This window comes from Neovison vison, chromosome 11, assembly GCF_020171115.1.
Source record: "Neovison vison isolate M4711 chromosome 11, ASM_NN_V1, whole genome shotgun sequence".
Taxonomy (NCBI): domain Eukaryota; kingdom Metazoa; phylum Chordata; class Mammalia; order Carnivora; family Mustelidae; genus Neogale; species Neogale vison.
Genome location: NC_058101.1, coordinates 140,181,703 through 140,470,060, shown reverse-complemented (window position 1 = coordinate 140,470,060; position 288,358 = coordinate 140,181,703). Strand labels below are relative to the sequence as shown.

The following is a 288,358-nucleotide window of genomic DNA, read 5'->3' as shown; positions in this document are numbered from 1 at the left end:
TGGTCTAGCATTAACCTTTTAACTGCAGGATCATTAGGAGGTGGGGGGGACAGGTGGCCGGGGCAGGGGGTGTTGGATCTTTGGGAACTCACGGCAGCAGCTTTTATGGAAATAGGTTGTTAGTTTCGAACTGGTCCAACTGTACTGGGGTGTGTCAGTCAGAAGTCCGCCCTGCTGTGATAATGTTAGTTCGACTGACCTCAGAGAGCTATTGTGTAGATCCCGTATCATGATGAACACGAGAGCATTCTGTAAACAGTCACAGGCTATGCAAAGGTAAATCATTGCCATCCCTGTCATTCCAGTGTGATGTGGGCCGGTAGGGTGTGCTGGGGTGCAGAGCAGAAAAGCAAGTCACAACAACAATAGAAAAACCAGAAAGGAATTTTTTTTGACTATGTATAACTGGTGATAGATTATTTTATTAAAAGAATATATAGTTTAGGAGCACCTGGATGGTTCAGTTGTTAAGCATCTGCCTTCGGCTCAGGTCATGATCCCAAGGTCCTAGGATTGAGCCCCACGTTGGGCTCCTTGCTAAGCAGGAAGCCTGCTTCTCCCTCTCCTTCTCCCCTGGCTTGTGTTCCCTCTCTCACTGTCTCTCTTTCTGTCAAATAAATACATTTAAAAACTATATATATAGTTTAACATAAAGAGCTAAGTATTTAAAATTCCTGACATGTCCCATTCACAGCAAGATTTCAAACGAAAGAGCAAGGATCTATGATTTACTGGGTTTGTATCCTCTAGACCACTGGTTGTCAAATTTGAGACCCTTCTTACTCTTAAATTACTGAGGACACTTTTGCTTCTGAAATGTGTGTTAGACAAATTTTCCCTATTCCTTTCAGTAAGTACAACTAAAAAACCTTTAGACATTATACATAAAGCAAAGCTTTATACATAAGAAAGCTGTGAAATGTGTAGAGAGTTGGTAGTCTGGCTAGGGACTTAGGAACCCTTGGAATGATGCAGTGATGGGTCTCTGGCTTTATCTTTTACCTCCCATTATCCCCGACTTGGAATTGAAGAAGCTGGCGACCTAGAAATACCGATGTGTGCAGATAAGAGAAACTCCAACAGAAGTCTCCTTTCCCTCGCTAAGGGACCAGGAGAGGGACAACTTAGCTAGATAGGAAACTTCTAGATAATAGCCATTCCCCTCCAGTCACAAACCATAGCCCTACCAAACTCTCACAAAGGTCAGTGGAGTCCAGACTTCTTCCCTCAAGAGGCTGTAATGAAGTACCCCAAACCCCTCACCCAGGTGATGTCGGAGAAGACCAAGTAGGGAGCTGGAACTTTCATCCCCAACAGTCTTTAACGAACGAAATATGGGTAACTATAATGGGCTGTCCTTCTTCCCTTGAGTTGACAAAATGGACCACGTCCTCAAAAAACACAAACAACCATTACTTGCTATGAAAGAGATAATTTGAATAGGCTTATATCTATTAAGGAAATTGAATTTGGGACTAAATAACTCATAAAGGAAATCTCTAGGTCTGGATAGTTTCTCTGGAGAGTTCTACTACTCCCTTAAAAAAGAGTTAATACAAATTATATATAATCTTTTCCAGAAAATAGTAAGAGAGAACACTTTACAACTCATTTTATGAAATTAATATTACCCTGATACCAAAATCAAAGACGGTATTAAAAAATTCAGACCAATATCTTTCATGAATATAGATGCAAAAATCCTTTACAAAATATTATCAAATAGAATTTAGCAATATATAAAAAGAATTCTATACCATGACCAAGCAGGATTTATTCCAGGGAAACAAGCCTGGTTCAATATTTGAAAATCAGTCTGGGCACCTGGGTGACTCAATCAGTTAATTGTCTGCCTTCTGCTCAGGTCATGATCCCTGGGTCCTGGGATGGAGTCCCACATCAGGCTCCCTGCTCAATGGGGAGTCTGCTTCTCCCTCTCCCTCTACCCTTCCCTGTTGCTCATGTGTTCTCTCTCTCATGCTCTCTTTCTCTCAAATAAATAAATATAATCTTAAATAAAAAAAGAAAATCATGGGATGCCTGGGTGGCTCAGTTGGTTGGACGACTGCCTTCAGCTCAGGGCGTGATCCTGGAGTCCCGGGATCGAGTCCCACATCAGGCTCCCAGCTCTGCTTCGCTCTCTGACCTTCTCCTCGCTCATGCTCTCTCTCACTGTCTCTCTCTCTCAAATAAATAAATAAAATCTTTAAAAAAAAAAAAGAAAATCAATCCATCATATTAACAGGCTAAAGAAGAAAAATCTCGTGATCATATCAATCAATGCAGCAAAAGCATTTGGCAAAATGTAACACTCATTTGTGATAAAAACTCTTGGGAAAATAAGAACACAAACAAACTTCCTCAACTTGATAAAGAGTATGTACAAAAGCTTTATAGTTCCCATTATACCTAGCGGTAACACTGAGTGCTTTCCTCTAAGATCAGGAACAACGCAAGGTTGTGTACTCAACACCACTCTTAACTCAACTGGCTGCAAGTTCCAGCCAGTGTGATAATGCAAGAAAGGGAAATAAATGGCATACATTGCTCTGCAAAAGACCCTGTGAAGAAGATGAAAGACCAGCTACAGAGTGGGAGAAAATATTTGCAATCCACATATCCAGCAAAGACCTATTATCTAGAATATGTAAAGAATGCTTACAACTCAGCAGTCTAATTAATATGTTGGTGAAAGGTATGAAGAGACATCTCATCGAAGAAGAAATACAGATCGCAAATAATCACATCAAAAAAATATCCGAAAGCACTAGCCACTGGGCGAATGCAGACCCAAACTACCTAGAGCCATCAGGATAAACATATCAGAATGCCTAAATAAGAAATATTAAGAACAACACATGCTGGTAGAGATACAAAAACACGGGATCATTTATACTTATGTGGTGGGAACATAAATTGGTACAGCCACTCAGGAAAACAATTTGGCAGTTTCTTTAAAAACTAAACATGCAACTACCATATGATCCAGCTATTACTTTCCTGGACATTTATCCCAGAGAAACGAAGACTTCTGTTCACACAAAAACCCATAAGATGATGTGTAAATATAAACAATTTAATTTTTAAAATTAGTAAATCTTAAAAAATAAATAAATAAAAGGGGCACCTGGGTGGCTCAATGGGTTAAGCATTTGCCTTCGGCTCAAGCTCATGGTCTCAGGGTCCAGGGGATCAAGTCCCGAACTGGGTTCTCTGCTCAGCGGGGGGCCTGCTTTTCTCTCTCTCTCTGCCTGCCTCTCTACCTACTTGTGATCTCTCTCTGTCAAATAAATAAATAAAATCTTTTTAAAAAAATAAAATAAAAAATTATTAAAGACAACAAAGAACCAGGTGGTGGGTATTATAGAGGGCACCGATTGCATGGAGCACTGGGTGTGGTGCAAAAATAATGAATACTGTTATGCTGAAAATAAAAAACAAATTAAAAAAAAAAGACAACAAAGAGCTTGCTTATGTTGGTTATATCTCTTGATATTTTCCATATTAAAAATAAAAACACATTTAAAAATTCACTTAACTCATTTGAAAATAATGATAACATACCTAATATATATTAATGCAAATAATGTGGTTTATGTAAAATCACCATATATTCCAAAACAAAGGAAAGTGAGTGTGAAAAGTGGCATTGCTTTGCGTTTTTTCAGGCCTCTGTAGTGTTTGGCTTAATGGAAGACAGCTAGATTCTCAGATGTGATTTGCATTCTATCTCTTGCAATAGGAGGTTTTAGGTGAAGGATTTGAAGACAATCCAGCCTCATTTTGATATGTTACTGGAAAAGAGAAGACTATTTTAATAGCCTTTTCAGATAATTATGGATAACTTTTTATTCTACATATAAACTTGACAAGTGATAGCTTTTTAAATATTAGTTACAAGGTGAAATCTGAAACTGAATCAATCAGCTTTTCATACTTTGTTACATTAAAATGCATTAAGCAACCTTGCACTTTGAAAGCCATACTGTGGAAAGAGCCCGGATGTCCATCGACAGATGAATGGATAAAGAAGACACAGTATATATATACAATGGAATATTATTCTGTTATCAGAAAGAATGACATCTTGCCATTTGCAGGGACATGGATGAAACTAGAAGGTATTATGGTAAGTGAAATAAGTCGGTCAGAGAAAGACAAATAATCATATGATTACACTAATGTGGAGTTTCAGAAACAAAACAGATGGACATAGGGGAAGGGAAGGAAAAATAAGATGAGAACAGAGAGGGAGAAAAACCGTAAGAGACTCTTTCTTTTTTAAAAAGATTTTATTTATTTATTTGACAGAGAGAGATCACAAGTAGGCAGAGAGGCAGGCAGAGAGATAGTGGGGGAAGCAGGCTCCCCGCTGAGCAGAGAGCCCAATGCGGGGCTCAATCCAGGACCCCTAGATCATGACCTGAGCCAAAGGCAAAGGCTTATCCCACTGAGCCACACAGGTGCTCCCCTGTAAGAGACTCTTAACTCTAGGAAAACACCTAAGAGAGTTGTGGGAAGGGAGGTGTGTGTGGGTGGGGGGGTGACTGGGTTTCGTAGCATTAAGGAGTGCAGTTGACGTAATGAGTACTAGGTCTTCTAAGCAACTGATGGATCGCTAAATTCTAACTCTGAAACAAATAAGACACTCTATGTTCATTAAATTGAATTTAAATTTAAAAATACGCAAAAATTTTAAAAATGCATTAATCTACTTAGCACTTAAAAGGATCCATGCTTGACTTTTGGCCTGGTGGAGCCCCCAGAAGGTGTCTGAAAGCACCAGGGGTTTCTGGACCATACTTGAGAGCCACTGCCCTAGATTTCTTAGTCTCAGGCCTTATTTAGGTGCCCAGTACATTAATTTGATAATGGAGTACTGAAAACCTGGGTTCAAAGGACTGCCCAGAGACCGGACAGATAAAAGGGCTGAAGGCAGAGAAGGACTTTCCCAGGGGAGGGTAGCAAATACATACAGTGTGAAATACATGGTCCTTGCCTCCTTGATGCCTGTCCAGGTGCCTGTATGTTGATGTGCGTGCCATGAGGCTGGAGTGTACCCTTGGTTAGCATGGATCTCTCTGCGATACACCAGCCAATTAGGTAACATCGCAAACACCTTTAAAAGACTTTCTTTATGGATGAAGATAGTGAATGACTGAAATGGTTTATCCGGGGCACCTGGGTGGCTCAGTGGCTAAAGCCTCTGCCTTCGGCTCAGGTCATGATCCCTGCTTCCTGGGATCAAGCCCCGCATGGGCTCTCTGCTCGGCGGGGAGCCTGCTTCCTCCTCTCTCTCTGCCTGCCTCTCTGCCTGCCTGTGATCTCTGTCTGTGAAAATAAGTAAATAAATAAAATCTTAAAAAAAAAAAAAAAAAAGAAATGGCTTATCCGAGGAAGCAGAATGGGGACCAGGTGCCAGAACTCCCGACCCTCTTCCCCATCCATATCCCCAGCAGAGCAATAAAAGGCCCCTTTTAGTGGCTGTGAACCTGCTTATGTGTACTTCGCTTTTCTCTTAGCAGAGCATAATGGCTCCGCCATTTAGATTTCATTGGTGAATCTAAACCAATGAAACAAAAAGTCCTTTCCCTTTCACAGTGAATAGTAACCCAGGAGAACTCACTGCCACAAGTTATTATTACAGCAAATAACTAAGCAAGGATAAAAACAAGATCAGACACTTGTCTGAATGGGGGAAACCACGGCAAGCTTTTAAAGCCATTGGCTTTGAAGCAATAAATGGTCACCACCTCAAATCTGGGAAGACATCTCAGTAAGAGATGATTAGGCGTGTTTTTGTCTTGTTTTGTTCTCTCTTTGTAGGGAAAGGTTGCATCTTATTCTGAAACACGCTGGGAAAATCTGAGAAGAGATTAGCTGCAAAACTCTTAGGAAGGCCCTGATAGGGCTTTACTTAGAACTACGGGCAACTGGACCCCCTTTGTGCCCTCTGGTGTGTCCCCGAGGAGCACAGTTGCAGGGTGACGTGATGGTCTGTTTTCCTGTGAATTTCTCTCGGGGAATTCCTGGTTGATCGGGGCTGTGCTTCCATCATTGTGTCACCCCTGCTCCCAGGGACAGTGAGTCACACAGAGGTAGTGCTCGCTATTTGTTGAACTAACACGTCGCAGTGAACCAGCTAGATGTTGAGCCAGTGGTAAAGTCGTTAGATAGGAGCTTGTCATTTCAGGTTGTGCTAGAATTCTATGGAAAATGTCCTGGGATTCCATTCAGGGGGGAAATTCAGGTGTGTGTGATGTTGCGTTTTTGAATTGCCTAAATTATTTTTAGTTAATTTGATTTCATTTAATTTGTTAGGCAAAAGGACTCCTGGGTCAAAATCACGTTTTAAAGGGCCTCACTTCAGGCACATGGAGTAGGTTGGTATGCCACAGGGCCAGGAATAATTTGGAAGGACAGGGTTCAAAACTAGACTTTGTCGGGCGCTTGGGTGGCTCAGTGGATTAAAGCCTCTGCCTTCAGCTCAGGTCATGATCCCAGAGTCTTGGGATGAAGCCTTGCATCAGGCTCTCTGTTCAGAGGGGAGCCTGCTTCCCTTCCTCTCTCTCTCTGCCTGCCTCTCTGCCTGCTTGTGGTCTCTGCCTGTCAAATAAATAAATAAAGTCTTTTTTTTTTTTTAATAAAAAAAAAGATACTTTAAAAAAAAAAACAAAACAAAAACTAGACTTTGTCTTCTTGGTGTCGTGTCAGGTGAGAAGCCAAAGGTTCCAGTTCCCTCCAGCATCTTGGAAATCATTGCAAGCATCATAGTTTTACTGACAGAGAAATAAGGATATGACTTATCCTTGTCCTGTGCATTTTCTTTAAATCCTCCTGGGTTTTGTGAGTCTATGCATGCTTTCTAAGAGCTCTTAAATTCACTTCCAACACATGTAAATAGAACAACAATAAAAACTCTATATAATGAAACATTTCCAAGCCCCACCTGGTGGACTACTTACAATAGCAATTACCCAGTCCTCGGGTTTGTTATAATGAGATTTGATAGATGTTTGGAATCAAATATACCATATACCCCTGAGAGATAAATGAATAGAGGATTTCACTACAGTTTGCAGGTGTTTCCAAGATAGATGTATATCTTAGCAACTACATTTTTAGTTCTAGTTGACTTCATTCATATTTTTTTTTCACTCCTTAAATAGTTACAACAGAGTTACAATCAGAGGCGAGGCGAGGCTACAAAAAATGAGTTTTTAAACAAGCACTTGTACGTTTTCTGCTATATGTCAGACACTGTTGTAGAACCTTGTTATAGTGTGTCATTTAAACTCCTAACAAGCTTAAACTATAGCTATTTTATTTGTTTCTGTCAAGAGTGTATAGTCTTTGGGAAGGACACATAATTAAACAGATAAGTAAGAACAATATGGTGGATGTACGGGTGAAGCTGTCACAAGAGAATTATGACGACACAAGAGAGATATGTGTGACTCAAATTCCCATAATACTGGGGTGTAGGGGAAGGTAAAGAATACTTGAGCTAAGTCATTATTTCTTCTTTCATGTGTAGTTAACATGTTATGGCTTGACAATATTATTTAATATTTTATAACCGAGATCTACTGTATACCACTATTTTCAGTATCTTTCTAAATATCAATGTATTAGGCTTTAAAATATATCTATTTTCTTCTGAAATCATGGACTGAACATGGTTTCTGCTCTTTTGAGACATCTGTGGGTTAAATTGGTATGAAGAGCCATGAGCTTCACTCTTTGAGAATAGAATATGTGACGATTGGGTGAATTATTAAAAAGCAAATTTAGAAAACTTAGGATAGGACACTTCAAAATGGTGCTCAGCGTGAATTCAAAATTCAGATGTGTCTTGACTCTACAGTGTTTGCAAAAAACTAAGGCAATTTTGAAACATTAGGAAATTTCACATAAAAAATGGTGGGTTTCTCATTAAAACCGAGATTTCTTTCTTCTTTTTTTTTTTTATTTTTTAAAGATTATATTTATTTGAGAGAGAGAAAGAGAGAGAATGAGTGAACGGGAGTGGCAGAGGGAGAAGCAGACTCCCCACTGAGCATGGAGCCTGATTCAAGACTCGATTCCAGAACCCTAGGACCATGACCTGAACTGAAGGCAGATACTTAACCGACTGAGCCACCCAAGTACCCCAAAATTGAGATCTCTGAATTCTCTTAGGAAGAAATGACCTATTTGGTAAAACTGGGGCAATATTTTGGCTTGGGCAACAATCTGCCGGCCCTAAGAAGCAATTGCTTTCTCGGGATATGGTGTGTTGGTCTTAAAAGGATGAGAAGCTGGGATTAGGAGTAGACACTAGAAGCCAAGGATTTGTATTTGTGCAGTGAACTACAAGCAGCTCCATGAGGTAGTGGTGTAAGATTTCAGCGTCAGGAGGAGTAGAGATGAGGTGAGAAGGTGGCAATGGGCCAGATTCTGGCAGGTCTGAGTGTGATGCTAAGGTGTATGAACTTGATCCTGTAGCCGGTGAGCAGACATTCAGATTTTAAGCAGGGGATTCGTGTGGTCATATTTCTATTCTGGACAGATCATTCTCGTGGCAAGTAGCAGGGGAAGTCAAGGGCAACCAACCTAAAGTCGGAAAGCCTATTTACAAAACTGTTGTAGATATCTAGGAAAGTTGTAGAGAGCCTTGAACAGTGGAGATGAGGAAAAAATATTCAAAAGTCTTGAGACATATGAAGGAATACAGAAAAAGTTTAAGAGTTTATATAATATGGAGTGAGAGGATGAGGAAGTAGACAAAGATAACTCCTATGATTCTAACCAATGGGCGGGTGGTGCTACCATTTACAGTGGGAGGAGGTCCCAGAAGAAAGAGCACGGTGGAAGGGAAGATAATGCTCATTTCCAGGCCCACAGAGTCTGGGTGTCTATGTGGATGGCCAAGTAGAGATGGCCAGCAGGCTGGGGGATATAGGTGCTGTCACAGTCCATTGAGACTGGCAGAGCAAAAATCCCACCGACTGGATGCCGGAAGCAACAGACATTTATTTCTCCCAGTTCTGGAGGCTAGGAAGTCCAAGGTCAAAGCATGGCAGATGTTGTGCTTGGGGAGAGCCCACTTCCTGATACGGAGGAGGCAGTCTTCTCACGGTGCCCTCATGTGGAGGAGGAAACTCAGGTTCTTTCTGGGGCCTCCTTTAAAAGGGCACTAACCCCATTCATGACGGCTCTACCCTCATGATCTAATCATCTCCCAAAGACCCCACCTCCTCATACCATTGCATTAGAGGTTAGATTTCAACCTATGAATTTCAGGAGGACACAAACACATCTATCACAGGGGTTTAAAGCTCAAAGATTGTTCCTCCTCTCCTTCTTCCCGGAGGTAATCACCACTATCCTAAATGTTCTGGGTTTTATACACGTTTGTCACATGTGATTATCACTTAACAATATGCTGCTTTTTTGGGGTGTTTGTGTAAGTGATATGATACTGTCCTTTTCCCCCATCTTTGGTGTTTATGTTGTTTTTCAATATTATGCTTATGAGTTTCCTCCTTGAGGACACTTGTACAGTTTGTTCTTGTCTGTGTATGTGATGAGCACCTGAGCCTAGGGCTGTACCTAAAATTAGAATTGCTGAGTTGGGGGTGCCTGGGTGGCTCAATCATTAAGCGTCTGCCTTCAGTTCAGGTCATGAGCCTGGGATCCTGGGATCCTGGGATCGAACACTGCATCAGGCTCCTTGCTCAGTGGGGAGGCTGCTTCTCCCTCTCCCTCTGCCTGCTGCTCCCCCTGCCTGTGCTCTCTCTCTCAAATAAATAAATAAAAATCTTTTTTTAAAAAATTGCTGAATTGTACTGTATAAGCAGTTGCACTCTTTTCCAAAGGCTTTGTGCTGATTTATAATCCCATGTGGGACCACCATCCTTTCTTTAAGTTAAGAATGTTTATTTTGGGGGCGCCTGGGTGGCTCAGCGGGTTAAAGCCTCTGCCTTCAGCCCAGGTCATGATCCCAGGGTCCTGGGATCGAGCTCTGCATCGGGCTCTCTGCTCGGTGCAGAGCCTGCTTCTCTCTCTCTCTCTCTCTCTCTCTCTGCCTGCCTCTCTGCCTACTTGTGTTCTCTGTCAAATAAATAAATAAAATCTTTAAAAAAAAAGAATGTTTATTTTGTTGTAGAGAAACTGGTGTCCCTTAAACAGTTTTTTAGTAGAAAAAAACCTACCCATCATTCTCATACTCACCAATCAAAAAAAAAAAAAAAGATTATTTTTAGCATCCTTTCTCCACTTGCTTTGACTTTTCCATTCTACCTTCTCTCCCCCTTTGAATTCCCTATTTCTTTTTCCTTTCGCAGATTCGTTCAAAAGGCCAAAGTGCACCTCTTTATAGTTTTAAGCCCTGTTCCCTTTTCCTCTTCTTATTTATTCCCCCCCTCCCACACTCCATTCTCTGCCACAGACACTGGAGGAAGGGCCACCCAAGTTCCATATCCTGAAGTTCTCTGCAAATCCACGTGCAGGAGCAAAATTCTCAGTGTCAGGAAAGCTGAAGAGGGCAGAGCACTGGTGGCCTCCGGAAAATCCCACCCCTGGGCTCCCTGGGACCCGAGCGCAGCTTGGCTTTTTCTTTCAATATGTGTCATCACCCTAATGAGCCTCTGGGGACTGGCGGATATTGGGTCTGTTGAACTCCCTGTCTGTTTCCTGAGCGGAAAGGTAAACAGCACTGGGACCTACTCAGTATTTCCCAGGGGTTATTGATGAACGCAGCGGACAGTCTGAAAATAGAAGCATTGCAGGGTGAGGTGCCCCAAGGAGAGAGGAGCAGGGCTTGCTTGCTCTTTGCCAGAAACAGGCAGGTAGGACCTCACCGGAGAGAGCAGACTAGAGCCTGGTTCCTTGCTGAGTAGAGGGAAAATCGGCACCTCCACCTGTCCAGGGAGAGGAGGGGTGCAGAGGCCCCAAGGTCCCCAGCAAGGGTCTGGGTCCCCACAAGGGCTTCAGATGCTTTGGTTGGCTCCCAGCCGCCTGGTGTTGGGGCATCTTGGCCCTGGACAGCGTGATGCACCTTCATAATGAGCCTCCTGGGGATTCCCGGAGTGAGGAGGCTTCTCTGTGAGCAGTATCCTTACCCAGCAAAGGCTGACTTGCCCTTGCTGGTTTATCCGAGTCCTTCTGCACTTTTCCCACACAGTGGAATCACCTAGGCAGTATTTAAAAAGCCCAATACCTGGGTCCCACTCTCAGAGATTCTGATGTGGTGAGGCCTGGGCATCAGGATTGGTCAGTGCTTTCCAGAGCGTTCCAGCGTGAGCCGCAGCTGAGAAACACTGCCCTAGCTGAAAGCTGGACTTAAAGGGATATCAAGGGACTATCCGTTGTTTTCTATTTTGCTTTAGTAACTACCACTTATGAAAGCCCATTATGTGCCAGACAAGGTGCTCAGCTCCAAACACACATTAGCTCCCAAGGTTAGCTGACCTGGGTTAATGGTAAGTAAAAAGCGGCCCAGAGAGGTGAAGGGATTTGCCCACGTTCACACAGCGAAGCTGGGAGGTAAATTCTGCTCTTTCTGACTTCTTTGCTTGTACCCCAGCCACAATGCCACGCTGCCCCTGAGAACTTCCCCGCTGGGGGAAGGTCACTAACGGTTTGGAGAAGGACAGCCCTTTCATTCACAGGAGCAAGTTAGCATAATTTAAAATATGAATGAGAGAGGCAGAAGAATGCCACGGAGTGAGGCAAGAGGAGGGAGTTGCCCAATGCGAATTTGGGATCAAAATCCCCTCTACAATGCAGTCTTTCTTTGTGAAGTCCAGAGGAACCACAGTCATATCCGCACAATCTGGGGGCCAGCCTGCTGTGGGAAGGGGCAGGCCCGGGCAGGGTTCTGACTCAGCGTTGACGACAAAGACGAAGGCGCTCTCATGCCCATGGTCGTCCACAAGACCCCTTGGTTTGGGCCTCTGGGATGGGCACAGCGGGCCGTCCAGACCCTGGAGATTCTGGTGCAGTGCTGCAGGACATGGCCAGGTCATCCAGGGAGAGAGAGAGACGGGAGAAATCCAAGGAACTGGCAATGGGATTTTAAGCTTTCTTACTACCTATTTGTATGTCTCTTAGTTTTACGATAAGAAAAATAAATACTGAAAATATTAGCTGTCATGCAAATACTAATTTTACAATCTGTTGTCCTTGAATTAACAAGGTCTCCAATGGCGCTTACTATAGACAGAAAGTCTGGTTAAAAAATCACAACAATCCAGCCTAAGGTTATTTATGAGCATGTAGACCCTATGGTCACCTAATTTATATCCAGTCTGGGGCATGTAAACAGTTGGAATACTGATATTCTTCTTTTTGAGCCCAGGTTCTCTAATCCTGTAAGCATTTCCCAAACAATGACAGTTCTATCTGGTTCCCCTCACCAGAATTCCTGATAATGCTGGAAACAATGTTCAACAGCCTTTCTCTGGGATGGTTGTAGATCCAGGCGGGCCATTGCCCACCGTAGTTTCTGTGGAGACACATTTTTAGCTTGAGCCAGATTCTCACTTCCTGATTCTGCGACACATAGATGCTTCTGGAACATTTTATGAAGGCTCCTATATGAATGGAACTGCTTCCTTCCTGCCAAGGAGTTGTTTCTTTTCTTTCTTACTTTTTTTTTTTTTTTTAAAGGTTTTTATATTTAAGTAATCTCTACACCCAACATGGAGCTTGAGAATTTGCAACCCTGAGATTAAGAGTCACATGCTTCTGGGTGAGAAGAGCCACCTGGGTGGCTTAGTCATTGGGCATCTGCCTTCAGCTCAGGTCATGATCCTAGGGTCTGGGGATCAAGTCCTGCATTGGGCTCTCTGCTCAGTGGGAAGCCTGGTTTTTCCTCTCCCATTCCCCCTGCTTGTGTTCCCTCTCTTGCTGCTTCTCTCTCTGCCAAATAAATAAAATCTTAAAAAAAAAAAAAAAGTCACATGCTTCTACCAACTGAGCCAGGCGCCCAGGGAGTTGGTTTTCTTGTCATGTTCTCACCTCTTTGGCTCTGAGATCATTACCCCAGAAACAACCCCCACACCCACCATCGTGGTGTGGTTGGGTATTTATTTTGGAGAACCAAGATGTCCCAGAGAGTGGGCTGCTGTTTCTCATTAAGTATACCGCGTGCCTAGAAGGACTTTTATGGAAAGCCTACGGAAGTCTTTCTCATTGTATCACAGAAGATCAAAGACTTAGTTCACAGTACTCCAAACACGACTTAGTTTAACTGTAAAGATTCTCTCAAGTACCTCAATCATCTAGGTTGTTGAAAAAAGATCTTGAAAAGAGTGTGTCTTATCTTAAGAACTCTGACTTAGCCTGTGTGTGAGTGTGTGTGTGTGTGCATGTGTCAGGCACACAGGAGAGAGAAGTTGGTTGTATTGATGCTAATGGAATGGGCAGCCATGGTTATAGGGTCTGACCAAGGCTTTTCTGGAGTCCATTGTGTTGACCAACAAACCTATTTCTCCCTTCTCCAACAATGGACTGCACCAACAGGTGGAATGGTAAATTTCTAGAAGTGTTCATTCTTCACTGCGGGGAGTGGAGGGCTGGTTCTCTCTGGTCTACCAGGATTCTGATTCCATGATCCTTCTGCTGGGAGGGCAGTTAAAGCTGAATGTTAAAAATGCTAAACCTGGACACGGAAGCCCTATGTAATTATTGGAAGAAGTGCTTTATCCTTTGGGTCATTTTCCCCTAGAGAGGCATTAAGTTGTTGAGAAAAGCAATACTGTGGAGGAGATAAAATTACTTTCATTACCCCAAGTAAGACTCTCAAGCTTGGAGGTAAGACAAGCTTACCTCTAATAAACAGACCAACATAACAATGTGGCCTTGGCTTGTTTTTATTCCTTCTGAGGAATTAGATGGGAGTTTTGTTCTAGTCTGAGCCCTGTGAAAACTACAGAAAAGGGAGGGAATAAAAAAAGTGTCTGTGTACAGGAGATGTCACCGCAGGAAGACATTTGACCCTGCCATACAGCCCCACGGAGCAGAGTTACAAGGAATGGGGAGACCCCGTGCTGCACAGGTCTGGGCCACCAGTCACACTGTCTTCTCAGTAAACCTATAGCAGCCAAAACATTCTTGAGTTCGACCATAATCTTCAGCCCAATGGGATATAAAAAATGTGATCCAGAAGTATTTTTCAAATTGTAGGCTATAGATCCCTAGAAGTTGGCAAATGAATTTTTAGGGATCTGTCCGTTTTAGGTGGACTTTGAAAGTTCTGGACCAGCTGATAGCTGTTTAGAACAGAAACATCATGGGATTACAGTGCCTGTGTTTGCTTTCATATTTGCAAATAAAAAACATTGCCAAGCCATCAGTTAAAGCGGTTGTGGGTAACATTTTGCTTTGTTTTGTATTTTGAATCAAGTAACATTCATACAGAGGAGTATGACTTTTACTAAACCTGTCAGGTGGCTTCTGGTCAACCTTGTCTGTCATTCATCTCCAGACCTGTGGCCTCCCTGCCAGAGGCAGTCATGCTGCATTTCCATCCTTGGGGAAGCCCCACTGGGGAGGAAGGGGTGGAAACGGACCTTGAGGAGGGGTGAGCTGTAGAGAGGGAGGGCAGAAGGGGTGGGAGGAGAAAGCAGGAATGTGGTGCCCCTCGTGTCCACTCACTTCCAGTCCAGGCTGTCTCTAATCCCACAGGGAGAGCTTCAGATGGGGGCAGTTAGATAGTTCCTTCTGAAGTGTCATAATTAGTAGATTCTGTGTCATCTTTAAAAATTATATCCGTGCCCTATGACCCAGCAATTGCACTACTGGGTATTTACCCTAAAGATACAAACGTAGTGATCCGAAGGGGCACGTGCACCCGAATGTTTATAGCAGCAATGTCCACAATAGCCAAACTATGGAAAGAACCTAGATGTCCATCAACAGATGAATGGATAAAGAAGATGTGGTATATATACACAATGGAATACTATGCAGTCATCAAAAGAAATGAAATCTTGCCATTTGCGACAACATGGATGGAACTAGAGCGTATCATGCTCAGCGAAATAAGTCAAGCGGAGAAAGACAAATATCATATGATCTCCCTGATATGAGGGAGTGGTGATGCAACATGGGGGCTTAAGTGGGTAGGAGAAGAATCAATGAAACAAGATGGGACTGGGAGGGAGACAAACCATAAGTGACTCTTAATATCACAAAACAAACTGAGGGTTGTTGGGAGGAGGGGGGTTGGGAGAAGGGGATGGGGTTATGGACATTGGGGAGGGTATGTGCTTTGGTGAGTGCTGTGAAGTGTGTAAACCTGGAGATCAACAGACCTGTACCCCTGGGGATAAAAATATATGTTTATAAAAAATAAAAAAAATTATTAAAAAAATTATATCTGTAATAGTCATGCCTTCTACTCACCTTCACCTCGGTATAAGGTTAGGGATGAATTTCGCTAAAAGATACACATGTTAAACAAACAAACAAACAAACAAACAACAAAAAAAGACTGTTTCTGTATTAGAATCTTTTTGTTCCCGACATGGAAGACAAGGGTAGTTCTCATTTAGGTGCTCAGTGATTGACAGCTGGCAACTGGCAAATGTCCAGGAATAACTGTTTTGAGTGACTTGATAACCAACTACAAATCCACATTTTGGTTTTCTCTGTGTCACTCCCCTAGGCTAAGTTTGACACCCAAAGTTGGGAGAGGGGGTTTGGGGCCTGTTCCAGAACGTCACAAGTTGGGATCCCTAGTTTCCCAGGCTAACGACCGAGATATGCGGAGGCCACAAATGTGGAATCAGTGCATTTATTCTGAGGATGTGGTCTTGTCTTCCCTCCCCCTCTCCAACATTTCTCTCACAGAACAATGCATTTTCTTCTGGAACTGCAGTATTTGATTCTGAGCCATGTCTCCCTTTTGTCATAAGCACTAAGACATCTCATCAGGCTTGTTTGATGTTTTAAGTGTAATCAGCTAACTTGAGGTAGCATCTGCTGGAAAGTTTCCTCTCCTGGCAGGGTCATTCCCCACCCTTAACCCCTTCTTCCCACATCCCCCAGGTGCCCTCTGCCCAGACCTCCCTCTGCATAGCCACTGCAGAGGTAATCTGTTCCAAACCCATCCTTCCAATGCCAAGCCCCCACTTATTTTCATTCTTCTATCAAAGCCCAGGACACAACAATGAAGAAGTTCTGCCGCTCACTAGCCACTGCATGATGATGATGGTAGACACTTGAAGCCCTAGACGTGATCTTGCCCTCACCCTCAGATCCTGTTATCTTTCTGCCCCAGTTCCAGGATCCCAGCTCGGCGCCAGCTCAACGTCCATACCTCCCCTGGGCTGGACCTGCTCCCGCCGGTGGGGTGTGGCCACAGATGAGTCAGGTGTAACTAGGAGGGTGTTCTGCTGTTTGACTAGCTGTGTTGACCTTAAGCAATTTACTTCCCTTTTCTAAGCCTCATTTTCCTGATACGTAAAATAAGGATAATAATAGTACTACTTCATATTTCATATGTACTATGAATAGTACATACTTCATACTACTATTGCAGTAGGACTATTGCAGATTACATGGGAAATACAGGTAAAACAGCACAGTTATTGATGATGATGGTGACGATTGTAATGATAACTCCCAATCCACTCCACCAGGATCTTTTCAAATCTTCAGCCACTGAAGTTGGCTGGTGGTCAGGGGACAGCCCTGTCTTGGTTCTAGACTGGATCCTCTTCTTCTTCCCTCTCTTGGGACCTTTACCTACGTCAGTTCATAGTCCATGATCATATCCTGGCATCCTGGCTGACATGCTTATAGCAAAGAGCAGTAAGCAGTTTCTCCCACTGATTCGCAGAATTCAACACCTTGACTTTTAGTTTCTTGCCATGGGTTTCCCTTACTTCTGTCCTTCCAAAACCTCTTCACTGCAAGGGACTGTGGGACTCTTCCACCTGATTGCTTGCAATGCCCATCCACTGAGGCTGCTAGGCACGGCCTGGGCTCCAGCAGCGAAAGCTTGCACTTAAAGAAGGATGGAGGGTCCTGGAAGACCTTTCTCCTCCTCATCACCAGCCCCACCCCCACCCCAGCCCAATTCAAAAATTCTTTTGGAGTCCGGCCATTTCCTTATTTCTCCTACAGATTTCTCTTTGCAGAGGCTCACTTCCCTTTGAAACTAAGTTTGCTCCCTCCGAAGTGGAGTTTCACTGTTGAACAGTTTTGTGCCCACCAGTGGGTAGATTAGAGGATTCCTCTGCAAATTCTGGAGATGTGCTTGTGCAGAAGTTTGCCAGTGGCAAGTTTCACAAATAAAATTAAAAATAAATTTCTTGCAATTCCTGATTTATTCCACTTTTTCACCCAGCAAATTTTTCCTTTTTTTCTTCCCCCCCTTCCCATTCATCCAGGTCTAGAGTAGAATCCCTTTTCCCTTCCATGTATCAACTGGGGTGCAACAGATTCCTAACTTAAAGTTTTAAAATTTCTTGTTAAAATCTTCTAGGGGCACCTGGGTGACTCAGTCATTAGGCATCTGCCTTCGGCTCAGGTCATGATCCCGGGGTCCTGGGATGGAGCCCTGCATGGGGCTCCCTGCTTGGTGGGAGTCCTGCTTCTCCCTCTCCCTCTGCTTGTATTCCCTCTCTCGCTGTGTCTCTCTCTGTCAAATAAATAAATAAAATCTTTAAAAAATAAAAAGATAAAATCTTCTATTTCATAGACACACACTCATGCCCATGCATACATATACACGATCAAGAGGACAGATTTTCAGTGTATAGCCCAGTGAATTTTTGCATCTCACGCATGCACATGCTCATGCGTACACACACACACACACACACACACGAGTACATACATATCTGGCCTCCCAGTTCAAAATATAAAATAGCTTCACAACTCTTGAATGCTTCCTGATGTCCCTTCCCTGTTAATACCACGTGCCGCCGCAGGCGAGGTGACCTTGGTGACTCTTCTCACCATGCTTCAGTTTTGCCTGTTCTGAAATTCACATGAATGGAATCCCATAACACGTCCTCTTTAATGTTTGGCCTTTTTTGTTTATCTCACATGTCTGTGAGATTCTTTCTTACTGTGTGGAACAGTAGTCACTCTTTATTGCTTGGTGTGTTTCTAGTGTGTGAATATTCCCTGGTTTATCCATTCCACCGTTGAAGGACATTTGAGGTGTTCCTAGTTTTTTGGCGATTTTGAATCAAGCTGCTCTGGAAATTCTTGCACAGGTCTCTTGGTCAGCAAGCTCGGTTCTTTTGACTATATACCTAGCAGCCGGACTGCTGGGTCTTAGGATAGTCAGAGCTTAGCTGTAGTCAAGATTGCCAAACAGCTTTCCAAAATGGTTGTACTAATTGACACTCCCACCAGTGAAGTGTGAGTGTTTTAGTTGCTCAATATCCTTGTCAATACTTCGCCTTGTTGGCCTTTTAGTTTTAGTCATTCAGGTGGGTGTAAATAGTATTTCATTGTGATTTTAATTGGCATCTCCTGATGCAGTACTGCTGTTAAGTAACTTTTATATGCTTATTGGCCATTAGGGTATCCTCTGTTGCAAAATGCCTGTTTAAGTCTTTTGCTATTTAAAACATTGGATTATCAGGGATTTTTAAATTCATAGTCTCTACATATTGTGGATGCTAATACTTTGTCGGATATATGTATTGTGAACATCTGTCAGTCTGCTGTTTGCCTCTTTGCTTTCTTTTTATTTCTTTTTGGTGGGTTTTTTTTTGTTGTTTGGTTGGTTTGTTTTTTGTTTGCTTTCTTAATGGTATTTTTTTGGTAAAGACAGTGCTCTTAACTTTAATGTGGTCTAATGAATCAAAATAATTGTTTTTAATGGTTTGTGCCTTCGTATCATCCTTAAGAAATCTTGGGCTATTCTTAAAGTTATGATGAAAATATTCTCCTCTGTTTTCTTTTAGAAATTGTATTGTCTTACCTTTCATGGTAAGATCTATAAGCCCTTTTTTTTTTTTTTAAAGATTTCATTCATTTATTTGACAGAGAGAGAGAGAGAGAGAGAGTGCACAAGCAGGGGGAGCAGCAGAGGGAGAGGGAGAAACAGGTTCTCTGCTGGGCAGAGAGCCTAAACTGGGACTCGATCCCAGGACTCTGGGATCAGGACCGAAGGCAGGTGTTTAACTGACTGAGCCACCCAGGTGCCCCTATAATCCATTTTGAATTAATTTTTGTGTAAAATATTAAACGAGGTCAAAGTTCATTTTTCTTGTTAGATACACAATTGATCCAGGACTACTTATTAAAAGGACTATTCTTTCCCTCACTGAATTGCAGAAATGCCTTTGTTATAAAGTAATTGAATATGTGTAGGCCTGTTTTGGGCTCTCAGGTCTGTTCTGTGGATCTATTTGATTATCTTTGTGCCAATACTGTCATGTCTTGATTAATCTAGCTTTTTAATAAATCTTGCTAAAGATCCGCTTTGGCTAATCCTTCAGTGTTGTCCTTCATGATTATCCTGGCTATCCTAGGTCTTTTCCACTTGCCAATTCTCTCTCTCTCTCTCCCCTTCCTGACATTTGACTGGCGTGTCATTAAATTCATAGATTATTTAGGGATAAATGGACATATTAGCAAACTGAGGCTTGATATGTCCCCACTGTTAGGTCTTTGGACTTCCTCATGGTTTGTCATTGTTTCTCAAGGTTTTGTCACTTTTGGTGTAAAAAAAGGTTTAATAAGATGTATCTTTTGGGCTTCCTAGGTGGCTCAGTTGATTAAGTCGCTTCCTTGGGCTTAACCACTTCCTTGGCCTTGAGTCATGATTCTAGGCTCCTGGGATCAAGTCCCGTATCAGGTTCTTTGCTCCGCAGGGAGCCTGCTTTTCTCTCTACCTCTGCCCGCCACTCTGCCTGCTTGTGCATGCTCTCTCTCTCTCTCTCTCTCTCTCTGACAAATAAATCAATAAATAACCCCCCCCAAAAGATGTATCTTTTACTTGGAGTAATTCTTTATTTTCTTCTTGGGGAGGGGTAGCAATAGCAACACTATTAAAAATAAAAGTCCGTTTCTAGACTGTTAATAATAGACGTCTAAGAAGTCTCGAGGCTGCTCGGGGGCTTTGGTCAGGCTGCCACAGTGATGGACAGTGCTGGACAATGCTTGCTATGCCCAAAGTTTCCATAGACGCCTTGGGGCTGCCCAATATCTCTCCACACTAAATGCTAAATATCCTACTCTGACTGCCCCACTTTCTCGTCCCTCAGGACTTACGTCATTTTTATGTTCTCGCAGCAGTATTTCAAACTGGCTGTTTGTTTGCAAGCTAGCCTAGGGAAAAAGAAACTTTACCGGAAGGATTTAGGGGGACCTCACAGGGCCCACGGGGGCCCCAAGGGCTGGGTGTTGAAATGGACAGAGAGCAGGATGGAAGCCCGGCAATGGTCTCTTGGCAAGCACGTGGTCCGTGCGACAGACAGTCTTGCTGCCTGAGATGAATAACCACCAACCGTGCCTCCCTCTGTCCTTGGAGCACTTGCTCAAGAAGGAAAGTTTCAGGAGAGCTGAGTTTAAATTGCATGAGGGTCTGGAGGCTTTGGTTTTTGCAGAGGAAGATCGAGGGGAAAGGATGATTTTCTCTCATTCCAGTGATACAGACTGAGGACTCACCAACGGGGAGAACAAGGAGCTGTTATGGGGGAGAGGGATGGTTGAAGGCTGGAGGCAGAAAAATGACTGCGTATCCTAACTAGACGGCAAGCAACTCGAGGGCAGTCACAGGACCCTGACTATAAACTGTGACCAGTGGTACTTGGGATTGCTGTTTACAGCAATAAACACAGTCCAGAATATGCTCAGAAGACTGACCCCCTGGAAGGGATTCCTTACACCTCATTATAAAGTGGAAAATGGTACCTCACTCTCTTGTTCCTTCTGGGTAACCCCCGTGATAATCCATAGGAGCCATCAATAATTTTAAAGAGGAAGAGGATAACCATACATACAGAATCGCTTCAACCATGTTAAAATACACAAAAGTAAAAAGGAAAGACATATGCTCTAAAATAGTGAGTGGAAATGTCTAGATTATGAGAGTATAGGCAACTTCAATTTTAATGCTTTTATTTCTTGTATTTTCCAAATTTTTCACAGGTAGCATATATTACTTAGCTACATTATAGTCAGAGAACATATTTATTTATTCTGTGGACTATTATTGAGACATCTTTTCTGGTCAATTCCATAAATATTTCATTAATGAGTGAAAAAATATGTGGCCTCCATTTCTTGAATGAGAGTTCTCTTCATATCTGTCTTTTACCAGAAGAATCATGTGTTTTTAGTAATTCATGTCCTCACCCACCCACCACTGTCCTGCCTTCTGATGCTACTGACCGATTTTGCTGGACTCCGAACTTTATACATATACATATAACTTTATATAAATGGAATCATGCAAAACTTATTCTTGTGTATGATGTCTTTTATTCAACATTGCATTTGTGAGTTTCATTTTATAGAGGGTGTGGTTGTAGCTTATTTGCTATCATTGGTACAAGGTATTCCATTATATGAATTTACCACAATTTTTAAATCCACTCTACTATTGAAGATTTAGAGGCTTTTTCTAAGTTTTTAGCCACTATGAATAGTCTTACTACCAGAAGTGTTGTATAGGTGTTTTAGTGAACATTGTATGCTTTACTATTGGGTATATACCTGGAGTTAGAAGTGCGGGGTCATAGGGCATGCATATAATCAGCTTTAGCAGATATTTCCCCAAGCAAAGTAGCCATTTTCCAAAGCAGGTGCACCAATCCACACTCCTTCCGGTGGTGCTTGGGAGTTCCGATTGCTCCACACCTTCCCTAACACTTCATATTATCTTTTCCACTTCAGCCATTCCGGTAGGGTGTAGTGGCCTCTCATTGTGTATTTATTTGTTTATTTATTTACTTACTTATGACTGAGAGAGCGATTGAGAGAACGAGTGGAGGGGGAGGAGCGGAGGGAGAAGCAAGGAGCCCAATGAGGGACTCAATCCCAGGACCCTGGGATCATGACCTGAGCCAAAGGCAGAGGCTTAACCGACTGAGCCGCCCAGGCATCCTCACTGTGGTTTTCATTTGCATTTAGCTGATGACAAAAATGGTTGGTTTTTTCTCATATGTTTATTGACTATTACCCTCTTTTGAGGAAGTGCCCATTTAAATATCTTGTTCTTTTTTCCCAATCGAGCTGTCTGTTCAATAGATCTGTTAGATTCTGCTTGCTAATATTGTGCTAGTCTCATCTTCTTTGTCCTTATTTATTCTCTGTATGCTTGATTGACTGAGGTTTTAAAAAATATTAGAATCATCTAGAAGCTTTAAATAAGTGCTATTGCTGGGTCCCCATCTTTATATATTAAAATAGAATTTTCTAATTGGTGAAATAGTTGTACCACTTGGGTCAGAACTTTTAAAAAGATTTTATTTATTTTATTTAGAGAGATTGTGTGCTCTTTCTCTTGCTCACTCTCAAAACAAATAACTTGTTTTTAAAGTTTTTTTAAAGATTTTATTTATTTATTTGACAGACAAAGATCACAAGTAGGCAGAGAGGCAGGCAGAGAGAGAGAGAGAGAGAGAGGAGGAAGCAGGCTCCTTGCTGAGTAGAGAGCCTGATGCGGGGCTTGATCCTAGGACCCTGAGATCATGACCTGAGCCAAAGGCAGAGGCTTAACCCACTGAGCCACCCAGGTGCCCCAAGTAACATCTTTTAAAAAAGAAATTTCCACATGCTTGTTTTTTAAAGATTCTATTTATTTATTAAAGAGGGGGAGAGAACATGAGCAGGGGGAAAGAACAGAGGGAGAGGGAGAAGCAGACTCCCTGGTGAGCAGGGAGTTCGACTCAGGGCTCCATCCCAGGACCCTGGGATTATGACCTGATCCGATGGCAAATCCTTAATTGACTGAGCCACTCAGGCACCACCCACCTGCTTTTTGAAGAAAACATTCTACATTTTGTTAAATCTATTATCCCTGATTTAAAAAAAAGGTCAACTGTCACTTTGTCTTTCTAAAAGCACTCTGTCTTAACTCTTTGTTAGATTTTATAACATTTCTTTATGTTTGTTTTATATTTTCAATATTATTTGTCTAAATGGGAGATTAAAAGCAAATGTATCCAGCTCATAATACAGACATTCTTTCAGTTTGGGAATATCTTCATTCTTCAATTCTGAAATATTCTCAGCTATTTGAATATTCTATTCTTTCTTTTTGTGATACGTTATAACTTTTCACTATACGTCCCAGTTTCTAGATTTTTTTTTTATTTTTTATTTTATTTATTTGAGAGAGAGAGACAGTGAGAGAGAGAATGAGCGAGGAGAAGGTCAGAGAGCGAAGCAGACTCCCCATGGAGCTGGGAGCCTGATGTGAGACTCGATCCCGGGACTCCAGGATCACGCCCTGAGCCGGAGGCAGTCATTTAACCAACTGCGCCACTCAGGCGTCCCACGTCCCAGTTTCTAAATTTCTTCTAGATTTTTCATTTCTCCCTCTCTGTGCTATATTCTGATGATACCATCAGATTTATCATCAGAGTGACTAATTCTCTCTTCAGCTTTACCCAGTCCATGGTTCTACCTATTCATCAATGTTTGTATATAAATAATTATGGTATTTTATTAAAAGGATTTTTTTTAGAAATAAACTAGTAGTTTTTATATTCTTGCCTTATGACATTCAATTTTTTCCAAAAATTTAGACATTTGTTTTAAAAACCTTTTCGGATCAATTTCTATTATTTATAATTCTTAGTTCTCCCCATGGCAGTTTGTGTCCTTGTGTGATTTCAAACTACTGATTATGAAGTAATCTTCAGGAATGTGGTTTTTGTAGGTATGACATGCCCTGGGTGACAGCAACATCTTTCAGAACTGGTCTGTCTTTGCCTCTCCTGGGATCCTATGTGATTAATGGACACAGGAGCAATTTTTAATGTTACTGTTGATTTGCATTCCTCATATCACAGCCTACTGGGTACTGGTCTGGGTTCTAGATTTTGTGAATGATTCCTTTTCTATCCACAGGCCTTATGGTTAGCAAATTTCCTTCCCCTGCCCTGACAGGTGGAGTTTTTCTAGTCTGTTTTCTGTGGGCAGCCATTGTTGAATCTTCATTTTATTCAGGTAGCTCAGTTCTAATTCTCCTTATGGTTTGCACCCTCCTCCCCAGGCAAGATTTGAAACCTCAGTAACCAGTGGCCAAAGCCTAAATTCAATCCTGTTATCCTTCTTACCTACTTATGTTCCAGCTCCTGCCCACTGTTCGGCTTTAAGACCTCATTTTGTTTCTGAAAGCTTTAATGCATTATGAGATATGTATTGGATAAGAATGTAAGTTTGTAACAGTTCAGTATTTGTCTATATTTGAAATGAGAGAATGAATATTTCTCTGTCAGTCCAATTGACCATGTTGACTAAGTGTGTATCTGTGTGTGTACAGGGGCACGCCAGGGAGGTAGCAGAAGAACCAAATAATTTTGTATGTATTTGCCAGAGAGTGAGAGAGAGAGAGAGTGCGCATGAGCAGAGGGAATGGCAGGCAGAGGGAGAAGCAGGCTCCCTGATGAGCAAGAAGCCCAATGTCGGACTCCATCCCAGGACCCTGGGATCATGACCTGAGCTGAAGTCAGATGCTTAAATGACTGAGCCACCCAGGAGTCTCTGGAGAGTGGTCTTGACGCAGAAGCCAAGAGAGGAAATAGTTTCAAAAGGAAGTTGATCATCATTGGTTATTATCAAGGAGAGGGAAAAAAAAGAGAGAGAGATGAGGACTAGAGGTGAACACAGGGTCCAAAAGTGAATGACTCCAGAGGCCACTGCTTCATCAGGTATCAGGAGAAGGAGAAGGTAGTGGTAGAAAAACAGAAACAGTGGTGTCCCTAACACCTGGCTGAGAAGTTGGATTATCATAGGAAGGAAAGAACCACAAAGGTGGCTTAAAGGAACATTGGATTGTGTGAAGATTTATTTTTCAAAATAGGAGACACACACTAGTGCAGTAATTCACCTTCCCAAATGGTGGAACTCCTGTTCTTTTAGTGATGTAAACTTTGTTTGCTTCCTCTATGGAAAAGTACCATTCCAATTTAATTTGTAAGTTCTTCCAGCCCTTGTGACCTTCACAAGCTCTCTTTTTTCTAAGATCTCTTTGAGCCTCTGGGTTTGAATTTGACCTTATTAACCTGTGTTATAGTTCTGAGCCTGGGCCTTGTCTTCTTAGTGAAATAGATAAGGATGCGATTGAGATGGTAAAGGCAACTTCAATCATATCTAAGCCCAGCAGGTAGTAAAGTGTGACCCATAATGAATTGGAGTTGGAGTGGGGAGAGGGGGTTCTATGGTAAGTGATGGAAGGAAGTAAAGAGAGAGGGGGTAGGAAGAGGGAAGAGATAAAGAAAAGAGAGAGAAGAGAAGAGAAGAGAGAGAGGGTATGCCTTTATTGATTGGTTAATGAAGCAGGCAATTGCAGAACCCATCACATTTCAGCTTCTGAGGGCTACTGACACTATAATGCCATAGACCTCAGCAGATACATTCAGCCTAAAGAGAGTCTCCGCCTGCTTCAAGCTATTCCTATACCTTAAGTTTTGAGGTATCTGGTTATTGCATCCCTCAAGCAAATCTTCTCAGTCTAACTATATCTGGTGTGGTTCAGGGAAGTACCATGCCTGCAGTCCCCTGATCCAAAAGGGATCCTCAGGGCCCACGTGTGGTAATTACTCCCCATCTGCTCTTGGCTGAGATGACCCTAGGTTCACATCTCCTCCCTGACATTGATACTTGGTGGGTTCACACTTGAGGTTTTATTACATAAGCCTCTTCCAAGAATCTTATCATTGACCCAATTTCAGATATTTTAGTTGGATTATGATGTTCTCCATGTGTGAGTTAAGTGAGCGAACAGGATGAATGTTGACATGGCTGTTGGAAGAAATGGCTTAGCGAGGCAGGGGTGGGACAAGGCCTCTTTGAGCCAAGAATAGTCTTTATGACCAGGCTCTTGAGCAGAAGTGGTATTGAAAGCCCAGTTGGTGGTCAAAATCCTTAGTTACAACTGAGCTGCAGAAAATGGAAACCAAGAAACAACCTAGCAGCCCTCTAAGCCGCTGGCCGCCAAGGCAGCCTATTCAGGATTAAAACAAGAAAGAATAAATCTGAACGCTCTGGAGAACAACCTCAGTAAAGCTTTTCATTAACTGAAGTTTGGATGGAAGCGCTAGAATCACTCTGGGATTCTCCCAAAATTAATTAGCTGCTTGTCTGAAATGAATAAATAGAAAAGCTTAAGAAAGGGGATTCCACATCTCTGTCTACTCATGGCTGTAGGGTTCACTGGTGGGAGACTCAAAAGAAACTCTTGGGCCAGAACAGTGGAGTTGATAGAGCTGAGCCAGAGACAGGGACAGGCCAAGTCTCTACTGCCTGATGTTAACCTTGACTTGGGTTGACTATTTTAAAGCCCTCTCTGCCAAAGAAGGGATTTTTTATTTTTGTAATTAAATTTTTTTTTCAGTGTTCCAAGATTCATTTTTTATGCACCACACCCAGTGCTCCATGAGAAGGGATGCTTTTATTGAACTTGCCCCTTGCTCTTTTCGACCTTGCCATGAAATGCCTCCCTCAAGAAACCTTCTTTGCCTACCTCTCTCAATCTCCCCATGCCCTAGTTCACTGTCCTCTGTGTTTCTACCCAGCCTGTGTCCACCTCTATCACCGCCCCAACCACTCTGTGCTGTGACTGGCGGTGCTGGTTGTCAATCTCCGTCCTTTGCCCATAAGCATCTTCATGAGGAGGCGTGTCTTCGACGTCTTTATACCGCAGCTTCCATCCCATGGCCCAGGGCGTGTCCTGCTCCATCTGTTTTGAACTGAATTGCTGTTAGAAACCTGTTTAGATGTGTACGTGGCTTATTTCATTACTACTATAATTGGTTGCAAGAAAAGTCTTGAAAGGAAGAACTGGTTGTTTATGTGGGTCACTGTGTGTGTTTTAGTTGTGCCTCACACACTGTCCATCACCACCTTGATGTACACTGGAACCACAGAAGTCAGGCAGGGATTTCCAAAGCTAACCGGGAAGCCTGGCACAACGAGGAAGAGAAAGCTTTTCTTGTGTCAGTCTCTGTGCCTTGGGGCCATACGTGGTTTGCCCAAAGTTAGACTAGAGCTACTCGTTCTCCAAAGATTTTTCATTTGGGGTTTTCTTTTCTTCTCCTCCCTCCACTCTGGGACTCTTAGATAGAGCACCAAGGGAGACTTGAATTTGCCATTAAGTGAGGAGTCCTTGTAGAGTTCCTTGCAAGTAACTCTTTCTTCTCAAAAGATCTGTAAGAAAAGGGGTCTTGGCAGAGGGGAGCATCCCAGGCATCTGGGACTGGGCAGGCTCATCCCTCATGAGCAACCACAGAGCTGCCACTCTGTCTGGCCATCATCCCATTTTCTTGGTCATTTGAGTCCATTGTGGTGGGGGCTGGGGCGTGGGGTGGGGAGGAAGCGTGGCTGACAGCGGGTCACATTTTAATCATACAGACAGCTAACACCTTAGCCTCATTAGTTAGTGGTTGACTAGGATGAGTTAGGGACCTGGAATGGGGCTGGCCAGGGAGAGGCAGGATGACAAAGCGCAGCAAAATGGGAAGTGCCAAAGATATCTTGTTCCTGTGTCCTGACTTTGTTCAGGATCTTGAAGACTCCAAATAAGGTGTCTGTATGTGTGTTCGAGATTGCCAGCCTCTCACCTATGAGGTCAAGGAGCAGGGCAGCCTCAGATCCCTGGGGATACTTTCTCTTCATAGAGACAAGGAACCAGTAGTACAAACAAATGAAATAAGCCAGAGCAAATGGGGTAGAGTTGCCAGATAAAATACAGGATGCCCAGTTAAGTCTGAATTTCAGATAAACACAGAATTATTTTTTAGTATAAGTATGTGGGATATGGAGTGGGATATGCTTACATTAAAAAACCTATTTGTTGTCATGTGGATACTTAATACAAATGAACCATTTACTTAAAAATGGTGAGGGTGACCCCCCCAAAAAATTATCTGGTGTTATCTGACAGTCTAATTTAACTGGTTATCATGTATTTTTATTTGCTAAATCTGGCAACTCTAAAACAGAGGCAATGTCCTTGCCTTTCCATTCCCCATCACTTTAAACCAGGGTCATAAATGAAGTCAGAAAGGTTCTTCCGGGATCGGCAATTCAGCTCCCAGGATTGGCAGCCCCTGATGTGGGGTTCCAGATGAAAGATGGGATTCCAGATCCAGAGCTGGGCTACTTCCTGAGGATGCTGGGGCGGGGGGTGGGGGCCTGTGTGGCTGATAGGGATGCGACCATGTGATCCCTGGTGTCATGGGCCATGGAAGCCAACCTCTAGGACAGGAAGAGGCTAAATCTTGGGTAGTGAAAGTTCCACAGGCACTGACAGAAGTCAGAAATCAATGGCCTGGTTATGTCTGTCGTGGCTTCCTTTCACACAGACAGTCATACCCAAGCCTTTAAGCTCAGGGCCCTGCCTAGGAGCACTCCCACTTTCAGCAAACCTAGTCCCGCATCTAAAAATCTGGATTCAGAGGCACCTGGGTGGCTCAGTCATTAAGCGTCTGCCTTTGGCTCAGGTCATGATCCCAGGGTCTTGGGATTGAGCCCTGTATCACGCTCCCTTCTTGGCAGGGACTCTACTTCTCTCCCACACTCCCCCTGCTTGCATCCCCTCTCTCACTGTGTGTCTCTCTCTCAAATAAATAAATAAAATCTTTTAAAAAAATTAAAAATCTGGATTCACCAAAAATACGGTAGTGAATGATTTTTTTTTTTAAGATTTTATTTATTTATTTGAGAGAAAGAGAGAGAGCAAGAGTTGGGGGAGGCAGAGAGGGTGAAGCAGACTCCCTGCTGAGAAGGGATCCTGATGTGGGACTCGATCCCAGGACCCCATGATCATGACCTGAGCCAAAAGCAGATGCCAACCTACTGAGCCCCGCAGGTGACCTGTGAGTGATTACTTCATCTGTTGACAACTGGATAGACCACAGGCTTTCTTTAATTAGTGAAATTTCCCTCATGCTTTTAAAATGGGAAATCATGTGAAAGAAGAGGAAGATTGGCACACGACCCCGGGGAAAGGCAGGGATTGCAAAAGCAAGCTTTGCCTGAGGAGGGTCGGGCCACTGGCCTTCAGCTCCGGGTAGCTAGAACCACCTGTGCAGGTTAGTAGGTTGAAGAATGGTTCCTGGCAGGAAGACTTCGTGGGGAGGGTCACGGAACTGGTCTGTTTCAAGTGTGTGAGCTCAGGCGGCTATTGGCTCCCAGGTGTGCCCTCCCCCTCACCGGATGTGATGTGCTAGGCAGAAGCTGGAGACTTGCTGGAGGCAGTGGTAAGTGTGGTGCTGGAGGAGTGCTCATGGGGTGGAAATGGTGGAGAGAAGGGGGAAAACTTGCTCTGGTACAGAGGAGCCCCAGATGGTGGACGGGAGCCACCGACAGAGGTCTGGGCAGAGATTGCTTTAAGAAAAGGCTATGCAGCCAGCACTTGGTCATGCTGTGCCCGTGCACAGTGCCCCGTGAGCCAGCGCTGGAAAATGATGACAATAGTAATGAGAGCTACAACAGTCAAAATCCTATACCCACCTCCCCGTGTCATAGGTTGAATTGTGTTCCCCTAAAAAGGACATATTGAAGTCTTAATACCCCATACCTCTTTTTATGACCTCATTTATTTATTTTTTTTCAGATTTTATTTATTTATTTTACAGAGAGAGAGAGAGAGAGATCACAAGTAGGTGGGGAGGCAGGCAGAGAGAGGAGGGAGCAGGCTCCCTACTGAGCAGAGAGCCGATGTGGGGCTCGATCCCAGGACCCTGGGATCATGACCTGAGTCGAAGGCAGAGGCTTTAACCCACTGAGCCACCCAGGCACCCCTATGACCTCATTTAAAAATAGTGTCCTCGGGGTGCCTGGGTGGCTCAGTCAGTTAAGCATCGGCCTTCGGCTTGAGTCATGATCCTGGGATCCTGAGATCGAGTCCTGCATTGGGCTCCCTGCTCAGCAGGGAGTCTGTTTCTCCCTCTCCTTCTGCCACCTGCCCCATGCACTCTCTCTCATACTCTCTCGCTCAAATAAATAAATATTTAAAAACCCATGTCCGTGCAGATATAATTAAATTAAGATGAAGTCTTACCAAGTAGGGTGGGCCCGTGATCCAATATGACTGATGTCCTCTAAAAAGCCAGACATGGGACAACAGGGACACGCAGGGAGAGGACCACGTGATGGGAATGATGTAGCTGGAACACTGAAGGCTGGCCGTGAAGCAGCAGCTCCTGGCATCTGCTAGAGAACGATTCTCCTTTGCAGTCTTTAGAAGGAACCGTCCCCACCGACACCTTCTTTCCAGACTTCTGGCCTGCAGCGCTGTGAGACTATCCGTTTCTGCTGTCTGAAGCCACCCAGCTGGAGGGGCTCTGTTACAGCAGCTCTAGCAGACTAAGACATATAATAACGAGAATAATCACCACTGCATTATTACTATGTGGCTGGCACCATAGTAAGTGATTTACACAAATTATATCACTTATTTTTTACTGCAGCCCTAGGAGGAAGGGACTATAATTATCTCACATTACAACGGAGGGAAGGGGAGCTTGGAGAGGCCTGAGGCTGCACGGTTAGGGGTCAGCCCCAGAGGCATCTAGATCAAAGCCTGGGCTCCCCATCATCCTGCCACCCAGCCCGCTTGGCACTGAGCAGCACACAGCCACGGCTGTGACAGGTCAAGTTCATCTGGGGGCACAGGTGATGGGGGGGCCACGGAGCAGGCAGTACAAAGTTCAGGAGGCTTTCTGGCCCAAAAGAGGATGAAAGAGGAGGTGCCTGGGGGGTTCAGTCTGTTAAGCATCTGCCTTCCACTCAGGTCATGATCCCAAGATTCTGGGATCCCATCCCGCATGGTTCACCCTCTCCCTCTGCCTGCCGCTCTCCACTCACGCTCGCTCTCACTCTCTATCACAAATAAATAAATAAAATCTTTTAAAAAAGAAGAAGATTAAAGCGAGAAGCAGTAATGTTTTAAAAAGTCAAATCACTACAGGTAGAAACTTAGAGAACAAAATGAGAGGTGCTTCGGGCTGGGAAACCTTTAAATTGCACTTGAGAAGCAACGGTTTTCTTCATCCAGATGGTGGGTCAGCCTTACTCAGCCCTCCAAGGGAAAGAAGGGTAAACTACTCAGTCCCTCTGTGAGTCCGGATGGGCGAGGTCATGCCGTTGTCCCAGACAAGCCCAAGAAGGCTTTGGAAGTGTCTGCCACACGCATTCCCTGGTCAGGTAAGCAGAGCAGCACATCTAGACAGCAGCTGTGGTCCCTTCAAACTGGGGAGGGTTTGGATTCATGATTTTCTAAATAATAATGTTGCTAAGAAAAAATAACTAGGCTTCATGATCAAAGAGGAAGTTTTCTTGGTAGTAGCCGGCCGGCGAAATGTAAGGGCTAACCTGTGGTTAAGCATGTCACCGTAAGTGTGTCAAGGATAAATTGGAGAGCCACTTAATACTTTTGTTTTATGTTGTTCATTTCCAAAATGTTCAAAATCTTTTATCACCTGCAAGGAAATGTTCCATCTCAACAAACTTTTCTTTCTGGCACGCAGAGCCCGCTTATTTAATGTCCGCTGAAGAACTAAATGACATGAACGTTTAGGGCTTGGAGTTCGCAGTAAGGTACAGATGGAATCGTCACAGAAGGAAAGGCCAAAAGACATGCCCTGGGATGCTCCTCGTCTTGGAAGCTTGGATTTTCAGGGGCCAGCAAAATCAAAAGAGAAAAAAAAAAAATGGGCAAGCTGGCCAAGTAAGAGCCTTAGCAACTATGATCACCTCGGAGGTCACCTCAATAAAGCAAATCAGAACATTACACTGGACTTGGCATTAGCATCAGAGCAATCTTTAAATGGAATACATTTAGCTCTTTGAAAAATCTCACTGCCATGTCCTTATTTTTCTCATTTTGTCAAAGCAAAAGGCACTAATTGGCCTGGAGCTAAACCCCCTGTCTTCCCCTTCAGAAGTCTCAGAGACAGAACCCCCTGGGGCAGTAGGGCCTGGCGTCCGCCAAAAGAGCTGAAGAGTTAGGCTGGGGAGAGCTGCTGCCCATTTCTGGAGCTTTGAGGGGTGGGAGTTGGGGGAGGCGGTTCCCCCCCGGGAATGGTGCCCCTCCTGGTTCCAAGCTGTCTCCCGACCCGCGGGCGACCCTGTCCCACAGAGCTGGGTAGGATGGGGTGGGGGGAATTAGCCCTCTCATGGGACAGCACCCAGGGCCCTAGCTCCTGGACTCCTGCCCTTGTCTCCCCAAGCGAACAATTCTCACAGGGATTAGCCTGAGGCCCAGTCTCCTTTTCTCTCCGCATCAAGCCTGCATTTCCCTTCCTTCCCTCTGCACCCGCCTGGAAAAGCTGCCCGCCTTGAAGCTGCCTGCCTGCCTTCTTGGCCCTTCAGACCCTGTAGCTCTCTACAGAACTTTCTGGCAGCAAAGAGGTGATGGCAAATAGAAGCACAGAGCCCGAAGCTGGGTTCTAGGATCCGGGCCCTGTTGCTCGGACCTTGGCCCTTCCTCAGTTTGTTCCCATTTCAGGTGATTCCCAGATCCTCTACTCTCAGGCTCCCATGCAGGAGTGGGAAGGGGTGCCCCTGGCTGACTGGCAAGATTCACAGGCTCCAGGAAAGGAGGGAGCCATCTTCACTGTCTTGAGCTGAGAGACACACCTCTCAGTACTAATTATGAGAAAGAAACACAAGAATGAGCACAATGGACATTTATAATGATTTTCACTTTGACTTGCACACAGAGGATAACGTGCAAAGGGCCCAGGGAGGCGGCAGGTACTTTTTAATAAGTTGGATGACATGACCTTTTGCGTAGCCTGGAAGCCAGGCAGATGTAACAATTAAAACATTTTGGGGTGCCTGGGTGGCCCCGTCCTTAAGTGTCTGCCTTTGGCTCAGCTCATGATCTCAGGGTCCTCGGATAGAGCCCTGCATTCCACTCCCTGCTCAGCGGGAGGCTGCTTCTCCCTCTCCCACTCCCCATGCCTGTGTTCTCTCTCTCTGCCAAATAAATAAATAAAATCTTAAAAAAAAAATCTTTTACTGCTTTATGGGGCAATAAAATGGGGAAACGGGATCCAGGGCTAGGGTTGTCTGCTTTTAACTGGGCTCTTGTTTAGATATGCGCGTGTGTTCTCCCAAGTTTAACTTTCCGAGTTATATAACCGGTCCCCTTGGCTTACAATCAAACTACCAGATTAGCTGGAGGCGCCCTGCACGAGCGGGGAGTTGGCAGCAGGCGGGAGGCACGTGACCCTGCGGGCTTCCGGGTCAGGCGGCTGTCTCCAGTGCGGGTGCTGGCTTGCAGGTCTGGGAGGAGAGTGGCAAGCTCTTAGGTCCTGATGTCCGTTTTCAAGACTTCACAGTCAGTATTCTGAGCATCTCCGGTTCTCAAAACCGTAACCTTTAAAGGCGGGGAATCTACCGCCCTTAGTCCCTTGAAAAGGATGTCGGGTGCGCTGCAATGTCTACAGTGGCCCGAGAATTACTGGTTCTTTCAGCGGTGTGATGGGAACAGGAATTCTTGCAAGGGTCTTGTGGGACGCAGATCCTAAATGTTTCCTTTTTTCTCGTGCTTGCTTCCTTCTGTTAACTGAGTTACCAGCACCTAGCTGCTAATTAAAATGAAAAGTTTAACTATATATGTAGGATTTGCATTCACGGTGGAAGAGAGATTATGGGGAGGACTGAACATTTCAAAGTTCTTTTGGTAGGGCGCTCTGTCATGGGTAGAGCGCATTCAGTCTCCCCTAAGTCCCAAACCCAACTAGTCCTTTCTTGGCCTCCAGGATTCGCTCGAGAGTTAATGGCTCCCAGCTCTTAGATCCCTTCTGAAAGGCCTATAGAAATGCAAATGACCAGACATCCCTTAACTCCTCAAAACAGAAAAAACAAAAACAAGGGCTGGGGCAGTGCTTGGGGACACCCAGGCATTGATTTCCTGCTCTGGAAGCTCCAGGAGGAGGCCCAGAAGTCAGCTGCTGGGGGGTAGGGGAGGCAACATTCTGGTCACCAGGGTGGTACCACTTGCTGTTAATGAAGCAGAGACTTTAATACAGTTCTCAGTCTGATTTGCGGTCTTCAGGTCTTCACAGGGGTTGTTAGTAGGCCAAGTGGTGAAAACGGCAAGCTACGTGGGAATGTGAAAGGATGACCTGTGACCAAAACAGACCAGATTGTTTTCCCTAGAACTTTTGTTTTTAAAAAAGAGAATACCATTGTTTTTTCTTATCATAAAAGTGATGTATTATTCACTGAACAAACTCAAACATAAAGGAAAGTATTAAAAAGAAAGCTGAATTCCATGACCCTGAGGTAACAACTATTAAAATTTGATAAACGTTTTTCCAGGGAAGGGTGTGTGTCTGTGCACATCTCTCTGTGTGTACCTATAAGAACATTTACATTATGATCTTATGTTTGTATTTATATAATTGCCTTTTTAAAAAATTCATCAACATATGACAATAGGTTTAGCCATTTCACATGACTACTTGGTATTCCATCATATGTGAGTATCATAATTTATTAGCCAACTCTGATTTGACACATATTTCAGTTTTTTTCTAATATTTCGTTCTTATAAACTACATTACAATTGACATCTTTTGGATATTTGAGTTTAGAAATTAAAGAAAAAGTGAAAGCATGTGGTTAGTAAACACATGAAAATAAGTTCAGTATCACAAATACTCAAAGAAATACAAATTACAACTATTATATCTATGGGTTCATCGAATAGACAAAATTTAAGAAGAATCTCAGAGCCTGGTGTTGGCAAATGTACGGAGAAATATGTACTCTCATACTCTGGTGTGGGGATTATAATTATACAGGGCAGAATAATAATCTATATCAAAATTTAAAATAAGCTTTTGGTTCCCTTGATCTCACCACCCTGAGAGCATGACTTGAGCTAAAATCAAGACTTGGACGTACACCGACTGAGCCACCCAGGTACCCCCTACTTCAACTTATTTTTAAAGTAATTTTTGTTGTTGGTTTGGTTGAAGCTTATGGAAAAGTGCACTGGAGTCAAAGTATATAATTTGATCAATTTTTAAGAGTGAAGACGCATTCTTACTACCCAGATCAAGGAGCATCCCTAGAACCCCCTAATTTCCCTGATGACTCCCAGTCCCTAGACCCTCACCAAAAGTAACACTGCACAGTGTCCATCACCATGTTCATTTCACCTTTATTACTTAAAAGATTAAAAGTTTTAAATTATGGTAAAACACATACAACATAAAATGGACCACATGAGTCATTTTTACAGTTCAGCAGTATTAAGTATATGCACATTATTGTGCAACCCACCTGCAGAACTCTTTTCATCTTGCAAAAGTAGAACTCCATACGCATTAAGTTGTACCTCTGTACGTGCCCTCCCTCTAGCCTCCTACCTCCTATCTCTGTAACTTTGACTCCTCTAGGTACCTCATTCCTTTCAACAGCATGCGGAGTTCTATTTTTTCCATATCCTCACCAACACTTACTATTTTCTGTTTGTTGTTGTTTGTTTGCTGTAGTAGCCATCCGAATGTGTGTAAGGTGGTTGCCTCTGTTTTTGGTGGTTTTTTTTTGTTTTCAAGATTCTTTGTTTTTGTTTTTTGTTTTTATGTGGGGTTTACTCATGACACTGAGTATATAAATGGAACCATTCCATATGTATTATTTTGTGTCAGACCACTTTTAAAATTATTTCTGTGAGAATCTCTACATTATTGCATAGAACAATATTTAATTAAGGAGTGACCTGGGTGTCTCAGTCGGTTAAACATCTGCCTTCGGCTCAGGTCAGATTCCCAGGGTTCTGGGGATGGAGCCCCGTATCTGGCTCCCTGCTCAACAGGGGAGACTTCTTCTCCCTCTGTGTTCTCTCTCTCCCCCCCCCTGTCTTAAATAAATAAATAAAATCTTTTTTAAAAAAGAAAAATACTTAACTAATATTCAGTGCTTTGTAACATTCCATTAGGTAACTTTATTATAATTTATTTGTCTACGCTAACGTTGAGGAACTTTGAGTTGTTTCTAGTTTTTGACTATTATGACTAGTACTACTATGAACAGCTATACCTTTTTGTGCACACATGTATGCACGCCTGTTGAATGACGAGTGGCATTGCTGGGTCATAATGTATTTATATACTCAATGTTCCTAGGTACTTTGTTTTCCTAAGTTGGCCCAATTTGCTTACCCACCAATAATCTGTAAGAGTTCTAGTTGCTCCACATCCTCACCCCATTTTGCTGTTTTGCTGTTAGCCATTCTGGCTGGTGAAAGTGGAATCTAATTGTGGTTTAAATTTGCATTTCTCTGATGAATAGTGAGATTAAGCACCTTTTCAGACATGTTATTGGCCATTTGGATGCTCTCTTGTGATGTGCATGCTAAGTCCCTTGCCCATTTTTCTGTAGTTTTTTTTTTCCTTTTTTTTTTCTTTCTTAGTAACTTAAGGACTTCTTTATTCATTCTGAATGAGTTCTTTGTTAGAAATGTATATTGCATATCTCTTTTTTCAGTCTGTGGCTTGCCTTTTCACTCTCTTAAAATGGTATCTTCTGATGAACAGAAGTTCTTTATTTTCAGGCAGTCTAATTTATCAATGTTTTCTCCTGTGGTTGGTGACTTTCATGTCCTCTTTAAGAAATATTTGCATATCTTAATAGCTTAAAAATATTCCCCTGTGCTATCTCCTCAAAATGTAATTGTTTTAATTTTCATAGTTAGATCTACAATCCAGCTGTGGTTTCTTTCTTTCTTTCTTTTTTTGGTGGCAGTGATTTTGTTTTTGTTTTAATCACGTGAGGTAGAGATTAAGATGCGATTTTCTCCATACAGCTCTCCATTGACCAGAGTCACTTTTAAGAACGCTGTCCTTTTTCCCACTGTACTACAGTATCATCTTTGTTTCTGCTTTCTCTTTTTTTTTTGTTTCATTGATCTATTTTTCTCTTGGCCAACACTATTCTGTCTTAATTACTGAGCATTATAATACCTTGTGATAGCTAATGTTAAGTTTTTAAAATTTGTTCTTTAAGATTGTCCTGACTATTCTTGGCCCTTTGCATTTCCATATGTAATTTAAATGCCACAATTTAAATGTCAAGATCTACATTAAAAAGGAAAAAAAAAATCCTGCCAGTATATTTTTGAGGCTTACATTGACACTATGGATCAATTTTGCAAAATTGTTATCTTTATAATATTATGTGCTTCAAATCACAAGCATAGTATATCCGTCCACTTAGGTAGATTTTCTTTAATGTTTCCAAATAATGTTTGTAGTTTCTGTGTAGACATCTTTCAAGTCTTAGAATTATAAAATTATAATTATTATTCTAATAATATAATAATTATAATATTATACATATTATATAATTTATTTAATATATTATATACTATATAAAATTATTATAAGTATTATTCTAACAATATAATTATTAGAATACCTTAGAATTATTCCTAACTATTTAATTTTTTATGTTATTGTAAATGATATCACTGTTTTAGATTTTTTTCTAATTATTTGTTGTGGATATTTAGAAATCAGTTGATTTTTATGTATTGGCCTTCCTTGTTCCAGCAGACTTGCTTAATCTATTTATTAATTCTAATAGTTTGTTCATGGCTTCTCTTTGATCTATCAATCTATCTGGTCTATCTATTTTTTCTTGCCTTATTACACTGGCTAAGGCCTCCAATATGATGTTAAATAAAAGTGATAAGGAGAGTGTTCTTGTTTCATTACCAGTCTCAGGGGATTTCAGTGTTGCATGAATAAATGTAATGTTACTATAGATTTTTTTGTAAATCCCTTTTATCAGATTAAGGGAGTTTTCTTCTATTTTATCATTAATGTCTATTAGATTTTATAAAATTCTTTGTCTTTTCCTGTATCTACTGAGATGATTATAAGATACTTTTTTTATTCCATTAATATGGTGATTCATATTGATTGATAAAATTTGAATTTCGGAGATAAAATCAATTTAGTTGTAATACAGTTTCCTGAATTCAAATTGCTAATATTTTGTTTAGGACTTCTACATGCATGTTCATAAGAGAAATCAGCCTATAATTTTACTTTCTTTTACAATCCTGTCAGATTTTGTTATCAAGCTTATATTAGCTTCATGAACCATTTGGGAAGTATTCACTTTTATTCAATTCTCTAGAAAATTTTATGCATTATGATACAGGATATTTTCCCCCAATTTTTTTGGAGACTTTAGTCACAAAGCCAACTAGAATAGAAATGAGAAGGTTTTTAACAGAGGCAGTCTTTTAAATAGAAAATGGACTATTCAGAGCTTTTAATTTCTTTTGTTGGTTTTGTTCAGTTGTATTTTTCTAAGGAGTATGTTTATTTAATTCACATTTTATAATGTAGTGACATAAATTTTATAATAGCCCCTTATTAGCTTTATAATGTCTGCAAAATCTGTGATGATATTCCTTTTTTGATTCCTGATACTGGTAATATATGTCCTCTTTCTTTTTTTTCTTATCAGTCATAGCTTGTTGATTTTTTCCTATTGCATGCTTAGTTCCTGATTCATTACTTCTGCCCTTTATTATTTCTTTTCTCATACTTTCTTTGTGTTAATTTGAATTTCCCCCTAATTTTTAAGATAATGGATCATTAATTTCCAGTCTTTATTCTTTACTATTCAAATATTTTCTTCTAAATTATTTATTTTGAGGTTATATATTTTCTTCTAAGAGTGACATTAGCTGCATCCCACATATTTTTTTATGTAATGCTTTCATTACCATTAGATTAAAATACTTTCTAATTCCACTGAGATTTTTCTTTTTGAGCCATGGGTTTTCTTTTTTTTTTTTTTTTCTTTCCAATTTATTTATTTTCAGAAAAAACAGTATTCATTATTTTTTCACCACACCCAGTGCTCCATGCAAGCTGTGCCTTCTATAATACCCACCACCTGGTACCCCAACCTCCCACCCCCCCCCGCCACTTCAAACCCCTCAGATTGTTTTTCAAAGTCCATAGTCTCTCATGGTTCACCTCCCCTTCCAATTTACCCAAAAGCACATACCCTCCCCAATGTCCATAACCCTACCCCCCTTCTCCCAACCCCCCTCCCCCCAGCAACCCACAGTTTGTTTCGTGAGATTAAGAGTCACTTATGGTTTGTCTCCCTCCCTATCCCATCATGTTTCATGGATTCTTCTCCTACCCACTATTTTTTTGGAACAGTTTCAGGAGAATAGGAATTAGTTCTTCTTTAAATGTTTGGTAGAATTCCCCCTGGAAGCCATCTGGCCCTGGGCTTTTGTTTGTTTGGAGATTTTTAATGACTGTTTCAATCTCCTTACTGGTTATGGGTCTGTTCAGGCTTTCTATTTCTTCCTGGTTCAATTTTGGTAGTTTATATGTTTCTAGGAATGCATCCATTTCTTCCAGATTGTCAAATTTGTTGGCGTAGAGTTGCTCATAGTATGTTCTTATAACAGTTTGTATTTCTTTGGTGTTAGTTGTGATCTCTCCTCTCTCATTCATGATTTTATTTATTTGGGTCCTTTCTCTTTTCTTTTTGATAAGTCTGGCCAGGGGTTTATCAATTTTATTAATTCTTTCAAAGAACCAGCTCCTAGTTTGGTTGATTTGTTCTATTGTTTTTTTGGTTTCTATTTCATTGATTTCTACTCTTATCTTTATGATTTCTCTTCTCCTGCTGGGCTTAGGGTTTCTTTCTTGTTCTTTCTCCAGCTCCTTTAGGTGTAGGGTTAGGTTGTGTACCTGAGACATTTCTTGTTTCTTGAGAAAAGCTTGTACCGCTATATATTTTCCTCACAGGACTGCCTTTGTTGTGTCCCACAGATTTTGAACCGTTGTATTTTCATTATCATTTGTTTCCATGATTTTTTTCAATTCTTCTTTAATTTCCCGGTTGACCCATTCATTCTTTAGAAGGATGCTGTTTAGTCTCCATGTATTTGGGTTCTTTCCAAACTTCCTCTTGTGGTTGAGTTTTAGCTTCAGAGCATTGTGGTCTGAAAATATGCAGGGAATGATCCCAATCTTTTGATACCGGTTGAGTCCTGATTTAGGACCAAGGATGTGATCTATTCTGGAGAATGTTCCATGTGCACTAGAGAAGAATGTGTATTCTGTTGCTTTGGGATGAAATGTTCTGAATATATCTGTGATGTCCATCTCATCCAGTGTATCATTTAAGGCCTTTATTTCCCTGTTGATCTTTTGCTTGGATGATCTGTCCATTTCAGTGAGGGGAGTGTTAAAGTCCCCTACTATTATTGTATTATTGTTGATGTGTTTCTTTGATTTTGTTATTAATTGGTTTATATAGTTGGCTTCTCCCACATTGGGGGCATAGACATTTAAAATTGTTAGATCTTCTTGTTGGACAGACCCTTTGAGTATGATATAGTGTCCTTCCTCATCTCTTATTATAGTCTTTGGCTTAAAATCTAATTGATCTGATATAAGGATTGCCACTCCTGCTTTTTTCTGATGTCCATTAGCATGGTAAATTCTTTTCCACCCCCTCACTTTAAATCTGGAGGTGTCTTCGGGTTTAAAATGAGTTTCTTGGAGGCAACATATAGATGGGTTTTGTTTTTTTATCCATTCTGATACCCTGTGTCTTTTGATTGGGGCATTTAGCCCATTAACATTCAGGGTAACTATTGAGAGATATGAATTTAGTGCCATTGTATTGCCTGTAAGGTGACTGTTACTGTATATTGTCTCTGTTCCTTTCTGATCTACCACTTGTAGGCTCTCTCTTTGCTTAGAGGACCCCTTTCAGTATTTCCTGTAGAGCTGGTTTGGTGTTTGCAAATTCTTTCAGTTTTTGTTTGTCCTGGAAGCTTTTAATCTCTCCTTCTATTTTCAATGATAGCCTAGCTGGATATAGTATTCTTGAGCCATGGGTTTTCTTGTAATGCACTGTCTAATATACTAATATTGGGTAATTTTCTGCTTAAGTTTTTTTTTTTTAACGATTTTATTTATTTATGTGACAGACAGAGATTATAAGCAGGCAGAGAGGCAGGCAGAGAGAGGGGAGGAAGCAGGCTCCGCGCTGAGCAGAGAGCCCGATGCAGGGCTCGATCCCAGGACTCTATTATTTCTTGATTATTTCCATTTCAGTCATAGACAAACTCTGTATGATTTCAATCCTTTGGAGTTGTTGAAAATGTTTCATGACCAAGCATTAGGGTAATTTTAGTAAAACATCTATGTGAGCATAAAATGTATTCTGCAGTTGTTGAGTGTAGCATTTAGAACGTTTAAGTCAAATTTGTGAATTGTGCGTTTCAAGTCTTCCATATTCTTACTGGTTTGTTTTCTGTTTGTTTTGTCAGTTTGTACAATCAGTTTCTGAGAAATGTGTGTTAAACTCTCCTACTCTGATTGTGTCTATTTAGTTTTTTGGATATGCCAATTTTTGTGTGTTATATATTTTTAAATTATATTACTAGGAACACACAAATTTAGAATTGTTCTATCTGCCTGGTGGGTTGACCCAATTACCATTATAAAATATCCTTTATCTTTAGTAACACTTCTTACACTAAATCCTATTTTGTGTGTTATTAGTACTGCTTCATCAGCTATTTTAGTGTCTGTGTGGTATTTCTTTTTCTATCTCTACTGGTGTATCTCTTTTAATCCATTTATCTTTAATACAATTGCATATATATCTTGGTTTAAATCTACCATCTTGCTAATTTTTTTGTTCTTCTTATTCTTTATTCCTTTTTCTTTTCTGTCTGGTTTTGGTTTTATCAAACTTTTAAAATTTTTTATTATTCCTTCACTCCCTGATAAGCTTGTTTAAAATATATATACTTATATATATGTATATATTTTTTTAACTAATAATTTAGTGGTTACCCTAGAGATTACAGCATGCAACCTATTTTATTTATTTATTTATTTTTAAGATTTTATTTATTTATTTGACAGAGAGAGAGAGATCGATCACAAGTAGGCAGAGAGGCAGGCAGAGAGAAGTGGGGAAGCAGGCTCCCTGCTGAGCAGAGAGACCAATTCGAGGCTCCATCCCAGGACCCTGGGATCATGACCTGAGCCGAAGGCAGAAGTTTAACCCAGTGAACCACCCAGGTGCCCCCCTTTCTTTTTTTAAATTTAATTGTTTAGAAATGATCTCTATACTCTATCTGGGTTTGAATTTACAACCCCAAGATCAAAAGTCACATGTTCTACCAACTGAGATAGCCAAGTGCCCTGATATTTTTATTTCTACTTATATATATATTTTAAAGATTTACTTATTTACTTGGTGGGGTGGGCAGGTCAGAGGGAGAGGAAAAATTTTAAGCAGACTCCCTGTTGAGCATGGATCCTGGCATTGGGTTCTATCGCATAACCCGTGAGATCATGACCTGAGCTGAAACAAAGAGTCAGAGCTTAACCAACCAAGCCACCAGGCACCCATATATATATATCAAGATTTTATGTTTTTATTTGAGAGAGTGAGCGAGAGAGAGAGAGGGCATGAGCAGGGGGAGGGGCAAGGGAGAGTGAAAAACAGACTTCCCACTAAGCAGGGAACCTGACTTGAGGCTCAATCCTGGGACCCCCGGGATCATGACCTGAGCCAAAGACAGATGTTTATAAACGACTGAGCCGTCCAGGTGTCCCATATTTGTGCTTACATTTTAAACCCATAAGACTTTATTGTTGTTGCAAACATTTAATACTCATTTAATTTAAACAAAATATTTACCATTTTCATTGCCCTCCATTCTTTCCTAGTTTATTATGCTTCCATCTGAAATCATTTTCTGTGTCTCCAATACTACTTCCTCCTGTACTTCTTTACACAGTTCTGTTGGCAATACATTCTCTCATTTTCTGTGTGTAAAATGTCTTCTCTTCCGTTAAATTTTTGAAAGATACTTCAGCTGGGCATAGAATTCTTGGATGATGTTATTTATTTTTCGGCATATCAAAGATATTATTGGATTATCTCCTGCTTCTGTTGTGTCTGATAAAATGTTAACTGTCGCTGTCTTCATGGGTTCTTTGGGGATAGTATGTAACTTTTAAGATTTTTCTTGTGTGTGTGTTTTTTTAAAATATTTTATTTATTTGACAGAGATCACAAGTAGGCAGAGAGGCAGGCAGAGAGTGAAGAGGAAGCAGGCTCCCCGGGGAGCACAGAGCCCAATGTGGGGCTCGATTCCAGGACCCTGGGATCATGACCTGAGCTGAAGGCAGAGGCTTTAACCCACTGAGCCACCCAGGCTCCCCTCTTGTGTTTTGTTTTTAGCTGTTTTTACTATGTTGTGCTTAGGTCTGTTTTTCTCTTGAGTTTATTCTTCTTGGGGTTTGTAGAACTTGGACCCATAACTAGATGTAATTTTTAGGTTTTAGGAAGTTCTCAGTTGTTATCTCCAAATGTTGCTTCTATTCCATGCTCTCTTTCCTCCCCTTCTGGGACTCTGATTATATGCTTGCTCAGGCTTTTTACATTGTGTTCCATCTATTTACAGTCCTCCCTAAGTTTTTCCATTTTTTAATCTCCTTCCTTTATTTTCAATATTTTCTTCTGAACTTTTATTTTAGATCACTAATTCTCCCCTTGAGTGTATCTAATTTACTATTAATTTCATTAACTAAGCTCTTAATTTCAATTATTTTATTTCAGTTTAATCATTTCTATTTGGCTACTTTCTTTTAGTTGAGATATAATTGATATGTAGCATTGTAGTTGTTTTAGATATGTAACATAACAACTCAATTTTATGTATGTACATATTGCAATGATGTGTTAATGTCCTGGTTACTTTTAATGGATTCTAATTCTTCTGTAAAAATTTCCATTTTGTCATCTTTTTTTTTTTTTTTCATTTTTGAGAGAGAGATTTCGAGACAGAGATACTGGGGGGGAGGGGCAGAGGGAGAGGAAGAGAGAGACTCTTAAGCAGGCTCCACACTAGGTGTGGAGCCTGAGGTGGGGCTCAATCTCGTGACCCTGAGATCATGACCTGAGCCAAAAGCAAGAGTTGGACACTTAACTAAGCTACCCAGGGGCTCCTTTTCATTTATTTTCTTGATTATATTGATCAGTTATTTTAACGCTTCTCTCTGTTTGGGTCGCTTGTGGATCTGTTTCTATTGCCCATTTTTCACTTTATTTCTGGGCATTTCTGAAGCTGGTCACCAAATTATATTAATTGGGTCAGCTACAAGTTCACATAACAAATTTTAGGTCTCATTCCAACTTGGGCAACCTTTTAAACATCTCTTTTTAACTCTCTCCTATTCTTCAAAACTGCTAACTATTTTCTATACCTCAAGTATTCAATCCCATTCCTGCTTCTCTCATTGTCAGCTTATGACCTAGATCTTTGAATTTATTATGGTTTGAATTTATTGAGGGCTCCACCTCAAGATTTCTCTATATTCGTATCTGTCTCCTCCTCCTTTGCTCCTAACTCAGGAAGACAGGTCTCTCTTCTATTGTCAAAGAATCTCTGACCTTGATCTCATCTTAACTGACTCCTCCTAAGCTTTGCCCGATCAATTCTTACTCCTCTTTCTTGAATCTCTGAATACCCTCTGATTCCTTATTTTTTGTCAGTAGACATCCTCAAATCTCCCCATCCCCAAACAAAGAAACAAACAATCCTGTTGCTTTCAGTGGCTGGTACTTCTAAGAAGTCATGGTAGCAAACTTTTGAAAAAAATAATTTATATTCATTGCCTCAACTTCCTACCACCAATTTGCTCCTTGAAATTTAGTTTCTATCCCCAGAACTCTACAGATACTCTTTTCAATAGCCTCTTTTGACCTATATCCTAAGTCCAGTGGCCTTGTTTCAGTGTTCATCTTCTTTGACCTCTTTGTGACATGGTCAATTGCTTCTTGACACTCCTCCTCCTCACCGCCTTGGGCCTCTGTAACATTTTTTCTTGGATCTTCTACTCCTCTAATAGATCTTTCTGTCTCCCTCATGACATCATCATCCTTCTCCCATTCTCTCAGTATACATATTCTTCACATCTTCTCTTAGTCATCGCCTTTCCTTCTCTCCCTACTCTTTCCCCTTTTTGCTGCCACATTCACATTCGCTTCTTTTATTACCTTAAGGCAGATGATATCCCATTTCATTTTCATATTTCCAGTTCCATTTTCACTCACTTGTCTTATAATACCAGCTACCTGCTAACCTTCTGTCCACAGATGTCCTATTAACCCCTCAAATTCAGCATGTGAATGAGATGATTTCTCCCCAAATCTGCTTCTTTTTCTGACCATCCTCTAAGTTAAAGAAGCTTCCAGTAACTCACACCTAAAAATTTGTAATCATGATTGACCCCTTCATTTTCTACCCTCCACCAAACAGATACTACGTTCTGTCAATCTCTAAAATACTTAAAAAAAATACTTTTAAAAAAAGATTTTATTTACTTGTTTTAGAGAGAGAGAAGCACGAGGGCACAAGCAGGGGAGGAGCAGAGGGAGAGAATCTCAGGCAGACTCCCCGCTGAGGCTTGATTCCCACGACCCTGAGATCATGACCCGAGCTGAATCCAAGAGTTGGCTGCTTAACCAATCGAGTCACCCAAGCGCTTCACTAAAACACTTTCTGCGTGTGCCCCTTCCTTCCATCTCTATCAGTGTAAGTTATTGTTTTTGCAATAACTTAATGTACTTTGGTTCCTGTTTCTGTATCTTCTAATCTATCTGGCTTGCTGCCACTAGACTAATGTTGCTTAATATATGTTGAATGAATAAATGAATAACTGAGGCACAATTTTAATTACACTACCTGTTGGTTACCTCCCTACTGTTCATTAAATGTAATTCAGATTTCTTAGTCTGAGTTCCAAGCCCTCTGAATCTGCTTTTAGTCTCTATATGTATTTTTCTAGCTTTATTTAGTTATGTACTTTCTTACTTACTTTTGAGAGAGAGAGAAAGTGAGAGGGAGAGGGACAGAGGGAGAGAAAGAGAGAAAATCTTAAGCAGGCTCCACACCCAGTAGGGAGCCCGATGTGGGGCTTGATTTCGTGACCCTGAGATCATGCCCTGAGACAAAATCAAGAGTTGGACACAACCACTCAGCCACCCAGGCGCCTCTGTATTTTTCCAGCTTTCAATCTTTTATTTATCCTGCCTTTCAGTCAAATATACCATCAGTTTTCAAGCTGTGTTCTGCAATACAATAGTGCCCTTCAAGAGGTTAATATTTGTTCCTTGACCAAAAAAAAAAAAAAGTTCTTTGATCATCATATTTAACTAACGTCAAACAGCTTCCCTACACACTCTCTCAAAGCCTTTCTTATTTTAATGTATACTGTGACTTCCCAACCATGGGAAAAGCATGTGGTATTTCTCAATGCTATTTGTCCATGAACCCTATTTAAGCGACTACCACTTCTCTCACTAGACCTAAGGTTCCCAGGAACACATTTTGAAACAGGCTGATACAAATGTTTCTTTATTCCCCAAACATACTCCATTTCTAACATCATTCTCCTAGATTAGAACAGTAGTTCTCACCCAGGTTGATTTTGCCCTCCAGGGGAAATTTTGCAATGTTTTAGAGACTTTCTGGTTGTCAGAACTGGGAGGGGTATCTAATGGGTAAAAACAGAGCTGCTGTTCCACATCCTACAGTGCTCAGGACAGCCTCCCACCGCAAAGAATTACCCTGGCTCAAAACGTCAGTAGCGCCAAGGTTGAGAAACCCGGATGTGGACTCTCCTCCCCTCACTTCTTCCTCTTGCCTCTCAAAGCAGTATTCATTTCGTAAAGTCCAGATCAAATATTGTCCCTTCAGTGAATGCTTGTTTTTATCACTTAGATTTTCTCTCTCCTGAGAAACAAATTCTACAGCACTTTGTACATTTCGCTCTTAGAGCATTTGTCAGAGGGCTCCCTGTGTTATACGTATTTCTGTATATTTACAATATCATGTACGAGGCTACAATATTTTAGGGCAGTAGTGTGGGGGCGATACTGTGATTTTTTTTTTTTTCCTCTCCAAATAGACCGTTGTAACAGGAAGTTCTTGCTTGAAGAGCAAAATGAAGCTTTATTTAACTCCCCTTTCGGTTACCTTCTACACTTCATCATTCACCCACTCCGGTCAGCTTTTCCTTTATGCTTTCCTCACATCTTTCTTTTCCCCCCAGGTCCATTGCCACTGCCCTGGTTCAAGCATTGTGACTCTGTGCCCCTATTACAACAATAGAGAGAGGACAGTGGTGTTGAGGCTAGAGCTCTGGCCTGCAGTCTGAAAGGCCTCCGTGGGACCCCTGCAACCATCACCACAACTGCATGGTCCCACGCAAAGTACTTGCCCTTTCCAGCGACTGAGGTTGTCCTTGCCAATGTGAAGGTGATTATATCCGCCTTGCAAGGTTCTTGTGAGGAGCAGAGATAAGTATATAAAATCCCAGAATCACAGTGGGGGCTCAGTGTATATGAGCTGTAATAGTAGCTTCTGGGGGCTCTCCTACCCCAGCCTCTGCTTCAAAACCTTTTTTTTTTTTTAATTCGGTTGCTGGTATTCAGAGCTCTGGATATTCATTACCAGTCTACTCAAGGACATTTACCCCTCATTGTCCTTCCCAAGTTCTTCTAAGACTGGTTTCTTCCCTGTTCTTCGAACACACCTGAGCATTCTCATCCCCATCCTGGTTCCTGTGGTTCTCCGTCTTGGAAACCTCTCTCTCTCTCTGTCCACAGATCCTACCCATCCTTCCATTTCAGCTTTACCTTTTCATTCTATAATGTCATCTTAATCCTCTCTCCCTACAAGGATCCTTTTCTTTCCTGAATATTTGTGGAGTCCTTATAGTCTTCCATTAATGAGTCAATTAATTTCTGTTGCCTGACACTATTTCTCCAGTGGGGAACTATTAAAATATACCTTCTATGATTATCCAGCTTTTTGTGTGTTTTCTTGCTTTCTTATTTTAGAAGGTATACTGCTTGAGGACAATGACCGTACCTTCCCCAACTGCCTTCCACATACCAGAGGCTCCACAAATATTCAGCCCAAAATATTTGGTCTTCTCTAAATTTGGAGAATGTTTTAAAATACTTCTTCTCTTTCAACTTCATGCCCACCTTTAGAGGCTTCCTCAGTCACGGGCAGAAATGGGGGGTGATATCAAGGCCCTAGATTTAGCCTGGATTCAACAGGGGAGCCAGGAAAGAGAGGTGGCACATGCCCAGGCTCTGGGAGAATTCTTATAAACAAGAACAAAGGCAATCTGACACTAACATTTTAATTAATTTTAATGACTTATCCAAAATAATCCTCTTGCTTTGGAAGGATTAAATTCCACTTGACAAAACTACCAATCCATGTGGAAAGGTGTCTCATTTGCTTCTCTTGTAAGTTACAGCAGGGCCCTTTGAGACAGGAGAGGTCGTCTACCAAAGTGCACGGCTGGTGGGAGCCACTGTCCCAGGCAGGTACATAGCCCTAAATCTCTATTCATGCTTCTTTGTTCCCCTAACAAACTCCATTTCTACCATCATTCTCGTAGAGCAGAACAGTAGTGCTCACCAAGGTTGGTTCTGTCTCTTCTCTTTAATCTCACACGTCAGGCGTTAGCATCTTAAAACCAACAAAAACAATTTGGAAATAATTAAAAACCTACAGAGGGGCATCTGGGTGGCTCAGTCAGTTAAGCATCTGCCTTTGGCTCTGGTCCTGATCCTGGGATCAAGCCCCGCATAGGGTTCCCTGCTCAACAAGGAACCCATTTCTCTTCTGCCTGCTGCTCCCCCTGCTCGCTCGCTCTCTCTCTCAAATAAATAAATAAATAAAAATCTTTAAGCCCAATAGAGAAGTTCTAAGAATAAGAATAGTATGTAGTATTTCCCACATACCCTTTGATCAGATTTAACTTTTTTACCTATTTTATTATTTGTGCTGCTTGCTCCTTCCCTTTTTCTCTCTCTTGCTCTCTATTTTTTTTTCCTGAACCATCTGAGACTAAGTGACATATATGAAGTCCCCTTACTCCTAATACCTCAACTTACATTTCCTAAGAATAATGCTGTTTTCTTGTGCAACTAGAGTTGAGTTACCCTCTTCAGTAAATTAAACATTGAGGGATGCCTGGGTGGCTCAGTTCGTTAAGCATCTGCCTTCAGCTCAGGTCATGATCCCAGGGTCCTGGGATGGAGTCCCACCTTGGGATCCCTGCTTGGCAGAGAGCCTGCTTTTCTCTCTATCTGCTCTGCCTGCTTTCCCAGCTTGTGCTTTCTCTGTCTTTCTCTCTGACAAATAAATAAATAAGATCTTTTAAAAAATTAAACTTTAATACTGTTCTTTTACCTAAACTACAATCTGTTTTCTAATTTTGTTAATGTTTATGGCATCCCCCTTATTCCAATATAGAATGCTGTTTAGGGTCAGGGATTTCATTTAGTTGTTGTGTTCCTGTAGTCTCCTTATTCTGAAATACTTCCACAGTTTTTCTTTATCTTTTATAATGCCATTTATACAGAATAAATTTGACTTTTAAAAATAACATTCATTTATTGAAAACCCTAAAGATTACAAACACACACTAAACAACTTAGACTAATAAATGAATTCCGTAAAGTTGCAGGATACAAAAGGAACACACAAAAATCAGTTGTGTTTCCATGCATTGAGAATAAATGATACAAAAGGGGAATTAAGAAGACAGTCCCATTTACAACAGCTTTGAAAGGATAAAATACTTAGGATTAAACTTAACCAAGGTTTCACCAAGGAGGTGAAAGACTGATTCTGAAAACTATAAAGCATTGTTTAGAGAAATTAAAAAAGACATAGATGAATGGGAAAATAGCCAATATTTATGGATTGGAAGAATTAATATTGTTAAAATGTCCATACTACCCAAATCAATCTACGGATTCAAAGAAATCTCTATCAAAATATCAATGGCATTTTTTGCAGAAACGAACAAAAAATCTTAAAATTATCCCTATGGAATCTCAAAGGACCCCAGATATCCAAAACAATCTTGAGAAAGGAAAACAAAGCTGGAGGCCTCACACTTCCTAATTTCAAAATATATTACAAAGCTGCAGCAATCCAAACAGTGTGGTATGGCATAGACAGACATACCAACCAACAAAACTGAATAGAGAGCCCAGGAATACATTCATGTGTGTAGTCAGATGATTGCCAACAAAGGTACTAAGGTTACACAACAGGGAGGAGATAATCTCTTAAAAATGGTGTTGGGAAAGCTGGATAGTCCCATGCAAAAGAAAAAATTTGGACCCCTACCTTATACCATATAAAAAAATAGACTAAAAGATAGCCAAATACCTAAATGTAATACCCCAAATTATAAAACTCTTAGAAGAAAACAGGAGAGAGGCACCTGCGTGGCTCCGTTGGTTAAAGTCCTTCTTGATTTTAGCTCAGGTCATGATCTCAGGGTGTGAGATGGAGCCCCATGTTGGGCTCTGCGCTGGGAGTGGATCCTGCTTCAGACTGGCTCTCTACCTCTCCCGCGTCCCTCCCCCCACCTGCGGGCATGGGCGTGCCCATCCGCACTCTCTCTTGTTCTTTCTCTAAAAAAAGAAAGAAACAAACAAACAGAAGAAAGAAAGAAAGAAAACGAAAAGCCAGGGGAAAATCTTGATGGCTTTCACTTTGGCAATGGTATCTTGGATATGACACCAAAAGTAAAGACAAAATAGGCAAAAAACAAACAAATGAGATTACATCAAATTTAAAAGCTTCTGTGCAGCAAAGGAAACGACCAACAGAGTGAAAAGGCAACCTATGGAAAAGGAGAAAATATGTGCAAGCCATATACTTGGTAAGGGATTAATATCCAGAATGTATAAAGAACTCATACAACTCAACAACAACAACAATAAACAATCTAGTTTAAAAAAACAAAGCACTTGAATAGACACTTGCCAAGAAAGATACACAAATAGCCAACAGGCTTATAAAAAGATGTTCAACAGCACTAATCATTAGGGAGCTACAAATCAAAATCACTTCATGTCACCAGAATGGCCTCTATTAAAAAAATAGAAAATAACAAATTTTGGCAAAAATGTGGAGAAGAGGGTGCCAGGGTGGCCCAGTGGGTTACGCCTCTGCCTTTGGCTCAGGTCATGATCCCAGGGTCCTGGGATCAAGCCCTGCATCGGGCTCTCTGCTCAGCAGGGAGCCTGCTTCTCCCTCTCTCTCTGTCTGCCTCTCTGCCTACTTGTGATCTCTGTCTGTCAAATAAATAAAATTTTTAAAAATGTGGAGAAGAGATCTCTCATGTACAGTTGGTAGGAATGTAAAATGGTGTAGCCACTGTGGAACCAGTATGGAGTTTCCTCAATGTATTAAAAATTGAATTAAATATGATCCAGCATTCCCACTTCTAGGTATGTAGAAGAATAGAAGGCAAGATTTTTTTTTTAAGATTTTATTTATTTATTTGACACAGAGAAAGAGAGAGAGAGCAAGAGAGCACAGCAGGCAGAGTGGCAGACAGAGGGAGAGGGAGAAGCAGACTCTCCAATGAACAGAGTCTGACATGGGACTCGATCTCAGGACTAGGAGATCATAGACTGAGCTGAAGGCAGACATTTAACCAACTGAACCACCCCGGTGCCCCAGAATAGAAGGCAAGAGCTTGAAGAAATATTTGCACACCCATGTTCATAGTAGCATTATTCACAATAACCAAGAGGTTGAAACAACCTAGATGTCCATCAACAGATGAATGGATAAAGAAAATATGGTGTTTACATATATGTACAATGGAATATTACTCAGCCTTAAAAGGAAGGGAATTCTGACACATGCTACAAATGGATGAACTTTGAGGACATTATGCTAGCTGAAATAAGCTAGTCATAAAAAGACAAATACTGCCTTATTCTACTTGTATATATAAAGAATGCAAAGTTGTCAAACTGGTAGAAATAACCAGTAGAAGGGCACCTGGGTGGCTCAATGGGTTAAGCCTCTGCCTTCTGCTCAGGTCATGGTCTCAGGGTCCTGGGATAGAGCCCCACATAGGGCTCTCTGCTCAGCAGGGAGCCTGCTTCCCCCCCCCCCTGCCTGCCTCTCTGCCTACTTGTGATCTTTCTCTCTGTCAAATAAATAAATAAAATCTTTTAAAAAAACAGACACTGTAGATGATATATATATATATATATATATATATATATATATATATATATCCAGTAGAATAGTGGTTGCCAAAGACTTTGAGGGAGGTGGGAAAAGGGAAGTTGTTCAATGGATATAGAATTTCAGGGACACCTGGGTGGCTCAGTTAGTTAAGTGTTTGCCTTCAGCTCAGGTCCTGACCCCAGGGTCCTGGGATCGAGTCCTGCATTCAGCTCCTTACTTAGTGGAGAACCTGCTTCTCCCTCTACCTGCCATGCACTCTCTCTCTCTTTCTGACAAATAAATAAAAACTTTTAAAAAAAAAAGAATTTTAGTTTTGCAAGATGAAAAATATCTAGAGGTTTGTTGCACAACAAAGTATATAGTTGATACTATTGTATGATAACTGCAAATATGGTTAAGATGGTAGATCTTGTGTGTTTTTTACACATAATTTTACACAGTAAAATTAAACAGAGAGAAGTAAATTGTTTGCCATTTGGGATTTGTGGAGTGGTTTCTCATGGTTAGATTTCAGTTATGCAAGAGTATCACTAAAATCACTACGTGTTCTTTTCAGGATATCCTATCTGGAGGCACATAATATCCACCCATTCCTCATTGCTGATGTTAATTTTGATCTAGAGATGGTCTTATTTCCCCACTAGGTAGTTACTCTGCTTCCTTCTGAGCAGTCTCTGGGGAGACACTTTGGGACCATGAAAATATCGTGCTCCTTTAGGGGGAATCAAAATTCCCCCTAAAATTAGAATCCATCGATCTATATAAATCTTTGCTATGACAGCTTCAAAATGATTTTTCAAAGTGAGAATTTTCAAACCTTCTCAACAATGACTTCTTTGGCTTCTGATTTATTAGCAGGCGCTCGATATTCTGCTGTAAGCAAAAGATTTTCCTTCTCCTCTACTTACTTGTTTATTTGCGTTTGTTTGTTCTATCATTTACATATTTATAATTGGCGTGGACTCACGAATTTCTATCTTTTAGTGTTTTTTAATACATTTCTGTACTCCATTGTTTTAGTTCTCATATTGTTGTTAGAGCCTTTTCCAGCTGCTCCTATGTCCTTGTGCCCCATTTTTTCTGAGCACTTGCTTTCTGGCAATGCCAAATGTTTGGCATTTTAAAAAATACTAGGTAAAATCAAGAGAGAGGGAAGAGCGAAGGAAAGAGAAATAAAATGTAACAGCAGGATAAAAAAGGAAGGGAAAAAGAGGAATGAGTAGGGCATTGTGGGGAGATTGTTGGCACAGGTTCAGATCCCTTAGTCTCTCTGGGAGAGGTGACCCATTCTCCCACTGTTCCAGACAGCAGAGCTGTGCCTCAGAGACACCACAGTATACTCTGTATGTTGGGCTTTCGGAGGTGACGGGCTTTCAGAGGTGACAGGCTTTGGGCACTCTTTATGACTCTGTCCACTACAAACAATGGAAACCCAACCCAAAATGAGAAAGGGAGAGAGAGAGAGATTGACCATTTATTGGTTCATATATCTGAAAACTACGGGGTCAGTTTCAAACAACACTGGGTCTAGATGCTTGAATGGATCACAGAAATCCATTAGATCTCTTCCCACCCTCTACTCTCAGTTCTGCTTTGCTTTATTCTGTGTTGTCTTTATTCTTGGTTAGTCTCTTCTCTCAAGTTGGCAGAAGTGCCTCCCGGCCATGCTAGAATAATCCTATCAGCTTAACAACTCCTGCACAAATAGAGCCCCTGTTTCCTAATTGGTGGGACAAAAATCTCAGACATGTTCCTGACTGGCCAGTGCCTGAACCAGTCATGGTGCCTGGGGTTGGTGGGGGCAGGCCTTCACTGGCCAGTCCTACGTGTGTGCTCCCTTGCTGGGCTGGAAGTAAGGGTAACGTCTCCCGGGACCACATGGGTTAAGAAAGTAGGGAGGAGCAACTCCCCAAAGAGAGCTTGGAAGCTCACTTACCAAAGGGAGGGAAGGGATCTTGGGAAAGCTAACACAAAACTTCACAACAGATGACACTTGGGGCACGTGAGGGTACCAGAATTTTGACTTTACGATGCACCAAAACCCCACAGCCCAGCCTCTTTTCTCATGACCCATCTTTTTCTCCTTTTCACAAGGCTCTTGACAAGAAAGAAAATCTTGAACCCTCTTCCCTCAAGGGGAAGCCTCTGTCCACCTGTACTTGCCTCTGACCTGGTGCCCACCCACAGGAAGGAGAGGAAGTGGACAAGCTCTGAGGGCCCCATGAGTGGTCCTCTCTCCACCTGGACAGGTCGTTTTCATCACTCCTCTCACAGCCCTGGAGGGCCCCACAGGGACGTGTCAGTCACGGTGCTGTGTTACGTCATGTCAGATGGCAATCGAATGCGCCGTGAACATAAGCTGACAGGAAAGCTCCAGCAATCTGCTTATCTGGATGCCACCCTTGCTGAGTAAAGGGTCATTATCAGAATTATTCACACGGAATTATAGCAGCTGGAAGTCTGCAGATGATTCATTACATCACCCTCATTTTAGTCACACAGCACAGAGTGAACCTCAAAGGAGCCTGCCCTCACTCCTTCCCCCTTTCTCCTCAACCCCCCCTTTTCTTGGCACATTAGTGCCTTCCCCGACCCACTGAGCCAAAGTGAGAAGCTCCATCAGGTCAGCCCCAGGCATGGTCCTTGCTGTGGCCTGGGATGCCTGTACTGAGTTTGCTGCTCCGATACGAGCAGGGCTACACATCTCCGGAGGAGAAGGGCTCGGGGCTGCCTTGCAGTTAAACCCATTCCTAGAATGGTCCCACCACTGCCTTTGGTATCAAAATGTCAAAAAAAGCTTTTTAATTGACCTATTAAATTTCAGGTCTGGTTCCCACCGCTGCTGCTGGCTTAATACTCATCTTGCCAAAGAAAAGATACAAGTATTCGGAGAAGGAGACACCTTCGAGAACCCGTAGACCCACCAGAATGTTCCCCAGCTCGCGTGCATGTGCCAATGTCGATCTCCACCCTCACCACACCCACCCCTCCTGCACCTTCTCATCCAACAAGCCTGCACCTGTGATCCAGACACACTAGCGCTCACCCAACACATACGTATCCGCATGCAAAACCCAACCGAACCCATGGTGGAAGCTGTGGGAAAGAGGCGGGAATGGAGAATGCGGTTAGCAACGTAGGTTCAAAGGCGTGGGCTTCTTCATTACTACCAACCAGTAATAACATATAAGGATAATGTGCTCTGAACTTGACGCATGGCCAGAGGAAGATCAAGGCTTATGTGGAAGGGAGAAATACTCCTCAACCTATATCCCGATTTACTTCCCAAATGTGCTTCCAATGCCTGGCAGCAAACTCCTGCCTTACTCCCATCTCCGGCCGCTGCTGCTCTTTGGAACTTGATGATTGAATGGGATGCACGAAATCAGGGTGTCGGTCTTTTTAAGGTGTTGAGTGGGTTCATATAAGTTTATGAACCAATGTTTCCTTGGTTCATATAATCCCAGAGGCCAAAGAAGCAGAGTGTAGGGCTGGAATGATTCTGGAACGTGTCCAGCCAAACTTCAAATTCCCCAGACTGCTGGAAGGACCTATGCAAAGATATAGTCATCTGGAGAGTCCCCAGGGATGAACCTTGGGTATTTGTTTCCTTGGGCTGCAGTACGAAGTACCACAGGCTAGGTGGATTCCACAGCAGATGTTCACGGCCTCCCAGTTCTGGTGGCTGGAAGTCCAAGATCAAGGTGTCAGCAGGGTTGGTTCCTTCTCAGGGCTGGGAGGGAGACTCTGCCCCAGGCCTCTCTTCTCAGCTTGGTATTTTCCCTCTGTGTAACTAACTCGGTGTCCAAATTTCCCCTTGGTCCAAGGCCATCAGTCATATAAGACGAAGGCCCAACCTATTGGCCTTATTTTAACTTGATTACCTCTGTATAGACCCCATTTCCAAACAAGGCCACATTCTGGGGGTGAGGAAGCCTGTATATCCATCCATAGATACATACATGTATAGGAGGACAGAATTCATTCCATAACACTGTGGTTCTCTTGACTTCTCGTTCTGTTATGACTTGGCACTACCACCTCATGATTTTTTGTCAAACCTTTTCAGTGGCTAAGTACTTTGGATAGACTCACATCTCTGCTTACAGGGAGTTCCTAAAATCAGAGAAATCATGAGATCGGAAGCCTGGGCTTTTCTCCCCCCAGGTTCTCAGGAGCATTGGCTGCTGAAGTCTAGGCAGGGTTGTGAATGGCCCCCTGGTCATGGTCTTCCCCTCCCGGTTCCCCTCCTCTCAACTCTGAGCTGCCCTGGGGCTGGGTCTCTGTATCCCAGGATCTGGAGAAGAGCAAGTGGCAATGAAGACATCTGTAATGGGGTATTTAGCTGTTATTGTAGTTGAGAGGAGCAAATTATTTGTAGGAGTCTGTTCCTCTTCATACCCCAGTTACCTGAAGTCCAGGTGCTTCGGGCCTCTTGAAACAAGTGAATTGACTTTCCTGGCCTTTGGTCTTTGCCATTGGGGATGCTTTGGTGACTGGGAAAGTGTCCGGGAAAGTGACTGATACAAGAGTCACCCTCATTTCTAGTCCAAACAAGGAAAAGCAAACCAATTTATACCTGAGAAAACTGCTACCTGCTGAACTGCACCCCATTCCTTCCTCCACACCTTGGCCTCCTGCCCCCTCCCCCAACTTGTTACTCCTGATCCGTGAGGTGAATGGCTCCTTCTGAGTTGGGTTCCTGTTTCATCTTCTTCCTGTTAATTAACGTGAAGTACCCGTTTCTGAGAATTGCCCAGCTATTTATTTCAGAACAGGCAAGTCTGAACACAGCTCTACCAAAGACAGTAGGAGAAGGAAGAAGTAAAGTTACTTGCTCGTCTAGAGGAGAGCCATGGGCACTGGGGAGCTGGTGACAGGGAGAAGGGTGTTCATTTTTAGGACGTGAAGTTCAGGATCTTTGAGATCCAGTCTGGAAGGTCAGCCCTACCGGTATGGAGAGGAGGGGCTTGCTATAGGTTGGGGGTAGGGGTTGCTTCAGGTGAGGTCTAGTGCCCATAGCTACTTTTCACAACATTATCACCAACCTCCTCCCCTCCCCCACCCAATTCCATTATTAGAGATTTTATTCTTTGGCTCATGTAGGTTTTGTGGAGCTCCTATTGTTTATTTTTTATTGATTTATTTGACAAAGAGAGCATGACAGAGCATGAGTAGGACGGAGGGACAGGAGGGAGAGGGAGAAACAGATTCTCTGTTGAGCCGGTGGCCTGACTCGGGGCTCAATCCCAGAACCCTGGGGTCATGACCTGAGGCAAAGGCAGATACTTAACCAGCTTAGCCACCCAGGTGTCCCATGTGGAACTCCTTTGAAAATGAAGATAATCTCAGAGAGTATTTTACCTTAGCGAGCAACACTTTTCAAAATTGGGACCCAAAGTTGTCATGTTTGTGTCAGGATGGGCTATTGTGGAACTAGGGAGAGAAGTGGTCAGGGAAATGATCCCCACTGCCCCAACCCCAGCTAAGGGAAAGTAAGGGACCCTGGAGAAGAATTTTGCTCGAGCATTTTGCTCACGGAGAGCCTTGTTCTGTGGTTACGATTCAGAAAATGTCAAGTTGGGGTCACTTTAGTCATTGCCGTCTACCAAAGAGGACAAAGGCTAGTTTGTGTCAGGGAGCCCAAGGCAGGATGGCTGGACGTGGGGAAGGTTAAATTTGTAATGCATTAGTCTTGTAAAAAATGGTCTTTGGTTAGTGAAGGAGGTTTTAATTGAGAAGGGGAACCCGACAGAGAGTTTTTATTTACTGCACAACATTCATAGGAAAAAAACACCAGGATTTCTCAGGTATTTTGTCCTTTCTAGAACTATCACAACAAGAGGGTAAAACATCACAACTGAAATGACTATTTTTCTCAATCTCTGCAAGATCTCAAAGAGAAACTTCTTCCCTCCGTGATGCGTGGTTAGAATGTTGTTAGAGAACTTGGGCCTGGGTACTTTAAATTGGGGGAAAAATTTGAAAAGAGGCCTGCCTGTGCTGTGGAAGTTTGGGTATTCCCAGGCTTTCCCAGGTATAGAGACTGGTTCCGGGCAGCCTCCTGCAAATCAAAAGGTCAGGCTCCTTGGTGCAAGGAATTTGCATCTGAGGCAAAGATTTATAGCGAATGGCCACCAGATGGTGTCTTAGCCCTCCTCAAGTCAATATTCGGGCTTCCTTTGTTCTCCTAAGGAGAGCAGACATTTCAGGGCAAGAATGGTCAACACAAGGGAAGATGGTGGGACCAGAGAGGCCACAGATATGATTTTGTTTGTTTAGCCCACAAGACTCCAAGCTCATAAATGTGGGGAGCTACAGTCACTGACCTAGAACTAATATAAATGCATGTTTCTTCACACAGTGGGATGCCACGATTAAAGTCCTATCAGCTCCCAACATGCATTTGGATCTGACTCAGTGTTAATTGCTCCCACCAAGCATGTTGATGCTGGATTCATAGCTGATTTCTAGCTCTTGGGGTGTCTGGGTGACCTTGCTGTAGAGGGAGATGAACTCTGTTCTTACGAAACCATCTTTCCAAACCATGCTGACATTCTAAATAAATCACATCAGGCTAATTTCTTAAAAAGATGATCTTTTTGAGACTGAAATAATTTTCTTTTTCTTCAAATTTTCCACTTGGGAGAGAAAACAAGAATCCAAATTGGAAAACTCGGTTCTAAATGAGCACAGTGACCTTTATCATTTTCTTCTCTTTAGCAGACTTCTGCACGGCTTTTCCCAAGGATTTCCCTATAAGCCGGGATAACTGGTCAGACTGCTCTGAGTTATGAGATTTCACAGAACCTGAAGAGTGGGTGTGAGCTGATAGTGCAGTACGGGTAAAGGTCGGTAGCTCTCATGAAATGGCTCTGTTGGCCTCCTCCAGTGATGGCTTCTGTCCTTGGAGATGTTCTGACATCTGACTGTCACTGCCAGTTAGAGCACATACACACATGAACCTTAGGTGGGGCATGAAGAAGGAAGAACACTTGTCTCCATCTTTACCCTTCTGTTTCCCAAGTCCCTGGGCATCAATGCCTCGTGTCTATTCTCCACTGTCTGTCTCAGACCATGGAGACAGGCAGGTCATGCTGAGCCAGCCTGGGGGTCATTTACTTTACCAACAAGGAAGAGTCAACATTCTGATGACAACTCCTGCAGCTTCTCAGTTTCCGAGGTTGTCAGAGAAGGACATGGTCAGACCATCCTTACTTCGGTGACTCATTCCCCCTAAAAAGGCCATTTGTGGACTTGAAATCCCTTCCCAAGGCAGCAAGCCCCTGCTGTGCTTTTGTTGCAGACTGTCTCCATCTTCGCAAACCAAGCTGGGTTTCTTCTATTTTCACGTGTACAAATGAGGGCTACTGGTCAGAGGCCTCACAGGGATTTCCGAGGCTAGGATTTGGGTGTGCTTTGGACAGTAACTCTCTCCTTCGAGGATTAAGAACATGCATGTTCTTATGGCACGCATCTACTCCTTTCCCATTATTTATTTAAATGTTGATTCTACATGCTATTTGCAGAAAACATAAAGGTGCTGCAAAGGAGCTAACAGGAAGTGATTGTTTGACAACCTAGATCTCCCTAAAAGGGGGAGCCGTGCAGCTGATGGAAATATGCCACAGGAGTTGGACCAGATGGTTAAACTCTTGCTTCTGCCACATGGAGGCTGTGTGGCTTTCCATCCATGGCTACTGGAAATAAGTTTCCTCTCCATTCCCAGGCAACTCTTAAGAGGGCTGAGGGGATAGGTAGGTCTTGGCAGTCAGACTGAATGGTTGGCTCTTCGCCACCTGGTGGTCGATGGAAGTAAAGCAGCTTCCTGAGGAGAACACAGTTTGAGAGCAAAAGGGACTTTTTTAAATGATTTAATTTTGCGCTCTTATTTTCAGCGGAGGAAATTCAGGCTTAGAGAACATGACAGGCTTGTCTGAGTTCTCACAGTGGTAGAATGTGGTGGTTAAGAACAAGCGTTCTGGCGTCTCTTTGTCTGAATCCGGACTTGGCAGCTGGGAGCAAGTGTAACCTTGGGCAAGTTTTGTAACTTCTCAGTAATCAGTTTTCTTATCTATGAGACGGAGGATAATGCTCACTACCTCAAGGGTTTTAAAGATTAAATTAGGCAACGCATGTAGAAGTGCTTAGCTCTATGTCTGACCTCAATGAGAGATACATCTCTAGAGCCCTCTCTCTTACAGCAATTAATCTGTATTTATAATTTTCCCTACAATGGATAACAGTCTCCAGATTTCTCATTTTGACCTGAAAGTAGGAAAAGGAAGACTCTCAAAACCTACTGGAGGGGTGCCTGGGTGGCTCAGTGGGTTAAAGCCTCTGCCTTCGGCTCAGGTCATGATCTCAGGGTCCTGGGATCGAGCCCCGCATCGGGCTCTCTGCTCAGCGGGAAGCCTGCTTCCCTCTCTCTCTCTCTCTCTGCCTGCTTCTCTGCCTGCTTGTGATCTCTGTCAAATAAATTAAAAAAAAAAAAAAGCCTACTGGAGAAAGCAGAAGCAGATATTTGGTTTTCAGCTAGAACATACTGATTTTGGTCAATGACCAAAGGGGGAGTGAAAGTGACCTTGGGGTCCCTTCATGGCTTAAATTCATTACCATAGATTAAATGTCTTGGGTACTCTATCGAGTTTGTTAGATGAGTGAAGGTGGGGTGCCTGGGTGACTCAGTGGGTTTAACGTCTCCCTTTGGCTCAGGTCATGATCCCCAGGTCCTGGGATGGGGTCCCATATTGGGCTCCCTGCTTGGCAGGTTGTCTGTTTCTCCCTCTTCCTCTGCGCCCCCTAGGGTGGCAGTCTCTTGCTCTCACTCACTCTCTTTCTCAAATAAATAAATAAAATCTCTCTCTAAAAAAAGAAGAAGAAGAAGAAGAAGAAGAAAGATGAGTGAAGGTAAAGAGGCCCAAGCACAGGGCTTGTGGGGAACCCCTACAGCTGAATCTCTCTGGCTTTCTCTGTTCTTGTAGTAATGACATATACAAAGCCCACTTACTTAATGCTATGTATATTGTATTCTTTAAGTAAGCGTGGATGCCTTCATCCTGTCTGTGACTGGTCTGACAGTTCTGCTGAAAATAGGACAAGTGAACTTTGCCAGAAGCCAGGCAGATAGGAAATGGATACCTCTACCTCTTTCTGTGCCTTCTTTCTAATCTACTAACGGTGCCTCCCATGGGTCCAACCTAAGTCAGAGCCAGGGAGCAAGGAACCCAGGGGATGCAGCCCAGAGATGGCAGCTTCCCAGGGCAAGGGCAGTGCAGAAAATAGATTTGAGGGAGCAGTGAAGAAGAATATGCACATCCAATGGCTTATGTGTGTGTATAGGAATTTACATTTTCCTGTTACTTATAAATTAACTGTATATCTCTCAAACTGAAGAGGTTCTTCATAACTTCATCATATGGGACTGTATTCTTACTGGTATTACCTGAAAAATAGTGGTTTTCCCTCCCTTCTTTCCTAATCCTTTTCCCTATCCTCCAAATTTTTATCAGGGCTGGAAGCTAATATCCAATATGAATGGACATATTAGGAACTTACACAGAAATACAGAGTAGGAACTTACACAGTAAAACAGACAAATGCACCTTTCTAGAACATTCTCACTTTTCCCAACTTGGGCATGTTCTCAGGTGCCTGCTCACGATGCTGGTGCCTAAGAGTCAAGGAGGAAAAGGCAGAAACAGAGGGTGACGTGGAAGAATCACTGAGAAGGAAAAAGGTGGGAAGGCTCCACTGTGTCTTGCTTTACAATAGACATCAGAGCTATCATTCCTTTGCTCTATTTCTATATGGCCATGGATCCACTCATGTAATTAATTAGTATTTATTGACTATGTTTTTAATTAATATTTATTGGATATGTAATTTGTGCCAGACAAATTCAGTTGGTGAATATTGTACAGCCTGACTACTGGGATCTTCCAGCCTACATTCTACTGGTGCTTGTGGTGTGCAATGGTTCACCTTTACCACACAAGATAGCCTCCCTGAGAGAGAGGTGCCCAAGACACAGAGGGGGACCAGAGGAGGATACTGAAAAGTCAAGGAAGGCTTCCTGAGTCAACTCCTAGGAACTGAGTATGGGGCCAAGAGATTAATAGCTGAAGAGAGAGGAGGGACAGGAGATATACCTGGCAGAAGGGAGATATTGAGCAAAAGCATAAAACACAGCCAATTCTGAAAGACCAGGGCAAAGAGTGTGTAGAAAGCCCTAGAGAGGTACTCGGAGAAGTAGGCTGGTCCCAGAGCAGAGAGGACCTGAGGGCTGAGACAAGGACTTAAATTTTATTTTGAATGCAACAGGAATGTGTCAGGTGAAAGCCATTGGTAAAAACAACCATGGTAGAATAGTGTGGAAACTGAACGAGGGTTGAGAAATGGGTGTAGCAGGTTTTTACAGGAAACTTGAGTGATTGATGGCAAACCCTGACCTTAGCAGGCAGTAAGAGATAAAGAAGGAAAGATGACCGTCTAAAAGAAGAGGACTAAGAGACAGGGCATTCGAGAACTTCAGCTTCAGTTTCTGCCTCAAGTAATGTTGGTCTTCTGCTTACACGGATTACTCTGTGAGTTTTGCTACCTGTTTCACTTAAATTCAAGGGAGAGAAAAACCCTTTCTAGATGAATATCTGTTCCTTAAAGAATATGGGGTCTCCCTTAGCTACTGTGTCCACCAATTTCTACTTGATATCAGAGATACGACAGGACCTTTGAGGGCTCCCTGAAAAGTCTGGCTGGGTTGAAACTTAGAAGCAGCACGGAGAAGGGCCAGTGCCCTAAAATCTGAGGTCGTGGTTATTATGGACGTCTCTGCCCTGGCTATTTGTGGGGTGGACACCAGTGCAGATCATTGCCTTCAGGGAGCAACAGGGATCCTGGCTGCTTTGTTTAGATCACCTTCTTTTAAAATTCTTCCTGTTAGTTGATATGGAACAGCTAAGATTAAAACACTGACTCAACAAGCTTACCTGACTTAGCATTGACAGCTGCCTGTCTGCCAAGCCCCTAAGTTTATACCCATATTACGAAGACTCAGCGTTGCTTCCAAAAGCTCTATTTCGGAATGAACATTGCTGCTCACCACTTCCTCTGGGAACTTCTTCCCAAATACCCCGAGAAATCTCAGGAAGGCGGTTTTGGAACTCTCCACAGTGGGCACTCAAGATGGCCTTCCACACCTGTGAACTGTGAAGCTGGGTTAACGTTAGCTGACCTTTGAAGCGGAAAGGTTTGTTTTGAAAGCAACAGTTTAATTTTCATTCCGGTTGTTAGTGGTAAGATTAAAGCATATACTCAAGGATTCTGACAGGACATTTTTTAAAAAAAAAACCTAACTGACAATGAAATAGCTTCATGCAGTAGTAAGGGTCTTTGCTGTAAGTATAAAAAAATGCAAAATTGTTGAAGTAAAACTGTAAGATAGCAAATAAGTGCAAGCCACATTTATTTAAGTGTGTTTCTGCAGGTAGATGGCCAGTCTAACACAATTCCAACAAAAGTTGTATACAGTGCTCATAATAAAAAGCGATCACGATACGGGTGCTTTGAAATGAGAATTCTTTGCCTTTTTAAACAATGAAATTACCTTCCTGAAGGAGGCTACATAGAGAAATGCAAAGGAATACAGGACCTCTGCTTGAAGCATTCAGCGGCTCAGTTAGAATTTGACACTCAAAACTTATTTGCATCTAATTCTCAAGCAAAGAAGAAAGCCATGAAATATTACTTCCCGAGAAATTTTAAACATTGTTAGGAATTTCGGGGCGTCTGGCTGGCTCAGTGGGTTGAGGCCTCTGCCTTCAGCTCGGGTCATGATCCCAGGATGCTGGGATCCAGCCCCGCATGGGGCTCTCTGCTCAGCAGGGAGCCTGCTTCCCCCTCTCTCTCTGCCTGCCTCTCTGCCTACTTGTGATCTCTGTCAAATAAATAAATAAAATCTTAAAACAAAAACAAAAACAAAAAACTTTGTTAGGAATTTCTTTGAGCAAACTAGGAGAAGGGTAACAATGCTAGGAAACAAAGTGAAACATACGTAAAGGTGCAGGGGGTTGGCCTAACCTAAACCATTCTGACGCCGGCTTACGGGCGCAATCCCAGGGCGCAGGCTCATACAAGGCAGTGCAACGGCTCTCCATAAAGGAAAAACGTGCATTAGAGGCGGCTCCTGTACGTTTATTTACCTTCTAGTTAGGAACAGAAGGCCCCGGGACGCAAGACAAGCATCCGCGTGAGTGCAGAAGTACAGTTAACACCACCCCGCTGCCATGGCATATGATCGGAATCCATCCTCAGCCTCTCTTGAAACCGACACTGCATCATAAAGCCGGTCGTGCATCTTCGCGAATGGGCGGCGGAGGCATAACAGGCCTGGTTTTCATGTTACTTAAGTATAGCTTTTGTGGGGCACCTGGTGGCTCAGTCCCTTAAGCGTGGGACTCCTGATTTCTGCTCAGGTCATGATCTCAGGGCCAAGAGATGGAGCTCCGCAGTGGGCTCCACACGCAGCGGGGAGTCTGCTTGAGATTCTCTCTCTTTCCCTCTCCTTCTGCCCCCACCCCATGCTTGTGCACACTCTCTCACATTCTCTCTCTCTCTCAAATAAATAAAATCTTTAAAAAAAAAAGAAAAGCTTTTATACTTCAGGTTTTTTTTCCTTTAAGACAGATCCAGAACGTTTCCCCTACATATACCATCCCTTAACTTTCTTTAACTCTAAGTGGAAAAACAAAGCTGGCTGACTTAGCTGGGTTTGGAGGCCAAGGGTCTCTTGCCAGTAAGGTTACTGTGGTGACTGAGATTTAGACAACGAAGATTATAACTGTGGAAAGAGGGGTCCATCAGTTTGGGCTAAAACTCCAAATGGTGGGACCCCTGGGTGACTCAGTGGGTTAACTCTCTGCCTTCAGCTCAGGTCATGATCTTGGGGTCCTGGGATCGAGCCCCACATCTGGCTCTCTGCTCAGCAGGGAGCCTGCTTTCTATGCCCCACCCCAGTCTGCCTCTCTTCGTACTTGTGATCTCTCTCTCTCTCTCTCTTCGTGTGTGTGTCAAATAAATCAATAAAATCTTTAAAAACAAAAACAAAAACTCCAAATGGCGGTGGTGTCGCATAAAGGAAGACCAAAGTAGGCAGTCGGTGCTTGGGGACCCCGCCTTCTCCTCTCTTGCTCCTCCACCATCCTCAGCGTGAGGCTTTCACCTCATTGTCCCAAGATGTGATGTACCAGCCATTATGTTTGGATTTTAGGCAGCCAGAAAGAGGAGGGAGAGAAAGAGGGCATGTTTGATCCTTTAAGGTTGCATCTTGAGAATCTCACACAGCATTTCTACCTATATCCTATCAGCCAGAACTTTGTCACATGGCCTTACCTAGCTGCAAGGGAGATGAGAAAACGTCTTCATTCTGGGCAGCCATGTGCCCAGTTACAACCAGGGCCTCTCCTGGGTGGCAAGAAGGGAAAAACAGACATTGGGGCTCTCTGCCATAAGAAATTAAAAAAACAGGAGGGAGCCTGGGCACCATTTCTTGAGAGACATAGTTTTTCCTGCTTGTCTAGGGAAAAGTATTGAGCCTGTGTTTACAGAAGGCAAAAGCCTGTGACTCTCACTAGCCCCTAACAGGATGGGAAATGAGCACCCCTCTCTCCTACCATTTGCTTCCTGCATAGTATTGATAGCTTCGCATTTATGTCTTTATTAAGGAAGAGCTGAATTCTGATGTCTGTTTTCACTTTTTCTTTGCAGAATCCCATGAACTCACTCTCAGGGGCATTTCAGCCCAGCTCAGAACCCACCAGAAAGTTCCAGGTGCTTCAACGAGAGAGCTGTATCCCTCACCATGACCATTCTGCCATCATGCTGGTCTGTTGGGGACGTGAACCATCCAGGGAAGGGCTAGCAGTCACTGGGGGTAGAGGGGATGGTCTGCAGCCCATCTGGCCTGTTCTGTCTGCAGACACACCAGTGCCAGGGGACAGTGAGAAACTTCCATGCACACAGAGCCAAGGTGGGCTCTGAATGACTCTTCTGTCTCCTGGGCAGAAGTGATCACATTAGGGCGATGGCAGAGTCTCGGCATCCGTTGGGCTCCCGCATCCCCTCAGCGGCAGACCGAGGTGTGCAGAGCCCAGAGACACCTTGATCCGGGTTCCAAAGTGACTCTGCTATGTATCGGTTGGGAGACCCTAGCGGGTTACATAATTATGCCTCTGTTTCCTCATCTATAGAATGAGGCGACACTGTTTTTGTTTTGTTTTGGGGTTGCTATAACACATGTATGATGTGTGTGACAAATTACCATCTACTCAGTGGCTTCAAACAACAGAAATGTATTCTTTCACCATCCTGGAGACCAAAAGGCTTACATCAGTGTCCCTCCAGAGGCTCTAGAAGAAAATCAGCTCCAGATGCTGGCCAGCATTCCTTGGTGTGTGGCTCTGTCACCCCAGTCCTGGTTCTGTGCTCCCTGTGCACTCTCTTCTCTGTGTGTCTGTCATCTCTCTCTGCTAGTCTCTTATAAGGACATGTGATGGCATTTAGGACTCACCCAGATAATTCGGGAAAGTCTCCCCACCTCAAAATCCTTAACCATGTCTCCAAAGATCCTTTATTCCATATGAAGTAAGATTTACGGGTTGTTGGAGTACGACCTAGTATCTTTGGGGACTGTTATTCAGCCTCCTACAACGAGTAACAGGAGTACGACTGTAGACCATTCTTGGGAACATCAAAAGATTCAACACACATAAAGTGCTTAGAACAGGGTCAGACACACTGAAATCAAGATCAAACTGTTGGCTTTTGCCATGCCTTTTATATGGGTAAAGTAACAGGTGAGATGGGAAAGAAAGGATGGAGGGAGCCAGGGAAATTAGGTCTGAACCTGGTTCTGATGTATTTCCACTAAATTCCATAGTCCTCCTACAGACCTCTTTTTCTTTCTCCTTCTTCTTCTCCTTCTCCTTCTTCCTTTTCTTCTTCTTCTAAAATAAAGATTATTTATTTATTTAAAAGAGAGAGAGAAAGAGAACAGGAGCATAGGAGAGAAGCTGAGTGGGGAGAGGGAGAAGCACGTTTCTCACTGAGCAGGGAGCCTGATGCAAGGCTCAATCCCAGGGCCCGAGATCATGACTGGAGGCAAGGCGACGGTTAACTGACTGAGCCACCAATGTGCTCCCCTTTATTTTTCTTAAGTCAGCTCTATGCCCAATGTGGGGCTTGAACTCATGCCCCTGAGTCGAATGTTCTACTAACGGAGCCAGCCAGGCATTCCCATAATCCACTTCTGAGCTCCAGGCTTCAGTAAGTAGATTATGGAATGGGGAGGGCTGCAAACACTTGCAAATTAGTGCTCCCCAAATGCTCAAGTGTCCTTTCAGAAGGCTTCTCTTTTGCTCTAGTCTGTTCTCTCCACATTTTTGCCTTGGTCTGCACGGGCATCTCCTTTCTCCCCACAGAGATAGCCCGTAGAGGCTGTATTGTGAGAAGGTAGTGGCCACACCCAAAAGACGTGCAATTGTTTTAACATGGGAAGTATATGTGTTTCTGTATACATATAGGAAACAATTAGGAAACGATTTCCTAAAACAGGCAGTGACCCGTTTATCGACAAACACAAAGTTGTGTGTTAATCAAAAAAGGGTAGGTTATGCCTGTTTCTCATTGTGTCCTCACACCATGGAGAACAGAGAGAGGAGGACTCTAAGGGCGGTGATGTCACTGTGAGGGTTCACCCTCATGACATCATTCCATCCTAATCACCTCCCAAAGAGTGGGGAAGGTCCCAACATGGGAATTTGGGGAGAACACATTCAGTCCATAACACATGAAGAACTAGAGTGTGTTCCCTTTTCTGTTCTAGAATGGCTTCACCCAGGAACCAGGACCCAGGCCACAGGAATTCAGAGCTTGACTGAACTGCTTTCACAAATATTTGTGTCCATTCACTAAGTAAAATGGATACTAGCAGATTTGCATGGTCTTCTGTGTTTCTCCCTTCACTATTTTTCTTCACCTGTATTCTGACAGATTAAAAAAAATCAAGAAAGTACTTTTTGTCCTTCATTTTTTTCCTGAAACAATTTCCTAAAACAGGCAGTGACCCATACTGTAGGCTTTCTCCTTATGTGGGCAAGCAACATGTGGAAGTTAAAATGTGTCCCCTCTCTGCCCCTCTCTGGGAAAGTGTGGGAGGTGAGACGTCACCACGTCTCCCCTGCTCACCTCAGGCTGTTGTTCGGCTGCTGCCCCAGCCCCTGGCAGCCCATCAGTGCATATTCAGTCTGGGGCAGAAATCCGATAACTGGGTTTGCAGTTCTTCCTTTGAAAGAAAGGTACAAAAAAACCCTAAACCTGAAACTTGAAAGTCAAAGAGACGTGAGTATGTCTGCCACCTCATGCTGCTTGCAAATCATGTCCTAGTCCCCTCCTTTCCATCTAATTCACAAAGTCCCAGTTAAAGCAATTCTCGTCTGAGCTGAGGGCTTGGTAAAAGGACTCCCGGAGACAGTGGAGAGAGCTCTGGTCTGCATCTCATTTGGGCCACAGGAGAAGAGCATTGGTGATCCTGGCAGGTGTGAGCTGGGGCCCTTGATTCCATGTGTATCCCAAGAATAAATAACAGTATGGCTCTCATGCAGGGATCTATGTTTGCTGTATTGGTTAGGAATTGCTGACTTCAGGGGTGCCTGGGTGGCTCAGTCGGTTAAGCGTTTGCCTTCGGCTCAGGTCATGATACCGGGGTCCTGAGATCAAGTTCCATGTCAGGCTCCCTGCTCAGAGGGGAGCCTGCTTCTCCCTCTCCCCCTGCGCCCCACTTGTGCTCTCTCTCTCTTTCTCTAAGAAATAAATAAAAATCTTTAAAAAAAATTGCTGACTTTAGAATGGCAGATTTCAATGTCTGAAATTCTAAAAATAAACTCATCAAGAAAAAAAAGGAGCTTCTCAGAAATAAAATTCCAAGCAGAGAAATATGAAGGAGAAAGACGCAGAGTCTTCAGAAGCCCGCCGACCTCCCGCTCCTTCTGCCCCAAGGCCCTCTTCTGGGACTGTGCTTCTTCCTGCTGTCCCAAAGGTCTGGAATTTGGCCTGGTTGCCCTTCCTTGTCAGAACTGTTCCACCATCCCTTTGCTCTCCATTTCCCCTAAAGCCATCTGTTGAGTTTGGGCAGGCTTTGAAGGTTTTTTTTTTTTCTGTTGCTCCCACAAATTTGCATTGAATCCCGTTGGGTTTAGAATTTTTTTGTAAATCACTGAGAAAAACAGATGAGGGTCAGGCACATGCAATTATGAAGACATCCCAAAGGCTCTAAACATCTCAGGGTCCTTCAGTGGGCCATGATCAGGAGGTTCACCGAGGCACTGCAGTCCCGCCTCAGCCCCTCCTGCATGGCTCCTCTGCCCTTCCCCTCCCCCCCCCCACCTCCGGCCACCACCTTCCTCTCTTCCAGACACCTGTTGGGGGAATGAATGGGAGTAGTCACCCAGGAGCAGAGAAGTGCCAACCTATACTCATCACAGATAATTCACATGTCCAGGGGAATTTTCGGTGAATGGCATAACATCAGTGACGTATTTTCTCCACAGAGGAATCATCTTCAGGTGTTTCCTCACAGGACCTGAAAGATACACACTTTGCAGGAGGTTCAAGTTGCAAAGATGGGCAGACAGCACATAACAGAATGGGGTCATACAGGAGGGTGTGGGACCTCCAACCGAAGTGGCAGTCCCTAATTCAAATACCCAGAGTGAGTCAGGTGACAGAACAGGCCCATCTCAAGCCCATACGGCATCTCTGTGCCATTGAGGAAACAGGGGCGCTTCTTCTGGGAAACACATCCCATCCTCAAGGCCACAGCTTGGTGAGCAGAGCCTGGCTATGTTTCAGTGCCCATCATGCCCTGGCATGGGCACATGTGTCCTTTGTGTGTGGCACCACAGGAAAGGCAGGAGAGAGGGCTACGGGGCTCTCTGAGGCTGTCACTCAGCCCAGATCAAAGATTACTTCCAGGGACGCCTGGGTGGCTCAGTTGGTTAAGCAGCTGCCTTTGGCTCAGGTCATGATCCCAGCGTCCTGGGATCGAGTCCCACATCGGGCTCCTTGCTCGGCAGGGAGCCTGCTTCTCTCTCTGCCTGCCTGTGCTCACTCTCTCTCCCTCTCTCTCTGACAAATAAATAAATAAAATCTTTAAAAAAAAAAAAAAAAAAGATTACTTCCAAAGATTCCAATATTTCTAAAGAAGCTAAGGATCCAGACTTTTTTTTTCCTAGAGATTTTATTTATTTATGTGAGAGAGAGTGAGAGCATGAGAGGGGAGAAGTCAGAGGAAGAAGCAGACTCCCCGCTGAGCGGGGAGCCCAATGTGGGACTTGATCCCAGGACCCTGGGATCATGACTGAGCTGAAGGCAGACGCTTAAACAACAGCCATCCAGGTGCCCCGGATCCAGACTTTAATGTGAACGTTCCTGATAACTGTATAAATGTAGGCAACTGTTTCAAGTTATTTTAAAATGCCATGGGGAACCAATAAAACAACTAATGGCCTCTGAAGCAAGAGATCAGGGAGCCAGACCCAGAAAGTCCTGATGCCGGAGAAGAGAGCTAGAAATGACAGCCATGGGGTTTTAGAGTGAGGGGCAGACAAAGGCAAAAGCAGGAGAAAGAGCAGGAGCAAGATCTTCTCGGTGATGGACCTTGAAGAAACCAGAATGTGGGAATACTCTGTCTTTGTTCGCTTCAGTGCCTGCTCAGGGGAGAGCTGGAAAGGGCGAACAATGATGAAGGAGTAGACCCAGGTGACACTCGGCTTCTCCACAGTCCACACTTGTGTCTTGGCTAGTTCATTGGAAGAACCCATGCATACAGTGTGTACCGTGTGTCAGGCACAGCTCTGGGCACTTTGGCTCTGTTAGTTTTGTCAGCAACCCTACTAGGTGGATGTTGTTATAACTCCCATTTTAGAGATCAGTAAACTGAGGCTATATTCCTTGCTGAAGGTCATACAGTTAGCTAATAGCAAGCTGGGATTTGAGCCCAGGCAGTCTGGCTCTGGAGTTTTGACCACTACCTCCCCTCGGTGTGAGAAAAACACGCAGACAGGAAATACTCTCAGCCGCTGAGGTCACCTGTGAGAAGTCTGGAGAAAGGGAGAGAACCAGAAAACTGGTTCTGATTTTATACAAAATGCTTTATTTGTTATTATTATTATTTTTAGATTTTCTTTATCTGAGAGAGAGAGAGAGTGAGCAAGAGAAAGAGAGCACGAGCTGGGGGCAGGGTGGCAGAGGGAGAAGCAGGCTCCCCGCTGAGCAGGGACCCTGCCCCTCAATGCCGGACCTAATCCCAGGACCCTGGGATCATGACCTGAGCTGAAGGCAGATGCTTACCCAACTGAGCCACCCAAGCGCTCCTATAAAATGTTTTAAATAAGACATTTCACTTAGAAGCCCTCCTCATGTATACAAAAATATGCATAATAATACAGTGACATACCTGTGTACTTACCACCCAGCTTAGAAAACAAAAGTTTACAGGTATGTTGTTGCGTGTGGCCCTTCTAAACTCATTCTTTTGCCTCTGCACCCCATGTGTGTTTGAATACTTTCTCCACATCTGTGTGTATCCATAAACAACATACCTAATCATTTGGCCCATTTGCAGACTTTATATAAATGACACCACACTCCATGTAGCCTTCAGCAACATCTGTCTTTCTTAACCCTAGGTCTTTTAAATTGATCTATGGTGATATATACAATTCACATTCATTCATCTTTTTGCACACTGTTTTTATCGATGTGTGATATCTATTTGATAAGACCGTTGAAAATTAAAGATAGAGCTCAAGGAATTTTTTACAAAGTGATTGCATCTTTGTAGCCATGACATTGCTTAAAAAAGATAAGTAGCACATTATAAGGACTTATAAGCCCTCCTTAGGTGTGCTGGGATGTTCATTCATTTTAATTGTGGAATAGAGTTCCATTGCGTAAAGACTATGATCTTAAAATCCATTTTCTTACATGATGGAAGATTTAAGTTATTTGCACTTTTTCTCCTTTTTTTTTCTTTTAAAGATTTTATTTCTTTGTGTGAGAGAGAGACAGCAGGAGCTGGGGGAGAAGCAGACTCTCTGCTGAGCAGGGAGCCCTTGCCCTGGACTCTGATCCCAGGACCCTGAAATAGGGCCCTGAGCTGAAGGCAGACACTCAACTGACTGAGCCCCCTGGTGCTCCTGCCCTTCTTCTCCTAATAAACGTTGTTGCTGTGCCCACCTGGATCCATGTCTCCTCGGGTGCATGGGCAAGAACTGGTCTCTGGGCTACACCTGGGCGCCATCTTGCTGAGGCTCCTCTAGCTAACTTGATGTTGGAGCTGCCCAGCTCCCCTTCCTCACTGTGTGTGGCGTCCCCTCCTCCATGTCCTCATTGCACTTGGAATTGTATTTCCTAATCTAAAGGGTGAAGTGGTTTTTCATCATGACTTTAATTCACATTTCCCTGATTGCAAAAGAGGAGGAGCACCTTTTGGTATTTTTATGGGCTCTTTGGGTCTCCTCTTCCGTCAATTGCTTATTCGTGCCCTTTGCCAGCTTTTTGATTGAGCTGTTTATCTCTTTCTTGTTGATTTATCCTAGTTCTATACACAGTCTGGATCCTACTCCCGTGTCAGTGATACAACAGGGTGTGATGGTTTGCTTCAATTTTCAAAAAAGGGGAGCTTTCATAAGCTCTAGACCATTGAGTCTGATATAAATTCCTGGCAACACTCAAAAACGTTATTCAATGGATGGTTTGTAAATATCTAGAAGGGGGGTGGGGTGGTCCTGATCGTTGGGAGGGGCACAGATTACTGAAAACAAAAGGGGGCAGAATCTCAGTCTTTCCTAGGTAGAGCTTCAATTGTCAACCACTACCATTTGGGGTGACAATCATAAATTACAGGCTGCAAAGTGCTTTCACATACATTATCTCATGACAGCCCAAGGCCAATATTGCCACATGTCCTCATTTTACAGACCAGAAGGGTAAGGTTCTAAGCCTCTGAGCAGGGTAGTGATTGAGGAATAACCCTGGCCTGGAACATCGGGGGGCACTGGGACGCTTGTGCTGGGATTTCGGTAAGGCCTTAGCCTTGTAAGTGTGTGGAGAACTTTGGGCCAAATCATCCACATTAGATGGATTGTTACCATACCCTGTGAGTGTCAGTCCCCACAGGAAATCTCTGGAGGTCTATACCTGATCTGTTCTGAGCCCGTTCAACAAGCTCGCCAGTGTCTGTATAAGGGCAGAGACAGCATGCAAATTATATCTGTAAGTGGCTTGAAACTGAATTAGGATCAACAATTCTTAACATACGGGCCAATCTGAACCAAATGCAGATTAGCAGAGACCCATAGGAAGTGGGCTACCTCCCTCCCTCCCTCTCTGATTTCAAAGTCCTCCCTAGGGAGGAAGTGAGAGGGACAGTACCAAGGGGTCCAAGAGGGGACTAGGCATACTCTTGGAGTAGAATGGAGCAGAAGAAGCCAGAGGATAAGTCTAAACCCAAGAAGAGTTAATACAGGGTGAGCTTCAAGGGCAGGAGCACAGCCAGAAAGGGCAGCTGAGGCCAAGGGCCAGGAAGGAATGGGGGCAGCTAGAGAGGAATGGGAGCAGGATGGGGAGGGAGGGAGGGAGGAGGCTGGGAGGGTCCCATCCCCAACCCGGAAGCCGCCAAGGTTAGTGGCCAGTAGGAAAGCCTGAGGGCCTGGGGCTCCCTTACAGGTATAAGGTGAAGGTAGGCAGGTCTTAGAATAAAAGGCTACATGTTGCCTGGGTGTTGCAGCCAAACAGAAATGAGCTCTGTCCAGGAGGCCACTTGTCTGGCACATTGTGGAAAAGACCCACAGATCCAGACCACAACAGCTGTTTCAACTCCAGATACTTTGTTTCAGTGTTGAAGGGGTAGTTAAGGGACAGAGCTTCGAGGGGTGAAGTGTTCCTTCGAGGGGTAAAGTGAGAATTTTCTTTTTTTAATTTTAATTTTAATTTTTTAAATTTTTTTACAATTTAGTTTCTTACTTGCAGCCATCAGTCCCTGAACTTTTCAAAGTAATTTCAAAAGTTTCTTTAAATGTTCCTCTCAGAGAGGGGGAGAAAATATTTTTTTCTGGAGAAGTATAATAGAACTGATTTTCTTTCATTTATCCCTCTGATCACAAAAGTGATAAACATTCATTGTCCTTTCTGGAAAATACAGACTAGTAGGAAGAAAATAAAAATTTCCCATACTTCTATTTTCAGCAGACTGTTATTTATAATATTACAGTATAATACAGTCCATTTCCAGGCCTACCTACGCCTGTAGAGAAACCTCTGTTTTGCCAAATTGGGATCATAGTCTGTATTCTGTAAACTGCTTTTTGCACTTAACTATTTTTTGTGAATATTTCCCCATATTCTTCAACCACATAATTTGTAAGGTCGCATAACATTCCATTGTATGAATGTATCATAATTTATTTAACAGACCCTTTATTGTTAGACACGCATTCAGATAAATCTTGAGAGGTAATCTGGCCATGAATCTAGACAAACAAGCTCAAATGCTTCAGCTCTGCCCTTAGGAAATGACTGTGGGGAGTTTAAAGCCAGCTGCGTGTTGGACGCCTCACCCTCCCCACCCCACCCCACTCCCCCAACCACCCCCTGCCCCAGGCAGCCATGCACAGGTGCGCCTGGGACAATGCTGCCAAGGCAGCCATTGAGCTGTCCTAGGCAGTTGTCCCCCAAGGCCCCAAACAAGCAAGCTGAGTGTTGGGAAGCACAGACCCTGACCCGTAGTCCTCCTCCCTCTCAGGACTGCAAGCCTTGGTGCAGGCCTCAAGAGCCTATCCACTGGTCCCATGAGAACCCCAAGCCTCCTGGCAACTGTCCCCTGACTCTTGTTCCTGTTCTGCCCTCCATGTCCCCTAAATGGGCCCCTTGTCTCCTCTTGCCAACACCCCTGGCTGTGATTGGCAGACTCCACATTGTCAACCCCTTCTCTGAGTGCTCTCTCCCTTTCTCTGTTGACTGACACCACACTGCCCCCCTTACTACCCCCGCCCGTGGAATCACTTCCTTGGGAGCCCTCCCCCCTTGCCGTTTCCAAATTATTTCTCTTCTCTTTTCTTTAAAACCCACAGCTCCCCTCAAGCATGTGCTATCTGGTTATTCCACAGCCTGCTTTCCCCCATGGCTCTTCACCAACCTCCGATCCTTCCTGCCCTTCACTGCACACTCCAGCTCTGGCTCAGTGATCTCTCCTCCACCCGGGCTCCTGCCTCATTTACAATGACTTCGGTATCCACGTGGAGGAACCCACCAAAGTCACCACTGCTGGGTTTCTGTATTATGTCCTGTAAAAACATACCACAGACTGGTTGTCTGAAAATAACAGAAAATTATTCTCTCACAGTTCTGGAGGCTAGAAGTCCCGAACCAAGGTATTGCCAGGCCACCGTCCCTCTGAAGATTCTACTGGAGAAGACTTCCCTGCCCCTCTAGCTTCTGGTGGCACTAGACGTTCCTTGGCTTGTAACTGTGTAACTCTGACCTCTTCATATTGCGTTTTCCTATGTGTCTAGGTCTTCTCCTCTTCTCTCTGTTATAAGGACACTTGTTGGATGCAGGGCCCCCTCAGAAAATCCAAGGTCTTTAAGTGAATTATATCTGCAAAGACCTTTTCCAAGGTCACACTCACAGTTTCCAGGGCATGAACTTGTCTTTTGGAGGCTTCCCATTCAGCCTTGTCATGTTCCCACTTCAATTACTCCAGTATCACAGTCCATAGACCTTGTCCCAGAAGCTTCTCCACCACCTCTCAACTATCCACCTCAAATACCCTCTTCTCCAACCGCTACCTCCTAGCTCCCAGCTCTCCTGCATGCTCTAGGACCCCACCCAAAGAGTTCAGACTCTTCCTGACCTTGCCTTATCCACAACCCCCTCCCTCATCACTGCCCTCCATCCCTACCTAGATTACAAGATCCATCATTATAACCTCTCCCCGGCAGACTTCCTCAACTTCCATGCTCCTCTCCTCTTTAAGTCACACATTTATGGCCAAACCCCAACCTTAACTGATTCAAACATTGACCTTCTACCTGCCTGCCCTTGAGCAGGTGACCTTGACAGGAAAAATAATCACCTGATCAGGATGACCGGTTTTACTTTAAATTCATGGCCCCTGACCTCCATAGGCACCACTGCGCTACCCTCTTCATTTCTCTCAAGAGTTTACTTTCCCTAAGCAGCACTGTCATACTTTTCCTCTCTCCTCACACCTCCCATATGACCTCCTCCTCCCCTAATTTTACTGATGACCTGCTTAACACTTAGCTTTGCCCAGAAAGCAGGCACCACCAGAGGGGACTCAATTCTCTTCCCATCCCAAACATACAATATACCTACATCTATACCTGTCTTGCTCTTATGAAAAGCCATCCCTTCACCTGAGCTCACCCCAGAAGGAGGCTTATGAAAATGGCAACCGTATTTGGGTCACTCAGTGCTCTATGGTGGGTGCCCAGTATAGTGCCTGTCATGTGGTAAGTGCTAAATGCTGAATGAAGAAGAACTTCCTTTTTTTGTTTGTTTAAAGATTTTATTTATTTATTTGAGAGAGAGTGAGAGAGCCAGTTGGGGCAGAGGGTGAGGGAGAAGCAGAATCCCTGCTGAGCATGGAGCCTGATGCGGAGTTTGATCTCAGGACCCTGAGATCATGACCTGAGCCGAAGTCAGACACCCAACCAACTGCCCTTCCCAGGAGCCTCACAAAGAACTTCCTTTCCCCAGTTCTCTCTCTTTCTGTTACACCAACAATTTCTTCTCTATTAGATCATTCCAACTAACATACAAATATAGGCTAGAATCACCCACCATTAAAAATGATACTGTTTCCTTGACCCCACAGGCCCTTAGCTTCTTCCCACTTTGTTCTGCTTCAAAACAAAACTTCTCCACCAAGTTGTCTACAACACATAATTACTTAATTACCCATTCCTAACTCTTCAGTTCCCCCTCCCCCACCCCTGGTCTGGCTTCTGGCTCCATCACTGTCCTCAAACTCCTCCCATCAAGGTCATCAATGACTGCCATGTTGTCAAATCCAACTTTATCTATTGTAACCATCTTGCAAGGTGCAACACAAATGCCTACTCCCTTCCCTTGGATCACTCCCCTCTCTCATTTTTCCTGATCAATACCCTCTAAATTTTCCTCCTAGCACACAAGACACTTCTAACCAGTCTCCTTCACCGGGTCAGTATCCCCCTGATCCCTGTGTATGCCCTCTCATTCTTCTCTTTCAATCTTTTCCCTTGGTGTTTTCAACCATGGCTCTAAACACCCTCCATTTACTGATGACTTCCAAATTTATTCCTTGATTGGAATATCCCTGACTTCCAAATTCCTATACCAGTTTCAGTTCCAGCTTGGGATCTCCTTCAGATACTACAGGAGCATCTCAAACAACATTTCCCAAATGTTGCCCTTGATTCCCACCCTCTCCACCCAACCTGTTTCCTCTATCAGGCTCCAGAAAATGGTACTACCATCTTCCTTGTCATTCAAGCCCAACAACTAGCATCATCCTTGTGGGAGTGTTTCTGGAGATAAGGTTCTAGAACAGGAAATGCTGAGTCAAATGGCTTGTGCCATTTCTTTAAAGTGCAGAGATCTTGGACACACATTTGTCATTAATAATAAATGAGGTTTTGAAGCTCCTGACTTTACCATCTCTGGAACGAATTACAGGGACTTTTTCTTCTTTTTAAGTAGGTAGTTTCCTTTACCTGGAACCTTCCTCCTCTGAGGCATTGATTGAATCAGCTAGGTTCTTAGATGTAAGCAATGGTTATCAACTCCAGCTGATTCAGGTAGACACGAGGTACTGAAAGGATACTGGGTAGCTCACAGAGCCATCGAGAGGAATGAAAATCTGTGGGAATAAAGGAAGCCTCAAGGCCAGAACTCAGCCAAAATCATTCTCTAGAAACTGATTGTGAAGATTCTGCCCATACCAGACTCCGGACATTGTCCCTACTTTGCTGCCATCATTGCCACTGTCTCAAAGCTGGTCTTTTTATCCCTGACTCTTTGCTTTACTAACTCAAGGTCCGAAACCTTGAGTAGAAGGAACTGCCCAGCTGAGTGTGGGTCCTGTGGGTCCTGTGTCTGGCTTTCCCGAGAATGGGGAAAAAGCATGTGGGCCACTGCAACAGCCTCCCCCAAGACTCATCATGTGTCACCTCCTGGGCAGCCTCCGAGATGACTGATACCCATGGCATGGGTGCTCCGGGCTTTCCCAGATCTTGCCACCTCTTAACAGACACACCCCCCAGCCCTAACAACTCTATTGTGGACTCTGGGACTCTGGGAATGTGACGTGGAAGGTGGTGGGGCAGCATGTAGAATAAGGTTTAGTTTATGTCAGTCTGAAGTGCTGGCCAACTGCCCATCCATCTGTTTGTCTGTCTTGCTAGCGAGTTCTGCATTTGGGGTGTCAATATTCATGCTGGGTCGCTCCTTCAATGTAGTAATAGTGAACACGTTGCCAATATTTTGTTCCCTTCTTTTTTATCAGAAGGCTGAGAGTGCTTTGCAAACAAGAATACATGATAAGACATGAGTCCACAGTTGAGTAAATCAGCAGGAACTTTCTCAGTGGATTCTTCCTTGTTTTCTCCTTCTGCCCATCAAGAATGGGGGGAAGGGACTGGACTCCCCTTTTGTTCAAGCATTACCTTACCATCTGCTTGCCACCCCTGGCACTTACAGTGGAAACTTGCCTCTTCCATTTCTAACTAGATAAATAATCTACTTTCATTTTGGCGACAAGTCCAGGATTTTTTTTTTTTTTTTCCATGAGGCTGGGTGATGAGCCTTGCCCTGGTTTCTGAGGTCTCATGTTCACCTGCGGTAAGCCAGGCCTCCTTTTTTCCCCTGTTTTATTCAAAGGAAAAGAAACCAAGGCAGGTATTTAGCCAAGGGGGCCAAAATGCTGAAGTTATTGTTCTCAAAGTGAATTCTCCAAGCCATCCACATCAGCAACATCTTGAAGTACGTGTTCAAAATAACTCCGTCACTGACTCCCTACCAGCCCTCCACCCAGATAAGCACCTATCCCCTCTAATCTCTCTCTGGCTGTAGAGCCTAGGAAACTGCATTTTTATTAAGTTCCAGAGGACAGTTGTCCCTTCTCATCTAAAAGCCACTGGCACAGACTATCTGTAAGAATCAGGGCAGGAACAGGACATGAAGTCACAGGCCTCAATCCACACACCTCCTGGTAAGTAAGCATAACATGAACGCAGTGAGCCACAAACAAACACTTGGGAGGCATCTCCCAACGACGTCACAGGTGTTTGCTAATCATCTATCATGTGCAAAAATCTGATAAAAAAAATATGCAGAAACCTTTCCATTTAAAACCCACATTAGCCCTCCTATTTTTTCTGTCTTCGAAAATGAGGGAGCCAAACAGATGGACTTGGAGGGTCTTCTAGCTCCAGTTTCCTACAGTTTATGGAGTGAGTGAGTCAGTTTGGCCATGACTCTTTCCTAGGCACACCTTAAAAAAATGTTTAAACACACACAAAAATAATCTGAGAGATAACCCACCTGCCAAATACTAATAGCGAACACATTTTAACATTTTGTAATAGTTCCTTCGTACATTTTATTTTATTGTTTTTAAGATTTTATTTATTTATCAGACAGATCACAAGTAGGCAGAGAGGCAGGCAGAGAGAGAGGAGGAAAGCAGGCTCCCTGCTGAGCAGAGAGCCTGATGCAGGGCTCGATCCCGGGACCCTGGGATCATGACCTGAGCCTAAGGCAGAGACTTTTACCCACTGAGCCACTCAAGCGCCCCCTTTATACATTTTATTTTTAAAGAAAGAGATCTTTATTAATACAATGGAGTCATCACTGCCATACCATTTATCTCTTTCCCTTCCTTCCTCCCCCAAAGTAGTAATCCTGAAGCTGGTATGTGTCCTTCACTTGGGGTTTGTTTTATTTATTTATTTTACAAAGATTTTATTTTTCCATTTGTCTTAAAAAAAATTTTTATTTTTTTATTGAGTGTGAGCATGCATGCGTGTGAGCATGTGAGTGGGGGGATGGGCAGAGAGAGAGGGAGAAAGAGAATCTCAAGCAGATTCCCTGCTGAGTGTGGAGCCCATTGCGGAGCTTGAGCCCACGATCCTGAGATCAGGACCTGAGCTGCTCAACCAACTGAGCCACCCAGGCGTCCCCTACCTGTGGTTTTATATTTTGAAAGAATAATGGGGCAGTATATAGTGTGTATATATACACACTACACAACTACATGTAAAAAAAAAAAAACCCTATATATATATGTATGTATTTATATAAACTAGTTATAAAGCTATATATCTCTATATATGGAAAAAGAAAGAAAATAACAGAAATGGCATATAGCATACATAGTCACTGTAGTGTATGGTATTTCTGCTCTTTTTTAGGTAGAAAGCCTTTTGTACCTTTCTTGTTTCTCATTAATATTTCCAAATATATCTATATTAATACATGTATCTCTACTTTGTCCATTTAAGGCTATATATGGTGTTGCAATGTGTGAGTATGGTCACGATTTATTTAGCCATCCCCTACTCATGACACTTCTCCAACTTCCACTTCCCGCAACTGCGACAACAAAGTGTTTCTCCGTGTGGTGGCGCCACCTACAGTCCCACAGAGGCTTCTAATTTCCCCTTCTGCCTGCCAATTTTTTTTTAAAGGTAGGCTCCAGTCCCAGCGTGGGGTCCTGCAGAGCTTGAACTCACCACCCCGAGATCAAGACCTGAGCTGAAATCAAGAGACTGATGCTTAACTGACTGAGCCACCCACATTTGCCAATATTTTTTAACAGTCTTTAACATTTTTGCTGATTCGATAAGGTATGAAATGCTGTCATTTTTACGTTAATTTTTGTTGCCTTGGGCTTTTTTTCTTTCCCCTTTTGTAATGGCCATACATATTTCCTCTTCTGTAGATTGCTAATTCCATACTCTGCTCATTTTTCTATTGGGTTGTTTTGTCTTTTTTTTTTTTTAAGATTTTATTTTTAAGTACTCTTTATACCCAATGTGGGGTTCAAACTCACAACCCTGAGATCAAGAGTTTCATGTTCCACCGACTGAGCCAGCCAGATGCCCTTGTCTTTTTCTTATTGAATTAAAGAAATCTGGATTCAAACATTTCATTGGTTCTATGCTTTACAAATATCATCCCCCAGTGTGTGACATGGAACTTGAAAACTGTTGGGAAAAAAATGTCATCCCCTACTCTGGGCCCTAGGATTTTGCTGATTCAGGAATAGTTCTTTTGTTTTGTTTGTTTGTTTGTTTGTTTTGTTTTGATAATTTTATTTATTTATTTGACAGAGAGAGAGGTCACAAGTAGGCAGAGAGGCAGGCAGAGAGAGAGGGATAAGCAGGCTCCTCGCTGAGCAGAGAGCCCTATGCCAGACCCTGAGACCATGACCTGAGCTGAAGGCAGACACTCAATGACTGAGCCACCCAGGTGCCCCAAGGAATAGTTTTTATACTAATTTTTTAACTTGTTATTCCCTCATCTTGCAGATAGTGTGAATTTGGACCTCACACCCACTGGACACAAGCTTGGGATTTTGATTTCTCATGAGACTTTTTAAAAAACTGCTCAGGCCAGAGATAAGCTTCCTTGCCCTTACCTGGGCTGCTGGGTACAGAGAGCAGCTGCCCTCCAGGGCCCCTGCCAAGCCTGTTGTCTTGTGTATGCCCAGACACGTCTCCTGTCCCAGTTTGAGAATTAGGCCCTGCCATATCCTTAGCTGATATGTGCACGGATGCACATATGAATATAAGATACAACTAGAGAGTTTTTGGTATTTTGAGGCATATTGAATTTTATTAAGTATCACCCTGGATACATTTCTTTTTCTAGTTGGTAATAGGGTGGAATTCCACTCTATTCCAATTGTATGATAATTACAAAGGACACATTTCTCTATTCCCCCCCTTGTTTTCCAAGTTTGATTTTGAGATTTTGGTCAGAGAGAAGAGAAAGGGGTGGGGGATTCTTCTCCCCTCCCTTTAGTCTAAGTTTGCCATGGAGCAAAATTTATAGCCCGATACAGGGATGCTTTTATGTATCACATGCTGCTAGAGAAGAGATGGCACAAAATTTGAACTGCACAGTGGCATACAATGCCCAAAGGTTCGACTGTGTGTCAGATTTTTTTTTTTAAAAGATTTTATTTATTTATTTGACAGAGAGAGATTACAGAGGCAGGCAGAGAGAGAGAGGAGGAAGCAGGCTCCCTGCAGAGCAGAGAGCCCGATGCGGGACTCGATCCCAGGACCCTGAGATCATGACCTGAGCCGAAAGCAGCAGCTTAACCCACTGAGCCACCCAGGCGCCCCTGTGTGTCGGATTTAAAGACAAGGTCATGCGACCCCTGGGTGGCTCAGTGGGTTAAGTGTTTGCCTTCGGCTTGGGTCATGATCCCGGGGTCCTGGAATCGAGCCCTACATCAGGCTCCTTGCTTAGTGGAGCAATCTGCCTCTCCCTGCTACTCTTTCTCTCCATTCAAATAAATAAATAAAATCTTACAAAAAAAAAAAAAAAAAAGAGAGAGAAGTCAAGAAAGATGACAATTTGACCTAAGATTCACTATGTTTCCTTAGCAAAAAATATCAAGCAAATCTAGCATTTTTTTTATGACCATAAAAGTGACATCTTAAGCCCTAGCCCATGAACTTTTTGAGGAGCTGGGACCATACTCCTGACACATAGTCAGCACCCAAGAAATGCTTTAGGAGAGGAGGAAGGAAAGAACGACAGGCAAGCCCAGAGGACCGAGTCTGGAACCTCATTCACGTCAAGATCCTTAATTTGAACTCCCGCTCCCAAGGAAGTGACTCAGAGCTGCTATCTGATGGTGAATAAGAAAAATATGTGTTTCTATTAGCACATTACATAGAAGTGTAGTATTCATCACTGGGCACGATGTGTGTTTTGATAAGTTTAATGTTTAACATCAATATAAGGGCCATCTGTCATCTCAGATGCTGGGCTTTCCTTGGCATCAAGGTTTGTCAGGGAACTTGAATTCTCTGCTTCACTGATGTGGAGGCTCAGCTGAGATTCCAAAAGCAGAAACTTCATCACTGAACCAACATTTACTAAGTGTCTACTGTGTCCAGTAGGTGCAATGAAAATATGCCCTAGGGGTACGAGGATGAGAGACAGTAGGAAGAATAAACATAGGCATACAACCCAAGACTGCTGGGGTTGTAGGGGCTAGTGGTGACGCTGGGTCATAAAAGAGGAACCCAGACCTCATGGCACAAAGGAGGGAGCACCTGCCCAGAGGATGTGACAAGTGAACAGAGAGTTGGAAAAGAAGAGTCACATTTCCTGGGATTTCAAATGTTAAAGGCTCTCCTTCCCTCATAACTTCATGTGGCCCCACAGTCATTGGTGAGTGTTAGAGTCAAAGGGTGTGACAGTTAATTTTATGTATCAACCTTGCTAGGCCTTGGCACCAACGGTGCCCAGTTGTTTGGTCAAACACCAGTCTAGATATTGCTGCGAAGATGTGATTAACATATAAATCAGAAGACTTAAAGAAAAGTGGACTAACTTCCCTAAAGTGGGTGGGCCTCATCTGATCAGTAGAAGGCCTTCAGAGAAAAGACTGAGTTCCCCCAAAGAGGATGGAAGTTTTCCTTCAAATGGCAGTATAGAAATTCTGCTTGAATGTCCACAATAGCCAAACTACGGAAAAAACCTAGATGTCCATCAACAGGTGAATGGATAAAAAAGATGTGGTATATACATACAATGGAATACAATGCAGCCATCAAAAGAAATGAAATCTTGCCATTTGCGACGATGTGGATGGAACTAGAAGGTATTATGCTTAGTGAAATAAGTCAGTTGGAAAAAGACAACTACCATATGATCTCCCTGATATGAGGAAGTAGAGAAGCAACATGGGGGGGTTTGGGGGGTAGGAAAAGAATAAATGAAACAAGATGGGATCGGGAGGGAGACAAACCATAAGAGACTCTTAATCTCACAAAACAAAGGGTTGCCGGGGGAAGCGGGGTAGGGAGAGGGTGGTTGGGTTGTGGACATTGGGGAGGGCATGTGCTATGGTGAGAGCTGTGAAGTATGTAAAACTGGTGATTCACAGACCTGTACCCCTGGGGCTAATAATACATTATATTTTAATTTTAAAATTTCAATTAAAAAAAAAAAAAGAAATTCTGCTTGAGTTTCCAGCCTTCAGATTCAAGACTGCAATATCAGCTCCCATCTGAGTTTATAGGCCATCAGTCTGTCCTGCAAATTTCAGACTTGCAAACCTCACAGTATCATGAGCAAATTCGTTAAAATAAATCTCTTAAAGTATATATGCATCTTATTGGCTCCCTTTCCCTGGATAACGCTAATACAGAGGGCCTTCTAGTTAAACCACAGGATTGCTAGACTGGGGCCCCAGCTGGATGCCTTCAAAAAGGAAGCACAGAACATAACCACCCTATAGATGTAAACCGAGACTTGTACTCGACCTCACCCAGCTCCATTTCCCTGTGTCTTTGCTCTGGCTGACTCATTAACTGTGGGGCATAACCAGATCCCAGGATATCCTGGCACCTTTTGCTATATTTGGTCCTCAAGCAGCTCTTCCCAGCCCATTGCACTCATGCTCAATTTTGCTCCTACCTTCAATCCCAATTGGCCAAGTGCCAGTTTCTGGCAGCCCTGCCCCAAGGGGAGCTAGAGCAGCTGCTATTTGCATTTGCACAGAGCATACTCTCGGTGCTTCCAGGGTCCCTCAGCAGGTATGTCTAGAGAGTACACTGTTGTTTCACCTACCCAAGTTTGCATTTTGAGTCTCGGGGAAAATTTAAGACATCAGGCATTAATGACTGCCCTTCCCAGTTACTAAGGTTGGCCCAAGAGCACTGGGCAAACCACTCTTGAGGGTCTTGTCATGAAATATTTTAATTAACTGTGATTGCCCATATCCCACTGCAGTCTGGAGGGAATAAATTGGGTCTTTCGTCTTTGAATCTTTGGTGGCTGGCACAGTGCTTTGAGTATCACAGGTGCTCAATAAATGCTGGTTAAAATGTAAACAATAGGTGAGGATGAGTGCTTAATATGTGTCAAAGCCTAAGTAATATATGTTATATTTAGTATATATAATATATATCATATATTTGCCCATTTAATCCTCACAGCAAAATCTGAAATGGTATGTGCCACTATTGTTCCCACTTTACAGATAAGAAAGCTGAGGCACACAGACTGAGATAATTTTACTAAAGGCAGAAGAGGCAGAATCAAGACTCATATTCATGCTCCAGAGGCCACACTGCTTAAATAAACGCTATGAAGTCTAGAACAACTTCAAGGATATTCGAGGTCATCTCTCTCCTGCCACGTCCTCCCACAATTTCCAGGATGAGAATGACAAGAACGGTATTATGGAAAGAGCTCTGAGACGAAGCAGACCAGGTGCTGGCCTGATGCCGGACCCATGACTTTGAACTCAGCTTCCTCATTTAGAAGATAAAGAACTTGGACTAGCTTCCCTCTAGACCCCTTTGTCAGCTACACACTGTGGGAGGCTCTGCCAGCTCTTTTTGGCACCTCTGTTAATCAAGTCTTGATAGCCAGGCTTATCACTCAGTCCCTGTTTGTTTCTCTGACTTTAGTTCATTCACAGTCCCTTTGGGGTGGTTTGCATGGCCCTTTGGGAGCTGTAAATCCCTCTGAGAGTCCAAGGAAACCGAAGTCTCATCCTCTCGGAAGGAAAAAAAATGTACCTTTTTAAAAAAAGATTTATTTATTTTGAGTGAGACAGAGAGCGCCTGTATGAGCAGGGGGAGGGGCAGAGGGAGAGAGAGAATCTCAAGCAGACTCCCCACTCAGTGCGGAGCGAACCCGGGGCTCGATCTTACCACCCTGAGATCATGACCTGAGCCGAAAGCAAGAGTTGGTCACTAAAGGGACTGTACCAACCAGGTCTTCCCCCCCAATCTACATGTTTATAACCACACATCTCACATGTGACTTCAGGACGTGGCCGACCCTGAAGCTGTGTATCCTTAAGGTGAGGGGATAAAATCTCCTGCCCCAGGCCATGAGCAGGAAGTAGAGCCCAAGTTGGAAACAGCGAGGACAGAGGATGCGATGGGGGAAGGGTGAGCCCTGGCTGAGTGGGCGCTGGGTCTGGGGTGGGAAGGGAGGGGAGCAGGGGTGCCCAGCCTCATGCTGGTTTCCTAGTCCCTCCAGATAGGAAGCCCAGCCACCACGGGGAGGAATGCCCCTCCTGGAAGGGGTAGGGGCAGGAACACCTGAGCCCTTGAGCAAGACCTCACAGGCCCTTCCTGACCAATCCGCCCAGGCAGGGAAGACGCCTGTTAAAACAAACAGCTCCCAGGGCCTCAGTAGCGCTCGAACTGACACACCTGGCCTTTTCCAAATGCGTCGCAGCCGCTGTATCGTTCGGCTGCCTTCTCCATATATAGGAGCTCCTGCTTTTTAAGAGGAGTCTCACTTAATTCAATACCTTAAGGTCCCTTAGGCCAGGAGATATCCGTATAGATAAAACCCCAAAGAGCTCGAAGCTTTTAACCTAATTGCTTCTAAAAATACTTTTCGGAAAGGCATGCTGAAGTTCCATGTAATACTTTCAAATAGATCCTAAGAAAAAGCTGTAGCCAAAGCCTTCTCCAACACTTACAGGGTTCGTCAGATTGTCTCTCGCTCCCGTTTTTTATCCAGGATTCTGAAATGCACGGCCATAGTCTATGCGGCAGAACTTACTTACTCTGCTAACCAAGCCTTCTTGCCTGTTGCTCCCAATAACATAACTCTTCAGTACTGTTCACGCTTTCGTCCTTGGGGGGACAATTAGCCCATCTTTCTGGAGCAGCAAAGCCTGCCTCTTTATACTATTTGCTATAGGAAAGAAAATGCACAGGAGACCCAAGAAACTCATGTCAATATTAAGAGCTTAAAGACCTGTAAGTAAACAAGGGGGAGGAGGGATTGGGTTCCACTGGTGTGTTTGCTTTGAATTGCTTGCTCTGAGGTATTTCTATCTTTGTGTTTGCCGAGGAATATTTACTGTTTTCTTAAAAACAGACCGTTGGATGGGGCTCTGAGTTTTTAAAAGCCTAATGGTTTGAGTAAAGCTATTCGTGTGGATGTGATGTGTTTTCAGGAGTGCACTGGAACAAACGAGGCCAGCGATAAGCAGGGGGGGCAGGATGGGGGTGAGTGCTGAGTGACCCCATCTTACAAAACAGAGCACATAGGCTTTTGTCCCACCAAACACGATTCGCGTTAATATATATATATGTATATATATATATATATATATACTTTTTTTTTAAATACATTGGTTTTGGATTCAGCAATGCCTGCCTGCGTTTCATTCTGGGAAAACACAATTCTGGAAAAACTGACTGTTGATTAAATAAGCATTACTAGGATGATATTATTACAGCAAACAATGTCTTTTAAAATACAAAACAAAACAGCTGCTTTCCAGTTTATTTTTAATGCAATATTTGGCCTGTCTATGACAAGTTGTGGTCAAGTTATAGGCTGTTTATGGAGATTATGGGAGACAACAAAAAATGCTGAGTTTCTTTTCCTTTTTAAAAATTTACCCTTTTGTTCTTAGTTCTGTGGGTGGAATGTGCCTCTTTTGTTCTTTGCTACTGAGCTTTTGGCAAGGGGCTCCTTTGAGTAGCCTGGGGAATGAGTGCCCTCTTCTGGAAAATTCACTAATTACAAATTCAGGAAGCATTGGGCTGGTTACCAAACAGGACCTGTATTTCAATTTCCTTGGGAGAGAACACAAAAGAAATTATAATATGTTTCATGCGTTAAAAGGCCTCCATTTATCCTCATAGGTGTAACAGCTTGCTTTGGAATTTTCGAAGTGATTTGGAGAGACAAAGAGATCAATTATTTTAATACTTTTTCTTACAAAGGTATGACCTCACTTGATAGCCAAAATTTCATTTTAAAACCTAGTGATCTGTTTTTTGCTAGATCTAAATTATTTTTAAATGTATGATTTAAAACTCCTTCCTTTTTAAAGATTAGAAACAAAATGAAGAGCATGTAGGACTTTTTTTCAGTAAGAATAGCTGGATCTTTAAAATCACTATAATGAGATAATTTTTTAATTTTTTTTTGCAAATCCCAAATCAAATTATTGTCTTACCTGTCAGTAGTTTATCCCAAAGTACTTAGGACAATATCCTCCACTCCCTAAATGAATCTCTCCATAATAAAAGTTGAAGAACGAATACTCCTTCATTTGCTTTTTTCACTCAGCAAAGGAGGGAAGAATAGAATCCTCATGGCCTTGCTCTTCCCTTAACCTTACTCGGGGGAATTTTCAGTTTGTGGATCATCAGCATATTTCAGGTTTACCACTTACTAACTGAATAACCTTGGATAAATAACTTTGGATAGGTTATTTAGCTTTCACAAACCTCAGTTTGCTCATAAGAGACTCAGGTATCATAGTGGTGATAATGGCAGGAATTAAATGAGATAATTCGTTAGGTGCTGAGCCCTGTGCCTTGCATTCCATAAGCGTTCAATAAGTGTTAACTACCACCCCAACGCGAATGCAGAGCTTAATGAGTCATTATAAGGTGAATACCCATATCACCAAAATTTCCCATCCCCAAAGCCCCTCTTCCCAGCTCAGTTCTCTCCCTTCTGCAGAAGTAACCACTATGCTGATTTTTATCGTAGTAACGTCCTTGCTTCTTCATGGTCTTATCATGTGCATACCTCCACACTAGTTTATTTTTTTTTAATATTTTATTTATTTATTTGACAAAGATCACAAGTAAGCAGAGAGGCAGGCAGAGAGAGGGGGGAAGCAGGCTGCCGAAGCTGTTGTTCTCAAAGTGAATTCTCCAAGCCACCCACATCAGCAACATCTTGAAGTACGTGTTCAAAATAACTCCGTCACTGACTCCCTACCAGCCTTCCCCCCAACTAACCACCTACCCCCTCCAATCTGTGTCTTTGGCTGTAGAGCCTAGGAAACTGCATTTTTATTAAGTTCCCAGAGGACAGTCGTCCCTTCTCATCTAAAAGCCACTGGCACAGACTGTTTGTAGGAATCAGGGCAGGAACAGGACATGAAGTCACAGACCTCAATCCACACACCTCCTGGTAAGTAAGCATAACATGAACGCAGTGAGCCACAAACAAACACTTGGGAGGCATCTCCCATCGACGTCACAGGTGTTTGCTAATCATCTATCATGTGCAAAATCCGTGTCAGAAAATATGCAGAAACCTTTCCATTTAAAACCCACATTAGCCCTCCTATTTTTTCTGTCTTCGAAAATGAGGGAGCCAAACAGATGGACTTGGAGGGTCTTCTAGCTCCAGTTTCCTACAGTTTATGGAGTGAGTGAGTCAGTTTGGCCATGGCTCTTTCCTAGGCACACCTTAAAAAAATGTTTAAACACACACAAAAATAATCTGAGAGATAACCCACCTGCCAAATACTAATAGCGAACACATTTTAACATTTTGTAATAGTCACTTCATACATTTTATTTTATTGTTTTTAAGATTTTATTTATTTATTTGACAGACAGATCACAAGTAGGCAGAGAGGCAGGCAGAGAGAGGGGGAAAGCAAGCTCCTTGCTGAGCAGAGAGCCCCATGCAGGGCTTGATCCCGGGACCCTGCGATCATGACCTGAGCCTAAGGCAGAGGCTTTAACCCACTGAGCCATCCAGGCGCCCCCCCTCCACACTAGTTTAATTTGAGCAACCCCCTCCTCTTATTTTTACAATTTTTTTTTTTACGATTGTATTTATTTATTTGACAAAGAAAGAGAGTGCAAGTAGGTGGAACCGCAGGCAGAAGGAGAGAAGCAGGGAGCCCAACATGGGGCTTGATCCCAGGACCCTGAGATCATGACCTGAGCCAAAGGCAGATGCTTAACAACTGAGCCACCCAGGTGCCCCTACAATTTTCTATTTTTTAAGTTTATTTTAATCTATAGGCTCCCCTCCATTCCTTTCTTTCCTTTTTAGTTTATCTGTTGAAGAACCTGGGGGTCGTTGACATGTAGAGCCCCTCAGAGTCTGTATTTTGCCAACCGTATATCCGTGGTGCAATCTAGTATGTTTCCGTGTCTGTTGTATGCCCTGCAAATGGGGAGCTGGAGCCAGATGCTGGATTAGACTCACTGTAGATCCCTTCAGCAGGACTGAATGTGGCAGTGTATTCTTTCCTCAGGAGGCAGGTCATCACTGCTTGACATGTTGTGGTGATACGAGCTGTTAATGCTCAATGTCAAGATCCATTAATTCCCTGGGGTCTGTGAAATACTGATATTCTAATTTCACCATTTATTTTTAATTTCTTATTTGGAATATTTTTATAAAGGGTTGCATCCCTTCGTATTGTATTTGATCTCTCAGTGGCACAGTTCACTCTGAAAAACCTTAATTTCCTTTGCTTTAATTAGCCAGTTTTCAAGAAAATGAATTCGTTCTCGTAGTGGTTTTATTTTATTTATTTATTTTTAAGATTTTTATTTATTTATCTGAGAGAGAGTGAGAGCAAGAGGGATCACAGAGGGAGAGGGAGAAGCAGACTCCAGGCTGAGCAGGGAGCCGGATGTGGGGCTGGATCCCAGGATTCTATCCTGACCTGAGCTGAAGGCAGACATTTAACCGACTGAGTCACCCAGGTGCCCCCTTGTGGTGGTTTTAAAACAAAGCTCCAAAGTCTGGCACTTGCATTTAAGAAGTGGGATCTTTGTTTCCCCCTTTTGAGCCTGGGAGGCTCAAAAAGGGAGGGCATATGACCACTTCAAACAACACAGTGCATAAAAATGACAATTTGTGACTTCAATGCACATGTCATATAAGGTTTTCTAGAATACATGCTCTTGGAGCCCTGAGCTTATGAGAAATCCTACCACCCAGACACCATGTCAGAAAGAGCAGAAAGGTCACGTATCTGTGACTCTGGTTGACCACCCCAGCTGGGTTGGATTCTGAGTCCTTTAGTCTTTGCTAGTTTACTTTTATTTGGAATGGCAAGATGATCTAGGCTCAAACTGTACCAGGATTCCATCAGTCCTCCAAGAAACCCTGGGGATTTTTTAGTGGAAAATGGCATTTCAAGCCACAATCTAAAAAATGTTTTTCACAACTGGATTGGGTGACTGTTTCCCAGGCCTCTTTTGAAAGACTGATAGACAGATAGATAGATCACTTCATGAATTCATTCTGATATTTCTGATTGATTTCAGGACTTAAAGGTTTTGGTTTTGCTTTTGCTTTTTTAAAAGATTTTATTTATTTGAGAGAGCATGAGAGAGAGGGAGAGAGAGAGAGAGAGAGCACACAAGCAGGGGGAGGGGCAAAGGGAGAGGGAGAAGCCAGGCTTGATCCCATGACCTTGAGATCATGACCCAAGCAAAGGCAGATGCTTAAACAACTGAGCCACCCAGGCATCCTTCAAGTTTTTTTATTTAGCTTCTTATCTGTTATGCTGGATCTCCTTGCACCCAAACAATCTTGGTTCTGAAGGGATGACAGAATTAGTATAGCCTGTAATTAGTCATGTACTTTAGCCCATATTAACATATACGACAGTCTCAGGATAACCTTACTACTATCACCAATAAGATTGTTGAGAATAGTCTGAAAATGTTTGCTCTTTCCTTTCTCCTTCATTTACTTTTTATACTTTTTCTACGTCTACACTATCTGCACACACAACTTTAACATATGATATCTTCTCCTTTTAACCCATGTTTAGTTCTACAAGCAACCTATCTATGTCTAAAGTGACCCATCAGTCCATATCTCAATGTATCTCTAATCATTTTGATTTTCCGAGACTCATTCTCTAGTCAATTCCTCAGCAAAGGCTTAATATTCCTGAATCCCGGCATGTTGATAACCGTTTGTTTGTACCTTTTATCTAATAGTTTTGTAAGCTATAAAATCTTTGTTCACGTTTTCCTTCCTTGAGTGTCTTAAATATATTATTTTATTCCAATTTCTTGTGATGAAAATCTGGTTTTCTTTCTAAGAAAGACAGCATAGACAGAAAAGGATTTTTTTCTTTTTAAGCCCATTATTTTTACTAGAATAGATCTTGGTGTTGGTTGTTTGGAGTCCATATTCCAGATATGTGTTATGGTCTTTCATTATGTAGTCTTAATCTTTTTTACTGCAGGGAAGTCTTTTTCAAATTATGGTTTTCTGTATTTGCTCCTTTCTCTTGCTTGGAATTTTTTTCTTTAGAAACTCATACTCTCCATATGTTGGATCTTCTTTGTTTCCAATACTTGTCACTTTCTCCTGAATTTTTAAGGTCTCTTTCATTTCCTTTTTTTTTTTTTTAAGATTTTATTTATTTTTTTGACAGAGAGAGACACAGTGAGAGAGGGAACACAAGCAGGAGGAGTGGGAGAGGGAGAGGGAGAGGCAGGCTTCCCATTGAGCAGGGAGTTCCATGTGGGGCTTGATCCCAGGACTCTGGGATCATGAGCTGAGCCAAAGGCAAACGCTTAATGACTGAGCCACCCAGGCACCCCCGTCACTTTCATTTCATTAAATGAAAGATATTTTTTAAAATATCTTCCTTTTCACCTTCTCTTTCTAAGGCATTTTCTATTGTTATTGCTTAATCTGTTCTTCAGTCCTCTAGTTTAGTCCTCACTTCTGAGATGATTTTTTTAAAATTCCTAATTCTGAATTCTATAACCTCATTTCTGAGTTTGTTTGATTCTGGTTTACATTGCTCTTTTATGTCTTTTATAATTTTCTTCTCTTCAGCAAGAGCTTTTTGAGATAAAATTCTCATGTCATACAATTCATTTATTGTACAGTTCAATGCTTTTTAGTATATTCATGGAAATGTGCAACCATCATCACAGTGTTAGAACATTTTGCCACCCTAAAAAAGAAGCTCTGTGCCCACTAGCAGCTACTTTTCATTTCCCCTCAACTGCTAAGGCAACCACAGAATACTTTCTGCTTCATAGATTTCCCTATTCTGGCTATTTCATACAAATGAAACCAAAAAATATTTTGTCTTTTGTGTCTGGCTTTTTCACCTAGCATAGTGTTGTCAAGATTCTGTTGTAGCAGGTGTCAACACTTCCTACTTTCTTATGGTCCAATAATAGCCCATTGTATGGATATACCATTATTTGCTTATCCTTTTAGCAGTTGATGGACATTGACATTGTTTCTACCTTTTGGCTCTTACCAATAAAGCTATTATGAACATTCATGTGCAAGTTCTTGTGTGGACTTAGGTTTTCAGTTTTCTTGAGTAAATACTTAGAAGTAGAAATTCTGAGTCCTGTAGTAATTGTATGTTCTATTGAGGAACTGCCAAGCTGTTTTCCAAAGTGGCTGCATCATTTTACAATCCCACCAGCTGTGTATGAGGTTTCCAGTTTCTCCATGCCCTTGCCAACCCTTGTTATTATTTGTCTTTGTGATTATAGCCCTCCCAGGGGGTGTGGTTTTGATTTGCATTTCCTCTATGGCTAATGATGTTGAGCATCTTTTCTTGTGCTTACTGTCCATTTCTATGTCTCCCTTGAAGGAAGAGCTGTTCAGTTGTATCATTTTCTTTCCTTTCCTTCCCCCCACCCAAGATTATTATTTATTTATTTATTTGAGAGCGAGAGAAAGCAAGTGAAAAAGAGAGAGAGAGCAGGAGCAGGGGGGTGGGGAAGAGCAGAGGGAGAGGGAGAAGCAGGCCCCACTAAGCAGGGAGTGGGATCATGATCTGAGCTGAGCCACCCAGGTGTCCCTAGTTGTATCATTTTAATTTTTTTTTTTTTTTAAGATTTACTTATTTTAGAGAGAGAGCATGGGAGCAAGGCCAGGGAGAGAAGCAGACATTTGGCTGAGTGCAGAGCCCTGTGTGGACTCAATCTCATGAACCTGAGATCATGACCTGAGCTAAGAAACTGGGAGTCAGAAGCTTAACTGTGTGCACCACTCAGGTCCCCTATTGTTTTCTTTTCTTTCTTTTAAAATATTTTACTTAATTATTTGACAGACAGAGATCACAAGCAGGCAGAGAGGTAGGCCAAGAGTGGGCGGGGAAAGCAGGCTCCCTGCTGAGCAGAGAGCCCGATGAAGGACTTGATCCCAGGACTCTGAGATCATGACCTGAGTAGAAGGCAGAGGCTTAGCCCACTGAGCCACCCAGGCTCCCCACCTTATCAATTTCTTAATGGCTTTTAGCTCATCTTGCAAGGAGGTTCTAGTTATGATCTTTTTTGGTGGATTTTTTTTTCTGGTGTGCTTACAATGTAGAATAGCCCTTCTGCATTTATTCCCCTTTTTTCCCTTAGAAACTTTATATAGAATTGTTTTTTTTCTATTGTATATTTTTTTTAAAGGATTTTATTTATTTATTTGACAGAGAGCACAAGCAGGCAGAACAGCAGGCAGAGAGAGAGAGAGAGAGGAGGAAGCAGGCTTCCCGCAGAGCAGAGAGCCCGATGTGGGGCTCCATCCCAGGACCCTGAGATCATGACCTGAGCTGAAGGCAGAGGCTTAACCCACTGAACCACCCAGGAGCCCCCGTCTGTTGTTTATTTTTAAGCAAAATTAGTTTTTCTTAACTTTTAGAAGGAGGCAGGCAGGGTAGCTTTTCTATCTTCAAAGAGCTCCCTCTTGGTTTTTGATTGTACATGTGTGTGTAATTTGCTTTCTGAGATTGTCTGGCTCTCTTCCCCTCCAGCACTTTTATCTAGACCTTCCTTTCTTCTTCATGGTGTCCATGTCTTGCTCTGTGTGATTGCACAGTTTGTCCTCTGTGTGGCGCTCTTTGCCTGCAGGGGGCTCTGGCTGGACTCCGCGCATTTGTGGGATTTAGACTGAGCTGACTATGGACCTCTCACGTTCGCCTACTGTTGGAGTGGACAAGCCCATTCCAAGTCAGAGCTGCGCTTCTCAAACTGTTTTTTTTTTGTTTGTTTGTTTAAGATTTTATTTATTTATTTGTCACAGAGGCAGGCAGAGGGAGAGGGAGAAACAGACTCCATGAGCAGGGAGCCCGATGTGGGGCTTGATTCCAGGACCCTGGGATCATGACCGAGCCCAAGGCAGCTGCTTAACTAAATGAGTCACCCACACGTCCCCTCTCAAACTGTTCTGAGAGAACACCCAATGGCTAGTGTGCCATTCTCCTATTCAAAGCTTTGTCAGAGGTCTCATTGCCTCCCTCTGCTTTCTTCTGCACAGATGCCATGCAGGCCTTGAGGCTATTTATTTGCAGTTTGGGGTTTGTGGGGATGGCTTAAATTCTAGTCCTATGGTATAAGCTGTTCATGGGTTTTGGGTGTCACTACTTAGTTGCTCAGTTTGTCTTAACGAGGAAATTTGGTGTGACTTAAAAACTATGCTGTCACGGGGCGCCAGGGTGGCTCAGTGGGTTAAGCCTCTGCCTTCTGCTCAGGTCATGATCTCAGGGTCCTGGGATCGAGTTCTTCATCGGGCTCTCTGCTCAGCAGGGAGCCTGCTTCCCCCCTCCCTCTGCCTGCCTCTCTGCCTACTTTTGATCTCTCTCTCTGTCAAATAAATAAAATCTTAAAAAAAAAAATACAAAAATAAAAAAAATAATAAAAACCATGTTGTCATGGTGCCTGGCAAGTTCAAGCCCCACCTCGGGTGTAGAGCTTAGTTAAAAATAAATAAAAACAAAACAAACGACCAAATACTATGCTGTCACCACTCCCACCTTTCCAGAATCCCTCTTGGACCATTTCACTGACAATGAAATTTAATTTGCCTTTCATTATTGCTATTTACATTGAACTTAATTCATCTGTATAGTGGAAACCAGGTTGAGGTTGATAATCATATCCAGGACCACAAGTTCCTTCAAATAGTGTATTTTCTCCATCACCACAGCCACATGCTATGGGCGCTCCGGGTTCTCTCAGATCATACACAGCAGTCAGCAGTCCTCAAGGCTAGTGATTCAGCAGGTCCATCTTGGGTGTCTAACCAAGAACAGAGCCACACCAGATCAGGCTCAACTCGTTTTTTCTGATCCTTTTGAATGTCTGATATACACATTGCTGGTAGATTACCTCTTGCTGAGAACTTACTAGAGACACGGTTTTTTGAAAATTTCAGGATTTCCCCTCTCATCTGTGCTAAATGTTTGGGGTTTGATGGCCGGTGGACTTTATATAAGCTCACAGCCTCCAGAACGGGGATAACCTTGGTCTGGACTAATCTGCTCTGATGGCATTGTGCTTGTAATCACCAGCTTAACAGGCATTTATTAAGTGCCAGTTGTATAGCAAGCACACAGTACTGCATTCTGAGAACATAGAGATAAATATGATGGGCTGCTACCAGGGATAGAGGAGATTGAAACACCAGTATTAACTGTGATGCAGGGAAATAATTGTTAGAACAGAAATACAAGTCATAGGATATGTGATGGGGGAGGGGCAAAGAAAGGAGCAACGGTTCATAGGAATTCCTATGGCCACAAATAATACTACATATGTTCCCTAGTCATCATAAAAATGTATGTATTTGGCAAAGGTGAGAATGGAATACACAATTATGAAAATAGTTTTTGCATTAGTAGAATAATGGGGTGTTTTATGTCATTAACTTTCTTATTGTTATTACTTTTCTTTTTTTTTAAGATTTTATTTATTTGACAGAGAGAGAGAAATCACAAGTAGGCAGAGGCAAGCAGAGAGAGAGAGGGGAGGAAGCAGGCTCCCTGCAGAGCAGAGAGCCCGATGCGGGGCTCGATCCCAGGACCCTGGGATCATGACCTGAGCTAAAGGCAGAGGCCTTAACTCAGAGCCACCCAGGCGCCCCTTGTTATTACTTTTCAATAATGATATTGTTTTATACATGTACACACACACACACACACATTCATACCCATACATAAATGTGACCTACTTGTTTTGTTGATGCACTTTCACATATTGGTAAGCAAACCTCTTGGCCCTGATGGTAGACACCTAGGAGGGTTTTCATCCCTTTTTCCTCCTCCTATAGAATAGCTGGAAAATAGCATGGGAATTTTTTTTTTAAAGATCTTATTTATTCATTTGATGGAGAGAGAGAGAGAGATCATAAGCAGACAGAGAGGCAGGCAGAGAGAGAGGAGGAAGCAAGCCCCCCACTGAGCAGAGAGCCTTATGTGGGGCTCGATCCCAGGACCCTGAGATCATGACCTGAGCCGAAGGCAGAGGCTTAACCCACTGAACCACCCAGGTGCACCTAGCGTGGGATTTTTAAATGTGTCACCATCACTGTGCTTTTCAAAAGGGAGAAGAAGTTAAAAAAAAAAAAAAAAGCTGCAGAGGAAAAGGAGTGTGGTGTAAATCCCAGACAGGATGGTTTTGAAGCAGACACTGAAGAAGGGAAATGCCAAGCAGATGTTTTCAGAGTCATAATGAGACTTTCAGCAAGCCTGCCAGGCAGCCTCTCTGTGCCTGAGAGACTCCAGAGACTCCCGGGGATGGAAACGTGTGGAGCAGCAGCAGTGGGGAATTCGCAGGCTCTTTGTAGCAGAGGGACAGAGGGACCCCAGAAGTCCACCAACGCCCTCTGGCTGCATCAGGTTGGGGGAAAGCAGGGGGATTTTAGTGTGGGTTTTAGAGAAAATGACTCACTGCTTGCACTCTTCAAGCAGACCCAAGAAGAGAGTCTGACCTATGTTAGAAAGGGAGAGACATTCAGTTAACCTTGGGCTTAATGTAGGAAGCTTGTCAGTCAGGACACTAGAGGCCATATTCTGGTCACTGTAGAATCACCAAAGTTCCCTAGAGCCTGGCTCCCCGCTTCCAGCACCTGCTTGCATTTCCAGCTCTGTCAGGACATACGACCTGCTCGTCAGGAAGCAGGTACTCCCCTTCCCTGCCCAGCTGGACTGTATCTCAGAACCCTGAGTGAAAGCCTGGCCACCTCCTGAGACTGACACTCTCTAAACATGGTGTCCCCTGGCCCACGTTCCCCTTCTCTCCCCAAACGTCGAGGCAATGCAACAGCCCACGACTGACATGATTTTGGGGGCACCTGCTCGACAGAGCGTGGTGTCCACTTGGCATCAAACTTACCAAATTCGGATAAAGAATTGCTGTGTATCTGAAAAATGGATCTTTTTCAATGAAATCCTATTTGATATGTCTCAGGGGTGCTCTATCTTATTTTAAAAACTATTTCAGTAGGAGAAAGAAGGAAGGGAAGGTTTCAAGGGGTTGGTTTCCTCTCATTATTGAACTTTGTAAGATGATTGTTTTTCATGGATTCAGTGGCCAAGTGTAGATAGATGCATGACAGGTGTTTGACATCAAGTTACTTCCATCTGATTTACTGGGTATGACCATTTCAGGCGCGAGGAGGGGTGTGGAAGGGTAAGGGGAAGTGTGAGTCCTGAGCGGACAGCATTAGCCCGTTTCTCCAGCCAGATCAGCTGAGAGGCTCCGGAGAGCAGATGCACTCCCCAGGTTCCAGGAGTCCAGCCCCGGATTCCACGGGACCTGCAGCATCTGCCCCAGAGCCACTGACGCTCCAGGTCTAACCAAGAATCACTGACCGCGAACATGGGATCAAGTGTTCCCGGGAAACAACAAAGACCCGCGTTGGTTGAAAGAGGGAAAGCCCCAAACCATCTCATTAGTATCAGCATTCCTATCATCACCCTCTGAACTCCTTTTTGGGTTTTATTTGATTTCCTGCTATGGTCATGTGCAGCCCTTATCTGAACAAGAACACGCCCCCCCCTTCCCCCACCTTGGTCAGTGGGATCTGGTTGGTGGCCTGCGGCTTATCTGAAATGACAGAAGCTTCTATGAGTCAGAGAGCTAAGTGCTTCTTTTCTCCTCTTAAACAAAGCCTTTGGTCACAGAAATGCTCATTTGCCTCTTGTTTTCTACCAAAGCATGAAATATACGCACCTCTTCCAAATTCTGATGGTTACCGTATCATGATCATTTGCTGTGACAATGAAATATTTAATGTGCCAAAAATTGTCGTGGTTGGACTAGATCAAAGTGTGTTACACTCTAAAATCCGGTAAATAACTATCTGAACACACAGAATGGTACAATTATCTTCAGTACTGAATCTTTCTCTTCTTCTGGAAAGGATTTATCAAAAACCTTTTACAGAGCAGGGTCTGTTGTTGTTTTATGGTAAAAAAAGAGCTCACGGAGGCTCAGATATTGGGCCACCTGAGCTCAAAGCGGGCTTTGCCATTTGTATCCGCTGCGATCTGGGGTGAGCTAAATAATCACTTTGTGCCAAACTTCCTCATTGCTGCCATTTGCCTGCTGCATTGAACCACCTTGATGATTTTGTGAGATAAAGCCTGGGGGAACAAATCAGCCCAGTGCCTGGTACAGAGAAACACTTAGTAAATGTCAGGTTTTATTAACAAGTCTAACAACTGTTTCTCTCCCCCGTCTTTGGGAATAGATCTATCACACAGAATCCTATCACCAGGGCTTTAGTACTCTGGTTGTTTCGGGTCGATTTCTGAATTTTACAAACCTGTAAAGGCAAATACAGGCATCATGAACAGGGAGTGATCATTCTTACATCCAATGAATTCAAAAAAGAAATTAGATGCCGTAAAACACATAATCTGAAAGGGGCCTCTGTCTCTACTCCCAGGGTTGTCTCCTACCAGGTGCCAAGAGAACGCAGAACACTGACTGCTTTCAAAAGCATCTGCAGGGGAAGTGATTTTACATCCAGTATCTGCCCTAGAAATGCCCAGGCCACCAGCTTCTCAGCAGACACACTGAGCTTTTGCAGGCCGGTGGATGCTAATGCCATGACTTACATTGTGTCTACAATGACAGACATGGGCAAGAGGCTTCCCCAAGCACACAGACAGCAGCGGCCACAGGACGGGCCCCAGCTTGTAGGAGTACAAAGGTATGAATGCGGCTCCTTAAGGGGAGCAAAAACATGTCCTTTGAGTAAGAAACACAAAGGAGAGGCATGAGCAGGGAACATTTGGGGTCGTACACAATTAGAAGCCTTGGCTCTCCATGTTTGGATGTGGCCCTAAACTCACAGGGCCTAAATGTAAAAGTGTTTTGTTTTTTTTTTAAGTTTTATTTATTTAAGTAATCTCTATACCCCACGTGGGGTTCAAACTCATGAGACTGAGATCAAGAGTCACATGCTCCTCTGAGCCATCCAGTGCCCCAAGTCCGTGAAGAGTTTTGATAAGCACATTTTAAATCACACTTTAAAAGTATACATAACCTAAAAGTTGTCATTTTAACCATTTTTCAGGGCACAGTCCTGTGGTACTAAGTACGTTCACACTGCGGTCCCGCCATTTCCACCACCCCTTTCCAGAAAGGCACATTTAAAAAATTTTTTTATTTTTTTTGAAAGATTTTATTTATTTATTTATTTATTTATTTATTTGACAGAGAGGGAGAGAGCACAGATAGGCAGAGAGACAGGCAGAGAGAGGGGGGAAGCAGGCTCCCCACTGAGCAGAGAGCCAGATGTGGGGCTTGATCCCAGGACCCTGAGATCATGACCTGAGCAGAAGGCAGAGGCTTAACCCACTGAGCCCCCAGGAGCCCCAAGAAAGGCACATTTTTATTGTGGTTGTTGGAGACTGGGGATCAAGGATGAAATTTTATTCAACAAAATATCAGAAACCTAGGGGTCCTGGGTGGCTCAGTCAGTTACGTGTCTGATTTTTGATTCAGCTCAGGTCATGATCTCAGAGTCGTGAGTTCGAGCCCCCATTGGGCTCTGTGCTCATTGGGGAGTCTGTTCGAGATTCTCTTCCTCTGTTCCTCCCCCTGCTATCTCCCTCCTGTTCTCTCTCAAAATAAATAAAAACACCTTTAGAAAAAAATGTCATAAGCCCATGGCCCGTGTGTCCATAGAATCAGGAGAAACTGAGGTTTAACAGGAATTCAGAGGAAGGGGTGCCCTCATTGGGAGCAGGCTGCCCAGTGGACTTGGGAGAAGAGTGAAACTGGGATTTCAGGCCTCTAGGGTCATGTAGCCGTCACCAGGTTCCTGTCGACTTCATTCCCTGTGAAAGCTGTGGTCACTGTGGGCAGAATGCAGGAAAAATGAGTTAGGTTTTTCTTCTGGCCCTTTGCCAAACCGCTTGTCCCCTACTTCCTTCTATCGTGTTCCTGACTCAAAGGACATGTTTTCCTTAGCTTTTTATTAGCTGGTCATGCAGGGCCTTCATTCCTGCTTCACTTTGTAACCCAGGAGCCTTTGGTACCTGTAGTTCTTCTCATTCTCAGATCTCATTCCCAGCCTCCTTCCGCCCATGATCCTCGCTCTGCCCTAAGATGGCACACTGAACTTGTGGAGCCGGACGGCCAGTTCAGAGCCTTGCCCCATCACTGCTATATGCCCCTAGCCTAGTCCCATCTGTTTCCTCATCTATAAAATGGGTATTAGCTCCCTACCTCCCAGAGCTTGTGGTGGCTAAAACCAATCTTGCATAGAGTCCAGGAGTCGGTGCTCAAAACACGCCAGTTTCCCTTGCTACACCAGCAGCCAGCAGTGAAGCTCATTGTGGTTCTGATTTTTTTTTCTTTTCCTTTCATTTTTCTATTTCAAAAAAGTATTGCTACTCAATATTTCGGGTCCATGTTCTGCACTTTGGGGGCTGTAACAACAAGAAGAGGCAGCACTTTAATGGAAAGAATCCGACAAGAACACTTGAAAGCTGGTGGAGTGCTGTGCACACAGTAGGTGTGCAGTCCTGGTTGTTGGAGACCCCACAGACCAGGAGGAGGCAACAGGGCTCTCAGCTTCTGCAGAAGGAGCTATTCCCTTTGGTCGGAGATGGGAGGTTTCAGGCAAGGGGTGCATGTGTTTTTGATGGATGGGAGCACAAAGGGAGGATCTCCCACACTGACAACTGTACCCCTTTAGGCAAGGCTGCTCCTCCCTTCCTTGATGTCCTGCTCTAAGAGAAAACTGGTGGGAGAATTTCAGACCAGGTGGAGCATGGTTCACTCACAGATGAGGAAGAGTTTTGCGATTGCAGGTTGTATGAGGGAAAGGGAGTCATAAATGTGGTTTAGAGGAAATACTGATAGGATGTCGACAGGAGGGGACAGGCGTGACTTGAGAATATGGAGAACTGGTTAAGGACACAGACTTTGGCTTCAGACCCAGAATGTGGGTCTCACCTCTGCCTCACATGTGTCGTGTGATCTCTTATTTAACCTCTCTGAACCTCAGTCTCCTCATCTATAAAATGGGATTGCAACTTCAGGTTTCTTTGGGGAGTAAATGAGATAAGGCCTATCACATGCCTGATGTAGAGTATTCAAGAGCATTCAACATGTGCCTACTATTACCATTGGAGAAGCAGAAATGGAAAAAAAAACCTTGCATTTGCTCAACAAATGATTTTAAGTTTCTTTACATTCAAATCATTAATGGAAATTTTAAGGTAAAGGTGGCAAATCAGACTCTGGGGATCTGTCTCTGGTTAACAAGTACGATATATTTTGTAAGCCACTTATGTTCTCCAAAATTGTTCTATCCATTTAGAGGATTCAGTCTTCTCCAATGGGTCAGATTAAGTAGCAACAATTACTTCTTTTCCTTTGTTTCTCCAGTTTTTAGGTGATGTCTAAATGGCATTCTTGTATTAATCTGAAAATCTTAAAATGAAACATCATATTTATTTTTTACTGCAAATGATGGCTGAAACAAGGCTGCCTTATAAAGTGATGTTATTGATTCAGTGGTAACTGAAAATCTAGAGGCACTGGTTTCAGATCAGGTTGGATCCAGTTGCTCAAAAAATGCCACTTAGACCAGGGTTCTCTCCTCCCCACATTGTCTTACATAGTGTTGACTTTATTTGCAGGCTTCACAAGGCAGCTCCAAAGGCAGTTTGGGGTCTTCCTTATTGGAAGGGTATTCTTCATACCACACATCCAGAGTAAAAGGAATGGTCTCCTCTCCCAGAACCACAATAAGAGAAAGAAGTTTCATTTTTCCCGAGAGCCCCAGCATGTATCTTGTTCTGGCTTGTTGGTTATGATTGTGTTAGTGCTAATGTCCAATCCAATCCAGATGATTTGGGGGCACAGGTAGGTGTGCCAGTTGGTTTAAGCCCACCAGCGCTCCCTCCTGGAACTTGTGGTATGCTTGATCCCACCCAAGCCAAATTTCCTCTGGAAATTTGAGGTCCTATTGCCAATAGAGGGAATAGATGCTCGGTAGCAAGTAGTCATTGTGTCCTATATGATATTTTTAAGAGGGACCATCAAATTCACACAGTTTGTGCTTACAGATTCATATACGAAGACCAGAGGTGAAAGAAATGACCATTTTGCCCATATATTTTTCCAGTTCATAGGTTACAATAATCATGAAGGATTTCAGCACTTGGTAGTTTTGCACCTTCATATTAACCTGGAAGGGGGGGGAGGGTGTGACATTTACAGATAAGTAACTGAAGGCCAAGGTCAAATGAATGGAGGACCTAATTAGTTTCCTCAACAGAGAACGGTCTGGTGCCTTCCTGGCCCTGCTGTCTTCTGAGGGGGCTGCTGGCTCCAATCCAAAGGGCTCTGCAGTCTTTGGCTTCTAGGAATGTCTCCCTTAATCCCAAAGGACATTGCTCTCTAATACTAATATACATTTTTAATGTTCAGATGAATCAAGTACGCCTTAAAAGGAAAACCATGAATGTAAGCCTTGTGGTGAAACAAGGTGCTTAGTTTGCCCTGACAACAAAGACTGGAAATGGTGAGAAAACAGCAAGGTCAGCCAGCTAGCTCTCTGCTGCTGTGTTCCTCCTCTCTCAGCCCATATGGTGACACTGACGTACCCTGGGCTCCCTGCCCAGATAGCGGCAGTCAGGATGCGTGCTTTCTATAACATCATGGGGCTAAAGGAAAGGTCCCTAACTCCGACTTTCAGTTATAGCTTAGAAAAGGTTTTAGTAACAGAATTCAAGAGATCAGCTAGAGGAAAGATATGTAATCTGATCTTTCATGTCCGAAATTGCTCTGGAGGAGGCATTATTCATTTATCCAACAAATATTTGTCAAAGACTCACTATGGCCCCAGGAAGTGGGTTACAGTGGTGAATTCAGACAGGATTCTGTCCACATGGAGTTTATAGTCAAACACAAAGGAGATAGACAATAACCACATGACTATGCAACTTCACTGTGCAAGGGCTATGAATTAAAAACTATAGGCAGGGTGCTGGGGTGGCTCAGTTGGTGAAGCATCTGACTTGGGCGCAAGTCATGATCCTAGGGTCCTGGGCTCCCTGCTCAGTGGGGAGTCTGCTTGTCCCTCGCCTTCTGCCCCTCTCCCCACTTGTGTGCTCACTCTCTCCCAAATAAATAAATAAATAAATAAATATCTTTAAATAAAAAAAATACAGGCATATTTAGAAACTCTTATGAAAGTCTTAGACAAATTTTGTGGATTAAATGTGTAAAGAAACTTCCAGTATAAAACACCTGAATATGCTGGATAAAATATGAAGACTACAGTCTTCTTTTTTGTCAGTTACAGTAAAATTTACATATAATGAAATTCACTGATGTTCATTGTACAATTCAGTGAATACTGATGAATGTATACAGTCCCGTAACCATGGGGGTATAGCTCAGGGGTAGAGCATTTGACTGCAGTCCCGTAACCACCAGCACAATCATGGTACAGCCCAACTCCATCACCCCACCAAGTGACGTGTGCCCTGTGCAGCCAGTCCCTTTCCGCCATGCTTGGTCCATATCCGGTATTTTTCAACGTTCCCACCATAAAGCACCCTCATCACCAGCATTTCCACTGCGTAACTAATTGGCATGAAAACCATTCTGCCGTAAAAAGATAAAATCACAAAAAATAAAAGGGAGACATTCATCAAGAAGGACATAATGAAACATGAAAATTAACAGCAAAATTATAAAGCCTTTATTGCAAAATACAAAGTATTTGAGTATATGAAAAATGTGTATAGATTCATGGAAAAACTATGCGAATAACTGATTTCATTTTGTTGATCCTACCCAAGCACTTAATCTTTCAAACCTTTTGTTCATGGTATTGTCTTTTCTTTTTTGTTTTTCAGCTTGTCGATTCCTTCCCTTGTTCAGCAGCACACTTTATTAAATAAAAATTTTATTTATTTGAGAGAGAGAGAGAGAGAGAAACTACACATGGGAGTGGGGGACGACAGTGAGGCACAGAGAAAGAGGGAATTTGGGACTCAATCCCACAACCCTGAGATCATGACCTGAGCTGAAAACAGCCAGGTGCCCCAGCACCACACTTTTTATTTCCTCATTAAAATTTCTTCCTTCAGGGGCGCCTGGGTAGCTCAGTGGGTTAAAGCCTCTACCTTCGGCTCAGGTCATGATCCCAGGGTCGGGATCGAGCCATGCATTGGGCTCTCTGCTCGGCAGGGAGCCTGCTTCCCTTCCTCTTTCTCTGCCTGCCTCTCTCCCTGCCTGTGATCTCTGTCTGTCAAATAAATAAATAAAATCTTTAAAAAAAAAAAATTTCTTCCTTCATTGAAAGAAGTATCAGTTTTCAGATAGTAGGATGCATATTTGTATATGAGCTTTGTGTCACACTGTGAAAGCCTTCTGGTGTTGTTTGTTCTTGGAGCAATGTCACATGTCCAGAGTTAGATGTTCCAAGGTCCTATAGGAAAGGTGAGTTCAAAACTTTGCACCACTGTATAGATCAGTATTAAGGCTAAGATTTACATAATATAAAAATGGGAGTTCTGCATCAATGGAGAAATGCAACCCGACTGTTATTTTTTTAATCTTTTATGGCAAAATTGCCTTATAGTCAATTAGTTATGCAATGAAATTGTTTATAGCAAAAATGCTTGCAGCAAAGATGCATATGCCAAGACTGCAGAGAACCCTCTGATCCCTGGCAACCATTGATCCACTTTCTGTTGCTATAGTTTTACCTTTTTTTAGAATTTCATATAAATGAAATTATGCATTACCTAGTTTTTTGTGTTTGAGTTCTTTCACTTAGCATCATGCTATTGAGATGTCTTCGGGTTGTCGTGCGTATCAGGAGTCTGAACCTTTCTACTGAGGACTGGTGTTCCACTGGATGGATATACCAACAGTTGTTTTATTAATCCACCAGCTGATGGATTTGAGTTATTTTTGGTTTTGAGTTATTATGAATAACATAGATATAAATATTCACCTATATGCCTTTGGGTAGACATACATTTTTTATTTCTTTTGGGTAAGTACCTAGAAACAAAATGGCTGTATCTCATGGCAAGCAGAATTCTAGGAATGACACCCAAGGGCGCTCACCTTTGTATAACCCTCTCCCCTTTGACTGTGAGTGGAAGAGGTGACTATAATGATTTGTCACTCACTTGGCAAGGGGAGATTATCTGGGTGTGCCTGATCTAATCACACGCACCCTTTAAAAGTGGCAGACAAAAAAGGAAGTGAGAAAGATGTGATGGGCAGGGAGAGTCAGTGAGTCCTTACTGGCTTGAATATGGTGAGGGCCCCAAGGAAGGAATGTAGACACCCTTAGGGAGCTGAGAGGAGTCTCCAGCTGCCAGCCAGCAAAAAAATGGAGACCTGACTTGCAACCAGAAGGAACTGAGTTCTGCCAACAACCTGAATGAGCTTGGAGGCAGATTTCATCCGGGAGCCTTCAGGAAAGAACTCAGCCCACTAACATCTCGCCTGCTGTTTTGTGGTCTTGTGATACTATGAGCAGCCGGCCCAGTCACATTGTTTCAGATTTCTGACCTTCAGAAAGAACTATGAGCTAATAAAGGGGTGTAGTTTTAAGCCACCAAATTTGTGGTAATTTGTTACAGCAGAAGAAAACTAATATATAAGGCATAAGTATGTTTATCTTCCTAATAAACTGCTGAATTGTTTCCCAGAGTGGCTGTACCATGGTTATCCTCCCACCTGGGATGTATACGAATTCCCAATCTTCCACGTTATTGCCAATAGTTGCTGCTGTTGGTCTTTTTCATTTCTTAGCCATTCTTATGAGTGATAGTTTATTGTGGGTTTTTTTTTTAAGATTTTATTTATTTATTTGACAGAGAGAGATCACAAGGTGGCAGAGAGGCAGAGACAGAGAGGGAAGCAAACTCCCTGCTGAGCCGAGAGCCTGATGTGGGGCTCCATCCCAGGACCCCGAGATCATGACCTGAGCTGAAGGCAGAGGCTTAACCCACTGAGCCACCCAGGCGCCCCTCATTGTAGTTTTAATGTGCATTTCCCTAGCGATGAACAATCTTGAACATCTTTTAGTGTTTTTATTTGCTACCCAGGTATCTTTAGTGAAATGACTGTCCAAACCTTTTACCTATTTTTCAGGGGGTATTGTTTGCCTTGTACTTTCAAAGCACTTCTGGGGCTGGCGGCAAAGTAAAGGGAATAGAAGGCAAAAGTATGAGAAAGCTTGATTGCACAAGGAGAAGCAAGGGCGGAGCAGGTCTTTGGTGAGAGGGCTGGAGGAAAGGTGTCTGCCAGCCCCACAGTCTGAGTTTAAATGGATCACATGCAGGGGCCAGGAGATAAAGAGCATGTGGCTTGAGCAGGTGGGACCAGAACCCCTAAAAGACTACAAACAACATGTAAGAAAACCACTTGCCTGCAGGAGATGTTGGCAATCTGAGCCATGCTGGGTGAAGTACAGAAAAATCTCCCTCCAGTTGTCCCAACTTCAGGTTTCCACTCCCAAGTGTCTGAGCCTGACATTTATACCTGCTAGAGAATGTAATGTAAATGGACCTGAGAACTTTAAACTGAAACTTGATCTTTTATTTTTTTTAAGATCTTTACATTTTATTTATTTGACAGAGAGAGACACAGCAAGAGAGGGAACTCAAGCAGGGGAGCAGCAGAGGGAGAGGGAGAAGCAGGCTTCCCACTGAGCAGGGAGCTTGATCCCAGGACCCTGAGATTATGACCTGGGCAGAAGGCAGACACTTAACGACTGAGCCACCCAGGCGCCCCTAAACCGAAACTTTATTTTAAAGCAGCTCCAAGTTAGAAGTGCCCACACCTCCCCAGTTCATCTGCGTGGTACCCGGGACTCCAAGAGGTCCTGTAGATCAAGTTCCAAGGTATAGGAATTCACAATAAATAAAAATCACTGAATAAACAAAGAAGTGATGTCATCTGAAACAGTAATCCTGGACAGCAAAGACTACTAATATTGGAATGATTGGATACAATATATGAAATAAGTTTGTTTAATATTTTTAAAGAGCTAAGATAACAGAATAAAAGCATAACAAGGAAAAAAACATTCAAGGTTGACAGATTACCTAGACAAAAGTAAAAATTACATGACAGCTGGTTACTCAACAACAGTAGCACAGCCGGAAGACAGATGAACGATATCTTCAAAGTGCCAATTGAAAATAACCATGAACCTAAAATTATATGTCATGACACTATATTTCAATAACAAAATCAAAATGAAGATATTATCAAACCGAAACCAGCAGATCTGAGTGACGAACACCATCACTGTGAATCTTCTTAGGGATGTACTTTAAGGAAAAAGAGAATGATCTCATGAGAAGTTTCTGAGATGCAAAAAGGAATGATGAGGAGAATCAGTAAAAACTGTGGACAGATGTAAATAATACTGATATAGAATTTGATAATGTCTAATTGAAGGGTCAAAATTATCGAAGGGAGTAGTGGCTGGGTGGCTCAGTCAGTTGGGCCATGGACTCTTGGCTCAGGTTGCGAATCTTGAAATCAGGCATTCAGCAGGGAGTCAGCTTGAAGTTTCCTTCCCTCTGGCCACCCCCCTCAAATAAATTAATAAATCTTAAAAGAATTATTCAAAGGAGAATTAAGAACCTAGAGAAAACAGCCCCCAGACTAGAATGAATGTATTTGATATAAGGAACACATTCTTCTGTTCTTCAGGTCTTACTTACACCACTTAATCCTCCCAACCACCTTAATGAGGAAGATGTTATTATTAGCCCATGTTTCAAATGAAAAAACATACATAGCCTTAAAATATCACCAGGGACTTGGGCCAGGTCTAGCAGATGCTGAGCCTACTCTCTCGAACATGCAACCACTCTGCTCTCACTGGCAATAGCTGGTGGTGGAAAATCCAGACAACTATAAAGAAATAGAGACACGTAATGGAGGCAAGCATAAAGCCAAGAATTCCACTGACTCATCATTGTCATATGTATCAGCACGCACAGCACATGATTTTGAAAAAGATTGGGATCAGACCTATTTATTGTTTTGAATCTCATATTAGCAGTTAATATAATATTGTAAAGATAGTCATCTTGCTTTTAATTATTTTTAGAAAGACATTTTTTTCTTTTTAAAAATTTTTAAATTTTTAAATTAACATATAATGTGTTATTAGCCCCAGGGGTACAGGTCTGTGAATTGCGAGGTTTAGGCACTTCACAGCACTCACCATAGCACATACCCTCCCCAAGGTCCATAATCTCACTACCCTCTCCCTATCCCCCCAACCCTCAGTTTGTTTGTTTTGTGAGATTAAGAGTCTCCTGTGGTTTGTGTCCCTCCTGATCCCATTTAGTTTCATTTATTTTAGAAAGATATTTTTAAATGATTGCATCCCTTTGTATTTTTTACTCTCTTCTTCTGTCTTCCACAATGTTCATTCTCAATTTTTGTTAGAAGTGATCATCTGTTTAATACTTTTTTAAAATACATTTTTTTCAAATTTGAAATTTATTAGGTGAGGGAGGTGGCTATTCTATGACTGTGCATACACATTTTTGTTTTAGAGGTCTTTGCTGATAAATATCTGTGTCATATGATTACAAAATTATGTGATTCAGAGCAGTTTTAAGATACACAATGTGGATTTTCAAAACATACAAATTAGCTAGTTCTTTTTGACAAAAGTCTTTGCTTTATGACAAAATTTTCCAGTATTCCTTTACAGAAGCTGTTTCCTTAAAATATAGAAATGTCACTTTCTTTATGAAAATTAGATGCATATGGAACTTTACATAAATGCATGTCATTTTAAAAGTTTGTTTATATGTATATCTATGTATATACACATATACATATGTGCAGAGATACATATTTTAGTCTCAAGCCAGAGGTTAATTATCATCATCATATTATAATGTGAATGGTAAAATCTCATTAATTCAAATATTCCACAAATTTCAAGCTTTTAATTACTGAGATATAAAATATACAATTTATAGTAAGGGGAAACCAGTATGGGGTATGTGTGTGTATTCAACCCTGTTACACTTTGCACAAAGCATTAACTTGTTTCATTTTATTTTTATAGTACCTGTTTGCAGTTTGATGGGTATAAAATATCCATACCCAAAGGTAACAAGATGGCTTATGAACAATTTCGATTTTTACCAAATATGGATATGGATAGTCTCATCCACCCTTCCCATTTTACCCACCTAAAACTTCACCTGAAATAGAGCTGAATTTTATAACCATGCATTCATCATAGCCTGATAGTGTAAGGCTGTATTCTGAACAATTCCTTAATTTATGTGCACGAGATCATCCTTAATCAAATATTATTCCCACGAGGTGTCCCCCTGCTCCACCCATCTTTATGTGCCTCTCCTTGCTTCTCCCAGGAGAGTACTCATTGCAAAAAACAAAACAAAATAAAAAAACTTTTACCTAGTGTCTTAAGCAAAATAGAGAAAAGTAAATACGCTGAAGGGGATGACGGCATTCATTCTAAAGCCAAGTATAATAAATTTGTTTGCTGGAGGGTGGGAGGAGTGAGAGATGCTGTGCCCCGGGGTCTGCATTGTCCATTAACCCCATCCACGTTCAGGTTTGCGCTGCTCAGTCTCCATTCCCAAATACCACGGCCCTCCTATTTCTGTCCTACTACCCTCGTGAATCTGAATCCGTCATTTAAAACAGGCATCCAGGGGCGCCTGGGTGGCTCAGTGGGTTAAGCCGCTGCCTTCGGCTCGGGTCATGATCTCAGGGTCCTGGGATGAGTCCCGCATCGGGCTCTCTGCTCAGCAGGGAGCCTGCTTCCCTTCCTCTCTCTGCCTGCCTCTCTGTCTACTTGTGATCTCTCTCTGTCAAATAAATAAATAAAATCTTAAAATAAAATAAAATAAAACAGGCATCCACTGACAGCCTTCCTGGACCTCCTAATGCTAGGTCTCTGTTGTCAGGGCAACAGCGAGTCTGAAGGGAGAACCCGCTCTCCGAGTTTCCACGGAAACCGCTCCCCGCAGAGGCAGGTGCGGCAAGCAGGGCCGCGCAGGGAGTAGAGCCCGCGGGGCGGGCCGGGCCCCGGGGAGGCCGCGGGGCGTGGCTGGCAGGCTGCAGTGCGCCCCTGCATCGGATTAGATGTACATGTCTTTTAAAAGCACTACTTTCCGAGAGATAATTCACTTGAAAAAGAGAACCACGAATTCCTTCCGGCTTAACAAAATCCAGTCGCTCTCGAGGAGCTGTCAGCGCGTCGGAGATGGTCCAGGTTAAGGAGGATCTGCAAAGGAGCTCCCCCAGACAGTAAGGTTCTGTTGGCCAGAATTCTCTGCAGAGGCGGGAACGTTAGCGGGAGCCCCTAAAACGTGATGGGAAACAGCTCGATGAGCTTCCTGCGTGCATTTAGCAAGGTGCCAGATTATCCTATCAATGCCCAGACATCTAGTATAAATAAGGTCGAGGTTTGCTGCGTTCCTTTACGTAGAAGTCCCCTTGACATTTGAGACGCAGGCCAGGTTAACCAGGAAGGCGCCCGCCTCTGCTTTTGTTTCACAGATACTGCTGGGAAGGGTATCAGATTTACGCGAAGAGCGAAGAGCAAAGGACTGAGGTTTCGGGAGAATTCCCCGGTCACGGCTGGCACTCGAACCTTTTTCCCGGTCGGTCCCTGCACAGTCGTTCCCGGCGCGGCACCGCTGGGGCGGAGGCAGGGTGACTGCGGTGGAACATGCGGACCTCGCTCCCCAGCCTGTCATCTCTGTGGCTCTTTATGGGGGGGGAGGGGCTGCCTGACATAGTTATTAAACCTGGCAGCTGCGTCGGCGGCACCAAGGAGCATTTTGAGCGAGCTTGCAGAACATGAGGGGCTTTCAGCCGGCCGCCCGCTAGTCCCTTCAGGCGGCCCGAGAGCTGGCTTTCCGCGCTCGGTCGCCTCCTCAGCGGGGGCGGGGGCGGGGGCAGTGCGCGCCCTCCCCGAAAACACTCGGACGCGTGAGTATCCCGGGCTCCGCGAGGCTGGCGGGCCGCTCGGCTCAGGGGCACGGCTTCCAGCCCGGTCGCGCGGACGCACAGGCGGCGAAAGCACAGGCGGGCGCGCGGGGATCGGGCTGCCGGGGGCCGCGCCGCGCACGTCGCCACGCCTCGTCTGGAAGTGGTGCGCGCCGGCGCGGCGAGGGGGCGACCGCTCGGGCGACTGTAGAAGGGGGCGTGAGCGCCCGGTTTCTAGCGCCGGGCTTGGCGACGGATGCACAAAGAAGCTGCCCTCGGGTCTAGGCAGCCAGCGTAGCCCTGTTATCTCTGGTCTTTTTCGAGATGAGGCCAGTGTTTCCCCGCCCGGGGAACCTGTGTGCGCCGCGCAGTGACCGTCGCGGTGCGTCCTTGCAAAGGCCCCCGGCGTGGGCGCGGCGCCGGAGGGCGGGGCGCGTTCCTTGGGGAATCTCTGCGCCTTTGGGATTTTCGAGCCTCGTGGTCCTCCCGCTCTCCCCAAGCCCTACACCCAACCCTTCCCTTCCCCGCCTCACGTATTGGGTTCTAAGGCAGACATTTTCAGAGAACAGACATTAATTCTGTCCTTTCTCCTCAAACTGAGGGTGGAGGGGTGTGGTGTTTTGAGTTTTGTTGTTGTTGTTGTTTGCTTGCTCTTTTTTAAAACTATGTCGAGAGGGAATCTCGTAGTTCAACGTGTCGATGTATTCCCCCCCCCCCCCATAGGATTTCCAGCTTTACAGAGCTGGCATTATGCAAGCAAGGGTCGCAGCGTAGTTTATGTATTTCTGAGAGAACGTTGGCTTTTCCTAAGGGGTTCCAAGAAGCATTTAAGAGAGTCCGTTGAGGGCGCCTGGGTGGCTCAGTGGGTTAAGCCGCTGCCTTCGGCTCAGGTCATGATCTCAGGGTCCTGGAGTCGAGGCCCACATCGGGCTCTCTGCTCAGCAGGGAGCCTGCTTCCTCCTCTCTCTGCCTGCCTCTCTGCCTGCTTGTGATCTCGCTCTGTCAAATAAATAAATAAAATCTTAAAAAAAAAAAAAAAAAAAGAGAGTCTGTTGACTCCAGAATGTCACGTTCAAGGTTTCGTGTGCATTTTTTTGGTGATCTGGTTCAGGCCCAAATGTGTGATGTTGAGACCCAGTCTCTGCTCTTACTGGATCTAGAGCCTAGCAGCTGCTGTCTCCAGGGCTCGATTGCTTGATGTGGTGTCTGGTACCCAGCGTCAGGGGCTGATGACTATGGAAAGGTTTACATTCTCCAAAGGGCCAGCCAGAGCCAGGACCCATCAGATGCTGGGTGTGTGGGCTGTCAGCTGCGGGCAAGCTGTTTATGCTTTCTAGGCCTCAGTTTCTTAATCTGTAAAACAGGTACAACAAATTACTACCTCACCGAGATAGGCTACCATTTGTGCTAGTCTTCCAGTTCCATCGTACACTAAGCAGCATTTCTGTTATAACTCGACAGTTGAGGATTAGCTTAGAAATTAGCTTAGAGGGGCGCCTGACTGGCTCAGGCCATAGAGGATGCGAATCTCCATCTCAGGGTTGTGAGTTCAAGCCCCATGTTGGGTATAGGGATTACTTAAAAAATAAATTTTTTTAAAAAGTGGAGGGTGGTGCCTGGGTGACTTAGTTGGTTAAACATGAGTCTCTTGCTCTCAGCGCAGGTCTTGATTTCGGGGATCCTGTGTTCAAGCCCCAGCCTGGATGTGGAGTCTACTTTTTAAAAAAGCCTAGAATTTGCCTAAAAATAGGCTGGTCGATTGATTGTAATTTAGTTTACAAAGAACTAAAGAACTAAAACCATTATGGACATGCCTATGTCCCCTTTAATTTTACATGTCGGGTTATGGCCCTGGGGAAAGGTGTCTCTCTCAGCTGAAAATGAGATTTGATTATTTGGTATTTTAATTTGTCCCAAATCCTGGTTTTCTTTCCATCACAGAGTGTGATTTCTCAGATTTTTGCAATTGCGTTCCCTGTTAACAAAAACCAGGGCATGATTAAGTGAAAAAAAGAAAAAAAGTGTTGTGAAAGGAAATTAATGTGATTCTGAGATTTTAAGTACGTCATTCAACTAGAAACAAATATCGCTACTGAATTCTACTCTAGTAAAATAATGGTTAGCATTTCTGATTTTGTCCATTGTACTTTAAAAAGAATGTGGAGAGGGGTACCTGGCTAGCTCCCTGTTGGAGGATCATACAATGCTTGATCTTGGGGCTGTGAGTTCTAGCCCCACACTGGGTACAGAGGTTACTTAAAAATATAATCTATTTAAAAATGCAGAGAAGCTGGAGGAGGGGTTGAGAATGGAACAATGAAAATAACTTAAGGAAAAAGAAGAAAAACTAAAAAAAACAAGTGAAAGCTTAGGGCTGTATAAGCTGCTGGAAGAATGGAATAAGAGAAAACCAGATTTTGGTAGGATGCAAAGAAAAACTCAAAAATGGTAAAATGGTGAAATAAGCCACTGAGGAGCTTCAAGAAGAGAATAATTGATCATCCACCCTTCATGGTCTAGACTTAGCCATTCTTAAACCTGTCCATATGTAAAAATCATTTGGGGACTTTAGACACTTCTGTGGCTTGGATCTCTCTCCAGGCCCAGATTCTTGACTTATCTCGTCAGAGTGCAAGTGTGGATAATTTGTCAGAGCTCCCTAGGTGAAACACTAAAGAGAAGAACACTGGTCATGCCTAGGATGGCAAAGTCCACTGCCGCAGGGTCCAGTAGGGAGTATAAAGGCCTGAGGAAGGCCAGGGGCTTGGTGGGGTTAACTTGGGAGGGTAGGTGTGATCCGTGAGTGGTTGTCAGCAAGGTTTGCCAGATCTTCTGCTTTATCAAAAGAATCTGGAAATGTAGTTTTCAAATTTATTAATATGAACTCTCCAGCTCTTTAAAGGTTAGCAACTAATTAAAAGTAGAGCATTTGAAAGTACATTGTGCTGGGGCACCTGGGTGGCTCAGTGGGTTGGGCCTCTGCCTTTGGCTGGGGTCATGATCCCAGGGTCCTGGGATGGGGTCTCTGCTCTCTGCTTGGCGGGAGGCCTGCTTCCCCCTCTCTCTTTGCCTGCATCTCTGCCTGCTTGTGATCTCTGTCTGTCAAATAAATAAATAATTTTTTTTTTTTTTTTTAAAGAACATTGTGCTGAAGCTGGCCCCCAGGCGAGATTAGGCAACCCTGGCCACAGACTTCTTCCTTCTGAGGGAGGAGCCGAGCTGACTAGCTGCGCTCCTAGGACCTTTTCCAGCTTCAGTTCTGGTTTTGTTTATTTCCTTTCTTTAAAAAAAAATTTTTTTTTAAGATTTATATATTAGTGAGAGAGCGCATGCATGAGCCAGGATAGGGGCAGAAGGAGAGAGAGAAAAATCCAAGCAGACTCCCCGCTGAACTGGGAGCCCAACTTGGGGCTTAATCTCATGGCCCTGAGATCAGGACCTGAGTTGAAATCAGAAGTCAGACCTTAACCAACAGAGCCACCCAGATGCCCCTGTTAATGCTTTCTTTTTAACTTAAACATTTCTTGGCTTTGTTCTCTCTGAAGGTATGTGTCTTCCTGTCTTAAGCATCTACTCCTCAGTAGATCTCTTTGAATTATTTGAATGAGGAAAATGTGCCTAGTTCCCTAACTTTCCCCTGACTTCAAGTTAAGAGGCTGGCCCCTGGAGACTGGGGTAGTGACCCTGGACCCTAAGGTAGGAGATAACCCCTCAGGACTCTCTGGCTCCCTCTGCTGGTCATGGAGATGGGGTGAATGAAGATTGGGAGGCTTGATCCATTCTGTGGGAGCTGGGAACTGCCTCACAGCTGCTTTCTGGTGTCTCTTTGATTTGGGAAGAACAAACATGCTTATGAGCATGAGCCATAAGCCATATAAATGGGACTTTGAAAGTTCACCGTTTGGGGCGCCTGGGTGGCTCAGTAGGTTAAGTCTCTGCCTTTGGCTCACATCATGATCTCAGGGTCCTGGGATCAAGCACCGCAATGGGCTTTCTGCTCAGCAGGGAGCCTGCTTCTCTCTCTCTCTCTCTCTCTCTGCCTGCTATTCTGCCTACCTATGATCTCTCTCTCTCTGTCTTAAACAAACAAATTTTAAAAAATTAAAAAAAAGAAAGTTCTCTGTTCACACATCTTTTAAAATTTCTCTCCTTTCCCCTGAGCTAAACAAGCAATGGAAAATAGTATGTCTCCATGAGAAAACAGGAGGCGTTCAGCACCACTTTCCATAGATAAGCATTTCTTTACCAGAGGTAGAAAAAATTCAGACCTAAAAACGTGATTCGACTAGATTCCCCCTGCTTCTTCCCATAGGATGAGAGGTGCTGTTATTTTGTGTGGATGTGGGAGGCAGGGGGTGAAGTAACAGGAAGGCAGGACATCTGCATCTTTCTGACTGTTCCTCTCTGTAGGGCTAAGACCAGGGTGGTACCTCCCTCCCTTCCCAGTGATGAAGCACTTCCACCCTGACCAGAGGCCCATGTGTTCAAAGGCGGCAGGGACTGGGCATAGAGGAGATGAACATTTACCCCAGCGCTGATGAGCAGAAGGCAGCTTTGTTCACAACAGCTTTGTCAAGCCAGGTGGCACTGTATCTAAATGAAATCAACATTCTTGGGGTGCCTGGGTGGCTCAGTGGGTTAAGCCTCTGCTTTCGGCTCAGGTCATGATCTCAGGGTCCTGGGATTGAGCCCTGCATTGGGCTCTATGCTCAGCAGGGAGCCTGCTTCCCCTCTCTTTCCGCCTACCTCTCTGCCTACTTGTGATCTCTCTCTCTGTCAAATAAATAAAATCTTAAAAAAAAAAAAAAGAAAATAAATCAACATTCTTTAGCAGCTGCCTATTTCCCAGAAAAAAAGGAAAAGAAATAGGCATTCCTTGGCTTCTGGTTGCAAGACCAGAAATGAGTTTCTTGGAGGAGCAGAAGCCACATCAATCCTGATATTGGGCTGCCTAGATCATAGGTGGGACCCAGGTGCTTCACTTTGGTATAATCCCCTCTCTTTCCCAGTGAGTGCAGGGAAAAAAAGGGTTGATTCTTGTACTGGATTCCTAGATAAACACATTTTACCTCATAAGCCAGTTGGGAACCAGCTTCTAAGGACCAGGATATATGATGGGGTATCATGAGGCCTGTTTGAGAACCTGACAGTCCAGCGTCAGGACTGTGGCCCAGAAAAAGTCAGTACCTAAGATTCCCTCCTACTCCATGCTCCTTTTAGTCAAGGGACCAACCTGTGGAGGGTCCTTTGGGATCAGCCTTGCTTGATGTCTGTCTTTCTTCCTCCTGTGGCCCAGGCAGCTCATTAAATATGTCAATTGCCTTGCCCCAGGACCTGGAACAAGTTCTGCCCATTTCTGGCTTGATAATGACAGGTCGCCTATGGAAAGTCCTGGCCAATGGACTTGTCCACCAGACCTCACACGGGCATCTAGCCTCTCAACTTGAGGTGGTTCATCTGGTTGCCTCTCCATTCTAGAACTTACCTGGTGGCTCAACCTTTTTTGGCAAGTTCAGTCCTAACAGAAGATCCACTTCAGTGAGTCCAGGGACAAAGAGAAAACGTAAAACACACCAATCCAAGTTTTTAAACTTTTTGTTCAGTGTAAAAAAAATGGCAAAGGGGAAATTTGATACTCTTGGCTAAAATGCAACTGTATGCTCATGACTATTCATCTCCATCCTGCAGAATTGAGGATTCTTACTATAAGGAGATTGTCAGAAGGTAGAGGAGTGTCAGTAAAGTATCCTCCAGACTGTGAAGGCATGTTAGGACCACAGAACAAAGCAAGCTACTCCATAGCATTACACAAAATTTTATTCAGTGTAACTTACTGATAGGGGGCTTGGGCAGGTGGGTAGATGGTCCAGGCAGTAGACAGCCATCCTCTGCCTCTAGTCTCCACCAAGTCGCCAGCTTTGATAGAGCAGGGGGCATGGTAGTGAGGCCACAGGATAGTGATGCCATCTGGTAGCAGAGGATCTCGACTAGCTACCTCAAGTGGGGCCTTCTGGGCAACAGTCATCTCTACTAGTTACTTAAGTGATGCCTTGTGTGAGCCACTTTAGGGATGATGAGAACAAGCTTTCCATCATTCCAGTCAGGTCATACATTAACCTCCACGGGGCCTGGAACATGTAGCCTCAAGGGAGGTCTTGGGGTGCGTGTGAACAAGATGGGAGGGCCAAAGATGAAGTCAGTGTTGTTAGCACGCCTACAGAGATGAGTAAGAATATTAGAAAAGCTCAATTATCTGATACTACGAACTATAATTGATTTTAAAAAAGCAATTCCATTCAAAGTTTAAATTTATTTTAAAGCAGATTATTATCATAGGGTAGCAAGCTAAGAAGAAAATTATCCTTTTAATGTGTAGTCAGATATAGTGAGGCACAAAGTGCTCAAAAATTGGAATGGATATTTTAAATTAAATCTATTAAAGAATTACTGTTTTTCCCACTGAGTATAAAATAGGGAAGCATATGATAATTTCTAAAATTAGCTCTTGCCAGCGTGTTTAGAAGAAAAGATGACACACCAAAAAACCAGATAAAGAACGTAACAAAGTGTTAGCTGGAGTGGTAGCCTGACTCATCAGATGATGGGCCAAGAGACGTAGGTGGTCTGTTCTCTGCCAAGGTCACAGAGGGGGACACTGATGTTTACAGGTATAGTCAGGGGACTCTCGGGTGGCTCCTGAACTTTGAGAGAGGGTCTAGAACTGGAAAGATAAGCAGAAGTGGAGGCATTTATCCCCTAAAAGCAAACGGTTCATGCAGTGGCCTGAAAGGCTGAACGAGCAGTATTTGGCTCTCACTTTGGGTGGTTAATGGGTAGGAAGAAGAAGAGGCCTTCTTTCTGGAGTCGGATGATTGCGATTTGTATTCTAAAGGTGTGTGACCGTTAGCAGTTCGCTGTAACATGCAGAGTCTCTGTTTCCTCGTTTGTCAATGGGGACAACCACTGCATGATTTTAAGGAAAAAGAAGAATGGATGTCAAGGGTCCAGCCCGGCTCATGGCCCACCGGTGGTCAGCCTGTGATGAGTATTGTTAGCAAGACATGACATAAGATGGGACTTCGCCTGGCTTCCGTATCAGAATAAAGACTCTAAACTTGCTTCCAGGACAATATGGAGCCACCATCGACTCTTTAGGAAGTGGAAGTTTTCTTGTAGCACTTACACAAAAACATATGGCCTAGTCACAGATTCCTGCATGAACATACGAATCTCTGCTTGGATTTTGTCTTCTCTCTCGTGTCCGTCATTCAAACTTTAATACTATAATTTCATATTAATCAGGATTTAAGGATACTTCCCTAAATCTGTAAAAAGTGCTCTCCCAAGATGGTTTGCCAGGAGACCTTGTCATCCCTGATCAGGGACGCCTGGGTGGCTCAGTTGGTTAAGCAGCTGCCTTCGGCTCAGGGCATGATCCCAGCATCCTGGGATCGAGTCCCGCATCGGGCTCCTTGCTCGGCAGGGAGCCTGCTTTTCCCTCTGCCTCTGCCTGCCTGTCTGTCTGCCTGTGCTCTCTCTCTCTCCCTCTCTCTCTGACAAATAAATAAATAAAATCTTTAAAAAAAAAAAAGAATCACATTGACTTCCAGCCTTTCTGGGGAAGTACTAGTAGCTCTGAGTATAATAATGTAGTAAGCTGCGACAGCCGATTACTACTATTTACTGCAGACGAACTTTGTGGCACTTTAGTACTCAAAACTTTTATCATACAAGATTACCTAATTTCTGTGACTATATTATTCTTCTCAGTCATGTCTTCACAACTCATTATTTTGAGCTATTTTGAGTAAAAGTTACAAATTTACTGTGCTTTTGGTTTGACAACGAGTCATACGTTTCCACGGTTGTATCTTTATTATACAACTTTCCAGAACTGTTCAGGGCAATTTTTAGAATATGAGTCAGTTGCAGTCTTCACACTGTGGTTTTGAAACATCTTTTTATGACCCCTGCTGACAGCAGTATATCTCTGAAATTGTTCTCTCCGATCTTCCCTTCCCTCCTTTCCTTAATTCCTTGGGGTTTGTCTTTGTTAAGCATAATCATTGAGCAGAGTAAGCTCTGTTATCTGACACTCACCGCCTCATCAAGGTTCTAGGGATAAGCATTTCTCAGTCCATTAAAAATCACTGATCTCATTAGTTTCCCCAGAGGAACACAAAGTAGTTTTGTAAGTTGGTATTCAGATTTTTAGAAGATGATTGTTTTCCTGGCTTCATTTTGTAAAAAAAAGTATGCAGGGGTTGGGAGCTAGCTCTCTGCCTTACAAACAATAACGCTTTGAATTTTCTGGTCTTTCAGTTACCCTGATGTTTCCCCAGGAAGAAGAGGGAGGTATGATCATCTTGGCATGTGAATTAACTCTTCATTGACCACACTTTCTGGACTTCCGTTTACCATCCATTCTCTAGGATTCTCTAGTATTCTGAGTAACAAAGATTTTGTTGTACTTTGAACTAAAATAGGTCCTTTGTTCTAAAAGTGCGATAAAAATTTTTGAAATGGAGACTATAATCCTTCTTTTATTAAAAAAATTTTTTTTTTTGCGAGCAATTGTTTATGACCAACCCCTACTGCTCTTACACGCACGGAGGTGGATCAAAGACAAATCCATGCTCTGTGTTAAAAAGTCACCTCTCCTGCTGGGGCGCCTGGGTGACTCAGTCAGTTAAGCCTCTGCCCTCTGCTCAGGTCAAGATCCCAGGCTCCTGGGATGGAGCCCCACATCCTTAAGCTCCCTGTCAGCGGGGGGTGTCTGCTTCTCCCCCTCCTCTGCTCCTTCCTGCCGCTGGTATTCTCTTTCTAGCTTTCGATCTCTCAAAAAAATGAATAAAATCATTTTAGAAATTTTGAAAAAGTAACCACTGCTGAAGGAACATATGTATCACAGGGCAGGCATCATTCCTGTCATGGTGTGTGCACCACTCCGTTCAGTCCTAACAGGAATCCCATGAAAAGGTATTGCTGTCCTCCTTTTAGAGGTGAGAAAACCGAAGCCGGCAGGTTGGATAAACTCTCCAAGGTTTCTGGCTACTAAGAAACATGTGCAGGAGTTTGACTCAGACCTGTCTAACTTAAAGACATTCCTCTTTCCAGTATACTCTGCACACCATATAGTACACAGCAGAATCCCTTCGAATAGTCTGTTGCCCATGTTGGGTTTTATTTTGAGCTCCCTACCTGGTGAATGGTTCGTGCTCAAAGAACTCGCACAGACAAGATCCAGTGTACTTACTAGTTTTCTTAGTATCACCTAGCTCTCACAAGCCAACCGCTTGTAAGGGAGGTTGGACAAATGTCCCAGATGACTGAATACTGGGCAGTGTTCCAAGGTGGAAACTATGTCTGAGACCCACACAAAAGCACAAGCAAGGTTACTCCATGGACCGCTAGCAAATAAATGCACTGTCCCCTTCTTAGGGGATGGAAATTTATGGTATTGCACTGGAAACTTTCATCCTCTAGAAGAAAACGGATAATGCAAGACTGGAAATACCCAAGTGCTTAAGCAAACTTGGTCAAGCTCTCATCATGAATAAGCCCACAAAGAAGCCTAAAGCTCCTGAATGGAATCCGTGTGCACGTTGTATCTCTATGCGGCCAACTTTGCCAACTTACTCTTAGGGGAAACTGTTTATTGTTTCTATTATTGCCAAATTCCTGAATCTTCAAGGATAGGGACTATAGTTTTAACTTTTTATCCTGGTACTTAGCTTACTACTTAGCATGTAGTCTGTATTAAATAAATATTTGTTTGAATGAATGTATCGGTCAGTGTTCTTCAGAGAAACAGAGCCTACTGGGTGTGTATTATTATGATTTTTTTAAAAGACTACATTTACTTATTTGACAGAGAGAGTGAGAGAGCATAAGCAGAGGTGGGGGCAGGCAGAGGGGGAGTGAGAAGCAGACTCCCTGCTGAGCAGGGAGGGAGCCCGATGTGGGGCTCCATTCCAGGACCCTGGGATCATGACCTGAGATGAAGGCAGTTGCTTAACTGACTGAGATACCTAGGCATCCCTGCATCATCATCATTATTATTATTATTAGGAATTGGCTCACATGATTATGGAGGTTGACACGTCCAATCTGTAGGGTGGGACATCAGGCTGGAGACTAAGGGAGAGTTGATTGTCCAGTTCAAAAGCCATTAGGCAGGAAGGGCCAATGTTGTAGATGAAATCCAAAGGCAGTCTGCTGGTGAATTCTCTCTTACTCAGCAGAGGGGCCATCTTTTCATTCTGTTCAGTCCTTCAACTGATTGGATGATGTCCGCTCACATTATTTAGGGCAATCTGCTTTATTCTACCAATTAAATCATTAATCTCATCCAAAAACAACTTTGCAGAAACATCCAGAATAATATTTGACCAGATATCTGAGCGCACTGTGGCTCTGTCAAGTTCACGTATAAAATTAACCATCACAGTAAGTGAATGAGTAAATGAGAACCAGCAGTTGGTGGAGCAAGTGGGATGGCAGGCATTGGTCTCTATCATTGTAGGCTTCAGTTAAAATGACATCCTGCTAATAAGAAGACATCCTCTTTCCTATTTGAGTCAGCCCCAACAGACTACAAAGATTGAAACCATGATGCTGTTCTGGGTGGATCTTCCTTTGGTCACTTGTGTCCAAGTGACCAAGTGAATTAAAGAAAGGGGTTGAGACGTGTACCATGGTCTCCGAATCGAGGGATGACAGGGTATCTCTATAAGGGGTAAGATATTTTTTGGTGGTGGAATCCTAAATACATGAAATTACCTAGTTTTTCTAAGAGCTTATAGTCAAAAGAAACTACGCTACCCAAGTTAGCCATACTTAAAACTAATTTGTTTCATTGATATAATGCAACTAGGTGGTTCTAGTAAATTTCTGAAACTTGTAGATTACTGACTCTCTAAAATTATAACTCATGTTACATAGTCTGAGATCAGTATTCTAGATTTGACACTTTAGAAATGTGCTACAAAATAAAGAAGGCTAGGAAACATGCCCCTGCTTTGTGATTTATGTTGTATTTTGTTTTTATGTACTTAATACTATACATTTTTAGACAGAAAGTTGGGGGGAAAGTGTTATTACTTCTTTCACCTAACTTAATTTACCTCTCCAATTAAACTTAGCTTCTCCCTGAAGTGTTCTCATATTCTGATGTTGCTTTAACCTTTTGTTTATATAAATAAACACATGGACTTAATTTTTAAAATAAAATAGAAATTGTAAAAGCTTACACCTAAATACAGCTCTTACCCCTCTACTTCTACCCCTCTACTCCCCCATCCTCTCGTCCTCCTCCCTGAAGACGACCCCTTTCAACATTTCTTAGCCCTTCTTCTATTTGCTGTTTCATGTTTCTAAAAATTATCCTCTTTATGCTATTTCTTTTAATTATTTTTTTAATTAAAAATTGCTAATCTATGTACATAGTTCAAGATTTGAAAGGAAAAAAGGATAAAAACAAAGAAAAGTCTCCTTCTCACCCTGGTCCCTGGTTTCCCTCCTTCCGTCTCTGGAGGAGACCAATAAACCAGCCTCTCATTTATCTGAGATTTATTTATTTATTTATTTATTTATTTATTTATTTATTATCCTGAGATTTTCTTGCATATACATACACTACTATTTATTGATCTATTTCAGGTGTTAGCTATTGACTCTCAGTCATGTAGATGATAATTTCTCTTCTCTCCTATGCTCTATTTTCTCTTTCCTTCTCCACTATTTATAGTACAAGCTTTGACTAAATTGCTACTTGGATTATTATGACTATATAAATACTGTCACTGCAAAGCCATGTAGGTTACTATAATTATGTTTTCTTTAACATACTGCATTTTGTTTTACCCAGAGCTAATCATCACTTCATTTTTTCATTAGCTTTTCTTTAGACCTATTGTCAATATTTTTTCAAATGTTCCAGGAGATAGGTCACATGGTTATTAACATTTCTTTCATTAAAAAATTTCCAAACATTTTATTGGTTCTACTTTCCTCCCTCTGAGATTTTCCTGTCTTTTGCCTCTGTTCTATTCCAGTTTGGATGGTTTCTTTCTCTCTACTTCCAGTATGCTATTGCTTTGGGACTCATTTTTATCATTCTTCTGTGTTGGACTCTTTTTCTTGGACCCCACTTTTTTTTTTAAATTTCTTGACTTAATTCTGTTTTTCTAAAATACATACTTTTCTAGTTTTTCTAAAAGGGCACAAGCAAGGTAATTTTTGAGTCCTTGAATTTCTGAAAATGTCTTCTTTCTACCACACACTTCGTAGTTTGGCTGGGTATAGAATGCCCAGATGAAAATCAGTTTTTCTCAGAATGCTGAAGCCTCCTCCGCTGCCTTCTAGTCCTTATTATTGCTGCAAAGTCATTTGCCATTCCCTTTCTGTTTCCTTCAGTCTTTTTTAGACCAACGTATTCTGATATCTCAGTGATTTGCCATGAATCCAGTGTTTTTTCATTAATTATTTTGGTAACTTAGCCCTTCTTTTTAAAATTTTTTTATTTAAATTCAATTTAGTTAACATATAATGTATTATTAGTTTCAGGGGGTAGAATTTAGTGATTAGTGATTCATAAGATGCATGTAACACCCAGTCCTCATTACATCAAGTGCCCTTCTTAATGCCCATCACCTATTAGCCCATCCCCTACCCAACTCCCCTCCAGCAACCCTGTTTTTTCCCTAGAGTTAAGAGTGTATTATTGTTTGTCTTCCTCTCTGATTTCATCTTATTTTCTTTTTCCTTCCCTTACCATATGCTCATCTGTTTTGTTTCTTAAATTGTACATATGAGTGAAATCATATCACTTAGCCCTTCTTAATATGGAAATTCATGCCTTTCCTTTCTGGGAAAATATATTCTTCTCACTTTGCTAATTTCTTCCCCTTTGTTTCTTTCTCTTTTCTGGAACTCTAGTTAACTAAACATCATACCACTTGAATTGATCTTCTAATTTTCTTGTCCTTTATGCTATTGAGATCTTCTGTTTTCAAACTTACAATTTCTAAGGTCCCATTTCCTTTTTTTTTAAAGATTTTATTTATTTATTTGACAGGCAGAGATCACAAGCAGACAGAGAGGCAGGCAGAGAGAGAGATCGGAGGAGGCAGGCTCCCCGCTGAGCAGAGAGCCCAATGTGGGGCTCGATCCCAGGACTCTGGAATCATGACCTGAGCCCAAGGCAGAGACTTAACCCACTAAGGTGCCACCCAGGTGCCCCTCTAAGGCGCCATTTCTGTCTTTTATATTTCTTAAATATCCTGTTGTTTCATAGATGTTATATTTGGGGGGGGGCTCTGAAGATATTAAATACAGTGGATTTTAAAAAGCATTTCTTCTAGTCCTTGTATTGTTTCTGTGACCTCTGAGTTTCTTTTTTTTTCTTTCTTTCTCTCTCTCTCTTTTTTTTTTTTGCTTATTTAGACTTTCTCTTTTCTTGAACGTCTGATAATCTTTGACTGCCTACATACTTAATCGTGAAGCTCTAAAATGTTGGATTGCAGTCTCTGTGTGATTGGTGGGTATGGCATTTAGTAGAACTTCTTTGAAGAATAATCTGGCAGTAAGCCAGGTTTTCTTTGGGAAACCCAAAAGGTAGGGTTGGGAGAATTTTTCTCTTTCTTACCTAACCACAGAGCTCTGTGTGTGTTGTGGAATGAACTATACAGTAATATCAAGAATTTGGACTCTGCAGCCAGAATGCTTGGGTTCAAATCTTGGCTCCACTAGTTACCAGCTGTCTGACCTCTCTCAAGTTCCCTAAACCCCGTAGTTGGTGACATCATACTAAAGGTAAATGGTACAATGCCCAGGGAGGAAAAGAGCCCGTAATTTGGATTTTATTTTTCTTTAGTCTGGGCTATTTTGTCTTTTTATGTTGGTTTTTGTTTTGTTTTGTTTTAAGTAATCTCTACAACCAACGTGGGACTCAAACTTACAACTCTGAGATCAAGAGTCGCATGCTCCACTGACTGAGCCAGCCAGGCATCCCTGGGCAATTTTGTATTTTTTAAATGCTTTCTTTTATAACACACAAACCAATGAAAGCACAAAGGAATATAATTGCACACATGATTTTTCAGCAAAGATGGCATGGAGTTTTCCACTGAAGTAACTCATTGTTCACAGAATTGGCAATAAGGGAAGGAAAAAGTCTCTAAACAAATATCCCATTGAATACCATACCATTGCATGAGGATGATGCAATGGCAAATGGCAACATGGAAAGAAATCCTGAATGAAAATTTTGTGCTACAAAAGGATCAAAAGCTGTCCAGAAAAATGGCAAAGAAACAATGTTTGTTTTGAAGCCTTATTCAGATTTCATATTTGACTTTACCCTTGGAGTTTTTAGTGAGTTATTTGTTTTTCCTTCACCACCATTCTTAGAATCAGCATGGTGGATTTCTCAGCTCCTGAATTCCCTCTGCCTCTAGGATAAGAATAAGACTATGGAGTACAGAGAACCCTACACCTCCCATAGTAAGAGCAGGAGAAGGGAAGCAGCTGCTGGGAGAAAAGTGCAGGAGAGAAGAGATGTAGACAGACTTCTGTCAAATCTTCACAAATAACACAATTTAGGGAGGACACAGGCCTAGAGCTCTGTCCCCCAGTGAGCCTAGGCTTGCTGAGGTTGTTGAAAGTGGTCCTAAAATCCCTTCACCCAGAATTTTTCTTCTGCAGATTTTCTGGCTCAGAAGGATAGAATATGACAAAATATGTAGGTGTTTAAATGATGTGAAATATAAAAATATGTACTTTCTAAGGCTCATTTGCCACTTTTCTTGTCAATTAATTCTTGATTTATCTGTGCTGATTAAAGAAAAGGGGGGGACATAGCCAGCTACTTATATGTAAAGAAAACATTTTAAATGGGAAAAATATGCACAAGTATATATAAAAGGATTTTTTTTTTCATTTGTAACATATTAATTTACCCACAGTAGGGGCCGGGCTAAATAAATTGTGCTACATTTATAAAAATAACATACCATGCAAATACACACCAAGAAATGGGCTTATAGAGCTAAACATTTCCATAAGAAGAGTTATCCACGATGTGTTATTGGTAATAAGATAAGGAAATTATAAATTACTGTGAGTTATTTTGTTTTAGTAAGCACTGTTCTTTTAAGAAGATTTATTTATTTATCTTAGAAAGAGAGCATGTACAAGGGGAGGGGCAAAAGGAGAGAGAGAATCTCAAGCAGATTCCCCACTGAGCATGGAGTCTTATGCAGTGGGACTTGATCTCACCACCTGAAGATAATGACCTGAGTCAAAATCAAGATTCAGACTCTTAACTGGCTGAGCCACCCAGGCACCCCTTAGTAAGCACTATTTTAATATGTTTGTTTAGAAAATCACCTGGCATGATGCTAAACTGTTAAGGAATCATTTCTATATGGTAAGAAAAGAGATAAAATTGAATTTTTGCAAAGAACATTTATTGCTTTTGAAAATAGAAAAAAATGTACATGACCATAAAAGTGACAAAGGCAGGCAGCAGGAAGCACAAAGTTAGAAGAAAATGACCTTCATATATACATGCTGGGTGATCATGATTGATTGAGGCTAAAACTATAGACTTTTCTTGAAATAACTCAAAATGTTAATTTTTTGCTTTCTCAAATGAAACCAGTTTAATTGGTGGAAATACATAAAATAATGTCTTAATATAGAAAGCATGGTGGTACATATACAGTGGTTGATTTAATTACACTGTTAGAAGGTCTTTAAAATACATTCTCAAAGTGTTGGTTTTTCCAGCTATAATCTAGCACTTATTTAAAATTCTTTAAAAGATTTTCATTTTACATAAATTCTGTAGTATTGGAAGCAATTTTTTCTCTTCAGGAAATCAATCTGTATTGAAGAGCATAGAAGTTGCTATTCCTCACAGAGTTGGGACCAAAATTTCAGGCAAATTCTTGAAAGCAATGTATTGTTTTGACTGGAATGCTTCAGAAAATGCAGACTTTACAGATTAAGGGCTGGTATCCAAGATATACAAAAAACTTCTCAAACTCAACATCCAAAAAACAAATAATCAAGTCCAAAAAATGGGCAGAAGACATGAACAGACACTTCTCCAAAGAAGACATACAAATGGCTAACAGACATATGAAAAAATGTTCAACATCATTAGCCATCAGGGAAATTCAAATCAAAACCACATTGAGATACCACCTTACACCAGTTAGAATGGCCAAAATTAACAATGCAGGAAACAACAAATGTTGGAGAGGATGTGGAGAAAGGGGAACCCTCTTACACTGTTGGTGGGAATGCAAGTTGGTACAGCCTCTTTGGAAAACAGTGTGGAGGTTTTTCAAAAAGTTAAAAATAGAGCTACCCTACAACCCAGCAATTACACTACTAGGTATTTACCCCAAAGATACGAATGTAGTGAAAAGAAGGGGCAGCTGCACCCCAGTGTTCATAGCAGCAAAACTGTGGAAGGAGAGGCGATATCCTTTAACCTATGAATGGATAAAGAAGATGTGGTTCATTTATACAATGGAATATTACTCAGCCATCAGAAAGGATGAATACCCACCATTTGCATTGAAATGGATGGAACTGGAGGGGGTTACGCAGAGTGAAATAAGTCAAGCAGAGAAAGTCAATTATCCTATGGTTTCACTCATATGCGGAATGTAAGGAATAGCATGGAGGATATTAGGGAAAGGAAGAGAAAAATGAAAGAGGTGGAAATCATAGGGGGAGAGGAACCATGAGAGACTGATTGGGAAACAATCTGAGGGTTTCAAGGAAGGGATGGGGGGATGGATTAGCCCAGTGATGGGTATAAAGGAGAACATGTGTTGTAATGAGCACTGGGGGTTATATGCAAATAATGACTCATGGAGCACTACATCAAAAACTAATTATGTGCTGTCTGGTGGCTAACTTAACATAATGAAAAAATTAAATAAATAAATAAAAATAGTAAAAAAAAAAAAGAAGAAGAAAATGCAGACTCACACACCATGCTTTACTATACAAATTGAACATATCTTGTTTGCTTTACTTAATTATCCTTACACTTATTATCTGGGAGGCAACAGTCTTTGTTTTCTTTGTTATACAAAGGAAAACTGTGTAATATCCCTGCTTGCTTTTTGCACTCTACCTTGATATATGAATTTTAATATAATTCTATGTGACTGAGGTAGTATTTTTTTACCTGTCACTTCTCTTGTGTGACTCAAGTTTTATAAACATATACAAATACATATGCATATGTATAGTGCATATATGACTCTATAAGTGTTCATGGGATGTTTTACTCAGAAAACTATCCCTAAACCACAGCATTTATAAAGATTTTTATACTGATGAAGGTTCCCCATAATCCTTCACCATAACATTGACAAAAGTGCCAGCTTTGTGAAATGTTTCTCCAGCTTTCCAGACTGTCTGTAATTGGAATGTGTTTGGATTTTTGACTTCTCAATGTCTATGTCTGGCAGCTCTCCATGCCTAAATATGGTACATGTAAACTGTATACATTTCCCTCCACAGCTCAGTCCTTAGTGTGAGGGAGGTCCTCAGTGTGAGGACGCAGTAATGCCATCCACACAGGCAGGCATGTTCTAGACCCGTCTGCATGTACAAAACAGTTGTGTGCTTGTGTTACTGCCCGTAGAGGCATTAGTGACACCTGCAGCTGGGATGTGTGGATGGTACATTTCAACCCCCTGCGTAGCAAAGTATATGCTGAAGTGAATGGCCCAACTGCTGGGGTTAACAGTGTTAGCCTTTTAATTAAAGGAGAAGATGGAGGAAAAGAGGGCAGAGGAGGAGGGGGGGAAGAGGAGGAAGGATATAATAAATAAGGAAAGGGAGGCTTAGAAGAGGTGGCATGCCCACAATCTCCTGGTTAGTATGGGTGTAACCAGCTTTAGAACAGAGGCTGTCAGACTACAGATCAGCATATCCACTATCTGAGAAGGGGCAAGGGTTTTTTCCCATGTTCAAGTAGCCAAATAGAAGCCATTATAGATATTTACCCAGTACATATTTGATATTTGATTGTGTCTTGTGTTTTCTGTACCTCTAATAGTTCCTGCCGCAATGCTTTTAACATAGCAGAGTTTCTTTTTTTTAAAGATTTTATTTATTTATTTAAGAGAGAGAGAGGGAGTGAGAGAGAGAGAACACAAGCAGGGGGAGCTGCAGGCAGAGGGAGAAGCAGATTCTCCGATGAGCAGGGAGCCAAATGCGGGGCTTGATCGGGATCATGACCTGAGCCAAGGCAGATGCTTAACCGCCTGAGCCGCCTAGGTGCCCCACATAGCAGAGTTTCAATAAATATGCATTTAATTAACTAACAGAAAAAAGGTGGTAATTCCTAGTTCAAGGTTTAGAGATTGTGGATTCAGTGACTTTTAAGATATTTTTTCTTTTGGAAGATTTCAAAATTACACAAAAGTAGGAAGAAGAGTATAATAAGCCTTCACGAATCCAAACCCAGTGTCAACATTTATCAACCTTTTGCCAACCTTGTCCCTCCTTCCACAACTTTTTGCTGTTTTATTTTTTGCTGATATATTTTAAAATGAATCCCAGATATGCCATTTCACCTAAAATACTTTGGTATGGATAATTTGTCTAACGACTTTATAGAAATCAAAATCATAACCACCATTCAATTATCATACCTAACAATGTTAACAGTAATTTTTAAATATCATCTAATATATCATCCATATTAAAATTGAATGTCTCAAAGCCATCTTTTGATGGTCTGTGGAATCAGAATGGAAGTTATGTGCACTTTGCATTTGGTTTTTAAGTCTCTTGTATTTTTTCCTCTATAGTTCCACTTGCCCCGGTTTTATAGTGACTTTTTCTTTTTCTATCCTTTCTTTTTCCCTCACTCCCTCCTTTCTTTCTGTTTTCTTTTCCTTCCTCCCTCTCTTTCTCCCTCCCTCCCTTTTCTCCCTTTCTTTCCTACCATTTCTTCTCCCTTCCTTCCCCTTCCTCTTTCTCTCTCTCCCTTCCTTTCTCCTTTCCTTTCCTTTTTCCTTTCCCCTTTCTTTTCTCCTTTCTCCTTTCCCCTTTCCCTCTTTCCCTTCCCTTTCTCCTTTCTTTCTCTTCTTTAGAAGCCAGGGCATTTGCCCATTACAGTGATTTTTAACTGGCTCTGGGAACACTTCCAGAAGGAGACTAATGATACCAATTTTCAGATTTTCATTCCCACTGGCCTCTCGAACGGTGTTTGTGTTGATGAGATAGATTCTGGACTCCATCTTATCTGCTTCCTCAGTGCGCAAATTGTACTGAAAGGCCGCTGTGTGCCTGCGCTGCGGCCACGCAGAGATAGCGCGCATCCCAGTACCCGCTCTACTGCAGTGATGAGTTGCATAGAAGCAGGTTGAGAGCACAGAGAACCACCAGGCTCAGAAGAGGAAGACTGTGTGTGCCCTTGAGTTGGGGTAGTTAGAGAAGCAATGCTGAGGGGACGTTTGGAGGGTTCAGGAGTGAAGTTGTGGAGTGGAGTGTTTGGGGAAGACAGGACCTCGGAAAGTGGGTCAGAGCAGGGGAAACAAGCACAATGAGCAAGTGCGGGGAGGGTGGAGGGCTCCTTGGGACTTCTCCTGGGGGCTTGGGAGGAGAATGGATTTTAACATGAGTGCCGATGACTCTTGATGTGTTATGAGCCCAGACTAAAGCTGTTTTAAAAATTCCCTGCCTCAGTGAAGGCATGGGGATGAGGCTGGAGTGGAGTGACAGTCTTCAGGTCTGGGTCCAGGGCCTGTAAGGTGGACATGTTCCCTCAAAGTAGTGAGATTTAGGGGTTGAGGAGGGAGAGCGAGGTCAAGGAAGACAGAGCACTGATGTCTCCATGGGCAGGTTCAAAGGCCTAAGAAAAGAAATGCAGGTGACACATTCTCATGGTGGCCAGAACCAGAGGAGGGACAGAAGCAGGAGTCCCACCGGCTGCCAGTCGTGTTTGGACTGGTGCTCCCACCTTGCACTCTCCTTACACTCTCCATACCTCTTCTCTCTACTTTCTGGTCTTCAGAAGCTTGTCTGGAAATCTCTTCCCACTCGGAATCAGTCTGCCACTAATAACCACAACAAAAGGGTGCCTTAGGTGCTGGGCTGCCGAGGGTGGGACTTTCAAGGATTCTGTGGTAAGGGTGGCCCTGTTCTCCATGGAAATGCTTGCATGGAAGTGCCTGTGGTTTTCTTTCTCTTTCTCCTTGCACTTCTGATGATTCTAAGTCAATGGGACTGTCCTTTGAAGACGTGGCAGAAATTACAGAAGACAGGGACCTTCCCTAAAAGTGTAATCAATGCATTTAATTTGACAAAAGAACTTTACCTTCCCACCCTGCCTCTTATTCATCCCAGCCGGCCGCGAGACCCTAGTTAAATGGAGAGTGGAGGGGTGTAAGTATCTGTCGGGACGGATGCGGTTATCCTTAGGTGTGGGGCTTCCCTACCTCCTCGTCAGGCCCACCACGGGTGTCTGAAGGGGGTGGTTCTTGCTAGCCCATGTATCAGGCAGACTTTCCACCCCTCAGCAACAGACTGATGGCCAGCCCCCAACGCTGTGACTCCTTAGTAACTATTTACTAAGTACAGGCTGATTATTTTGGTAAGAGAGTTACCTACTCACCTTAATTTGATTAAATAGTTTCTTTTCTTTTTTTTTAAAAAGATTTTATTTATTTATCAGAGAGAGAGAGGGAGAGAGAGCGAGCACAGGCAGACAGAATAGCAGGCAGAGGCAGAGGGAGAAGCAAGCTCCCTGCCGAGCAAGAAGCCCGATGTGGGACTCGATCCCAGGACGCCGGGATCATGACCTGAGCCGAAGGCAGCTGCTTAACCAACTGAGCCACCCAGGCGTCCCAATAGTTTCTTTTCATTATAAAATGCAGGTAATTGGCCAGTGCCTAATGAATAAGCTCAATGAACTTGCAGAGAGTTCTGTTGTGTATCAGTAAATAGGCTATCAGCAAACCCAGTTCTTGCCATAAAGACAGATAAGGTGCAAATAAACTCTCAAGAACAAATAAATTGTATCTTCTAAGTCACCTTTATCAAACTCATTGAAAGATACTGATTGCTACTGTATCCGGACAAAACTCAACTACTTAATGGCTAGTTACATTCAGAGGGCCTAAATGATCCGTGTTCCCACTTCTATGTCAAGGGCCTGTGCAATTTTTTTCTAGTGTATTGATTCTATCAGGCAGTTATTGGAAATGATGTGCACAGTGGGCTGTTTTCCACTCTTGACTACTGCATAGGTGAGGATTTCTAACACAGCAATAATGATGACCTCACTGTGACTGGAAAGGGCAGAAGTCATCGAAACAGAATTGGGGAATAATGAGAGAAGAATCTTGTCTCATAAATCTAGGAAAACACACTGGTGGAAGCCACTGTAATTCAGGGGCCTAGAATCGAGCCTGATAGGAGGAGAATGGCAGGTTCATGAATTATAAAGAGAAAAGAGGTAGAAGCGGCAACAAGCTAGAAATGCAAACAATATGATTTCTTTTAAATTTGGATTTCTCCTTTTATTAAAAAAGAAGAAGAAATACTCCCTTAAAATTTGGTATCTGAATCATGACAAATAAATGTGTGATTCTGATTAGATCCTGGGCTGGGAAAGACATTATTGTGATAATTGGTTAAAACTGGATATGAACTATTAAATGAGGTAGTAGTATTGTATCAGTGAAGAATTCCTGAATTTGGTAATTATGGTTGTGTGGGACCTTTTGTCCTTGTCCTTGTTCATTTTGAAGTGTTTAAGAGTAAAGGAACATGAGGCACCTGGGTGGTTCCATGGGTTAAGCCTCTGCCTTTGGCTCAGGTCATGATCTCAGGGTCTTGGGATCGAGCCCCACATTGGGCACTCTGCTCTGCAGGGAGCCTGCTACCCCCTCCCCCTCTGCCTGCTTCTCTGCCCACTTGTGATCTCTCTCTCTCTCTCTGTGTCAAATAAATAAATAAAATCTTAAACAAAAAGAGTAAAGGAACATGATGTATGCAGCTCCCTCTAAAATGATTAAAAATTGTGTGATAAAATTAAGAACAATAAAGCAAATGTGGAAAAATGCTAGTAATTACTAACCCTGGATAAAGGGCATACCAGAGTTCTCTGTACTATTCATGCAACTTTTCTATAAGTTTAAAATTATTTCCCAATAAGAAAATTGTTGTGTGTTCTCAGTTGTACTGGTTAAGACTTAATTCAGTGGTGACAGAAGACTCACAATAGCTCGATCAAGAGGGAAATTATTCCTCTCTCAGGCAGAAGGAATCCAGAGGTGACTAGTCTAATTCATAAAGTTGTCAGTGTCGAGGGCTCCATTGCTTTTGTTATTTGTGTACCCTTGTAACTGGCTTCCACCTCATGGTCTAAGAGGGCTACTTAAGTTCCAGCCATTGCCCACATTCTAGCCAGCAGAAAGGGGAAAGATTTGAAGAAAATCACAAGGGGGACCCAAAGGTCCATGTCAGCTGTGATAACACAAGGTTTCCTGTAAGATGTCACTCAGTCTTTCCATATGCATCTCATTGGTCAAAATATACTCTTATGGCCACAGTTAGCTGCAAGAGAACCCAAGAAATGAAACCTTATTCTAGTGTTCCTGGCCCACATACATAGCAGGGGTTCCAACGTGTGGAAGAAAGGGAGGATGACAGTGGACCAACCATTAATGGTCTCTACCAAATGAAGTCACCTTAAAGAAGCCAGCTTCTGCCCAAGCAGCCTCCATAAATTTGTGATCCAAGAACCTGCTGGACATCGGAGTGGTCCTACCATGTGAACGCCATCAGTTACCATAGCAGGCAATGTTTGTAGGCTATAGTTTGCATAGTCTGCCACCATTTCAAATAGCCAAACCCTGTGGACTTGTCATAGACCCATTTGCTAATGACCGACTACTGGACTTGTTGAAGATCAATCCCTCAAATGGCTTTGGTCTGAGAGAACAAACTTAAAAAAAAAAAAAAAAAAAAAAAAAGCTGGAGAGGATATTGTGAGCCAGAGTAAAAGCTGTAGTGCCTTTGGGCTGCTTCCCATGCTTACAGGGAAATAGGAGTAATATTTATTTTGCATTTGATAGAGGGTGAAGAGGCCTATTTTGTGGGAGAGTTTGCTATGCTAACAAGCAGTTTTTCTAGTTCCTTGAGATGTTGACTTTGAGGCAAGGGGTAATACGAAATGATTCCTGGTCAAACAAACTTAACAATCATGGATACTGTAATCTTCTCTTGGATATTCACAGTGCATGTTAATATGTTAAGGGCGCTGAGAAGTTCTGCAGTAAGGAAGTTTTTCATTCAGAATTGTCCAGTCTTTTTTTTTTTTTCCTGTTTTTAAGATTGTATTTATTTATTTGAGAGAGAGAATATGAGCAGGGGGTGGGGAGAAGGAGAAGCAGTCTTCCTACTGAGCTGAGAGCCCAATGCAGAGCTAGCTCCCAGGACGCTGGGATCATGACCTGAGTTGAAGGCAGACGCTTAACCATCTGAGCCTCCCAGGCGCCCCCAGAATCATCCAACTTAATTACAACTTTGTCTTTTTCCTGGCATAACTTATTTACTTCTCTCCTGGGGAGACTACCTTGGAAAATGCTCTGCCAAGGCATCTTTTGAGTCTTGAAGCTCATATTGATCTGCCTTTTGCTTCATTCTGAAACTCATTCCGGACTCTGCTTCTTCGTATTTCACAGAAAGGGGGACTTCAATCCCCATTTAAGCATATTGATAAGGATTTTTTTCAGATGGCTGAATTTGGAAGGAAATGGAAGCAGTCCTGTGGGGATCAGTGGCTTGATACCTAAGAGCTTTTTAAGGGATCTTTAGAAAGTCAACACCTTATTTGTGCAGTATCACAGCAAGAGGGGATGGTCACTGTGCACGTGAGCCTGTGCGTCAGCGCCCTCCCCCCCTCCCCCGTGGTCCCCCTCCCCCCCACCCCTCCCCCTCCCCCCAGCCGGGACTTGAGTGCAGACAGGCAGCTGCTCTGTGTTTTGGATGCTAGTTAGGAGGAGGACAACCTTTAACTATAATAGACCTTTGTTGCCAGATCTCTATGGTTAACTGGACAAGCATCACAGCCCTGGAATTCTCTTCCAAATCATGCCAAATTCTCAGAATACTCAATTGAGTTTTATTTAAGCTGGTGAGATGAGGACAGATATTTTTCCTTGCCATTTGAAACCTGCCGTGAATAAAATGAACTTGTTTTGTCCTCAGAGCGCTAACTGATGAACGTCATTTTGCCTCTCAGAAGCAAACTAAACAGGAGGAATACTTTGCCCTCAGTAAATTAAGAGCCCCATTAACTCAGTGCATTTTGGGTACATTTTAAATAATCTTGCAGTATTGTAACATAAGGTTTTCTTGGGTGATGTTCATGGCACATTTCACATGCCATCTCATTAATTTTTACCATACCCCTAGGAAGTTTGTATTATTATTCTTACCAGGAAAATGGAGGCTCTAGACAGCCCTCAGGTTGTGCAGCTAATTGGAAGATGGCCAGAAGCAGAGGCAAGAGCTCCCTGGTCCCAAGTGTTAGCTCTCTAGCACATGGCCGTTGAAAGGCAAGTTTTCAGTGTTGCAATCTTGCCTAGGGGGTAAAGAAAATCATCCCTTGGGAAAAATACTAATTAACCACTCCTGCTTGCTCCTTGAGGCATTCATGAATTCATTCATTGATTCACTCTACAAATACATATCAAGTACCCACTTGCATGAGGCCTTGTCCTGACTACTGGATATGCCCTTGTTCTCACAGAGATAGGCTTATGTACTTGTCTCAAGTGTCACATAGAGCCCTCTGGCAGGGGCTGAGGGAGAGGACCTTAGGAGGATGAACAGGTGTAATTGTAATAATAATGATAATAAGAGCTAACTCTTAAATAATGAGGCTTGCGCCATTCTAAGTACAACTTACCTGGCTCAATTGGTAGAGCAAGTGACTCTTGATCTCAGGGTTGTGAGTTCAAGCCCCATGTTGGGTGTAGAGATTACTAAAACAATAAAGAAGCTTAAAAACTGTACTGACTTAGGTATTCTCGTAACAGCTCTTTGAGGTGACTACCATTACTAATCCATATTACAGATGAGGAAATAGTGGCTCAGCTGCCCAGTTCACACAGAATAGGTGGGAACTCAGCCAGGCAGTTAGTACTAACCATTAGGCATAGTGCCTCTCTAGAAAACCTCTCAAAGGCAGGAGAAGGAAAAGAAATGGTTCTGGGAGCCCAATGGGCTCTGATGACAAGTGTCAGGCGAAGGCAGTGGCTTGAGCACACAAGGTACCAACTGTGCCATTTGAACAGAACGAGGGGTTCACTGACCCCTTTGCCTTCCATGGACATAGTAGGCAGACTTACCCCAAGCAAAGACCTTATAGAATGTGAGAGGCTCAGGGCCCCATACCCAGCCATTCTGAAGACAGCTATGGCTTTCGACCTTCCCTCATCCGCCAAGGATACCACCTGTCTAGATTTAGGGCCAGGAAGCAGAAGGTGGGGAGTAGCAGTGATGAGTCCCTGGCACACTTATCCTCGTTTGGACTCAGTCCTCAGATAGTGCTTCCCTAACTCAGGGCTGTTCCTTCTCTCTGCCTAGGGTGCTCCCCACTCCCCATCTCCTCAAGACACCTTTCCTGTTCCCCTGGTACCTTCCATTGCATCACCCTGCTTATTCCTTCAGAGTTATTGTCCCAGCCTATGAACTTATTTATCGTCTGACTTCCCTAGGGAGCTTGTTCCCTGCTCTATCTTCAACACTCAGCATAGCAGCTGGAACATAATAAAGATCTGATGAGTGAATAAATGAATGAATGAATGGGTAAATGACAAGGTTGGCTCTTGATGTGTGGCCCCAAAGCCTGAGCCTAACTGCCTGATGCTGTTACCGATGACTCTTGCTCCAGAACTTTCCCTGCCCTTGCTGGTGCAGAGCCACCTTGCTCTCCCCTGAACATACACACACAACCTCTGTGGTCTGTACCATCCCTGGGTAATGTTGTACGGGCCACTTCTCACCCCTCACACTTGCCTTTATGGTTTAGCGATTGCATTATTTCCCATTCCCGTGACAAGGCCCCATGGCCCCAGCTGGATGATAAATGTTCCTGGGGAGTGTGTGTTGGGTAAAGTAGAAAAAAGAGACATCTGCTAGGGTGTGTATGAGGGGTGGCAGAGAGCTGTAGCAAAGGTGGGAGCAGTGTCTGAGGCCCCAGCTCTGTACGGAGGTTCTGGGAACCTGAGCTACACCCAAGGGGTGGGACAGGATGGTCCAGAGGGCTACAGAGGCAGGGGAAGGAGGCTCTGGGATCAGGGCCAGATTCATTGAGTTTATGAGAGTGTTCGTGAACTCACTCAAGAGAGAGGCCCTGGAGGAGAAAGATCCCAAGGGCAACCCAACCAAGTAAAAACGAAAGGTCAGAGATTGGTGATAGCAGGAACATTTAAGCAAAGATTAGGATCCCTTGCAGGTGCATGTCAGATGATCATAAGGAACTTTCAGATCTGTGGCCTGGTTTCATCACCACTTAGATTAGTCTTATTTGGGGCCAGTTTCTTGACTGTTCTCGGTGTCACCTTCCTCATGTGTAAAATGAGGAGAACAGTCAGCAACCTCGTGAAGATTAAATGGCAGAGTCGGGGCAGAGCACAGAGAACTACACAATGATGTACTATCTGTGACAAGGGGAAGCCGAATTGAATGGTCATGAACTTCCTGAACAGAATGGGTGGACCAAGGTCCTTTTTATCTTGGCCAGGGATTCCAGCTCATGGAGGGGAGAGAGAGTGTAATTTAGCCTGCTCGAGCTGGCTAGCCTGTGTGGTTTCAACCACAGAAATGTGTTTCCTCACAGCTCTAGAGGCTGGAAATCTGAGATCAAGGGGCCAGCATGGTCCTGTTGGAGCAGGGCCCCAGCTTTATGATCTCATTTAGCCTTAATTACTTCCTTAGAGGCCCCAGCTCCAAATAGAGTCACGCTGGTGTCAGAGTTTCAACATACAAGTTAGGGAGGTGGGGTGGCGGAGGCACAAATATCCAGTGTGTAATGGGAGGATAAGGGAACACCTGAGTGACAGAGTCCTCTGGGCATTTCGAGAACAGCCTGTTCTCCCCAGATGTCGCCAGGGTGGGCTTTTGAGCACAGGGTAAGGATGGATGAGCAGGGGCCTTGCTCAGCTGTGATTGGCCTTGTGGTGACTTCCCACTGCGTGCCCAGCAAAGATCGGCCCTTTGAGAATCGGGACATGACTATCTATATACTGCTTTCCACCGTCCTCAGGAAGTGGAGTGGGGGCTCTCAGATACGAGAAACCTCATCAGATTTGCAGACTCAGCTGCCATCCTTCCTGCCTGGTGACCCATCTCCATCTAGAGCTTCCATCGGCCCCTGTCAGAGATCACCAATCTCTGTGCTGGGGAAAGCCATTCCTTCTTTTTGCAATGCCGTAGTGTCCTATTCCACCCAAAAACCATTTCTAGGACAAATTCCCTCGCTAAGAGTTCTTTTTCTTTTTCTTTTTTAATTAATTAATCTTCTCCCCAGTTTTCTTGAGAAATAATTGACATATATCCCTGTGTAAGTTGAAATTATACAACTTGCCGGTTTAATTGACATACATTGTGGGACGATACCACAAGAAGTCCAGCTAATATCCGCTGTCTCATACAGCTACTATAAAAAGAAAGAATAAAAGGAAAAAACTATTTTCCTTGTGATGAGAACTCTTAGGATCTACTCTCTTCGTTTTCCTGTGTGTCACGCAGCAGAGCCAGCGGTAGTCTTCATGTTGTACGGGACATCCCTAGTACTTACTTACTTTAGAACTGGAAGTTTGTACCATTTGATCATTTTCCTCAAAGGGCTCCTATCCCTACCCAGCCACCCCATCCCCACCTTTGGTAACCACAAATGCAGTTCCTTTTTCCATGAATTTGGTTGGTTGTTTTTTAGATTCCCTACATAAGTGAGATCATACAGCTTTTGTCTTTCTCTCTCTCTCTCTCTTTTTTAATATTTTATTTATTTATTTGACAGATAGAGACACAAGTAGGCAGAGAAGCAGGCAGAGAGAGAGGAGGAAGCAGGCTCCCTGCTAAGCAGAGAGCCTGATGTGGGGCTCAATCCCAGGACACTGGGATCATGACCCAAGCCGAAGGCAGAGGCTTTAACCCACTGAGCCACCCAGGTGCCCCTTGTCTTTCTCTTTTTGACTTACATCACTTAGCATGATGTCCTCTAGTTCCATCCCTGTTGTCACATATGCCAGAACTTCCTTGTCCTTTATGGCTGAAAGGTATTCCACTGTATATCTGTACCACAACTTCTTTAGCTGTCCAACCACTCATACGCACTTAGGTTGCTTCCGTGTCTTGGCTGTTGTCAATGATGCTGCTGTGAACTTGGAGCTGCAGGTATCTTTTTGAATTCATGGTTTTCTCCTCTTTGGTTGTATTTCCAGAAGTAGAATTGCTGGATCGTATGGCAGTTCTATTTTTAAGGATCCTCCATACTGTTTTCCAGAGTGGCTATACCCTAGCCAGGCATTTTATTTATTAACTTATTATTTATTTATTTATTTCTGAGGCATTCTTGATGTTCCCTCGGTGGGATTGTTCCACAGTGGTTTACCTTTGTGCCCATTTTTGATACATACATTCTTCGTATGTATTTATTGCATAAATTACAAAACAAATGAGTGAATGAATGGGTCTCTTCTATTGAAGTGTAATTGGCATATAACATCATATTGTTTCCAGATGTACAGTATAATAATTCAATAATGGTATCCACTGTGAAACGATCGCTGCCGTCAGTCGGCTTATGATCAGAGTCTCTTTCATTTCGACCGTAAGTTACCTGAGAGCAGAGTTTATTCTCTCTTTCCATAGAAGCATTCTGGCCAAAAAGAGCACCCAACCTGACAGGCTTCTCCTCAAAACAGCTAGTCACTTAAGACATAGATGTGGCAACCTCAGGAATATTTTTGTTTTCACTACATTGGTCTCTTTCACTCCCAAGTTTATCCCATTCCAATCTCACTTACAGAAAGCAAAAAAAAAAAAAAAGAAAGAAAGAAAAGAAAAAAAGTGGGGCACCTGGGTGGCTCAGTGGGTTAAGCCTCTGCCTTCAGCTCAGGTCATGATCTCACGGTTCTGGGATCGAGCCCCACACTGGGCTCTCTGCTCAGCAGGGAGCCTGCTTCCCTTCCTCTCTCTCTGCCTGCCTCTCTGCCTACTTGTGATCTTTCTCTGTCAAATAAATAAATAAAATCTTTTTTAAAAAAAGAAAGACAACAAAAAAGAACATGAGTCCTAGAGGGTTTAGCCTTCCGGGCTCCATAGCACTCGGCCTTCTGGGGGTGACTCTGCCGGTGATCTTGAGCCACAGAGGGGACTGCTGCTCAGTCACTTTTGGGGTACGTTCGCTTTGACGTTTGCACAAGGAAACATTGGAGCAGCTGTGCCTTTGTGTTTGCCAAGAGCCAGCCTCACTGAAGAGTTGTTTAGCCTATCGCACTTACTGTGCTTCTGCTTTGTCGATCTGGGATGAATTATGCCAATCAGGGACGACACGCCTCCACTGTCAGGGAGCTCAGAAAGGGGTTGGGAGGCAGGACAGAAACACTGGAAATTACCTAAGGGGAACTGCAAAAGCAGAAAAGGATTTCATGATTCCTGTGACCTGTTAACCATGAGCACAGCTTCTCTCTCACTGAGGAGGCATTTGATAAGAGATTGGCTTCAATTAGCAGCTGAGAGGGAGAAGCGAAGCAAGCAAGGTGCCCTTTTACAGACAGCTGCTGTAATTAAAAATGACCGTCCACTAGCTCACTGTGGTAGGGGGCTGAGTAAATTGGTAGACAAGTGGTTCTCCAGCAGAAGACACCCCCCACACACACACACACTCAGGACACTTGGGCAATGTCTGGAGATATTTTTGGCTGTCACAATGAAGGAGGGCAAAGAGGTCCTTCTGGCACCCGGTGGGTAGAGGCCAGGGATGCTGAGAAACATCCTACAATGCACAGGATGACCCCTCACAACAAAGAATTATCCAGTCCCAAATGTTAATGGTCCTGAGCTTGAGAAACCCAGCGAGAGCCTGAGGGAGAGTCCGGACTCTGGTTGGAGTGGTGGGAACTGGGTCACTTCACTTCCTTGGGTCATCATTTACTTATCTGTGACGTAACAAGCTCTTAGGTTACATGCGGCTCTAACAATTCTGTGATTCAATGAAGCTAACAAACGGGAGATTAAAGATGAGATGTGAATATCTTCAGAATTTTTTGCTTTTTGAAGAAGCAAAAGAAATATGGAGAGTTTTAGGAGACTTTCTAGGAAATAGTGCTTAAACCTCAGATGAATCTTTAAAAATTAGAACCATTTTATCCTCAAAAAACCTGTAAAACAAACTGGAAGAGCCTTGTTCTCCTACTTTGTCGCTATGGGAGGAATTCTTGTTGGGGCTCAAGGGACAGTCCAGAGCAGAATCTTCTAGAATTTCACAGAAATTAAGATGTCAGCCAGGCACACCTGAGGGCCGCTTTTCAAGTATTGTCTCAACTGCCAAGTTCCTGAAAGGGGAAGCACAGCCTTCCCTGGCCTGGGCCATTCTTCCATGTCCTCTGACTGAATTCGAGTCACACCCTGTCTGCCACAGGTCTTCTTTGTATCAAAAGACCCCTGTTCTTCTAGACCGTAAAAATTGAACAGAAGGGCAACTCTGAGAAAACAACATTTGCCTACTCAGAGAAGCTCCCTAAATGTCTTTAGGCCTAAAGAAGCACAAACTGTTAGTGTTGCCCGTAGATTGGTCATATTACGTTTATCAGTACTTTCCAGAAAAAGCAGTATCTTCTAATAAAATCCCTGTCCACAAAACAGTAAAGGCTCTTTTTTTTTCCTACTGTTAAAACTTTTTTCCAACATTAAAAATTCAAATCATGCTTGTAAAACATGCTGTTTATAAAGAAAAAATTCTATATGAAGATAACTCTAATTAAGGATCTATTACTGGAAATACAAATCAAAACCACAGTGAGATACCACCTCACACTGGTCAGAATGGCTAAAATTAACAACCCAGGAAATAACAGATGTTGGTGACAATGTGGAGAAAGGGGAACCCTCCTGCACTGTTGGTGGGAATGCAAGCTGGTGCAGCCTCTGTAGAAAACAGTATGCAGATTCTTCAGAAAGTTAAAAACAGAACTACCCTATGACCCAGCCATTGTACTACTCGGTAGTTATCCAAAGGACACAAAAATAGTGATTGAAGGAACACATGCACCCCAGTGTTCATAGCAGCAATGTCCACAATAGCCAAACTATGGAGAGAGCCCAGATGTCCATCAATGGATGAATGGATAAAGAAGATGTGGTACATATTGCCAGCCAACAAAAAGAATGAAATCTTGCCATTTGTAATGATGTGGATAGAACTAGAGGGTACTATGCTAAGGAAAAATAATTCAGTCAGAGAAAGATAAATACCGTATGATTTCACTCATATGTGGAATTTAAGGAACAAAACAGAGGAACATAGGGGGAAAGTAAAGAAAAAGGAAATAAGATAAAAACAGAGAGGGAGGCAAACTGTAGACATTAGCTCTAGAAAATGAACTGAGGGTTGCTGGAGGGGAGGTGGGTGTGGGGATGGGGTAACTGGGTAATGGACATTAAGGAGGGCATGTGATGTAATGATCACTGGGTGTTATATGCAACTGATAAATCACTAAACTCTACCCTGAAACTAATAATATACTGTATGTTACCTAAGTCAAATTCAAATTAAAAAAAGGATTTGTACTATGCCATAATATGATAAATTTGAATTTCAGAATGTTTGAGCAACATTTTCATAAAGGATCAGAATTTATTTGTAGGTATTTACCCTCAGAAATCATATATATGTAATTAGAATTCTAAAACAGAATGCTTTTTGTACCAATGTAAACAAGAGGCCCCAAAGGTCAAGAAAAAATGAATAGTAGCCGTCTATACTCAGGAGCCAAAGCAAGGTAAGTCCACTATGAAGGACTCGCTAAGGGGGCAGCCAGGAACTGTTTTGTGATGAGGCTTTCTCAGGATCTTTGGAGAGTTTATCAGTGTGTGAGCCTCCTGTCCCACCCCACCCAGTGGCAGAGGTGAAGGGTGCTTCCTCCTCATCTGAAACCAAGTAACAAAGGGGAATTCAAGAAAAACCAAGAGGCTTAACACTCATCCCAAAGTTTGTGAGAGCATGAGGGTTAGTATAAGACCTGAGAGAGGAAGACCAGGTTTCCATCATTGCTCCCCCTAGTGGTGGGGGCAAGAATGCAGCGTTTTCCACTGTGCCAAGGCCACCTCTCCTGAGGGTTCACTGAGGAGTATTTCAAGAGAGCCTTGTACCTGAGGGCTGTGTGGAGGAGTGATGGGGCCTCAACAAAGGAAGAGTCTGTGTGAGATACATCCGTGCATGGTAAGGCGCTGAGGCTCAATGTCAGCCATGTCTTGGGAATTTCAGCAAGGGTGCCCAACAGAGCAATCTCTCAGACCACGAAAGCTGTCCAGGGGACTGAGTGCCAGCTTCAGACATCTGCCAAGTCCCAAGTGTACAAATGTCCTGTTATGTCTGTTCCCAAAGGCCGTGACCATCTTTCCCGAATTCTCCCTCCTTAGCCCAAATCTGGAAGGTCAGAAGATATGGGAGGAAGAAGTAGAGTCTGCAAGAAAGAATAAAATCCAGTCTTCCTTCATAGCACCACTTCAGGCTTCCAGGGTGAAAGCATAGAAGAACTTGTGGAAGGAGAAGCTCTAAATAAAATAAGAGGTTGGAGTTGTTATTATACTGGATGGGGTATTTTTAGAACTACCTTTATTAAGAGGTCCAACTTACATACAATAGGCCACCCATTCTATGGACATTTCAATGAGTTTGGACACGTGTGTGCTTGCATAACCACCATACAATATTGCCATCATCTTTTGAAAGTTCCCTGTGTCCCTTAATAGCCATTCCCCATCCTCCTCCAGCCCAGGTGACCACTGATCTACCTTCTGCCTCTATAGATTAATTTTAATTTTATAGAAAAATGAAAATTACAGAATTCCATATAAATGGACTCATACAGTACTTATTCTGGTATTTGGCTTCTTTTACTCCATATAAAATTTCTGAGATCTATCCATGTTTTGTGTATCAGCAGTTTGTTCCTTTTTATTCCTGAAGAGTACGCTATTAAATGGGTATACTATAGTTTACTTTCCATTCACCTACTGATAGACATTTGTTTTCTTTTTTTTCTGGATTTGAGCTATTATTTATAACCTATGAATATTCTTTTACAAGTCTCCACACAGACATGTTTTCATTTCTTCTGGGTGATTACCTACAAGTGGAAATTATTGAACTAGATGGTAGATGGGTGTTTGCTTTTATAACAAATTGCCACATGTTCATCTTTAATGGTTGTTCCATTTGTTTGCTGCCACAAACAGCGTATGGGAATCCCAGTTGTTCCACACCTTTCACAACTTTTGGTCATGTCAGATTTTTAAATTTATCTGTTCTAGTGGTTGTGTGGTGATATCTCATTACAATTTTAATTATCATTTTCCAGATGACTAATGATGTTGAGCATTTGATTATGTGCTTATTGGCCATTTGTATATTTCCTTTTGTCAATGTCTCTTCAATATTTTATCCCGTTTTAAAAAATTGGTTTATTAGTTTTCTATTTTCTATTGAGTTATGTAGCTCAGTAATTAGAGTCTTCATATAGTCTGGACACAAATTCTTTGTCAGATACATGTTGCTAATATTTTCTTCCAGTCTGTGATTTGCCTTTTCATTTTCTTAGTGTTGCTTTTTGAAGAACAGATTTTTTAAATTTGAGAAAGCTTTATTTATGCTTTTTTAATGAGACATTCAAATTACTGAAATGAGATTGTTTCCGCTATTGAAAGTGCTCAGAAGACTTTTGATTACCTAAGAATAACTGGAAAATTTCCTGGGGACCTGCCCGAGAGTCCATCCAAAGGCAGAGGAGGACCAGTGCCCACCCCCACCTCCACCCACCAGGAGCCATCCCAGAAAAGGACTGGAGAGCTGTTAGGCAGAAAATCTAGGAAGATGTTAGCTCAGTTTCCTATTTTTTTAGTTTTTTTTTTTTTTTTAAAACAACTAATTGCTTCATGAAGATACAGTTTTGGGAACAAGTCAAACTGTCAACAAGGTTAAAAATTACAGGTGGGGGATTTTTCTTTCATAGTCCTCTTCCTTTCAATAATTTCAGAGTCTGGGATTCAAACATTCTACACTGTTTAACAAGCCTTTGTATAAGGAAGCTCTGGGTTTTGTTTTTGGTATGTTTTTCACAAACATCTGTAAAGTCATCGTGCTGCAAGTTAAGCCTGTTTTCTTTCAGGAAATATGCTTAGGAAAGAGAACATATAAGCATCTGTTCTTCAAACTAAATAATTGCATGCTCAGTTCCTGAAACGTTTCTTCTGGGTTCATTTTCTGATTCTTTTATTACCTTGGTTGCTCTCTGTGAAGCCTCTCAGCATTCTCCCAATCCCCTTTTGGATGCTAAGCCCAGAGCTAAGTGGCCAGACTCCTAGCAAAGCCCTTAGGGCAATGAGAGAGGGTGCTCCCTAGGGCCCACTGCTCCCCAAGCATCCCAGCATCATGGTGACTGTCTAAACACAGCGGTGATGAGGCCAACCCATTTCCTTTGGATTCCACCCTAACCAGCATTGTATCTGTATGCTAAAAAGTGTTGAGGCTCTAAATTCACAGCCAAAGTATCCATCTCTGAACATTCTGGGGGAAAAAACATACATCGAGGTCGAGAGATTCTAACTAAAAGTAGAATGAGTGAAATTAATGAAAGTTCAACATAGTCTGTGCGTCTGCAGTCAACCAATCTACAACAGCTGCTGGACGGCCAGGCTGCAAGGACCTTTGCACTGGTCTCTACCTCCAAGGATGCTCTTTCTCCTGACGGGCCTATGGCACATTCCCTGAGACCAGTAAGGTCTGCTCTCAGAGGTTGCCTTGTCGGCAACGAGAGCTTTCCAGATCACCCTGATTGCAACTCTCTAACTCAGCTCAGCCCACTCAGACCCCCTCCTGGAAATTCCCAATCCTGCTTTTAGGCTACTTTGTAGGTTCCCATGACGCTTAACAGACATGGTCTTTACTTTTAGTTGTCAATTTCTGTACTGTTTGTCTGCCCTAGTAGAATGTAGTTTGTATATGTTATGTTCATTGTTTTATTCCCTCTTTTTGAGAAGAGTTCCCAGCAGAGAGAGTTCTCTGATAAATCATCTTTGACTGAATAAATCTCTGAATGCAAGTAGAATTTTTTGTGGTGAGGAAGAGTTCTTGAACGTTTATTTGTATCTGTTTTATGGATTGTGTATAAATTGTTTATCTCATTTAAACCTCATGACAGTCATAGGAGGCAGGACTGTTGTCCTCAGTTATGGGTGAAGAAAGAGAGGCACATGGCCAAGTCACAGCTGGTGCATGGCAGCCTGCTCCAGAGTCTGTGCTCTCAGACACTGCCATGCTGCCTCCCTGAATTAAATAACTGGAATATATTTGGCAGAAACCCAGGATCAAACAGATTTGTGCTGGGGCCAACCTATAGTTCTTTCTGGACAAGGTGAGTGGAACACAGACAGTGGAGAAGAGGCAGTGGGTACCATCCAAGCATAGGAGAGTAGAAGGCAGAGACAGGGAGGAGGCAAAAGAATAAGAGGGAGATCAGAAATGTGGGGGGTGGGGGTGACATGGTATCCCTGGAGAGAAGGGCAGTCACTTGGAGAGGCTGACAAGAAGCCTGAAGGAACCAATTGAGACGTCAGCTGGTGTTTCACAGGGATTCATCACTCCAGCTTGGAGTTCAGGAGCAAAGGGTCAACTTTGGGCCAATGGTTTCAGCAACTGAGGACTGGGGAAAGAAGTATGGGTATGGGGGTGCCTGGGTGGCTGAGTTGGTTAAGCATCTGCCTTTGACTTAGGTCATGACCAGGGGTCCTGGGATCAAGCCCCACATAAGGCTCCCTGCTTCTCCCTGCCCCACATAGGGAGCCTGCTTCTCCCTCTCCTTCTACCTGCCACTCCCCCTGCTTGTGGTCAATCTCTCTCTCTCTGTCAAATAAATAAATAAGATCTTAAAAAAAAAAAAAAAAGGAAGTAGTATGGGTTGAGGCTAAGCACATGAGAGGACTTCGGAGGTGAGGTGGGAAGACCATAAAAGAGGAGAAAAAGAAGAAAACTTCGATTCTGAGAAATTATTATTCATGTTCTCTCACCTTTACTCTCATCTTGGAATATCAAATCAATTTATTGATTAAAACTCCTTTAAGAAATGAGTGGGTAGGGGCATCGGGTGGCGCAGTTGGTTGAATGTCCAAATCTTGCTTTTAGCTCCAGTCATGGTCTTGGGGTTCTGGGATGGAGCCCTACATTGGGCTGTTGCACTGTGCAGTTCTGCTTCAGATTCTCTCTCCCTCTGCCCCTTTCTCTGCTTGCTTGTGTATACCCTCTCTCTAGAATGAATCAATAAATCTTAAAAAAAAAAAAAAACCAAAACTGTGAATAGATAAACAAATTGTGGTATGTTCTTGTAATGGAATACTGCTCAGCCTAAAAAGAATGAACTAGTGATACACCCCCCCAAACATTGGATGACTCTCAAAAAAATGTGGAATAAAAGAAATTGCAATGGTCTGAATGTTTGTGTACCACCCCCCCCCCAATACATAGGTGGGACTCCCAATTCCTAAGGTGATGGTATTAGGAGGTGGAGCATTTGGGAGTTGATTAGGTTATGAGGGTGGAGCCCTCATGAATGAGATTCATGTCCTTATAAAAGAGGCCCAAGAGCACTCCCTTGCCCCTTCCATGTGAGGACACCAGGAGAGGTCTACAACCTGGAAAAGGGCCCTTTCCAATGCTGGCACAAGGATCTTGGACTTCCAGAATTTTGTTATAACATCATGAACGGGCTAAGACAGAAGCCAAACAAAAAGTTTATTCTGTATGATTTCACCTACATAAAATTCTGGACAAACAAATTAATCCATCTAACAGAAAGCAGATCTATGGTTGCTTGGGGCTAAGAGTATGGCTGCAGGAAGGGCCAGAAGAGAGGGATTATAAAGGGATATAAGGACGCTTTTGGAGGTGATGTGTATTCCTGTCTTGATTGTAGTAATGGTTTCAAAGGAATACACTTGGGTCAAAATTCATGAAAAAATACACAAAAAAATGGGAGTGATCGGATCTATAAATCTGTTCTTTGGAAAGATTTTCCCAAGGCTTTTAAGTTGAGAACTCTCATCTTTCCCTAAGATTAATAAACTTTTTTTTCTTTTCCTTTTTTTTTCCCCCCTAAGTTGGGGGTGAAGAGTAATAGTTGAAAACACCTTTCTTTGCTCAGCATATCTTCCCTGTACAGGGTTGACTATACTTGCTCCTGTCTCCCTTTCCTACATGAGGAAACCTCCCTGGCCCCAGAGGTTTCTTGGGGCTTGCAGTAGGTTCAATTGTGCCCCTCCCAAAGATATACCTACCTAGAACCTCAAAATATGACCTTATTTAGAATAAGGGTCTTTGCAGATGTAATTAAGGTAAGGATCTAAAATGAGAACATCCTGGATTAGGACCCACCCTAAATCCAATGACAAGTGTCCTTATAAGACACATAAAAGGAGAAAACACAGACACAGGAACAACTTGTGAAGACAGAGACAGAGATTGGGTTGATGCGGCTGTAAGCCAATGAATGCCAAGAAATATTAGTCGCCACTAGAAGGTGGGAGGGGTGTGGAACAGATTCTCCGGCAAAACCTCCAGAAGGAACCTACCCTACCAACACCTTGACTTTGGACTTCCTGCCTCCAGAACTGTGAGAAAAATTTCTGTTTTCTGCTTGTAGTAATAGGTTATGGTAACCCTAGCAAATGAATGCAGCATCCCTAGGTATTTTTACTCCTTACTAATTAATTCTACCTCCATATCTTATTTTTGCTTATTTTGTTCTTCCTTCTCCAAACTAATCCTGTTAGAATATTCCCCTCTTGGTATCTGGCCACTTCTCCTTTATGGATGTTCACTAACTGCTCTAAATTTCACTTTTCTCATTTGTAAAGTAAATATGCCTCTTAGCACCTAGGGTTGATTGGGGGGATTAAATGGGCTAATATGTGTACACACACAGTGCCTGGCATGCAGCAGATGCTGGATATATATTATCACCATTACTATTAAGTTCTTCCCGCAGTTCTGAGGGGGGTGGCTCAGCTTGTATGTTCTTCAAAATTAATGGCACATTTTCTTCTATCATTTAGATTATTGAGATTATTGCATTAATCTTGGGTCTAGAAGGACCCTTTTATGGGCTCAAGGGATCAATTCTGAACTAGGTATTCAGCAAATTCCTTCATGGTCTTCACCAACTAATTGAAAACTTGTGTGGTATTGAAGCCTGTCATGATTTAGCTCAATGGACTGGGTGATGAGCAAATGAGCCCAAGGCCATTGCTTGGTCCAGTGTATAAGTAAGTTTATTGCTCTTTTCCATGTACAGCCTGACTTTAAGCATTATTTTGCAAATGTGGACCATGGATCATGTAGGGATAGAGCAAATGACTATAAGGGGCTTGTAAAAATTCATTGGCATGGTCAGAAAAATAAAAGTATGTTTATGTTGGTGGGTGGTTAGCCGAGTCCATTTCATAGCTTAAATTCATACAACATCTGACTTTAAGCCTTAACTTTCTCAGAGAGGTACAAAGAAATCATATAAAATAAGAAAATGGAACATCCACATAATTAATTATTAATTTCCTCATCTTAAAAGAATAAATGCATTTGAAGATAACGAAAGTTTAATGGAATGTGTTTAGAACTTTTCATTTCATTTCAGGTTGTGGGCTGACCTAAGAGTAAGTGATTTTTATCCATAGTTTACAATGCATCTAGCAACAGCTAAGCAGAACAAAATCAAAACCCTTGCCAAAATGAAGAAAGACTGTAGCGTTCATTCCTTCTATCTGCAAAGTCCTTCAATGTCATTGATGGTTAAGTCTACAGCTTCTCCTCTTTATTAAGCCGTGTTGCTAGGCATCCCTTTCATTTCCTTAAAAAAGAAAGTAAAAGATTTTTAAAATATATAATTTAGGTCTTGGAGTTAGTAATTTCTAGAATCATCCAAGAAGATGTATTATTACATGATCTCTTAAGAATCTAGTATTATGTGTGTATCACTTCTTAAACAATATCAGCAGACAATTAGATATTTTCCCTTCAGTACTGTGTTTTGTATGCTGGCAGATCAGGGGCTTGATAATGAATGCACTGTGGGATGTTGAACTAAGTCAGTTAATTGGGGCTTCAGCTCTTTCGAAGGGTTGGGTGAAGATCATTGGGTTAGGTGAAGATTACCTTATGGGTAATTGAAGCTTCAGGTTGCCAAGTGGTAGGTGACTAAGAGGTGACTGTTGCAGATCAAGGGCAACATTTTAATTGGATGATGGGCATTCTCAAAGGGCATATAGCAATTTTCTGAATTGCATAATCTAGTAGTTTGAAATGTAGAAAGTAATGATGTCATCTCCCAAGTTTTAAGAGGACATGCATCTCCCTCTGTAATTATTTTGTTTATTATTTTTAATAACAGCAGTAGACCAACACCAAGGGATAGATGATGGTCAGGAATGTGTGCAACAGCTTTGCCAGAGTTTCAGTCCTATGTAGTTGCATTTTCCTGATGAATTCCTGGCCAAGTCTTTTACGTTTTTCAAATCCTCCTGTCCTCCTTGTTCTCAGTTCATTTCCTATTCTAACTTTCCAAAAGATTTACTTTTGTCTAAATGAACTGATAAATGTTGTCCTGTCCAAGTCACAATTTGTGAATCTCTTTCTTCCTTATTCATTTTTAACAAAAGATGTGATAAAAGAAATAGTAAACTCACTGAGAATGTCAAACATATTCTGCAGGTCATTACATTCAAGAGTTTATGGAGAATAGGAATTTTGTCTACTGATTCTATGGAGAGGTAGAGAATTAGAGATCTGCTCAGTAGAAGATTAATCTGGGATCAATTTCTAAATTTTTGTGTATGGCATAGTAGGAAGAATCCTGAACCAGGATCTAAGACACCGGAGTCCTGGCTCTAGTTCTGTAACGATCTTGCCATGTAACTCTGGGCATGTCATTTAATTGTGTAGGGCATCAGATATTCCATCTGAAAAATGAGGGTGTCTGGTCAGATTACTTAGAAAATCTCTGAAGTTCCATGGTTGTTTTCTGAAAATGAAACTTTTTGAGGAAAAATTTGACAAATTGGTTGTTGTTGTTTTGTTTTTTACCCTGGTTTGTGTGTTTATCACACTAGGAAGAGTCACACTGCTCTTTTTGATACCTAAAATGCTTCTTAACAAGTTGTTTTCATTCAGTCACATTGGGAACCATCATTTTCCCCACAGATTCAGTTCCTCACACACCTCTGCTCAGGGAGCAGCATGGTGGAAGAGAAACGACTTGGCTTCATTGCCTACAGGCTGGGTGACTTTGGAAAGTAAATTAAACTCTCTGATTCTCAGTTTCTGTAACAATAAAATAGGAATAACAATTCCTACCACCACTCCTCCAACTGGTTGGACCAGTCAGTGGAATCAAACATGAGATGAGCTCACATGCAGCATCCATTTACCAGCCATGGATTTGCTCTTGCCACCCTGCGTGCCACTGTCCTTCCCCATCAGATGCTCCTACTCTTTCTCACTTTTGGTAGAGAGGGTGCAAGGGTGTCTCCTGGCCCCCAGCTGCCCTACAGTATCTGGCGCTTAATAGATGCTGAATAATGCATAAATACTAAATAAATGAATGAATGGATGTATGAATCTTAAAAAAATATCTTCAGTAAACTTGTGGAATGCCATCACAAAGAAGGATCCTGTCGAACCCAGAAGATACTGAGGCTTAAAAAAACAAAACAAAACAAAACAAAAAACATAAAATTAACCGTTTTAAAGTGAACAATTCAGGGGCACCTAGGTGGCTCAGCCATTGGGCATCTGCCTTCGGCTCAGGTCGTGATCCCAGGGTCCTGGATTGAGCCCCACATTGGGCTCCCTGCTCAGGGGGAGGCCTGCTTCTCCCTCTCCCACTCCCCCTGCTTGTGTTTTCTCTTTTGCTGTGTCTCTCTCTGTCAAACAAAGAAATAAAATCTTTTAAAAAAAGTAAAGTGAACAATGCCGCTATACATGGTATATCACGATGTTATACAAACACTCCCTTTATTTAGTTCCAAAATAAAGCCTGCACCCACTGAGCAGTTTCTCCCTATTCCCACCCCCACTTCCAATCCCTGGCAACCACCAATCTGCTTTTGTCCCTATGGATTACCTATTCTGGACATTTCATACAGATGGGATCATATAATGTGTGACCTTTTACATCTGGCTTTGTCACTTAGCCCAAAGTTCTTGAGGTTCGTCTATGCTGTGGTATGAATCAGTGTGTTCCTTTCTATGGCTGAATACTCTTCCATGCATGTATATATCACAATTTGTTTATCCATTGATCTGTGAATGGACATTTAGGTTGTTTCCACCTTTTTATCTTGGATAATGCTGCTATAAATGTGAGTATACAGGTAATGGCTTGAGTATTTTCAGTCCTATGCAGTCCTTTTTTTCAATCCTTTTGGTATATACAGAGGAGTGGACTTGCTGGGTCACACGGTAGTTCTCGGTTTGACCTTTTGAAGAATTGTGGTGTTTATCACATCAGCTGCCGCATTTTACATCCCCACTAGCAGAGTTGCAGTTTTGCCTCATCCTTTTTTAAAAAATTATATTTATTTATTTGACAGAGAGAGAGTCAGCGAGAAAGGAAACATAAGCAGGGGAAGTGGGAGAGAGAGAAGCAGGCTTGCCACTGAGCAGGAAGCCCAATGTGGACATGGGACTCGAACCCAGGACCCTAGGATCATGACCTGAGCCAAAGGCAGACACCTAATGACTGAGCCACCCAGGCACCCTTGCCTCATCCTTTTTAACACTTTTTCTTTCCTTTTTTTTTTTTAATAGCTATCCTTAATGGTTGTAAAGTGGTACCTTATTGTGTTTTGATTTGCATTTCCCTGATGAATAATGATACTGAGTATCTGTCTTTTCATGGGCTTTTGGCCTTTAAAAAAATTTTTTTTTAAGATTTTATTTATTATTTGACAGAGAGAGAGAGAGAGAGCACGAGTAGGCAGAGAGGCAGGCAGAGGGAGAGGGAGAAGCAGGCTCCCTACTGAGCAGAGAGCCTGATATGGGGCTCGATACCAGGATCCTGGGATCATGACCTGAGCCGAAGACAGACACTCAACCGACTGAGCCACCCGGGTGCCCCTTTTGTAGATCATTTTTAGAGAAATGTCTATTCCAGACTTCTGTCCATATTTTAACTGGGTTGTTGGTTTCTCTTTTTATTGTGGAGTCCTAAGAATTATTTATATATTCTGGATATCAGCCCCCTATCAGATATATGATTTGCAAACATTTACTCCTACTCTGTAGGTTACCTTTTTATTTTCTTGATAATGTCCTTGAATGTATAAAATGTCTTAATTTTGATGAAGTCCAATTTATATATTTTTCTTTTTGGTGTCCTGAAGCTTTTTTTTTTTTTTTTTTAATGGCAGGATCATAAGGCTTTAGAGGAAAACTAGACCTTTTCCAAAAGTTAACCTGTTCTTTAAAGTCAAGAGCTATGAGCGTCCAAATACAACAGCTCCTTTGGAATCATTAGGAGAAGAGAAGAATCCAAGGCAGCTTCATACCCTATTTGCAAGGGCCACCAGAGGAATCTTACATTAATACGAATTAAATATCAGTGGCAGAATCATAAATATTTTTAAACTGACAGAGATTATAAAGGACAGTGCCTTTTGATTATTATTTTTATGATCAAAGTCAGAAGGGCTTCATACAGAATTTGTGGAAAATGAGTATATTTCAACATTTTTCTGTTTCTTTGCTAGTTAATTTTGACAGTGGCTATGCTTCTCTATGTAAATAATGAGACGGTTCCAAATTGTAATGACTGTACTTTTCTGAAACTTTGTATGGCTATAATTTATGCAATGCCACAAATCAACCAAATAGCTCTTAACTTTATTTTTACCTCAGTCTATTATTTAGAAATCATACACAGAAAAAAAAGGCACAGTTTATTTTCTTGTTCTTGGTTATTATCATAGGGTATTGAAAGGTTAAGTTGGCATAGTAGCTTTAAAAGCAAAATTTAGTTAAGATCAAAAGAAGAAAAAAAAGTCATAGCTATCCTGTCTTCTTCCAAATGTACTGAGCTAACTTCTGCTTTGTTTGCGTATGTATGATTGGATAAAGTAGGTATTTAAGAAATGAATGTGGGAGCTCCTGGGTGGCTCAGATCATGATCCTAGGGTCCTAGGATCGAGCTCCCCCACCCCCACCATGGGGCTCCCTGTTCCGTGGGGAGTCTGCTTCTCTCTCTCTCCGACTCACCCTGCTTGTGTTCCCTCTCTTGCTGTCTCTCTCTCTGTCAAAAGTAAATTAAAAAAAAAAAACAAACTTAAAATAAAATGAATGTGAGCCATTTATATTTGGAGACAAAAATAAGCCTATTTCTCTGGGTTCTGAAGACATACCTATAAAATCAAACATTTTCTCTGTGGAGGTAGCGAAGGCTTCTCATTAGACACTTTATTCCACAGAATAAGTATGTCATAAAGGCATCCTCCTTGGATTTTGTTCTTTGATTAGAAAGCTCCTACAGGCCGCAATAAATAGACCATTCATTGACCCCAGAAGAATGAAGATGGCTAATGCAACACCAATGTTTGTGACTTTTAAAATGTATATTATTATGTGGGAAACATACGAACTTTTCCTTGAAATTGGTCTGCAGGCAGTGATTAAACTTTTCAACTTGGACTCCTTTCATGCTGCTGGCTATAAAGACGAGGACTTGGCTGTTCCTCTTTGGCTCCCTCTCCAGCTCTCTGGTCTCCCCGACTTCAGAATGAAACCTAATATCTTAAGCTAACAGAGCCCAAAGAGGCTGGTCATTGGCTCCCATTGTCCCCTGATACTGCAGCCCTGCCCCTTTGGCTTGTGCTGACGAGCTGTTTATATTTTTGTAAGGGCCACCCTTTAACTCAGCAGCCTAATGATTATAATGGGCCCAATTGTCTGTGGGCTGCAGAGAGCTGAGTCCCCACATCGGAGGAGGCTGGGGCCAGTCTCTGATGTCCAGGAGCGGCCGTTATGGAACACGGGTAAGGACGGTTTGGAGTGTGTGATGATGCTTTTTATGGGCTCGCTGGTTAATCCTGGGCACCGTTTAAGAGAAGCAAGTTGCTATTGAATTGCTAGCTTTTTCTTGGTTTTCATTTGTTGCCTCCTAACCACGGAAGGAGAAAGTCATTTCTCTGGGGTTTGCTGACAAGGCTCATAATGATCCTGGTCAACCCAGGCAAGAAATGCACAGGGAAGGAAAAAAACGAGAGAAGAGACCCAGGTGGGTTTGACAGCAAAGCAACAGGGGAGAGGCAAAGCTCACGGCTGCGTGGGTAATGTTGTGAGGCTCAGAGGCTGTTTCGTTTCCTAACTTAAGTATTCACAGTCAGGAGCTGGGCTCTGCCATGGTGGGGTTTCTGTAAGCTCGCTGTTAGCGGGTAGAACTCAGCCGACCCTGTTGTGAAGGGGTCTCCTATCTGCTGGTATTTTCAAAGGGCAAACCGTAGTCTTCTTGTATGTCATTAATAGTTCTATTCAGAAATGTGGGAACGGTTTGAAGTTGGCATGCTATAAAGTTTTATTGCCCATAAAAGTGCTCAGAGGGTACTCTGCCTGCTGCAGTGGGGCTCAGGAATGGAGGAACAGCCCCAGGCGATTAGAGCATTTGTCCTTGACTACCCAAGAGAAAAGGCGGTGGAGCCTGAGGACACCATGTGAGAGGGGGTGAAACGCGAATGGGCATAGCCAGCCCACCTGGACGTTCTTTCTGGTTTCGTGCTGGTAAATAAATGAGTGAGGGAGTGAAACTGCTCGACTACAGCCTTTACTGACTGATGTCATCATCCTGGCTATTCCATTTGGTTCTAAGACGCCCTTCATGGTGCAGAGGGGCGCGGGGTCAAGGGAGGGGGGTGTGCTGTGTCTCAGATCACAAGGGGGAGGGCACAGCTAGAGCCCTGGGAATTGCTTTGGGAATAATTGTCTCCTGCTAAACGGAAAATCACCTATGGCAGCTTTGATCAGAGAATTTTGTTCTGTCCTTTCTGAGGAGCCTCAGGGTGTGGGGTCCGTGAACTCACAGTCAGTGTTTGATATGGACACGAGCCAGAAAAACTGAAAAGGTGAAGTTTAACTTTTAGCGAAACTAAAGGTGACTCATGGGACTTGAATACATCTGGTGCTTTCTAAATCTTCCCACTTCTCCCAAGCCCCAGAGTTTGTATTTGTTATCTGGATACACCACCTTTAAAGCCAACATATTTGGGTGCTCCTGGAGGAATTAATTCAGATGCAGAGGTGGTTTTTTTTTTTTTTAATATTTTATTTATTTATTTGACAGAGATCACAAGTAGGAAGAGAGGCAGGCAGAGAGAGAGAGGAGGAAGCAGGCTTCCCACTGAGCAGAGAGCCATATGCGGGGCTTGATCCCAGGACCCTGGGATCATGACCTGAGCCGAAGGCAGAGGCTTTAACCCTCTGAGCCACCCAGGCGCCCCGCAGAGGTGGTTTTTAAATTAATTTGACCCAAAGCAACCTGAACATTTCAGCTCAGTGTATGAAAATACCAGGAGGTCTCTGAGTGAAGCCAGGGTTTCCTGAAGTGCTCTGAGAGCCCAGGAGAAAGAGGATGAGTTGCTCCATGGATGGTATTGGAAAGGGACAGGCAGGCAGGGCAGAGACTCATCCGGTCCTCCTTCAGACAGACCAGTGCACTCTCCATCCCCACTGGACAAGCACCTCCAGAGGGCAAGACAGCAGAATGAGGAAGGACAAAGAGGAAGACCAGTGAGAGAGAAGATGGGGAGAATTCCAGGAGACCCCACAAGGCACAAAGACAGCTGTTATCCAGCATCTTTTATCAGAATGGTGGATATGCCAATTTCTTGGCATTTCAGAGGTAGAATTTACATAAGTTAATGCTCACATAAGAGATTTACAATAACAATATTCTACAGCTCTTGCAGCTGTTCTCATGGGTCCACAAAATCAAACATGAAAGCATGTGTGGATGAAATACTGTGACAATGGCACGTATCAGCGGTAATAACAATGATGATTTCTTGAGCGCTTACTATGTGCCAGGCCTTTATCTCATTGGGTCCTCACCAACTCCTTAAAGTCAGAACGGTTCCTTTCCTTGCTTTATAGAAAAGGGATCTGAAGCAGAGGGGTTAAGTAACTTGGACAAAGTCACACAGCCAGTAAGCCACCTGAAGTGTGAGTCACCACAAAGGTGTCCAGGACATAGCCTTGTGTTATGAACTGAGGAGTCCCTGTGGAATAGAGCTGGCATTTATATTCATAGCTTTTCAAGAATTCATCTAGTGACTGGTACCAAAATGTGGCCTCCTGTAGAAGCTAATTAGCAATCGGGAAGGAAAGCCAAGAACAACTTCCTTTAAACAACTTCCTTTAATGCGCTGAAGCCTAGTAGTCTTGCCCCACTGAGCTAAAGGCCAGAAAGGGCCAGTTGTGGGAAGCACCTGCCTGGCTTGGTCCATAGAGCATGTGACTCTTGATCTCAGGGTTTTAAGTTTGAGCTCCATGTTGGATATAGAGATGACTTAAAAATAAAATCTTTAGAAAAAATAAAATTAAGACTTCCAACGTTGCAACTGGGAATGCCTTGGGGAGCTATATGATTTGAAGCTATCTTGGAAAAGAACATGGCACTCTTTAGGGTAAATAGTTCTGAAGTCAGGTTACAGCTTCAAGGTTCAATTTTAACACTGTGTTTTACCCTTCTGGGAAGAGCAGAGAGGTTGTTGGAAGGAAAGTTTCCACGCTGTGAGCACTCCATCTTTGGAGGGTCCTCAGTCGGATCTCAGGATATATGTATTTAGCTCTTTAACACTTCAAAGAACACACAGAAACTGCCAGCCCTGAGTTTATTTACCCCGAGCTCACAGATCTACATGTTTTCCTCCTACACACCCCTTTAGAGATACATAGCATTTTCCAAGAGAGTTCCAGAGATTGGTGTCCAGGAGCATATCTGCTGTTTGTCAAGTCAGAGGTGGGCCCTTTGGCCCAACTGTTTGAATAATTTTGCTTAAGTTCTATTTGCAGTTCTCAGCTGCAAAATGTGAAGTGTGCCTGTCAGCTTGTCAGGTACGGTACTAGAAAGCGCAGGCTGAGAGTGGGCAAACACACCTGGTCGTTAAAGACCTACCAGGAGCCGTTCTCCCTGAAGAGCTGATCAGGACTGCAGGTGTGATACAAGTGTGATCGGGGTTGAGCTATGTCTCAAGGGCTCCCAGGGGTTCCCCAGAGCATACAGTCCCAGATTTGCCTTCCATCTTTTTTGATGGGTCCGTTTAACATCCTGGATAACAAAATAGCCTACCTACTAAGTATGTGTGATGGTGTCGGTGTGTCTCATTTGAGAATTTATGTGAACAGAAAATACGGGGAATGCAAAGGATTATGAATGCAATCAGTGTTCCATCACTGCACTTAGGGAGCTCAGCAGGCTCTGCTCCTCAGCCATCATCTGCAGGGCTAACCCCTCTGAACTTACACACATGAGTCTGGGTGTGGCTATGTTCTTCACTCCACACCACTGCCCCAGGTCTGCTCCCAGCTCCAGACCTTGCCTTGCAGGCTATACTTTTGAAATTTATGGAATATTTAAATAGTCTCTGCTTGGCACCCCGCACAACATCACCCAAAAATCTCAATCAGAATGAATGAGATGATCCCTCTGCGATAGAAAAGGGATAACTCGTGCCAAATACTGTGGAGGGCCTTCCCCGTGTTCTATTTTTTCAATCCTCATAAAAGCCCAAGAAGGTAGGCATGATTATTAGCCCATGATCATGTGAGGAAAACGAGAACTGGAGAGGTTAAGTAACTTCCCGGAGTCCTCAGTAGTCACTAGAAACCAGCAGACCTGTGATTCAAGTTCAGATCTGTTTGAGCGATGTTCTGGTCTTGGTGCATTTTGGGGATATTCTACTTTTCCATAAAACTTACTATGAGTATTTGTAATAAACACAGAAATAGACCTAATGGTACAATGGATCCCAAAACAGTCAGCACTCAAGACCTTGGCCACATTTGCTTCATCCTTGTAAGACAGTTTTCTTTGGCTCCATTTCCTGTCAGTTCCATCTCATCCAGGATCGCTCACTCACTTACATGCTGGGTGTCAGCCTGACCAAACAACTGGTTGTTTTCTGAATATTGTCTCTTGCCTCTGGACCTTTGCACTGGCTGATCCTCTTGACTCAGTGGCTTCCACCCCGATACACTGTTGTCCACAAGACGCACCACTGACCAACCGAATCAGAAACTTCAAGCACTAATCACCCTCCTCTCCATCTCCATTTGACACACTCCTCCTCAATCTTCCCATACTCCCTCACTTCTAGCATCATCTGTTCCTCCACAAAGCCTTCACCAATGTCCCGAGTCTGGCTAAGGGTGCTCCCTCCCACAGCATCTTGTACATATGTCTGTCATAACACTGCCCCTTGGAATTCTTCAATAGAATGTGGATTCTTCTAGGGCCAACACCATGGTTTGGAGCTCTATATTCCCAGAGACTAGCACATACTGACTAGTGATCAGTTAACACTTGAGTGAGGAAGAGAGGAAGAGGAAGAGAGTAACAGGAGAGAAAGGAATGGACGTGACACCACCTGAGTTCCTAACCCTGCAGGTCTCCGAATATGAGGAGCCTCTCACACCTCTTCTGGGTGCATTTGGCATAACAAGACCTGTCGCCATTGTACAGATGGGTTTTACACCAGCCAGAAGGTGGGCAAAGAGAAGCAGCAAGAAAATACGAGACCAGCACCTGTGAACACACATAGGATCCTCCGCTACTTAGAGGTTTTATTCTACCTGCCCCAATTTTTGCCTCCAGAAAACCATGTCTGTTTAACTAATTTCCCAATGATCTCCAACCATCCGAAGGATCATCTAAAAAATGGGAGCCTTCCTGTTATATAAAGTAATCGACTTGAATGTGTGATCTCCTGAGAAAATAAGAAACACATTTTTCAGAGGATACTCTCAAATGAGCAGATTCCAGGAGACTATTTCAGGCCCGTCTATTAATTCTCAGATGAGAATTAATCTTTCCGTATGGAAAATCCAGGCACCCCTGGATGACTTAATTTTAAATACAAGAGCTTGAAGCAAAATGTTGATGAGGAGCTTCTGTCTTTTATACAAACCCTGTGAAATCTGCAAGGCTGGCTCCTTCTGGGGCCCGCAAGTGCCTCCCCAGCAACTGGCAATAATTGCATTTTTAGGAACACCCAGGAGGGCTCAATCTATTTGACATATAGGTTCTTCCACTGGGACCCGAGCAACAAGAACTAGGGTTCTCAGAACACAATTCTTGATCTGCACTCCTCACTGGGTCATTCTGTTTCCTCCAGAGCATTTTTTTTTTTTTAAGATTTATTTTATTTATTTGAGAAAGAGAGAATGAGAGGGCAGGGCAGAGAGAGAGAGAGAGAGAGAGTCTGAAGTAGACTCCTGCACTGAGCACAGAGCCCAACCCAGGGTTTGATCTCCCAGCCCTGACATCAGGACCTGAGCCATAACCAAGAGTCAGTTCCTCAGCCAACTGTGCCACCCATGTGCCCCTCCTTAAGGGCATTTTTAACAACAACCACCACCACAACAACAAAAACATAGCAATGATCAGTGATTTCTTAGAAACATGGCCCTTTTAACCATCTCCTCCTCGAGGATAGCTATTGGGTCTTCTGGATGCTATCTGTGGTCTGGGCACACTGGGGACACAGACTAAATATTAATTAATGCCAGTCCATTAAGAAAGTAAAATGGAAAGATCCTATAAAGTAGCAGTGACCCTACAAGCCCCAGAAGCCTGGTTGGAACAGTGGCGAGGAAAGATAGTGACAAGGCCTGAACAAAGCCACTCTCTTCCCACACTCAGTGCCCACAGTGAACCAAGTGGTGCCATTGTCTGAACTGTCACTGGAAGGCTGGGAGGGGGCCCTGGCAGCCGTCCAGCCTGCCCCATTGCTGTCCAGGGGTATTCAGGAAATAAGGTCCTCCAGCGCAAAGCTTCCTTTATCTCACAGGCCATGGTGCTCAGGGCACCACGGCTACCCTCTGCACACACAGCTGGTGGTGTCACAGTTTCTGGTGTCCCTTAAGAGGAGCAAGGTTCTTGGGGGATGGGAGCTGCTGATAGTGAAGGGAATAGGGCTTGGGGACTGCTGGCCTTTGTCCTATTCAGAAATTGGGGTTACTGGGTCAGAGCAATGTCACCATACCTTGTGATTTTCCAAGGCTGCCTAGAAACCTGCTCCTTTAGAACAAAAGCATGTCTGGCTTGTGTCCACCCTCACACCGAAGGCTTTAAAAGTGGGACAGGGGTCACCTCAGCGCAGCACCCCCCCCCCCGATGTTTCTGTGGGAGCTGTTGTATGCATGCCTCCTCCCTCAAGTGGATGAAAATCTCCACTCCCAGTCTTGCAGTCCCTGGGAAGCCCACAGCGACAAGGGGACAGGAGAGGGGGTCAGGGAGAAGAAAAGAGAGGGTGAGGGGTGCTGGAGATGAGGGAAACCAGCCCAGCTTTTTTCTCTGCCCAAGACTTGTTTGTTGCCGTGGAGTGGTGGGAGTTTTTGTTTGGGGGATTTTTTTTTTCCCCTTTTAGCCAAAGCAGTGCATTCTGGTGCTGCCAGCAGAACAACTCTTCCCAGTTCCTTCACACGGAAATCGTGCACGTAGCATCCAGGCCCAGGCCTGTGTCTGTAATTCCCTCTATTAATTATGAAAAGGATTTAGGTTTTGTTCTGTTTGTCTTCTCCTCGCAGAGCACGTAGTTTCTCAGCCACCGGCTGGAAAGCTTTGTGCATTTGGTGGATCACCAGGCCATCAATTTAACGATGGAGAGCACCAACACTGCTTAAGCGCTAACTATATATCAGGGACTGTTTTAAGTGCTTTATGTTTATGAGCTAGTGAACACTCCAAGATAAGTCTCTTGATTTCTATTTTCTTTCTTTCTTTTTTTCTTTTTTAAAATTTTATTTATTTACTTGACAGACAGAGATCACAAGTAAGCAGAGAGGCAGGCAGAGATAGAGGAGGAAGCGGGTTCCCCGCTGAGCAGAGAGCCCAATGTGGGGCTCAATCTCAGGACCCTGGGACCATGACCTGAGCCAAAGGCAGAGGCTTTAACCCACTGAGCCACCCAGGCACCCCTTTTTTTTTTTCTTTTTTAATATTTATTTATTTATTTGAGAGAGAGCAAGCAGGGGGAGGGGCAGAGGGAAAGAAACTCAAGCCGACTGAGCTGAGCGCAGAGCCAGCCTCGGAGCTTGACCTCACGACCCTAAGATCATGACCTGAGCCAAAACCAAGAGTCAGATGTGTAAATGACTGAGCCACCCAGGCACCCCTTTAGTCTCTATTTTCAAATGAGGAAACTGATGCTCAGAGAGTTAAGAAAGTTGTCCAAGGTCATACAGCTGGTCAGGGCCAGGCTGGCTTTTGGGTTCCAGAGTCTGCATTTTTAAACCCTGTGCCATCCCCCAGGGGAGACATTTTGTATGGATGCACAAAAGCATATGCATTCATTGCCCTATTTCTGGTCATTTAATATCTTTCAAAAATTCTTTTTCTTATGAATAATGTTGTGATGAATGGTTTTGTAACAATAACTAAGTTCTTAACAAATGTTAAACCACTGTGACAGGCACTCTTTTAAGTTCTTTATGCAACTCTTTGAAACAACCTACTCTTATTACCATTTAACAGATGAGGAAACTGAGGCACAGAGCAGTTGGCGAGGTATTTTGTCCCAGACCGCACAGTTAGGAAGTGACAGAGCTGTCCCAGGGCTACTGTTCTTATGATGCTGTTTGGACAAATATCCATCAGCACACCTCTGATACTGCTTGGAGAAAAATTTTTTAGCTGGAATCACTAGGGCATAACATACGCGTATTTTTAAGGATCTGGATACATATCCGTAAACTACTTTCCAGTAACACTGGGTGGTTATGCTATTTTATGTTCCCAGGAGCCGTGCAATTGACGAAGGAATCTAAGTTAGAATAGGCCCTGGTAAGTGGAGATGTCCCTCTGGCCCCTGGGCAATGTATTCATAAACATTTTTAGCTTTTGTGGACTGATCTAGGCACTTACTATCTATTAATAATATTTTTATGAAAAAATATATCTAGCCTAAAACTATACTTGAAAAGGAACGTCTGCGTTGCTGGTAAGGTTTCTTGTTTCTTGATCTGGCTGGCGCTTACCCTGTTGTGGTTCCTTTTTGATAATTCATTGAATTGTCGCTTTAGAACTTGGGCACTTTCCTGTTTGTAATTTATACTTATTAAAAGTTTATTTTATTTTAGGATTTTATTTATTTATTTGACCGAGAGAGATCGAAAGGGATAGAGCAAGAGTCAGGGGGAGAGGCAGCAGCAGACTCCTCGCTGAGCGGGGAGCTCAATGGGGGGCTCGATCCAGGAACCCTGTGATCATGACCTGAGCGAAAGGCAGATGCTTAACTGACTGAGCCACCCACATGCCCCTAGAAGTTTATTTGGGGACAACTGGGTGGCTCAGTCGGTTAAACCTCTGCCTTTGGCTCAGGTCGTGACCCCAGGGGCCTGGGATTGAGCCCTACATCGGGCTCCTTATTCAATGGGAAGCCTGCTTCTCCCTCTGCCTGCTGCTCTCCCTGCTTATGCTTTCTCTCTCTCTCTGACGAATAAATAAAATCTTTAAAAAAAATTTAAAAACAGAATCTATGTATCGGATATAGATATTTTGGAGGTTAGGCACAGAATACATTGAAATCTATCATAAAGGATAAGAAAAGGACTCAATCGTCCCCATATTTTCTCCTCATGTTGGATAAAAGGAAATTTTGAAAGAAACATTCTCATGGTTTCTTTTGTTTTTAATTGCTAATGCAAGAATTGAAAAGACATTGAATTATAAGAGTTCCAAGAAGTAGAGTCCTCAAAAAGCTCTTTGCCTGTCTTTATTGTTTTTGTTTCATAAGAGTAAGATTTTTTTTGTTTGAAACTTCAAAAGCATGACACGTATTTAACATACGCAGTTTATGGTGAGTGAGTTTTTGGCAGGGACCTGAGAACAAATATTAAGACCCCAGAGACAATTGTTCTCTTTTTCTCTTGGCTTTCTAATGTGTTCTTCCTTAATACTTGGTTTTGAAGTCATGTGTGGTTCTGTGATCTGGCCTGATGCCCAGATCGAGTAATGTCCCTGGAGACTCAGGAACATCTTTCCGTGGCTAATGCATCAGCTCAAGAAAATCAATATATCATCAAGAAAACATTATAAGAGAGGAGGCTCTTACTCTCATGGAAGCCAGTGGCAATTTCCTTGTCAGATTTCCAGTTGTTTTGAAACATTATTTGAGTGCTTATTTCCCTCTCCTGACTTTGTATTTGATCTAAAATTAATCGCTTCGCCCCATTCAGTTTCTCAGTCCCTGGAATCCAGTTGTAATTTCTATCAGTTTTAGTGCTTTGCAACAGGGGGTTTAAAAGGATGCAGAATAAGAGCGTATCTTGTGGGGGCACCTGGGTGGCTCAGTGGGTTAAAGCCTCTGCCTTCGGCTCAGGTCATGATCCCAGGGTCCTGGGATCAAGCCCCGAGTCGAGCCCCGCATCGAGCCCCACATTGAGCCCCGCATAGAGCCCCACATCGGGCTCTCTGCTCAGCAGAGAGCCTGCTTCCCTTCCTCTCTCTCTGCCTGCCTCTCTGCCTACTTGTGATCTCTGTCTGTCAAATAAATAAATAAAATATTAAAAAAAAAAGAGAGAGAGTATCTTGTGCCCTTATGACAAGACAAAAGGAAGCATGTTTCCCAACTCTTCCTCTATTTACCACCGACAACTGGTCTCATTGTGAGATCCTGTGAGTTCTTTGATTAGGTTACTAATATTCCTTTTTTAGACTGACTTTTCCCCATTTCTACCTAACGTCTTACCATGACCTCCATATTAGCTCAGGCTGACATAATAAAATGCCACAGCCTGGTGGTTTAAACAACAGAAACTTATTTTCTTAGAGTTCTGAAGGCTGGAAGTCTCAGAACCAGCCACCTGCATGATCAGGTTCTGATAAGGAATCCAATTCAGATTTGCAGATAGCATTTGTGTCTTCACATGGGCTTTTTACTGCGCACACAAATGAAGAGAGAGAAAGAGAGCTGTGTCCCTTCCTCTTCTTATAAAGATACAAATCCTACTGGGTTAGGGTTCCATCCTTCCAACTTCATTTAACTTTTATTATTTCCCCAAGGGCCTTATCTCTAAATATCCTAACATGGGACTTAGGGATTCAATTATGAATTTGGCTAGCTGCTCCCTGCACCCAGCAGGGTGGGGTAAGGGTACATGATTCAGTCTGTAATATTACCACAGCCAATACAATTAAAATTAAGGTTTGGTTTCCCTTTCAAAGTAGATCTCTTTCCCCTAGTGTTTCTGTTAAATGACATTTAATCTTTTAGTTCATGAAACATTTTTTGATTTCTGCTAACTGCATCATGAGAATCCAGACCTAAAGAAGACGTAGACCCTACACAAGCAGACTCTTCAGCAGTTGATAAAGTATTGAAGTAGAAGAATGGCATGCACAAATAATCAGAACATTTGGGATGCTAGAAAACACTGTCCGTGAACTACAATGTGCTACGGGATTCAGAGGAGGAGATTGCCCTCAGCCAGTGGTCACTCTTAGAGCTTCATAATCAGCAACAGGCAGGATTCAGTCTAGGGAGACTGTAGGAAGGTCCACACCAGGCTCAGCAGGAACAGATATGATGAAGGTAGGAGGATAAGGTTCAGTTGAAACTTGGGAAATCAAGAGAGGATTGCTGTGGAGTTTTAATTTGATGTCATGGGGGAGGTTAGGTTCTAAGATCAGGGTTTAAAAAGAGAGGCTCAATGACTCCATGGCCCTTGACAATCTGAACATATTGTCCCCAAAGCACCAGTTTCTCCTCCCGTGTTGCAACAGAGCATGGTTTCTTTGAGCACTGGGCGAAGTAGTTGGCTATGTTTAAGGGCTGTCTTGGGGGTGGCTGGGGAGGAAGGAGAGTTGGGGGAGAGGGAGGGAGAGAGAGGAACATGAACGAATGAGATCACACCGTGACAAATGCTCACAAAATGATAACCATGGAAGAGCCCAGACTGACTGAGAATTGCAGATTCTCTCCAACTTTCTCCCCCCAAAGAGACGAAGAACATGAACTGGAAACTTAAAGGAAATATTGATGGAAATGATCATATTTAAAATGTCCCACATCACACCTGGGGGGCTCAGTGGGTTAAGCCGCTGCCTTCGGCTCAGGTCATGATCTCAGGGTCCTGGGATAGAGTCTCGTGTTGGGCTCTCTGCTCAGCAGGGAGCTTGCTTCCCTTCCTCTCTCTCTGCCTGCCTCTCTGCCTACTTGTGATCTCTCTCTGTCAAATAAATAAATAAAATCTTTAAAAAAAATTTAAAAAATTAAAAAATATAAAATGTCCCACATCACTAGTGATCGAATCAATACAAATTTTTAAAAAGTTCATTTTTCATTGAAGTACAGATGACAATACTATACTAACAAATAAATACAAAATTAAAAAAAAACAATGATTTACTATTCTCTCATCGGATTAGTAAATATTTTAAAGGAACACTGTTGATGAAGGTGCATATCTCAATCTCATACTTTGCTAGCGGGAATGTAAATTGGTATAACCTTTCAAGAAAGTAATTGTGCAATGTCTTACTCTCTTGAGAGCCCTAGAAATGTTAAGACACCCAGACTTGATAATTCCACTACCTTGAAAATATAGAGATGTGGACAAAGATTTGTGTTTAGCAGTTTCATTGAAGTTTTATTTATAATGATTGGAAGTTTAGAAAAAATCTAAATATGAACACTCTGGAAACTGGTTCTAGAAATGATATATCAATTAATTGATAATTTATTTAAATAGTATTTTCTTAGTTATTTAAAAAAGTATTTTCTAATAATTTTACTAATATAAAGTGAATATTATAGGATTTTAAAAAATTTTTTTAAGATTTTATTTTTAAGTACTCTCCACACCCAACATGGGGCTCAAACCCACAATCCCAAAGTCAAGAGTCACATGCTCTACTGACTGAGCCAGCCGGGTCCCCTTACAGGATATGTTTTTTAAAAACAGGTTCCATAGGTGCCTGGGTGGCTCTGTGGGTTAAAGCCTCTGCCTTCGGCTCAGGTCATGATCCCGGGGTCATGGGATTGAGCCTGCATGGGGCTCTCTGCTCGGCAGGGAGCCTGGTCCCTTCCTCTCTCTCTGCCTACCTCTCTGCCGACTTGTGATCTCTGTCAAATAAATAAATAAGATCTTTTAAAAAAAAAATAAAAAAATAAAAACAGGTTCCAGGGGCTCCTGGGTGGCTCAGTGGGTTGGGCATCTGCCTTTGGCTCAGGTAGGGATCCTGGGGTCCTGGGATCAAGCCCCACATAGGCTTCTTGCTCTTCGGGGAGTCTGTTTCTCCCTTTCCCTCTGCCTGCCGCTCCCCCTACTTGTGCTTTCTCTCTCTCTCTGTCAAATAAATAAATGAAATCTTTTTTAAAAAGTTTCCAAATTATATAATAAAAATATGCATAAGAAAAAAAGACAGTAAATGGTAAGTAATGTCATTTACTCATTCTATTCATATTCAAATATGTACTAAACATATGTCTTGTAATTTATTTATCTGTAGGTAGTAGGTCTATAGATAGATTTCTGCCTTATTCTTTCTTTTTAAAGATTTTATTTATTTATTTGAGAAAGACAGCGCGTGAGAGAGAGCATGAGCAGCGGGGAGGGGCAGAAGGAGAGGAAGAAGCAGACTCTCCCCTGAGCCTATCAAGGGGTTCGATCCCAGGACCATGAAATCATGACCTAAGCCGAAGGTAGACGCTTAACCAACTGAACCACCAAGGGACTTCTGTTTTATTATTTATATTTTTCTGGGGTTTCCAAATTATCTAGAGCATCTAATTGGTTTTTTTCTGAAATATGCATTTTAATAAATCCATTTCATCTCTTAGGGCCTAAGTCCACCCTGCCATAAAGTTCTGGTTACTGTAGTAGGAAATGATCTCTTGCTTTTCGCTGACTTTCAAATCCCTTTTATCACATATGGGCTTGAATTACAGCTGCTTGTACATGTGATTTTCTTCTTAACTAGTATGGGAGCTCCTGGAGAACAGGGACTAGGCTCAGAGGTCCTAAGTTTATAAGCAAAGCCTAGCTCTCCTTTCCCACCTTTTCCATAAAGCCTCTCCTGCTACTTGAAAAAGTGGGTGAGTTCTTTCCGTGAGTCCTCAAAACAGGTTTTTATGCCTCTTTAATTCAGCTTTGGGTTATGGTTAATTGTATTTGTCTTGCCCTCCTATTCATCATCCGACTCCTTATTACAGGAAACGAACCTTGTTCCCTTTTGTGCCCAGAGAGGTGCCTTGCATTAAAGTGTGTTCTCCGTAAACATCAGCTGGATTTATGACTGAACAAACCGGGGCCCCTTCCAGCTATTTCAAACAGGTGCCTTTCAGTTAGCCTTGAATCTGAAGTGTTAAGGCTGCTCTACACGTGTGGGGACAGGGGGTGGGAGAAGAGAGTTTACAAAAACTAAGCAGACTCAAAGCACTGAGCAGAGGCAGTTGTGAAGCCTAATCCACCAGAAAAATCTGCCAGGAAATGCATTCACCTCGACTCATGGTGCCCCAGATAATAGTCTTTGCTCCTCTCTGGGTCCTGAGAACTTTTTCTGGAAGCTTTACCTTTTTTCACCATTTCACAAACTCCTAGAGATTAATTCCCAAAAGAATTCCATTCTTCCAGTCATAAATTGATCACCATAGATCTGTTCTGCACCCCACGTTAGGCCCTAGTCCTGCAAATGTGGCCATTAAGAGAAGAGTTTAAAATCAGATTTTATAAATGTTTTAGAATATAAAAATGAGGAAATAAGTCGCAAGATTCAGTTTAACCTGACACGTTGTGTTCCAGGTTTTTGCAGAGCCTTGTCCTGGGCACTGTGGATTGTGTGACACTGAGCTCATTCATAACATCCCGCCTGCTGGCGGCAGTGTAACGGAGGGAAGGGAGGGGAGGAGGAGGAGGGGTCTGGGGAGAAGAAGAACACTGCACAGGACTTCCAAGGTTCCGGGTTAGGGCTGGATAGAGGTGGGAATAGTTGGGAGGGCTGCTGGTAGCTATAACTGTGTTGGGGGTGGTCATGGATTCTTTGGGTCTGCTGCCTTGGAAATGTAAGATGTGGATGGGGCCATTCAGATAGAATTTTAAAAGCTTAAAAAAAAAAAAGGCTCTGGGATGTCTGGGTGGTATGGTCATTTGAGCATCCAATTCTTGGTTTCAGCTCAGGTGGTGATCTCAAGGTCAAGAGATCGAGCACCACAACATGCTCAGCTCTCAGTGTGAAGTCTGTGTGAGAGTCTCTCTCCCTCTCCCCCTGCCCTACTGCCCCTCCCCCAAATAACTAAATACATCTTTAAAAAAAAAATAGAACGAGGAAAGCTCTAGGGGGAAAAAAAAATCTAAGACAATATTGGATAGAAGACGTGAAATGAGACAGGTTATCATAGAAAACAAAATAGTAAAGGATTGTCTTTAGTAGAACTCAGTGCATCTGTCAACATTCTTAACTGCTGACAACAGAAACTACTCTAGTTAGTTTGACCATAAAATGAATTTATTAAAAAAATACAAGGACACCACCTAGAAAGTGAAAGAACAACTTACAGAATAAGGGAAAATGCTTTCAGATCATATATGTGATAAGGGACTTGTATCCAGAATATAAAAACTCAATAGTAAAAGATAAATTGTAAAAGACAACTAAAAATGGGGGAAGAGGCGCCCCTTGGTGGCTCAGTCAGTTAATTGTCTGCCTTGTGCTCAGGTCATGATCCCAGCATCCTGGGTTTGAACCCCACATTGGGCTCCTTGCTGAATGGGAAGTCTACTTCTCCCTCTCACTCTGCCAGCTGCTCTGCCTACTTGTGTTCTCTCTCTCTCTCTCTGTATCAAATAAATTAAAAAATGTTTTTTTTTTTAAATGGGGAAAGAATGATGGTTGCACAATGTTGTGAATGTACTTCATGTCACTGAACTGCACACATAAAACTGGTTAAAGTGGTAAATTCTAGGCTATGTACATTTAACTATAATTTTAAAAAATTATTTTTGTAAAATGTGCAAAAGATTTCTGGGGCACCTAGGGGATTAAGTCAGTTGACCATCTGACTTCTGATTTCAACTCAGGTCATGACCTTGGGGCTCTGGACTGGAGCTCCAGTGTCAGGGTCCTGGGACGGAACTCTGGTGTCAGACTCCATGCTCAATAAGGATCTGCTTCTCTCTCTCCATCCACCTCTGCCCCTCCCCTCTCATGCACACGCTCCCAGGTGCATGTGCCCTCTCTAAAATAAATAAATCTTTAAAATAAAATAGAATGTGCAAAAGATTTCAAAGGACATTTCTTAACAAAGAAGATACACAAATGGCCAATGAGCACATGAAAAGATACTCAATATTATTAGTATTAGATATTAGATATAAGCATTAGATATTAGATATTAGTATTAGATACTCAACATCATTAGGGAAATACAAATCCAAACCATAATGAATACCACTTCACCCCCACTAGGAAATCGGGACCTTCATATATTGTGAGCGGTAATGTAAAATGATGTAACTGATTTGGAAAATACTCTGGCAGTTCCTCAAAATTATAAACACAGGATCATCCTATGACCCAGCAACACTACTCTTAGAGAGACCCAAGAGAAATGAAAATACATGTCCAAACAAAAAATTGTATTCACATGTTCATAGCAGCTTTATTCATACTAGCCAAAGAGTGAAAGCAATGCACATGTCCATCAACTGATGAACAGATAAACAAAATGTGGTTTAGTCATGCAATGGAAGATTATTTGCCATTAAAAAAGAATGAAATACTGGAACGTGTTGCAGTAGGGATAGTCCTTGGAAAAAATTGGCTAAGCAAAAGAAGGGAAGCATGAAAGGCCACAAATTATATGATTCCATGTATATAAAATGTCCAGAATAAGCAAATCCTTAGAGATAGAAAGTGGATTAGTGATCACTAGGGGCTGAGAGAATGGGGGAATGGGGAGTGACCACTAATGTGTATGAGATTTCTTTCGGAGGTGATGAAAATGTTCTGGAATTAGATAGTGATGATAGTTCACAGCTTTGTGAATATACTAAAAATGACTGAACTGTACACTTAAATAGATGAATTTCATAGTATGTGAATTTTATTTAAATAAAACTATTCAATAAGAAGAATATTGGGGTACCTGGGTGGCTTAGTTGGTCAATCATCTGCCTTTGGCTCACTCAGGTCATGATCCCAGGGCCCTCGGAGGGAGCCCCATGTCAGTCTCCCCCCTCAGCAGGGAGCCTACTTCTCCCTCTCCCTTTGCTCATGCTAGCTCTTATCTCTCTTTCTCTCACAAATAAATAAAAACAAATCTTTGAAAAAAAGAAATGAAAAAGAAGAATACTAAGAGAATCTAAGAAATCTAATAAATTCTCTAAGAAATCTAGAGAATCAGGCTCGGAGGCTACTCAGCTGAGAGTAATACCTAAATTATACCACAGATGCTTCCAGAATGATCCCTAATTCTGTTCCTCTGAACACAGCCACCACAGACGCTCTGTTGGACCTTTGGCCCTTTAGGGCCCATATCTCTGCCAAGTTCTGCCACAGGACAGAAAATGGCTTCTCTGGGGTCCATCTTCTCCTATTGCCTTCATCCCAATGGAAGTCTAATGTTTATCCATCCGATTGCCAGAGTCCACATAACAGTTTCAAGTCCCACCTGCAAGGGAGGCTGAGAAAGTGGGCAGAGGTTTGGGAGGTGAGACTCAAACAAATGTTCACTATCCCACACTTCTCTCAATGGGTTTGGCTGGACAGTAGTTTTAAAGTCATAAAATGTTGGAGTTAAGTGGGTCCTTTGAAGTTCAGCTACTAGGCTGGCCATTTGGTCCTAGGACTGCAACAATCTAAAGACAATGGGCAATTTCTAGCTTTATCTTTCCTTGCTTGTTAAGCATTTGGCAACGTTAATCACTCTTTTTTCTTTTAATTTCATTTTATTTATTTTTCTTATGTTCAGTTAGCCAACATACAGTGCATCATTAGTTTTTGATGTAGTGTTCCATGATTCATTGTTAACCACTCTTTATTTTATTTATTTATTAATACTTTATTCGTTTGAAGAGAGATCACAAGTAGACAGAGAGGCAGGCAGTGAGGAGGAAGCAGGTTTCCCACTGAGCGGAGAGCCAGATGTGGGGCTTGTTCCCAGGACCCTGAGATCATGACCTGAGCTGAAGGCAGAGGCTCAACCCACCGAACCACCCGGGCACCCCTAATCACTCTTTTTAAAAACATTTCTCTTCCCTGTGTGTGGGTCAGCCTTCCTGTACCTTTCTAATCAGTTTTTTCTCAGTTTCCGTCTGGAGCTGCTCTCTTTGCCCCTTAAAGCTGATGTTTCTCCTCATTGACATGTTCAGTCCTGCTCTGAGTAACTCAATACAAATTGTGTGGATGTCATGGGTTCAATTGTGTCCCCTGAAATTCGCAGGTTGACGTCCTAATTGGCACTACTTCAGAGCGTTACCTTATATGGGAATAAGGTAATCTCCAGATAAGAAATAAAGATAAGGACAGTCATACTCCGTTAAAAATGAGATCACACTGGAGTGGGGGGGAGGGCTGCCTAATCCAATATGACTGGTGTCCTGACAGAAGGGGAAATGTGGACACCCTCATGCAGGGAGAGTACCACGTGAAGACTGTACTTATGATACCACAAGCCAAGGAACTATCAGAAGTGAGGAGAGAGTCCTGAAACAGATCCTTGCCTGGCACTGTCGGAGCGAGCGTGGTCCTCCTGGCACAGGTCTTGTCTATCTGGCCTCCAGAAGCGTGAGACCATACATTTCTGTTGTTGAAGCCTCTGTTTGTGGTACTTTGTTATGGCAGCCTAGCAAAGGAAGTGAATTGTTCTCTACTCCTGTATTTTCCTTCTACTTAAAGGTGGATAACTCTCTAATTTGCATTGCTAGTCCACAAGGCCCAAACTGCCTTACAGATCCATGGGACTGGCTTGCCTGCTGGAGTATTTGCATTTGGATATCCTACAAAAGCCATAAACTCAACTTGTCTAAACTTCAGCTCATCCTTTCTCTGGTCCCATTAGCTCCCCCTTCATTTCTCTGTCTTGGCGGATGGTGCTCTCCATCCACCCTGGTGCACATGCATGTCAGGGTGATAGCCTCCAGCTCCACTCCCCTCCTTGTTCCCAGGCATGACCTAAAGGTGTTGTCTCTCTCACATCTTTGGGGACTTGCCCATCCATCCGCACCCACCTACACCCCGTCCTGGGCTATCTTCCTTCCATATGCCTTCCTCAGTAATCTGTGTGAAGCACAAGGGTCCCCACAGCTTCCAAAGGTCCAACCCCAGAGCTTAGCAGATGAGACAGTCATCATCTGACTCCATAACCACGTCTCTCACCTCTGTTCCTCTCACCTGTTTTCTGCAGCCATACAGAAGTTCAGATCTTCCCCTGCCCCTCTCTCTCTCCATCCTGCCTAATGCCTGCTCAGTCTTCAAAACACAAATGCATCCTCCTGTGGGAAGCCTTCCTTAATTTCTACCATGATCGAAAGCCTGCTTCTATGGTCCCTTAACCCTCTGGCCATACACTCTATCATAGGAATTTCTCCATGGGCTGAAATTGTTGGCCGCCTCCTCTCAGCCCCCACCTCCCCTCAGCCTCTCAATAGTAAGGCGCTTTAGAGTAGAGACAGAAAGCTTTTTGCAGCTTTCTATTCTCAGCCTAGTGCCTGGCACATGGGAGGCACGGATAAATGTTTCTAGAAGAGGGACACCTGGGTGGCTCAATGGGTTAAGCCTCTGCCTTCAGCTCAGGTCATGATCTCAGGATCCTGGGATTGAGCCCCACACCTGCTTCCCCCTCTTTTTCTCCCAGCCTCTCTGCCTACTTGTGATCTCATTCTCTCTCTCTCTCTCTCTCTCTCTCTCGTTCTGTGTGTGTCAAGTAAATAAACAAAATCTTTAAAAAAAAAAAATTCTAGAAGGAAGCAAGGAATTCGGGGTTGATGAGTTGGGGGAGACTTCCTACCCAAACCTATTTTACAGAATAAACAATAAGTCCCCAAGAGGCAGTAATTTCTTATCATTTTCAGAGATGATGGTGTCGCAGTGACCCATTATCAGAATTTACTAAAGTAAACGCAGAGATTTTTTTCCTGTCTCCCATTCAGGAGTCATGATTGCTTTCAGTAGCGTAAACCGTCCCAGAATGAACGCTGGACCTTTGGGGTTGTCTCAGCCTCGTCCAACTAAAGTCGTTTCCCCGGAGGGCCAGAGTTTGCATTTGTGTTTACAGGACTGGCAGGGAGGACGCGCTTGCTGGACTAGACCTGCGAACCCAGCCAACCCTCCCTCCTCTGCCCCGCCTGGGCTGCGATTGGCCCTTCCCCGGAGGCTGGGCGCAAGAGCCTTTAGTCATCGCACTGGGAAATCTTTCTGGAACTGGGCACCAACTTGCGTGTTGTTTTCCTGCTCTTTGTGCGGGGATTAGCTGCCCTGCGGGGTCTGGGAATGCTGCGGGGGCCGGGCAACCCGTAATCCAGGATTTGCCCCTGCCTGGCGGCTTATGGAAAACAGATGTCTCGTCGCTCTGCGCCTCGGCACCGAATGGAAATGACCAACCAGAGAGCCTTTTGGAACCGGGGACACCGAGTCCAGGGCCTCCAGAAGCCAGCTGGGAGGCAGCTTTGCTCCCGCTCGCCTGTCTGTGCCCCTTCAGCCCCGCTGTCGGACCCCACGAGGCGGTGAAGCGGCTCCACTTCAGATACGGCTCCGGGAGGAGCGCGCCCGCCGAGGTCGCCGGCCGCCGCCGCAGGGGCCGCGCGCGAGCAAACCCGGGCCCTGGAGGGGGCCGCCGCCCGAGCGGAGGCGGAGCCGCCGCCCGCCGCCTCCCGCCAGCGCGCCGGTTCTCCGCCGAGCGAGGCGCCCACGGGCAGTAAGTCAGCGCCGGGGCTGGGGGCGGCGCGGCCGGGTGCGCCCGGAGCCTTCCGCTCCGGCCCGGGTCCCCGCGGACTGCGGCGAGGGCAGCGGCCGCCGGTCCGCTTCCGGATCCTGCCGGCGGTGCGGCGATGCCAGGCTGCAGCGGGCGCCGGTGGGGACGCGCGGCGGCCGGCGCTGTCGGGCCGCGGAGGGTGCTGAGCCTTGACTCGGCGTCCACTCAGGCCCGGGCCGGCCGAGGTTCCCCGGGGGGAACCGGGCCGCTCTGTCCTGCCTGCAGTATCTGTGCACAGCTTCGGAAGTAAAACTGTTCACGTCATTGTGCACCGAGGTGGGGGGGGGAAATGGATATTCTGCGATCTTAAAAGGGCTTGCTTTAATGATTTTTTTTTTTTTTTTTAAACGACGGGTTTCCTCTCCCTGTTTCTCTTAAATTTTGGTCGTTTTGCAAAACCACTCAAATAGGTTTCCTTCCTATTAGCTTTCATGCAACTCGAGGGCACGTTACAGTTCTAGCTTATCAGAAGAGGGACATGTTGATTTTTGAGGGTTTGCAGGGCTCTTTTTGGTGGATATGGTTTATTTCGAACACGCATGCCCCGTGTTGAAAACCGTATGTTGTTGACAAATCGGGGTGAGGAGAAACGATTGTCGTATGAAACGCCTGTCAGATCCAAAGCTTTCTTGGAAACCCCAAATTTGTTCCCACCGTAATCCAACCCCATAGAGCAACTGGTAGCATTTTTACTCCTCCATTCCCTCAGGAAGTCGCCAGCCTTAAATTATGAAACAGAGGCAGCTTTAGATTCGGTGCTTTTTTACCTAGTTAATTTTAAAGTCCTTAGAGTTCCAGACATCCAAAGATGAGGTTAGCCCCTAGGGAAAGAGGCATGGCTATTCTTGTGCCCTACGCACCACAGTGCTTTTTTCACTAGACAATTTTTGGCGTGTAAAAATGGAGATTAATTTTTTCATCAGATTTTTAGCATGCGGTTATGGGATTGACACCCGATAACTTGTATTTCCCGGTTCCTTTACCAGGCGATGGGAGGACAGACTGTGCCCCAGGTCACTACTTCCTGGCCCTGCTTGACCTCTAGTTTCAGATTTCCACTTGATTTCATCCTTGGCAGATGTAGTACCTGTCCTTCAGCTGAGACAAAAGAGCAGGAATGATTCAGAACACTTTGACTATTACAACCTCCACCAAAGAGGCAAAGAATTTGATTGAATTCTTTATGACGCACGTTATGTTTCCCTCCTCTGCAGATTTAGGTACAGTTAGCAATCAAGGATCAATTTAAAATAACAAAAAAAAAACCCTCTGCCTTCCTCCTCCCTTAAGGTAAGTAGGAATTTGGCTGAGTTGGGTGAGGCCGCATACATTAATGAAAAGTCTTCACTGTGAGATCACTCAGTCTTATTTTGGACTAGATAGAGGTTTAATACGACACCCACCCCCTCACTCACCCTCATATGTGCACGTTTTTTTTCCCTGTGCGCTTGCTTTTCTTTCTACCCTTTTCTTACACTATTCCTTTTAGTACATACATGACTCTATTTTGGATCATGGACTCTAGGATATCATTACCTTTCCGCGTCAAGGTTTGTTTAGATGACAGCATTCCTTATCAGTATTCTCAGGTTTCCCCAAATCTTATCTTTATTTTCCTGGAAAATTCTATGTCTGTTAAATCCTGCATTGGAAATTCCACTGTATCTTTCGAAAGCGACGCGGCATCTATATCTTGAATTGTTTTTCTTGCATTATCATTTTGATGTTGTCTTCCCTGATTTCCTAATTGCCTGGTCAGCTTGTTATTTCTGCTTCGTATTAGAACACAAGTGGAAGGAACTTCTCATAGGACACGGAATATAAATGGGGTAGGGAGTCTTCCTGAGAATTAACAGCATAGACTCTGACCTTTTCTTTGGTCTGTCCTTGGACTGAATTCTGTCCTTTGAATTTCTGTCCACTGACTACACTAGAAAGAGCTGCATATTTACCTCGGGGCTCAGGAGTGATCTGTTTATTTGACCTTTTCAGAGTAGCTGTAATTCACTACTCTCCTAGAGCTGCTTGGTGAGAATTTGCCTGTTGAGTGGAAATAAACCAATTGGGTAGTACAGTAATGCCCAAGGAACCTTTGAAAATGCTATCCTGAGTGGTGCCTGGGTCGTTCAGGTCATGGTCCTAGGGTCCTTGGGCTCCCTGCTCAACGGAAAGCCCGCTTCTCCCTCTCCCACTCCCCCTGCTTGTGTTCCTTCTCTCGCTGTGTCTCTCTCTCTGTCAAATAAATAAATAAAATCAGAAAGAAAGAATGAAAGGAAGGAAGGAAGGAAAGAAGGAAGAAAGAACTGCTATCCTGAAATTCTGGGGAGGTAACATAATCAGAACTTTCTCCTCTCATCACTCCACTGCTCGCTTCACCCCAAATCTATCTTGGGTTACAAATTCCCTAAAGACAATTTTTAGCTTGATTTATTCAGGCCCTAAAAGTTTTTGCTGGCAGGGACAGGCAAGACTCTTTTGATGCTTCTGCTGATGATGTGGGTAGGAACAATGACTGTTTTCTTTTGGGTTTCATGAGAAGATGTATTCCTAGATGTCTGTTTGAGAAGCCTCTCCGAGACTGTTATCTTAAAAGCCTTGAGGTAGGGGGCGGGGTGGGGAGAGGTGCTCAGTCGGATTCTTGATTTCAAGTCAGGCCTAGATCTCAGGGTCCCAAGATTGAGTACTTGGAGTCTGCATGAAATTTCTCTCTCCCTCTGCCTTCACTTACACTCTCTCTCAGAATCAATAAATAAAATCTTAAAAACAAAAAGCCTTGAGTCAAGGCTGATGTATAATCATACTCCCTTATCAACATTATTTTTTTGTGCCCTTATATATTAGACCTTGAGACTGACCTGCTAGTTGGAAAGTCGGAAAAAGCTCCTGCAAGTCTGTTGAGTTTAGTTCATTATTTTCTCTGGAAGAGATTAGTAGGTCTTTGATGTGGATAGAATTTGGTCTTGGCTTTAGAAGAATTGACAAGTGTGACCTCTGAGATAAGCAAGTGGAGGGGAAATGAAAGAGAGGAAATCTAGTGATATGGAACCATGGATACTAGCCACTCAGCTTTTATGTGGGTTTTTTTTTGAGAATTTAGTGGAAATTGAACCTCAGAAACTGAACTTTCATGGGCAAATATTTTGTCATACAAATGCTGGTTTTTTCCTGTGTAAAACTCTCATTTTTGCATATCCTGCCTGTGAATCTCATCTTAATCCCTGAACAGAAATATCTCCATCCTAGAATTTTCACTACATTCTTTTCTTTCTGAACATATTGGATGTCTGGATGCAATTTATGGAGGCAGAAGGGTTGGCCAGGAAGATTAGGATGTGTCCTTGAGGCAAAAAAAAACACTGTGTCTGTCAGCATCTTTATTAACTTAGGACAGTTTAGAAGTGTTCAAATAGAAGCTGTGGGTACAAGTTTCCTTCTGCTTTAACTGCAGGAAAATGAAGGAACCTAAGAAGTGCAGACTTCAGGAACCAGAGCAGTTTGTAGAATTATGCTGGAGGCAGTTGTAATTCTGGAAGGAGAATAGCCTTTTAAATTGCTGACTCCTTATTGTAAATGATTTCCAAGTTTCAGAATGTCTACTGTTTGAGGGACATCTTGTTTAGTTTAAATATAATCACTGATTCCTACCAAAATATCCAGAAAGGCATTAAAGTCTTGCTGACTGGCTTATCTCCAGTTAGGGAAAGGACTAGCACTTTAGACTCTCAATACAGACCTTCAGGGATGATGATTTTGAAGACCAGGAAGTAAACCAACTGGAAAAATCTTTCTGATTAAGACTCCTGGGGCGCCTGGGTGGCTCAGTGGGTTAAGCCGCTGCCTTCGGCTCAGGTCATGATCTCAGGGTCCTGGGATCGAGTCCCACATCGGGCTCTTTGCCCAGCGGGGAGCCTGTTTCCTCCTCTCTCTCTCTCTCTCTCGCTGCCTACTTGTGATCTCTGTGTCAAATAAATAAATAAATAATCTTAAAAAAAAAAAAAGACTCCTGAAAAGAGAGACCCGACATGAGACCAAAAATGTGAAAGACTAGACCCATTTATGTTTCCGACTATTCTGTCCAATCAGGTAGAAGAAAGGAAAGGTGTTTTTAAGCCTAGTTTGTCAGCGAACAGGTATTGTTTAACATGTACTGTGTTTCAAGCCCCCTGCTTTATGATCTGTAATGTATAATCGAGTAAAAGGTAAGCATCTGCCATGGAAGCCATTTCAAGCCTCAGTGGTAACTTTAAGCATTAGTGTGCATTGTCCCACCTGTGCACGGAGTTCCTCACCTGGGAAAGCAGGTCCAAGTCTGTGGGAAGAACCCCATCTGTAGTTCAGCTACACACAACCACATCCTGAGGGAATCACCATGGTGATTCACATGAGATTTGCTTCCGTTGGCAGAGTAAGTTGTGTTCTTGCCTCTTTCAACACAACCTGGGTGAAGTGACACTTGCTTCATAATTCCAAGACCCCTATTCGATGCGTGCCTTTTTTCCTAGAATGTTTCTTCCCTAGTCACCAAGCAGTTCAGCAGGGACCCGAATAGCACCCAGATGACTCACAATGCGGACATTCCTGGAGGGTGAATGATGGAGATCCCTGAACCTCGCCTAAGAACAGGCAACCAGGTCTCTTTCATCGTGAAAATAACCTCTCAGACTAAACAAAGGCAGAACTATCTCTTTTGCTAACCACCTGCGGTTTATTTAAATTAGTGTTACACGTTCAGCAGTGGTGTCAGAGCCAGATTATAAAACTGCCTAAAAGAATGAGTGTTCCGGGCCTTTGCATAGGGATAGAAGAAGACATTGGCCACATTGAATGGGATTTGCATCTTGTTAGCTTGCCTGCGTGTCCTCGACTACCGGACACAATGGGAGTGTGCACGTCCAGCGTTGTAGCTGGGCAGCCTGTTGTACTTAATGATTCTGCTGGGAATTAAAATAGTGAACTAGAAGCATGAGAGTGGGGTGGCGGGGGAGGAAAGAGATAGGAACTTTTAGGAGATGCAAAAGAACGGGAACTTGGGGGTCAGTCTAATACCACCCCCTTTTTTTCTTCGCTGTACTTTTCATCTCCATGACTTAATTATTTTAGAACTGGAAGTGCTTTTGTAATTCAAAATCAGTGGCACAGTTGGCCTTAGCAACAGCACAGGCCACCTCGGTGCACAGCAGTCTCCACAGTGGTGTTGGCGAGTGAATCGTCTCGGTGCAGCATTGGACCACTTGGCCCCCCTTTATCCTTCAGCCTGTGTTCGGGGTTTCCTTTGCTTACTTGTGCATTGGATTCTGTTAGGAAAGGCAAAATAATGGCCACTATAGTCAAAGAAGGAGATGAAAAAAGTGAACCTCTCATGAAATGTTAGTGTTTCTTGGATACCCCCGTATTTAGCATGATCAATCAGAGGTCCCCCTAAGGAAAGTGGATAAAAGGGTACTCGAATGGGCTGGATGTTTGTGCCTTGATTGCTGCAGAAAACAGATGGCAAAAAATAGGGGCCTTTCGCTTCTAAATCTCAGCCAACAATGAAGCCGCTGATGAAAACTAAATTTACTAGTTCCAGAACGTGGTCTCCAGATTTCCAGTACCATTAAAATCTTTACAAAGCTCTTTGCATTTTAGAGAAGCAACGAATGCTGCCTGGATCTGATGGGCCATAAGCTCTACCACAAATGAGCCTTAAATAGGAAATCCTGTGTTTTGCCTGAGGTCACACAGAAGCCACACAATCATGTTGCTTGATAAGGATCTGTGATGGGTGCCATTTGCTTAGAGGAAGGATGAGCGGAGGCTAATGGCGCCCCTGTTGCTATTTTTCCCTATTTTGGGCTATTAAGGAGCAATTAACCCTTGGCGTGTCCTTCATCCCTTTCCTCCACAAACCTCTCAATCCAGAAACCTAAAGTACAAAGTAATGGGAGCTTGAAGTCTAAAGCCCACAAAAGCTGCCAAACCACCCACCAAAACAACATGAAAAAAATGAGAAGCCTGGGAAGGGAAGAGGTGGGAGTGAAGGGTGTGGGGGTTCTGACATTTACTCCAATATCTCCACCTCAACTACAGATCCCGCAGAAGAACGTATGTTCTTCATTTTTAACATAACTTCATTGAGAGAAAAAAACCCCAGATTTCTTAGGGATTTCCTCAACAAGGATTTTACTTGGGGTCCACGTACATTGTTTTTGCTTAAACAAAGATTCTGAATTTTTAATAAGCATCTATCACAGACCAAATTCAGCCGACTTAAAAGCCTTTACACATCAAGAGTGGGAAATATGTAAGAATTTGTCTGGAATAGTTAAAGCAGTTTCCGTCCTGGGAGGCAGGCAGATTTATTGGGTTATGAAATTCTTCATTCCATCTGCATGGGAGCTGGTTTTCATTTGTAATGCAGTACAAAATATTCTTGGCATGTTTGGGACTTATTTCGTAGAGGATGCTCCCCACTAGGATTAAATCTAGATAGAACTACATTTCTTTTCCTAGATTTTTTCCCCCCTAAGCCATTTTCCCTTCACCAAGTCCCTTGGATAAATCCACTCATCAAAGTATTGCCAGATCTGTCTATAACTAGGCTGGTCTTCAGTCCTCATTATTCAGCCATTCTGCTAGAATCTGTTGATGGGTAGTCTGGGGGGTGCACAGGAGTTCACCAGCAGACCAAGAGGGAGGGAGTCATTCCAGGTGGAGACACTCAGACCTCCAGCTCTTGTCCAGATCTATTTTCTTTCTTTCTTTCTTTCTTTCTTTCTTTCTTTCTTTCTTTCTTTCTTTCTTTCTTTCTTTCTTTCTTTCTTTCTCTTTCTTTCTTTCTTTCTTTCTCTTTCTTTCTTATTTATTTATTTGAGAGAGAGACACACAGTGAGAGAGGGAACACAAGCAGGGGGAGTGGGAAAGGAGGAAGCAGGCTTCCCGCTGAGCAGGAAGCCCAATGTGGGGTTCGGACCCAGGACCCTGCGATCATGACCTGAGCCAAGGGCAGACGCTTAACCGGCTGAACCACCCAGGCACCCCATAGATCTATTTTCTTTCCTTTTTAAACAAATATTTTATTTATTTATTTGAGAGAGAGTGAGCACATGAGCAGAGGGAGAGGCAGAGGGCAGAAGGTGAACTAGACTCCCCGCTGAGCAGGGATGTAGACACAGGACTTGATCCCAGGACCCTGGGATCATGACCTGAGCCAAAGGCAGATACCCAACCTAACTGAGTCTCCCAGGTGCCCCCTCCCCAGAGACCCAGGGCTCAGCTTTCTGGATTTAACAAATAATCTCTGCTGTAATACTTACATGTTTTTACCACACGTGCTGTATTTGGTGTCTGCAACTTAAGAATGACCACTTGATTCACCTGAATCATCGGCCAGTGTATTAAAGTTCATGGGACAAATACGAAAGATGAAGTAAAAGAGAAAGTTACTGGAATCCCTTAAAAATAAAAACATTTAAATTTAAAAACAACAACAAGAAGAAGTCTAAATTCATATGGCTGGTTTTGAAGGGAAGGTTTGGGGGGTTTAGGATGCGAATACTAACCAAACATTTGGAGTCTGTATACTACTAAATCTCATCCTCATTGGAAATTGGAATAACGGTTTGGCTCTTCCCTGTTTCAATATGCCCATGGGATGAGCCATATTGGAATAATTCTAAATTGAGAGAGATTGACTTGCTTTTTGTATTGCAGGCAGATAGAGCAATTCTTGGTTATCTTTCAGTCTTAAAACCAGTAGAATACAATTACCAAAGCAAAAAACAAAACAAAGCAAAACAACCCATTAAACTCTTGAATTAGGCATAATATATTATCTTGTGGATTTAATGCACCAGAGTTGATGATGACAGGGCCTGTCGGTTATTTCTGCCAAAATCCTGGGATCCTGCATGCCTTAAGTAGATTGAGGGCACTGTACGCTATCTGTCTTTTATTTAAGAAGATAACCCTGCTGATGAACCAGGATGTACTTTGCAGCTTTCTCCATCTCTCTGCTCACTCTGTATTATGAAAGTTATTGGTCCCTGTGAACCAGCTCACTTGGCTCATGTGCATGATTTCATCAGCATGGCAGCTAATTAGCTGAGCTAAATTGGCACTGAGACGATGATAATGATTTAATCTCATGTTTGAGCACATCTTTACCTTTTAACAATCACTTTCACATAAATTATTCCATCCTACCTTTACAATGGCTCTGGAGGAAACCAAGACTCTAAGAAGTCCAGTGACTTTTCCAGGAAAGGAAGAGTTGGGACTCACACCTACAGTGTTTTTTCCATAGTGTAGTGGTTATCACATTCACCTGACACCTACAGTGTTGATCTCACTGGACCAAAATGCGCAGTAGAACTTGATTGGATGACATATGATAAAATAATACAAAAATTGTGAGAATCTCTAGATGAAAGGGTGTTTTCTCAAGGAAGTAAATCTAGGAAGGTATCTGGAAAAGTGGTTTCCAGTAGAAAATAATCACTTAAAAGTTAATCCCAGATCTGAGAATACCACACAAAAAAGCCAGGAGGGAGCTATGTAAACAAGACATAATCAAGAGTCAACTTATATGATACAGATGAGAAGTCCAGTGGTGACTCAGAGAAGAGAGAGGAAAACATAGGCCAAGAAAGCTGTGATAGTATAATTGAGGAAGAGGGGTGAAAGTTTGAGCTTAAAGAATGTCAAGATTTAGATGGAAGAGAGAGGTGGGTAGGGCATGATAGGTTGGGAACATCCCAAGCAAGGGTAGAGAGCTATAGCCCAGGTGGAGAGTAGCAGGGAGACACCTTTGACTGGAGGAGGACTGACCAGTAGGTCTAGCTAGGAAAGTGTTGGAGAACTGAGGTTGAAGAAAGAGGACAGAGCCACACCAAAGAGGATCTGTTGTGCCAGACAGAGAAATGTGAACTAGTACTTGGGTGCTGTAGTGTGTGGGCATGGTTGGTTCCTTCTGAGGGCCATGAGGGAAAATCTGTTGTGCCTCTCTCCTGACTTCTGGTGGCCTTAGGCATTCCTCGGCTTGGAGGGGGCGTTCTCGTGTCTTCACACTGTCTTCCTTGGATGTCGCTGTGTCCGTGCCCCTCTTTTATAAGGACATCAGTCATACCTCATTAGGACCTACCCAAGTGACCTCATTTTAACTTGATTACCTTTGTGAAGACCTGTTTCCAAATAAGACCACATTCTCAGATACTGGGGGCTTCAACATATCTTTTTCAGGGGGACAAATTCAGCCCGTAACAGGAGCCTTTAAAGAGTACTGAGTTGCAGAGTAAGAGAAAAAAGGTTTCATAAAGATGCACTATTGACGGAATGTGGAACACGCTGTGGGGAAGGAAGGGAGCCATGGGCTGGGAGTGGTTGGAGAAAAAGTGGGTAAAATCAGCAGACATTTTAAAGGAAGAGTTTAAAAGATTTAAGTAGTTGCAATGCTAATACATTATAAGTCGAGAACAGGACAGTTTACACAGCACTCTACCTCCTTTGGTCTTGATACAAAAGGCTGAGTGGAGTCTCTGGGGTTTCAGGTCTGGGGGAAGGACCTTAGGGGAGGTCATTAGCATCGTTAAGGGCAGCTGGCAAAGGGAGCATGTGAGGTGGAGACAGAGCTGAGTGCAGATGTCCACAGCAGTCACTGGTGATCTGAACCATGTGTCTCTTCTCAGAGTTGTTGATCTGGGGAGTCAAGTGTGTTCAAGTGGTCCCTAGGCCTTGGGAGTGGGGCGATCTCTGCAGGATACAATTTAGAGAAAGCGGTGGGCTTGGTATTTGGGCACATTCCCAGAGTTAGAGGATTACTAGTGAGTCAAAGCAGCATTTAAAGAGGCAGAGGGGGCATGCCTGGGTGGCTCAGTTGGTAAACAGCTGCCTTTGGCTGAGGTCATGATCCCAGCATCCTGAGATCGAGTCCCACATCGGGCTCCTTGCTCCGTGGGGAGCCTGCTTCTCCCTCTGCCTCTGCCTGCCACTCTGCCTCCTGTACTAACAAATAAATAAATAAAATCTTTTAAAATAATAATAAAGAGGCAGAGGAGAAACCGGCAAGTTCTCTACCTCCAAAGCTGAATCAGAGAAAGACGGTTTCGTGCGGAAGTTTCAGTGCCGGGAGCCACAGGAAGGTGGGAAGAGAACAGGAACCAGCTGTGGGGAAGACTTGGGGGTTTATCGACATTGGGCATTGTAAGGAGAAAGAGTCAGGGAGAGGAAGGGAGGGAGAGGACGGCCTTCACGGGGTGGCAGGATCGAGGAAAGGGTCAGGAGGCTTTCATTTTGCAGTCGTGTTTCTGAGATAGAGTTTGCAGAGAGTAAGTAACATCCCCCCCTCCTGGTGTTTAATTCTGGGAGCTTCGACACTGCCCGTGGCTGGGGAACCAGCGCCGCTCTCAAGACGGAGAACAGTACGTCACCCCCATCATGACTTCGTGCCGAGGGGCTTTTCTAGAGGGTACTCATGTGTGTTTGAAACCAGAGGGGAGGGGAGCCCTGCCGAAGGAGAAAGTGATGGTGCTAAAGAGGGAAGAAAGGCTTAACCAGGGGAGTGAGGCCCTGGAGGTGGCCAGGAGGTAGATGGGTCACTCAGAAGGCATTAAGTCTAGTGAAAAGGAACATTTCCCCCCTTCCTCTGAAGTGGAAGGAAAGACACATGTGTACGTTCAGGATCTGTGATACATTTGTGTGTGGGGGGGGTGAATTCCTTGAGTCCTGCCAACAAAGCTGCTTCCTGCTGAGCGAGATGGTAAATGTCATATTCCATAACTTCCGCCGTGGCGGTATTATTTCCTATTGCAATTACTGTCCACAGGAATTACATCAAAGCGGAGGGCAGAACCACGGCTGCTTTTCTCTGGGCTGTGTGCCCAAATCCTGCCGCCGTGTGGCACTGGAGCGATTGTAGGACCAACATTTCAACATTCCCCAGAGGTAAGGGCATCTGCATCTTTTCCTGTTCCTCACAGTGGAAAACCCTGGCAGCAGAAATGGCTTCAGTCCCCATAAATGCGTGTGACAGCCGTAAATGACTCAGTGCTAAAGAGTGAGCTTCCACAGACGTGTCCTCCAGGTGTGATTTGGTGGAAGAGATTTGCTTCTCATTTTGTTCTGCTTTTAACTTAAAAATCACCCTGAAGTCAGTTTCCCACCCAACATCTGTGATGTCACCTCGGCTGTCCCACTGCCATCACCGGAGCCAGGGGTGGGAGTCTCCCAACTGTGGGTTTTTCAAGAGTGCTAGGGAATCAAACCATGGGCTGTAACCAGCCTACTTCAAAAGTGAGACAGAGTAAGAAACAGCAGAAGACTCAGTGTGATTACATGCAACTTAGGTTTCAGGGAAGAATATATATTTGTACTGAATGGCAACACAAGAGATGTCTTTACGTGGATCACAGGCACAAACATTTGGCAAGTTAAGGTGTAGAAGTATATGGATCCTCCAAGAATAGTGTGGCTCTAGGCAGGTTACTGAACGTCCTTGTGGCTTAGTTAAGTCCATAGTCTGTAAAATGGGGATAACAACTGTATCTAATATGGTTGCTGAAAGGATTAAAGAGAAAATGCATGAAAAGCATTATGAGGGGCTCCTAGGTGGCTCAGTTGGCTAAGCGCCTGCCTTTGGCTCGGGTCATGATCCCAGGGTCCTGAGATCGAGCTCCCCATTGGGCTCCCTGCTCAATGAGGAGTCTACTTGTTCCTCTCCTTCTGTACCTGCCCCCTGCTCATGCTGTTTCTCATTCTCTGTCACTTTCTCTCAAATAAATAAATAAAATATTTTTAAAAAAAGCTTTATGAGCTGCACCTGGTTAGTGGTCAGTGCTAATTATTTTCCTGCCCAAATTTCCAATTCAAATCTTTGTTTCCTACCTAGACCTTTCTTCTGAGCCTGGAACTGTGAACCTAGCAGCCTGTTTGACATCTGCATGTGGTGGTCCCACAGTCATTTCCATCTCTATATCCAAACTTGAACTTAACTCGACTTCACCTTCTCTCCCCTGTCCTCACCACCCCATTCCCTGTCCTGCCTCAAAGCATGCAGACTCCTCTGCTGCTCCTCCTGAATTCACTTTTCTGTGTGTGTGTGGCAGGGGCGGGGGGGGGGTGCCATTCATCCCCAACCTAGGTTGCCTGAGCATCATCTTCCTAATGCTTCTCATCAGAGAAGCCTGGGTCACCATCATCGCTCACTAGACTTCTATAATTCTGCCCCCAGTCTTGACCCATTCACCACACCTCAACTGGAGTGTGTCCGTCCCTTCTAATCTGTCATGTTTCTAAGTCTTCAGGGGCTCTCATAGCTTTCAGGTCAAAGTTCATACCTTCAGCCTACAAAGCAAGACCCATCCTAGCCTGGCCTCTGCTGGCCCCTCCCCCCTCATCTCCTGCCCCCAGCCTTGTATTTCACATGCTCGTGATCCCCAACAGCCTGTGGTCAGTCTTCCCCCTGCTGACACGCATACCTTCAGACTTTCTCTGCCTGGAATGCTTGTTCCACCTTTCCTTGTATGGCTAACTCTTACTTGGCCTTCACGGCTCAAGACTGATGTTCAAGTCAGAGACACTTAGGTCTGAATCCCCCCAATCAATAGTTAATAGCCATGTGATTCTGAGAAATGAATTTCTGAAGCAGCTGAAGTCAGTGGGTAGATCTGTAAAATGCGAATCACAATGCCTGGCTCAGAGAGTTGTGAGACTTAAATGAACGATCATGTGTAGAGATCAGTGTTGGACATATGCTTAATAAGTACTTAATAAATAAATGGTTGACTATTATTTTCTTTATAGTAATTATTTTTAATTAAAAAAAAAGTCTCGGCTCACTTCCTTCTGGCCCAGAGCTTCTGATAGACCTGAATGTGTCAGGTTGTTCAAGAGCTGAGTTGTCTTTCCCGATTGACTCCCCTTCCCTCTCTTCTTCCCTTGACCAACCCTTGCCTGTCTCTCAAGATTTAACCCAAGGCTTACCTCCTTGGGGATTCTTCACAACCCCCTGGGCTCTCAGGGTTGTCTTACCTCCATCAGAGTTCTTAGCTGCCTGAACGGTGATATACTCTTCCCCCCCAGATTCCAAGCCTCCTGAGGGCTCCATGCCTGGTTCCTCCCTTCCTCAGTGCACGCATGTGCCTGCCCTATAGTACTTGATAAGTAAATTTTTCTTTGATGAATGAATGAGCAAACTCTTGTAATTACTTCCTTACTGGTGCCCTGCTTTCTCTCTTTGAAGAAACTCATCCTGTTCCTTGTGACCAAATTTGTTCTCTTAAGTTAGAGTTCTGTCACTCACCTGTACTTCTCAAATTTTGCTCTGTCAGTGCACTCTACTAACATTGGCAGTTAGGGCCCTCTACAAGATGGCTTCTATCCAGTGTTCCAGCCTTTTCTTTTATTTTCCCCATATCTTGTATCTTATACAAAACTCGGCTGTTTTCACTCCCTTTGTGCCTATCCGTGTTGGCTCGTTCTTTGTGGAAACACTGATGTCTTAATGGCCTACTGTTCACCTGCTCATCTTCACCTGTCACAGTCCCACAACCTTGGAAACCCCCTCAAATGCTACCACACAACAATTCCAGAACCTTTTTTGATCCTTTTTCTCTCTTTTTGAAAGATTTAATTTTTCAGTAATCTCTACACCCAACATGGGTCTCAAACTCATAACCCCAAGATCAAGAGTCACTTGTTCCACCAACCGAGCCAGCCAGCCCTTGATCCATTTTTGAAACAAATGTACGTTTCCTCAATCTTCCTTTGCACCCTATACAATCTGCCATGGAATTCTATCCTAAAGAAAGATCGGCCTTTATCTACCAACTTATTTACATACTTGTTTTTGACGGCAAGTTCTTTGACTCTGAGGATTGTGTCTTAAATATCTTTGTAAGCCTAATGACATCTAAAATACTACGTTACTTATTGCTTTCCATAAGTGAGGAAATGAGCAGACCTGGAAATCAGTTAAATTTGGTTCTCCTTTTTGCTCGCCGATTTAACTTTCAGGGACTAAGGTAGGAGGAATTAGGGTTTAACTCTTGCTTTTTGACTTAAAAAAAAAAGATTTTATTAACTTATTTGACAGAGAGAGACACAGCAAGGGAAGTGGGAGAGGGAGAAGCAGATTCCCCACTGAGCAGGGAGCCTGACATGGCGTCTCCTTCTCTCTCTGCCCCTCTCCCCTCAAATAAATAAATCTTAAAAAAAAAAAAAAAAAATATATATATATATATATATATATATATATATGTATATACACCAGAAGCATCCAAATAGTGGAATTGTTTTTGAAGGATTTTTCATCCAATTTTTAAAAATCATGCCAGTGTAATAATGGCAGAGCATTTACTCTAAGAAACAGTATGAGTGGTAATGCTTGGTCTATAGCTGCAAGTGACTGGAAGCAACGGCAGGATCCATTGGATAATACAGTAAACCAGTCTCAGACGACTGCACCACCAACGTCATGGGAGGCTCACTGTTAATGCTGAGTTGGGTTGTTCTTGGTCACTTACACATTTTGGTAGGTCTAAGCTATGCTAAGACATTGAGTTTCTATTACATATAGAACATGTCACTTGCTAAAGCACAATTTTCAATCACTGTACTGGTTTGTTTGTCTTTTTAAAAAGATTTTGTTTATTTATTTGAGAGAGAGAGATAGTAAGAGAGAGCATAAGCAGGGAGGAAAGGGAGAAGCAGGCTCCCAGCTGAGCAGGATCCCAGGACTCTGAGATCGTGACCTGAGCTGAAGGCAAACGCCTAACTGACTAAGCTACCCAGGCACCCCCAGCTGTGCTGTTTTAGAGTTAAGACAACTAAGCTCCAGGGACACCTGCAGTTTTTAAGCGTCTGCCTTCAGCTCAGGTCATGGTCCCAGGGTCCTGGGATTGAGCCCCGCACTGAGCTCCCTGCTCAGTGGGAAACCTGCTTCTCCCTCTCCCACTCCCCCTGCTTGTGTTCCCTCTCTCGCTGTCTCTCTCTGTCAAATAAATAAACAAAATATTTAAAATAAATAAATAAATAAAAGACAACTAAGCTCCAGAAACGGTTATCAATCCAAAATAGATTTTTTAATAAATACTCTTCTCTTGTTTCTAATAAGGCTCTTCTTCAATCTCTGTTTTATTCAAACCAGTAACTCCTATCTTGCAAAATTGTCTTGAAAACAAAATGGGCTATTGAGCGCGGAACCTGCTTTATAGTAGGTACTGAATAAGTGTGAGTTCCTTTCCTCTTCATATACCTTGAACCAGAATGTGTATAGGGAAAAAGTAATATTCATAGACTAAATGGCTGATATTTACTGAGCACTTACTTGTATGGAGGCCCCGCTATTTCCAGAGATAAAAAGTCAGGTAAGGTATAGGCCAAGAGCTCATTCTCTCATAGGAGAGGCAGACATTTAAACTAGTAATTACTGCGGAGAGTGGTAAGTACAATAGAAGTCTGTATGAGCATTGATGAGAACTCAAAGGAGGGGTAAATACCTTGCCCGAGTTAAGGGATTATCAGGAGAGTTTTTAAAATAGTGGTGAGGTATCCGTTGAATCTCTCTCTAGCAAGAGGAGAAAGGTTTGGCTTCCAGGCAGAGGGATAACATGCATAAAGGCACAAGGGGAAGGAGAGTAACTCAGGACTCTCTGGAGGCCTAGAATGAGTGCATTTCAGGTTCTTTAAGGAAGACTTGTTGAGGGACAAACCTGGGTCCAGCAAGTGTAGCAGTTCCAGCTGCAACTGGATGTGCTGGAGCTGCTGGGCTTAAGTGCCCCGTGTCCCATGGGACATCCCGTGTCCCATGGTTTGGTCGTGCAGTCTCAGTGTATCCAGGGACCGAAAGTGGTTTGGATGCTCTCGTCATAGCATGAGGCCCAGGAGATGGGCCCACAGAGGCAGAAAAGGGCCAGATCCTCTTGCACAAAACCTTAAAGGCTTTTTGTAACAGACTGAATGTTTGATCCCCCTCCCGAATTCCTGTGTTGAAACCCTAAGCCCAATGTGATGATATTCAGGGATGAGGCTTTGGGGGAGAAAATTAGGGTTTGATGAACCCATGAAGGGTGGGGTTTTCTGATGGGTTTAGTGCTCAGGCTCTAGTTAGACAATAACTTTGGCTTTGAGAGAATGGTTTTGGAGATTTTATCATAAAGATAGGTCTCTTTTTCTTTTTGCTTTTCTGTTATTCTCTTTCTGTTCCTTTCTGATGAAGGGAAAAAAGTTATCTCCTTATTTGTAATTATCAAAGAATGCAATTGCTGTAAAACCTCTTTGAATTCCCTTGAGTGCAAAACCACTTTGGGCCAACTGCGCATTCCCATTATTGTTGCATGAAAGTGGAAGGAAGGGATGTCATAAAAAGTGGCCTGCACCTCATCTTTTCTCTTTACCTTCCTCTCTTCTCTTCAAAAAACGTGCCTCTTATCAGGGAATATCTCCCTTGTCCATCTTGGGCTTAACGGGAAGCAAAATTTTAGAGCAACATAAAATGTCTCTGCACAGCAGCATCTGAACTTCCCACAGTGGTAGGGAGAATCACTAAAAGCTGAATATCATGGCCCTAATTCCTTATTTGGCTTCTGTGCAAAAGATTATTACCGCCCAACTGCACATTAGGATTGCTAGACTACTTTGGAAAATGTTTTCCTTTAATCCTACTGCAAATACTTCAGGCCAAACAATAAAAACAGCGGGATCCCATATCTTACTTGATAGTGTTTTCTTTCCAGTATGTTTTTAGACTACCCATTTGAAGGAAGAGGTTTTACATTATAGTTTGAACTACTCCTTCAAAACTATACATTTGTATAAGCAGTAAGTCTGTTTCTTTTACGTAAAAAAAAAAAAAAATCAAATGTTGAAAATCTTTCGCTGTAGAATATCAAACTCTCAGGCAGGGTATGTGATCCCAATAATCTTGCTTACCTGGCGGCCTAGATAAAGAGGTAAACCAAGGCAAGCTCAAACGGCCAGAAATTGAGTTAATTTGGGAATAGCCAAAGAATTGCAGTTCGGGAAACACAGGCTGTAGCGAGCTACAGGCCATCTGTTGAGGGTCTGGGGTGGGCTGTATTTCTGGGCAAGGCATCAAAGGCAGGGAGGTCCAGCCAGAGCCCAAGCAGTAGGTTCATTGGCATGAGGATGGGGAGAGACTCTTGGCGGATGCGTGTTGGTCAGGAGATGAGACTTGGTTCTCGGCAAGGCAGGCCTTAACCAGAAATCAGTTCCTCAGTTCTTCAGTTCTGTTCTTCTGAGGGCATGTGGGTGAGATTCTCCATTTCATACCCTCCAGTTCCATTTTATTTTAATTTTTAAAGATTTTATTTATTTGACAGAGAGAGATCACAAGCAGGCCGAGAGGTAGGCAGAGAGTGGGGGGAAACAGACTCCCTGCTGAGCAGAGAGCCGGATGAAGGGCTCGATCCCAGGACCCCGAGATCATGACCTGAGCCGAAGGCAGAGGCTTTAATCCACTGAGACACCGAGGTGCCCCCTCTGGTTCCATTTTAGGCTGAAATCTTCTCTCACACCATTTTCCTAGTAGAGTCCCTCTACATGTATAACTCACAGGTAACCTTTCACTGAGGTTCAGTCATAACTAGTGTGGAAGGTGTGTCGCCCAAGGACCTGGCCAGCGAGAGTGTGTTCTCCAGAGGAGCGTTGATTGCAACGCCCGGGGTCGTGCCCGGGCAAGTTTGACACTCAGTCATTCTTCAGCACACATTCTCGGAAGGCACATGCACAGGAACTGCACCAGCCCTGGGCTGTGACCCTGTCCGGTGGAGTTTGCAGGTTGGTGGGAAGCAGCTCTAACTGAGCAAGTCAATAGATCCATCATTACAAGCTGTGACAATTGTCATGAAGTAGTCAAATACCGTGGAGTGCTAAGTAACCAAGGGGGGCACTTAGGATGGGAGGGGCAGGGAAGGCCTCAGAGAGGAGGCAGCCTTTGGGCAGCGAGTTGAGGGCACAGGGGCAGCCTCCCAGCAGGACCTCCAGGCTGGGGTGAGAGGAGGAGGTGGGGTGGAGCACAAGGCACCCCTGAAAGCTGGTGCCTTTCTCATGAAGTCTCAGCGATTTTGCCGTTTACCAACAGGAGGCAGCCTCCCTTTCTGGGTGTAAGATCTCAGGATTTTGCACTTAAGCTAATGGGTCGACCCATTCTTGAAAAGCCAGAAATAGTGGAGAGAGAATGCTGGGGGGAGGAGCAGGATCCAGACGCCACAGGAAGTCTGGATAAAGGTCCCAGAATGCTGTTAGGAAAGCCCATCAGAACAAATAGAAGACCAGAAATAAGACCCTTGTTTTTATCACAAATAAGTTTCTGGGCAAGTCTAAATGAAGGCTGGGTTCTTCCACTTCCATTTCTGGGGACAAACAAACATGTGTTAATATCTTTTTAAAAATAGAATGGAAATTTTTCCGAGGCCCAGCAGGGCACAGGAAAGAGAAAGGCCCGAAGGCACTGGCCATCTGATGCCAACAAGGCAGGTCTTTGAGTCACTCCTTGTGCTTTCCTTGCTGTACCCGACTCTCAAATTGGACCAGACTGAGGGGTTTCACACACAGTCTGTACAACTGGTTAATGACTTCTGGTCCTCTGTGTCTATTTTGGGGTTGGATTTGTATTGTCAAGGTCATTCTGAAGATCTGCAGTTTCTCAACTGGGCAAAGTTGGTAAATAGTCTTGGTCTATTATGTCTTATACCTTTTTTTTTTCTTTTCTTTTTATTCCCTGGAGTCTGCCTTCTCTGTGACTCCCCCCTCTAACAGGATGTCGTGGTTTATTTTTTCTCTGCCCTTTGCCATGTGGACGGCCAGAGTCTTAACCTTTGAGTCCTCTCGGGCTTTGTGATGGGTTCCTGTTTCTCTGCTATCTTGGGAACTCCTGCCATTTGACTGTGGCGCTTGCGTGTCCATCCCCTTGAAACCATTAACTCTTAAAGCAGACTAGCTGGGCTGTGAGGGCTCTTTGTTATTCAATTCAGTTTTCTATTTTCATCTAGTGAGACCTGTGCTTGTGTTTCTAATAGTTTCTGTTGAACCATCCCACAGAACTAATGTAGTGGGGGTGCCTGGGTGGCTCAGTGGGTTAAAGCCTCTGCCTCCAGCTTAGGCCCGCATGGGGTTCTCTGCTCAGTAGGGAGCCTCCTTCCCTTCCTGTCTCTCTGCCTGCCTCTCTGCCTACTTGTGATCTCTGTCTGTTAAATAAATAAATAAAATCTTAAAAAGAAAAAAGAAAAAGAACTAATGTAGTCATGGTGAACCTCACACAGCCTGCAAAGATCGCCAGGTCCCCAGGCCTGCCTGGGAGGAGAGACACACGCTCAGAGTCTGTGTCAGCCTTTGCCACCTGCTAGTTTTATGGTGCTGGGGGGAGTCATGTCACCTCCCCAGACTTGTTTCTTTGTCTCCAAGATGGTGATCAGACAGGATAGGACCACAGAGGTCCAGGTCTTCTGAAGAGATGCACGGTGCGGGGTGGAGGTGGGGAAGACGGCAAAGTGAGAGGTGATCGTGTTGGTAGGGCCGCCAGGCCCAGGCCCAATTCTTTGGAATTCTTGGAATGAGACTGTATCATCTCTTTTGTTCTTTGCAACTTTAAATACCTCAGATTGTATGAAAGGATGACAATCCTGTGCCTTGCTGCTTCCAGTTGCTGCTGGAGAGGCTCTGCCTGAGCAAGAAGGGAGGTGACTTGGGAGCCAGTCAGGGAAGCTGGGGTAGTGAACTGAGTCTCCCATGGGCTTAGAAAATGATGGAGTTTGTGCTCCTGAATCCGGTTGTTGGTCTGAGACGAAAGAGCCATATGACAGCTGGTGGCTCATATTCCTTTGGAGAGGACAAATGTCATGCCACGTGGTTGGGTCAAGATGAAAGACAGTACCAGGTTCTTCGAATTTAGGCTTGTGTTTCTTGATGGGTAGGGAAGGAACATTGGGTGCTGTTGCGTATATCCTGGCCGAGGTCCTTTGACAGATCACAGCTCCTCACTTTTTCCTTTCTCAAAAAGTCCTGCTTTCTTTCCACATCAGATAGCACTTAAAACAAAGAGGCGATTCTGTAGGGAGCCAGCAGATGATCTCTATGACTCGAGCTGTATATATACACCTGTGGCTGGGCTGTGTTCTTTCCAGAAGGAGAATTCCCACCGAGTTAGAGGGCATTATAAGGACATCTGATTTTGTGGACTGCTCAACATTCCAATGAGGTTGGATTAGCAGGTTCGTTATCTGGCAATGAAAGCAAGACATGGATAGTTTTTTTTAAGATGTACAAGAGTAGAATTGATTCTTTTTTTTTTTTTTTAATTTTATTTATTTATTTGACAGAGAGATCACAAGTAGACAGAGAGGCAGGCAGAGAGAGAGAGAGGGAAGCAGGCTCCCCGCTGAGCAGAGAGCCCAACGTGGGACTCGATCCCATGACCCTGAGATCATGACCCGAGCCGAAGGCAGCGGCCTAACCCACTGAGCCACCAATTGATTCTTGGAGTAGTTTTATAAGATAGCTGTTGCACTTCCTTTAAGTCAAGGGAAGTAAGTTTAATTATTAATTGCAATGTGTCTGGAATACGGCCTTTTAATAGCATTAGAGAAAGGATTTCTAGCCTGTGAGGAATTTGATATGAACTAGAGAGTAAAAATCTTCCTGATTTGCCATGGGAAGTAAACCAAAATGTCCCTATTTCCGTTCATAGATAGTTAGAATGTAGGAGTAGAGACGAGGAGAGAAGGAATTAGGAATTAATTCCTAATTAATCCAGGAATTATATGGCATTATTTGCCATGGAAGTGACTGTCTTCCAACCCAGTCACTTGCTTTCTGATTTCCACAGTGGTGGGACTTGGCCTCTTTTCTGGTAGTTTCTTCCTGCCCTCCTAAAATTTCCCCGGTCTTTGCCCACTATACCTGTGTCTTCTCTTATCCTCCAAGTATAAAACTTAGGGGATCTTCCATGATGTTTTTTACACCTGAATTTCTCGGTGCACAGCACTGAGAAGTGAGGTAGACAGTCCTTACACCTGTGGGGAAGAGCTCGCCTCTGTCCATGGAACATAAGGGGGTGGTGCATCTGAGGAAATGATCATCTTTTCCATTTCCTGTGCACAAATAAATCACAGATATTTTGGTATTGGTTACCTAATTGCCTTTGTTTATGCACAAATAAATTACAGTTATTATTTTTCTTTTATGAGATTTTTGCTGTCCTTGGGTTATTTTGTAAGCTTGTCGAAGTTTGTCAGGCTGTGTCTTAATATTCAGACTCTGGATTAGGGTATTATGGACCCAGTCCCTTGAAGCAAAATCCATAAAAAGCAGTGCCAGCCACTTCATTAGGTTTGATCAGGGTGGTCAGACTATGACTTGTGTCTCAAATATGCCCCACTGACTGGTTTTTTTTTCTTTTTTAAAAAATTTTTTTAAGTTTGTTTTTTTTTTTTACAGAGATAACAAGTCAGCAGAGAGGCAGGCAGAGAGAGAGGAAGGGAAGCAGGCTCCCTGCTGAGCAGAGAGCCTGATGCAGGGCTGGATTTATTTTATTGATTTATTTTATTGGGCAGAAGAAAATAATTAATGGAGAGTAGTGTATTAACTAGCCTATTCATTCATCTAAAAATTAATTAATTAATTAATGCTTATTGAACCCCTACATGAGCCAGGTTCTAGAAATACAAAAGTAAATCATTAGGCATTTCTTCTTTTTTTTTTTTTTAAGATTTTTATTTATTTATTTGACAGAGAGAGATCACAAGTAGGCAGAGAGGCAGGCAGAGAGAGAGGAAGGGAAGCAGGCTCCCTGCTGAGCAGAGAGCCCCATGCGGGACTCGATCCCAGGACCCTGAGATCATGACCTGAGCCGAAGGCAGCGGCTTAACCCACTGAACCAACCAGGTGCCCTCATTAGGCATTTCTAAAAGAACTCAGAAATCTCCTGGTGGCAATACTCCTAGGACTGCTACTATAGTAAGCTGTGTATTGACTGCTTACTATATATCAGGCACTATGGTAGGTCCTCTCCATAGATGAAACCATTTATTTCTTACAATGACACTGCGAAGTAGGTTATTGTTCCCACTATATGGATGAGGAAATTGAGGCCCAGTGAGGTTAATTTACTTATTCAGAGTAAGTGAATAAGTGGCAGAGCCAGGATTCAAACCCACCTGGTCACTGGGGCCCATAGTCAACACCACACCACACAGCTTCGGATTACAGCACCTGAGACTGCTGTGTGTTAAGCACAGTGCTAAGACCCTTGGATACTATACTATTTAACCATCAGGACAACCTCACAAGATAATATTTTACAAACGAGCTTACAGAGGCAATGAGCAACCTACAGATAGAGCAGATACAGATGTGTCTCCAGAGTCTGTGCCTGAATTACGGTATGATGGTAGTTTGATTCTAATCCTACTCTCGCCTGATTCCACCATACAGCCTTTGACCAGTGATGTCAAGTTCCTATATCCTCATATTACCTTTCTTCGCCGAGGTGCCCAGACTCCTACTTTAGTATCCGGGTTAAAGCACTGAGCTCTAGAAGTCTTCCTCTTAAATGCTGGCATGCAGGCGTGTTGACGGGAGAAAGTCCCATGTGAACTCTGTCCACCAAGGTCATGTTAGCGCAGGAGGGCTGGAGGCAGGATAGCCGCTGTCCCAGGAAGTGAGAAAGGGCCACAGTTGGGACACCCACATGCAGGGGGTGGCCAGGCCAGGGCGATCCCCCAGCTCACAGCTTTTATTGCTGTGACATCCCTGGGTTGACTCCCTTCTCTCCCCGGGCTTTCTTATTGCCAGCACTTGAACCAGTTAGAGTGGTCCTCTTCCCCGGTGAGAAATAAGGTTACAAAAGAAAACCTGCAGGGCGCCTGTGTGGCTCAGTCCTTGGGTGTCTGCCTTTGGCTCAGGTCATGATCCCAGGGTTCTGGGGATGGAGCTCCTATCCGGCACCCGGCTGGACAGGAAGACTTCCTCTCCCTCTCCCGTTCCCGGGCTTGTGTTCCCTCTCTCGCTGTCCCTGTGTCAAATAAATAAATAAATAAAATCTTTAAAAAAAAAAAAAAAAAGGAGAGGGGGAAGGAAACCTACAGAGAAATTGGGAAAAGAGAGATTCATAATGCAAGCACAGCTTTGGACTCCAGAGTGAGGAAGGCCAGACCCAAGTTCTTCGGCAGGGCGGGGTTCGGCGCCCTGGGGGAGGAGCCTGTTACCCTGGAAACCACAGCAGGCGGCGCCCCGCCCTGCGTTGAATGCTCTCGGGGCTCTGCCGAGCCTGGGAAGCCCCGCTGGCCGGGTGAGACTGTCCCGTGTCTGTGACTATTACCTTGGAATAGGGTGCTACCCATGGCACCATCCAGTCGACAGATAGGAACACTTCCCAGATTCCCTCTGCACTACCTGCTGGTTTGCATATAGTCCGTTCTATGGGGGTAGAGAAGAAACAATGTGGGGAAAGGGGAGGCAGCACCTAGGGAGGCATGCGTAGCGGTGCGCCCACGTCCACCAGCGGGCTCCCCGCGCGCAGTCCTCGGAGCTCGGTCCCGCCCGGCTCAGGTCTGGGCCTAGCCTCAGCCAGCGAGGGACATCTGCGGTCTAGAATCCCCAACTTTAGCTCAATCCTAACCTGCTAGTCTGAGCCCCTGCACTGATTAATTAAACATGGTAAACCACCCAAGCACGCAGGAACTTGGCACCGCCTTGAATTTAATTGTCAGAATGAAAAGTGTGATCATGAAAGTCCGCTGAAGGGAAAAACAGCACTTGATACTGATATGCCCATCAGTGTGGACATTAATGTAATGTCCAGTGGAGACTGGGAGGTTATCTTCCGGACGAACTCATGGCAGATAGAGTCAACTTTGAATTATCCAGGCCAGACAATGGCAGAAAAAGAGTGCTTTGCTTGCTTTTGCTTTTTACTTTTGCTATTGTCAGAGCAAGACAAAGAATAAGAAGGGGGAGTGTGGCGCTTGGTAGTCTGATATATCCATGAATGGCAGAGCCTTGCGTTTTTCGTCAGGCTTCTCTGTAAGGGACATCTTCAGGCTGAGAAGGGGCTTGGGAAGATCAATGGGAAGGAACTCAGACTGGGTTGACCAGCAGGCAGCTGTGGTTGTGGGTTCCAGCTGCCAATCAGACTCACAAGGCGCAGTTTTAACATAATTTTATGGTTAGGAAACATTGGCATAAAATACAGACCAGGACACATGGCACCTTTATCCCACTGGAGACCAAGCAGCTTCCTTTGCTCCCTTACCCACTTAGGGTACGTACCAGGGATGAGAGCCAAGGTATATGGGGGTCATACCCCTTTCTCCCACCAGTCTTTTATATCTTTCGAGTTATGTAGCCACTTCACAGTCTTACTGGCACACCCCACAAAGGAAGCACACATAACTTTCCCCATTTATCTTAACTCTACTGCTCTCAAAGGAACACTGCTATGGGAAAACCAGATTATTCTCTGGCAGGCCTGCATCAGCCCAGGCCTCATGTTAACCTTTCACCCATGATTGGTGTTGTAAGTTGAATTACGTCCCTTAGAAAGGTAGGCTGAAGTCCCGAACACTGTCCCTGTAGATGTGATCTTACTTGGAAATAAGGTCTTTGCAGATGCAACCAAGTTACGATGAGGTCATACTTCATGTGAGTGGGTCCTAATCCCGTAAGACATGGGTCCTTTAAGAAGGAAAAAGAGAAGGCAGGGAAGCACCATGTGAAGACACAGAGACACACACGGAGAAGGCAGACATGTAACAACGGTGGTAGAGACTGGAGTGATGCCCCTACAAGCCAAGGAGTGCCTGGGACTACCAGAAGCTGGAAGAAACAAGGAAGGATCCCCCCCCCCCCCACAAAGTCTTTGGAGGGAGCTTGACCGTGCCGAACTCCAGTCACATTTACACACAACTGCTATTCCACCATGGCCTGGTCATGTAACCTTTCTTTCTTTTCATTTCTTTTTCCCTTTTCTCTGAAAGTGGGTCGGCACTGTGTTGGCTGGGAGGGGCACAGGGAGAGAGAGAATCTTAAGCAGCCTCCACAACCAGCATGGAGCCCCATCTTACCACCCTGAGACCATGACCTGAGCCAAAATCAAGAGTAGGTCGCTTAACCAATGGAGTCAACCGGATGCCCCATGTAACCTTTCTGAATCTCAGTTTCCACTATAATAATGATGATGCCTCCTCTCTTTCTAGAATAGCTTTGCAGATCAAGAGAAAAGGTATTATGAAGGCGATTTCTGAATTATAAACTATCAATCAGGGACTCCTGGGTAGCTCCGTCAGTTGAGCACCGGACTTTTGATTTCAACTCAGGTCATGATCTCCTGGTCCTGGGATCAGATCCTGCATCAGGCTCCACGCCTAGCAGGTATCTGCTTAGGGATTCTCTCTGTCTTCCTCTCCCTCTGCCCCTCCCCCTGCTCGCACTCTTTGTCTCTCTCTAAAATAAATAAATAAATAAATAAATATTTAAAAAAAATAAATTATAAACCACCAGTCAGATATGAAGAACTGCTTCTCCCTAATGCTCCAACTATTTTCCAGTTCAGAGATGAATTTTACCTTTGTAACATATTATGTTACTCATTTGTTTCTAGGACTTTTGTCGTTCTGTATCTATTTACTGGGCATGTACTGTGTGACGGGCACTACACTAGGGGCTGGGGAGGTAGAGGTAAAATACGAAGTCATCAGTAGTTTTTAGCAGAGAATGCTACGGAGCACGTAAGACTGTCAATTGCTGGCCATTGTCATCCCAATATAGACTGGGGGTGGGAGGATTTGGAATTGGAGAAGGAGTCAGAGAATTTTTTCTTAAAGTGAATGGTGTCTTTGCTGAGTTCTGAAGAATTCAGTGGGGTTAAACAGGGAAAGGAGTCACGAAAGGATAAGTGCATTCCCAGTACTAGTGTTTCTTTTTTAAGGTTTTATTTATTTATTTGACAGAGGGAGACTGAGCCACCTAGGCGCCCTGAGAGATTAGTGTTTCTTAAAGGGGCTATTGGTAATTGGAGGGCACAAATGTACTTGTATGAGGCTCTCCCATGTATTGGAAGATGTTTGGCATCCCTGCCCCAGTTACTAAATGTTGGTAGTACCAGCTCACTCCCTGAGCCCACAATCGATATGACAATGCAAAATGCCCCTTCACATTTCCAAATGCGTACCCTACCACCTCATGAAGGGGAGGTATCATTTTCTGGTTGAGAGCCACTACTAAAGAAAGCATGGTGGCATGCATGTCTTGGAGCTGGAGCATGACTGGGGGGGGCAGAGTCCAGATCCTAAATGACCTTGTATACCATCCTAGGGAGTTTACTTTCTAGAAAAAAGTTCCTTGATCAGGGTTAGGTAGGCTGTATATAAAGGGCTTTGGGTGGAACCTGGCCCATAATACATGGTCAGTACATTTTGGATCTCTGTCTCCCAGAATCTTGCCAAGCCCAATTTAGTTGACACATGTTCTGTTCTTTTCATATTCACTCTTTGTGTACTTCCTGAGTGTACACCACGGTCAAAGTGGCTGATGACAGTTAACTGACTAATATCTGTTCAATGGGAGGGAAACAGTGGGGAAGGGAGAGACAGCTCCAAGAAGTGAGGGAGGTGTGTGGCAGCTTCCATCCCAAGGATCTGACGCTTCTCTGCCCTTGCAGCCTTCCAGTCTAGCTGTGTGAGGCCTCAGTTAAGCAAGCTCCATCTCAGAAAGAACCTGAGAGCCGTGATATCCCAACAGCCACGACCACCAACATCTACCTGTTGCCAGGGAGTGCCAAGGAGAAGATGCTGTGGTCTGCTGACACAGCCCGTGGTAACCCAAGGTCCAGTTTATAAATAGTTACAGTCCTTTGCCAAGACATGCACTAAAAACGAGGCTGCATCTTCCTATAGTAAACAATGTTATATTTGTTAGGTTGCAGACTGAGCCCTCCAAACCCATTTACCCATACAGTAGTGAAGCCATAGTGCTGAAGGTATTTGGAGCCCAACTGTCCTATATAACGCTGTTTCTGAGAAAGAGCTATTCCCAGTTCCGGGTAAAAGATCAGAAACATATTTGACCACCATTTATTCTACCTTCACCTAAGGCTGTAGCCACACTGAACTATTGCTATCAAGTCCTGCAAGCCATCTCTTGCCTCCAAGTGTTTGCCCGTCTGTGCTCTATGCCTGAAATGTACCCCACACCTCCCTGCCCCAGCGTGTCCCTCCTGTGGGCTCCCAGAGCCTCCACTTCTTCCTGTCAAAGCGCTCACCACTCCGTGTAACAGTTGCCTGCTTGCCCATCAGCCTTCCGCACCAGATATCAACCTTCTTGAGGGCTGAGATGCTCAATGCCTGCTCAGGGCCTGGCACACACTGGACATTTAATAAATATTCATTGGAATGAATGACCACATGAGTAAGTGAACCTTTTGTGAATACAAGCCCAGCCAAAAGACCAAGGATCTCTTCCGCTTTCCTGCCATCTTCTGAGAAGAGAGATGCTCTCCAGGTGTGTGCCCCAGAGTTTGGGTTGAGTGGAGAGAGAGGAGGAGAGAGGCCAAGAGGATGTTCTGGGGGAGAGGTCAGCATTCAATGAGTTTGGCTTCAGAAAGGGCCAGCGGCAGCACAAGTGGAAAGAAGAGGGACATTCCCATCATGCAGGTTAGGCTCCTTTGTGCTGGACTGTCTTAAGACAAGGATGGTAAAATGGAGCAGGGGTAGCCTGCTTGTAGTTTTAGGAGACAGTGCTACTTAAATTGTAAACTTTTACAACAGAGCATATGTCCACCCGACACCTGTACAGGAATGTTTATAGCAGCTTTATGCACAATAACCAAAAAGCGGAAACAACCCAAGTGACCATCAGCTGATACATGGATAAACAAAACAGGCTAAACCCGTACAATGGAATATTTTTCAACCATAAAAAGGAATGAAATCCTCATAGTACAATATGGATGAACATTGAAAACATTATGCTAAGTGAAAAAGGCCAGACACCCAAGACCACTATAGGATTCCAAATTCATGTCCGTAATCTATCGAGGGGACTTAGAGACAGAAGATTCATGGTTGCTTAAGACCGTAGGGCTGTGGGAAGGTAGAGGTGATAGCTAAAGGGCATAGAGTTCCTTTGAGATGTTAAAAATGTTCTAAAACTGGCTGTGGTGATGGTTGCCTGCATCTGTGAATATACTCAAAGATACTGACTTGTACAATTTAAATGGTTAGTTGTATGTATGTGAATTATATCCCAGTAAAGTTATTAAAAAACAAAACAAAACTTCCTTTTTTAAAGATTTATTTATTTGAGAGAGAGCTCACGCATCAGTGAGGGGAAGGGCAGAGGGAAAGAATCTCAAGCAGACTCCCCACTCAGCAGGGAATCCTGACATGGAGCTCGAACCCACAACCCTGAGATCATGACTCTTAACTGATTGAGCCACCCAGGCGTCCCACAGAACATAACTTCTTTTTTTTTTTAATTTTATTTGACAGAGATCACAAGTAGGCAGAGAGTCAGGCAGAGAGAGGGAGGGAAGCAGGCTCCCTGCTGAGCAGAGAGCCCAACACGGGGCTTGATCCTAGGACCCTGAGATCATGACCTGAGCCGAAGGCAGAGGATTAACCCACTGAGCCAGCCAGGCACCCCCACAGAACATAACTTCTAAAACAGGGTGTTAACCCGGGCTTTTGAGAACTGGGTACCATCTGAAATAGCATGGCAAAATTGGCATGTCCTGGGTCTGTCGATTTCACTGGATTCTCTATGACCTGCTCCCCGGAGGGAAATTGTAACTGCTCTGCAGAGCTGACTGCCCCATCACAGGGCTCAATGCAGTGCCTGACTGCATGGAAAGAATGTGATGAATATTGATGTAATCAAATATGAGAATTAACAATTTTATTATTATTATTTTTAAAAGATTTTTTTTTACTTGAGAGAGAGAGCACAAACAGGGGGAGGGCCAGAGGGAGAGGAAGAAGCAGTCTCTCCGCTGAGCAGGGAGTCCTACACCAGGCGCGTGTAGAACCCTGGGATCATGACCTGAGCCAAAGGCAGACGTTTAATAAACTGAGACACCTAGGTGCCCCAACGATTTTATTATTAGGTAAAATGTTGAGTGTCCACTTTTAAGCTAGTAACTAAACAATGTATAGAATACAATATGTTCCCTGCCTCCATTGCTCTAGAAAAGGGAACTATTGTTAAGTTCCATTCCGATACGTAAGCTTTTTAAATTCTAAAGTATTATATGTAATATGAGGATCTAATTGTTTTTATATGGCTACTTTATCATTTTTATTTTAGTAAAACCTTTTAAAAAATAAGTTCAGTCACCTGCTAGGAAAGCAAGTTATGTATGTATGTAAGGTTTGTCAAGTTTCTCAACGCTTAACTGGAAAACCTTCCCATCAACAGCAAAACAACCGGTTCTGTTTAGCCCCTGAAGCAAATGAATGTACCGCATGATTTTTGTCAAATAATTAGAACCACAAAAAGCAGAAGAATGTCATTTGCATTATTGCATGTTGGGGAACTGTATTTTATAGACCCGTTTCTGGGTACATACCAAGAGGGGAAAAGACAGTAGATGCTTGTTGAAGTGGGCTGTTTTTCATTTCTATCCATTTCCATTTGTGTTTCAAGCGACTTAAAGCCGGAGGAAATAGATGATGCGTTTCTCCTAACTCAAGGAAGTAAGCATGTGTTCGCACACACTCCCAAAACACACCTCTAAATTGGAACTGAGGTCTCATTTACCTGGTTTTCCTTCTAGAATGCGTTCTGGCTACATCCCCCTTTTTGCTCATCAGTACCCCCTCTTTGATTTGCAACCCGGGTGCCTGTCTTTGCTGAGTGGCGCCGGCACACGTGCGGGGGTGCCTCTCCCGGGGCTCGTGTGCAGCCCCATGCTGGGCGATGGACCTGGGCGGCCCAGCGCGAGAGCGTGGAAACAGCTGACTGCTGACTCAGAGGGGAAAGCCAGCCACCCGCGAATCTCACTGCAGCTCGCTGCTGCATCCCTATCCCACAATCCCTTGCTTGGTTTGCTGCAGTCTTTTCAACAGACGCTGAGTGAGAAAAAGATGTCCTGTAAGAGAAAGATTGATTGGTTTCAAGACCGAAAGGGGTCTCCCACTTGTTAATGACCCAGAAACATTCCTGCCGACTTCCCTGAGCCTTCTCTCTTTTCCTCCATTTTTCTTCTCCTCTGTTCTGTTCATCAGCTGGCACATCCCTCCATAGAGCAGAAGATATGCCGGGCTTCTGATGATGGCTGCACTGCATGGTAGGGAATTTTAACCAGTCTCTTTGCATGGTGCTTCCAAACTTGGGAGGTTAGCAGAAGGTGCATTGTTCTTGTGGATGGCCGCGGAGCTGCTGCGACAGGCTTTGGGAGGATTTAATTCTTTGCCTCGTTGATTAGTCTGTCTGCAGAAATGGGTAGGTCTTAAATGTTCCGATGGCTGAGTATATTGCCAGGTGGATAACTGATTTCTCCTGCTCTCTCTATCCTGGCTTTTTTTTTTCCCCCCTCCCCCTCCTTTTCTTTTTCTTTCTTTCCCTTCTTTCTTTTTTTCTTTCCTTCTTTCTTTTTTTCCCCCGCCCTTCTGTCTCGGCGATGCTGCATGCTCTGTAACTATCAGACAGAGGGAGACCACTCTTTGCTTAAACAAAGGCACCAAATTGAGAACAGGGAGAAAGTCGTGCAAGATTTTCTTCTCAAGTTCCTAGTGTGATCTGACTAGATTTTTATTTTTACTTGTCTTCCATTTTAATGTGTATTCAGCTTATTTTAAATAGAAGATCCCCCCCAACCCCTAGCATTTCTCTGTTGGGTGGGAAGATGGGGATGAAATTTTTTAGTTACAGGATTCCTTCCTCCATACTCCAGGGTGGAGGAAAATGTGCGATTCGGCCCTTCCCCCACCCGGTCCTCTGTCGGAGAACCCTGGGGTTGAGGGCTTCGGTTCCCAGTTACCATTGGAAACCCATTCATTCATAATGCATGACTCTGACCCTCTGAATTCTGAATGCCATTGATGTTCAGCAAATATGCAGAAGATGATTTGTTTTTGTTTTGGTTTTGTGTGTGTGTGTGTGTTTGACATTTTTTCCTGCTGCTGAAGTAGACTCAAATCTGGGTGGAGTTCAATGGTAGCTTTACACAGGAGAAAAAAAAGAAATCCTCTGTCTGAACCGTAGGTTTGCTTCCTGAAACACTGGATATGATTTTTCTGACAGCTTTCTCTACCAGTGTGCCCCACCCTGTCATTATTCCTTATTTTGGGAGGGTAGGAAAGCAAGTAGAAAGGTTATTTATTTTAAGCTAAATACTGAATGTTAATAAGCGGATTTCTGCACCAAAAGGTAAAATGATATTTCTGTCTTAAGGTAGATTCAATGTCGCTGCTTTAAGGAGCAGACCTAGATTCAGAATGAAGCATTTTAAAAATTATTAGTTTGTTTCTTTGGCTTCAATCGGATTACTGTGGTTTTATTCCTTGTGAATAAATTGTTAATGGTTTTGTTTATTATTTTTTTTTTTAGATTAGAATACGTAAGGAGAGGCATTGTTTGTCCAGATTCTTAAAATGATTTCTTAAGTACTAGGATTCAGTTCTGCTTAGCGTGAACCTGTTTTTTGGTGCCTTTCATTATTTTCGGGCACATGCTTTAGCAGCATAGGTCCTAACCCTCTGTAATGTTAAATAATGCACGCCCCTCCCGAGCAAGCACACAATGAGAAGTTTCATGTGTGCTGTGAAAGCAGCTTTTTGTTACAGAGACTTGAGTAGTGGCCTTTCCTAAACCTCTAAGTATTTCTTTCCAGTTTTCTCCTAGAAAGACCCAAGTGATTTGCATTGCAAAGGTTAAAATAGGACTGAATTTACAAACGTTCTCTGATAGAATGTGCCTATTTCAAGAAGTGTGAATGCATGATATATGTTCTACATATTTTAAAAATGGAGAGTAAAATCAAACATATTTTCCACCATAGTTAATATTATAATCCTGAGAGGACTTATTTTTTTTAACTTATATGATAATAGCTTCGAGGATTTTGTTGCTTATGAAATACGTAAAAATATTCATTCTTTGTCTTACTAAGAATTGAAAAATGTCCTTCATTTGGATATTGGAGACATTAATTTCTCCAGACTTATGAACTTCTTCTATCTTTAAGTCAAAGAAATTATAACTGTGTAGCAATTTTTAAAAAATTTAACCTAGGTTTAATCTTTAAGACTCCCTTGTGCTTCTCTTCCTTATCTCTTGATTAAACCTAAGATTTTAACAAAATATTTGTATGTATTATTGAAGAGAAATACTTTCAAACTTTAAAAAATTTGCTGCCAAATTATTTACTCTCATAGTTCCTTCTTTTGTTTAAAAAATGTGACTGAATTACTTCTAATTGTGGCATAATTATAATTTGCACACACCTGTGATCGCTTTTTTTTTTTAATGTCTGATGCCATCTGTGCCCTTTATTACTTATGTAAGGGTTTTAGTGTCAGAACAGAATTTGTTCTATAATGGGGTTGGCTATTGGAGTTCTCTGAATATTATTATTGTGAGGATTATCTGAAATGATAAGATCAGGTTTCTTCCTCGAATGTGGAGGCTTGGATTAAACCGGAGACTGAGGTAAAAATGAGCCCAGTGTAATTATTCAAAGTGCACCATGGAGGATAGCTTTATTACTGCTATCTGCGTGCTAGTCTTTCTACTCTCTTTTACTTTACCCTCGCCTGCCTTCATGTTTGCAGTCGCCTCCATTTCTCCATTAAGTGCTTTTTATTCTTCTTGAAAACGTATTAAGGTAAACATTTATTCTAATCAGCAATAGAATTAAATAATGTACTTCCTATCCACCAGGGGCAAAAGGGGGTTTGCTGTTGTGTGGGACTATGCCTTGTGAGGTTCTGATGTTGAATACATTTCTCTTCCCCTTCTTGCTAACCTCACCCAACTCCCAGAGTTTAGAGCCTTGGCCGTCCTCTGCCTCTTTTGTGGTCCCAGAATATGCAGCCTCCTTGTAGTCCCAAAGGTGAGCAAGGGAGGAGGCGTGGCAAGGAGAGAGGAGATCCCACCATCTTGACTGTCCCAGGGCCCTGTAAAATGAATGTCAATTAGGTTGACCACTTAACACTCCATCACACAGATCCCTCCTTCTGCAACTTAGAAAACCCAAAGCAGATCTTAAGAACTGCCTTCATGGTGTTGTAAAAGGTGAGGACTTCTGTGAAAGAGGCAATGGGAAACAGTTACCTATACTAAGAGGTGGAGGAAATAGGTATAAATCTCCTAAAGACAAGTTGAGGGCTTGACAAAATTCAGCTTCCCTATGGTAAAACCCAGCAACCTGAGGAAGCTGTCATACATCTGATCCTGGAGACAAGAGGAACCCTTGGAAAGCTCGGGCACCGCCTTGCCTGGAGATGGAAGTTAAAGCAGAAGGCCTCCTGAATATACACCCACTTATCCCCAGACACACATGTTATGCACATACTATCAGAAAAGATATTGCATCTGGCCTTCTAATTTACGAAGTGGCCCATTTGGGATAGATGCTTGATTTAACTAGAAATAGGTCACCCTGTTTTAATTTCACTGAAGATTGTCCTCCTTTCTTTCTTCTAGTCAAGTCCTCTGTAACAATGCAAATTCAGTTGCAGCTGAATAATTATATGTTCATAAATTTTGAAATCTAAGAATACTTGTTTCTCTAATCATGTTTTCACCTGTGCTTTGAGTTCTAGGTACTGCCTGTCCTGGCAGGTAAAAGATAGAACATTGTGAGTTACAGATAATCCTAATAGTTTGAGATTTTCTTTCTATAAATCCACCATCAGATTTTTAACTTCTTGGGAAGCTGATTTTAGTGTGTCTGCACCATTGTCATTGATCCAAGAATAGCAAAAATGTAACATTGCTAATAGATAAAGCCGGCTAAGTGGCGACAAAGAGAAGCCGTCACCCACAAATGGGCTAAAATTAAATAGAAATGGAATCCAGTGCCTTTACGATGGCATATAATCAAATATGCTGCCTCCTACCCGCAAATCACATGTTCAGACTTTATTTTCTAAAGGAATCTTGACCTGTTTTCCAACCATGTTTCCTAGCCCAGCCAACAAGTTGTCACCAACTCTCTCCCCTTCTCAAGACGAGGGCTTTCAGATTGTCATTGGTCTTCCACCCTCCCTTCCTGCTCTTCCTCACTTTGGTGTCAGCAATAAAACATTGGGATCATTTTCTGATCTAAATGGTATAATCTGGATGGGAATTGTGGTCTCAACCCTAGAATTATGGACACAGGCATTTTCCTTTTGTTTCCTCCCCTCCTCTCAAGTTCTGCTTTTCCACTTGGTTATAGTTTCCATCAAGTTCTAGGAGATTTGAGAACGTGTGCCAGGAAAAAAACCAGAGATGACATGAGGCAAGATATGCTGGGATGGGGTTTTTCTATGCCCCAGGATTCTGTTACACGCTCATTGCATTGCCGTTGCCCTCAGAAGCTGTTGAGTTGGCACACCCCACTAAAGAGAAATTTATGTGTCAACCTTCTTAGACTTTGTATTTCCGTGCAGAGGTGTCCTCAGTGGTTCTCAATTTCTTGTCTGCATTTGTGAGTGTGTTAAGGTTTGTCCCTGACTATTTACCCTCTGGCTGATGGCTTATCTTGCTAGAGATTAGATGATCACCCGGGAAGGCAGGTAATGTCTGATGTCAAATGAAAACATTCACGTGACTGGTGACAACCATGCTCTTTGTCGGGTAAGTCAGCTCATGCCACTCTTTTCTGCTACTGGGACTGAGTCCATTCTCATGGGACACTTGACTTGTTCAGTTCCTTCAAAGAAAGGAGTGTCTGTCACGTTCCAGGAACAGTTCTAGGTGCTGGGACTTCTGCAGTGAGCAGTCAGACAAAAATCCCTGCCTTCGTGAATCTTACATCCTGGAGACGGGGAGGAGCCACTGCGCCAGATAAACATATTACGTACTATAGCGGAAAGTGACCAGTGCTACAGAGAGACACAGAGCAAGGACAGGAGGTAGCAAGTTCCAGGGGATGGGGGGAGGGGCTGTAAGCAGTATTGCTGTTGGTTTTCCCCTGACAAGGAAACTCAGCCAGTCTCCCCACTCAGGGAGAGCTCTCATGGCTGGTTAATGTCAACAGCACACTATGTGGGCTGTTTATATAGTTTAAAAATGGCTCTGCTTGCCTCCCCTCCTCTGCTACTTCTTTTCTATTGGCCTTTTGTCAGTATGTGTGGTGCTAGTTCCTATATCCAAAAGGACTCAGGTTCGTTTAGAGACAGAAGTCCATCCGTGGTAAATTTGGGGTGCGCCCCTCCAGAAACTGATTTTGCGGGCCTCCAAGAGAAGAGTCATTCAGTGTTCTGATCTCTCTATCATGCGCTTATTTCTGCTGGCCTTGTGAGTAAGAAGGATCTCTGACACTTCAGAGACCGACATGGGGGAAAGGAGAAGAGCCGAGAATCTAGACGACTATTTATTGCTTTTCTAATCAAAACGACCAGAAACTGGTAGGGCCCAAACTCTGTGATTAAAGGCTGTCATACATTGTATGTATATTCCTTGCAGTGTATTCAGACTGATGGAGAGCTCCCCACGGTGCTTATTGGCACATTCTGTGCCTCCATTTTCCTCAGCACATTATTCCTTTAGGAGCAGTCAAAGTGGCTTTCTGTTGTGGGTATCCAGTTATACTCAGGGAATGATCATTACCCTGGCAAAGTCTCAGTTTGGGGAATCTTTGGGGGTTGGAAAGTTTTTGTGTTGATTCTGAGAGTCCTGCAAATCCAGATGTCTTCAACAAGTCACTTGTGACAGATCAGTAATATTGTCATGATTTTAAATCAGTGTTCAGGACTAAACTTAATTTACCATATAAATTAGCAATACTAACAAGGACTTACTCTCACCCACTACAATAATGATCATAAAATTAGGATAAAAATTAGAATGAAATGTTTTTATTTCGGTGTTGAGGATAGAAATGTCACCTCAGGAAATTTCATTTAGCCGACGTATATCATCTGATTAAAACAAATGTTTTTTTTTTCCTTGCCCAAACTCTAAAATTCTAAGATTAAAAAAAGACTAAAACCAATATGATGTTTTCTCTCTTTTTTCAATACTCAGCATGACTGATTATTTCAAAGGGCGATATGAAACTCAAAGGGCAATATGAAACTTTTCAAAAGCTATTAAAATTAAAATTATTTTTAATTGATTTTAACTGAAAAGTTTATATGTGTTTGTTTGTTTTTTTAATGTGAAATACTTCACAAATTTGGGCATCATCCCTGCTCAGGCCAATCAAGCCAATCTTCTGTATCATTCCAATTTTAGTGCTACTGCAGTGAGCACCCCATAATTTTTATCTCTCTCTCTCTCTCTCTGTCACACACACACAAACACACACCGTACTGGAAAGTGTTAAACTTGTTTAAGATTAGGTATCAGATAAGGCATAAGACTTGAAATCTGAACTTCTGGATTCACTGATTTTACTGGATGACCTTGGGTAAGTCATTTAAACCCTCAGCTTGGGTTTCCTTATCTTAAAGGCAGACAAATCCATTCCTTCCCTTTCCTATTTTTTTTTTTAAAGATTTTTATTTACTTATTTGACAGAGACACAGCGAGAGAGAGAGAGAGAGAGAGAGAGAGAGAGAGAGAGAGAACACAAGCAGGGGAAGTGGGAAAGGGTGGAGTAGGCTTCCCTCTGAGCAGGGAGCCTGATGTGGGGCTCTATCTCAGGATCCCAGGATCATGACCTGAGCAAAAGGCAGACGTTTAATGTCCGAGTCACCCAGGCGCCCTCCCTTCCCTATTCTCATGTCACAGGGATGTGGTTAAAGAAAAGCAGATGATGTGTCAACATTTTGAGCTCCTAAGAGATGAGCCACATTTAATCCAATCAATGAATATCATTCTCTATGCTAGTTCTTTGGTGAGACAGTTTATGAAAGAGCTAGCAGATAATGTGGGCTAATTAGATATGTCACACAGTGTTTTAACAAATGCAGAGAGTTCTACTTGAACGTGACACTCTTGTATAGCAGGTGCTTTCACAAGGTTCTATCTGTTTATTAATCATGCTCTTTAATGAGCTTATCTAGAAACATAGAGTTGGAAAATGGATGTGTCGCATATGTAATTATACTCAAATACATATAAATAGTAGAATTTTCTTAATAAAAGTTGACATGCTTTTAAAAAATTTGGTGATTTGGTGGGGAGAAGGAACTATCATTCGCGTTTGAAAAGAGTTTCCATTAAAAAGTGTGTAGAATTGTTGGGCGCCTGGGTGGCTCAGTGGGTTAAGCTGCTGCCTTTGGCTCGGGTCATGATCCCAGGTTCCTGGGATGGAGCCCTGAGTCGGGCTCTCTGCTCAGCAGGGAGCCTGCTTCCTCCTCTCTCTCTGCCTGCCTCTGCCTACTTGTGATCTCTGTCTGTCAGATAAATAGGTAGAATCTTTAAAAAAAAAAAAAAAGTGTAGAATTGTTGATTCTGTAAATGTGATTGATGGATTGCCCAGCTTTAAATATAGGGTCCAGACCACACTTAAATTCTATCACTGAAGCCTGTGAATTAAACTGACAAAAAGACTATCAGGAGAAAAAGGTGTACACATTTTATTGGTAGTTCGTTTTTCCAAAATAGTATACATACTGTATTCTATGGATGTTTATTAATTAATATTCTTAAGTGTTACATGCATGCGGGCTTCACAGAAAGGAAGTGAAAACCCAAAGAGGCAGATCAACCTGGGAGCTTTTGTACTATTTTAACAAAGGATGACAAATTGTGGAGAAGTGGCCAGACAAAGGGAAGGGGGGGTCAGGAGCAGTACATTGGGGGATAACGACCAGGAAATGTATGGTACATAAGGGTGGTTTAGTAAGGTTTGTTACCCAGACTCCCTTCCCATGCTATCTCTTGGGATGATTAAGTCTCCTCTTTTTCGTTTGCGAGAGTGGGGCTTCCTTTACAAATGGGAAGTCTATGCTCTGTTTTTGGGAAGATGGGATAGGCAGAGTACCCACACCCCCTTTCCCTCTCCCCCCAACCCGTCCAGCTGCCCCATCATGTTCCCACCATGTCTCCTGATTTCCAATCGCTCTCAGCTCAAAATAATCCTTATGTCAAGATGGCGTATTCCGGAGTGACATTTTGATCCTCTCCAAGCACAATAGTCGGGAAAACATTTTATCTTAATGAGACTAATACTATTTAATATAGACCATATATTTTTTAACATTTTATTTATTTATTTGTCAGGGAGAGTGGGAGAGTGAGCAAGCACAAGCAAGGGGAAGGGCAGGCAGAGGGAGAGGGAGAAGCAGGTTCCCTGCTTAGCAGGGAGCCTGATGTGGGAATCCAAGTGGGGCTGGATCCCAAGATATGACCTGAGCCAAAGTTAAATGCTTACAGGACTAAGCCACCCAGGTTTCCCTAACACAGAATATATATATAAGGTTTTATTTATTTATTTGACACACACACAGAGAAGGAGAGAGCAAGCACAAGCAGGGAGGGTGGCGGGCAGGGGAGAACCAGGCTCCCCACTGAGCAAGGAGATCGACGTTGGGCTCCATCCCAGGAGCCCGGGATCATGACCTGAGCCGAAGGCACCCGCTTAATCAACTGAGCCACCCAGGTGCCTCACAGACTATATTTTAATAAGACTGTAGGCATATAGTCAAATATAGTCATGAATGAAGACATGAGCCGGCAGAGCTATATAAGTATTTATCCCCTCAACTGTGTCTGCTTTGAAACCCGGCAAACATGCCTCTTTAGACAACACACTTCTTCTAATTTGTTTCGTTTGCATGGTGAGCATGTGGCCGTTTTACTGATTTACAAAATCAACAGGCATTGAGGGTTGGTTATGGTCATTTTGAGGTCACCGGCATGGACTTCTCCTATATTCATAGCACAACGTCTGTAGGGAATGGACCAGTGATTGATGCGTACTTACAAGTTATTACGTATCTTTCCTGTCTGACAGCAGCAGCGTGCAGGGTCAAAGACAGCCGGCCTCCCATGTCAGTGGTCTAGGATGGCCAGTGAAGCCACCAACATCCCAAGTCCTGTCGTGCGCCAGATTGACAAGCAGTTTCTGATCTGCAGTATATGCCTGGAACGGTACAAGAATCCCAAGGTTCTCCCCTGTCTGCACACTTTCTGCGAGAGGTAAGCCTCCTTTGTCCCCAGAGAAGAGAGGTTCACAGATCATCTCTTACAACCCACTAAAGGGTTCTTTCCAGAATTCTCCTTTTACCTGGGGGCACAGTAAGTCTTTTGTGCTTATGATAGACATCTAGAAACATAATCATGAATTGCCAATAATTTATTCTATTTTAAATCATTATAAGTGAGAGAAAGCAATCCAGTAGCTATAGATTCATCTCCCCAGAACTTGGAGCATTAAATATTTTAAAATTTAAAAATTTAAGATTTTTCCTTTGTTCTTTGTCAAACAATTTTTGCTGACCACAGTTCCCTCACAGAGGATCTTTGGTGAGGGCCAGTTAAAAATCTGTTATTTCCTTCCAAAGAACACATCAGTAAGATACCTAGGTATTGAGGAGTTAGTTAAAAGGGAGTGCTTCCTCTCAAAATACTTCAGGAGATGTATACTAAGGAACATAGGATGTTTCAGATGAAGAAAACACTGTGTGTATGAAATAATTGTAAATTACCTGAATATGCAATTTGCTATGTATGAAAACACATTTCTTTATCCTTCTTGAATAGTTTTTTCCATTGAGTTAATTGGTTATCAAAATACATCTTTACCTTCTTATTTAACTTAGCATGTAAGCAATTAAGCATATAAAGTTTGTAGGTAATAAGGTTGTATTTTTTTTCCTTAAAAACAAATATGGTAATTAGGTTTATAGCATCTTGTTAAATACATTTTCTATTATTATTAAACAGACATAATTAAAATGTTTAATTCTTATTATAGAAGAGGAAATTGGCATTTCCAATGGCTTTAAATCACTGCTAATTACATTTGCCATCAATTTCATATACATTTGTTAAAGGTGGTTTACTTTGGAAGATGTCAGTTGCAACAGAATAACCATACCTTCCAGGCCATGGATAGAGGGAGAAGGTGGATTTGTTACTGGTCATTGTGGGTTTTTGTCTGTTTGCTTTTTAGAGGGTTATTTTGGGGTGTGTGTATGTGTGTGTGTAGAGTTTTGTTTGTTTTAGTGGTGTTATTTAGGGCACTAGCACCTTTTACTTTATTCATCTTATACTTTGATGTATGTACGTTGTAATTCATATTCCAAAATGACTAAATGGAGAGTGATTTTTCTCCTCCCCACTTAATGGGTGTATCTAAAACATGAAGACCAGCTAAATGTCCCTCTGCCCCTGGGCTTACGTTGGTACAATCATTATTTGATGTGCAGCAGTCGGCCTCTTTCTATACAGCACTGAGGGCCACTCATTCTGAGCTTGAATGAGCTGCCCTTGCTCAATGCCCAGCCAGGCAGTTGTTTGACGCCCATTTACTTGCTCTGAGAGGTAAGAAGCAACATTTCGGGAACGCCTGGGTGGCTCAGTCGGTTAAGCCGCTGCCTTCGGCTCAGGCTATGATCCCAGGGTCCTGGGATTGAGTCCCACATCGGGCTCCCTGCTGGACCCTGCTTCTCTCTTGGCCTCTGCCTGCTTGTGTGTGCTCACGCTCATTCTCTCTCTCTCTGACAAATAAATAAATAAATAAAATCTTTAAAAAAAAAAGAGGAAGAAGAAGAAGAAGAAGCAACGCTTCTGGGCTGTCCTGGGTCTCTGCCCCCAGCCCTCTTGGTTGGGTCTAGCCCCATCCACTTCGGTTCCTCCATCTGATGGCCGGTGGTGGAGATTTTCAAGATCCTATCACAAGTCCCTATGTAATATGCGGAATGAGTTTTGAGAAGGTCACTGTGGTTGCGATATGGAGAAAGGTTAGAGGATTTGAGGGTGCGTGATAGTGTACAGAGCTATTCCGAAAACCCAGGAAAGGATGGTGTGAATCAGATAACAAGAACTGGAAACATTGGAAGGTGTTTAGGCATTTCCAGCCTTCAGTGGTGGGTTGGATGTGGAAAATGGACATTAAGGAAATGACTGTTTTCAGCACGGCTCCCAGTACCTGCTTTGCCTAGATGAATGGATGGAGATACTGCTCATTGAGAGAGAAGAGGACCTGATTTGGGGGTAGAACATAGCTTTGGGTTTGGACATACCAAGTTTTAGGACCTGTGAGACGTCTAAGGGGAAATGCCAAGAAAGCTGTTGGTGTAGAGATCAGGGCCTCAGAGGAGACATCTGTGGAAGAAACAGAAATATGGGAGTGTTGTACGTATGGCCATGCATGTGGATATGATGTCCCTGGGAGACACACACAGACTGTGTGGCTCAGCAGAAAAGACAGAGCACATCGGAGAACCAAGTACGTGAATTGTCACAAACAAGGAAAGATAAAGTTTCAAAAGAGAACAGCTGGGAGGCAGGGGTCAAGTTTGATGAGTGCTGCTGAGAAAGGAGTAAAAAATGTCTATTGTCTGGATGTAGATGCTCTCAGTGACCTTAGCAAAAGCTGTTTTGTTTCTGGTATTGATTCAGAGATAGCTACTTCTGGGACACAGGAAAGTCAATTAACCTCCTTGATGTCAGTTTCCTCATGTACATAGTAAGAGGAATGAGACTAGATCAGAGGTTTTCAAATTCCACTTGGTGGAGCAACAGGGAAACACTGTGCACAGTAGTTATGGAGACCGTAGGTTCTAACGCCCAGTTGTCTGGATTTGCACTGGGTTTGCCCAGTGCCCTTTTCCACTGGAGTTCTGAGAGCGACTTCTCTTCCCTCTGCCTGTGTTCCTTCATGTGTCTAAAGTACCTACTCCATGGGGTTATTGCAAGTACTTTGAATCTAGTGAGCAACACATATGTAAGTCATTATTAACAATGCATTTTGCTAATTATATGATTGAGTTAATCAATTGCCTGTTGAGTAGAGGCGAGAAAATATCATGTTGATGTGTCTCTGGGTGTCCTATCCCTGCTTCAAACACAGTATTTTCCCCGGGATATGGTTTTCTTTTCTTTCTTTCTTTCCTTTTTTTTAAGATTATTTATTTATTTATTTGAGAGAGTGAGAGAGAGCATGAGTGGGGAGAGGTCAGAGGAGAAGCAGACTCCCCGCTGAGCAGGGAGCCTGATGGAGGACTTGATCCTGGGACTCCAAGATCATGACCTGAGCGGAAGGCAGTCACTTAACCAACCGAGCCACCCAGGCACCCCTCAGGATATGTTTTTAACATCTGAGATCTGCTTATGCATTTGTACATAAAAAACATTTCAACACCAATGGAAAACCTTGACCCATTTCTCCCCATTGTAAAAGTCCACAAGTCTGTGAACACGACACTGGATATTCTTGAACAGTGCTTCCCAAACTTTCATTGTGCATAAAGCCCCCCGGGGAGCTGATTCAAGCAGGCCCGGAGTAGGACCTGAGATCAAACTTCCTGGAGAGGCCAGTGCTGCTTGAGCATGGCGAGGCTCCATGGAACACCACCAGAGTCAATGATATTATCCTTGAGCTTCATCACTAATCCCATCAGCTGACAGCGCCCGTGTGAGTACACCTGACCTCTTGGTTCCGGAAATCTTATTTTCCTAGAAAAGGAGACTTGAGTGGGAGTTTCTACAAAAGAGCCCATACAGGTGCAGAGGACATGCGTGCCACCCGTGAAAGGAGGTGGTCCCGTTCTAGCCCGTGAGCCCCTTGTGCTGACAGTCCCCCTGCTTCTGCCCCCGTGACAGGTGCCTGCAGAACTACATTCCCGCCCACAGCCTCACCCTTTCCTGCCCTGTGTGCCGCCAGACCTCCATCCTGCCTGAGAAGGGGGTGGCCGCGCTCCAGAATAACTTTTTCATCACGAACCTGATGGACGTGCTGCAGCGAACGCCGGGCAACAACGCTGAGGAGTCCTCCATCCTGGAGACAGTCACCGCGGTGGCTGCGGGAAAGCCTCTCTCTTGCCCAAACCACGATGGGAATGTAAGTGAGTGCATGGGGGCATGGCCTGGCTTCCAGCTGGGTGGGCTTCAGGCAGTCAGAGGTTAGGCGCTCAGAACTCCATCCCGGAAATGGGCAGTTAAAAGGTATTCTTCACAAAGCTCAGACTGTTTTGCCTGCTAATGTGCTCTGATCAAATGCATGTAAATAATAAAATCAGTCTTCCTTGGGTCTAATAGCACCCAGGAGACAGACCCATATTTGCAAAGTGGGTATTCTTAGACCCACATAAACATCTGTAGAGTAAATTATGGAAAAGACTCAATAATAGATAAATTCTCCAAATTGAGAATGATGATTAAAATGTTAATTAATTAGAGTTCTTTGTTTTTCTTATGAGGGAAATGTTTCCCATGCTCCACGAAGCCCTAATCCTTCATAATACATAGAATCTGAAGACGTGTGAATCCTTGATAGTAGGTTATAGATGAATTTCAAACATATTTCCTGCTAGTAGCAAGCATAACTATTAGAAACCTAGGAGGACCCATGTGTACCATCAAATCACTGATTCACAATAGCTCAGCCCCTTGAAGAGACTGCATTGCCTAAGCACTGGCTTTGGATTCTGATTGCCTGGTTCAAATCCTGCTCTTCAACTTCTTCCCAGTGTCAGCTCTTCTGGGTTTATTAAATTCTGTGTCTCACGTCCTCATTGGCAAAAAAGAAGTAGTAATAGTATTTACTGCGTGGGGTTACTTGGAGAATTAGATGTTTAAGGCACAGAAATTGTCATAGTAAGCTCTTGATAAATGTTAGCTATTGAAATTGTTTCTTATCAATGACTTTATTCCTTTTTTTCTTTATCATGGCCACTGCAAAAGTATTAGAAACTGCTTATAATAGAAGGCCTAGAGATAATAAAATCACTATCAAGCAAGCTATCAATTATTATTGTTAGAGCAGAGCAGTAATTATTAGCCATAACTATTACTTATTTACTTCATTTCATACCACTCTGTCTGCCCACTACACCCCAGCCTCACCAGCCTAGAACTTGCCAATTAGTTTCTCACCCTGGGGCTTGACTGTTCTTTAAGCCTTCTGCCTACAGTGCTCCATGTTCCCTCTCTATGTGGCTAGCTCACTCTCATCCTTCATACTTCAGCTCCGATTTCTTCCACACAGAGCAGTCTTCTCTAACTGCCTGTCTGAGGCAGACCACCTCTGACACCCAGTTCCTGGGCCTTACATCACTTTCTTGATTTCCTTCATGCCATTCACTGGGCTCTGCTTGCCTACATCTGTGTATTTGCTGGCCAGTTGATCCACTGGTGTTAACTTTTAGAAAGTGAACTCCAAGGGGGCCTGGGTAGCTCAGTCAGTTAGGTGCCTGCTTTCCACTCCGGTCATGATGTCAGGGTCCTGGGACTGAGTCCTGCATTGGGCTCCCTGCTCAGTGGGGAGCCTGCTTCTCCCTCTCTTCTCCATCTGCACTGTCACTCACTCTCTCTCTCTCTGTGTCAAATAAATAATTAAAATCTTGAAAAAAGAAAAAAAAGAAAGTGAACTCCAGAAGGGCAGGGACCATGTTCACCATTATATTCCTAGCACTAAGCACAGTGTCTTATACATGGAAATATAGAAATAAACAGAGGCCATGTATTCTGAACTTGCTATAGCAAAGAGTCAGCCACCACCGCTTATGTTTTGGCAGAGACTCAAAGGCAGGCAGAGGAATGGGAACGCTCTACAGGAGACAAAAGGGAGGGCTTTAGGGTTGCTCTGACTGGACTCTGTTGGCATGGGGAAGCTGGAGGCAGGCTAACTAGAAGTGGGGCATTGCATGTGACTGGCTAGGGGTATATATTTGGTTTTCTCTGGTTGATATTAAGTGGAAGTGGGGACAAATTTACAGAAGCTCTCCATAATCCATTCCTAGCCATTTGGGGCCAACTGTCGTAGATGTTATTGCTTAGCTTTTTGGATTGTTAGTAGAGACAGTATTCTGTAGGAAGTAGCAGGCTGGCTTCCTGGCTTGTTTATTGAAGGTAAAGGGGTTGCTTTCCTGGACAGCATGTGGGTTAGGGTTCTTTTTTTATATATGATCTGGCCTTTGTCCATTTGTGAATTCAGTCTCTTAGAAGTCAGTCGGTACATATTTGTTGAATGAATTCGCCAGATACCATGCTTGACTTTGTGCACACCACTCTGCAAAGTAGGTATTAGATACCTTCATTTTATTTATTTATTTATCTGGTTGTCTTGTCTGTTTATTTCTTTTTATTAGTTGCCTCCATTTTATAGACCAAGAAACTGAAGTTTGAACAGTTTTAAGTCCCAAAGCTGATTGACACATCGTAAAATCTAGACCAGGAAGCAATAAAATCCTGAGCTTTTAGGTAGCCAAAATAAGAGAGACATTGCGGATTCCATATCTTTCATTATTTAATTGAAAGCACATCAGGCTGTCAATAACCGTGGTTTTCTATGCAATGTTCTCCAAGGGAGAATTACTATGTAGGTTTTGTAAAAGGAACTTTAAAAGATATTTTCAATTAGTTTGAGTATTTTTTTTAAAGATTTATTTATTTATTTATTTGACAGAGAGAGAGAGAGAAGGAACACAAGCAGGGGGAGTGGGAGAGGGAGAAGCAGGCTTCCCTTGGAGCAGGGAGCCCAATGCAGGGCTCAGTCCCAGGAGTCCAGGATCATGACCTGAGTTAAAGGCAGACGCTTAATGACTGAGCCACCCAGGTACCCCTGTTTAAGTTTTCTTCTTATGACTGTCTCTCACAATGGCTCCTGCTGAAGCCGTCTCCTCCTAGAGCTCACATTCTAAATACTAGACTGTGAGGGCATTTCTACCAGGTACAAGAGTTGTCTTGAAGTTAGTCCACGCATGGAGCTCTCTGGAAATCTGCTTTGATAGAGGAGTGAAGTTTTAGGAATATTGGGAGATCTACTCTAGACACTGGTCTAGATTTGGAATGTAGAGAGCAATTGTATACAATGAGAAATACTGACAACTGTAAAGAATACATCAATAAGTGAAAGTAGGGGCACCTGGGGGGCTCAGTGGGTTAAGTCTCTGCCTTCGGCCCAGGTCATGATCTCAGGATCCTGGGATCGAGCCCCAAATCGGGCTCTGCTCAGCAGGGAGCTTGCTTCCCCCTCCCCCTCTGCCTGCCTCTGCCTACTTGCGATCTTTCTCTCTCTCTGCCAAATAAATAAAAATAATAATAAAAATAAGTGAAAGTAAGAGGGTCATGAATTCAGGCAACAGCCTGTAGCTCCTTGCAGTGAGAGCATGGAGATGGGCGCTGGCAGTGGGAGCGTAGGTGAGTTGAAGGATACTGGGAGGAACCTAGAAAGACAACTGGGGAGAGATTGTGAAAACTATGAATATCATGGAGAAAATGTTTGATCTAAACTTCGTATGCAATAGGGAAACATGAAAACCTTTTAAGTAGGAGATGGATATTTTCCTGGACTTATGGAGTAGCAGAGATGCAAGGCTGCAACATCAATTTTGAGTTTATTGAGTGATCCAGATAAGAGATGCTAAGGGGTGGGAGAATGACACCAATGGACCTGGAGAAGAGAGGATGAATTTCAGGGAAGAGAGTACTCTTTCACTTGAGAATCTGCCTCCCACAAATAAAACGTCATATGCTAAAATCTGTTCAACTAAGCTGTTAAGACTTGAGAATTTGAGCCATTTAAATTGGTCATAAACTAAAATCCATCAGTATTTTTTCCCTTGTGTAGACCAAGTTCATATACCACAATGCATTGAAGTTGCATTAGTAGCATACATTATAGAAATACCCCAGACCTTTATTAAAAGCTCATAATTATTTAATCAAAAAACCCTGCAAAATTAGACGATTTACAACATAGTGAAAGTGAAAACCTTATCTATTTAATGTATAGGGTAAAGTCCAATCTGTACTCGGGAAATTTTATAGGTTTATTTTCCTTTATTTAAAAAGTTCAATTCAGGGGCGCATGGGTGGCTCAGTGGGTTAAGCCGCTACCTTCGGCTCAGGTCATGATCTCAGGGTCCTGGGATTGAGCCCCGCATCAGGCTCTCTGCTCAACAGGGAGCCTGCTTCCTCCTCTCTCATCTGTCTGCCTCTCTGCCTGCTTGTGATCTCTCTCTGTCAAGTAAATAAATAAAATCTTTAAAAAAAATAAAATAAAATAAAAAGTTCAATTCAAAGAGTTAGGGAAAACAAAGTAAGTATATGGAACCCAAGAGCAAGAAAATAATAAAGATAAACTTAGTTTGAAGATAATAAAACAATTGAGTTAATAAATCTATGAGCTGTTTTTTTAATTAATGAAATAATTTGACACCTGATAAACCCACAAAAGGGAAATGTGACTGTATCAAATGAGGACTAATAAAGAGATATCAGTACAGCTAAAAGGATTTTTAAAAAAGAGTTATTTATTTATTTGAGAGAGAGAGCTAGTACATGAGAAGAAGGAAGGGCAGAGGGAGAGGGACAAGCAGACTCCCTGCTAAGTGGGAAGCCAGACCTGGGGCTTGACCCAGCACCCTGAGATCATGACCTGAGCCTCCCAGGCACCCCAACAGTAACTGTAAAATTCTTAATTAAAATGCCCCAGCAAATTCATATTATGTAAACATTAATAATTAAAGAAAATTATGCATATCATGAGAGAAAATGGGCAAAGAACTCAGAAAATTCACAGAGGATATAAAATGACTAATTATCATATGAGAAAACATGTCAAACTTCACAAATAATCACATCTTTTCAAACTAGGTACAGGTTTTTAAAGATAATAGGTAGTGCTGATGAGGATAGGGGAGACATTTTCCTATGCCGTGGGCGGGAGCGTGAATTGCTCTACAGAACGTTTGTGTCAGTTTGTTAAACTACAATGAGTGTTTTATGCAACTTCCTATCCTTTCATTCAGTAATTCCATGAATAGAAATATTTCTGAGGAAACTGCTGGAGAAGAGAATGAAGATAGAAGAATGTTAATTGAAAAATTTATGTAATTGCAAAATTGGAAATAATCTGAACGTGTAGTATTAGGGAAATGGTTACGTTTTGGTTAAGTCCCTATAACTGATTATTGGGTAGCCACTGAAATTGATGTTATGGTAACAAGTGACATTTTTCCAATATTGAGTATGACTATGTGTTTATATAGACCTTTGTTTTTAATGAGCAAGAGCACCCTATATATGCAGTATAGAAGGGAGAAGGATATTCTGTGCCACCTGAGGTACAAACAGAATTTCTAAAGATGTATTTCCTGAGCACAGCTCAGCAAATGAGACCCTTGGATCCTGCAAGCTGCTAAGCAGAATCACTCTTAGAGATGGTGATTCCAGCAAAGTTAAAGAATCCTTTAGGTTAGGGACGCCTGGGTGGCTCAGTTGGTTGGACGACTGCCTTCGGCTCAGGGCGTGATCCTGGAGTCCCGGGATCGAGTCCCACATCAGGCTCCCAGCTCCATGGGGAGTCTGCTTCGCTCTCTGACCTTCTCTCCTCGCTCATGCTCTCTCTCACTGTCTCTCTCTCTCAAATAAATAAATAAAATCTTAAAAAAAAAAAAAAAAGAATCCTTTAGGTTAAAACTTTGTCTGGTCCCTCTACAAAAAACGCATCACATCAAATCCACTAAAAATTAAATCTAGAGTTTGAACCTCCTTGAGGTAGATGATGCTATTTAAAGCATGTTTTGGCAGCGCCTGGGTGGCTCAGCTGGTTAAGCGTCTGCCTTTAGCTTTCCGCTCAGGTCAAGATCCCAGGGTCCCAAGATCAAGTCCCATCAGACTCCCAGCTCCTCAGGGAGTCTGCTTCTCCCTCTGACCCTCTCCCCTCTCACGCTCTCTCTCATTCTGTCTCTCTCAAATAAATAAATAAAATCTTTTTTAAAAAGTTTAAAAAATATATGTGCTGCCGAAGCGAGCACTAAAAAGTTTAAAAAATAAATAAAGCATTGTTTGGGTGCTTTCTCTGTGCTGGAATCATATAATTTATAAACTAGCAAGAGGCCTTGGAAATTAACAGCATGTGTCTTGAATCATTCTATTGTTTCATCAAAGATTGTAGGAGTTCACTGCTGCTTTGAAACAGGGGTCCTCATTGCATAGTCAAGTCAGATACATGAGTATTGCAGATAAATTGCTGCAGTTAATTGCCATGGGTAAATCTTTAAAAACAATTCAAGCATCTGAAGGTTAATAAAATCAGGTAATTAACAATAAAGCAGGATGTTGTCCTCATAACTGCCTGGTGCTGATTAGCACACGTGGATGAAAGCCTGTCATTTGCTTTAAGTGCTGTGACACTATCTGTCTTCTAATTAAACTGCCATGGCCGTATTGTCCAATACAAAGAAGAATGGGAATAGTGGTCAGGGGTTTAAGAGGTTCTTTGCACGTAGAGCAGACATTTGCGCTCATGCTCGTGGTCCCTGGAACACAAATGATCATTAAACCCTGTTATGGCTTGCTTAGGCACCTTACTAATGAGGATGTTAAGAGGTGCAAAGGAGAGAGCCTTATTAAGAATGCCCTACCACTGGGGTGCCTGAGTGGCTCAGTGGGTTAAGCCTCTGCCTTTGGCTCGGGTCATGATCTCAGGGTCCTGGAATCGAGCCCCGAGTTGGGCTCTCCGCTCAGCGGGGAGCCTGCTTCTTCCTCTCTCTCTGCCTGCCTCTCTGCCTGCTTGTGATCTCTCTCTGTCAAATAAATAAATAAAATTAAATTTAAAAAAAAAATGCCCTACTACTAACAAGTCCCCACTTCCACAACCCCCAGCATGGCCACAAGGCCCTGACCACCCTTCCCACTATGTTAGTAATGCATACTTCTTGCCTTGTCACTTTCACAAATGGTAACTACCTGTCAACAAAAATACGCTAGTCCTAGCCTCTGGCCCATCCACCCTAGGAACACCAGCATCATGTCACTCACAATGGATGAGCTCCACTGAGTCTCACACTTCGAACAGTGACCTCTCAGTCAAAGAGATCAGAACCTGAGCACAAGCATTTGAGAATGACTGGTCGTTCATTCACATTTCAGAATGATTCTAGGGCCTGTGTTTCCAAGAAACACTTAGGAGGCCAAACCGGGGATAATTACCCAGGTACACTGCTATCTCTTCAAAGATGCGTTTTTTTTTTTTTAATTTAAGGGAAAATTCATATAACATAAAATTAAACAACCATTTCAAGTTATACAACTCAGGCCGGCTCTTGATTTTGGCTCAGGTCATGATCTCAGGGTCCTGAGATCGAGCCCCCCCCACATCAGGATCTTCAGTGGGCATGGAGCCTGCTTAAGATTCTCTCTCTCCGGGCGCCTGGGTGGCTCAGTGGGTTAAGCCGCTGCCTTCGGCTCAGGTCATGATCTCAGGGTCCTGGGATCGAGTCCCACATCGGGCTCTCTGCTCAGCAGGGAGCCTGCTTCCCTCTCTCTCTCTCTCTCTGCCTGCCTCTCTGTCTACATGTGATCTCTGTCTGTCAAATAAATAAATAAAATCTTTAAAAAAAAAAAAAAAAGATTCTATCTCTCCCTCTGCCTCTTCTCTCCACCCCCCTCCCACCCACTTACTCTCCCTCCACAAAAATATAATAATTTTAAAAAATTAAAATATACAGTTCAGTGGTTTTTAGTATATTCAACAGGTTGTGCAAGTATCACTAATTCCAGAACTTTTTCATCATGTCACTCCCCATTCTCTCTTTTTCCTAACCCCTGGCAAGCACCAGTGTGTGTTCTATCTCTATAGATGTGTCCATTATAGACATTTGATATAAATCAGTCATAAATTAAGGGCCGTTTTGAATCTGGATTCTGTCACTTAGCATAATGTTTCCAAAGTTCATCTACATTGTAGTATATAGATCTTTGTGCCTTTTTTATGGATAAATAATAGTTCATCATCTGGATATACCACAATTCACTTGTCCCTTCATCAGTTGTTGGAGATTAGGGTTGTTCCCACTTTGGGACTGTTGTGAATAATGCTTTGAACACTTGTGTACAAGTTTTCCTGTGGATGTATGTTTTCAGTTTTCTTGGGTATATACCTAGGAGTGGAAGTCCTGGGTCACATAATCATTCTGTACTTAGCTTTTGAGGAGGCACCAAATTGTTTTCATAGTGACTTCTCCATTTTACATTCCTGCCAGCAAAGTAGGAGAGTTCTGATTTTCCCACATTTTCACCAACACTTATTATTATCTGACTTTTTGAGTCTAGCCATCCTCGTCGGTATGGAGTATCTCTTCATGGTTTTGATTTGGATTTCCATAGTGATTAATAATGTTGAGCATATTTCTTTTGTGCAAATTGGCCATTTGTATATTTTCTTTGGAGAAATGTCTCTCCAAGTCCTTTGCCAATTTTTGAATTGGGTTCTTGAGTTGTAGGGATTCTTTATGTGTTCTGGGTACCTCATCCTATCAGATATATGGCAAGCAAATATTTTTTCCTATTCTTTTCACTCTTTCTTTTTTTTTTAAGCTTTTATTTTTAAGCAATCTCTGTACCCAATGTGGTGCTCAAACTCACAAGCCCGAGATGGAGAGTCACATCCTCTCTTGACAGCCAGCCAGGTGCCCCTCTTTTTATTTTCTTGGTCGTATCTTGATAGTGCCCTTGACGCACCAGATTTTTTTTTTATTAACATATAATGTATTACTAGCCCCAGGGGTACAGGTCAGTGAATCATCAGGCTTACACATTTCACAGCTCTCACCGTAGCACATCCCTCCCCAATGTGATGCACAAGATTTTCACTAAATCAATAGATCAGTTTTGGGCATATTGCTCTCTTAACAGTTTTAAGACTTCGAGTTCATGAGCATGAGTTATTTTTCCATTAATTTCCATTATTTAGGTATTCTTTCATTCTTTCAACAATGTTTTGTAGTTTTCAGTGTACAAGTCTTAAACCTTCTTGGTTAAATTTATTCTTAAGTATTTTCTAGTCCTTTGATGCTAGTATAAATGGCATTATTTTCTTGATTTTATTTTTGGATTATTCATTGCAAAGTATTTAGAAATACAACTGATTTTTGTTTGTTGATCTTGTATCCTACAGCTTTGCTGAATTCATGTGTTAGTCCTAATAGCTTTGTGGGGGAGGGAGGCCTGGGTGGAGGATGTATTCTTTAGGACTTTCTGTATATAAGATCTTATCATCTTAGAATAGAGAAATTCTTACTTCTTTCTTTCCAAAATCTGTGCATTTTATTGCTTTTTCTTGCCTAAATGCCCTGGCTCGAACTTTCAGTACGTTGCTGAGTAGAAATGGCAAGAGTGGTCATCCTTGTCTTGTTCCTTATCTTAGGGGATCACCATAATATGATGTTAGTTGTAGGATTTTTGTAGAAACCTCTTATCAAGTTGAGGAAGTATTCTATTTCTAGTTTGATAAGTGTTTTTATCATGAAATGGTATTAGATACTGTCAAATTTTTTTTTCTGCATCAATTGAGATGACCATGTGGGTTCCCCCGACTTTATTCTATTAGTGTGGTGTATTACATATACTAATTTTTGTATGTGAACCACTTTTGCAGTCCTGGGTTAAACTCCACTTGTTCATACTGTATAATCCTTTTAATATACAGCTTGATTCAGTTTACTGGTATTTTGTTAAGGATTTTTGCCTCTATATTCATAAGGGATGTGAACTTTTCTTGTGATGTCTTTTGCTTTGGTGTTGGGGGTTGTTGGCGTAATAGAATAAGTTAGGGTATGTTCTCTCATCTTCTATTTTTTGAAGAGTTTGGAAGGTTTGGTGTTAATTCTTTAAATGTTTGGTAGAATTCATCAGTGAAGCCATCTGGTCCTGGACTTTTCTTTGTTGGAAGTTTTTTTTTTTTTTAAGATTTATTTATTTACTTGACAGATATCACAAGTAGGCAGAGAGGCAGGCAGAGAGAGAGGGAAGCAGGCTCCCTGCTGAGCAGGGAACCCGATGTGGGGCTTGATCCCAGGACCCTGGGATCATGACCTGAGCCGAAGGCAGAGGCTTTAACCCACTGAGCCACCCAGGTGCCCCTGTTGGAAGTTTTTTGAATACTGATTCAATATCCGATTATAGGTCTGTTCAGGTTTTCTGTTTCTTCTTTGGGTCAGGTTTGGTAGTTTGTGTGTTTCTAAGAATTTATCCATTTTATCGATATTTTTCAATTTGTTGGCATACAACTGTCCCTAGTATCCTGTTTGTCAATGTTGTTGATCTTCACAAAGAACCAACTTTTTGTTTCATTGATTCTCTCTATTGTATTTCTATTTTCTGTTTTGTTTATCTCCACTTTCATCTTTATTATTTTCTTTCTTCTTCTTGCTTTGGTTTTAATTTGTTCTTCTTTTCTAGTTTCTTTAAGATTGAAGTTTAGGTTATTGATTTGAGATCTTTTTTCTTTTTAAAGTAGGCATTTATAACTAGCATTTTGCTCTGAGTGCTGTCTCATAAGTTTCGGTATATTGGGTTTTCATTTTTACTCATCTCAAAGTATATTCTAATTTCCCTTGTGATTTCTTCTCTGACTCATTGTTCAAGAGTAGGTTATTTAATTTTCCAGGTTTCCTTCTGTTACAGACTTCTAATTTAATTCCATTGTGGCCAGAGAAGATACTTGTGTGATTTTAATCTTTTTAAATTTGAGACTTTTGTGACCTAATATATGGTCTATTCTGGAGAACTTTCCATGTGTCCTTGACAAAAATGTGTATTCTATTATTGAATAGAATGTTCTATAGATGGCTGTTAGGCCTAGTTGCTTTATTGATCTTCTATCTAAGTGTTAGATCATTAATGAAAGTGGGGTATTGAAATCTCCAGCTATTGTTGGACTGTTCATTTCTCCCTTCAATTCTGTCTGTTTTTACCTCATATATTTTGGGGCTCTGTTGTTGGGTACACATTTGCTTGTAATTGTCATATCTTCTTGATAAATTTATCATCTAATCATAATATAATGTCCTTCTTTATCTGTTGTAACAACTTTTGTCTTAAAGTTTATTTTGTCTGATATTAGAATAGCCACTCCAGTTGCCTCTCTTTCTCTCTGTTTCTTTTTTGGGGAGGGGGAAGCAGGGAGAGGCAGAAGGAGAGGAAGAGAGAGAGAATCCTCAGCAGCCTCCACACCTAGGGTGGAGCTCGCCAACCCAGGACTCCATCTCACAACCCTGAGTTCATGACCTGAGCTGAAATCAAGCATCCCGTGTTTAACTGAACCACCCAGGCACCCCACTCCTGCTCTCCTCTGATTACTCTTTGCATGGAATTCTTTTCACCCTTTTAATTTCAATCTATTTGTGTCTTTGACTCTAAAATGAGACTCTTATAGACAGCATACAATTCATTCAAAGAGCAATTTTTGAATACTTACTTTGTGCAAGTAATTACTTAGGCTCTGGGTAAGAGACTTCCTGTGTTCAGGAACTTAATATCTTACAAACAGTTCATAAAATGGGGTATAAATAAAGGTGCTTTGGTGGGAACATTCACTTTGTGAAAATCCACCAATCTTTAGGAAGACTTTTGCCCTTTTCTATATGTGTCTTATACTTTAAGAAAAAGTTCCCTCCAAGAAGTACTTCCGGAATTCAAAATTGGAAGAAGTTATTTTCAGCTGAGAGAATAGGGGAATGCCTTCACCTGGAAACTGACTTTTGAAAGGCTTTATGTTATATTGTTACTGAGAGTTCATCATAATCAGGATAAGTGGCTTTATTTTCATGGAAGTGGATGATACCATCATCATCTTCTTCATCATCATCATCATCATCATCATATCGTCATTGCTGCTGCTTCATCGTGTCAGCACCAAGCATCATCTACTTCTTCGTGCATATTAACCTACTGAATTCTCAAAGCCTAGGAAGTAGGTTACTATTATTGTCTTTATTTGACAGAGGAAAACTTGAGACACAGTGAAGTTACCTAAGTGGTAGAGCCAGAGTACAAATTGCTCCCTACAGCTTATCTCTTATAGAAAGAGTATCAGTTCTCACAGTATGGTTCAGGAACCCTTTGGGACCCAAGACCCTTTGTGGGGAGGGCAGTCCACAGATCAAAACTGTATTTACAATAATACTAAGGCATTATACGCCTTTTTCACTCTCATTCTCTCAGGAGTGTACAGTGCAATTTTCCAGAGACAATATGATCTGTGCTGTCACAACAGATTGAATGCAGAAGCAGATAGGAGAATCCAGTTGTCTTCTATTAAGCCAGACACTGAAGGAAATTTAATAAGTAGGAAACAATACCACTCTCCTCACAACATTTTTTTGTTTTGCCAAATAGAGCTATCTTTCATGAATTGTATTGTTTATGTTTGTTTATTGTTTATTTAGTGGGCTTATTATTGCTTTTGATAAATTAATAAATATTTATAATTTTTGTTTCGGTTTTTCAGATAAATATCTATAGATACAATTCACATACATAAAAGCACTTTGGAGTCCTCAGGCATTTATAGAGAATGGGAAAGTGTCCTAAGATCACAGAGTTTGAACATCACAGTCCCACGCTATTCAGCTCTCAGGTAATAGCCACGGAAGAGCTGGTTTTGTGAGGACAGCAGCAGCTTTGGAGTTTGGCCCACCTCTGTTTGAGACCTGCACAGACAGTTTACCCTTCCTTTACTTCTGTGACATCGGACATACTGCCTACATCCTGGGGAAGCCATGAGTGTTCCATGAGAAGGCTGACTAAAGGCCTAGCGCATAGTTAGCACCCGATTAGTGGTATTGAACCAGACCTTGTTTTTGTGCAACCCACAGGTGATGGACTTTTACTGCCAGTCTTGCGAGACCGCCATGTGTCGGGAGTGCACTGAGGGGGAGCATGCGGAACACCCCACAGTCCCCCTCAAGGACGTGGTGGAGCAGCACAAGGCCTCACTCCAGGTCCAGCTGGATGCCGTCAACAAAAGGTGCACACGCGTCCCCCAGACTCCCGACTGGCTGAGCATGAGGCTTGCCCTCTGGATCTCCGGCCTCAGTGGAATAATAGGTTCACGCTACCTAAATAAATTCTCCTTTGATGGTGGATCTGTAGTCATAAACTAGTGAGTGATAAGGGTCATCCCCTGCCCCTTGGTAAAATTCCAACCTCCTTATGAGTGGTGGCATTTTTATTTTAGTACCTTTGAATGACTAAATGAATAAAATACTTTCAGGGAAAATGCTCCCTGGAGATCCCTGAAATCCATGCCTGAAACCAGGCTCTCTGAGTTTTTCTTAGTTGCTCTTTCTGACATATACTGGTATACTGGACCATTGTGTTGACTGTCACTAGCTTGTCTCTGTTTGAGCCCAGCAAAATAGTACCAACCAGTGATTGTTCAATTTTCCTTATGATTCCCTGCTTCCAGCCTTACTCTTTGGCATGGAAAAAAGTTGTGCGATACATGAGAAAGACAAGAGAAAGGAAGTAAACAACCAGCTGAAAATCTGTCATCACCAACAGTTGTAGTGAGAAAAGTATGGTTATTCTATAATAATTAAAGGAACTTGGAAGCTTGCAAATGTTGCCAGGAAACTCAGAGTCTGGATAAGTTTTTCATATGATTAGGTGAAAAGATACAGCTATATATTTAGAGCAATGGTTCTCGATTGTGGGCTGTTAGACCCTTGGAGGCATTTGGCAATGACCTGGAGATAGTTTGGTGTCACAGTTGCGTGTGGGGGTGCTGTTGGCATCTGGCAGAAGACGGGATGCTGTTAAACATCTTACAACACCCAGGATAGTCCCCTGCAACAAAGAAGCATGTGGCCTATAATGTTATAGTATCAAGTTGGAGAAGGCTTGCTTCAGAATGAGGAGAAGCCATGGTGTTTAGAGAGCCTCAAGACTTTGTACCATCAATTATTAAAATTAGATGATTGATTAGATGAAGTAGACGTGGACCCTCAAAGTCTTTTCTCTCAAAAGCAGTTAATTATGTCATGTCTTATTTATTCTGTTCTTCCGCTATTACTTTTTTTGAAGATGATGAAAGGCAAAGAAAATGTTTTCTGACAAAACATAGTGTTTAGATAGATGTTTCTCTGTTTCTGGGTTGATGTTAAATAATGATCTTTAATGACTGTCCTCCAGGCTCCCAGAAATAGATTCTGCCCTTCAGTTCATCTCAGAAATCATTCATCAGTTAACCAACCAAAAGACCAGCATTGTGGATGACATCCATTCTACCTTTGATGAGCTCCAGAAGACTCTGAACGTGCGCAAAAGTGTGCTGCTTATGGAACTGGAAGTCAACTATGGCCTCAAACATAAAGTAAGATATCAGCCATTCTCATAGATACACAGTAAGAGACATGGTATCCTGGGCACCTCTCTGCACTAGCTTACTGTGTTCTAATAATAGCAAAGGGGACTCAGATGGGTCCTTAATGTCACTGTTGCATAGTAAACAGTAGTTTTCTTTTTTAAACAATTTACTTAGTTATTTTAGAGAGAGAGAGAGAATGAGTAGAGCCGGGGGAGGGACAGAGAGAGGAGGAGAGAAAGAGAAGCAGGCTCTGTGTTGAGCAGGGAGCCTGATGCCAGCTTGATCCTGGGATCCCAGGATCACGACCCCAGCTGAAGGCAGATACTTAAACAACTGAGCCACCCTCCTGCCCCAACAGTAGTTTTCATTTAATGGCACATCCAGCTATTTTTTCCTTCCTCTTTTCAGCAAAGTTCTATGATTCTGTAACCATAAGGTCCAATTTATAATTTGACCCAAGACAAGATTGAATATAAAGTCACGTTTTCAGGATTTAGGTTTAAGCTGGATTATTTTCCTTCCTTGATTATAATGTCTAATAGTCTCTTAATTGCTCTCTCATCCACACCAACCTGTTAGTCAACTTCCAAGAGAACCCTGACTGCGGCCTTTAACATGTCCAATCACAAAACCAGGGATCAAAAGCTTCTGCTATTAGGGTGTGGAGGGTTTTCATTAGTCTGGTTTCTGTTCCTTTAGGTGGCAACAGGGGATTTGGGGACTTTAGGGAGAGATACTGAATAATGAATATTTCGGATGCCGGGCATAGCAATTTGTTTTCCCGGCTCCTAGTGGTGACGTTTCCGCTCGCCCCATCAAAAACACATGACCCAAGAAATATGTGTGTGGGAGACTCAAGGCGAGGAGGAAGGGAAAGAGGTGGTACCGGGAACGCAATTCAGAATCAGGCTTTAGAAGCGGGTTCGCTGGGCGGGATTAAGTACCTCCCCCTCCCCCTGGGAGAGCCAGCGGCGTGGGCAGGTGCTGGGCCCGGTGGCGGCCCGCGGAGGGCCGTGCCCCCGCGCGCCGGCGCGCAGCGTTCGCTGGGCTGAGCTCGCGAGCCCCGGCGAGCGCTCACCCGACCTCGCTTCCCCCCAACCCCCTACCCCCACCCCCGCAGGTCCTTCAGTCGCAGCTGGACACTCTGCTCGAGGGGCAGGAGAGTATAAAGAGCTGCAGCAACTTCACGGCGCAGGCCCTCAACCATGGCACGGAGACGGAGGTGCTGCTCGTGAAGAAGCAGATGAGCGAGAAGCTGAACGAACTGGCCGACCAGGACTTCCCGCTGCACCCGCGTGAAAACGATCAGCTGGATTTTATCGTGGAGACCGAGGGGCTCAAGAAGTCCATCCACAACCTCGGGACGATTTTAACCACCAACGCCGTCGCCTCCGAGACGGTGGCCACGGGCGAGGGTTTGCGGCAGACCATCATCGGGCAGCCCATGTCCGTCACCATAACGACCAAGGACAAAGACGGCGAGCTGTGCAAGACGGGCAACGCCTACATCACCGCCGAGCTGAGCACGCCCGACGGCAGCGTGGCGGACGGGGAGATCCTCGACAACAAGAACGGCACCTACGAGTTTTTGTACACCGTCCAGAAGGAAGGGGACTTCACCCTGTCGCTGCGGCTCTATGACCAGCACATCCGAGGCAGCCCGTTCAAGCTGAAAGTGATCCGGTCGGCCGACGTGTCTCCCACCACCGAGGGCGTGAAGAGGCGCGTGAAATCCCCGGGGAGCGGCCATGTAAAGCAGAAGGCGGTGAAGAGACCCGCCAGCATGTACAGCACTGGGAAGCGAAAAGAGAATCCCATCGAAGACGATCTGATCTTCCGAGTGGGTAAGGAGAAGGCGCCGCCGCACCCCGTCGTCTGAGCGCTGCTCGGGTTAAGGGGCGCCAGGGAAAGGGCTGTGGGAAATGGGAACCTTGCGGGTGGGGACTTGGACCTGTAGGCGCTGCGGGACACTGGGTATTAGGTGAGTTTAGGCAATCTTCTCCGGAGACTTTAGGATTTATTTCCCCCCTTTCCTCCCTCCTCCTCCCTCTTTCCTCTCTCCCTCCTCATCTTCTTCCTTCTCTTACCTCCCTTCCTCTTCGCCCGTCAGCCTCTCTCCCCTCTGTCCTCCTCCTTCCCCACAAGTCCTCTCCACCCTGCGCCCCCCCATCTCTCAATTTCCCCCTCTCTGTCCCCCTCTCTGGTTCCCATCCCTCTCTCCCTCTTTTCCCTTCTTTCTCCGCCTTCCCTTCCCCCTCTTCTCCTTATGCTATCCTCTCTCCCCCTTTCCTCGCTGCTCCTTCCCCACCTCCTCCTTTGTAACGCTAGTGCTGCATATTCATTGTAGAAAATTAGAAACTGAAAATAAGCAAAAAGAGAAAATAGAAAAAAATCACAGCACTCGACCCGAAATTTTGAAGGACGTGTTGACCAACTCACCGCCCCCTGACCCCCCACTCCCGCCAAAGGAATGTCTTTAAGCAGTAGCTAAAGGCAGAGCGATTGTTACTTGAGATCATTCCTTTGTTTCTCTGAGTCCCAGCTCCGGCTGCACTGTGGGCGGAGGGCCTAATGCCTCCCTGTCACCGCTTCTGTACAATAGGGCTGGGGATGGGGGACACGGAGCATCGCAAGTCATGGTCACTTCCAGGTGTGTGTAGCTGGAAAGCAGCCCCAAAGAGGGGAGGGTGGGTGGAAAATATGGAGAATGGAATGGGGCTGGGGCGGAAACCAGGCGATGAGCCAATAGATTGGAGAATGCAAATCTCAAATTCCCTTGTCTGCATTATTGCCTCCGATTTTAACTGTTTATTCTCTCAGTAGAAAGCAAACTAAAAGGTAAAAAAGAATGAACTTTGTCATTCTTCATATCCTGCTTATCTTTCTGCCTCTTAAGTCCTGTGTTGCAGAATCTCCGAAAGGGCACTGTATGAAGCGTGGGGTTCAAATAGATTGGGAGACCTTAGCTTCAGTTAAGGAAAGTTTTTGTTGTTGGTGGTGGTGTTTTAACCCCGGAACCTTTAGAATCTGCCAGTGTGCCCTATAAATCTCCAAGGCAGGAGAAGGGATAACAGGCAGCACTTCCACAAAGCTTTCCTAAGCAGAGAACTTTTTCCATGGCACATCCTGGGAAACAAAGGCTCCTTGGAACCTCCTTGGTCAGCTGCTGCTCATGTGTTAATACTGTATCTTGTAAAGGCCACGATGGGACATATAAGTTGTCCACTCACAGCCCAGAGGCCCTCCTCCCTTCACTGGCCATATGTGCCACATGTGTGCAGAAGTTGTAGATCTACCTGCTGAAGAGGGATGGAGGAACTGGGCGAGGACCTGGGCAGGTGCAGGAGTAGGAGCCTCCCAGGTCTGCTGCTCCGGTTCTGCCACTTAACTTGAACTTCAGGCAGTCTCTCAGCTTCTCTGAGCTCCAGTTTCCATGTCCATAAAATGAGAATAGAAGAAATACCTGCCTGGCGGAGCTGATGAAGTTCTAGAATATAGGTGAGGTTCGGTGGGGTGAGGTCTGGAGCCGATGACCAAGAAAGAATTCTTGAGATATCTTTGGTGCAAAATGGTGGTTTATTAAAGCATGGGGGCAGGACCCGTGGGCAGAAAGAGCTGCTGCCCCCGGGTTGTGAGGGGTGGCAGGTTATGTACCATGGGGGTGGGGGAAGGAAAAGGAAGGTTTCAGTAGAACGTTCATATGCTAAAGAGGACCTACAAAATACCAGATACCAGAGGCCTTGCCCTTGCCAAGGTCTTTTTGCCCTTTTTAGCAAGCTATTAAGATAGTTGGGAGATTCCTAAAGAATGTCACATGCCCTACCCAGGAGTGGGAGTGGGGGAAGGTTGCAAGGTGTCAGCCTTTTGCTTTGTCCTCAGCCAGCCTTCTGTTCCCTCAGAGCCCTTGTGAGTTTCAAGCTTAATGCCTCCTGGTATGCTGTCAGAGTTAAATAAATGAGAACTATTGGTTTGCACAGGCAATGAAGGTCCTTAGATTTTCCCTACTTCCTTTTCTTCTAATTTTTTTTTTTAACCTTCCTGCTCCCCCACTGATCTACTGCATTGAGAACAAGCTCAGTGGGTCTCCTGCTTAACCCTTTCCCCCAACCTCCTCCCCCAGCCAAGTGATCCCAGCCTATTTCTCCAGGCAGTATGCCAAGTGGAAGAGGACAAAGATCTGGGTCTGAATTCTAATTCTCCTTAACAGCTGGGCAAGTAGTTTACCTTTTCAGAACCCAGTGCTCGGTTACTGGTAGCTGTTTTTTTCCTATTGCTGTTAATTTGAATCTCCATCATCACCACCTGTGATTCTCACCTGACGTACCTCTTCCGGTGTTTCCCTCCACCATATTGATTTTGAATCCTCAGCTCCCACCAGAGAAGGGGGTGTATGCTTTTCCCTCCTGCCCATTGCAGATTCACTGGTGATTCACTGGCATAGGTGGGAAGGTGTTTAAATGTTTAAACATCCGTCAAGAACTTAGAAGAGTGCCTGGCATACGGCACTGTGTCTGAGCTTATTCGTGAAGTAAAGATGCTGTCTTAATTTGCCAGGGCTGTCCTGACAAAATAACATAGACTAGGTGGCTTAAACAAAGGAAATTTATTTTCTCACAATTCTGGAGACTGGAAGTCCAAAATCAAGGTGGTGCCAGAGTTGGTTTCCTATGAGGCCTTTCTCCTGGTCTTCAAGGTGGTGGTCTTCTTGGGGCTTTGTCCTTACAGGGTTGTCCCTCTGTATATGCAGAACCCCTGGTGTTTTTCTCTCTTCTGATGAGAGATTAGGGCCTCACCCTAATGGCCTTATTTTAACTTAATCACTTCTTTTAAGACCTTCTCTCCAAATGCATTTACATTCTGAGGTACTGGAGATTGGAACATGAATTTTGAGGGTTCAGCCCAGACGTAAGGGCAGAAAGGAAAGCAGGTCTTTCAAGCCTGTTTCTCCTTAACTTTATGTTTTACTCCAGAGCTAGCCAAAAGAAACCACTCACGGTGCAATAATTTGGCTCAAGAAGCGTTTCTAGAGCACCCGGTGCCCTCTGCGCACTATGCCAGGTGATGAGAATCTAGAGATGGAAGAAACGAGATCTCCCTCAAGGAGCTTACAGTCTGGGTCATAGATGCATGACTGCTTGACTAAATGTGGTGTCGCACCAGTCTCTCCATCAGAAGCAGGAGGTGAGAGAATTCACCTGAGACAGAACAAGGGAGATGGAAGTTTTTGGAGTAGTGGGCGGGACTGAGACTGAGGCAGTGGGTGGGATTCGTTTTTAAAGAGGAAAGCTGAGGAGGTACAGGGATGTACGAACTCTTCCTTTTTTGGGGAGCCAGGCTGAGTTGTAAGTAGCCCATTGGTCAGTTAGGGCCTCCGGGTGTTTTGAGGCTATTTTGAAGTGGGTCATCTGAGGGGCGTGTCTGTATTCAACAGGTGCTCACTGGGGCCCTTTCTGCCTCCCACCGCTCAAGCCTGTTGCCTAAAAGTGGCCTCTACCCTTTTACCATGGGTTAAGGGGTGGAAAGCTAGGAAAAGGAGAAAGAATGTATAGAAGGACACGAGCAAAGAGGAGGAGTTATCCAGGTTGACAGGTGGAAGTAGCACTCCAGGTCGAAGGACCAGTGCAAGGAGGAAAGGCTTGGTGAAGAGGAGTGAACTTGAGCGAGGTTTCCGGGCAACACACCCTGTGAGAAGATGCAGGGGAGCAAAGGTCGGCGCCATGGGATGTGGGGAAGGCACTGGCTGGAGATAAGGCTGGACAAGTTAGTGTCAGCACCCACTGCTCCCTGAACACCCTCTAGGCTTCCATACCAGGCACCTGATCTCTGAATTCTTTCCCCAATGTTATCTTTTCCCCAAGTTTCACCTTCTCCTTTGGAGTCTGCTGTGATGATTACTCTTCATGCATGGGCCTCATTTCCCAATAAGATTACAAATTGCTTGAGGTCAAAGATGATGTCCAGCAATACCCCAAAGAATACTTGGCACAAGTACTTTATTCGTTTGAATAGGATCCAGTTGTGACCTTCCGTGTGATTTAACTTCCCTCTCACCACTGTCAGGCCTCAGTGTTGTCCAAGAACACACAGACCAGACAACCTGGCGCTAACCCCAAGGCTAGTCATTCACATGTATCCCCATGTCTGGAACTGTGCTGCGCAATGTCAGGCAAACAGTGCTGGCCTTCTAAGAGCTTGTCTTCTTGATGTCTGTACTGTAGGCTACAGCAGGTTGAGTTTATATTAATAATTAGAAGACTTTCAGCTTTTTTTTTTTTACAATTATAACTTTATTATTTTTTTTTAAAAAAGATTTTATTCATTTATTTGCCAGAGAGAGAGTATGCACAAGCAAGGGGAGTGGCTGGCAGAGACAAACAGAGTCTTCATTGAGCAAGGATCATGACCCGAGCCAAAGGCAGACACTTAACTGACTGAGCCTCCCAGGCATCCCTATAATTTTGTTTTCGAACTTTAAGTTTCTCTGTACAAGTCAGCTTTTAGGTGCATAACAATAGAACATGCACAGTTTGGGGGGCGCCTGGGTTGGCTCGATCGGTTAAGCATACAGCCTAGGACTCTGGCTAGATCAAGATCTGTGGGTCAAGGGATGGAGCCCTGCTTTGGGTTCCACACTAAGCTGGGAGTCTGCCTCTCTCCCTCTGCTCTTCCCCCCCAATCACGGTCTCTCTCTTTCTCAAAGATATAAATCTTCAAAAAAAAAAAAAGATAAAATACATCTTTAAAATGTTATTTAAAAAACAAAAACAAAAAAACCCGCACAGTTTGACCAGTCCCTCTGTGCTTGTGTTGAAGCCTGCCACATGTAACCCAAAATTCACTGAAATTCAGCTGTACACCTGGCAGGATAACCACGGTTCTACTGTTCCCTCAACGGGTCTCACACATACTCAAGGCCTTCAATTTGTGCTTCAGAATGTATAGTTTTGTTTTGTTGTTTTTCTTTTAAAAATTTTTTTTTTATTTTTTTAAAGAGTTTATTTATTTATTTGACAGACAGAGATGACAAGTAGGCAGAGAGGCAGGCAGAGAGAGAGAGAGAGAGGAGGAAGCAGGCTCCCTGCTGAGCAGAGAACCTGATGCGGGGCTGGATACCAGGATCCTGAGATCATGACCTGAGCCGAAGGCAGAGGCTTTAACCCCACTGAGCCACCCAGGCGCCCCAGGATGTATAGTTTTCATTCAACAACCATAAATAATGTGCTGATTCTCTGTGCTCATGAGAGTGAATCCCCACTTTCTGGGTGATGGAAGGGATTTTTCAGGGCTAAATCTGACTCCCATTTTCACCCTCCTCACCAATTATCCAGCCCCCAAGTTAGATGGAATTCTGCTGTTGAGCACTTCAAATGTGCCGGATACTTGGCTGGGTCGCGGTACAGAGAGGGATGAGATTCTGACTGTGACTTAGAGGAAGTGACCATCCAAAAGAGACAGAGGTGTACAAAAATGTACCTTCGGCTTCAATCAAGACACAGACACTGGAGTGGCAAGGAGTCCCGGAAGGTTCCCAGAGATAGCCTCTAAGCCTAAGCTGGCTCTGAAAGGGACTGTCAGATGTAAGGGAAGAAAGGGTGCTTCAGATGAAGGGAGAGAGGGGCAAAGGCAGGAAGGTGAGAAACGGAGCTGGTTCAAGACCGTAAATGATGCCGTCCTCTTGGAACCTTAAATGAAATAGAAGCAGAGAGAAGGTTGTGTTTTCCTTGATAAGGAGCTTGAACTTTGGTCTCCGTCTCTGGGGAGGGCCAGGGAGATGGTTTCTGTAAGCCGCAGTGATGCTTATGCTCACTGGAGTTTGAGACCCATAGCCGGGTCTCTGGGGAGGCCCTGAACTGGGTGATGTAGCGTGGTGGCTTACTAAGTTGTTTATTTCCAGAGAGCCTGGAGGCATTCTAGGTCATGTAAAGTCTCCCCTAGGAAGCAGTAGTCCACTTGAGCTAATTCAAGTGCTAGGGTTCAGAGTATTTCAGTGCAGTGGAGAGGAAATGGCCAATTTATAAAGGCTTAGGAAGGGGCGCCTGGGGGCTCAGATCCTTCCTTAAGTGACTGCCTTCGGCTCTGTCATGATCCTGGGTCATGATCCTGGAGTGCCAGGATGGAGTCCTGCAGCAGACTCCCTGGGAGTCTGCTTCTCCCTCTGACCTTTTCACCCACCCACTGTGCTCTCTCATTCTCTCTCTCTCTCAAGTAAATAAAATCTTAAAAATAAATAAATAAATGAATAAGCAAACAAATAAATGCATGCTCAGGACGGAGAGGGCAGGGCTCTGGGACCAGACTGAATTCTTGGTGTGTGACTTGTGTGCTGTAGGGACGTGAGCCAGTAGAGTGAGTGGCAGTTAAGGCTGTGCACTCTGAAGCCGTCTGCCCTGGGTCCCAGCCCCAGCACTGCCACTTCCTCATCTGTGCGGTCCTGCCTAAGTTTCTTCTCTCAGTGCCTCAGTGCTCTCCATAAAATGAGTAGGAGAACCACCCACCTCCCAGGGGCTTCGAATAACGACTGGTACTGAATGACACACCGTCTACTTTAGAGAGGCAAAGGGAGGTAATACTAATTGACATTTTATTTGTAGCTGTCGTATAGAAGTAAGAGTTAACCTAAGTCTTGAAGAACAGTCAAGAACTGAAAAGACTCCCTCATTTAAATCCCAGCCTGCTATTTATTAGCTATATGATTTAGGGGAAATTATGTAACCTTCTGTGCCTCAGTTCCTTTATCTATAAAATAGGGATGGTATTAAGGTGTACTTGATCTGGAAAGGATTAAAATAACATATGTAAAATGTATTCACAGAGTTCAGGTGTATAGTAAGGACTCAATAAACGTTGGCTGTTGTTGTTACTATTATCCTCATCAACCCAGTTAAGGATAGTCAGGAAAGGAGGCAGATTTCAGTTTTGATCAACCAGGCTGAAGTGTACCCTAGGCCCTTTAGAGTGTAGGTTTGGAGCTCAGCAAAGAAACCAGGGCTAGAGATCCATTTGGGAGTGAGACGTATAAGGAAGTTAACTTTAAATCATGAGCTTCAGTGTGGTTCAGGAGGGAAGGATGGGGAGCAGAAGAGAAGGAAGGACTAAGCGTTCTCCGAGACAGGCTTTGTGCAGTCCATTTCTGTGTGGAGTCTTACTAAAAATCTTACTTAAAACCTTTGGTAGGAACGACACCCTTCCAGCTCCTTATGCTCCCACAGCAGAGAATATCTACAGACACCACCTCCTAACTCTGGGCTCCCTGATTTCCTGTTAGCAAGCCGGACATCAGCCTTGAGGGGAGCATTTACACTACAGAAGTGGGGGAGAGCTACAAGTCCAAGCTCTTCCCATGGTTCCCACCCCTTAAGAGCCAAATTACCGCGACATATAATTATCCCCCCTCCTGAAGAAATGGGGGCTCCAAAAGCTTTTGGGCAGGACCCGAGACACCTGGGCCTCTGATGCCCCCACCTTTATTTATTTATTTATAAGATTTTATTTATTTATTTTACAGAGAGAGAGAGAGAGAGAGATCACAAGTAGGCAGAGAGGCAGGCAGAGAGAGCGGGGGAAGCAGGCTCCCTGCTCAGGAGGGAGCCCGATGAGGGGCTTAATCCTAGGACCCTGAGATCATGACCTGAGCAGAAGGCAGAGGCTTAACCCACTGAGCCACCCCGGTGCCCCAACCCCTGCCTTTTTAATTGTATGACAATTTCTCTTCATCTTAAATGTCTTTTAACTACCATGGCTTTCCAAAGTTGAGAGATTTGATACCTCCCACGCCTGAAAACTGAATTATATGCCCACTGTGAATGAGTTACTGTGCTAACTCTGATACTGTGCTGGAAAACAATCCTGAATGAGTTTAGGGAGGTAGCTTAGAGCATCTGTTGATGAAACACCGGGATTATTTTCCCCTGCACTGTTAGAGTTTGCTGACTAGAAGCGGTGAGCTGGTTTTGTCAGCTACTAAAGAAAATCATTAAACAAAAGGGAAGCCAGAAGACGTGGGAGGGAGTGAAAGAATCACAGCTGAATTGTTTCAAATTATGTAATTCATACACCATACCTTAATGTGTCAGTGAGAAGAATGGAATGGAATACTCCTTTGTACTCTTCGTATTCTAGTGGGCTTTCTTATAATGTAAGAGGGATGTCCTGAGTGCTAGGCGCTGTGCTGGGGTATGGGGTGCACAGCAAACAGGACAGATGTTGCCCCTGCCCTCGGAGAACTAACATTTAGAGAGGGACAGTTAAACAGTTAAAATGCCATGTGCTAGCGGATGGAGTTCCTAAGGGTTTTAGAGAGAAAGCACGAGCCATATGAGCCCAGAGGTAATCAGGAACCTGGTATTCTAAAGTCTAATTAGAACCTGGTATGCTAAAGTCTAATTAGAAAAAAGCAGGGGCGCTAGGGCACCTGGCCTGGTGCTCAGTCCGTTGAGCTGCTGATGCATGGTTTTGACTCAGATTGTGATCTCAGGGTCCTGAGATCAAGCTTTGCCTAGGAGTTCTCGCTGAGCAGGGAGTCTCCTTAAGTTTGTTTGTCCCTTTCCCTCTGCCCCTTACCCCCACCTGGCTCTTTCTGTCTCTCTCTCACTCTCTCTAAAATAATAAATCTTTAAAAAGGCAAATGGGGGAGAGTCCTGACTGGCCCAGTCAGTAAAACATACAAGTCTTGATCTTGATCTTGGGGTCATGAGTTCAAGCCCCATGTTGGGTGTAGAGGTCACTTAAAATTTAAAAAAAAAAAAAAAAAAAAAAAAAAAGGGAAGGCTGTGTATAAGAGTGGGAGACCTGAGTTTTATTCTTCTCTGTCTTTACTACCTTTGTGATGTGTCTAGCTTCATTTTCTCATCTATAAAGTGGAACAGTAATATTTGTCCTGGTAACTCTTGGGATTGTTCCAGGGAGTGCATTAGAGAATATATACTATGAAAATGCTGTAAATATTACTGAACATTTTGTTTTTCCATGATGTAACGTGGGGTGTAATTTACTCCATTGCTAATAATTCGTCCGTGCACTCACTCATTCGACAAATATTTGCTAAGCACCTACTTGTTTGAAGAGCCTGTGTTAGACCCTATTTTTGGCTTGAGTTCATCCTCTTGCATTATCCCATTAGGAATATCTAGATTTGTTTAGCGTTAATTCTCCTATTAGGTTGGAGTGGGGGGTGGGAGGAAATTCGCAGTTCTTGATCCCTATTTCAGTACAGGGGCTTTCCTTGAGTGATCTTCCCGGGGGCATGGGTGGAGGTGGCCCGGAGGAGCACAGATGAGAAGCCATTGGCTTAAATACTCATTTCATGCTTCATGAGCTACTTTAACATCTGGGAAAAAACAGTTTAATTATCTTATGGAATTGTTGCCAAATTGTTTATAATTACTTTTAAGACAGGTGTTACTCATTTTACTAGCCAAAACATAACCACCAAATAAAATCTTGTACATCAACATAGTCAGGAAAAGATTTTATAAGTACTATGTGTGTTTATGTTACATTTATATTCATTACAAAAAAACTAGTTTTCATTATGTAGAATACTTTGGACTACTTTTCTGTAGTCCGAACAGAATATACTAAAAATCTTGAAGAGTAAAGCATGATCCCAAATTATTTCTAACTTCTGGAATTTATTTTATTTTGGTCCCAACATACTTTATAAACGGCTGGATTGTGGGCATTTCAGCATGATAATATGCTGTAGTTCATGTCATTACACACCCTCAATATATATATATATTTTTAGAAGATTTTATTTATTTCTTTGACAGAGATCACAAGTAGGCAGAGAGGCAGGCAGAGAGAGAGGAGGAAGCTGGCTCCCTGCTGAGCAGAGATCCCTATGCGATGCGGGGCTCCATCCCAGGACCCTGAGATCATGACCTGAGCCAAAGGCAGAGGCTTAACCCACTGAGCCACTCAGGCGCCCCCACCCTCAATATTTTTGAAGCTTAACTGCTAGTGAAGATAGCATTAGCTATCCCTCAAGAATATGCTGGTAGTTTTGTTTGATCTTCAGGAATAACACTGTGATCCTGCTATGCTTAAAAACTCAAATAGATTTTTTAGAAAGATGATCAATACTTCCTGACAAGGTGAAAGATACCCTTAAGAATCAGAAGGTATTATCAGTCATGCTGACCCCAGCTGTTTGAATACTAAGCCACGTGGCTTAAAAATATTTTTAAAAATAAATGTAAAATTGAAATGGCAGTGTCTGCTCTATCTAGCTTTTTCAAAAATATATAGTCAAGGGGTGTCTGGGTGGCTCAGTTGGGTAAGTGCCTGCCATTGGCTCAGGTCGTGATATCAGGGTCCTGGGATGGAGCCCCAAGATGGGCTCCCTGCTTCTCCCTCTCCCCCTCCTCTCTGCTTGTGCTGTCTCCCCCTACCCTCAAATAATTAGATAAAATCTTTAAAAATATACACACACACCCCTGGACTAATAGATGTTCTTTTGACCCTGTGATTTTATTTGTTCGTGGGGCAGCAGACTCAAGCTCTAGTTAACTTGAGATGGAGAATAAGAGCTGGGCCAGCACGTAGCACTGGAGCTTAGTAGAGGCTATAGAGTCTTTCTAACAGCGTGGTCTTTGGCACCAAGTTTCCATTGCTCTCATGACCCGGTATTGGTAGGCACTGAGCATCTCCGTTCATTTCACACTGGGCAGAGTCTTCCTTCTCCTTGTTCCAGGCGGCACTGACATGGAGCCCAAAGAAATGTCTTCCCAAGTTTCACCTACGCTCAGAAATGTATGTTCATTTCTGCAAAGATGAAAGTGTTAGTATTTTTTGCTCATGTACATTCTCTCCTTCAACGTTTGCAGAAGGAAAATGAAATCTTTTTGTCTAAGGCACCCTTTAGCTTCTGCTAAAGCTCTATTCTCCCCATGGTTTTTCCCTTCCTTCCAAACATCAACCTGCTGCCTGCAGAACCTTCTCTGAGTAGAATAGGCTTTGTCCTGAGTAGGTCAGTCAAACGGTTAGGTAAAAGAGGGCAACAGGCAGGTTTCTGTCCCTGGCTGGGCCAGAAGGACAGCACCAGAGTCCATCTACCCTGTTCAGGTGTTTCTTATTCCCCTCCCCATTTTCAGTATTTCTTTCCCCTCCCAGTGTGTCCTCCACGCCATGGGTGCCCTTCCCATTTTACATAAGGAAGGACCTAGAACAGCCTGGGGTTTCTTTATGGAGGCACTTTTGTTTATGTTCCAATCTGAGCTGTAGGACCTTGCTTTTTTATTGTGTTTCTTTTTTTTTTTTTTATTGTGTTTCTTTACTTGGTCCCTAGTTCTTCCTCTTGCTCATAACCTCTTGCTTATAAAAACATTTGTTTTTTATCAAATATTCCTGACAAATTAAGTCTCATTCTTGAGCAACTCTTGACCTTGCCCCCAATACCTTTTAAAAAGTATGTATATGGGGCACCTGGGTGGCTTAGTCGTTAGGTGTCTTGTCTTCCGGTGCTCAGGTCATGATCCCAGGGTCATGGGATCCAGTCCCACGACAAGGAACCTGCTTCTACTGCCTGCCACTCCCCCTGCTTGTGCACGCTCTCTCTCTCTCTCTCTCTCTCTCTTTCTCTGAAAAATAAATAAAATCTTTAAATATATATAAACTGAATTCGGACATCAGCAGGAATGCCCAGGAGCTAATAAATACCATGTTGGCACATGCCTTCCTTAAGAGTTAAACACCCCCTCCCCTGCCACCAACAGACAGCAACGTGTCATTTTAAGAGAGTGTTCGCTTTTATCATAAACGTGCTTACTGTAGGGATTCTCCGAGGATCAAGTATAAAAGATCATCTCTTCTGATACGTTTGAAATCAAATAGAACTCGTCCTTCCACAACGTGGAAGATGTTCTGTTGAGAATCTGGATCTCAAACTTTTCTTTTGTGTGAGTAAGATTAGATGAGACATAGAGGTGGTGAGTAAACTTGGGAGAGTCCTGGATTTCGGGAAAACAGCAAACTGCGCTGTGGATCGGGTTGAAGCCAATAACCAAAGCATTCACTGGACTGATCCAAGCTGCAGACTAAGAAGTATAGCTGCAACTTTTTCCCCAGACCTCCTTTGTTTGCCTTTAAATTTCCTTGCCTCTCCTCCTTCAGGGAGGCAGATTGGAGGCTTGTCCTCCCTGTCCCCTCCAATGGCTGCCTCTAGAGTAAGCCCTTTCCTTGTGGCTTACCCCTTGTCTCGGATTGTCTGTCTTTGCTGTACATCAGGCAGATGAACTTGGGTTCGGTTACATGGTGAGGACCAGGTGATCCAAGTAAGATGTTTCTGCCCAGCAGTTCTGCTGTCAAGTGTATTCCAAGCTGAATTCCATTGCCAGTGTCACTTCATAAGCCCACAGGTCTGTTTCAGAAGAGTCTAACCACTTCTGAGCAGTGCGTAAGCCCGTGTCTGACGCCAGCCACCATCGGTGTGCCTGCGGCACCACGTTCATGCCTAGAGCCAAAAGATCACATTGCTCTTTGGAGTAGGATAAAAAATGAAATGATAGGGTGAAATGAAATGATAAAAAGTGCCTCCCGAAAAGCTGAGTTGTAGCTTTTTCTCTCTAATTGTGAAAATCGAAACCTCCTCCCTGGTCCTTTCTTAGCAAAGTTCAATCTGTTTCTGTCCCTTAATATTTACACATTTACACGGTCCTATTGAAATAAGTTACAAATATTTGTTTGAAACAAAAAGAGACATCTGTTAACCCATAGACGCCCTGGCTTTTTTCTTCCTCCTGCCTCATCTCTCATTGAAAAGCCTAGTATGGATGAGAGTATTATTGGATTAATTAACTTTCCTTTTGTATTTATTTAATCCAGAAGGCGCTGTGAGATACTGAGTCTTTGAAAATAATGCATAAGTTAATCATTACATGGCCTGCTAGTTTTATAACATCTGAGGCCCTGTGGTTGGTTAAATGTACTGAAAGCTGCTTCTTAGAAGCTTCTTCGAGTCAGGTTTCTTCCAGAAGCTGCTGAGTGAGAGGGTGGCTTTCAGCAAAACTCGAAAATAAGGCCCTCTACTGTTGCTTTTCATCGATTGTAGTATTAGGTTTTTTATTGTTTGTGAAATCTTACATATATTTTAATATGATTATTAATATAATATTAAAATAATATGTAGTTACAGCTTAAGACAAGATTGCATTTGCCTAAAAAAAGTGATTTTTACAAAAACTTTATTGATCTGGAAGAGATGTTTAGGAGCCTATACATTAAGTCATGGTGGGAGAGGTGCTTTTTTTTTTTTTTTAAGTATAATTTAAAAAAAATACATTCTCAGGTTCCCTATGGAAGCCTGGCTAATTCTCTTGAAGAAACGGGAAGCTCTAATTCTCTGTTGCTTAATCTCTGTGGTCTTATGATTTGTTTCTAGGTACCAAAGGAAGAAATAAAGGAGAATTTACAAATCTCCAAGGGGTAGCTGCGTCTACAAGTGGAAAGATACTAATTGCAGATAGCAACAACCAATGTGTACAGGTATGGCCCCTCATATACCTTTCATATGCATATGCATATACCTGTGCATTTTTTCCTACTTAAGACTTCAGATCTACGGTACAAAGAAAGAAAGAGAAGCCTACAATAGGGTGTAGGCTTTTCTTCAAATGGGATTTGCTTGTCCTGGCCTGTAGTACATATGATGGGTGTGTTCTTGACTGTTTCTTCCTCACTCATTTCTGTGCAAGTTCACGTTCCGAGGAATGTCATCTGTTTTGCAGATATTTTCCAATGACGGCCAGTTCAAAAGTCGGTTTGGCATACGAGGGCGCTCTCCTGGGCAGCTGCAGCGGCCCACAGGAGTGGCTGTGCATCCCAGCGGGGACATAATCATCGCAGACTATGATAATAAGTGGGTTAGCATTTTCTCTTCTGATGGCAAGTTTAAGGTAAGATTAAGCTGCCAGGTGGCTGCTAACCGGTAGAGAGAAATAGGAACTATAAAGATGAACTTCGACAAGTTCTCATATACAAAGACGTGTTCACATTGTTCCATCTAACTTTTATGGAGAGGAACGGTGATATTGTCATAAAGCTTATATATAGGAAATAACGGCTTCATTTTGTCAAGCCGTTAGGTTGCTCAGTCACTTTCTTTTTACGTATGATCATATTTACCTAAATGCAATGAAGAATAGCTATTAGAAAATAGTATCGAAGGGGCCATTGATATCTCCCCACTTAACCCACAGATTGGCATGTATGAAGTTGCCTTCTACTGTCTCAGGCCTGTGATAGAGGATGATATGGGAGAACCAAAATTGTAAGACCTGGTTTGTATCTTTGAAAAACCTACAAGCCTCTTGAGGAAAAACGACACCAGAATGACACAAAACCATTTGTGTCAGCCTCGAATCAGTCATACATTGTTTGGTGCAATCTGAAAACCTACTGCTGAAATGTGTAAATAGGAATTGGGAGGACAAGAAAATGGTGCTGGCAGCACAGAGAAAAGGGGAGTTTAGTTGTACTTTGCGGGGGGGGGGTGTGTCCCATCACTTGACATATTTGCTGTTGTCCCCAGCATCATCTCTTTCTTCAGCAAGTCACTGAAGAATAGAGAGCCCGCTAGGGGTACCAGGAATCTCTCTTATAAGGTGTCCTCAAAGAATATTATTAGGTGGCCTGTTTTCTGTTGTTCTCACGAAGATTATGAGACACTTTGTCAAACATGTGTTCGAAGTCTGTAAACATTGTGCCTCCTGATTGCCCTGTTCAGCCTGCTAGAGGCTTCTCATGTCCTTTGACTCAGACAAATCAACCTTTTGGAATCCCAGGTCTGCACCTTACGACTGATATAAGTTCCCTGAGCCTTGATAGTCTCCTATGTCAAAGTTGGATTAAAAAAATAGATATTTTATGGGATTTGGGTAAGAATTACAGATTTATTTTTGGATTTTATATTGCCTTGTATGCAAAAGGCATCTGCGTCCAGTAACCCCGTCCAAAAAATGAAGTCTGTTTATCAGCTGTGATTTGGACTCCAGGACTTGCCAGCACTTGGTCAGAACTTCCTTTTCCATCTGTTCAGAGATTGATGTTCTTCATAATCTATTTTGGGATTCTGAAGATTACACGAAATTCACTCGGTAGTTTCTTCTTGGAGGAATTTATATTTCCCTTTTTAAAGTTGTTGGATCACTACGCCCTCATTTTTATTAAAACAAGTTACTTCCATTATTACTAACCCTCAGATGGGAGCCTCTGTTTTATGTGGGGTAGCATCTTTTCGATCTAGGAAACTCAAAAGCTGTAGTTCTAATTCCGCCACATTCTTCAGTTCAAATGCCACACAATTCTTCTGCTGCCCTTGAGGTTTTTTTTCCCTTGTTCCACTACAAATTTGATGACTCCATATGATGGCCACGTACACAGAAAGATCTCTTGCCTTTCTAGATCTCTAACTTCCTCCCCTTCTTTTTGTGTTTTTGTAATTGTATTTGTGGTAAGACATACTCAAATACAGCAGCTTTAACATGAACAGAAGGAAAACTGTTCAGCGACACCCATCTAATTTGGAGACAGCCCATTGCCTTGTGTTGCTTACTCTAGCAAAATCATGACCTGTCTCTAACTTCATAAACGAACGCTAAAACAAGTATAAAGGCAACAGTTTTATGTCTAATATACTGAAATATTTTATATCTACTATATTAAGACATTTTGAAACTGGGGTTTTATATTTAGGAGAGAAGGCCTTTTTCATTCAGTTTTTCGATAGTCTATATGTAATAGACATAACCTGGGAGATCTAGATCCTCACAGCTGGAATACTGTTGTAATAATTGGAATAAACAAGAACACTTGTGCCCTCTAGAGGATGGATAAGGTAGAGTTCAGCATACCCTTTTTATTTTCCGTAGGCGTTGATTGGGAGTGAAAGGATAGCAAGTAAAAATGCTTTAACACTGGGGCACCTGGGTGGCTCAGTGGGTTGAGCCTCTGTCTTCGGCTCAGGTCATGATGTCAGGGTCCTGGGATCATGATGTCAGGGTCCTGGGATCGAGCCCCGCATTGGGCTCTCTGCTCAGCGGGAGCCTGCTTTCTCCTCTCTCTCTCTGCCTACTTGGGATCTCTGTCTGTCAAATACATAAATAAAATCTTTTTTAAAAAAATGCCTTAATACTGTAATGGGAGCTCATCCAACTTACCATTTACTGAAAGATACGTATTTTCTTTTCATGGTGTTCAGTAAAATTAAACACGTGCTCAGAAAGACAAACCCTCAACACGAAGGTGAATTCTTTGTGTTTGTTCCTAGTTAGTTCTAGAGACATAACCGCTTATCCCCTTTTCTTTTTTCTTCTCACCAAATTCTTAGCCCTCATTTTCATTCTTCTCTGCTTCTGATTTTTTCCTTGCCATCTTTTCTGTCAATTTACATCTTCCAGCCCATCTCAGGAGGCTTTTGTAACCCTAGAACAGACCCAGGGGCCCCAGCATATCCTAAAATATCTCGTCTCTTCCTTCTTCAATTTAAGGATCTACTTGTTGAGTTAAATACTTGTATTTACCTGTTTCAAAGTCAGAGTCTAAAATACCTCTGCTCACTATTGGTTTTAAGGCAGGGGACACGTTGTCAGGCCAAGTGCAGTAACTCTTAGTTTCACATTAACATGTGAATATTACTTTGACACTCACACTAACATGGTAAAATCTGGTGCAGCTACACTGGGAGTGATGAAAGTACAAGAAAAAGAGGTTTGCACTCAACATCGCAGGTTTTCTGCCCTTTTTTATTTTAAAGACCTGCTCTGGCTCTTTTTTTTTTTTTTAAAGATTTTATTTATTTATTTGACAGAGAGAGATCACAAGTAGGCAGAGAGGCAGGCAGAGAGAGAGAGAGATGGGGAAGCAGGCTCCCTGCTGAGCAGAGAGCCCGATGTGGGACTCGATCCCAGGACCCCGAGATCATGACCTGAGCCGAAGGCAGCGGCTTAACCCACTGAGCCACCCAGGCGCCCCTGCATGATGGAATGGCAACAGTCCTTTATTTTCTGTCTTTGTTCTATGTAATTGCCATCTATTGGTATTATATGACTGAGTCATTCTAAAGTACAGCTAGTGTTCATAGTGTTTGGTGGTAATAATATTCTTGCTGTAATTATCAGAGGGTCCTCACTTCCTTTTGATCTCTACTGACATATCTTCCATTAAAACATGAAAGAGCACAGTATCTTTACAGATTCTTATGGTACAGCCTCGTTGATCTCTGAGCTAATTTACAAAGTCAGAATCAAATTTATATAACAGATTCCCTTGGAAGAATCCCATTGTTTCCTTCCTAAGTAAATGTGTCTCTTCGTACTCAAGACAACAAATTTGAATCTCATCTATAAGCTTATAAGAAAGAAAAATCCCACACTGTCTGAACTCCCACTATGAAAAAGTCCCTCTCCCTTTCTCCAAACCCTCTTTCTGCACATACCTGCATGTCTCTGTTAACACTTGAGTGGCAGGTATGACAGCAATGGAATGGGTGGAGAGAAGGAGATTTTGTGCCATCTGCTGTGCTTGGCGCACTGTCCTTCAGAATCTGCATGACCCAGGAGGTAAATGCAATAGCCACCATTTTACAGATGAGAAACCTGAGGTACCAACTGGTAAAAGAGTAAATTTGGCTCTGAAATTTTGACCCTGAGTTTGAATGAACTGTGGTATCATAAAAGAAACTAGGAAATCAGGAGGTGCTAATTTTTTTTTTTTTAAGTGCTGGAAATGTGATAAATTTGGCTTAATACTGGTTGAGTTTAGGGTAATAACTTGCAAAATAGGTCAGGGCTAAAGATACGGATTTGAGGCTTACACACAGAGGTGAAAGTTGATGCCATTGCTTGGAGGTCTTAGAAGAAGTGTAGAGAATTACGCTGTCCAATTTGGTAGCCACTAGCCACGGTGGATGCCGAGTTCTTGAAATGGGACTGGTCTGAACTGAGCTGTGCTATGCATGTGAAATACACACTGGGTTTTAAAGACTTAGTAAAAAAAAACGTAAAATATATCATCAGTAATTTTAATATTGATTACCTTCTGAAATGATAACTGTTTATCATATGTTAGGTCAAATACAATATATGATTTACATACTTTTCCCTTTTTTCTCTTAATTTTTCCGATGTTGGTTACTAGAAAAATCTTAATTACAGATATGGCTTGTGTTATATTTCTACCAGGCAGAGAGAGAAAATAAGAGGACTAAAACAGAACCTATGGAAATGTAAATTTGGGATTAAAAATTTTAATTTAAAAAGTAATACATGCGATAGGTTTTTTAAATAACCCTACAGATGAGCATCAGATGAAAAGTAAGAGTTTCTTCTGCCAGCAGTAATACCGCTAGTTTCTTACTTTCTCTTCCAGGAATACATGCACAGACATAAACCCATTTAAATCAGGTGGGCTCAGACTATACCCATTGTTCAGGACCTTGGTTTGTTTAATAATACATTTGAGGAAGCATTTATTAAAAACACACAGAGATCTACTCTACCTTCTAGGCTTCGGTGCCTAGGAGAGCGGGGGCTCCCTCCCCTTGGGTGCTCCCTCTCCTTCCTTGTCTGTAGTGATCCATCCTATTAAGTTTTTAATAGGATCATAAGTTTTTGTTTTCTTTGGCTTCTGACATCGCCTGTTTGAATTCTCCCAAATATCCCAGTCTCCCAAATCAAACACTCAATACCAGGCACTTTAAAAAGGACCCAGTGACCGTATTTTTCTCTGTAATGTGACGGAGACATCTCCAGGGTAGGGGCTGGTCTTGGCGTTGCCTACCCAGTGCCTGCAACCCTCAGCCACAGAGTTGGTGCTCCATTTACTTATGCTATATGGTGCTCCATTTACTTATGCTATATGGGTGCATGAGTAAAATATTTCTTTATAATGTTGCTATAAAATTATATAAACAGGCATTTATATAGTCTACTCAGAAAAATGAATAAGATTTAAAATGAATATGGTATGTGTTTGAGAGAAATCAGATGCTTTCCTCCCATCTTAAAATACTGAAAACCGGAACTATTCAATCATCATGGTTACCCTAAATAATACTAGGCTCTTGAAGTCAATATATTCAGCAAATATTTGTTGAGTCCCTGTTGGGCACCAGGAAGTACACTAGGCTCTAAGTACATGGTAGTGGATAAAACGGACATGATTCCTGCCTTCATGGAACTTACTACTGGTGAAGTCCAATGCCAGAGGCTTGGTGATTTTGATATTAATTATGATCCCAATAATGACAATGATAGCTTCCCTTTAACGACTGTCTAATACGGGCTATATTATACACTAAATACCTTTTGACATTGTTTTACTTGTATGTATTCCAAAAATGCCACTGGTAGTTACTGAAGTCTCTTTTTTTTTAATACACTTTTTGATGTATAAGGAATCCAAAGCTTGAGGAAATCAAACGTACCTGTGCTATTCTAGGTGTGTCTAAAGCAAGCAACAGGTGTAGAATGTCTCCCTCCTCCTTATCCTGTGATCTTTTGCTAGACCATACTGCATCTCTACAAGGGAACTGTGACCTCAGCTAGGGGGATTCAAGAACATTTTTGGTGGTGATCCCCTTCAAAAGTAAGGATTTCGCATAAATCTTAGTAGGAGTTAATGAAAAACAGAAGCCCGTGACCTATGAGTAGTTGTCCACCCCCGTTTGAATATTCAGGTCCATTTGCACTAAAACAGATGTCTGCCTTCATGTTCCGTAGTGTTTTAAACTTCCTTCTCTGTACTTGTTTCTAACAGACAAAAATTGGATCCGGAAAGTTGATGGGGCCCAAGGGAGTCTCTGTGGACCGCAACGGGCACATCATCGTGGTGGACAACAAGGCGTGCTGCGTGTTTATCTTCCAGCCAAATGGGAAGATAGTCACCAGGTTTGGTAGCCGAGGAAATGGGGACAGGCAGTTTGCAGGTACACTCGATGGTAATATGTAAACCCCCTTTTTTATGCTTCTTCTGCTCACATTTGCATGATGTTGGAGCATGTGGAAGATGCCTCAATCCCCAGTGTTTGCCGGCTTTGGGAAAGACACTGGGGATGAAATCTAAGGGAAAGCATGGTGGGATGCTTCTCAGTGACACTACCCGCAGTAAGTTGGGCTGCAGGCCATGTGTGATTTCTGTTGGCAGCCACGTGCAACTCAGAAGTCTGATCTTTGAATATTAGTATTAAGTAAATAAATAGTAAAAATAAAGTAAAATAAAAATAAAAAGTAAAAAGAAATTTTAAGATAAATATTTTAAAAAATAAAGATGTTTGACAAATAGTAGTGTTCCTCCTAATTCTCTTTAGCTGTAGCTTTGTCTAAAAGAGCTTCTGGATGAGAATTGTTTTCACCTTCCTAGGTGATGATAGGTGATGATAGGAGAGCAGGACTTTAGAATGTTCAGGAAGGGCAGTTCTGTTACCTCTCTTTTTGGCGTAGCCCTTTTGCAAGCACAAGCTGCTTAGTTTTTCACATCTGCAAGAAGAGGCTGAAAGCAGTTTATTATGTTTTCTTTTTGAGAGGACGCTTTTGGCATTTGACAACAATTTGCATCATCTTTTTTTTTTTTTGCTTTGTCTCCAGTGCTGCCAGGTTCTGAATGTCACCCCAAATTACCAAGTATGGATTTCTACTGTACTTTTTAAAAAATATTAAATATTGGAGTCTTTTTCCCAGGACCGAGAATCACCACATCTTTCCTCAGGGGGACCTGAGGGCCCTGAACGGATTCCAGTGTCCTCAGGGAAGCTGGCAGATGGGACTTTCAGATGGTGGCATGGAGGATGGATTCTGATGCTCACTGCTCATTCCGCTTCCTTAGGGCTGCTGCTCTCAGCTTGCTCTAGAAGAAGCCAGAGTGCACAGTCCCAAGTGTAGAAGGCTAGAGGATCCAGGGGATCTCGAGCCAGAGTTCTGGCTGAATGATCTTTCAAGAACGGAGACTGTGATTCTTTGTTCTTTCTTAAGTATCAAATAGGTTAAATTGTGTCACTGCTGTGTTGCTATGATCATTTTTATCGTTACAGTCATCACTTACTTTTTCACCTTTATTGCAGGTCCCCATTTTGCAGCTGTAAATAGCAATAATGAGATTATTGTTACGGATTTCCATAATCATTCTGTCAAGGTACTATCAGCACATCAATTATTGTTATCTTTTAACTGCTTTTATTGGGAAATCAGTCAGAGAAAATAATATAATGATGATATATATGTACAGGAACTAAAAGAGTTAACCTCAAAGAGTAGATTTTGCTTCTCCCGGAGGTGCAGGTTTTAATTTGGACATACAGACTTTGGAGAGTCAGAAAATTGAACAAAATAGGGTTGGTGAGTTTCTTAATTTGAAACGGGTGTAAATGGTGATGACTACAGAATGAAATTTGAAATTTGGAAAAAGTAGTCGCTTGAACTTAGGCAGAACTTTCTGAAGCTTCATATTTTGTGGCTATTCGATAAATTAAAATTAGATCATTTTTTTAATTATCTGCACCGTAATGCCTTTTAAACAAAATTAGATATTAGAATTCTGCTACAACCAGAGTTGGGGAGGGAAATAGCCCTAGTATACATTCCTACAGCTATTTCATACTTAGAATGCCCTCACACAGTGTGGGTGTTCCCCAGAATACAGTGCCCATTCAGCTCCCTGGAACAGTGTGGTACAGTTCCTTACTAGGTTCCTTACTAGGTATGGAGGGGGGAGGAAAAATTTGATGTTTGTTATGATCCAATCAGGACATATAAAAATGAATCAGAACAGATTTGTCATTTTACTGAAATGAGGAAATGTTTTGTTACATTCTAGACCACGATTCTCAAGGTGTGGTACATGTTCCCCTGAAGGGACGCCAGTGGGCCAAGCACTGGCAGGCATTTTTATTTGGAGAGCTATATGTTTATTTTTAGGGTTACCTTCTATTTACATCAAGTGGTACTGCTTTACTCTTACAGAAATTATAGAAAGTTTTCCTTGTAAGTAAATTCATTTACTTTTTGAGGCTTTTTTTTTTTTTAAGCTCTTATTTATTTATTTGTCTGGGGGAGAGATAGTGTGCATGTGAGCATAAGCAGGGGGAGCGACAGATCAAGGGAGAAACAGGCTTCCCGCGGAACACGGAGCCCATTGCGGGACTTGATCCCAGAACCCTGGGATCATGACCTGAGCTGAAGGCAAACGCTTAAGCCACCTAGCTACCCAGGCACCCCTAAAGTGAGGCATTTTTAAAAGAAGGATAATAAGGAAACAGCAGAGGTGATACAGGCCAGTGACTGAAGTTTGCATTTAGAGACCTTTGGGCAACCAAAGTGAAAAATAGTTTGTTCTTGTTGATAACTGGAATAGCGTAGGGATAATAACGTAGGGATGAGATTTCAACACCCATCTCCTGAGTCCTTCACTGCTCCATTTCCCCCGTTTGCCCTGAAGGCATCTTTAACCTGAGTAAGATGGAAAGGTTTTGAGCTTTTTTGGGTGGGTACCAAGTCCCTGTGTAAAGACTAGAGCAGGGTGGGCTGTGGTGATAGGGCTGGAGGAGGAGAAGGGACCCCCACCATTGCTTACTTCTCAGGCTGCCTTCTGCCTTCTGCCTTCTCCCGAGTTGCTGCCACAGTGGTAGACCTCTGTCCACACTCCCTCCACCGCCCTCAGTCTCTCTCTCTACAGGACCTGTCTCGGTGAAAGGAAGAGGACTGTGAGAAAAGTAGTGGTGGGGAGGAGGGAGACCTCAGAGGGTCCGTAGGGACTGGGCTTCTAGGCTGGCCTCCCAGAGGGCTCTAACAGTCCTGAGTGAGAAGAGTAGCGAGAGGAGCCACAGTCTGGTAGCCCGCTTCCAGCCTTCCCTCTCTTTGTAGAGGAATCAACTAGAGGGCGTTTAAGCAGAAGATAACCGGTGTAGATGAGCAAAGGCCAGCAAACGCCTGGCATAGATGCTGCCCACCCACCCCCGAAGACAGTCCTATTAATCAAGTTGCTCTTTTCTACTAAGCGCAACTGTGGCCTCAGAGCCTTTCCGCCCCAGTGCTCCAGGCAGCCTCTATGAACCAACTGGCATTGGTATGTGGGAGGACTCCTATTTACCAGCCCTGGCTGACAATGTAGAAGGAAATAAAACAGATGTAAGTAATCAACATGCAAGGCAGGTAGCAATAAGCGATTTCTTTAAAAGAGGTACATATAAAGGTCTCTAAGTATCCAGAAGAAATCAAAGAGCAGATTTCTGTAACTAAGCCTTACCAGGGAAGACTTCTAAGTGGAGGTGGTATTTAAGGTGAGTGGGATTTTGAAATCAGGAAAGGATTATGAAAGTTATCAAAAAACTTGGCCATTATATCACCGCTGTGAAAACCATTTCAGCTCACACATCTGCCTCTTAATGTGTTTTCATCTGAATAATTTATAAGCAATTAAATGATGTCTTAGGCGGGAAAAATAAACTATGAGAAATTTATAATTCCTAAGATTCTGATAATACCTAAGGTTTTCAGTACAGTAGAGGTAGACTATTTCAGTTTTCCTGAAACTGGAATTTCCTGAAATTCAGTTTTCCTCGTATTTAAGAAGACCAGTCTATTTTGTTTTTTCTTTTATCTTTGATAGCTGTTGCCATGTAGCTTTTATGGAATAGTTGGGCTTTAGTTTCCCATGTAACACGTTGCAGTTAGAAGTGGTTCTGGATTCCAGGCACTTCTCTGGTGGTCAGTGTGAAAACTGTGCCTATAGGTCAGGGCTGACAAATGGTCTAGTTCTTTAGCTGCCTTCAGCATGCATTCTCTTTTCATTGCAAAACAAGTAAGACTAAATTTGGCATTCTCCGTCATTTCAAAATAGAGCAGAAGTGTTTGAGCCATTTGGATCATGCCAAGGAAGACATACTTACTCAGAGAGATCAGGGCAAACAGACAAAAAGATTATTGGTAGAAGATTATTGTAAAGATGAGAGAATAACAGATTGTGTCCTCACCAGCAAACACTCTCACTGGTCTTTAAAACAAGAATGTTTTGTGTGAAATGAGATAAAAGTAGTCAGGAAAGATTTTTAAGCTGTAACATCTTAGTAAAAGCTGGTTCTTGTTTGATTCTTTGCAAAGAACCAAAGAGGTGGCGTGCTTACTTGGCAAGTTAGGTAATTCAAGAAGCAATCATGCTTCTTTTTCATCTTAAATGAAGTTTTAGGCCTTTAGAGATGGAAGTGTCTCACTTCACTTTCCCAGTACATACAACTAAAAGGAAGAGTCGTTTTCATCTTTCATGATCACAGAGGTGGCAACAGGAGAATCTGTAAAAGACCCTGAGATCATTTTCCAATTAGATCTGCACTCAGGTGTAGTGAAATCCCTCAGTTCCACACTTTAGGAACTGTTACTCTCCATGGTGCTTTGCTTGTAATACTTTTTCATTTGTTAATGAGTATTTTTACGCACATAGGCTAGATTACAATGGAAGCTTAAAATAATGTCCTAGAGATACTTCACAGCCATTAACTATCATCCGAATCATCAACATAAAAATTGTGCTTGCTCTATCTTATATTTAAACACATACTAAAAATTTAGTTCTCTCCAAATCAATAATCTGTATTTGTTACATATACAGTAACACTCCATTAGTAAGAATATTTAATTAACCACAACAACCCATTGCTTTTCCATATCAGATATTAGAGAATTTGCCAAAGAATTCTGTTTTTTGCCCACTTCTGTCAACCCGCCTCCCCTCGGTATACTCCATCCAGCAAAGCCCTATGGTCATATAAACTCTTTATTTTAGCTAAGTACATATTTTGAAAAAATATATTAAAAGCCTTTCTTTTGATTCCTCACCTTTGCCATTAAGCACAGACACACACGCGCATGTGCACACCTGACATTTCCCCTGGCGTAGGTGTGAAGTCCGGCCTACTCTTCTCACATCAACTTTGCAAAATGGTAATAAAATCTGAGCATCTGGCCTAACGAAAACTCCTAGGTCCTGATCCAGTGTTGATCACCCATCCTTTAGAAACACGATGCCTGTCTTTGAGACTAGCTATTTACTTAAAGGCAGAAAGAATTATATGGTTGAAAATTACCGCTCCACTTTCTCATCCTACCCTATACTTGTTATATTTTATAATTTATAACAAAAGCATTTTTCATATAAGTATTCAAAAACCAGATGTTAAGTTAGAAATAAGTGATTTAACAAGTAATAAATCAAATTTGTATAGCAAATTGGGGAAGCATAAATTATGTGGGGTCTACTTCGTAGATTTTTTTTAAGAATGTCTTAAATCATAGGGCTTGTTATAAAAAAACCTGCTCGATACATATTTTTTTATAACTCATAATGTTGGCTCAGCTGTTCTCAATTTAAAATAAAACCATTTAAAAATATCTCATACAGGTGTTTAATCAGGAGGGAGAATTCATGTTGAAGTTCGGTTCAAATGGAGAAGGAAACGGGCAGTTTAATGCTCCAACAGGTGTAGCAGTGGATTCAAATGGAAACATCATTGTGGCGGACTGGGGAAACAGCCGGATCCAGGTAACTAGAAATGCTAATGTATCTGTGGAGCGGGATCGTTATTTGTTGAAAGTGAAGAATTGCCTGTCTCCCAGCCGGAATGTGTTCCATTCTTCATGGGTTAGGTTCTCCATAGACGACTTGATCTCACCAGAAGTGCTGAACTAAGGAAGGTATAGTAGAAAAAACATCAACAGGTTACCAGAGTGAAACCTAAAGTGTGTAGTGGATAGAACTCAAGAGGTCCATTGAACCAAAATATTATATTACTATTTCTACTAGCTTCTAACTAAAAACTATCATTTTCTCTAACAATGAATATAGGCAACAGTCACAGGAGTTTTAGTAATACCTATAACTTTGTCACCATGAGGAATCACAGAAATTTCCATATTACAGTTGCAAGATCTCAAATTACCATTTGTGCTCATCACTCTTTGAAAATAGTCAATATTAGACCCATCACTATTTCTTGTTACCTTATTGTGTTAAGAAAGTACACATATTACTATACTGCCATTTTGTAAAATTTTGATAACTATATTTTAATATAATGGTTTTCCTTTATAACCCCATGTGTTTTGTTTTAATCATTTAAAAACATTATTCTGCTGAATAATCTGAATCAAAGGGGAAGTCTCAAGGAAATCTTAAAAATACATCGAACTGAAGGAAAACACAGATAACAGCATATCGAAGTTTTTGGAATGCAGCTAGGACAATCCTGAGAGGGAGATTTTTTCCCCCGGCTTTATTGAGATACAATTGACATACAACACTGTGTAAATTAAAGGTGTACAACATGTTGATTTGATATATATCACAAAACAATTACCTATATCGCTTTAGTTAACACCTCCATCACCATCCCATTGTTAGCATTTCTTTCTTGTGGGGACAACATAAAGTTCTCCTCTCTTAGCTACTTTCAAGTACCTGACAGTTTTCTTAACTATAATTCCCCCATTGTGCGTTAGATCCCCAGAACTTAATCATCTTCTAACTGGAAGTTTATACCCTTTGATCAGTTTCTCCCCTTTTCCCTCACTCCTCAGCTCTGGTAACCACCATTCTGCATGTGAGGGAAATTAGTAGCACTAAATGCTTACATTAGAAAGTGAGAAATCAATATTCTGAGCTCCTACGTCAAGAAGCTGGAAGCAAGGAGCAAAACAAGCTAAAAGCAAGCTGAGGGAAGGAAATGGTGAAGATAGGAATAGAAATCAATGAAATGCAAGGCAAACAATATGGAAAATAATGAAACAGAAAGTTGGTTCACTGAAAAGATCAGTAAGATTGAAAACCTCTGGCAAAATTGATAAAGGAAAAGACACAGAACACTAATACCATTACGGACCCTGCAGCCATACAAAAATCCTGCGAACAACTCTACAGGCATAAATTTGACAATTTAAATTCCTCAAAAAGTACAAATCCCACAACTCCCCCAATATAAAATACTTTGAATACCCCAAAAACTACTAAGGAAATTTATTTCATAATTTTAAAACTCCCCAAGAAGAAATGTCCAGACTCAGATGGTTTTACTAGAGTGTGCTACTAAACCAGATGAAAGGTATACAGGATTTCTCTGTACTATCAGTGCAGATTCCTATGTCTTGTGAATCTATAATTTTTTCAGAATTAAAAGTTAACAAAAACAGGGCACCTGTGTGGCTCAGGTCATAATCCTGGAGCATCAAGTCCCAAGTCAGGCTCCCTTTTCAGTGAGGAGTCTCCTCCCTTGCTGCTGCCCTCCCCCATCTTATTCCCTTCTCTCTCTCTCTCTCTCTCTCTCTCTCTCAAAGAAATCTTTAAAAAATAAAATAAAAGTTAACAAAAATAAACTTTAAAAATAATAATGAATTTAAATACGTTGTCATGGTTGAGCAATAATGGTGTCGGAAGTGGCATTTGGCATTTTAGTTGGGTATAAAAGAATAATAAAAGTGGTTACATTCTAGAAAAAAATATTAAAACACTATTTTCAGACGGGGTCTGTAGTCTTTCTTTGCTAGACAAAAAAATGTATGATTTTTTTAAAAATTAAGAATGAAGATTTTGAATCCTCAGACAAAAGAAAGGTTATTCTTTTCCCCCCATTTCTCTGTGTAAACACCTCCATGAATCCAAACATACGTCTGCGGACGGGCCTATTTATCCTTGCTAATGTGGCCCTGTGCAGAGCTCCTAGGACCTCAAAATGCACTGGTTAAATCTAGGAGCATCCAGATGTCTTTGTGAAGACAGCAGTAGTCAGCAGTTTGAATCTGATATAGGTATTTACCTCCCAGAAAAAGGATTGAGGGACACCTGGCTGACTCAGCCACTAGAGCATGCAACTCTTGATCTCGGGGTTGTGAGTTCAAGCCCTGCATTAGGTGTAGAATTTACTTAAAAAAAAAAAAAAAATCTTAAAAAAGAAGGAAGAAGAAAGACTGAGGCTATAAATGAAACTCTAAATGTTTTTATTTCTCTATTATATTTATCTTGCTTAATTATACCAGCTGACATCTACATTTGAAAGAGGCATTCTCTGTGTGCTGGAAAGCCCGAAGCCAGACAGGGAACCACGTTCACAAAGCAGTTCAGTATAAGACCACAGATGGTAAGCTGTTCGGGTTGTGGCCCTCATAAGCACTTGCCTCATCACACTGCCTTTTAAAACACCTGTGGGCCTAACAGAATGGTCAAAAGAAACAAGCCTGGGCCTTACGAAAGAGAAGGGTTCCTTTGATTTCATCATGGCAGAAGCTTACAGACCAAAAGACAACGACTTCATATCTGAATAGATATGGGGCGCCTGGGTGGCTCAGTCGGTTAAGCTTCTGACTCTTGATTTCGGCTCCACTCATGATCTCAGGGTTGTGAAATCGAGCCCCATATGGACCGCCGCACTGGGCATGAAGCCTGCTTAAGATTCTCTCTCTGCCTCTCCTCCTGCCTCTCTCCCCCTAAAACTAAACAAAGCAAAACAAATGTACATGTTGTGGGATGTCCCGCTGGCTGTTGTTAGAGCATGTGACTCTTGATTTTGGGGTTGTGAGTTTGAGCTCTATGTTGGGTGTAGAGATTACTTAAAAATGAAATCTTAAAAAAAAAACAACCACTCCACAAATGTACATTGTAAACCATTGACTTCTTAAAACTCCTCTTTTCTGAAAAGGAAAAAAAATTATCTTCTCATAGTACACTATGACAAGCATACCTCTGTTGCTGGTTTTTCTGTTACGATTGGGAATAAAAAAGGGATGTGAGGCTGGAAGGAGGGAAAGTGAAAGCTGAGAAAAAGAAACAAGGGTCATTCATTTTCAGGTACCATCGAAGGCTATTCCCCTCAACCTGATCACTGTAAGAATATAAGTGAAATCTGTTGGCCAGTGGCATCCTCCTTGTCAGTGACTCTGGGGCATAGAGAGTTAGAGGGAAAAAAGCAAGGCTAAGTAGAGGGAAAGAGTGGATATGTGATAGTGACCTAAACAAACCTGTGGACTTACATGCATAGTTTTTCTAAAGATTTATTTTTATTTATTTTGGAGAGTGAGGGAGGGGCAGAGGGGGAGAGAGTCTTAAGCAGCTGTGCTCTGTGCGGAGCTCCACACGGGGCTGGATCTCACGACCCTGAGATCACCAGCTGAGCCGAAACCCAAGATTTGGATGCCTAACTGACATGCCCCTTACACACATGCTTTTATATTGAAAAGATTAGCATCAAGGGTTTTCTAACTCCTCTATTTCATCATATTACTATAACTTCTATAGCACTCTGGCTTTTTCTTTTTTTATAGGTTTTTGATGGAAGCGGATCATTTTTGTCCTATATTAACACATCTGCTGACCCACTCTACGGCCCCCAAGGCCTGGCTCTGACTTCAGATGGCCATGTCGTAGTTGCAGACTCTGGAAACCACTGTTTCAAGGTGTACCGGTACTTACAGTGATGACGGGCAGCCGGACAGCCCCTTACAAAGGTCTTGCACTATAAACTGGAATGGATTTCTTGACGCGGGACCAGATTACACTAGACTTTCCTTGCTAGAAGGAATCATTGGTGAACTTTTCAAGGTTATTTCTGAATGTAACTATTTCTTTAAAAACTGCATATCTGATTTCTGTATTCACTTTTTAGGGTTTAAAGAAAAGAAATCCCTTCTACTGAATCTATGGAAACGGCAAAGTTTTACACCTGTGAACTATGGCTTATTGGACAGGGATTTATGTAGTTGAACTGATTTTGCGAATCGAACAGACACTAAAACATAAAACAAAAAAACCTGGACTATTTAAAGGTATTCATTAATCCTGTGAATGGTAGCTTTTGTGCAGAGCTTCCAAAAACAACAAAATGAAAACAAAATCTGTTGTAGTTACATACTTTATTTAACTTCGGTTACAAGACCCGGGGGATCTTCTAACTTCCCTTTTACAGTAGGTATTACTCCTGTGACATTTTTTGGGTTATCGATAATTACACACACATTAGGAAAAAAACAAGACTGTCTTGCAGAATCCTCCCAGCTGTGATTAGGCAGTCCTCTTGAGTTTAGCACTTAAAAACCACTGCAAATTTCCCATCCTTTTTGGGTTAGATCCAAGATCCTTTTTGTGTGTTATTTTCACCTTTTTCTCCCACTCACCTTGTATTAAAAAACAAAGTCCATTTTCAGGGAAACCTGAAATTCCCAATGCTTTGAAAAGCATATTACAATGGCAAATGCTACCTTTTCGTAAACAGACACCCCCTCAACTCCAGACTAATGCACTAGAATGTAATCAAGAAAAAATTAGCCACGTTTTATGTGCCAGTGTTCTCACGTGTCTCTCCTCTTCCACTTCCTGAAAGCGAAAGCTTTACCTCCTGCAAAATGTCAGCACATGTAGTAGGACACCAGTATCCTAGGACAGAGAGCCATAAGTAGCCCTTTGGAGGACTGTTGGTGTCGACCAAAGGCATGTGAATGATTAATGGTTTCCCCTTAGAAAGCAAGTGTTACCAAAGTTGTGTTATCCCAAGAGCATTACAGGTAAGGGCATGTTATGGTTATTTATCATTGTCTAATGAATAGTAGAGGCATTAAAGGACTATGTATACATGATTAGGGTAAGGTAGAATGTATCATATATATATATATACACACACACATATATACACACACACACATACATACATACACACACACACACACATATATATATATGTGTATATATATATATGGCTGAATCTTTGGTGTATTGAAATAGGCAGCACTCTGAAAGACAGAAGCATTGTCCAGCACATTCCTTTACTGGGCAATTGAAAGCCGTCCTCATAGAGTAAGCCTGAAAACAGGTTTAATTTTCACCATTTTCCAGGAATGATGATACCGGCTAACTTTTATAGCCAGAAAACAGCCTTCTGTGCTTTCAAAAACAAAACAAAACAAAACCAGGTCGAAAGAAAAAGAAACGATGAATTGAGTTACATTTAAGTATACATGCATTTGGAGAGATGTGAAGAATTTAGTCAGTTGTTAATCTGTCACTGATACTGTAACATAAGATGTGGTCTGTTTCCACTGTTTAATTTTCTACTCAGTTCTACCAAATAGGATGTCATGTTTGGCATTTTCGAAATGACTTTGGAATCTTTTTCACTGAAAGCACCTTAGAACTGTACTATAAGAAAACATTTCCCATATGTATAATGACGTGATGTTTATTACTTATTAATTTATAATTCAGTCTTTCTCTTAATATAGGACTTTTTTAAAGTTAGAAGGGAAAACTAGCTACTTCCAGTTGTCTATCAAATTTATTATGCCCAAATCAACCTCTAAAAGAAAATTTTTCAGGAAGATTTACATTTAGGTTTACTTTTTTTTTTTTTTTTTTTTTTTTTTTTTTTTAGTTAGAGCTTTCAAAATATTTGAGACTATGACAAAATTACAAAATTCAATTACATTTTTAGACTATTAAACTAAGATACTGTTTCCTAACATCAGCAAACTAAGTCCTTGAATTGAAACAAAGCATTTTGTATTTACTGAGTGCTTCCTAGGTGCTGGGCACCCTTCTGGGCACTGAGGGGGAAACAGAGATGGATGAAACCAACAGAAATCCCTGCCCATTTGGAGCTTCCACTCTAGGGAGGAATTTCCTTTTGCCACTTACTAACATTCTGCATTCAAGATAAGCTAGACTCTTGATAGCTCCTAGACTGTTTAAAACTTTTTATATTGGTTCAATTAATTTTGGTTTATTTTCACAAGTAAAAATGGCTTCTTATTTAGATTCTGTCACAGGTTGTTGGTCTTAAGACTAGTTTACTTTAAAAAAGATGTTTGTTTGTTTGTTTGTTTTCACAGCATTGAAATTGTATTTGTGAATTTAGAAATTAACCAGCCATCATACCAGAACAGGTTGGCTATCTCAATAACAGATTGAATACAAGACTAATTGTTTTTTTTTAATCTGTCAATATTGACACAAACTGGAATGGAAGACTAGATACTTTGATTCAGACCTTTTCCATCATCTGTTGCTAAAACATTTGTGATGGGCACTCCAAGAAACACTGACTTTTTTCCCCCCCCAAAATATGTAATTGTATATGTTAAAGTATAGATAACATTTCACATTTGGATACATAGCATTTACTGTATTCCTTAGTAAGCATATTGGGTGGAGGGAAGTGCTGATAAGATACAAATAGACAAGATTTAAATGAAATTTTGTCAACATTCTATGGAAAAGGGTTTCTGGTAAACTGAGAAGGATTTTAAAATAAGTGACTTTTTTCCCTGAGCTATCATTATTGTTTGCTTTCTCTTTGTCAAGTGTGCAGAACCTGTCATACGTTCATGATAAGTAGCACTGAAAAACTACCCATTCAAATGCCCCCTGGGCACTTAACGGCAAAAGATTGCCAGTTCGAGAATGTAAAGGTCAGTGACCACATTCCTGCCCGATACAGACCTCCCCTGCGGGCCTCTGGGGATGTAGTCACTTGACCATCCAGAAAACACGTGAATAAAAAGCCTTTATGACTGTTCCCCATTGATTTAATGGTACTTAGTATTTCGATCAAACTTTTGTCTCCAGTAACAAAACAAGTCCCCGAGTTTCCTTATTTTCATTTATTCTTTGACTAGATTTGAGACAAAGAAATACTACAGGTCATGCAACTAGAAGACACTTGCTTCTACAACCAAATATACAGGGTATGTCCTTACTTGGAGTTAACTGGAATAGTAGTACAGAAGCAAGTGTCTCTGGATCCTTCCCAGGGAAGGATTCACGTAAATGCTTTGGTAATACCTACTGAGGAATTGGAGGAAATAGTAAACACTAGGTACTGTGCAGATCACTTCAAACGGGAAATACCTTTTTGTACATTAGGACTCTATAGTATCCCCCCTATTCACCAGCTTCTGAAGAGGGAGGAGTATTTTTAGTTTAATAATCTAAAAAGAGGACCTTTCCAGGTAGGATAATTTGAAGCTCTTTGCTGCAAAACATCATCTAATTTGCTTAAAGTTGAACGTCGTAATACTGTTGCATTCTGTCAATGTTGCAGGGTTTTAAACTTTACAATTATTTTAATATTTTTGATAACTAGGAATCTAGTATTGCCATAAAGAAAACTAAGTGCCCATTAAAGATTTGTTTGATATAAATAAATGATTTTTGTTTTGTTTTGTTTTAAATGACAGTAAGCTACAAATCATGATGTTAATCTTAAAACGTTCTGAAGATGAACTGTGTGGCAGTGATTGTGTGGTCTGTTTGTGGAGAATGTATGAGAGCTATTCATATTCTAAAATAGATTACTAAATCAGCTATGTTGTCCCAATGAATGTACAGCACGTCCATTAACTTTCGAAAGCAACACAGCCTTAAACTCAATGCTTTTGCTTTATGACATGGGAATGTTCTGTCATCAACAGAGTGTATTCTTGTAATAGAATTCTTTATATCATTCTCAATTCTATTGCCTTTCAGTCCTATGTATGAGTATTAAGGGTTTTTGCTTTGTTTTTTTTTTTTCTTTTTAAATTTTGTACATTCCATCTTTCTAGGTCTGTTGCATACGTTTTGTGTATAGAACACTAAGTCTTGCACTCTCTGGCATTGATACTGATATAATCTTATTTGTTCTTTTATGAATCGAAATGCTGACTGCCTATTTAAAGAAAAGAATGAACGCTGTGCATCAAAGTGTTTGTATGTTCGTAGCTGCATACGTACCACAGTATTTTGGATGCTTTAGTCTACAATAAAACTTTAAATTAATTCTGTCTTAAAACCTAGGAGAAACAAGATTCGTGTGTATATCTTTACCATGCACAAAATCTCAAATCATTATAATAAAGCTTGTTTTCTCCGTTTCCAGGGTGAATGTTTATTTATTCTACATATTGTTTGCTTTTGTAGTAATGGGGAATGAAGAAATGTTCTAGAATATGTGGGCAGGTATCAGTACCTCAACTAAACTGTTAAATTTGTGAAATTTTTGTCATTTATGATACCAATAATTTGGTTACCATTTAGGATATATCTTAGGAATTTGGAAGACCATGACAGGTATGCCTAGCACATGTTTAGAAAGTCAAATAGACCAAAATCACTATGCTTAAAAATCACAAGCGGGACCTTCGGAAAATCATGGCAGTTCTCGCAAGGTGTGGCCGTGACTGCGCAGGACCATAGCCTGGGCCCAGGTGGCTACCCTGAGAGCCAGGGCCGTGGGAAGCAAGTTCACCAGCGGTTTCCAGCCAATTCTCACGAGTGTTCTGTACAAATCAATAGGCAGAAATCTCTGAGAATTGGTGCGCCGCAAACTACAAAGGGACTGCAGCCTAACTACTGTCTTTAGTACTAGTGTGTGTGCGCAGTCGGAATCGCGTCAGAACGCTGGCCAATTCTCACCGTAACTTTGGGCTTAAGGCTCATGAGAATAGACCGGCACCCTGGCAAACTCTTTTCCAATGGCGGGGACCCTCAGGGGAGGCGCCTGGGCCCCACCAGTGGTCCCTAGTGGTCGTGGCCTGAACCTCGCAACAAAGCGCCCCAAACCTGTGGCCCAAATTGCTATAGGGTGACCTCCAGTTCTCACAACTTTCTGCCCAAATATCAATTTGGATAGAAAACTGCTGAGAATTGGCCCGTGTTTTCTGGCAATTCAGGCCTTGTGGAGTTTGGAACGAGTTCGCTTGAGGTTTGGGGTGGACATGGCGTGATTATGGCCGGAGCCTGCACGATTCCCCTGAGTGACCCCGCCATTGGAAGAGAGTTTGTCGGAGGTTTCCAGCCAATTCTCAGGAGCCTTGTATCAATTTGAGTAGAAAGTTGGTGAGAATTGGTTCGGTGAGAACTGGTTCACGTCTGGCAATTTGGGCCTTATGTGCTCAGAGTTTGGAATGAGTTCTCTCAAGGTTTGGGCCAAGACCTGGTGGAATTCTGGACCAAGCCTGTGCGATTCCCCTGAAGGCTCCCCGCCCCCCACCTCCGTCTGAAGTGAGTTCACCGGAGGATTCCAGCCAATTCTCACCAGCTTTCTACCCAAATCGATGTTGATTTGGGTAGAAAGCTGGTAAGAATTGACCTACATTGTCTGGTGATTCGGGCCACATGCAGTCGGGGTTTGGAAGGAGATCTTGTGAGATTGAGGCCAAGAACTCACTGGATTCCCTTGTATCTGAGTTTTCATCTCCGAGAGACCACCAAGGAGCCAACACTGATGCAATCACACAAGGGTTTATTTAACAAGCTTAAGCTTGGGCCTAAGTATAATCCAACACAGTGGAGTAGGGACTTGGACCCCGAGCTTAGTTAAGGCAGGGTTATTTATGGGTTCCTGTTACTAAAGCAGGGTGGAGGGTCTTTAGAACTAAAGTAAAGTAGGGGAAGTTCAGCCCTTGGGCACAGGGGTCTGAGATGGCTGCCGGAGCTAAGATGGCTGTACTTACGCTAAGGCTAAACCTGAGGTGGGATGGCCTTAATTTTTCTCGGCCTCCACACCCTGAGCCACACCACAGAACTCTGATGTCCCCCCAGAAGGAAACCATGCCATTTGGAGCTGTACAAAACCGGTAGAGTGGGAGAAATCTGCATACCCTCTGAGGCCATCCCGACATTTCATCCCAACGTTTGGTGGCCCCCTGGAAACAAACCCACAGCCTGATACTCAACCTGTCCTGTGCCCTCTACTCAGACCCCAGGGAGATCACCTCAGTGCCAGCAGATTGGGCCTGCCATGCCCTTAGGCCCTAACCCTAACTGTAGGTTGGGTTTTCAGACTTCCATCCCCAGAGGCCTGACCCCCAAGCCCTCCAGATTGGGGACCCCTGAACCACACCACAAGAATCCATCTACCCCCACAAAGGAAACTGTGCCATTCAGACCTGTGCAAAACCCTCAGGGTAGGGGAAACCTGCATGCTCCCCTGAGGCCACCCCCTCTTTTGGTAGCCCCCACTGGACACAAATCCACAGCCTGACTCTCAGCCAGATGCCTGCCCTCAACTCACACCCTGGAGAGCTTGCCTCAGTGCTGGTAGATTGGGCCTCTCATGACCCTAGGCACTACCCTCACCCTAGGTTGAGTTTTCAGGCTTCTGTCCTCAGAGGCCCAGTCCCTCAAGCCCTCCAGATTGGAGACCCCTGCGACATACCACAGGACTCCAACTACCACCAAGAAGAAAACAGTACTATTTGGAACTGCGCAAAGCCCTCAGAGCAGGAGAAACTTGCAAGCCACCCTTAGGCCACCCCCACCATTGATGGCCTCCCTGGACATAAACCTGTAGCCTGATACTCGCCCTAACTGCCGCCCTCAACTCAGCCCCCCAGGGAGCTTGCCTCAGTACCAGCAGATCAGGCCTATCTTGCCCCTAGGCCTTAACTGTAATCCTAGGTTGGATTTTCATGTTTCCATTCCCAGAGGCTTGGCCCCTGTGCCCTCCAGATTGGGGACACCCAAGACACACCACAGGACACTGCCTGCTCCCCAGAAGAAACTGTGCAATTTGGAGCTGCACAAAAACCTCAGAGCGGGAGAAACTTGCATGCCCCCAGAGGCCACCCCCATATTCAGTGGCCCCCTGGGCACAAACCCACAGCCTGTCACTCAGCCTGACCCACACCCTCAACCCACCCCACCCGAACCCCGCCCTGCCCCAGAGAGCTCGCCTCTGGGCCAGTAGATCGGGCCTGCCATGCCCCTTGGCCCTAACCCTAACCCTAGGTTGGGTTTTCAGGCTTCCATTCCCCTGAGGCCTGGCCCCCAAGCCCTCCAAATTGGGTATCCCTGAGCCACAGCACAAGACTCCGCCTGCTCCCCAGAAGAAACTGAGCCATTTGCAGCTGCGGAAAAACCCTCAGAGCAGGAGAGACATGCATGCCCCCCTGAGGCCACCCCATCGAGACCTCACAGGATTGCCGACCTGGCTAGTGCGATTCCCCTGAGGGCCCCTGCTGTCAGAAGTGAGTTCACCAGAGGTTTCTGGTCAATTCTCACAAGACTTTATACCCAAACGATATCGTTTTGGGTAGAAAAGCTCGTGAGAATTGGCCCGTGGTTGTCCCTCGAATGGGGTGCTGCCCGCTCGGCGTTTGGAAAGAGCTTTTATGAGGTTCAGGCCAAGACCTCACGGGATTATGGGCCAAGTCTGCGTGATTCCCCTGACAGTCCCTTGCCCTAATATATATTTTTAAGATTTTATTTATTAGAGAGATTGAGCAGGAGCAGGGGGAAAGGGAGAAGCAGACTCCCTGTTGAGCAGGATGCCTCATGTGGGATTAGATCCCCATGATGAAGTTCTAGAACCTAGGTGAGGTTCGGTGGGCTGAGGTCCAGAGCCGATGACCAAGAAAGAATTCTTCAAACATCTTTGGTGCAAAATGGTGGTTTATTAAAGCACGGGGACAGGACCGGGGACAGAAGGAGCTGCTGCCCTGAGTTGTGAGGGATGGCAGGTTATATGTACCCTGCAGTTGGGGGAAGGTGACTGAATGGGAGGTTTCAATGGAGATTTCATATGCTAAAGAGGACCTACAAGGTGCCAAGATATCGGAAGCCTACTGGAGGCCTTGCCCTTGCGGCTTGATCAATGTTGTCCTTAGGTCAGCTATTAACATCAAGATAGTTGGGAGATTTTTGGTGGGATGTCACAATCAATCGTCTTTGTTAGTGAGATTCAGGTTCAGAAGAGAATTAACATTCCTGTCTACCTCAGCCTCCTTCAGTTTTGTTTATGGTGGGGAAGGTGACATTAGGGTTTGAGGAACTCAGTTATTTGCCTCTGGAAATTTGTGCTATTGATAAGGTCAGGGGTGCCTGAGGAATGCTACACATATTACTGAGGGGGAGCGGATGGAGAGGGGGTGCAAGGTGCCAGCTTTTGCTTTGTCTTCAGCCAACCTCCTGCTCCCTCATCATCCAGACTCTGGGATCATGACCTGAGTCAAAGAGAGATGCTTAAACAACTGAGCCACTCAGGCGCCCTGCTTTCCCTAATTCTTGTGTGTGTGTGAACTTTGCGCTTTTTATTTTTTAATTAACATATAATGTATTATTTGCCCCAGGGGTACAGGTGTGTGAATAATCAGGCTTACACATTTCACAGCACTCACCATAGCACATACCCTCCCCAATGTCCATAACCCTGACGCCCTATGCCAACCCCCAATGCCCCAGCAACCCTCATTTTGTTTCATGAGATTAAGAATCTCTTATGGTTTGTCTCCCTCCCAATTCCATCTTGATTTATTTCCCCCCTTCCCCCCCCACAATCCCCCACCCTGCCTCTCAAATTCCTCATATCAGAGAGATCCTATGATAATTGACTTTCTCTAATAATTGACTTATTTTGCTTAGCATAATACCCTCTAATTCCATCAACATCATTGCAAATCCACTTGCCCTAATTCTTAACAAGGCCCCCTTTCACTCAAAAGTGCCTCAGTTTGGAAGGTACGTTATATGGTCCACTGTTGGAACACAACCCAGATCCTAGCCAATGTGACTGGGGTCCTGTCAAATCCTGTGAGAAAATGCCAGGAGATGGAGGGTAAGAGTCTTCCTGGGCCGACGCCCGGATTAAACATGGGAGGATCCCTTGAGTGTTTTCCTGTCCTCCTTTAGATGGATCTGATAAGTGTGGAGAATTCTTAACTTGTTCTTGTCATTTAAAGCTAAAAGAGATTTTCATTTAAAGCTAAGAGATAATCGTTGTCTTTCACTTGTCTCACTTGATTGCCTGCATGTAAATCACATCTCACGCGTAGCCCACGCCCTGCATATAAATCTATATCCTGTTTGTAATCAGATCTTGTGCAAGGTATAAAAGAAGTGATTGTAAGAAATAAAGTCATCTACTGATCATCAGTCAGTAGTCCCTCTATCATTTCAGCTCTGATCAGCAGGATCCCCAACTTGCAAATGTGACAGTTGCCCTAGTCAGAACCAGATGTGCCTTGGGTTGGATTGGGTTGGTGTAGACAAAATCGGAGAGCTTGGAGGAGTAACATACGGAAGGACTTGGGCCACTGAATCACAGCATCAAGGAACACCCCCTGTGGCTCCAGACCCCTGTTCAGGACTCTGCATGAATGAGACATAAACTGCCAAAGGGATCACTGGGTGCCAAAGGTGCCAAAGGGCCCTGATACAGTGTGTTAGAGCAGCTAGCATTACCCTGAAATTAGTTATGAGCAGACATTAGAAATCTCCATCCTGGTTTACAAAACTGAGAATAAGGGTATCAGTGTCAGGAATCTGAGCCCATTTGCTTTCTACGTACAGACCCCTAAATCATGTGAATCCATGGTCAATGTCATGCAATTTCTATGAACAAATCTTGTTTGTTTTTTTTTAAACCACATATCCTGCATGTGGACAATGTTTCTGCCAGCTTTCTTCCCAGTTCTTGCTTTAAAAGATCAAATGTGCTTGTGACAGTGGATTCTTATATTTTAAAGGAGAAGAAGGGGGAAAAAATCCCCATTATGTATTCAAGACTGTGGACTTTGGGAATCAGATGGACTTAGTCTGAATTCAGATGGAGATATTCCCTAGCTGTGGGTGCTGCCTAGGGAAACATCACCAAACCTTTCTGTGTCCCAGGTTCCTTACCTGTGAAATAGCATTAACAACACTGATTTTCCTTTTCTTTTTCTTCTTCCTCCTCCTCCTCTGTCCACTTGATAAAATTTTGACAAGTGAATCCATGCACATGTGTGAAACATGAGGTCCCAAAGTGCATACATTAATGGTAAGTGTGTGGGGGGAACTTTCAGTCTTCACCTTGAAGCTGGCCTCTCTCTCATGCAGAAAAGCAGTGCTGTGAAGAGGTGATGGGTTCAGGACCAATATCCTGGTGTCTATCCCCCTCCCCCACCCACCCGGCCCTTCCTCCACCTCTGATATCATCTATCGCCTAAGGAGTAGCTCATGAGGCACAGAGTGAGTGGTTAACCCAGCCGGGTGGGAGGAAGCCTGGCCAGACCTGACTCCATCCCTACCCAAATCTCAGGATCTGAAGTCAAAGGAGGGAGGCAAGCACTCGACAGGCCTGGAATCTGACCAGTACATCCCGCAACTCCCTCCTAGAAGTGCTGGGGTACATTAGGGAAGTCTGGTGAGCAAGTCTCGCTGTAGAATCCTTTAGAAAAAGCCAGGTGAGATCATGTTTGTGAAACTGCTTTACGAATAGTTAAGCGTAATGTACGGGACAGATACCCTTTTAAAAGAGATGGAGAGAACTCTAGTTATAACTCCAGGGAAGTTTCATGAATCACAACTCTCTTTCCTGGAAGCTGATCACTTGGAGTGTGGAGGGTGCTAACTATGTGATATGGGGAAAACGTTCTTTCACATCTAGAAAAAGCTGGGAGATATTTTTCCACTCAGTTTTTCCTGTGGACCAGGCAGATGGAATCATCTCTCTGAAAGCTCCCCCGTTAGGTTGTCGGAGAGCATTGGATGCCTGGAGAGGCAGGCCTGCTGGTGGCCAGGGAGTTCACCTCCTATGCTGCCCAGCAACCCACAGGAGACAGAAGCCCCCAAGAATTTACGAGACAACTGGCTGTAGCTATAAACTGTGTTTACAGCAAACAGGGAGCTGAGGGAAACACAGAGGAAGGGAGGTTGCCAAAGGAACCAGAGTTATTCCTTCCTTCCATTTTTTTTTTCCTACTTAATCTGAAAATAAAAGACCACCATTGACCTATGAATCATAATGTGGCACTGAGCATGAGACCTGTGGTGCGAAGGTGCTAGAAGATGAATCAGTGCGGCCTGTTGGCACGAGGACAGTGGTGAGCATTGTGCCCCGTGTCCCTGGGTTTGGCGGTAATGGGCTGTCAGGATGGTGCAGGAGGAGCCTGAACAAAACTGGATGGAACAAAAACTGGAGAGAATCTGTGACTAGATACTTTCCATAGATGGCAAACAGGTGGCCAACAACACAGAAAAAATTGTTCAACATCACTAACTGTTGTCAGGGAAACAGAAGTCAAAACCGCCATCAGCTATCACCTCACAATGGTTGGAACGCTAATTGTCTCAGATACAGACACCAGGTGTGGTCAAGGGTGTGTAGCCAAGGGGACCCTAAGCACTGTTGGCAGGAATGGAAACTGGTGCAGCCACTGTGACAAACACTATGCAGTTTCCAGAAAATATGAATACAGCTACCACATGACCCAGTCACTGTTCTACTGAGTGTTTCTTTGGAGCACACAAAAACACTGCCTAAAAAGAGAGATGCACTCCCATTTTCATGGCGGCATTATTCACAATAACCAGATGTGGAAACATTGACCTTGGGAGCCTTATGCTAAGTCACTCAGACACAGAAAGACAAACACCAGACGCTCTCATGGACTTTCCATATGAAATCTACAAAGTACTGAATGCATACATACTGAGAATAGATTGGTGGTTGTCAGATTCAGGGAAGAAGGGAAAGATGTGAAGGTGGTCCAAGGTGCCATGTTTGAGTGATAAAACTGCAAGTCATGGAATGTTCTGTGCAGCATGGAGATGAAAGCAAATCCTGCAGGATGGGGTACAGCCTCGCCTGCTATTTGAAAGTGCAGTGTTCCTAGGAAACCTTTCACAGCAGAAATGGTATAAACTGACAAGGGAATGACCATTCATTTCTACAGAAAAATGAGTGAGCATACTCAGACACCAAAAGTTCCTTCTCTTTGGTCTTTCGTAGGCCTCAGGACACACATTCTAACGGATGCCCAGAATACATGGAGATAAAGCACAGCAGATGCTCACAGACACAATTCAAAGCGCTGGTGGCTGGATGTGAGGAGCAGGGCCCAGGAAGGAGCTGACTGGGGAGCCGCCTCTGTAGTGGTTCCCCACAAAACAGATGTTGACTGCGATGTTCACTTTTTGACTTTTTCCCAAGAGGGAAATCCTCTTCAGGTCCCTTCCTGCTACTGGAGCTGGGTTATAATGTAGATCTTTCCAAAAAGCCAAGTGTCTTACCATGAACCTTGAGAAAAGTGGGGGAGACATGTACTTGAAAGCTGCTGAGGGGGTAGAAGTTCAAAGATCTCCCAGACACAAACATCAGCAGGGTCACAGTGAAAAGCACCTTCCTCAGCAGGTAGAACATGGAACATCTCCTACCCCAGAAACCTCCTCCGTCACCTCACTCGGGACAACCCACAAGAATTGGGAGTTACCTCAATTCTCCTTTCTCCCATTCCCAATATCGAACCCATTGGCAAATCCTGTGAGCTCCATCTTCACTAGGTACCCAGAATAGCACTAAACCCTCCTTCCAAGGCCACCTGTCTGGTCTACCCCAGAGCCCATCTCTTGCCTGAGTTTCTGGAAAAGCTTCATCATTGACCTCCTTTGCCCACCCTCAATGCTGTGTCATCTGTTTTCAGGACTGTGGCCAGGATGGCCGAGTGAAACAGGGTCCCATGGAGTCATGGCCCTGCAATGGCTTTCTGTCACCCTACTGTAGCCTCCCTGACGTCATGTCCTAAGCAGTCTCCTGTGGCCACAGGGCCTTCTTGCTGCTCCTGGACATATCTGGTATGCTCCTGTCCCAGAGCCTTTGCATATGCTTTCCCTTCTGTTTAGAAGGCTCTTGGTGGGACATCACTCACCTTCTTTAGAACGTGACTCAAGCATTACCTTCCTAGTGAAGTCCCACCTGGCCCCTAGGTGAAGAGCAAACACCACTGCCACCTCCCCTTCAGCACCCCAGCCCTGTCTCCTGCTTTCTATTTCCAGAGCAGTTATCCCAGTCACCAGGCAATCTCAACAAGGGTGGAACGGAGAACTACTCAGATGGCTTCACCACAGACTCCCTCCGGTTTCCCAGACAAGAGCCCTGGGGGAAGAGGTGACCAGAACACTTGCACAGCCAGGATGCCTGGGACAATGGGTCCAGCCACGGCACCCTGAAGACCATCAGGAAAACGACCCCTAGGAGAAGTCCACTCGATATGAAACCGGAAACCAGACACCTTCCTCGATTCCAGGTGAGCACACACACGTCCTCCCCTTGCCTGATGTGCTCATCTGGGAAAGCTGAGCAGAGAAGCATCCCAGGGTCCAAATCTCCCTCTGGCCAACAGAGCGATGCCTGGGAAACAGACACCTCTGTTCCGTGCACCAGCCACCTGGGACTGGCGTCTGGCCTCCTCCTGGGATGTGTTAGAATGGAGCACCTGTCCCTCTTTCCTGGGACATTGCACAAACCAGGCTTTGCTGCACACTTTTCAGGAAGGAACCTGCAGCAGCAGCAGCTGCAGGCCGCCCACGTTCGGTCTCAGTCTTACTCATCAGGCCCCATGTGGAACGAGAGCTTCAAGGAGACTGCTGTGCTGTGTGCTCTTGGCACCTAACGGCAGGAGCTGAGATTTCAGTTCCAAATGAAAACTGGCCTCTTTCACCCAGCACAGGAAAGGGAGGATTTCTCAGGGGTGTGGCTCTGGAAGAAGAGCTTCTGCTGGCTGAATTCACAGGCACCAGGCAGAGGACACCTGCGGTGCCTCATCTGAGGAAGCAAGGGGCACCCTGGGCAAGAATCCATAATGTTGCCTGTGGGCTGCTTCCCACCAAGCCCCCTGCTGGGATGAGGCCTAGAGAACCCAATAGGAAGCAAGTTTCATATCACATCTGCAGCAGGAGGGCTGGCTGGGGAGCAGAGCCCTGTCCCTGGAGCAAGCTGGCCTGCCCATCAAGAGCCATGGCCCACCGCCACGGCCTCAGAGTCTCCCAGCTCTCTGACCTGACTCCCCTGCCAGGCTCACAACTGCAGACATGGTGACTCGTAAGACCCAGAGACTGCTTTCCACCCCAGCTCAATGCTGCTCACAGAGATGCAAACTCCAGCCTCAGAAACATGTTCATCATTAGCTCCAGAATTCCCTGGGTTTGTCTACACTGGCTCACCCAGGTGTCCCTTCCAGATCATTCCTCCAGTGGCCTGGGATTTTAAGCCACTTTCAAGCTGCCCTTCAAAAGGCAGGAACGAGTCCGTTTAGGCAGACCAGCCAAGGGACTCTGTGTGCGGGAAACCCGGACAATATCCTCCCTGAACACCAACACTTCTAAGCCCAAGCTTCAAACCTTCACTCACTGGGCACGGAGCACCACACCAGCATGAACACTGCTCTTTCAAATCTCTTGTCTCCCACTCCTTCAAATCAGAAACCAAGCTCCAGTCACCGCTCTATTTTCCCCTCAGAGAAGTAAGGAAAAGGATAGAATAAAACAGTACATGTGCACAGCACACTTCTATCCAAATAGAATTCCTTGTTCTTTCTCATATGGGCAGCCCAACATTGCCCATACTAATGAAAGGAACCACAAGTTCAGTCCTCGTATATATACTTGACCTTGTGTTTTTTCCTTTTGGTATTTGGGTCTCGAAGTCAATGTCTCAACTGGTTTCTTAAAATAACAAGAATAATAATGACATGGTCACATAAAGGTCCTTGATCTCCATAACCAGACAACATGGTGCTGGTCCAGAAAAGCATGAAGACACAACCTTTTCCCATGACCCAAAGCCAGCATCCTCAGGGATCCTGACACACTTCACGAGTGATGAGTTCCTGTGCTCCATAGAGTTGTCCGAGTGCAAAGGGTACAGTCACCCTCCAGGGTTTGTTCTGTTTTCTTCATAAATCCCCCAGTCCAAGTCGTAAGTGATTCACCAGTCAGGTTTCAGAGCCCAGGATGGTCCAACAGGTGAGCAGCACCCCCGCCCCCAATAACTCACCTTTCCACTATTGGAGGCAGTGCTGAGCTCTAGTGCAACAGATGCTGAAAGAGGGGCAGTGTCGCTTGCCGCCAAAGGCAGCAGTGCTGAGTTGCAGTGGGTGAGACACTTTAAGACGTGCCCCTGGTGCTTCCTGACAATGGATGCAGTGAAGAGATACAGCGCAAGGCGTGGGCAGGAGAAGCAGTGCAGATTTCCACCACTGGAGGCACTGCTGAGTTGCAGTCTGAGCGACAGCGGAAGACCAGTGTGGCTTATCATCATTAGCCCTCAGGGAGATTCAAATTAAAACCACATTGAGATATCACCTTACACCAGTTAGAATGGCCAAAATTAACAGAACAGGAAACAACGTGTGTTGGAGAGGATGTGGAGAAAGGGGAACCCTCTTACACTGTTGGTGGGAATGCAAGTTGGTGCAGCCTCTTTGGAGACCAGTGTGGCTTAAACCAGTGGTGGCCGTTGCAAGCTGCATTGCGAGAGACTGGAAGACCTGGCAGTTCAGGTTTGCGCCACTGGAGGGAGTGGTGAGCTGCAGAGGGAGAATCACTGGAAGACATGGCAATGCTGCTTGCCACCACTGGAGGCAGTGGCGAGCTACAGTGTGAAAGACGCTAGAAGATGAGTCTGTGCAGCTTGTCCGCACTGAGGGCAGTGGTGAGGTGCTGGGTGAGAGGTCCTGAAAGGCGACGCGCTGCAGCATGTTTCTCCAGGAGGCAGTGGTGAGCTTAATAGCTTCTGTTTCCCGAGGCTAAGGAGCGATGGTAACAACCCCTAGAGCCATCCACCAACTAAGCATTGTGCTCCGTGTTCTCAGGTTTGGTGGTAATGTGTTGGGGTAGGAGGGCCTCCAGGTGAGGGTCTGGAGTCAGGGGGAAACCAGACTCGACTCGTGTTGCACTTGGAACCAATAAGTTGTATTTTTTTGGAAGAGTATCTTCGCTTCTCCAGTAGGACAATGGCATTGGTCAACTTTAGAATGAAGGTAATTACTACTTAAGAAACAAGTATGTGTCTCCCCGTCTCCCAGGAACTGGAGCAGGTGTGCAGGCCTTAGGTCGGAGATGTCTGCTTATCCCCACCTGACAACACTTCTCCACTCTGGCTCCATGAGACCTGAAGCTTTGAACATCAGCGTCTGAGTCAGCCATGCATCTTGTCACAGAACATCAACATTCAGAGAAATCAGCGGGTATATTGGACGCAATGTCACGTTCATGTCAGGATGGGAGGTAAAACTTCTTTCACCCCAAACCTCCTGGGCTTTTCTCTTTTCTCCAATGGAGCCACAAAGTCACACTGGAGCAGCTGTCAGCAGTCTAGAGTGGGTGCCAGAGTTCCTGAGTTTCCCTGCAAGGAGCGCCTGGCAGGGGATCCTATTTTCTCTGTTCATTTCTGCCTTACAAAGTTATATGGAACATCTCTTTCCTAGGCAATCATTTGGATTTGAAAGGCAAGGTGAGATTGACTTGGTGTGTGGGGGGTTTTTTTGTTTTGTTTTTGACACAGAGAGAGATCACAAGTAGGCAGAGACGCAGGCAGAGGGGGGGAGCAGGATCCTTGCTGAGCAGAGAGCCCGATGCGGGGCTCGATCCCAGGACCCCGAGATCATGACCTGAGCCCAAGGCAGAGGCTTAACCCACTGAGCCACCCAGGCGCCCCTCAGTGTGTGTTTTTAACATAGAATGTGTTCCTTCATCTAACCGTGTTTATTCCGCTGGACCTAGGTTGTGGTGGAGTGGCCAGCATCTAGAGTTATGTGACTGTTGTGGTCAGATAGAGACTTGGATGATGTCTTGTCATTTATCAAAGGTGATGTTTCCTAATTGATTAATCTTTTCATCCAAAGAATTACAATGAGGGCAGAGGGAAAATGCAAAATGATTCCAAGGAGCCTTGGATGATTTAAAAGTGAAGCTTGCCTTTCTCGTTTCACTAAATGGATCATCTAGATAGTGGGACATTGCCACATTTTCTCTGTAGTTTCATTGGTGGTAAAGTCAGAAGGAGAGTCTTTGGGATTCTCCTGGATAGAAACATGCTGGTGGCTTCAAGAGGCTTGGCATCAGGAACCCTGCGTGGATTTCTGTACCTTCTTGCCTGACGCTGGACGAGTCCCAGGTTTTCCATTTCCTTCTTAGGAAATTGCTGGCAGGCAATGCTGTGCTTAAAGCGGAACCCTCCTGCACTGTGGGTGGCATGCGGGCTGCTGCAGCCACTCTGGAACAGAGTGTGGTGGTTCCTCCAAAAGCTAAGAATTAAACAACATTAGGATCCAGCAGTTGCCCTCCTAGGTATTTACCCAAAGGACACATAAATGCACATTCAATGGGGGTACAAACACTGTGATGTTTGTAGCAGCATTATCAACAATAGCGAAACTGTGGAGAGAGTCCCAGTGTCTGTTCACTGATGAATGGATAAATAAGATGTGGGAGATAATATATATATACACTGGAATAGGACCCAGCTTTGCAAAGAATGAATTCTTACCATCTGCAAGGATGCGGATGCATCCAAAGTGGATTAAGCTAAGCAAAATCTGTAAGGAAAGACAAATACCCACTGACTTCACTCCTCTGGCATTTCAGAAAGAACATGGGTGAACACAGTGTGGGGAGGAAGCTAGGCAAATGAGGAAACAGACTCTACCTCAGAGCCCAAACTGAGGGGTGCTGGAGGGCAGGTACATTGGGGGGAAGGGATAAATGGGTGGTGGTTATTAGGGAGGGCACTTGTTGTGATGAGCACCGGCTGTTGTGTGCAGGTGAGGAATCACGAAATCCTATCCCCAAAGCAAAGGAATTAACACTGCATGGAAACTGGAATTTAAGTCAATGAAGAAAAGAAAAAGATGTTCTGCTTCATGAAGAGTGAGGTAAAAAAGGAGTGATTTTCAACCTCTTATTCTGTAGATGATAGCTTTCAAACACGCTGTGGTAGGATACGCTGGTTTCTGATTGCGTAAGGAGTCCTAGGAAAGCTGCAATGAAAGATTCAGATCTCAGAGCATGTTCAAGTTTCATGGCTATGTTACTTACAGTTTGCCCAGGTAGAAAGCTAAGTGGAGAGAAAGACGAAGAGGAAAGTAGGTGTTAACCACTCATGAGGTAGTCCTCTCTCTTTCTCATGAAAGCCTTGGGCCAGTGTAATTTTGGAAGAAGGAGTGGGGGAGGATCCTGGAGCTTTGCAGCAGACAGGGGAGTTCCAAGTCTGGGTAGAGCTGACAGGGGTCCCAGAGGAGAGTGGAGCGCATTCTGCAAGAGGTTGTGGGCAGGTCTGACTCCAAGGCTGGCTGGGTGTCCCTGTGTGACAGTTGTGACAGGTCAGGATGGTGAACAGGTTCCTGGCTAAAGACAGGTGAGCACAGAGGGAAGCTGGCAAAGCACCTTTTTCTGTGGCACCAGCCTTACCCAACACACACAGCCTCATCGTCGGTCCCTCCAATTCAGACTTCGCGTTGCCAAGCCGAGACGTTGGTTTGTGCATCATTCTTTGCGTATGGGTAAAGTTTCGAAAGTTAGATGGTGGAAATTACAGGTCATCAGAACATCTGTTCCTCTTTTATTTCCTGCTCTTCTTCCAGTCAGTGAAATGGATCAGACCTGCTAGTGGAAGGGGTAACCTGTATGTTTTTCATTCCTGTTCTCATTAAACAATGGGGAAACTGTCTTCTGAAATAGTCAAAGAATCCTTTGTGGGGGTTCATGTTTTTCTCTTCCATGAACCACTTTCTGATATTTGAAATTATTTTTGAGGTATGCCTGGGTGGCTTAGTCGTTCAACATCTGCTTTCAGCTCAGGTCATGATCCCAGGGTCCTTGGATTAAGTCATGCATTGGGGTCCCTGCTCAGCGGGAAGCTTGCTTCTCCCTCTCCCACTTCCCCTGCTTGTATACCCTCTCTTGCCGTGTCTCTCTCTGTCAAATATAAACAAAATCTTTTTTAAAAAAGAAATTATTTTTTAAAGTAAATAACAGGGTGTCATGCCCTTTGTGAGGGGGAGAATTGAGGAGGAGTATAGGAGCCTGGGGAATGGCTCACTATGCTCCCAAAGGAACATAAACCCCTGTTAGCTTTCCTTGGGAGCAAGGGTCGAGGGAGGGGGGTTGCTGCTCACCTGGTGGCCCATCCTGGGCTCTGAAACCTGATTGCTGAATCACTTATGACTTGGACTGGGGAATTTATGAAGAAAACAGAACAAACCCTGGAGGGTGACTGTACCCTTTGCACTTGGACAGCTCCATGGAGCACAGGAACTCATCACCCGTGAATTGTGTCAGGATCCCTGAGGGTGTGGGCTTTGCTTCCTGGGAAGAGGTTGTGTCTTCATCCTTATCTGAACCAGAGCCGTGTTGTCTCGTTATGGAGACCCAGACCTTTACATGACCATGTCATTATTATTCTTGTTATTTTAAGAAACCAGTTGAGACATTGACTTCGAGACCCAAATACCAAAAGGAAAAACACAAGGTCAAGTATATATACGAGGACTGAACTTGTGGTTCCTTTCATTAGTATGGGCAATGTTGGGCTGCCCATATGAGAAAGAACAAGGAATTCTATTTGGATAGAAGTGTGCTGTGCACATGTACTGTTTTATTCTATCCTTTTCCTTACTTCTCTGAGGGGAAAATAGAGCGGTGACTGGAGCTTGGTTTCTGATTTGAAGGAGTGGGAGACAAGAGATTTGAAAGAGCAGTGTTCATGCTGGTGTGGTGCTCCGTGCCCAGTGAGTGAAGGTTTGAAGCTTGGGCTTAGAAGTGTTGGTGTTCAGGGAGGATATTGTCCGGGTTTCCCGCACACAGAGTCCCTTGGCTGGTCTGCCTAAACGGACTCGTTCCTGCCTTTTGAAGGGCAGCTTGAAAGTGGCTTAAAATCCCAGGCCACTGGAGGAATGATCTGGAAGGGACACCTGGGTGAGCCAGTGTAGACAAACCCAGGGAATTCTGGAGCTAATGATGAACATGTTTCTGAGGCTGGAGTTTGCATCTCTGTGAGCAGCATTGAGCTGGGGTGGAAAGCAGTCTCTGGGTCTTACGAGTCACCATGTCTGCAGTTGTGAGCCTGGCAGGGGAGTCAGGTCAGAGAGCTGGGAGACTCTGAGGCCGTGGCGGTGGGCCATGGCTCTTGATGGGCAGGCCAGCTTGCTCCAGGGACAGGGCTCTGCTCCCCAGCCAGCCCTCCTGCTGCAGATGTGATATGAAACTTGCTTCCTGTTGGGTTCTCTAGGCCTCATCCCAGCAGGGGGCTTGGTGGGAAGCAGCCCACAGGCAACATTATGGATTCTTGCCCAGGGTGCCCCTTGCTTCCTCAGATGAGGCACCGCAGGTGTCCTCTGCCTGGTGCCTGTGAATTCAGCCAGCAGAAGCTCTTCTTCCAGAGCCACACCCCTGAGAAATCCTCCCTTTCCTGTGCTGGGTGAAAGAGGCCAGTTTTCATTTGGAACTGAAATCTCAGCTCCTGCCGTTAGGTGCCAAGAGCACACAGCACAGCAGTCTCCTTGAAGCTCTCGTTCCACATGGGGCCTGATGAGTAAGACTGAGACCGAACGTGGGCGGCCTGCAGCTGCTGCTGCTGCAGGTTCCTTCCTGAAAAGTGTGCAGCAAAGCCTGGTTTGTGCAATGTCCCAGGAAAGAGGGACAGGTGCTCCATTCTAACACATCCCAGGAGGAGGCCAGACGCCAGTCCCAGGTGGCTGGTGCACGGAACAGAGGTGTCTGTTTCCCAGGCATCGCTCTGTTGGCCAGAGGGAGATTTGGACCCTGGGATGCTTCTCTGCTCAGCTTTCCCAGATGAGCACATCAGGCAAGGGGAGGACGTGTGTGTGCTCACCTGGAATCGAGGAAGGTGTCTGGTTTCCGGTTTCATATCGAGTGGACTTCTCCTAGGGGTCGTTTTCCTGATGGTCTTCAGGGTGCCGTGGCTGGACCCATTGTCCCAGGCATCCTGGCTGTGCAAGTGTTCTGGTCACCTCTTCCCCCAGGGCTCTTGTCTGGGAAACCGGAGGGAGTCTGTGGTGAAGCCATCTGAGTAGTTCTCCGTTCCACCCTTGTTGAGATTGCCTGGTGACTGGGATAACTGCTCTGGAAATAGAAAGCAGGAGACAGGGCTGGGGTGCTGAAGGGGAGGTGGCAGTGGTGTTTGCTCTTCACCTAGGGGCCAGGTGGGACTTCACTAGGAAGGTAATGCTTGAGTCACGTTCTAAAGAAGGTGAGTGATGTCCCACCAAGAGCCTTCTAAACAGAAGGGAAAGCATATGCAAAGGCTCTGGGACAGGAGCATACCAGATATGTCCAGGAGCAGCAAGAAGGCCCTGTGGCCACAGGAGACTGCTTAGGACATGACGTCAGGGAGGCTACAGTAGGGTGACAGAAAGCCATTGCAGGGCCATGACTCCATGGGACCCTGTTTCACTCGGCCATCCTGGCCACAGTCCTGAAAACAGATGACACAGCATTGAGGGTGGGCAAAGGAGGTCAATGATGAAGCTTTTCCAGAAACTCAGGCAAGAGATGGGCTCTGGGGTAGACCAGACAGGTGGCCTTGGAAGGAGGGTTTAGTGCTATTCTGGGTACCTAGTGAAGATGGAGCTCACAGGATTTGCCAATGGGTTCGATATTGGGAATGGGAGAAAGGAGAATTGAGGTAACTCCCAATTCTTGTGGGTTGTCCCGAGTGAGGTGACGGAGGAGGTTTCTGGGGTAGGAGATGTTCCATGTTCTGCCTGCTGAGGAAGGTGCTTTTCACTGTGACCCTGCTGATGTTTGTGTCTGGGAGATCTTTGAACTTCTACCCCCTCAGCAGCTTTCAAGTACATGTCTCCCCCACTTTTCTCAAGGTTCATGGTAAGACACTTGGCTTTTTGGAAAGATCTACATTATAACCCAGCTCCAGTAGCAGGAAGGGACCTGAAGAGGATTTCCCTCTTGGGAAAAAGTCAAAAAGTGAACATCGCAGTCAACATCTGTTTTGTGGGGAACCACTACAGAGGCGGCTCCCCAGTCAGCTCCTTCCTGGGCCCTGCTCCTCACATCCAGCCACCAGCGCTTTGAATTGTGTCTGTGAGCATCTGCTGTGCTTTATCTCCATTATTCTGGGCATCCACTAGAATATGTGTCCTGAGGCCTACGAAAGACCAAAGAGAAGGAACTTTTGGTGTCTGA

At 43.3% G+C, this 288,358-nt stretch overlaps 1 protein-coding gene across 12 annotated transcripts; it reads left to right on the top strand.

Annotated features, from left to right (window-relative positions):
• Nucleotides 1-111,714: 111,714 nt before the first annotated feature.
• TRIM2 (tripartite motif containing 2) lies at nt 111,715-270,312 on the top strand. 12 transcript variants are annotated; one of them, XM_044224845.1, is made up of 14 exons: nt 156,801-156,948; nt 187,898-188,016; nt 216,137-216,321; nt 219,952-220,189; nt 232,953-233,104; nt 234,271-234,451; nt 235,566-236,289; nt 249,825-249,928; nt 250,171-250,338; nt 256,199-256,367; nt 257,499-257,569; nt 261,827-261,967; nt 264,454-264,554; nt 265,735-265,812. In XM_044224845.1, the coding sequence occupies exons 1-13, from the start codon at nt 156,840-156,842 to the stop codon at nt 264,541-264,543; spliced, it is 2,451 nt and encodes an 816-aa protein (XP_044080780.1). In that variant the 5' UTR covers nt 156,801-156,839; the 3' UTR covers nt 264,544-264,554; nt 265,735-265,812. The 12 variants fall into 12 exon arrangements, with proteins under 12 accessions (XP_044080788.1, XP_044080785.1, XP_044080789.1 ...); XM_044224844.1 differs by lacking the exon at nt 264,454-264,554 and having other exon boundaries at nt 265,735-270,312; XM_044224853.1 differs by lacking the exons at nt 156,801-156,948; nt 187,898-188,016; nt 264,454-264,554 and adding an exon at nt 111,715-111,909 and having other exon boundaries at nt 216,140-216,321; nt 265,735-270,312.
• The last annotated feature ends 18,046 nt before the right edge of the window (nt 270,313-288,358 follow it).

Bases quoted from the DNA above. Each gene is read 5' to 3' on its own strand.
- TRIM2 (XM_044224844.1), top strand. From the start codon at position 156,840: ATGATTATAATGGGCCCAATTGTCTGTGGGCTGCAGAGAGCTGAGTCC. The intron at 250,339-256,198 runs GTAAGATTAAGC...TGTTTCTAACAG, and splicing joins CTTCTGATGGCAAGTTTAAG to ACAAAAATTGGATCCGGAAA. The intron at 256,368-257,498 runs GTACACTCGATG...CCTTTATTGCAG, and splicing joins TGGGGACAGGCAGTTTGCAG to GTCCCCATTTTGCAGCTGTA.